The 283,226-nt window shown below is 50.3% G+C and overlaps 6 protein-coding genes and 1 pseudogene across 22 annotated transcripts in view; 4 read left to right on the top strand and 3 right to left on the bottom strand.

Moving 5' to 3' along the window:
* KDM2B (lysine demethylase 2B) overlaps positions 1–110,183 on the bottom strand; it is a 122,609-nt gene extending 12,426 nt beyond the window's left edge. The window contains exons 1-16 of one of the 4 annotated variants that reach the window (XM_081252386.1): positions 109,872–110,183; positions 108,667–108,811; positions 105,623–105,701; positions 104,382–104,428; positions 83,733–83,911; positions 83,430–83,536; positions 72,880–72,973; positions 71,512–71,665; positions 63,293–63,408; positions 57,478–57,604; positions 54,885–55,366; positions 38,635–38,721; positions 7,494–7,718; positions 1,631–1,774; positions 354–440; positions 1–171 (exon numbers count right to left, since the gene is read on the bottom strand). The exon at positions 1–171 is cut by the window's left edge and continues 90 nt beyond it. In XM_081252386.1, coding sequence (XP_081108512.1) covers positions 1–171; positions 354–440; positions 1,631–1,774; positions 7,494–7,718; positions 38,635–38,721; positions 54,885–55,366; positions 57,478–57,604; positions 63,293–63,408; positions 71,512–71,665; positions 72,880–72,973; positions 83,430–83,536; positions 83,733–83,911; positions 104,382–104,428; positions 105,623–105,701; positions 108,667–108,811; positions 109,872–109,904 — 2,277 coding nt within the window. In that variant the 5' untranslated portion in view covers positions 109,905–110,183. Of the gene's footprint in view, positions 172–353; positions 441–1,630; positions 1,775–7,493; positions 7,719–19,004; positions 19,186–38,634; positions 38,722–54,884; positions 55,367–57,477; positions 57,605–63,292; positions 63,409–71,511; positions 71,666–72,879; positions 72,974–75,688; positions 75,708–76,710; positions 76,983–83,429; positions 83,537–83,732; positions 83,912–104,381; positions 104,429–105,622; positions 105,702–108,666; positions 108,812–109,871 lie in introns of those variants that run through there. The other 3 variants (XM_081252388.1, XM_081252387.1, XM_081252389.1) reach the window with 3 other exon arrangements.
* LOC308627132 (ferritin light chain-like) lies at positions 86,392–90,058 on the top strand (annotated as a pseudogene). Its single transcript has 2 exons — positions 86,392–86,425; positions 89,404–90,058. The product of its transcript is annotated as a ferritin light chain-like (transcript).
* A 24,390-nt stretch (positions 110,184–134,573) lies between the features above and the next one.
* Positions 134,574–149,725, top strand: LOC308626884 (calcium release-activated calcium channel protein 1). The gene is made up of 2 exons (XM_081252412.1): positions 134,574–135,128; positions 148,694–149,725. The coding sequence occupies exons 1-2, from the start codon at positions 134,826–134,828 to the stop codon at positions 149,300–149,302; spliced, it is 912 nt and encodes a 303-aa protein (XP_081108538.1). The 5' UTR covers positions 134,574–134,825; the 3' UTR covers positions 149,303–149,725.
* A 4,227-nt stretch (positions 149,726–153,952) lies between these two features.
* Positions 153,953–167,217, bottom strand: MORN3 (MORN repeat containing 3). Its single transcript, XM_081252342.1, has 6 exons — positions 166,692–167,217; positions 163,910–164,082; positions 160,187–160,344; positions 158,281–158,440; positions 154,449–154,633; positions 153,953–154,212 (listed from the first exon to the last, which is right to left on the bottom strand). Exons 2-6 carry the CDS (start codon positions 164,052–164,054, stop codon positions 154,138–154,140), a joined length of 723 nt encoding a protein of 240 aa, XP_081108468.1. The 5' UTR covers positions 164,055–164,082; positions 166,692–167,217; the 3' UTR covers positions 153,953–154,137.
* A 6,062-nt stretch (positions 167,218–173,279) lies between these two features.
* On the top strand, positions 173,280–233,516 carry TMEM120B (transmembrane protein 120B). 7 transcript variants are annotated; one of them, XM_081252406.1, is made up of 15 exons: positions 173,735–173,798; positions 177,947–178,034; positions 183,041–183,488; positions 184,722–184,836; positions 208,405–208,523; positions 210,299–210,415; positions 214,384–214,443; positions 215,073–215,168; positions 221,364–221,453; positions 228,799–228,864; positions 229,380–229,441; positions 230,771–230,863; positions 231,735–231,799; positions 232,155–232,223; positions 232,757–233,516. In XM_081252406.1, the coding sequence occupies exons 3-15, from the start codon at positions 183,205–183,207 to the stop codon at positions 232,868–232,870; spliced, it is 1,350 nt and encodes a 449-aa protein (XP_081108532.1). In that variant the 5' UTR covers positions 173,735–173,798; positions 177,947–178,034; positions 183,041–183,204; the 3' UTR covers positions 232,871–233,516. The 7 variants fall into 7 exon arrangements, with proteins under 7 accessions (XP_081108536.1, XP_081108535.1, XP_081108533.1 ...); XM_081252407.1 differs by lacking the exon at positions 177,947–178,034 and having other exon boundaries at positions 173,717–173,798; positions 232,821–233,516; XM_081252405.1 differs by lacking the exon at positions 177,947–178,034 and having other exon boundaries at positions 173,717–173,798.
* Positions 233,517–234,445: 929 nt separating this feature from the next.
* RHOF (ras homolog family member F, filopodia associated) lies at positions 234,446–257,909 on the bottom strand. 6 transcript variants are annotated; one of them, XM_081252416.1, is made up of 10 exons: positions 257,747–257,909; positions 257,293–257,335; positions 255,797–255,902; positions 253,767–253,857; positions 250,223–250,272; positions 247,386–248,146; positions 246,988–247,075; positions 237,287–237,396; positions 237,065–237,199; positions 234,446–235,983 (listed from the first exon to the last, which is right to left on the bottom strand). In XM_081252416.1, exons 6-10 carry the CDS (start codon positions 247,521–247,523, stop codon positions 235,819–235,821), a joined length of 636 nt encoding a protein of 211 aa, XP_081108542.1. In that variant the 5' UTR covers positions 247,524–248,146; positions 250,223–250,272; positions 253,767–253,857; positions 255,797–255,902; positions 257,293–257,335; positions 257,747–257,909; the 3' UTR covers positions 234,446–235,818. The 6 variants fall into 6 exon arrangements, with proteins under 6 accessions (XP_081108542.1, XP_081108541.1, XP_081108540.1 ...); XM_081252415.1 differs by lacking the exon at positions 257,747–257,909 and adding an exon at positions 257,628–257,645; XM_081252414.1 differs by lacking the exons at positions 257,293–257,335; positions 257,747–257,909 and adding an exon at positions 256,965–257,172.
* Positions 257,910–258,172: 263 nt separating this feature from the next.
* On the top strand, positions 258,173–281,534 carry SETD1B (SET domain containing 1B, histone lysine methyltransferase). 2 transcript variants are annotated; one of them, XM_081252500.1, is made up of 17 exons: positions 258,217–258,339; positions 258,844–259,031; positions 259,286–259,384; positions 260,017–260,287; positions 262,379–262,491; positions 263,460–264,698; positions 268,252–269,079; positions 269,549–269,810; positions 269,898–270,238; positions 270,324–270,429; positions 270,956–271,441; positions 272,798–274,057; positions 274,972–275,138; positions 276,284–276,415; positions 276,493–276,612; positions 276,692–276,829; positions 278,900–281,534. In XM_081252500.1, the coding sequence occupies exons 2-17, from the start codon at positions 258,858–258,860 to the stop codon at positions 279,071–279,073; spliced, it is 5,910 nt and encodes a 1,969-aa protein (XP_081108626.1). In that variant the 5' UTR covers positions 258,217–258,339; positions 258,844–258,857; the 3' UTR covers positions 279,074–281,534. The 2 variants fall into 2 exon arrangements, with proteins under 2 accessions (XP_081108627.1, XP_081108626.1); XM_081252501.1 differs by lacking the exon at positions 278,900–281,534 and having other exon boundaries at positions 258,173–258,339; positions 276,692–277,192.
* Positions 281,535–283,226: the final 1,692 nt, after the last annotated feature.

Here is a 283,226-nt window from a genome sequence, read left to right as displayed (position 1 = left end):
TGGGGGCACCTTCTTGGGGTGCTCATCTGGCCTGCGCCGGGGCGCCTCTTCACACTCACTCCTCCGCTTGGCAGGCTCCTGCCCCTCCTTGCTGTCCCGGTTCATCTTCTGCTCCTTGAGCAGGGAGCCGGGCAGGTTTGAGGCGTACTTAAAGCCAGGGCCACGCTTTTGCTTGTAGGCCAAAAACAGAGAAGGAACACACGAACTGTATATCTTTGGACGTGCCCTTGCCCCCGAGTCCGCGGTACCCCTCAAGCCGACATCGCTGTGGGCGGGGAGACAGGCTGGGTCTGGCAAGGCCAAGGTCTACCCCCTCCCGGGCTGACCCCTGGGACTTGGAGCCCAGCACTCACTTTCCCGGTCTTGCCGGCGTGGTTACACTTTGGACACTCCCAGCAGTTTGGAAGCTCATCGTTGACCACGCCCTCTGACTCCTTAATCTGGGAGGGACACACACCAGTCAGCAAGCAGGGAGGGGTTGGACAGGGCCAGCTCCGCCAAGAGCATCAACACCCCCTCCCAAAAGCCATTTCCATACCACCTCTGGCCAAGAGAAAACAAGAGTGGTTAAGACAGGTGGCTCTGGATTCAGGTCAGGGTTCCTCTTCCTAGCTCAATGACCCTGGGCAAATCACTCCATCTCTGTGGGCCAGTGCCCTCAGCCATAAAATGGAGTGTGCCTATCTCACTGGAGTTATGTGAGAATTCAATGAGGTAACCTAGTGAAAGCAATTAGCTCAGGGCCTGGCACCCAGCGAGGACCCACAAACCATTCAGTCATTTAACAGCACCGAACTAGGTGCGTGGTATCAGCAACTGAGATGTGCTTTCCCTGGAGCTTCTGATCCGGGAGAGAGAGAAGTGAACAGGGGCCAGGGGAAAAGCATAGCACCCCTTTTCAGAAGGGGCGGTGTGTGTGCTGGGGAGAGGGGAGTGTCACGACAAACCCCACTGCCAGCACCGAGGGAAAGGGGACTGACACCTCAGAGCTGAAGCACCCTTTGGGGCAGGCCCACTCTCATCTCTCTGAACAGATACAGCTGGGCTGATGGGAGGTGCCAAGTAGGCTGACATTCTCTTGAGGCAGAGGTATGAGGTATGTGCCAGCCCAGAGCAGTCTCTTCCTTTCAAAGGTGGAACCTGCTGCCCAAGACAGGCAGGCACAGCACGATGGTCCCCAGGAGGCAGTCCTGCCCTGGGCACACCAAGGGAACAGGTTCCTGGCACATGGGACAGGAATGCAACCACCTGTTGTTAAGGACCCGCCCTCCCCTGGCCCAGGCCTTTTTTCCCAGAAGCCCTGAGAGCAGCCCAACTACCCACTCTCCCTCTGGGCCAGGTGCAAGACTCTGGGAACTCTCTGTGGTTCTGAGGTCCTGGTAGGTGGAATGTGTGTGTCTGTGTGTGTCTTCACTCCCGCAAAGACATGGGTGCAAGGTCTAAGCGACTCCAGAACCTTCTCGCCCTCAGCTCATCATCGAACACAGAGAATCCCCCAGACTCAGAGTCCTCCAGGGAGGGAACCTAGTCTCACTCCCCTCCACCCCCCAAACCCCCGCAGCATCAGCACCACCAGAGGCCCAGGGTGAGGCGCCAAGCGGCACAGCCAGATGCCCCCGAGGCTGCTCACCTTAAGGCATCCAGGGTGGATGATTTCGTTGCAGATGGAGCACTCCATGAGCATGAGGTTAAACTTGCCTTCTTCCTCTTCCACTGTGTCCTCTTTTCCTGCCTCGCCACACACTAGACACACGGCGGTGTGGGGCAGCACTGGCTGAAGAGCGGGGAGAACACACAGGAGTCAGCACGGCCGGGACCCCATGGGAAACACCTCAAAGGCAATGAGGTACTCCCCTCGGGCCTTCCAGGAGCTGGGGGAGAACCAGCCCAGGCACTGCCCATCATTCATTCGTTCATTCAAATACTTATCTGGCTACTACCTCCACGTGCCAGGTACCACTCCAAGTGCTGGCTACAGCACTGAACCAGACAGATAAAAGTCTCTGCCATCCTGAGCTTACATTTTAGTGGAGGGAGGTGAGCAAAATGAAGAAGAGTCTGTTAGATGGTGACAAGGGAAATGGAGAAAAATAAAGCAAGGAGGGCCAGGTCAGCAGTGAGGTGGGGGAAAGGAGGGCTAACCTGAAAGGCAGAGGTCAGGGACAGCCTCACATATGAGAAAAGACCTGCAGGAGGAGGTGGGGCATGAACCGAGCCCAGATCTGTAGGGGCTGAGGCCACATCTCTCCAGTGGCTATCAGAGCACAGTCTAAGGACTCCGGGTCCTCAAGACCTTACAGGGAGGTCAAACTATCTTCAGAATACCACTGGTGGGTGAAACTGCTGGCACCTGTCAGGGCAGAGGCTCCAATGTGCCCAGGCAGTCACTGGGCCGTTCCTGGCCACATGCTCCTTAAAAAGATCACCAGTTTCATTTAAGGATATCTTTGATAAAGCAGTAAGAATTATTAATTTTATTAAAACTCTGACCTCCGAGTACACATTCTTTTAATATTCTGCATGACAAAATAGGAAGTATGCATCAACTACTTCAGCTGAATACCAAAGGATGATGGGTATCTAAAGGAAAAGCTCTAGTGACCAAGCCGTGAACTGAACTGATCACTTTCTCCACAGAACACCATTTTACTTGAAAGAATGACTGATTATTTAAAAAAAAATAAAGGGGGGGTATTGGCACATCTTCTCGAAGATGAAATAAGTAAGCCTGTCACTTTCAGAAAAATAACTTAAAACATTTGTTGCAGATGATGAAATTTGAATTTTCAAACAAAAATTAGAATTTTGGAAAACTTACATCAGCCACCGTGAACTAGACAGCTTCCCGATACTTAAAGACTTTTCTGAGGACACTGGTGCTGGTGTTAACAAATGTGTGGTTTTTTTTTTTAAACACTGTATAACACTATGTACCCCTATTTGGAAAATCTGTAAAACTCAGTGAGCCGGTGTTTTCCAAATGACCAATATCTGATGTTATAACATTAGGCATGAGCAAATGAGGGGCAAGAACGGCTAATGAATTTTAATGTAACAGCAGGAAAAGTTCACTGATAGTTTCAGATTCCACATTGCAACTAACCTTTAAGCACTTGCCACCTGTTGAGCTCTGGTGGTGGATGAGAAGTATATCCATGATTATCTGAAAAGGCTATTAAAAGACTCCCAGGAGGGCTCCCCTGGTGGCGCAGTGGTTGAGAGTCCACCTGCCGATGCAGGGGACGCAGGTTCGTGCCCCGGTCCGGGAAGATCCCACATGCCGCGGAGCGGCTGGGCCCGTGAGTCATGGCCGCTGAGCCTGCGCGTCCGGAGCCTGTGCTCCACAACGGGAGAGGCCACAACAGTGAGAGGCCCGCGTACCGCAAAAAAAAAAAAGACTCCCAGGAATTCCCTGGCAGTCCAGCGGTTTGTTTTCCAGCGGTTCGGACTGCGCTTCCACAGTCACAAGCTGAGCAGCACAGACCCACCCACCAAAAAAGACTCCTCCCTTTTTCAACCACATATTTATGAGGCCAGGTTTCCCTCATATAGTGCCTCCAAAACAACATCACAGAATGAATATAGAAGCATATATGAAAACCTAGGTCTTTTCTACTGAACCAAGCATAAAAAAGATTTACAAAAACATATAACAATGCTATTTTTCCTACTAATCATTTTTGTTTCAGAAGTTATTTCTCCTAAAAATGTTATTTATGTTAACATGTAGTGGGTTTCTTGTAATTTTTAAATGAATTCAAAATATTAAATTTTTTTTATTACAGTGATATTAATAAATAACCCACATAAATGAAAGCTCTTTGGAGTTTTCATAATTTTTAAGAGAGCAAATGGGTCCCAAGACCACGAAGTTTGAGAGCTGATGTACTAGACTATAAACCCTGGTGGACAGGCTCTCACTCTCTCCTCCTTATAAACGTCCACCTCCCAGTACTTGGGATCCAGAGGAAACACACAACCAATTTTTATTAAACCGAGTTAGAATAGCTTCAAATAAGCTGGGATATACACTCCACCAATAACTGGAAAAGTCTGTAAAATGGATAGAACACTGAAGGCAAAAGAGTCATCATTTGTTCAGACTCTGAAGTAGGCGAGGAGAGACAGAACCAGTCTCTGCAAAGTTACAGCAGGAGGGGAAACCCCAGCCAGGGCTACAGGGAGAGGGTGCTGGGCAGTGAGAAGGGATAAAGTCTGCGGAGGAAGCCTCCCCCATGGGAAGAGAGAGACTCACTCATCAGGAAAAAGGGCCTGGAAGAGGAGGAGAGGGCGGGCTGCCTGGGTCAGAGGTGGGTAAATCGTGGCAGGAAGTGCCCCCAACAGAGTGCGAAGCCTGGAAGAAGAGCAAGGACCTCGAGTGAGGGTCGGGCTAAGGTTGCATCTGCCATCAGTCCCAGGTTGGAGAGGAAGACACACACAAAAGTGAGGTTTCCTTCAACCGACGATCCCTGTGTCAGGCACTGGGCCAGACACCAGGGCTGCAAAGAACAGGGGACAGCAGAGACAGCTTCCTATAACTGGACCTGGGTCACTGGAGGGAAGGTGAGGGTGAAAGAGAAAGTATGGCTAAAGAGGAAGAGACGGGGACTTCCCTGGTGGCGCAGTGGTTAAGAATCCGCCTGCCAATGCGGGGGACATGGGTTCAAGCCCTGGTCCAGGAAGATCCCACATGCGGTGGAACAACTAAGCTCGGGCGCCACAACTACTGAGCCTGTGCTCTAGAGCGCGTGCTGCGCAACAAGAGAAGCTACCGCAATGAGAAGCCCACCCACCGCAACAGAGTAGCCCCTGCTCGCCGGAACTAGAGAAAGCCCACACACAGCAACGAAGACCCAACACAGCCAAAAAAAATTAATTAATTAAAAAAAAAATTACGAGGAAGAGACCGTCCTGGGGCACTGCTAACATGCCAAGTTTTAGGTGACACTGTTCTCAAAACCCAGAGTCCCTATGGACAACTTCTCTTAAACCATAACAGAATGCAATAAGTCATGGACCCTCACTCCAGAAAAATGCACATACACACAGGCACACATATAAAAATCTGTATTTAATTTCAAGGGAGCGCTCAAACTCCCTGAAACCCATTCAAATGACCTGGTACAGGTGACAAAAACACAAGCAACGAAACTTCAAAACCTCTACACAGCAAAGGTAACAATCAACAGAGTGAAAAGGCAACGTACATAATGAGAGAAAATATTTACAAACCATGTTATCTGATAAGGGGTTAATATCCAGAATATATGAAGAACTCCTATAACTCAACGACAAAATACAAACAATCCAATTTTAAAATAGGCAAAGGACTTCAACAGACATTTGTACAAAGAAGGCCTACAAATGACCAACAATCATATGAAAATATGCTCAACATCACTAATCATCAGAGAAATGTAAACCAAAACCACAGTGAGGTATCACCTCACACCCATTAGGATGGCCACTATCAAAAAAGAAAAAAATAGGGGCTTCCTTGGTGGCACAGTGGTTGAGAATCTGCCTGCTAATGCAGGGGACACGGGTTCGAGCCCTGGTCTGGGAGGATCCCACATGCCACGGAGCAACTAGGCCCGTGAGCCACAACTACTGAGCCTGTGCGTCTGGAGCCTGTGCTCCACAACAAGAGAGGCCTGCACACCGCGATGAAGAGTGGCCCCACTTGCCACAACTAGAGAAAGCCCTCGCACAGAAACAAAGACCCAACACAGCAAAAATAAATAAATTAATTAATAAACTCCTACCCCCAACATCTTCTTTAAAAAAAAGAAAAGAAAAGAAAAAGAGGAAAAAAATAACAAGTGTTGGCAAGGATGTGGAAAAACTGAAACCTTGTGCACTATTTATTGGTGGGAATGTGAAATCGAGCAACCACTGTGGGAAACAGTATGGAGATTACTCAATTAAAAACAAAATGACCATATGATCCAACAATCCTACTTCTGGATTGAGATATATATATATATAGCAATATGCTTTTGGATATAGCAATATATCCAAAAGAATCCAAAGCAGGATCTCAAAGAGATACTGGCACACCCATGTTCATTGCAGCGTTATTCACAATAGCCAAGAGGTGGAAGCAACTTAAATGTCCATGAGCAGATAAACAGATAAAGAAAATGCAGCACATCCATACAACGGAACATTATTCAGCCTTTAAAAAGAAGGAAATCCTGACACATGCTACAATGTGGATGAACCCTGAAAACATTAAAGCTAAGTGAAATAAGCTCACAGAGGGAGACATCCTGCCTGAATCCACTTTCATGAGGTGTCCAAAGTAGTCACAATTAGAAACAGAAAGCAGAAAGGTGGTTGCCAGGGGCTGGGGGAGGGGGGATGAGGAGCTGCTGTTCAGTGGATATAGAGTTTCCATTTGGCAAGATGAAAAAGTTCTAGAGATCAGTTTGCACAACAATGAGCATATAGGTAATATCACTGAACTATACACTTAAAAATGGTCAAGATGGTAAATTGTATAAGTTTTGGACCACAATTTTAAAAAGGGAGACAGACATAAAGAAAACACAAAAACATAAGCAGTATGTGTTGGGAGGGAGAAGGGGAAGGTGCCCCAGGCTTGGAGGGGCATCAGCAGCCAGGGAGGAAGCCTCGCCTGATGCCAGGCTGGGCCTGTGAGGGTCTTGCTCAGGGCCAAGGATACTGTCCCTCCTGCTGAGCCTGCTTTCCTGTGGGAGCACGGAGATCACTGCTCCCTCAGGGAGGACCCCGGGGCCCGGAGCAGTGCCCTAAGGAAGGCAGAATGCCTGAGTGTGTGCAGGGGGGATACACAAGCACAGCCAGGACCTTGCTGAGTTGCCAGAGCCTGAGCCCACTGCCCTGTCCTGGGGCAAGGCCAGAGGCCAGGCAAGATGGCCTGGCGGGGCTGGCCAGGCTTTCCAGCGGCCCAGCTCCTCCTGGACACCATAAATCAGTCCTCCTTCTCTGGGACGGCCCCCTCAGGAGGAGCACTGACCTTCCACCCAGACCTCTGACTTCGAAAGCAGGACAGGAAGGAAGGGAGGGCCCAGAACCATCATGAACTGGACCATAAATGTTGGCAACAGGGTCACAGACAGGACAGGCTGCCCTGACATCTTTAATGGCAGAGACTTCAAAGTACTCGGTCATCTAGGGAAGGAAGGAGTTGTAAGACCAGCAGACTATGAAGCAAAGGGAGCCTAAGCACATGGCAGGACCCCAGAGTCCTGCACTGTGGAATCTGAGAACAGCATTAGTCTCCCCTTTCTTCCCAGGAGGGAGCACCCCTCCGGGGTTTCTGCTGCGGCCACATTCTCTTCAAGCGGAGGGACTGGACAGACCAATGGGCAGGGGAACAGACCGGCCTGAGGCACAGGTGGGGCCTGCATTCAGGAGCCCCGTGGCCTGGAGCAAGGAAGGGCTGCCACCTCCACTTCCGGGGGGAGAAACGCCGCAGCCACTGGGAGGGGCGCCCCGGGGGCACTCACCGCGATGCACTGCCGCATGATGCAGCTCTGCTTCATCCGCCCGGGGCCCCCGAACTTCTTCATGTCCTTGCAGAAGTGGCACTCTCCGCACTCCGTCCGCAGGCAGGCCTCGCACTTGCGGCATCGCGTCCGGCGCCGGCGAGCCCCCGCCGTGGTCCGGTTGGCGGCCAACTTCACCGCGGAGGCGGGGCCCAGCTTCCCCTTGGGCCGACCTACGGCCCGGTTCTGTGGGAGCACACACAGGACTGGTGAGATGGGGGCCCGCAGGGCCGGCCAGGCCCCGAGTCCGGGGGGTTATGGGTTGAAGTGTGTTCACCCAAAAGATATGTTCTAGTCCTAACCCCACAACCTCAGAACATGACCTTACTTGGAAATTGGGTCTTTACAGGTGAAACTTTTAAAATATGGTCACTAGGGTGGCCCTAATCCAATAGGACTGGTGTCCTTGTGAAAGGGGTAAATTTGGACACAAGCACAGAGAAGTCTTATGTGAAGACACAGAGAGAAGACGGCCATGTGCCTGGAGGGATGCCGCCATCTACAAGCCAAGAAATGTCAAGGAAGCCAGCAAATGCCAGAAGCTGGAAGAGGCAAGGAAGGGTCCTTGCCTTGAGCTGTCATAGAAAGCACCACCCTGCAACACCTTGACTTCTGACTTCTAGGCTCCAGAACTGTGAGAGAATACGTTTGTTTAAGCCACCCAGTTTTTCTGGTTTTTTTTTTTTAATTTTTATTGGAGTATAGTTGCCTTACAATCTTGCGTTAGTTTCTGCTGTACAGCAAAATAAATCAGCTTTATGTACAAATATATCCCCTCTTTTTTAGATTTCCTTCCCATTTAGGTCACCTTGAGTAGAGTTCCCTGTGCTATACGGTAGGTTCTCATTGATTACCTATTTTATACATAGTATCAATAGTGTATATATGTCAATCCCAATCTCCCAAATCATCCCACCAGCACCCCTTCACTTCTTCCCTTGGCATCCGTACGTTAAGCCACCCCGTTTGTGGTGCTCCACTATGGCAGCCCCGGGAAGCTGACAGGGACATCCTGCTTTGGAGGGCAGCACGCCTGGCTCTAGAGCCTTCTGCGCACCGCCCCCCACGTCAGGCCAGGCTCCTCGGGCTACCTGTGCTTCCGCAGGGAGGCCACACAATCCGCCTCTGTTCCCTCTGCCAGGGACACCCACCCCTCCCCGCCCCATTCGACTAATGCCTGCTCAGGCTGCAGGACCCAGTTCAAACACTGCCTTCTCCTGGCAGCCCTTCCTGACCGCCCTGCACTGGGCCCGTCATAGCGTAACTGTCTGTTCTCTCATGGGTCTTCCCTTTGAGACAGGGAGCTCAGAAAGGCAGTTATGGAGGGTGTCTTGTCACCACTGTCCCTCGACAAGATGGCTGGCACCTAGCATGTGCTCAATAAACCAGACCCCAAGAGAATGAAACAGTAAACCGTAAGGAACTGACTTCTGAGAACTTCTCCCTGCGACTCAGGGAAACAGAGACAGGCAGATGAACAGAAAGTGGTACTACATGCTGAACAGGGCACAAGCCAGCCACATGTCCTGCTCTGAGGTCCTTACAACCTGGCCGACAGCCCCAGAGCCTCTTGCAAACCAGGATCAGAGCCCAGCCGCTGGGACACTGTCCACCCAGGATCAGAAGTAGGAAGGACCAGGATGGTAGGGAGAGTGTCTCATCTGAAGCACCTTTCTGAGTTTGCTGAAAAATGGTTCATCCCTCCGTCAGAGAGACACACCCTCACCCCAAAACTAGCTGATCTAATTGGCATCGAATGCTTAAAGCCCATCTCAGCCAATTAAACAGCTTCAGTCCATCTCAGGCTTTTCATTTTAATTGCTTGTCATACGTGGATCCCTAAACAAAATCCCATCGCTCGCTAGCTCCTGGGCCCAGAAGTGTGGTTACGATGTACCACAGTGCAGAGGATCTTCCTTCCAGGGACCCCCTCTCCCACAATGCACACAGCTCCCCACCCCCAAACTACTGGGGCTGCTTAGAAACTTACAACCACATCAGCAAGGGAAACAGTCCATGGTTCTCCGAGAATCAAGCCTTGACCCCCATCATTTTATCCTGCAGAGCCGTGGTCCCTGCGCAGACCCGAAGGTCCCACACACACCTTTTGGTATTGACACCTAAGTGGATCCCTTCCCTCAGATTTATTTTCCCAAAAGCCTGCAGCATTCAAGGAAACTGCGAAGCCTCTGGTGGTGAGGCACCCACATCAGGAAGCGCTGCGGCTCTGGATCTTTATCCCTCTTAACTTGCTCTGAACTCCAAAGAGGAAAGGAGACCCAGCTCCACTGGCCCACGTGTCCTCACCTCCCTGTGCCCTGACCCTGCCTCTCCCACAAGCCACACCACCCGGTGGGGTAAGGGGCTGCCCCAATGCAAGTTACTCCTCCTGCAAGCAGTGGAGGGCCTCCCCACGCACCGCAGCCCAGGGAGGTCTGGGGCCCCTAGTCACGGACATGGGCAGTTCTACAGCCGTGGCACCGCCTGTCAATTCAGGTCAGGTCTTGCTGCCAGGTGAGTAGTGGGGGGAAAAAAAAAATCAGTTTTCAGAGACTTTAGATTTGAGAACAGCACATAAGGGACTGTGGACCTGAAAACTAAGCAGCAAGGAGTGCTGAGTGGAAGCAGGGATGACAGGGACGGTGACAGCGGTGCAGGTGGGTACTTGCCAAGTGCCTGTCATCCTGCTCTTCATTTTACGTATGATATTACCTAATTCCCCAATATAACCCTATGAGAGATGCCATTTTTCAGATGAGGAAACTGGAGCTAGAGGTTAAGTGACCGGCTCAAGGTCACGGAGCCAGCAGAAGATGTGCATCTAAACACTAAAACCACATCTAAACACTATAAACCACAGCGATGCACAGGCCAAATAGGACAAGAGACCCCAGAGTCCACGGGAACTGACCACATGCCCTGGAAGGGGCCCACAGCTAGTGCCTTGATGCCCTTAGTAGGACAGGTGCCAACAGGAGGTGCAGAGAAGCACATCAATTTCCAGAGAAATGGAGACCAGGAAGGTTTCTCCCTCTCTTCACAGCCTGGAAGACTCTCTGGTAAAGAGCACACATCCTGTTAGCAACCCACTCCTCAAATCCCTGAAACGTGGGCCAAGGGGTGGGCGATTCAAAGCCTCGAGTCAGGTACGGAGAAGGCAGCCCATGGTTCAGCCTCCAAGGATAAAACCAGAGGTGAAGGGCTCACACTCTGACCCTGGAGTAGGAGAGTCTAAGGACTAGTTTCTTTGGTGAAGGACTGAGAAAAAGAAAAACTTTCAGGAGTCCAAACATGGCTCTTGCCTCCCACTCAGGAGCATCAGGTATACATAGCAGCTGAGCACCTCTGGCCTCTCTGGCCACTCAAAAGTAAGAGAGTTGGGTCGATCCGGACACAGTCAGAAAGCTCGTACTTGACTGTGAAACAAGCCCACCTTCCTGTGCTTTCCAAAGTTCATTCTCATCTGAAGAGGCACTTTTCCAAACGATGGAAAAAAACAAATCTGCCCGGATCTCGATGGCAGCTGAGACATCCTGGAAAATGACAAAGCCAATGGCAGACAACGCCTTGAAGGAAGAGGTATAAGGGTGGCTGTTTCCAAAGACCTTGTTTCAGGCCCTCTCTGCCAGGTTGCCAAACAAGCTAGAAAAGTTGCTGCTGCCTGCAGCTTCGTGGGCCAGCTTGCTGGTCAGGAGTCAATTGAGCAACACTTGTAATGCAGGATCCCCCTAAAGACCACCGAGAAAATCAACAGGTAAGAAAGACATCGAAGGGTCTCTATTAGGGAAGGTGAACAAGCCTCGTTTTGGCTTCTGTCCTAACCTCTTTTCGGTGACATCTAAAGGTTCACAAACCAATACTCAATTCTGCTCTATCCTACCTGTGCCTCTATTCATTCAAGTAACCCAGAATGCCCCTTTGTTAATTTCAGCCTGTAAGGTTCTTCTCAGCAAAAGGGAATGATGGCATCCACTGACGTCCACATACAAACCAGCCGCCCAAACCCCAAAGCCGTTTGTTGATTTTATCAGTCCAGAACTCATATCCTCAGCTCCATCTGGTTAGGAAAATTGAGTCCACACACCCATACATGCAAATCTTAGTATTCCAACACTTTTTCTCCATCAACATCTCACAAGTATCGTCCTTAAAAGGAGTATTATTGATAAACATTTTTTAAAATAAAATTTAAAAATACTATTGGGCTTCCCTGGTGGCGCAGTAGTTAAGAATCCGCCTGCCGACGCAGGGGACACAGGTTCGAGCCCTGATCCGGGAAGATCCCACATGCCACGGAGCAACTAAGCCCATGCACCACCTACTACTGAGCCTGCGCTCTAGAGCCTGCGAGCCACAACTACTGAGCCCGAGTGCCACAACTACTGAAGCCCGTGCACCTACAGCCCATGCTCCACAAGAGAAGTCACCCAATGAGAAGCCTGTGCACTGCAACGAACAGTAGCCCCTGCTTGCTGCAACTGGAGACAGAAAAAAGCCCGTGTGTGGAAACGAAGACCCAGTGCAGCCAAAAATAAAAATTAAAAAAAAAGGAATACTATTGAGGTAGTTCATTTCATTCCACAAATATTAACTAAGTGCCTCCTATCAGATCCTATTCTCCAGAATATTCATGGGCAGAACCTTCAATCCCTCATTCCTAAAATACTGGAATTAACATTACTTGGATGAACCTGAATTAGTGAAAAGATATCCCATGTTCATGGACTGAAAGATAATACTGTTAAAGGAAACAACACGGAAGATCCCAACTAAAGTGGAAACAAAGTGGTCCGCAAATTCAATGCAACCCTGAAGAAAATCACAGCTGGCTCATCTGCAGAAATTGAAAGGCTGATCCTAAAATTCATGTGGAGGGAATTCCCTAGTGGTCCAGTGGTTAGGACTCCACACTTCTATTGCAGGGGGCCTGGGTTCAATCCCTGGTCAGGGAACTAAGATCCTGCAAGCCGTGTGGCATGGCCAAAAATAAAATAAAATTTAAAAATTAAGATGAGGGCTTCCCTGGTGGCGCGGTGGTTGAGAGTCCGCCTGCCGATGCAAGGGACATGGGTTCGTGTCCCGGTCTGGAAGACCCCACATGCCGTGGAGCGGCTAGATCCATGAGCCATGGCCGCTGAGCCTGCACATCTGGAGCCTGTGGTCCGCAGCGGGAGAGGCCACAACAGTGAGAGGCCTGCGTACCACAAAAAACAAAAAACAAACAAACAAACAAAAAAGATGAAATTCATGTGGAAATGCAAGGGACCTGAAATAGCCAAAACAATCTTGCAAATGGAGAACAAAGTTGGAAGACTTACACTTCCTGATTTCAAAACTTACTATGAAACTACAGTAAACAAAACAGTGTGGTAGTGGCATAAGGATGGATATACAGATCAGTGAACTAGAATTGAGAGTTCAGAAATAAAGCCTCACAATATTTATGACCAACTGATTTTCGACAGGGGTGTCAAGACAATTCAGTGGGGAAAGAACAGACTTTTCAACAAATGGTGTGGGGATAAATGGATATCCACATACAAAAGGATGAAGTTGGACCCTTACATCACACAATATACAAAAAATTAACCCCAAAATGGATAGAAGACCTAAATGTAACGGCTAAAACATAAAACTCTAAGAAGAAAGCATAAGGGTAACTCTTCATGACCTTGGATGAGGCAATGATTTTTTGGATATGACACCAAAAGCACAGGTGACAAAAGAAGATAAACTAGACTTCAAAATTTAAAACTTTTGTGCTTAAAAGAGCACTATCAAGTAAGAAGAAGAATGGGAGAAATTATTTGCAAATTATATACCTGGCTAAGGGTTGTATCCTTAAGGTATAAAACAACTCAACAACAGAAAGACAAATACCCCAATTTTAAAATGAGCAAAGGAGGACTTCCTTGGTGGCGCAGTGGTTAAGAATCCACTTGCCAATGCAGGGGACATGAGTTTGAGCCCTGGTCCGGGAAGATCCCACATGCCGCAGAGCAACTAAGACTGTGCGCCACAACTACTGTGCCTGCGCTCTAGAGCCCGCGAGCCACAACTACTGAGCCCTCGTGCTACAACGACTGAAGCCCATGCGCCTAGATCCCGTGCTCTGCAGCAAGAGAAGCCACCACAATGAGAAGCCCGCACACCACAATGAAGAGTAGCCCTCACCTGCTGCAACTAGAGAAACCCTGCGTGCAGCAAGAAAGACCCAATGCAGCCAAAAATAAATAAATAATATAAAATGAGCAAAGGATTTAAGCAGATAATTCCCCCCCCAAAAAAAGATATAAAAATGGGCAATAAGCACATGAAAAAATGTTCGACATCACTAGCCAATAGAGCATGTGATCTGTGCTACAGACTCATTCATTCACCCCCTCACTCACACTTTCACCCACCTACCCACCCAACTGTTTTCTGGCTGTGAATTATGTACAGACTCAATGCTAGGTGCTGGGACTACAAAGATGAGTAAGATGTGTTTGTTCCATACCCTCAAAGGCACTACAGTCTGGGGGAAGAAAGACACGTTACCACATAAACACACTGCAACACAGTGATGATAATATCAAAAGCTAACATGTGCTGAAGCAACACTCTTCAATATTTGTATCGATAACCTATGAGGTAGGAGGAATTATTATCATCTCCATTTAGAAATAAGGAAACTGAGGCACAGTGCAGTTAAGTAGTCTCCCCAGTGTCATACTGCCAATAAATGAGAAGCCGAGATACCCAGGCGATGGCTCTGAAGCCTGGGCTCTGGCATGCTGACCCAGAAGGAATGCCTCATTTCACTGGGAAGGGAGGCTGGGAAAAGTGTCAGCCACAGGGGGTGGTGACTAAAACGAGTCTTAGAGGGAGGATAGGACACTGCAGGCCAGGAGTAGGGGTGGGGTTAGGGAGTGAATATTCTAGGCAGAAGGAAGAGTAAGATAGAGATGTGAGACTAGATAACACATTCAAGGAACAGCTTGATATGGCTGCTGGAAAACTGCCCTGAAGTGGCAGGAGCCTAAACCTGCAGGCCCCGTGCACCACATTACAGAAATAGTACTAGCCCCTGTAAGAGCAGTTAAAGGACTTTATATGCAGGAGCAACATGATCGTATTTTGGCAACACTGGGGGGAGTGACTTTTTTGGGGGGTGGGCAAGATGAAAGACAGGGAGATGAGCTGAGGATGCTACAGTAGTCCAGGATGAGGGTTATGAAGGCTTGAGTAGAAGCCATAGAAGGAATGATGAGGAGGGGATGATTCAGGGATGTTTTAGAAGCAGAACGGTTTAGAAGACCCAGGAGGCTGACTGCACAGGGAGCATGCAAGCAGGAGGAGTCCTGGAAGACTCTGAGGTTTCAGGCTTGAGCAACAGAAGAACAAGGGGCTCAGGAGAGAGAACTAGAAACCATCATGCACACGTGGAATCTGAGGGATCCACGGGACGTCCAAGGAAGGTGGCCAGCAGCAGCCAGGAGGGACTGGCGCTGAGATACACAGCTGGGAATCAGCATCGCGTAGTGCTGAACTATGTAAGTCCACGAGGTTGTTCAGGGAGAACAGGCAGAGTGAAAAGAGGGTCCTGGGCAGTACCTTCAAGACTGAAGACATCCAAGGGCCGGGGGAAAAAGAGCAACCTGCTAAGGAATGGCCAGGAAGGCAGGAAAAGCAGCAGGAGCCTGTGGCATCACTGGAGCCAGGGAAGAGTTTCAAGAAGGCAGCGGGCTAGAGTTTCAACTGTCAAGAGGAGTCAGTGAGAACAGTAAACGTGGCTGTCTGTTTTTACAATTCAGACAGTTCTTTGTTCCTCACCAAACTGCCGCCGACAGGAGCACACTGACGCTTAGCCCCATGAAGGGGAGCCAGAGACCCCAAACAGCGTGGAATTCCTTGTCATGCTAACGTTGCCTTCAACTGTAAAACAAATTTGTGTCAACATCATGTCTGTTCCCAAATCTTCAAGTATAATGGATATCCCAGGAAAAGTTGGATTTTAGCTGCGCTGCAGGGCCCTTAACACACACCTGCAGACTCCAGGGAGGGCTTCGGTTTGTTTACATCCTGAGAGTAAGGAGCAAGAGAATGAAAACACAGGAGCTACCAGAAACCCAGGGGATGGGCAGACCTCTGGAGAATCTGAGGAAAGCTAAGGACCTTTTCCCTAGAAAAATGCCCCTATGCACAAAGTCACAAAACTTTCGTATGTAATTTTGGGAAGGTTCAGGGACCCATATGAAAATTTCACTCTTTAAGCAATTATAATGAGTAACACAGTGGTTAGAGCCATATAAATTTCCGAGATCTTCTTCAGCATAATTTCCTAATTTTCTTTTTTATTTTGGCCACACCACATGGCATGCAGGATCTTAGTTCCCTGATCAGGGATAGAACCCATGTCCCCTGCAGTGGAAGCATGGAGTCATAATCACTGGACTGCCAGGGAATTCCCTCTAATTATTATTTTTAACAAACAGGCAAAAATCATTTTTAGTAAAAAAAAAAAAAAAAGGAATAATTCTATTTTCATTACAGGGGTTAAAAAAAACCACGATATAATTCTCCTTACTAAGAGTCCTTCTTTGAGCGGCATCTCCTCAAACTAAAAAGCAGAGCTGAAAAATTTTCCAGCACGTTCTGCAATGGAGAAGCAAAGGAAGTCCACGGGAGAAGGCCCAGGCAAGGGTCTCTCCCGCCCCGGGCCCAACATCGGGAGCAGTGGAAACCCAAGCTGCTATGGGAAGGCATGGCGCAGACAGGCCAGCCCAGCAGGACAGGCATAAGGGAGCCCAATACCACCGAGGACTGAACACCAGCCTCGAGTGGGGATGAGGGAAGGACACAGACTTTTAAGACAGAGCAGGCAAAATTCTGATGAAGGGTGAGGGGCTAGGCTCAGCTGCAGGGACAGACTGGGCAATAGAAATGTCCCAACAGGGTCTCCGCTGGGACCTTTCACACAGTAGGTGGCCGAGCATACCTGCATGCCTACACTCCAAGACTTCCACCCCTCCTTGAAGGAGACTTCTTTTTTAAAAAAATTATTTATTTATTTATTTATTTTTATTTATTTATTTTTGGCTGCGTTGGGTCTTTGTTGTGCGTGGGCTTTCTCTAGTTGCACCGAGCAGGGGCTACTCTTCATTGCGGTGTGCGGGTTTCTCATTGTGGTGGCTTCTCTTGTTGTGGAGCACGGGCTCTAGGCGTGCAGGCTCAGCAGTTGTGGCATGTGGACTCAGTCGTTGTGGCTCATGGGCTCTAGAGCACAGGCTCAGTAGTTATGGCACAGGGGCTTAGTTGCTCTGCAGCACGTGGAATCTTCTCGGACCAGGGCTCGAACCTGTGTCCCCTGCATTGGCAGGTGGATTCCTAACCACTGTACCACCAGGGAAGCCCAAAGGAGATTCTTTAGAGAAGAGTGGGGTCTACAGCCTGCGAGCTACAGACTCCAGAGACTCTGGCTCCAATTTGAAAGATACAGATGCCTTAGAGGTCCTTAGAGGAAGCCACTCTTCTCAGGCCCAAGAAATTGTGGGGCTAATAAAAGTTGAGGAAAGGTTAGGGGAGACAAGCAGCAGTGAGCCGCCGCCTGCAGGGTCTGCAAATGCAGGGTCCGTGGCTGACAGCCAACTTCTTTATTGGGACTATGGGGAAAACCTGCTGCCCAGTGGCCTGGATTAGAGGTCGTCTCCTTCAATGTACCTACGTGGTAGCATGATCTTAAAGTGAACAAGGCGGGCTTCCCTGGTGGCGCAGTGGTTAAGAATCCAGCTGCCAATGCAGGGGACACGAGTTCGAGCCCTGGTCCGGGAAGATCCCACATGCCACAGAGCGGCCAGGCCCATGAGCCATGGCCGCTGAGCCTGCGCATCCGGAGCCTGTGCTCCGCAACGGGAGAGGCCACAACAGTGAGAGGCCCGCGTACCGGGGAAAAAAAACAAAAACAAACAGGTAACAGGAACCTCACCCATGGAACCTCACCCATGAAACACCAAAGTGCAGGCAACACTGAATACAAGGGTCTTACGAATGACCAGATGCAGAAAGCGTACACTGTTGGCAGGGATTAGGCAGATTCAAACTGAACTGAAAATTTTCAGACCAAGAGTGGAGGTATGAACTAAGCAGCAAGAACTGAGAACCGTTCACATGCTGTCCTACTGACTTGATGAAAGTTCCAAAGCCAAAACCGCTTGGGCTGTCTCTGGGTTCCCCTGATCCATAAGACAAGTGAGATTCAGGATCATCTCATAATATACCTAAGCCTGAAAAACGTCCAACAAAACTGAGAAAATACACTTTAACTTTGTCTCTGTCATATAAAACCACTTAATAATATGTGTGTTACGATTTAAATGCAGCATATATAGTACTTCCTCAACGACGCCTGATGGAAGGAAAAAACGTTCTACATCTCGGCCTCAACATTCCAAAACATCTTCATTTCACTGAGGAAATGCACCCGGGCTTATAAGTAAGCATCTTATTCACCTAGTCATGCCCACACGATAACTCAACCCGTCTAATGCTTTATTCCTCAGACAAGTCTACCTAGCCCGTACTCTGTTTCAAATATCGTGCAGATTCTACTTCGTAAATCCTCAACTTTCTTCCCCTGCTTCCTAAACACGAATCTTCCCGGAGTAAATTCACGCTGTAAACACACCCAGGGCTTTGTTTTATACAGATTTCTCCCCCCTGGTCCCAAGAGAGGTTGCTTTCCCTTCTAGATCCAACCGAGGCCAAATACTGCCATCTGGGGTCACGGCTTCCTCTCGCCGCTGCCGCCGTGGAGCGGACTCGCTAGGTTCCGGATTCCCCGCGCCGGCCCGAGCCTCGCACCCCTTCCTGTCTCCTCTGCCCACGGTGGGCGGCGGGCGCGCGGCGCCCAGACAAAAGCTCGGGCCGTCGGGCCCACCGGCCCCGGGCCGCCCACCCTCCGGGCCGCGGGCGTCCTCCAGCCCAGAGGCCGAGGGTCCCGGTGCAACTTTGGAAACAGAAAGGAAGGAGGCGCCGGCGCCCGCAGGTCCGGGTGCGCCCAAGGCGGCCGGCACGCGCGTGGGCCGCAGGCGAGGGCGCGAGGGGAGGGCGAGGCGCGCCCGGCCGCCCGCGCCGGCGCCCGCAACTTGCCCGCGGGCCGTGGCCCGCGCCCCGCAGGGCCCGCCCGACGGCGAGGCCCACATTGTCCCCGCGGCACGGCCGGCCACCCTCGCGCACAGACGTTCGCACACGCCCCCTGCCCCGGCCGGCTGCGGGGCCCGCGGCGCTTGGGCGACCGCCGGCCTGCCGCGCTCCTCCACGCCCCGCTCGGGCCCGGCCCTGGCAGCCCCGCCGGCGGCGGCTGCAAAACTTTCTCCTCATCGTGGCGGCGGCGGAGGCGTCGCGGCCGCCCGGGGCGCGTCAGTCAGTCGGTCGGGAGGTCGGGCGGGCGGGCGGCGGGTCCCTCCCTCAGCCCCACCCCGGGCCACCGACCTGGTCCGGCTCCGATTCATAGTCGTCGTCCTCGGCGCTTACGGACATGGCCATGGCTCATGGTGGGCCCAGGCTCGCGCGCGCTGACATGGCTGGAGCGGCGCCGCCGCCGCCGCCGCCGCCGCCCGCCCGGAGCAGGCTCGGCTCGCCCTGGCTCGGGCTCGGGCTCGGGCTCGGGCTCGGGCTCCCGCTGCCGTGAGGAGGGAGCCGCGCCGCGCGCCTCACACGCCCGCGCGGGAGGGGGCGGAGAGGGGCCGGCGCGGGGAGGGCCGGGGCGCTCATGCATATGCATGAGGCGATCCAGGAAGGGGCTGGCCCCCCGGACCGGCGGGCCAATGGCGCGGCCGCGGCGCTCGGGCCGCACACAAAGGGAGCCCGGCCTGCGGTGACACGGGGGCGGGCCCGCCGAGGGCGGCCCCTCGCGGCCGGACCTCCGGGACTGGGGCTGCGTGGGGGCGTGCCCCGCGCCCCGCCCGGCCCGCGCGCCGCGGGGTGCACATGGGTGGCTGCACGCCGCCGCTGCTCTAACAGGAAATGCACGCCCGACCTGGGGTGGGGTCTTTTGTGTGGTCCTGCGGGGCGTCTCGCAGGAGCCCCGGGGTGCACGGTCACGGGGAGCGGCCCTGCACGAGACACCAGGCACGGGTCCCTGTGTCCCCAGCAGCGGGCACACGGGCTCTCGGGTTTGCACAAGCTCTGGGACCAGGACCTGGTATGCCTGCGAACCCGGGGGGTCCCGTAGCCCCTGCAGGCCCGCTGGCCCGGGTACAGTCTGGGCAGCCAGTTCCCCAGGACGCCGGCAGTTGTGTTGGGCTGGTCCCGTAACGTTGCCCTCTTCTACCCTCAGGTTTGCCTTTCCAGGTCGCGAGGGAATCAGCGTGAAACGTGGGGTAGTACAGACAGGAGTTCCAATCGAGCTGCCTGCCTTGGAGGCTACCAGACAGAGCACCATGAATGCACTCTTCCCTGAGGTGGGCGCCCCACTCTCTTGGAAGGAACCCCCACTTCCTGAGGTGCCCAGGGGTCGATCTCGGAAGGGGTGAGGGCAGGCCAGAACCCAGTCTCCTAAAAGACTGGCAAGTGCCTGAAGCTGGCCCAGAAGGTGTGGGTTTCTAAATTCTTAAACTGGAAACATTCCTAATACTTACTCCTAAAGCAGCCCACCCTTGCAGAAAACTCTTAACTGGAAAAAAAAAAAAAAGTCTAGGGAGCACTTAGGCCAGCAGCCCTTACTCTGAAGGAGGAGCTTAGCTAGAGTGATCAATGCTGTTATAAGCATCAAAACCACAGGGAAGCTCAAGCTAAGGAGCAGCGTGACTTAGCTAGGTAGCTGGCATACTCATCATCTAACTAGGAATGTCCAAGGTGACACTAAACATGCATACGTGCACCAGTTTCTTCATCTGTAAAATGGGAAGGTTTGCCCAACCAAAGGATCTGAGGCTTTCCCAAGAAAAAGCTCATTAGCTGTGAAATCTGGTGACCAATTGTGCAGTGTCGTCCAACTGTTAGTCATGCCCAGGCCACTGGCCATGAAATCCACTCTGAGAACAGAAGGGACCCACAGGCAGGTCATGGCCTGGGCTTTCAAGGAAGGCAGAATGTGTAGTGGATGTAAAACTCAGAAGGCTTCTAGCAGGGAGTCTACAGGAGTGAATAAACAGGGATGTCAGTTTTACTGAGTGGATTTAAAGTCCCTCTGAAATTTATACACCCACTGACACTATGGGGAAAAAATCCCAGCAGACCTGCTCTTTACCTGTTCTGAGTTTCCTTTCTCCCTTCTTCACATTCACTCAAGGTTAACAAAAACTTGTGGTTTTGAAAAGAATACTTCCCCCTCCATCTCAGTCCACCCCCCAAAGTCTCAGCCTTTATAAAACTACCTTGTCTGGACAGAAGTCTGTATCTGATGTATCCCATGACCTCTTAGGGGCCACTCCACCCAGAAGGAAGTCCCTTAAAGAAAGAGAGGCTGAAAAAAAGTGCTAATCATGCCTTCGCGTCACTGTAATTGGTCAACACTGCAAAGGTACAGAGATACACAAATATCATCATACCTCAAGAGAGGTATGGAAACAGGACCTTTTCTCTAAGGTCTTTCTCATTCCGTATCAGGAGTGAAAGAATATTTAGACTTGTCTTTGGGCTGATTTCTTCTGAGAATTCTCAAAGGCTCACTTCTGTATTTAAGGAAGTAAAAAGTTCTCATTTATCATAGCTCAAAGAAGAGAAAGGGAAAGTGTTGATAAACAGAAGCTGCAGCTAACATAAAACTTCCTTCCGTAACATCATTTCTGAGCTAGAAGGGGCCTCACCAGTCTCGCTCACTTTCCAGGTTAGGAAACTGAGGCTCAAAGGAAATTAGGAGGTAGCTCTGAAGCCCAGGGTTCCTTACATAATACCATCCAGAGACCCCCTCCAGGGGTCCGGACAATAACAGCAGCTAATGTTTACTAAGCATGATTGAAGGGCTAGACCCCATGTGAAGTGTGGTGTAGATATATCTCATTTATTCTTTTACACAGCCCCGTGAGGAGTGTTCCATTGTTCACCCATTTTACATATGAGGAAACTGAGGCACATCGCTGCTAGGAAGTGAAAGGACATGGATCTGAACCCATAAGCAGCTGGAGCCTGCAGCCTGGGCTGTTAATCACGTCGCACCAACGCCTCGTGCCAGAGACTAGAGGAGGATGCCAAGTGAAATCAGTGTAATCATCCAAGTGAAATACTCAGACTTATGCAGAAAATTAACTGTCCCTTACTAAATTTTGCAAATTCTGTGTTCTTAGTTCAGATATTTCAGGATGGGTAGGTATCGTTTTGGTAACCAGTCTGCTGTCTGATGGATCTGTGGGGGTTGATGTGGAAGGAGGTGGGTCCTCTCCAGACTCTAACAAGGCTCCTGCCAGCAGTCACCACCCTAACATCTTTTAAAAATTCCTTTTCTGACACTTGCAAAGGGCCTCTTAACATCTCTACTTCCTCGATCAAGCTTCCTTTAGCTAACTGGTACACACAACTATCCAACGTTTGTTTTGTATTAATAGTGTGCTGGACTGTATATAAAATACATTATGCCAGCATTTTCCCAGTAGAACTGCTACCTTAAAATTTAGCATTTATATTGTGCCTTAGGCTCATCCTTTCTCCCTTTTGACCTCCTTTTCAAGTGACCCTAAGAACTGAATGGTCTCCCAGCTCCACTTAGCCAAGGCTTACATTCTTAGAAAGAGTTCCCCAAAGCTGATGCCACCAGGGCACTGGTGCTTGTCCTGAACCAGGAGGATCCAGAACTCTCACCAAGTGGTGAGGAAATAAAAAAAAAACAGATGGAAGCCAAGTCAGCCTCGGTCACAGCCGTCACCCATTTCCCTGCTTTCTCTCTGAGTGTCCTTTAATGTTCTGGTCTGCCTATCAGATCATGACACCGGGAGTGATCCCAGTCTGCCCAGAGATTTTGCCCAGACTTAGCCACCAAAGGGCACTGCAGGCTGTCCCAGGGCAGGGACAGGCAGTGACCTAAGGTAAAAGGAAGAGGGCAGCCATCCCCTCCAGTCCTCTCCATCCCCACATCCAGGTAGGAAAAGGGACAGACTGGATAAGTGCCCCCTGGAAATCTGGGATCCATAGGGGAGGGTTTCCCTGGCACGTGGCCCTTTTCCTTGTGCCCATGTCACAAAGGGCATGGCTAAAGCTTGGGAACGTTATTTTCCAGAGGATCGGGTCAGGGAAAGAGAATGAATTCTCTGTGTCCAGACCGGTAACTGGCTGGCACGCTCCTGAACCAAGGGACACCATTTGTAAACGTGTCCCTAAGGAAGGAACAGAAATGATACAAAGGGTTGCTTCCTAATACACGTAATAATGTATGTTTAACAAGCAATAGAGAATGCATGCTTCAGCTATTTTACTATTATTTTACCATTTGTCTCTGTTCTTCAATAGGTTTTTTCCCATTAACAGCACAAGGACAAGGTCTTTTGCAGAGTTATTTTTCTAATAAAACATAAATAAGAGGGCTTCCCTGGTGGCGCAGTGGTTGAGAGTCCGCCTGCCGATGCAGGGGACACGGGTTCGTGCCCCGGTCCGGGAAGATTCCACATGCCACGGAGTGGCTGGGCCCGGGAGCCATGGCTGCTGAGACTGCGCGTCCGGAGCCTGTGCTCCGCAACGGGAGAGGCCACAACAGTGAGAGGCCCGTGTACCGCAAATAAATAAATAAGAGAAATTTTTGCATCGTGTCACACAGCAATTTAGAACTAATTCCAGGGTTGCCTGGATAAAACTATGGTTCAAAGAGTGACCGTATGACAGACCAAGGGCTACAGTGATTTCCCTTAAGGAAATTACTAATGTTATTTAATTGCTTTTTATTTTCCCCCTGAAGAATCATTCCACAAGCATTTAAAACCCACATATATCTGTCATATGGGTCCTTTAAAGAGACCAAGCTTTCCATTAAATAGGGTTCCTCTCCTAATACTGTCTCCTTAAATTACCAAGATCAACCAATGAATATTTACGTTCCCTGGAAGATTTGTGACTGTGCACAGGATTTTTTTTAATTAGCTAATTTAACAGGTGACTGGCATTGATCTGAGAAATGCTTCCCGCCATCCACCCCATTTCCAACCCAATCACTGACCTTAGAAAGTTACTTCCCTTCTCCACTAATTTCCCTACAAAAATCCAGGCTAAGGCTGAGCCCTCAGACAATTTAGACAAGATTAATGGATGCACTTTACAATCCCACCCCCCACCCCCAGAAAATAGGGGCTAAAAATACATAAAATGCCAGTATAATTCAGGCCTACAACCAGGACTTTTGTAATTTAAAAATATTTCTCTTAACAAGACCAAATCTCCCCCTTGGTTTCCTTCCTTACCAGAGCACCCAAAAGACCAAATCCAAAGCTTACTCAAAATGGGATGATAAAGCATACAGTAAAGAGGCGAAAGAAGATTAAAGTTAGCAGCTCTGTTCACAATGATCAAATGGTGGAAACAAATCAAATTCTGTGCATTGATGAATAGGTAAACAAAATGTGGTTTCTATCCATACAGTGGAATAGTATTCAGCCATAAAAAGGAATGAAGTGCTGACACGAGCTACAATGTGATGAATCTTGAAAACATGATGCTAAGTGGAACAAGCCAGACACAAAAGGCCATATACTGTATAATTACCTTTATATAAACTATCCAGAATAGACAAATCCATAGGGACAGAAAGCTGATTAGTGGTTGCCAGGGGCTGGGTGCGGGGGAGGGGGAATGGGGAGTGACCCCTAATGGGAATGGGGTTTCTTTGGGGAGTGATAAAAATACCTTGGAACTTAGAAAGAGGTGATGCCTGCACAACATTCTGAATATACTAAATATCCCTGAATTCGTACTTTAAAATGGTTAGTTTTATGCTAGGTGAATTTTACTTCAATTTTTAAAATGTGTGTATGTGTGTGTGTATACATATACCTATGTATACTTTTTTTTTTCCTTTTCATCAGTCATCATTTAAGAGTGATCTTAGTTCCTATTCCTAAAAGGTAACCTGGTTAGGAAATGTAGCCCCTAAGTCCCGGAGCAGGTTGAAATTAACCAAACCAAAGAGACAGTTGAATCACCTCTTAACTGAGCTGCTAATAGTCACTGTGGGGATCTGATGGGCTCTGACTGCACTTGAAAGCCTTTCACTTAGGGACGCCTGACAAACGCAAATACACACAGGTCGGTATGGTCGGGAGTAGGGATGCGGAACGGACACACACACACTCATACGCTTTGGCTGTCCCCAAGGGACTCGCTTCATTTACATTCTTGCTTTCCTTTAAAAATGGCTCATCTCCAGCAGGCCAATTTGCCTCTAAAAGCCCCCTGGACCTATGAAAATTCACGAGTTTACCATGACACTCAAAATAGAAAAAGTCTGACAAAACTCATCTGTCACCATTTTAAGCAGCCATTATACCAAGTCCTTAGTTTGAAAATTGGTAGTTAAAGGGAAAGAATTAAGCCTATGTGCGGCCTTATCAGGAGGAACTGTATTTAAGGGTAGCTCCAATTGATGAGGGAAAGCTCTACAGAAAAAACTTCAAAGCTTCGTTTACTTCTTCTTCTTCTTCTTCTTCTTTTTTTTTTTTTTTTTTGCCTGTGGGATCTTAGTTCCCCCACCAGGGATCGAACCCACGCACCCTGCAATGGAAGTGGGGAGTCTTAACCAATGGACCACCAGGGAAGTCCCAAAGCTTCATTTTTATCTCCTGATAAAATTATTCATACAGGAAAGAATGATAACTGGTATTGAAACTATCAGTGAATGGTAGAGGGAAGCATGGGCCCCACATATTCCCTTCCCGATTATGCTCTGGAAGAAAAGAGGGATGAACATAACTGAATAATAATCAGACCACCATCACCTTCATCCATGATATTTAACTTCAATCTAACCAAGCCTTTAGACCTAGTTTCCAATTTACAGAAATTACAAGAGACAGCGAAAAAGCTAAATGACACCACAAGAAAGCAATCAGACAAATGCATAAAGTGAGATATTCTTCAGGACATGGTTCCATCTTCTCTACCAATCAATATCCTGAGAAAGGTCAAGATTAAAAGAGAGAATTAAGAACCTGGATTGGATCCTGGTTGGGACAAAGTACCTGTAAAAGATAATTTATATGACCCAGCATTAGGAGGAATTGTCAGTTTTGCTAGGTGTAATAATGTTATTTCAGGTATGGAGAAAAATATTCTTCTTTTTCAGAATGCAAACCTAAGTATTTAGGGGTGGAATTGTCATGATGTCTGTAATTCTCTAAAGAATACTTCAGCATAAAAAATTAAGTTAGTTAAAAAGAAATAACATACCCATTAGGATGGCTATTATCATAAAACAAAAAAAACAGAAAATAGCAATAGCAAGGATGTGGAGAAATTGGAACCCTTGTGTATTGTTAATGGGAATATAAATTGATACAGCCGCTGTGGAAAACGGTATGGCAGCTCCTCAAATAATTAAACATATAATTATTCTATGATTCCAGCAATTTCATTTCTGGGTATGTACCCAAAAGAATTGAAAATGAGGACTTGAAAAGAGTTTTATACACCCATGTTCACAGCAGCATTATTTATAATAGCCAGAGGTGGAAGCAACTCAAGTGTCCATTGACAGGTGAATGGTTAAATAAAATGTGGTGTATACATACAATGGAATACCATTCAGCTTTAAAAAGGAAGGAGATTCTGGCGCAAGCTACAATATGGATGAACCTTGAGGACATTATATTAAGTGAAATGAGCCAGTCACAAAAAGACAAATACTGTATGATCCCACTTATATGAGGTACCTAGAAGAGTCAAATTCACAGAGATAAAAAGAATAGAAGTTACCAGGGGCTGGAAAAAGGGGGAATGGGGAGTTAGCATTTAAGGGATTAAGAGTTCCGGTTTCAGGGCTTCCCTGGTGGCGCACTAGTTGAGAGTCTGCCTGCCGATGCAGGGGACACGGGTTCGTGCCCCGGTCCGTGAAGATCCCACATGCCGTGGAGCGGCTGGGCCCGAGAGCCATGGCCGCTGAGCCTGCACATCCGGAGCCTGTGCTCCGCAACGGGAGAGGCCACAACAGTGAGAGGCCCGCGTACCGCAGAAAAAAAAAAAAAAAAGGCAGTGTTCAGCTGAAATAACCTGTAATTAAAGTCTGCAGCCCAGGATTTCTTTCTTAGTCTGATAACCTGCTCAGTTGTCTGTGTTAATAATGCCAAAGACAAATTTTTGGAAAGCAATTGAGATATTCAGGGCTCCTGCCTTTGGTGCAGTAATTAGAAAGCCAAGCCGGCACTGTAAGTGATTGCTTGCCATTATCATAGTTATATTTCTGGAACAATGGTCTATCCTTCAAACTTTTCTTTTTGTCAAATGCCATTGTATATTTCCTATTTTAAAGGAGAATACTTGATCACTGACATTGGGAATAAGTTGTCATGTTCTCCCCGCCACACTCACTACTCTAATTTGGCTTTGTTAGGACAGTGGATATGTGTGCAACCAAATGATGTTGGGAGATAATCTGCTTCCCAAATTTCGGTGATCTAGAGAAAAAAGGGGCACAATTATGTGAACACAGGTGAAACATATGCATTATTGAAGTTTGATTCTTATTACAAAGGTGGGAAGGGGAAGTATATTTATTGGGATAAGGGGAACTTTATATGCAAAGAAAGTAGGTGGGAAGTGAAAGCTAGAGTAAAACCTGCTCTAAGCCACTGAACTTCTCCACCAATGAATGTAAAGGACTAAACAGCAAAGCACTTTGCAGGAGTGAAGAGATCATCTCACTTATAAGATTGATTTTGTAGTTGTTGTTGTTATTTAGATTCATTTCTCTCTTAGTTAATGTTTATGGTACAAGATGGCAGGAGGGGCTGGGTTGGGGACTGCCCCGAGGAAGCTTGTTGACTTGAATGTTCCCAATTGATTGATTCCTCTGCGGGAGGGTGTTGTTTCTTTTATTTCTTTTCATTTATTTATTTATTATTTGTTATTTATTTATTTATTTAAATGGAAGTATAGTTGATTTACAGTGTTGTGTTAGTTTCTGTTGTACAGCAAAGGGATTTCATTTTATATATATAAATATTATATAATTTTCAGATTCTTTCCCATTATAGGTTATTATAGGTTATTATAAGATATTGAATATAGTTCTCTGTGCTATACAGTAGGACCTTGTTTTTTGTTTATATATAGTAGTTGGTATCTGCTTATCCCAAACTCCTAATTTATCTCTCCCCGCTCCTTTCCCCTTTGGTCACCATAAGTTTGTTTTCTATGTCTGTGAGTCTGTTTCTGTTTTGTAAATAAGTTCATTTATATCATTTTTTTAGACTCCACATATAAGTGATATCATATGATATTTGTCTTTCTGTTTGACTTACTTCACTTAGTATGGTAATCTTTAGGTCCATCTTTTTATTTTATCTTTTATCACATCTTTTTAAATTGTGGGAAAAGGTACATAACATAAAATTGACTATTTTAACCATTCATTGGCATTGAGTACATTCACATTGTTGTACAACCGTCACCACCATCAGTCTCCAGAACTTTTTCATCATCTGAAACAGAAGATGTGGGATCTTCCCGGACCAGGGCACGAACCCGTGTCCCCTGCATCGGCAGGCGGACTCTCAACCGCTGCGCCACCAGGGAAGCCCTGAACGCTGTCTTAAAGTTCCAATAAAGTGATTCCAAAATGATACAGATGATGGTTGAAAAATTCCAGGTGAGAGATAAGATCTTTTTAAGTCCAGGAGGATAAAGGGAGATGCCTAAATGTGAGGGACAAAAGGGTCCAGGGAATACCAAGAGCCCTTCTTAGTTCTCTTCTATTTACCGTTCTTTTAACAGTTGGCTGGGACTGGGACACACAAATTAAAGTAAGGAGAGAAACTTATTCTCACCAACGAGATGACTCAGAGGCATTTGCAGAGCAGGTGAAAGAGGACAAACAGAATGAACTGATTGAATACAACTTCATCTTTTAGAAGCTCTGGGGAAACTTTGCTATCAAGTTCATTCATCCAATAAACATTTTCTGGGAGCAATCTTAGATGACAGGATACAAAAATGGATAAAGAAAAAATTAATAAGACGAGCTCCAGTCTCAAGAAGATAACGGAAGCTTAAGACAGATATGCAACAAAATGCAGTGTAGAATGTGGATGTCCAGCAGAGGGAGAAATGGGGGAAGTCTATCTACCAGTCAGGATCTTGACAGGAAATGGATGGCATCCTGGCGCCCTCACACCAGGTCATGGAGGGGAGTTTAACAGAGGCTCAATTTGCAGAGTACAAATGGGGTTAACAGAAGCCAGCAAGGCATGGTGATGCATCCCAAGCCTAAGGACAGTGATGAGCCATTACCTCCCTTTGTTACCAGAAATTCAGAGAGAAAAGCTGGAGAAGGCCAAGAAATAGGAGCCGCGGTCTCCAGTGGAAGGAGACAGCCAACCTGCAATGATCCCATAGGGAGAAAGCTGGGGGAATAAATACCTCAGCCTCTCTCTCCTCCTGTCTTCCCTTCTCCTGCCAGTACCTTCCTCCCTAGGCTGAGCCCAACCAGAAGCCAGAGATGCAAGGAACCTCTTTGATGCAGCCTACACAACAGGCTTGAGGAGGCTGGAGAGGATCTGGAGGCACAGCTAGAAGACATCCAGCTCAGGAGGCTTCCTGGCAAAGAAGGAATTAGGTTGGGCCTCGAGACAGAGAGAATTCGTAAGTGGGAAAATAAGATGGGCATTCCCAGAAGGAGAACAGTATGAGCTAAGGCCAAGACTGTCAAGAAGATGGAAAATATGGAGTAATTCAGTTCCCCTGCAATGTAGAGAAGAGAGGCCAGCACGAGATTCTAAGGCAGAGCGACAGCTGGGGTCATGGGACCTCAAGGCCAGGGTAAGTATTTGGGAGATGACTTTAAAGAAGATGGAGGGGCTTCCCTGGTGGCGCAGTGGTTAAGAATCCGCCTGACAATGCAGGGTACAAGCGTTCAAGCCCTGGTCCAGGAAGATCCCACATGCCGCAGAGCAACTAAGCCCGTGCACCACAACTACTAAGCCCGCGTGCTGCAACTACTGAAGTCCGCGCATCTAGAGCCCATGCTCCACAGCGAGAAGCCACCACAATGAGATGCCCACGCACCACAACAAAGAGTAACCCCCGCTCGCCGCAACTAGAGAATGCCCGCGCACAGCAATGAAGACCCAACCCAGCCAAAAATAAAAATAAATAAATTTTTTAAAAAATAAAGAAGATGGAGAGTCACTGAAGGTGTGACAAGTTCACAGGCTCAATTGTGTCTGCCCCAAAACTCACATGGTGAAGCCCTACCCTCCCAACACCTCGGAACGTGAACATATTTAGACACAGGGTCTTTTTTTTTTTTTTTTGGTTGCATTGGGTCTTTGTTGCTGCATGCAGGCTTTCGCTAGTTGCAGCGAGCAGAAGCTACTCTTCGTTGCGTGGCATGGGCTTCTCATTGCAGTGGCTTCTCTGGTTGCGGAGTATGGGCTCCAGGCACTCGGGCTTCAGTAGTTGTGGCTTGCAGGCTCTAGAGCGCAGGCTCAGTAGTTGTGGCACACAGGCTTAGTTGCTCCACAGCATGTGGGATCTTCCTGGACCAGGGCTCGAACCCATGTCTTCTGCATTGGCAGGTGGATTTCTAACCACTGCACCACCAGGGAAGCCCCTACACACAGGTCTTTACAGAGATGATCAAGTTAAAACTAGGTCATTAGGGCCCTAATCCAATATGACTGGTGTCCTTATAAAAAGAGGAAATTTGGACACAGGCACATACAGAAGGAAGACAATGCAAAGACGCAGGGGGAAGACGGTTAAGACTCTATCTACAAAAAGCCATCGGGGACTTCCCTGGTGGTGCAGTGGTTAAGAATCTGCCTGCCAACACAGGGGACATGGATTCGAGCCCTGGTCCAGGAAGATCCCACATGCCACGGAGCAACTAAGCCCATGTGCCACAACTACTGAGGCCACGTGTCACAACTACTGAAGCCCACACACTTAGAGTCCACGCTCCGCAACAAGAGAAGCCACCGCACCACAACAAAGAGTAGCCCCAGCTCACCACAACTAGAGAAATCCTGCACACAGCAACAAAGACCCAATGCAGCCAAAAATAAATAAATAAGTTTATTTTTTTTAAAAATCCATCAGGAAAGGTCACTGTTCTCTCCTGCCTGGATATCATGTGTGGTGACTCTACAAACTTCCACTTTCTGGCTTCAGTTCACACCACTAAAAAAAGGGGGGCCCTGATGGGATCCTTGTCATATGGTTCAGACACTAACGATTTTGGAATCCGAGCTCAAATAACTGGTCAGACCTGGGTCTCAGCTTTGAAGAAACTGTGGCATCCCTTGACCGCCAACAATCTTTCAATGGGATTTTTCTGTTGCTGGTGTTGGAGAGAACATTACCCAGAATAAGCAGACCATCTTTTGTGGATATTCTTTGATCAGGGGTTTCTGCTGCCTGCACTCCTGGGAACCTGCCGGCTTCCAAACTCCACAAATGACTTAGCTGTCACTTCAGGAAGCCCTGGGGATTCCAGACTAGGGTCCCAGACTGTTGTCTGCTCCCCTCACTACACCCTCCCGCCGCCCACTCTCTGCTCTCCTGGCCCTGTGGTCCCTGCTGTCGGCCTCCCCCAACCTGTCGAGCATCTCCTGTTCCCGTTCTCCCACCAGGCTCTCACGAGGCCTCTTTCAGCACATTCTAAGACAACAGTTACCCTCCCGCTCACAGGCCTAGGACTTCTCCCTCGGGTGGAGTGCGGAGGGACTAAAGGAGAAGCACTTTCTTAAACCAGCCCCATCGCAGGAAACGCCAGCTGTGACTACTTCCGCGAAGTTAAGCCATTCAGGCCCTTACTTGAGATTCAGTGTTTGTCCCACAGCCAGTAATAATTTAGGGATGGGAAACGTCTCTAAACCAATCACCCCCTTCTGATCCATCTCCTCCTTCAGTGTCTTCTATTTCTGCCTTCTGGGTGAGCAGATTCAGGATTAGTGTTTACTTATAAACCATAATTATGAAAAAGTATAATTGCTATCACTGACTGACAGGCTACTACAGAGGTATTTTACAGACGGCCTCTCACAGCGAACTTGAAAGAAAGGCACTATCGGCCCTTTTTACAGATGAATAAACTAAGCCTCAGACTTGCCCATGACCACACAACTAGTAAGCGGCCGAGCCAGGAGTCAATCTCCAGGTGCATCTGACCCCAGAGTTCACCCTAGTTGTGCATGAGAATTACCTGTGAAGCATTTAGAAAGTGCAAATTCCCAGGTCCCACCCACCCCTACTGAATCAGAGTGGCTCAGTGGGGCCCAGGAAACTGTATTAAAAAAATAAACAGGGGCTTCCCTGGTGGCGCAGTGGTTGAGAGTCTACCTGCCGATGTAGGGGACACGGGTTCGTGCCCCGGTCTGGGAAGATCCCACATGCCGCGGAGCAGCTGGGCCCGTGAGCCATGGCCACTGAGCCTGTGCGTCCGGAGCCTGTGCTCCGCAACGGGAGAGGCCACAGCACTGAGGCCCGTGTACCGCAAAAAACCAAAACAAAACAAAACAGAAACGTTCCCCAGGTAAAGCAGATGCCACCAGCCTGAGGACTGGTCCTCATTAGGCCACACTGCCTTTCTAGAAAATTATCTGGCCATGAGTAGGCAACAATAAATGGCAGTCATCCTCCCCCTCCTCCTCCTCAACTGTACATCCTCAGCTTAATTACTCGGGGGAGACAGGAGCTGGGAGCAGGGCAGAGTGGGAACAGGAAGTACACAGGGGCCTCTTCTACAGACTCACGTGCCTGTCTCCTGTCCTTCAGGGAAAGGCTGCATGTCACTCCCGGGGGACCCCAGACTTCTCAGGCCTCCCAGATCTGAATGACCAAGTATGGAGGCAGGGGAAGAGAAACAAAGCAGAACTGAGGGTGACACAGACATCAGGTGTGTGTGTGTGTGACTTCCTCCCGTGGTTCCTGTGACGTCCCCGTGAGGGAGCTGATCCACCAACTGCTGAAGAGGGCTGCCCCCACGTCCCCGTCAGGGTTCTTACTGGTATACTCGCCAGCCTCTCTGCTCCTCCACTCAGGAAAAATTGCCCATAATTGAAATTCAAGAGGCAGCCTGGTTTGGCCACTAGAGATTAAGAAGCAAATGCATCAACACGCTCGCTTTCCAGGAAAGCTTCATCTCACCTCCTTCCTCCGTTTCCTTCTCTGGGAACCAACCCACAGGCTGGCTGAGCACAAGCGTCTGGCTGGTGGGCAGAAGGTCAACTTGCTAATAAGGCTGAGGTCAGAAGTTGGGCCTCAAAGAAGTTCAGTTCCCTCAGCTTGGTTCTAAGGTCACAGACAGGCCCCCAAATCCTACCACTTGGTCATAAAAGGAAGTGGCCAGAGTACAGACGGATCAAAACAAATCCATCACCACTGGGGAAAATGGCCAATCAGGGGAATTGTGACAGAGGGTGATTCAGTAGCATCTTTGATTTGAAAGACACCACATCAGAAATGACCTCACGGCACCTAATCAGTTCCAGAAAGGGACTTTCTTCTCCGGGAGGCAAGGTGGGAGATCAAAGCATTTCTTGCTAATCATCATTTAGCATTAATTACTTAAGTAACCTGAGCCAGACCCAGTACCGATCCCGACTTTGCATCCTGACAGCCTCAATGAGCACCCTTGATCTTTCAACCCAACCTGCATCAAATTGGGAGGAAGCCGACTGCAAACCTGGGAATCAAGAGACCCCGGGCGGCCCAGGCAGTCAGTCGTTTACTTACTTCTTCCCTTCCTGTTAACTTTTTAACCCCACCAGCCAGGAAATGCATAAATACAGCAGCCAGCCTCCCCACCCCCTGCCCTCCACCACGTTTCATTGAGTTCCTCAGGCCCAGGGACAAATCTGGGGACGAACACCTTAGATTCACAAGCTGTGTGGCCCCAGGCTTACCAGCCTACCTCTCTGAGTCCTCAGTTTCAGCTGCATCATGAAGACAATCCTAACCCCCTCCCAGCCTCGATATAAGAATTAAATTAAATAAAATCTAAAAACTGTTGCATACATTTAGAAGGAATACCCAGGGTGGTTTTGGTGATACTGGCAATAATTTATTTCTAGAGCTGAGTTGGGGCAGGGGGGAGTCATAGTATTCATTATTATGTTATTTATTCCTTTTTGTATAATTTATAATACATGTTATGGGCTTAAATTGTGTCCTCCCAAAATCCACATGTTAAAGTCTGAACCCCCAGCACCTCAGAATGTGACTGTATTTGGAGATAGGTCTTTAATGAGGTAACTAAGTTAAAATGGGGTCATTAGGGTGAGCCCAAATTCAGTATGACTGGTGTCCTTATAAGAAGAGGAGATTAGACACACACAAAGTGAAGACTGTGTGAAGACACAGAGACAACAGCCATCTACAAGCCAAGGAGAGAGTCCTCAGAAGAAATAAATCTTCCGGGCTTCCCTGGTGGCGCAGTGGTTAAGAATCTGCCTGCCAATTCAGGGGACATGGGTTCGAGCTCTGGTCCGGGAAGATCCCACATGCCGCAGAGCAACTAAGCCCGTGCACCACAACTACTAAGCCCGCGTGCTGCAACTACTGAAGCCCGTGTGCCTAGGGCCCGTGCTCCTCAACAAGAGAAGCCACCACAATGAGAAGCCCGCACACCGCAAGGAAGAGCAGCCCCCGCTCGCCACAACTAGAGAAAGCCCGCGCACAGCAACGAAGACCCAACACAGCCCTAAATAAATAAAAAAATAAAAAAATAAAAAAAAAACAGACTCTTCAGCTCTACTAAAAAAAGAAAGAAAGAAATACATCCTGCCAACTAACACCGTGATCTCTGGCCTCCAGACCGGTAAGAAAATTAATTTTCTGTCATTTAAGCCACTCAGTCTGAGGTACTTTGTCACAGCGGCCCTTGCAAACTCATACAATAAACTTGAAGTAATTTATAGAAAACTAAATTAAAAAGAAAACGATTGTGCTTGCATGGCTCTAATCAAAAAGACAGATAATAGGTGTTGGCAAGGATGTGGAGAAATCTGGAACTCTTCTAATTGCTGGGAGGAATAGAAAATGCTGCAGTCACTTTGAGAAACAGGCAGCTCCTCAAAAACTTCAATGTAGAGTTACCATCTGACTAGTCAATTCTATGCCTAGGTTTCTACCCAAGAGAAATGAAAACATATGTTCACATTAAAAACCTGTACACGAATGTTCATAGCATCATCAATCACAATAGCCAAAAGGTAGAAACAGCCCAAATGCCCATCGACAGATGAATGATTAAACAGACTGTGGTCCATCCATACAGTGGAATATTATTCAACCCTATAAAGGCATGAAATACTGACAGATATGTAACTTGGATGAACCTTGAAAACGTTCTTCTAAGTGAAAGAAGTCAGTCACAAAAGGCCACATACTGTACAATTCTATTTATATGAAATGTCCAGAATAGGCAAATCCATGGAGACAAAGTTTCCAGCAGCTGGGGGAGGGGTGGCTTGGGGGAGTGGGAACTGACCGCTGATGGGACTTCTTTTAAGAGGGGTATGAAAATGTTCCAAAATTAGATTGTGGTGTTGGTTGCACAACTCTAAATATTTTCAACATACTAAAAACATTTCATTGTACACTTTAAGTGGGAGAACTGTAAGGTATGTGAGTTCTATTTGTTTCATTATAAGGTGTTTAAAAAAAAAGCCTTGCACCCCACAAGCACTGTTAAACGTCAAAGGCTCTTACTTCTCCCTCCCCCACTCTTTCCCAACCAGCCTAAGGGCTCCAATTTCTCCCACCAGTGTTGATACCAGCCACGCCCAACTTACGTACAGACCAGTGCTTATAAACCTGTCCTCCAAGGGAATCTTAAATAAGGGCTACTCCCGCCAGAAGCCAGCTTCCTGTTTCCAGGCCTTGGGAGGAGAAGGGGCACAGCTTTCTTTTTTTAAAGAAAAAAATGCCCAGAAGGCCCTCAGGAGTGGGCTAAGGGTCTCCAGACAGGGCACATTTGTGGTCCTGAAGTGATTTCCCCCAGAGGCTGGTTTGGATCCCTCCATTAATTCTGAGATTACAGTGAGTAGTGGCAAGTGTGTTTCTTTAAAAGCCCATGCTCTCGGGGGCTTCTCTGGTGGCGCAGTGGTTGAGAGTCCGCCTGCTGATGCAGGGGACACGAGTTCGTGCCCCGGTCCGGGAAGATCCCACATGCTGCGGAGCTGCTGAGTGCGTGAGCCATGGCCGCTGAGCCGGTGCGTCCAGAGCCTGTGCTCCGCAACGGGAGAGGCCACAACAGTGAGAGGCCCGCGTACCGCAAAAAAAAAAAAGCCTATGCTCCCAGATGTAGAGAACAAATGTATGGACACCAAGGGGGGAAAGTGGCGGGAGGAAGGGTGGGGGGTTGAACTGGGACACTGGGATTGACATGTATACACTAATCTGTACAAAATGGATAACTAAGAAGAACCTGCTGTATATAAAAAAAATAAAATTCAAAAAAAGAAAAGAAAAAAAAAAGCCAAGCCCATGCCCTCTACAAACCCTAATCCGTCCTGTGGAGCAATTCCTCAGCTAGGAGGGAAGCAGGCGGCAGCAAGGCAAAGCCACGGTTTCCTCTGCAGGTTCAAAGCAGCCATGGGACCTGGCTGGGCTATTTCAAGTTGCTGTTTCTGCAAGCACGGTTTGTGGTCTGATAAATGACATTTATATTTATGGCCCATGTAGGGGAAAGTCAACTCTAAAACCCCACTCACATGCACAGATTGGGGAGCTAAAGGCAGATATGCAAGGCAACTCCTTTTCAGTCCTATGGCCACCTCAGTTCCCACTAAGCGTCAAAGAGAATTAGAATTCAATACCCACAAGTACTTTCCCCATTAACAATCCCACATTTAGGAATATACCCCAGTGGGAGTTCCCTGGTGGTCCAGTGATTAGGACTCAGTGCTGTCCCTGCCGTGGCCCCAGGTTCGATCCCTTGTCAGAGAACTAAGATCCCACAAGCCGCACAGCATGGCCAAGAAAAAGAAAAGAAAGAATATACCCTAAGACAATAATCAAACAAAAGTGAAATGAATAACCCAGAACAGCACTGTCCAGTAGAAATATAACGGGAGCCACATATGTACTTTAAAGTTTTTTGAAGCCACATTTTACAAGGTAAAAAGAAAAAGGTGAAGTGAATATTAATAACCCATTTTGTTTAATATATCCAAAATTTTATCATTTCAAATAGGGTTGCCAGATTTAGGAAATAAAAATACAGTATGCCCCATTACATTTCAGATAAAGAACAAAAACTCTTTTTAGCATAAGTATATCTCGTGCACTATATGGGATATACTTATAGTAAAAAAATGTATCTGCTGTTTATCTGAAATTCAAATTTATTTATTTATTTATTTATTTATTTATTTATTTTATGCCTGTGTTGGGTCTTTGTTGCTGCATGGGGGCTTTCTCTAGTTGCAGCGACTGGGGGCTACTCTTCATTGCAGTGTGCAGACTTCTCACTGTCGCGGCTTCTCTTGTCGCGGAGCACGGGGTCTAAGCGAACGGGCTTCAGTACTTGTGGCGCGCGGGTTCAGTAGTTGTGGCTCGCGGGCTCTAGAGTGCAGGCTGAGTAGTTGTGGTGCACGGGCTTAGTTGCTCCGCAGCATGTGGGATCTTCCCGGACCAGGGCTCAAACCCGTATCCCCTGCATCGGCAGGCGGATTCTTAACCACTGTGCCACCAGGGAAGCCCTGAAATTCAAATTTAAATGGGCTTCCTTTTCAAAATCTGGCAACCCTAATTCCAACAGGCAATCAATATAAAACATAAATTAAATTGGTATCGTGCACTGTTCTTTTTTGTACTAAGTCTTTGAAATCTATTGTGTATATTAAACTGAGCACCTCTCAATTTGGGTTTGCCTTATTTCAGGTGCTCAATCGCCACATATGACTAGTGGCTACCCTTTTGGACAGTAGAGATCTAGAAAGTTCCTCTCAGTGTTTTCTATAACAGTAAAAAAAAATCAGAAATTAGCAAAATACCCATCAACAGGAAGGCTGATTAGGTTACAACTGACATTTAGAGCTCTTACCATGAATCAGCCCTTGTCCTACAGACTCTGCATGCATTATCTCGTTTAGTCCTCACAATGACCATTTGAAGTAGGTACTGGTCTAACCCCTTTCTACAAATGAGGAAAGTAAGGTTCTGGGAGCTTATATAACTTGCTCAAGAAAGTGGTGCAGCCGAGGTAGGGCGCTGGTTGAAAGTCTGGTCTCTGCTGTCAGACTTGGCTCTGCCAAGTAACCTAACAAGTAACTTCGTCTTTTTAAGCCTCCGTTTCCTCATCTGTCAAACAAATCACAAGTGTCTATCCCACAGGATTGCTGTAGTCTAAATAAGACGGGATCCAGAGGACTAGGCAAGGCAACCTGCCCCTCCTAAGTTCTCAGTGACGTCGCTACTATTCTTCCCAGCGTCTTTGTCCTTTCCTGTTTGATCAAATTTTTCATGGTGAGCACCAACTTTTTTTTTTTTTTTTTTTTTGGCCACACTGCAAGGCATGTGGGATCTTAGTTCCCCTACCAGGGATCGAACCCGTGCCCCCTGCAGTGGAAGCGCGGAGTCCTAACCACTGGACCACCAGGGAACTCCCCAGCATCAACCCATTTAGAAAGAGAAAAAAACTACTTTCAAAAGAAGAGAAAACAGCCCACAAATCAGCTAGAGGTCAAGGGAAGGAAGGAGATATAGAAGAAAGGAGAGGGGAGGAAAGGAAGAAAGGTGAGGCATCACTTCCCCAGTTTTCTGAGTGACCACCAGGGGACAGTGCCTGCAGTTTCCACAGCTAGGGAAAATGATCCCTTTAAAAAAAAAAAGTTGCAATGAACAACTCACCAACACCATTCATCTTAAACGGGGTGCCCTCTCCCAGGAAGTCCCCGTGAAAGGCTGCCAACATTCATCTTACAGGAGATGTGAAAAAGCAGTGGATTTATGGTCTCCCAGCTGTGGGCGATCTGTGTCTTACCTTTGGAGTCTTCTTTGGCCAAGTGACTACGGGGACCCCAGTGATGGCCAGACTGGGGTCGTCATCCACATGCTCCTTCAGGACATTCTGTGGTGAAACAAAGCAGCCATATTAGCCCAGGGTAGAGGGGATGTCTCTGAAGGGGGCTGGAGGCTGCACCTTACCCAGCAGAAGTCTCTGCAGAGTCACTGCCTGTCTTCCCAACTCCACCAATATCCACACACTCAATAGAAACCAAGCAGCCAGGCTTCCCCAGGATCCACAAAACACAGAACATCCCCTTCTCCAAAAAAATTTTTAAAAGCAAATCACATACCTCCCTACGACTTGCATGAATGTATCACTCACTGATCATACTTTTGACACCAAACATTTGTCCAGAGCTCCAGGGACTCTCATGGACCCAACCTCATTTAATCCTTACCAAGTCCTCTGGGAGGGGGCTGGGCAGTGACCCAACTGATCCTCTAATGTACACAATTCAGCTACGTACTCAGAGAAACAAAAGCAACCATGAGGTCTCACCCACGAGCCCTGCCTCTGGTCTTCCATCAGTCGGCAAGCCATGTGTATTCTCATCCTGGTGTGTAAAGACATGTCATTGTTTTTTGCATCAAGGGCCCTAAACACAAGTAGATACTCAATCTGGTCTGACCAAGCTTGGAGTCTGCTAGCCATGTGCTGGCAGAAAAATGGGCTGTGATGGACATACTGTCAGACTGTGTGAGGGTCTCCCACACAGGCACTTTGCGTTCACTCCTTTGTCATTTTGTGTTCACTCCTTTGTGGGTGGTTTCAAGGTTTTTCAGGGTAATCCTGACTCTACCAGATTTTGGCCTTGTGTGCTGCTAACTTTAGAATCTCATCAAGGTGTAAGACGTCACTCCACTGAATCATCCCTAACTTATTGGTGAGGCAACCAAGGTTCAGAAATGCTCAAAGGACTTGGATGCCGCCCCAGACCAGGAGGACAGAGCCCCTGAACCCTGCTCTCTGGCACCAGACTACCTGCCCCATGACCATGTCACACATGGGTTTTTTGGCTGCATCCACAGCATGCACATAAAAAAGTGTTTAGGGATGGGCACAGATGTGTTACTGGCCTATTCGTGACTGGCCTACCTCGACCATTAATTTTTGGAGTGTACAAAACATTCCTGCAGAGACATTTAAGAACAGAGTAAGTTGCACAGTAGCACTTAACAGCAAGAGCAGAAGGGCTCAGAAGATAAATGTAGGTGAAGGTGATTTTAACTCACTTTCCCAAATCTTCACCAGAAAGAATCGAACTCACTTATAACTTATCTACTTATTTTCCTACTTTTATGATCATCATTTGGTTGCCCGATTTTTCAAAATGTTGGGACTTCCCTGGCGGTCCAGTGGTTAAGACTCCACACTTCCATTGCAGGTGGCACGGGTTCGATCCCTGGTCAGGGAACTAAGATCCCACAAGCTGTGTGGCAGCAAAAAATAAATAAATAAGTAAAAATAAAAAGTAAAATAAATCATTTTTTTAAATGAATAAATAAAAAGTTTTAAAATGTGCCTATTACCTCAAACCCACCTGAACAACTCCTTCCCCTCCCCACAGAAGGGGGCCAACAACACCGTGGTCAAGGGTTTGGCCTCTGGGGGTGCCTGGGTTCAATTCTCAGCACGTACACAACCTTCTCCAAGTCCCAGAGTCAATGTCAATGATTTATAAATGCTATCTATAAAATGTCTTGGTTCACGGCTATATCCCCAGCCTCCCACAATGACTAATCTACAGTAAGTCTCCAGTAAATAACTTAAATAAATAAATAAATAAAGCCACAAATCCCCGAAGAGGGACTCTCTACAAAATGCCTAACCCGTACACCTTAAATCTGTCAAGGGAGACAAAAACAAGCAAACTCTGAGAAACTATCGCAGACAAAAGGAGGGAGAAAGGACATTAGGTAAAAATTGAGGAAATGTGAATAAACCATAGCCTTTAGTTAACAATAATGTATCAGTATTGGTTCATTAGAAGTAACAAATGCAGGGCCTCCCCTAATGGTACAGTGGTTAAGAATCCGCCTGCCGATGCAGGGGACACGGGTTCAAGCCCTGGTCTGGGAAGATCCCACATGCCGCAGAGCAACTAAGCCCGTGCGCCACAACTACTGAGCCTGTGCTCTAGAGCCCATGCTCCGCAGTAAGAGAAGCCACCGCAATGAGAAGTCCGTGCACCACAACTAGATAAAGCCCGTGCAGAGCAACGAAGACCCAATGCAGCGAAAAATAAATAAATAAATAAATAAATAAATAAATATATATATATATATATATACACACATATATATATAAAGTCATAAATGCACGCTATTAACGTAGGATGTTAATAACAGGGGAAACTGAGTGTGGGGGTTATGTGGAAACTCTGTACTATCTGCAGAATTTTTCTGAAAATATAAAACTGTTTTAAAACATAAAGTCTATTAATAAAAAATAATTTTTATAATGCCAATCAGACAGTAGAAACAGCTACAATAAAGGAAAACAGGATTCTTAGGCTGCCAATTTTTCTAACACCTATGCAGCATATTTTAAAAGAAATACAACAGAAAGGAAACAAGTATACAGACACGATGCAACTCAGGTGTGGAATTCACATGGCGTGTATGAGGCAACCAAAGGCTGGGAGCAGTGGCAACGATCGCTCCCTGGATCGTGCCTGGAGGAAGGAGTATTTCATCACTGACGTTGTTTAGAATTGCCAGTTCCTGATGATGACAAAAAGCAAACCAACTTTTTATCAGCTTTGTTCTTTCATTATTGTTTTCACATGCACTGTGGACATTGTACCTCTTACAAGTTGCACTTGAGTGGGTCATTCCCACTGCCCTCTACCCACCTGGTCACCACTCGGGGTAGGTGAGACTAGCCAGGTGAGGGGTAACTGTCAACGTCAGGAGGACAGCAGGCACCACATGTTCTGTTGAATGAACGTATGAGAGTAAGAAGTACTGAGTGCTTGCTTTGTGGCCGGTGCCGTACTAAATATTTCATATCTACGCTCACCCAATCCTCCTGACCACCCTGTGGGGTGAACTATCATCATTTCCACAGTGCAGATGAGAAAAGCAGGGCTTAGGGGATGAAGGGAATTGTCCAAGACCACTCAGCCAGTAAGGGGTGGAGACTCTTTAACAACGGCATCATTCAGCCCATCTCTGAAAAAGGGAAGGGAGCCGTGTTCATATCAACACTGTTCACAGCAGCAAAACAGGGCACTTCCGTGGCAGTCCAGCGGTTAAGACTTCACATTCCAGCGCAGGGGGTGTGGGTTCGATCCCTGGTCAAGGAGATCCCACATGCCTCATGGCCAAAAGACCAAAACATAAAACAGAAGCAATATTGTAACAAACTCAATAAAGACGTTAAAAATGGTCCACATCAAAAAAATTTAAAAGAAAAACAAAAACCAGCCAAACAGTAGAAACAACTCAAGTGTCCACCGATGGATGAATGGATAAATAATATGTATAATATACATACCATGGAATATTATTTAGCCTGAAAAAGGAAGGAAATTCTGTCACATGCTATAACGTGGATAAACCTGGAGGACATTACGCTCAGTGAAACAAGCCTGACACAAAAGGACAAGTACCATATGATTCCACTTATATGAGGTCCCTAAAGCAGTATATTCATACAAGCGGAAAGTAGAAGGGTGCCTGCTGGGCTGGAGGAGGGGAGAAATGGGGAGTTATAATTTAATGGATATAGAGGAGCTTTTCTTGTTTGTTTTTTTTAATTTTTTAATTTTATTTTTTTCTGGATACAGAGTTTTAGTTTGGGAAGATGAAAAAGTTCTGGAGATGGATGGTGATGGTTGCACAACAGTGTAAATGTACTTAATGTCACTGAACTGAACACTTAAGAGTGGTTAAAATGATAATTTTTATGTTATGTATACCTTACTACAATTTTTAAAAAGGGGAGAAAGGAGTGGGGCAAGGCAGTCCCTCCCTAAGGAATGGATTCAGAGGTTCCAGAAAGTACAGATTGGGGACATACTATCTCACTAGTTAAACTTCTGCTGTTATGCCTGGGACAACACTAGCTCTAGACTCAGAAGATCTGGGTTCAGGTTCTACAACTTATAACCTGTGTCACCTCGGGTAAGCCACAGCTTCCTATTGTGTGTCCTCGGAGTAGAACAGTGACGTCTACACCTTGATTGTAGGCTATGAAGCTGGATGTGATTTTACTACCATTCTTAGGAACATTTGTTGAGTGCTTGCTCTAGACATTAAAATAATCCTATCTGTGGGGTAGGGCTGATTCTCCCCATTTCACAAAAGCAGAAACTAAAATTCAGAGAGGTTCAGTGATATAGTTCAAGGTCACACAGCTGAGAGGTGGGTGAAAACTGGCACTGACCGGGTCCATCTGACAACAAACCTAACGAGTAACACTGGGTGATAAAGCCTCAGGAAACCATGCTAGCAACGTCTCCGACTGATCCCTACACCATTATTAAAAAGACACCTAAGACACTTCCCAGGTGGTCCAGTGGTAAAGAATCCGCCTTCCTTGAGCTTCCCTGGTGGCGCAGTGGTTAAGAATCCGTCTGCCAGTGCAGGGGACACAGTCCAAGTCCTGTTCCAGGAAGATCCCACATGCCGCAGAGCAACTAAGCCCATGCGCCACCACTACTGAGCCTGTGCTCTAGAGCCCACGTGCCACAACTACTGAGCCCGTGTGCCACAAGTACTGAAGCCTGAGTGCCTAGAGCCCGTGCTCTGCAACAAGAGAAGCCACCGCAATGAGAAGCCCGCGCACTGCAACAAAGAGTAGCCCCCGCTCGCCACAACTAAAGAAAGCCCCCACGCCCAGCGAAGACCCAACACAACCAAAAATAAATAAATAAAATAAATTTATTAAAAAAAAAAAAAAGAATCCGCCTTCCAGTACAGGGGACGCAGGTTCGATTCCTGGTCAGTGAACTAAGATCCCACATGCCGCGGGGCGACTAAGCCCGCGCGCCTCAGCTAGAGTGCCTAACTACAGAGCCCACGTGCTCTGGAACCTGCGCGCCTCAACTAGAGAGAAGCCCGTGTGCTGCAACGAAGAGCCCGCGCCACAACAAAGAGCCCACTTGCCAAAACTAAGACCCGATGCAGCCAAAAATAATACATAAATAAATAAATAATTTAAAAAAGAAAAGAAAAGACACCCAAGAGACAATCTGGGCTCATATTTACCATTCGATTCGCCAATACAGAAGTGAATCATCCCCACCTATTCCTTGCAAAACAGACAGAGGGACTAACTAACTAATTCAGCCACTAACACCTTTATAAAGCCTTTCTGAAACATTCCCCCCCATCACGGAAGAGGCTCGTGTGACCAACGTGGGCCTGCACAGGAATGAAATTTTGTTGACATTTCATGGTTCTTAATAACCCATATGAATTTCACACCCTCCTCCACAATACATCAGGGTTTGTTTTCTTCTAAAAATAATGTTTCCTGACCCCCCCACACCAATCATTAAGAAAAAAACGTTTCAGGAAGATGCTCCATGTCTAGCGAAAGCTATATACATATATCTTACCCTATGGTTGGTTGGGGGTCAGAGGACTTCCACAGGATTTTCTGCCCCCTTATCCCAATCTCAAACTCTATGCTGGGGGGTGACAAACTCAAATGCCTCCAGGAACCAAGCAGGGAAAGTTAAAAATATAAATGGACTCTTAGAGCGATAGACAGTAGTGCAGCGTATGGCAAACTAGAGACCACATGCCCAGTTTAAAGATGGCAAATGCTTCTCAATTTCAACTTATTAACCTCCTGTGAAAATGAACCCTACCAGATCTCTGGTTTTTCAGAAGAAATCAAAGATCCAGAGTTTTATTTAAAATCTCTCCAATTTCAGGACTTCCCTGGTGGTCCAGTGGTTAAGACTTCACCTTCCAACGCAGGGGGTGCGAGTTCGATCCCTGGTCGGAGAGCTAAGATCCCACATGCCACACAGCCAAAACACCAAAACATAAAAAAAAAAAAAAACAGAAACAATATGGTAACAAATTCAATAAAGACTTGAAAAACGGTCCACATCAAAAAAAAATCTTAAAAATAAAATAAAATCTCTCCAATTTCAAATGTTGGCAACTGACTGAAAATTTCAAAAAACCATTGTGAGCCAAATATATCTGTGGGCTGGCCTGGGCCATGGGTGACCAGTTTATAAACACTGCTCTGCATGTGACTGAAAATAATGCCCACTTGCCTTGGTTTGCTTTGAGTTTCCTTCTGAATTGTCTCAAGATTTCCTGTCATTTCAGTATCAGAGCTGGTGTCAGTAACTCACAAGCATTGAAGTAAGGCCTCTTTAGAGGAATGGCTGGTCAAAAAAGCTTTAAGTGAAGGCATAAGTATTATTAATAATTAATACATAATGATAACTAATAATTAAAATTAATAAAGAGACCTCGCCAAGTATCCTTGAGTCTCGGAGCTCATACACACACTTCCTGAAGGAAGCAGAGCTCCTCTCCATGTGTGGCTGTCAGTGGCCACCAGGGGGCACTCTGGCCTCTGTCCCACAGGGAAGTATTTTTCGTCAGTATGTGACAGGCTGCAGGAAGAGGAGATTATTCTAATTGGAGATTTTCTCTCTGAGAAATAAATTGTGCTGAAGGGAGGGAATCTAGTCACTGTCTTTCCTGGGCTCTGCTACCATTTATACACTCCCTGGGGCTCTTGGAAGCAGAGACTAGGAAGCCTGGGTGCCTGTAACAGCCCAGCACTCTTTGGGTTTTACCATACAACCCTTCTGAGCAGGAAAGAACAGGCAGGCTTTCTGTAAGAGAAGGACAGGGGCCACCAGGCCCTTTCTGATGCAAACTGCCCTGCTTTGGACTTAACAAGAGAACCACAGACAATGGATGTGTTGGGCCTTGGCTCCTCCTAGGCCAACTTTTCTCAAAGAGCTTCATCAGTGAACACTGGATTCAGGCCCCACTGCTCCCCAGAATGGGGCGTTAATAATTAGAAACTCCATCTATAACTGTGACTAAAAATACCAACACTGTGACGATAAAGCAGAAGCAGGCATCAGGAAAGAATCACCAACCACAGGCCAGTAGAGGGAGAGTAACATGGCATGGAGCAGCTCGGGCTGCTGTTGTAGGGAACCCAGCAGTCTCAGGGGTCCCTCCTGGCCATAGGTAAGGACCCCTGCAACCACGCATCAATGCACCTTAGGTCTCCCAAGATCCCTGCCTCCACCCCGGCCCAATCATCTTGTGCCTGCCTGTAAAAACCCATCTGTACTGGGTTGAACTGTGTCTCGCAAAAAGCTATGTTCAGGGAATTCCCTGGCGGTCCAGTGGTTAGGACTCCGTGCTTTCCCTGCGGGTTCAATCCCTGGTCGGGGAACTAAGAACCCACAAGCCTCATGGTGCGGCCAAGAAAAAAAAAAAGGGGGGGCTTCCCTGGTGGCGCCGTGGTAGGGAGTCCGCTGCCGATGCAGGGGACACGGGTTCGTGCCCCGGTCCAGGAAGATCCCACATGCCGTGGAGTGGCTGGGCCCATGAGCCATGGCCGCTGAGCCTGTGCGTCCGGAGCCTGTGCTCCGCAATGGAAGAGGCCACAACAGTGAGAGGCCCGCGTACCGCAAAAAAAAAAAAAAAAAAAAAGCTATGTTCAAGTCCTAATCCCTGGTACCTGTGAATGTGACCTTACTCGGGGGGGGGGGGCGGGGGGGGAAGGCTTTGCAGATATAATTAGTTAAGAATCTCGAGATGATGGATTTAGGGTGGACCCTAAATCCAACGACTGGTGTCTTTATAAGAGAACCGGAGAGGGAGATTCAAACATAAGGAAGAAGGCCATGAGAAGACAGAGGCAGAGACTGGAGTGACACAGCCACAAGCTAAGGAACACCAGGAACCACCAGAAGCTGGAAGAGCAAGGAAGGATCCTCCCCAGAGCCTCCCAAGGGAGGAGAGCCCTGCCAACACCTTGACTTCTGACTTCTGACTTCTGGCCTCTGGAACTGTTAGAGAATAAATTTCTGTTGTTTCAATCCACCAAGTTTGTGGTCATTTATTATGGCAGTCACAGGAAACTAACAGACCACACTTGCCATAGTGCCTCATGATTAAAAGCTTATTAGCGGGATTCCCCTGGTGGGCCAGTGGGTAAGACTCCACACTCCCAATGCAGGGGCCCTGGGTTTGATCCCTGGTCAGGGAACTAGATCTCGCATGCATGCTGCAACTAAGAGTTTGCATGCTGCAACTAAAGATCCCGCATGCCACAACTAAGACCCAGTGCAGCCAAAAGAAATAATAAAATAAATAAAATTTTTTTTTAAAAAAAAGCTTATTAGCTACATGATTTGGGTGAGTCACCACATCTCTCTGAGTCTCAGCTTCCCAACTAAGAAATGGAATAATACCAGTCCCCACCTTGCCAGCATCATAATACATGGAAGGTGTTTGGCATGTGGAAAATGCTCAACAAATGTTAGCTGATCCCTTTTGGCTTATGCCATATTTCCTGTTGGGATACACAGTCCCCATCCTCTGTTTGCAGAATTCATCCATTTAACAAGTTCTAAGCATAGGGGAAAAATTTTAAGTTTATTTAATTTTGAAGAGCAGTTTAAAAGCTGATTTAGCTGCATAACTAGTGGGGATAAAAATGTGATTCAGGGACCCAGAAGTCAGTTTTAGGCTAAAAGGAACCCCAAGTGGCATGGATCAACCCACCCATTTTTCAAGTCTAGGGTTTGCACAGGTGTCTGGAACTCAGATCTCTGGCCCCTCACTGCTCTCCTTCGTTCTCCTGAGGTGGTACCAGCAGCAGACTCAGAATAACACGTACCTTGTTTGGCTCCTTAGGTGACAGGATTCACCCCTGTATCAACCCTCTATCCACTCACAGACCAGCAAAAATACCAAACACAGGGCTCAATATTACATGCAGCCCCCAGTAGAAGAGCCTTGGTGACTTTTGGAGGCCTGACCCCCTGGCCAGGCTGAATCTGGTTGTTCCCTGTTTTCTATGCTCTGGGTCATCCTCAGGGTGTGAGAAAGCCAGGCTGCAGCCCTCCCACTGGCTTCCCGCCTTTTGGCTCCTCTGAAGCAGGAGGGGTGTGACGATTTTTAAAAAGCTGACAGTGCTGGAGGTCTGGGCTCTACGCCTCACTGTTTTGCAAAAGAGCAAGACCCAGAAAAGGCAACTCAGACAAGCAGGTGTGTTCTGGGGTCCAGACCTGATGACCCCAAGGGATAAAATCTGTACACACCTTCCTTTCACAGTCATGGGTTTCACAGACTCTCACACTTGACCCTAAATGGGCCTGTTCTCACTCCATGGTGTCTGAAATAATAATATCAGCTCTAGCTCACTGAGCACTTAAAGGCCCTGTGCTAAGGCTTTCTTTCTTTACCCATGTCACCTCACTAATTCGATGAGGCATGATTCTTACTATTCCCATTTTACTGCATTCCCCCAGAGCAGTCAGCTGGTTAATGGACGGTACAGGGGAGTCAGCCTGGCTCCACAACTTTTGGTCTTAAAAGATAACACCTGTTTGGGCAATGTACTCTTAATTTAGCATTATTTTCTTTCCTATTTGGGTTTTGATGAAAGAACAATACAACTGATCTCTTTTTTAGTGGGTTTTTTTTTAAAAGTAACATCTGAAAGCAGTGGCCCCTCACTGTCTCTTCCAGCCCCTTAATTCCATTCTGCCCCACAATTCTATGTGGCTCATAATTCTATGCAGTCCCATAATTCCATGCAGCCCCATAATTCCATGTAGACCCACAATCCTATATGGCCCCATAATTCTATGCAGTCCCATAATTCCTTGCAGACCCACAATTCCATGTGGCCTCACAATTCCATCAGTCCCATAATTCTGTGAGGCCCCATAATTCCATGCAATAAGAAAGGTGGCTGTCTATAGTGAGCTGGCATTTCCACCCCTAGCTGACACTCTGGCAGCCAGAAGAGCATGGAATGTTAGGAAAGAGAGCCTGGCATTATCTTAATCAACAAGGACAGCTGCAGAATCACCTTGCAAACACATATCTGACAAAGACCCTCTCACTTCCTATCTTGGTGGTTACTGGGCACTTAGGCCCAAGCCTTCACAACCTTGTAATGCATCTGGTTATTTTCAAGTCATTACAAATGATTAGAGGAATGGCCTCATGCCCTCCTGCCCCCCCATCAGGAGCCTCAGCTCTCTGGAGTTCTAGCTGAAAGTATAGACTCCTCTAGGAGGGACAGCTTGCAGGGCACCTCCCATCTCACTAGGAATTACTTTGTCCACCGATTAATGATTGCCAGTCCAAGAGATAAAAGGGGAAAAAAACAAGGCAATGAACTGAATAGTGAGCCCCTCAAAATTCAAGTGCATCTAAAACCTCATAACGTGACCTTATTGGGAAATGGGTCATACTGGATTAGAGTGGGCCCTAATCCACAGACATCACCCTTATGAGAAGAGAAGACACACAGAAACACACAGAGAACACAGACTGCCAATGTAAAGACTGGCCGAGACTGGAGGGATGTAGCTACAAGCCAAGGAGCTCCAAGGATTGCCAGCAACCTAGAAAAACTGGAAGAGACAAGGAAAGATCCTCCCCCAGAGCCTTCAGAGTGAGCATGGCCTTGATTTCAGACTTCTCACTTCCAAAATTGTGAGACAATAAACTTCTGTTGGTTTAAGCCAGTTTGTGGTACTTTGTTACAGCAGCTTTAGGAAACTAATACAGACGGTAATCGTTAACCTAAAACAGGGATGGGGGAAGCTGAAAGGTGGTGAAAGAGCATGGGAAGGGTGGGGAGCTGGTCAAAGCCAGTCTGACTCTCCTTTGCCTGTTACCTAAGCATACCTAATTTTTCTCCAAGGACTTACTAGGAGAGCTAAGTGTTCATTACCTCATTGTCCCACAAAATAATTCAGTGACCTAGGTCCCTGTTATTATCCTCATTTTACAGTGAGAATACTCAGATTTCAATCAGTTATACACTTAAGAATGGCCAAGGAACCAACAGAATCTGATCCTTGAAAGGACAAAGCACATTTAGTCTAATATCTTAGATTTACATACAGGTAAACGGAAAGGTGGTGTGACTTGCCCAAGGCCACACAGCAAATAGCTAAGAACAGAAACTGAAATTGAATTCAAGCATCTCTCGTGTCCTGATTTCTTGTTTTTCCCATTACGCAAAAGCCAGTATCCTGCACTCTCCACAGAATAATGGTCTTAAAAGAAGGGAGTCGCTTCAGGCACCTTAATGCCAAATCCCAAAGAGTTTCACAAAGATGGGGAAGGAAATGGCTTTCTTAGATGTTTACAGGATGCTGGTATCTCCTTTCCTGTCAAAAAGCAACAAGGTAGATGGTCATTTTGACTTGAATCTAAATCAAGACCCCCCAACTCCCAGTCAAGTTCTGAAGGTCCGAATGAGCTCCCTCGGTCTTGCTTAAACCATAGGGTCACTGAGGTACTCTCATGAGCATGGCTGCAAGGAAAAACTCAACTTTCAAAAGTCCTGCCCACAAAAAAGAGTAAACTAGACCTATAGGAACAGACACAAAAAAGGAAGCTTTAAGGGACAAAAGCAAGTATGAACTCATTAAAAACAAATTGATATATGTTTGTATACATGGGAGTGAGGGGAAAGCTCCAGAAGTACATTCAGTAAGTGATTAACAAAGGTTATTTTACAGGATGTGAGAATTGAGGAAGGGGACACTTTCTATCCTCTAGCCTATAATGTTAAAAAAAATTTTTTTTTTACACTGATCATTTAACAACATTACACTTAAAACTCTTTTTTTTTCTTTTGGCCACGTCACGCAGCTTGCAGGATCTCAGTTCCCCAGCAGGGACTGAATGCAGGCCACAGCAGTGAAAGCCCTGAATCCTAACCGCTGGACCACCAGGTAACTCCCTACACTTAAAACTCTTAAATAGATGAAATATCCAGAATCAGTAAATCCATAAAGACAGAAAGCAGACTGTGGGGGAGGGGGAAATGGAGACTGCTGATGGGTACAAGGTTCTGCCTCAGGTGATGAAAAAGTTCTGAACTAGATAGAGGTGGTGGTTGCCCAGTATTGTGAATGTACTTAATACCACTAAACTGTACACTTTAAAACGGTTAAAATGGTAAATGTCTCTTCCTTCAAGATTCTAAACTGGTGATCTGGTAAGTATAATTAATTCATTAATGTATATGATAAATGTTGTATATAATTTACCACAATTAAAAAACATAGGGACTTCCCTGGTGGTACAGTGGTTAAGAATCCGCCTGACAATGCAGGGGACACAGATTCGAGCCCTGGTCCGGGAAGATCCCACATGCCGCAGAGCAACTAAGCCTGTGCGCCACGACTACTGAGCCCGCATGTCTAGAACCCATGCTCTGCAACAAAGAGAAGCCTCCACAACGAGACGCCTGCGCACCACAATGAAAAGTAGCCTCCGCTTGCCACAACTAGAGAAAGCCCACGGAGCAATGAAGACACAACGCAACCCAAAATTAATTAATTAATTAATTTTAAAAAAACCATATATTACAAATGAAAGGAAAAAATAGGTTTTTGATAAAAGCTAAAACCTAGCCATATGGAGACTGACTTACTTTGGGGACTGTCTCTAATCCCAGGGGCTCTGGTTACCATAAGCCACCACTAGCAGCAGTCTCTAAGGTCCCAGAGAAAGAGAGAGAAGGAAAGAAGACATCATCTTTTTGCAACACAAGCCAAAGATCATAACTGATCAACCGTCAAGGGTGAACCACCACTGGTGAGAAACACAAATCACTCAATGGTAGTGGAGGCAGTGGGCATCGGCTTAGAATTCTGTCTTGGACCCACATTTCTGAGCTGACTTTTAGTTCTCAGCCAGTGTACAAGAAACCCCAACATCTGAGAAGAGTAAACAAAGGGACCTAAGCGTGCAGCCAGGAAGAAGCTGCTCGCCTTCTGTGACAACACTCACTCTAGAGGCCAGTCTTGGGTTCAAAAATCTCCTCTGGGTCTCCAGGGACTGGGAGGGACTGGGGCTAATGGCCTGGCCAAAGAGCAAGGAAGTAGCTCTATCTACCTTCTCTGGAAGAGACGAGTGGTCCACTTCCCCCATACAGGCCACACAGCACTCAGAAATGCTAGCAGAGGCTCCAATTTTCATGGGGCTCTAAGGAGACCTGTCCACCCAGCTTATAAGCTCTTTAGCCTGATAAAGGCCCTCCTCGGACAAGGCTCAAGACCATAAATATCTCTGAAGACAGGTAAGTTCAATAAGTAAGCTAAATGGTTAGATTATACTAAAAAGAGATGTGTGAGCCAAATGGTAAGTAGACATTAGGGGGACAGTAGGGAGTGGTGGGGACTGGGGTGTATGAGATCACCTGCTACTCACTTCCTGCTGCTTGTAGCCAGTCAGGAACACGAGCCAGGATAGCCAGGATAGTTTATATAACTTTTTTGACTTTTCTTTAATTTATTCTGCTGATTTTTTAATGTTAGCAAGTAATTACAAAAATACGTTCAATACTATACAGGCCAAATGCAATGCCTAGAGGCTGGATTTGGCCCTGGGACTGCCAATTTACAACTTTTGTCCCAGGACCAAACAAATCTGTTGCTTGTTCTGTAAAGTCAGTCCAAACAGTCACCTTATTACCTTCCCTCTAAATTCAGAGTCGCCTCTGAGAAGAGAGAAAATCGCTTTCTCTACAGTGGCCAAAAAAGCAGTCTAGTGTGTGAGCGCATGGACTCCCCCATCAAGCAGTATGTGTGGCCTTGGGCAAGTTACTTAACCTATCTGTACCTCAATTTTCTCATCTGTAAAATGGGGGTAACAAAAGTACCACAGAGGATTGCTCGGAGGTTTAAATGAGTTTATATATGAAAAAGATCTATAACAACAGACAGTAATTGAGATTCATTACCACATATTATCATGAGCTGCCACTGAACCCCATGGTGGCGGTTGGGGAGGATGGAGACTGGGATCCTTGAAATTTGTCTAAGCCCCTAGCCCAGGCCTCCTTCACACCATCACGGGGCCTAGGCTGAATCCAGTCTCAGAGGTCGATCAGGTGGGTACAGGTGAGGGATACAAGGGTCTGAGTCCTATCCCTAGAAAGAAATCTGACCAACCAGGAACACCGCACATAAACATAACAAAGTAAAAAAGGCTCTTCACAAGCACAGAACAACATTTCCTCTTCAGATGAAATTTTTTTAACTCATTTACAACATTTTGGAACCTTAATGCTATTAGTGATTTTATTATGATGAAAATAGCTTGCTTTCACTTTATAGGATCTTAGAAGAAAAAAGTAGCCACATGACAGAAGTCTAAGGTTTCCTTTAGGAAACCCAATATTTCCTTTAGGAAACCCAAAAACTCCATTCCGTAAGATTAGAGGTTCTTATTCTGAGGTCCAGGAATAGGCTCAGGAGTCCAAGACCCCCTGATATTGCACACAAAATTTTGTGTGTATAAGCGTATTTTCACAAAACTCTCAAGAGAGGTCAGCAACCTCCAAAACAGTCAATGAAAAAGACCTATTTGAAAGTAAAGATTTGTTTTGTCGGGACATTCACCACAGAGTTCTTTTACCTGGCAATTTCCCAGAGTTATAAGATTTTAATTTTGTGGCACCTATAGGGGGTACACCTGCTATATAAAGTAAGACATAACCTGGATTAAAGATCCTGTACACCAGTTCCCTCTGCTGGTGGTACCTGTTAAGCTACCTGATTGGGCCCCAGGTCACCCCTCCGCTAGACCCCAAGAGTTCAGCGCCTGATCACTGAGCACCTCAAGGGCAGCAGAATAGTCTTAATATTTCTAGATTCCAGGGCCTGATACAATGTTTTCTAAACAAACAAATATACAAATGAACTAATTAAGTCCTCGGTTGAGTCTGCAGCCATCAAAGAAGAGACAAATTCAGTTTCCAACCGCGGCGGGCAGCTGGATTCACTTGAGAATCAGACGTTGGAGAAGGAAGCCCAAATGTCTCTGAGGCCTCACATCAAAAAGCCTTACCAATGCTGGGACAGGAGGCAGTTCCAAGTAGTGATATCCACACAGGCACTCTGGAGGCTTCATCCCAGCCCTACTATCTACCTGCTCGGTCACCTCAGGCATGTCCCTTAACCTCCCTGAGTCTACGTCATCATTGGTTAAGTGCAGATAATATGGGTACCTACCACTTCCCTAGCACTGGTACCTGGCAGGTGGTAAGCTTTCAACAGATGTTATGATTACCACAAGACAAGGCCTCCCAATGTATTTCCCGTTTCTTAAATACATTGCACATTTGCACTCTGCCTAGAACAGCCTTCCCCATCTGGAGGACTCCTACGCAGTCTCTGTAAGGCCCAACTCAAATTCTCACTGCATAACTGTCCCAGAGCCCTGGCCCCTGGTGTGGCCAATAAGTATCCCCTCACACCACTCCCATGCCCTGGGTACACACTGTGCCCCTCAATTCCCTGTCTCCTAATTTCTTTTTTGTTTGTTTGTTTTTGGCCACACTGCACGGCTTGCAGGATCTTAGTTCTCAACCAGGAATTGAACCCAGGCCACAGCAGTGAAAGCACTGATTCCTAACCACTGGACCACCAGGGAATTCCCTCTTCATTTCTTTAACTGCCTGCTTCCCGTTCCGCCATGGCCAACACAGCTGGTGCTCAATGAGTTTGCTCAATAATTAGGCTCTACTTGGAGACCTCTGAATCCTGGGTGGCCAAGGTGGCCCTTAACTGGCTACCTAGAAGACAATCAGGATGTACAACCTGCTCACATGAAACAGAAGCATGCTCCGGGGGAAGCCAGCCCAGAGCAGCAAGTCTTCCTGACCAGGATGGAGGAGTCTGTCCCCAGGCCCAACAACAGCATCACCAGTGCACTGTAGGCAGCAACGCCTACTTCCCTTGAAGCCTCAGATTTTCAACAAGTCCTGAGAGGAAGTTCATTGTCAACTACAGAGCCAGCTTCCACCATGAGATCCCCCTGCAAGTCTCAACAGTGGCCTCTGCTGGGACACCCTAGATGGGCTTGCTTAGACCAAAGGACCCTCTCCGCACATGGACGTACCCCCAGGACAGTCTGCACCAAGCCCCCCGGAGCTGAGCTGCCGTCAGGAACCTGCTTATTAAACAGAACCTGCCGGGCCCTCCTCAGCTGCCCAGCCCAAGGTGACCCCCTGCCCACCTTCACACCCTCCAGGAGTGCCTGGGGGTCCTCGATGCCCTCAGGAACACACTTCTTGTTCTCCGGGAGGGATTCAAGTTTCTCCACCAGAGCTTTCAGGCCCTTCAGTTCAAACTCGGTGAGGTGGGTCCACTTGGCAGAGACCTCGGTGGCGGGAGAGCCGGTGGGCGTCTTGGGGTAGTCTATGGGCACCGTGGTGGACTTCACGCTGTCTTCTGACTCATTCGACAAAGTCCTTTTGAGGAAGCGCATGGCAGGGGCTTTGGGCTTCTTCCCGGGGGCCTCCGGGTCCTCGGAGGGGGTACTGGTGGGCGAGGCAGGGCCATCGGTGGGAGCTTTGGGCGTCTTATCTGCACCCTCCTCCTCTTCCTCCCCCTCCTCCTCCTTCTCCTCCTCCTGGGGCTGCTGCTCACAGGACTCCTCCTCCATCTCCAGCCAGGAATCAGATGAGAATCCGTCTATGCTGGGCTTTCTTGGGGCATCTATGGGGTGGGGGGTGGGGAGAATGTCACAAGAAAGACTGAGATGAACACCCCAAACTCCCTGTTGGAAGTAACCAGGACCCCCACGCACTACCCCTCCCCTTTACCCTGCAGATCGAGCTCTTTTGACAATTCTAATGGCCTCTGCCTCCCTCAGGCTCTAGAAAGGCTAGTGTCAGTCAGAGCTCTGCTTTTCCCCAGCCACGTGTACCCTGACAGGTTGCCTCACCTCTCTGAACACACCTGGCATTGTACCTTTCAGTGTGTAAAAATAAGGCAAAAAGAGTACATATTATATGATTCCATTCATATGAAATGTCCAGAACAGGAGGAAATCTATAGAGAATGAAAGTAGATGAGTGGTTGCTTAGGGCTGAGGGCATGGGCGTGGGGGGAGAGGAGGAGGTGGTAGCTCAAGGGTACAGAGTTCCTTCTGGGATGATGAAAATGTTCTAAAAATTGACTGTGCTGATGTTTGCACAACCCTGGGAATAGACTAAAAACCACTGAATGGTACACATTAAATGGGTAAATTGTATGATATATAAACTATATCCCAAGAATGCTGTTTCAAAATATAGGCAAAGAATACTTCCCCTGAAGGCTTGTAGTGAGGATTAAATAAGGCATCACAGAGCACAGTTCCTGGCACACAACTAGCACTCAAAAAAGTGAGGTGTCTCCCGAACGTCCCCCCTTCTCTTTGGCAGATGGACTGGAGAGGCAGGGGGAAAAAGTGGCAAGAAAATTTAAGAAAAAAGTGGGCACCAATGACCCAAACATTGCCTCAACATTTCCTCTCAAGCCTGGAATGAAATCGGGAACTTTCTTCTATGGCCCTAAATTTCCAAATGAGAGAAGTGACCCTCAGTTGCCTGGTCCTGGGGACTGCCACAGATCAAGCCTCTGGTCCTCACGGGAACGTGTAGCTACTGCAACAACAGAGGTTATCACACTACTTCACAGTCATTTCCCATCTCCTATCGGCTGGAAACTTCAGAAGAGCAGGCTGTAGGATTTTGGTATTTTTCAACGCCTGAATCATCTAACAGGAATGAAACTCACAAGAGAACCACCCCCACCCCACCCCACCCCCAGCCGACAGAACTGAATTTCCAGGAGGCACTCCCCAGTAAAGACCCCAGAAGAAACATTTCCCCATCACATGTCTGCCCTGAAACCCCTAAAGTCAGAGGGGAGTCAAGGGAAGGAAGGAAGAGGCTTACAGTGAGAGAGAAAAAAAAAAAAAGAATCTAAAACTCTTGGAGATTGCAGGAGAAATCGTGCAGACCCTAACAGAGACAGACCAGTCACGTTTTTCTATCCTATGATGAGAAAGATGCAATGAATGAGGCACAGTGACTCTAGCATCCAGGAAAACCCCTCGGCAGTAACAGCGCAGAGGCAGAGGGGAAGAAGCATGTTCTTCCTACAGATCGCTCTTCGGGGCTGTCACAGCTAGGTGCAACTTTAGGGCGGGTGCCTGTGAGTCAAGACTCAAGGACTGAGCCATTTTGGGGGGATGATGTCCCTTTAAGTAAGGGCAGCAGGGCAGGGCGTTGCAGCTGTGGCTTATAAACGCTCTCTCCCTGCCTCTGTCAGAACCACCCACTGCTCTGCCAAGCTTGCATCCCCAGCCCTGGTCACCCCTCCCTCTGGCTTATAGCTGGCCTGGGTTTTGAGGGACTGGCTGCATCTCTTAGGCCTGCTACTATATAGACAAAAACCTAACCCCCAACACAGGGAGAAAAAAGAATCAGCCAGGAAGGGATTCAAAGAAAGAACCAGGATTCTTTGTTCTGTAGGGAGCCTGTCTCAGCAACCTTGTCCAGGACTGGCCCCCCCTCCACATCTGCACAGTCAACCAGCAAGACCTGGGGGCTCCCAAGATGACTCTGTTGGGGTCACAATTTCCCTCTCTTGGACTCTGTATTCCAAGTGGGAAACTGACAAGGATGGCTTCCCCTCCCCTCCTCAAGGGTCTCTAGGAATCTGCTGACACTCAGGCTCAAAAGAATTCCCAGAACCCAGGACTCCCAAAGCCCCACTGAAAAAAATTATTCCTGCCCCAGCTGAGCCGTCGAGGCGGCCGGACTGCAAGGCTCACTCACCAATAAGCATTGATTCTCTCTGGTATTCCTGAGTGAGGTAGGACCGCTGGGTCACACAGTACACGTATCTCTCCAAGACATACCAGCACATCTCATAGTAGAAGGGGTAACGGAATTTGGGCTGCACCTGAAAGCAAAGATCCAGGTGCAGAGGTCAGTTTCTGGACGGCAGAGGGGAAAGGAGGGAGAGAACGGCACCGGGGTCTGGGGAGGGGAAAGTTCCTGGGGGTGGGAGTTATTTTCATCACCTTAGCAAGAGCACAAATGATGGGAAGGAAAAATGGGGGGTGGGCTGGAGGGAAGTGCTGGAAGGGGCAAGATACCAGCATGCACAAATGAGGAGGAAGAGCGGGTGAAGAGGCCTATGTAAGAGCATCATTTCAAAGGTCTCTGAGCTTTGCACAGGGAAAGCTGTACAGGGTCCACTTTGTGCTTCTGTGAGATGCAGAGAAACAGAGTTGTCCCCTGACCTGCTGACGGAGGGTGCGGGTACCTGCGGATGCAAGCCCCTGCCTGATTCTAGCTACAACAGGCACAGGCTCCTTGCTGGTTCTCCAAAATTCTTGCATAGACTCTACTACCCTTCCCTCCCACCTTGAAAAACAGAAATCAAACCCCAAACCTTACCCATTTGCAGAGACAGGCAGTCAAGCATATCCAGTACCCAGAGGGAGGCCGCAGGAGGCGGACCAATGAGGATGGAGGGGGCGTGGCCTCTCCTACCACAGGGGTGGGGCCTCAGAGGGGTCCACCTCCTGCTCCTCCCCCACAACACCTGGCACTTCCAGCCTGTATCTCCACAGATGACTCCCTCTGACACAAGTTCCTGGTGTGACCCTGGACCATCCTAACACTGGGGAACACAGCCCCAGGTCTGGAGCAGCAGTCCAGCTGGAGATCCCCTTTTGGCTGTTTCTGACAGGGGAGGAAGTATAGGTGCAGAGAGCTTTGTGCATCAGAGCTGTGAAAAGACCCAGCCCCAGGGGGATTCTGATGGGTGGCAGCACGGGGCCTACACCAATGAGATGGCAGCAAGACATGGGGAGGAAGAAATACCACTGATGGCCCTGTCACAGAAGAGTCTTTCAGAAACTACATCCCGAGCAGGCAAGGGTGGTGGGAAGTGGTCCCCGTCTCCCATGTCTGGGCCCTCTTCTGCGAGGCTACACGTGCATCCCACATGTCCACACTCACTCCTGGACCCTCTCACCAAGGGTGGGTCTGCCTTGAGGGACCTGTGCAGGAGCCAGAGACCCCTCCTCACCTCTCCCGTCCTCCAGGAACTCAGGGAGTTGGATGTCAAGGAAGCACACTCTCCCACCTTGCTTTGCTCACAACCAACAGGCGACATTCTACATCTGGGAGGAAGGCGAATTGAATACAAGCTGACCTAGGTGCTCCATCTGCCCTAAAATACTATTTTCCTGTGTCTCTCAGTGCCCACCTGGAAAAGGCCCCCACCCTGCCCTCTGAGAGTCTCAGCTCCAGTTCCCCATCCACCCCAGGCCCCACTGACTCAGTTTCCAGCTGTGAGGCCTTTTTCTCACATTGGGGGCGCCTCGCTTCTCCCATCTGCATCCTGGGTCCATTTGACCTCCCTGCCTCTGGTGGATGGTGTGCTTTGGAATGAGATCCTGGCTGCCACATGCTTTTGAGCTCCTCGGGGGGATGCATGGAGTTGGGAACATCATCTAGCGGTTTCCTTGGCTCCAGCTACTTTCCCGAGAACCCCAGTTTTATTGCTGGGAGAGTATTAATCTTTTTTCAGTCACTGGATCAGTGTCCTCCAGAGTTTGAAAAGGAGAAAAAGGCTCTTTGGCCTGAGGCAGACCCTGTCCTCCTGTGAAGAGAGTTTGGGGAGGGGGCAGTTCTCAGCCCCACCCCCACTCCAGAACAAGGGCCAAGCAATTTTGAAACAAATCAGCAAAACCTACAGAGCAGGCTGAGGACAGGCAGGCCTGCCTCTTCTCAGACCCTCACTCACATCTCCTGACTCGATTGGTAAAACACTCAAGTTGCTTTTGACTTTTCAAATTTGGGAAACCGTCTGAGCCAATCTGCCATGATGGGCACCATGGCGCCTGAGAATCTTTCTAGGTTAGGAAAAAAAAAATTTTTTTTTTTTTGGCTGTAGTTCAGGAGAGGAAGATAAGTCTCCCCTCACTGTTGCTGAACCCAAGGGAAACCAGCTGGGTGAAAACAAATGCTGATGAAGGAATTCAAATTCTTTTTCGTTTTATTTTTCTTATTTTTTTTTTTTTTCCAAGAGAGCACCACAGGGAACAAAACTTGCAAAGAATTGACTTACAAACAGGTTGTCGCCTTCCACCCTTCGCCTTCAAAAGGTTTCAGCCACATGCCTGGGAACATTAAACACACGATTGCTCAACATTATTTGTTGACAGCTTCGGAGCCTCATCAAATTGAGTTGTTCACCGAAAGGCAAGGCAGTCAGAAAGCAGGCCATGCTCCCAGCTTGGGGGTGGGTAATCAATCTATCAGCGGGTCTCAAGGGGTCAGTTTGAGTTCCCCAAGGTCCATTTGAGTGGCACCTGGCCTAAGCCCTTCCTCTTGGAGCTGAGTGACCTCAGGAGATCAGAACCAAAGATGTTTTGGTGCATCTACAACTCCCAGGTCTCAAGGACTTGAAAAACTAAAATATCAGGGTGGGTGGGAAGTGTCTTAAAATTTGTTTTTCTCCTGGAAAAAAAAAAAAAAAGTCAATGGAAGAAAAAAAAATCCAATGGTAGGGGAAAGGTGAGAGGAAGGGTAAATTATTTGCAATTTCCAAATAGATTCACTGGCTGAGAGGGAATAGGACATGTTGGCATTACCTTTCCTGAGAAGGCTGCTTTCACTAGAGCCATTAGGAAAAAAAAAAAAAAAAAAGATAAATATAAGAGAGATGGCAGTTTAATGATCAATTGGACCATTCCTATCCCTTATCAAGCTAACTGGAGTTAAAAATATGTAGTGAGAGTTGTCAAGATGTTATCTTCAAATAATAAACATGCAACACAACCATTCTTTGGTGTAGCTCTTCACCCCTCTGCTTATCTTTAGAATGAGAGGGGAAAGATTTAATCTACAAAAGGGGGTCAGGAAATGAAAAACCCCCCAGTCCCAGAATGCCTGCACCTGTGCGTGCTTGCCTTATGGACAGCAGGGTAAAGTCACCTATCATGCAGCCCAGAAAAATTCAACTCATGAGAACAAGACATGCTTCCTACACATAGGAGAACACTGGGGTTCCCCTGGTCTCTATGGGGAGGTTCCCCACCTTGGGCCACAAAAGCAAATTATCTTTCTAAAACAAACCCACACCGTGGGGCTTAGAGACTGACAGTTTCCTCTGTCCCACCCTCAGCATTTGGTTTCCAAGCAAAGCCGTGTTTCAGGACTCTTGAAAAACTATTTTTAAATGGCCATAACCTTCTTAAGAAAGCTCGCAGGGATATAAAGAATTAAGTTGTAGCAAGCTGACAAGGAGCCCTGGCATTTTATCTGGCTTCCAGTGCTCTCTCTCCCCAGCATCTTTTGTCTGCCTTGGCTCCTAAGACATAAACAATTGGGCCTTGTAGCCAAGCCCTCTCCAAAGACCAGAAATCAAAGCAGATTAAACAGCCTGCCGCTGGTTCCCGCCCAGCCTGCCCGCCTGCCCCCCGCCCGTCCACCTGCTTCAGGAAACCAGATGGGGTGCCCACTGAGACAACAGCGACAGTGGGCCTTGGGGGAGGGGGCGCTGCCATACTCATCTCCACGTGGGTGCGATATTCCATGGCAGCTCAGCATGGTGCTCGGGGTTCTACTCCATTACCCTCCCTCCCACCTCCCGCAGACAGGGGAGAGGATCTGGGCTCCTAACGGAATGATGGGGCCCAAATCCACTGAGATGTATGATCCAGATTCCCTGGGGGAGGGGGACGGCTGCCAAGTGAGTTGCTGAAGCCTTTAGAAATCCCAGCCTGACTCTGGCTTTCAGGAATTGCCTGGAAAGTTGTGGGCTTGACTTTTTTTTTCCTTTTCTATCCCACACCTACTTGTCTGCTCACAAACAAACTGGCCCATTCTTCAGGGCTGGCCAAAGAACAGTTGGCCAGAGTCCCAGAAAACACTTGACCCGGAGGATAAGATGACCACTCATACCCAAATGGTGCCTTTCTCTAGAACGCCACAGGGCAGCATCCCCCAGACCAGGGCTGGGATTGGCCTCCCCGCCAGACCAGGAAAGGGATGGTAGGCAGGCAACAGAAAAGAGGCACAAAAATCCACAAAGCAAGACCCAGTCTCTGCAGATCTGGGCATCCCAGCAGCAAACTAGCCTATCTGAAGAATGTGCATTTGACCTTGTTAACACACCTACCTGCCCACTGAATATGGTTCAAAGTGGTCCCCAGGAAACCCTTGGACGAGGTCCCTCAACACTGGGGCTATTAAAAAGGTCAGATGCATACACAGTGGCTAAGACTTTGACTCATGTATGTGGTTCCATGCAGACCAAGGCCTGGAAATAAGACCAAGAAAGGCACGAACCCTGGGCACAGAGCATCTGCTTCTATGAGATGCTTCTTTAGGGTCCGGGCATGACAACCCTCTCTGGGAAAAAAGTCAACTCCAAGGCAAAGCCCAAGAAGACCAGGTGTGGTCTATCCATACAATGGAATATGATTAAGCCATAAAAAGGAACAAAGCACTGACAAATACCACAACGTAGATGAACTTTGAAGACACAATGTTAAGTGAAAGAAGCCAGACCAAAAGGACATTTTATATGATTCCATTTACATAAAATATCCAGAACAGGCAAATCCATAGAGATAGAAAGCAGACCAGTGACTGCCAGAGGCTAGGGAGCGGGGAATGGGGAGTGACTGCTACTGAGTATGAGGTTTCTTTTTGGGGTGATGAGAATGTCTTAGACTTAGAAGTGATGGCTGCACAACTCTGCGAATGTGCTCAGTGCCACTGAATTGTGCACTTGGTGTATGTGGATTATATCTCAACTAAAAAAAAGAGAGAGAAAGATATTTGAAGAACTATAAGAGAAAAGAAGTAGGCCCTTTTTGCCCCAGTTTCCCGCTCTCAGACCTGTCTCAAATGCCTGGGGACGCTGGGTCAAGTTCCAGCAAGGAAGAGCCAGTGCTTTTTAGAGGAACCTCATGGAATGGAACAGAGCACGGCAGAGGGCCCATTGTCAGGTGTCTGAGCCTTGGTCCCTGCTCCTAGGGCATGGGGCTGGGGGTGGGATGCAGTGTCTGAGAAACCATCAAGGAGAAAAGCAACACCCCCCCCCCCCCGACAACCCAGCCACAAGCAGGCATTGAGGCAGAACTCAGACAGTCCCTGGGGGACTCACAGACACTGGCTTCCTCGGGGTCCTACATCACATCTGGGGCCCCCACATGGTCAAGACCTGACCTACCTTCCAAGGTCCAGCCCCGCCCGCCCCGCTCCAAACCACCACCACAACAACCATGAAATCCCCCCACTCCCTCGCATCCCTTCATACACGTGGGAAGAAGGAAGAGGCATGGTTCCTGACATCTCACGGTGCTTTCTCAAGAGATACTTCCTCTTCAACAGGGGGTTTCGGCTGTCACCAGCCTGGAGGTGAACAGAAACTCCCGGGGCTCTGGGTGGGGCTCTCGCGGGCACCCCCTGCCCTGCAGAACCAGGACCAAGACCTGGCTTGAGGCAGGGAGCAGGAGGGACAAGGGACCAGGAAGGACTTCGGAATGATCGTCCCGTGCACCCCAAGCACCAGGCAGAGCTTGGGGGCCGGTGTGGCCACGAGAAGAAAAGGAAGCCGCCTCACCCGCGTTCTGTCCTCGATCTCGTAGATCCGCAGCTGCATGGGCACGTTGAAGCTGTGCAGAATGTTTCCGCCGAACACCAGAGAGTCTACGGGGGTGTAGACTGCATGGATCCAGCCTGGGGTGGGGAGGGCACACAGAGGGTCAGCCACTGGCCCTTTGGGGGCCCTCACTATGCCCACATGCAGGAGGGCGCAGGAGGCCCAGGTGAGCACTCAGGGCCAGAGGGAGGATGCTCGGGCTGCCTGATGCAGAGGGCTGAGCTCCTGGCTGGCCTAGAGGACCCAGACCCGCAGCCCCACTGACTGCTGCTGGCAGTGACCCCTGGCTAGCTCACGTCGGTCCTGGGCAGCTGCAGACCAACCCCCTTGTCCTGAAGACCTTGGTGATGAAGTGTTACAATGGACCTGGCTGCAGCAGCCAACATAGAGGCAGGCCCTGTCCCTCTCCCCTGCAGGCCAGGGAGCTGAAAACCCCTCACTCAGGCTACTCATATGTCCTTAAGCCTTTTCCTCATCATCCCAGCGACCGTCCAGCTCAGGAGGTGTCAAGGATTGCTCGGGGCCACAACTAAGGGTCGTGACATCCCGCCAGAACCCAGATGCCTCCTCTGCCCGAAGCCACCCCCTGCCATCAAAATCCTCCAAGGCCCATTTCCAGGTGGTCTCCTCAGCCACATGACACCTGCATCCCCATATGAGTTCTGCTTCTGCTCTGCCCTATAACTGCTGACAAGTCTCTCTCCTGCCGACTGCAGCTTATTAACACCTTGGGGCACGGCTTTTTCATCTCCCTGAGCTCCTGGCCTGAAGGCTGGCACTGCAATCATGAGAAGGATAACTGAGGACTACCCTTTGTGCCAGGCACTGGCCTGAGGGCTTGACAGGGCTCCCCTCATTTAATCTTCACAAGATCTCTACAAGGTACATGCGACATTCACCCCCAAATTACGGACGAGAAGACTGAGGCACAGAAAAGTGAAGTCACGTATAAGGATTGGAACCCAGGGAGTTGGCCTCCGCTTGGTCCATGAAGGCTAGAGACAAAGCAAGCCGCCTAATTCCTTCAATGATGGGCTGAACGTGTGTCCAGTGCTCAACAGTCCTCCATGCAGCTCCTGGCTACCATACTGGACAGTGTAGAGCGAGGGGAGGGGTGGCATTATAACCCACTCCCATTTACAGATGCTGAAACCGAGGCTCCGAGAAGGAAGTCACTTGCTGAATGATGTCACAGCAGGTGAGTGGCAGCGGCTCCATTTTTAACTGCCATGCTGCACTGCCGCTGCATCAGAGGCTTATTAGCACAGGCCTGGGAGTCCCGGGAGACAGGCCTGCAAACACGGAGGGGAGGCAAAAAGGGAACCAAGAAAGACAGAGGCGAAGACAAGGACGGACAGAGGCCAAGGGGCTCATGGTGAAAGACAGAGGGACAGCAGAGGGGAAAGGGGACAGACAGGGGCAACCTGAGATCCCAAGCGTTCTCCACAATGCTGAGCCTAATTCATTCGCTTGGAAGCAAAGTATAGAGGCCTCCCCGCCCACGCCGAGCGGGAGCAGTTCCAGTCTCTTTCCTCGGGGAGCTGAACACGCCAGCCCTGAGTCACGGGCAGCCATGGGTGGCCACGGCTGCCGGGAGCCGGGCTGCCACCTGGGAAGAGAGCTCGGAGGCTGCGAGGCCACTGCTGGCATCTGTGCCAACACTCTGGGCGGCGGGCCCTCCCCTACTGGGAACGATCGGTGGGACAGTGCTGGTGGTGCTCAGGGGAGAGCAGGGGAAACCCGCCAGCCAGGAGCACAGGAGCAAAGGCTTTATGTAACTCGCTTCTGCAGTTACCTGCCCACAGCTCTGCCCGCTAGGTGTGCCCTTGCCTGCCAGGTGTGCCCTTGCGGAGCTACCTGGGCTCCTTCCCCACCACCTCCCTGCCCCCCGCCCCGCCCCGCCCCGTGCAGCAGAGCGGCTGCGCCTCTAAAGTCCCTGGCGATCCGGTGGTTAAGACTCCACACCTCCACTGCAGGCGGCACAAGTTCTATCCCTGGTCCAGGAACCAAGATCCTGCAGGCCCGCGGTGAGGCCAAAAAAAACCCAAAAAAAACAAGTCCCGTTTTCCACATCTGCTTCAGCCTCTCTGCCTCAGCTGTGTACCAGCTGATATTCTCAACTGTACATTTTTTTTGTTTCTACCAAGCGAAGCCACACTGTCTGTTACTATCGTTGTTACCACCACCAGCATTATTTAAGCAACATTTCCTAAGACTGGGACCTAGGACAGCCGGGTTCAAGCACATGCTCGTGGTGGGGTGAAGCCTGAATGGGACAAAGATTCCTGGGTCCCTTTCCTATGCCCCTCGCATGCCCACCTAATGCTTATGAAAGCCCACGTCCAGGGGCCTGGGGTGGAGACTGTCCCCAGTGCTGACTCACCACGTGGCCTGGGGCACTCGACTGTCCCCTCTCCTGGCCTCCACGTGCCCGTGTGAAATGAAGAAGACCACTGCTTCCCTTGTCAGAACTCAAACCGTGTAAGCAGCTGCCGCTGATATGCGTGGTAGTCCCGTCCATCACGAGGGCTTTGGAAGGAACGGCACCCTCGTGAATCTGCATTCATCAGCCCCGGACTCTCCCTTCTGGAAACGCAGACTCGCTCGACTTACATCTATTCCCCTGATGTGAGAGGTGCTGTTGCGAGGAGAGGGGCAGGGAATCTGTACTGACATTCCAGGGGTTCTAGGAGCTTCTCTCCACTCTCCTCTCCTCCCCAGGCCGGTGCCTCGCAGGTAGGTCAGGCAGCCTGGCCTGGATTAGAGTCACTGCCCAGCCCCCTGCCCGCAGCCCTCCTCACATCTGCTCCGTTACTTAAACGCTTGCTTCTAGGACTTCCCTAGTGGTGCAGTGGTTAAGACTCAGCGCTTCCACCGCAGGGGGCGCTGGTTCCATTCCTGGTCAGGGAACTAAGATCCCACATGCCGTGCAGTGCAGCCAAAAAATTTAAAAAATTAAAAAAAAAAAAAGTTAAAAACAATTTTTTTTAAATAAACACTTGCCTCCGGAAGAACCACTGAGTGGAAATAACAGCATTCAGAAGCCCCATCTGAACCCACCCTCCCAATACTCATTCATTGCATCCCAGGGAGCACGAGAGCAATTGTTCCCAGACTGGTGACTGCACCGAGGATGCTGGCATCTGCCTCCTGCTTCCAGGCCAGAGACTCCAACAACATGAAGGCGATAACAGAGGCTACCAGGCCAAGAGACAAGGGACAGATCCAGTCACGGAAGGAAAGCAGGCGACCCACAAAACCAACTGACGGGTATTCTCTGGGACGTGAAAGGTCGAGAAGGCTGCGGGGGCACATGGTGTCTGACCCACAGCCCAAACTCTCAGGGTTCAGAATGAAAAGGCCCCTGACCCACATTTGTGTGGCTGTTGCAGGGATAAACCCAAAGGTCCCAGAACTCAGGGGTGCCTCACAGAGGCCCACGGCCTGCTTCCTTCAGGAGCATCCATGAACTCCCTGTGCTGGCCCAGGCCCGGGGCTGGGCACGGTGGCTGCCAGGATGAAGCCAGGATGGCCTCTCCTCTCTGGGAGCTCATAGCTGGTACCAGGGGCCCAAACTGCCAGGCCACGGGCTGCATCAGACCCAGGGGCATGTACAGTTTGACCCACCCATGTTATCAAAATGGGGAAATTTCGGGCTTCCCTGGTGGCGCAGTGGTTAAGAATCCGCCTGCCAATGCAGGGGACACGGGTTCGATCCCTGGTCCGGGAAAATCCCACATGCCGCGGGGCAACTAAGCCCGTGTGCCACAACTACTGAGCCAGCGAGCCACAACTACTGAGTCCATGAGAAGCCCGCGCACCGCAACAAACTGTAGCCCCCGCTCTCCGCAACTAGAGAAAGCCTGCGCACAGCAACAAAGACCCAACGCGGCCAAAAACAAAAACAAAAAAATAAATAAACTTTTTTAAAAATGAGGAAATTTCACAAGGCTATCTGAACTGCTTTCCTCTCCAGAAAAATGAGAAGCTGGGCCCATCAGGCCCTCCAGCCCTAACTGGCTGGAGCCAAGCAGCAATTCCCCAGTTTCCCAGAGCGCCTCCACCCCAGCCTGCTTCACTGCCAGCCCTTCTCTACTCTGCACCCATTTTACAGATAGATCATCTCAGGTCCAAGCCATTATACTGTTAAATAGCTAGGAGTTACTGTTTCTCAGACTTGCCCAAGTCTAAGAAATACCTGGGGCTACTGTGAATTTTACTACAAGGCAAGGATGGGAAATACTTTCAGGCCAGCCCAAGCCACAGACCCCAGGGTCCTTCCCAAGCCCCTGTACTGGGCTCCACCATCCTGATGCTACCTGGCTGGACATACACTCATGATGGAGTGTACATCTCACGTCCTCCCCAGCACATTCCGCACTGCCAAGTGGACCCTTAAGAAAGTTTATGAAATGAGCACAAAATTCTCCCAAACTCACACAGCCGAGAAGGGGGACCAGATCCCAAGCCTGCTGATTCCCAGGCTGACAGGGAACCAGGTGGGTTCTGAAACTAGACACACTTGGGTTCTCATCCTGCCCTGTCACTTATTAACTGTGTGACCTTGGACTAGGTTGTTCACCTCTCTGGGCCTCAGGAACCTTCACTTTTAAAAAGGGGATGGGAGGGCTTCCCTGGTGGCGCAGTGGTTGAGAGTCCGCCTGCTGATGCAGGGGACACGGGTTCGTGCCCCAGTCTGGGAAGATCCCACATGCCGCGGAGCGGCTGGGCCCGTGAGCCATGGCCACTGAGCCTGCGCGTCCGGAGCCTGTGCTCCGCAACGGGAGAGGCCAGAACAGTGAGAGGCCCGTGTACCGCAAAAAAAAAAAAAAAAAAAAAGGGGGGGGGGGTGGGAGTGGGGGTTGGGGGGATGTTTCCTTACATTCTTACGGAGAAGTAATGTACATAAAATGATTGTTGCTCAGTAACGCAAGTTATTACTATTAACTACAGTTCACCTGGGCAGGTGAAGCCAGAGGGGGAATTGGCCATAGGTCAGGTCAAGGGAAGGAAAAAGATGTCACCAGTTCCACTGCTGAGTTCCAACTCCAGCTTTCCTTACTCCTAATGATCAGGCTGAATCTTGGTGACTCCCGGGCCACTCCTGACTCTAACTCTGACTCTGTGGCCTGGCGAGGCTACTGTATTCCCACCTCCTCCACCTTTGAGAGCTGCCAGCTCAACGGGACAAACCCAAGCCCCTTTCTCCAGGTCATCTTACTCCTGAGTCACCTTCAACAGTCTTCCTCTTCCAGGCAGCTTTCCTGGACTAACCAAGAATGAGGCCTGAAGAACCACCACCTCTGAAGCATAGCTAGCACCCAACCCCTTCACCCTCAGACAAAAGAAGAAAAAGATAAACCAAGTCTACAAAGATACTATGACATTTAAAATCTTCCTAACCCAATGGCATCCACGAGCTTTCACAGAGCTGATGGGGAGGCTTGAGGCCAGCGTGAGGTAGGGCACATCTAAGGTCACACTGTGGAGGTGAAAACCCAGGTCAGAGGTGGGAAATGCCAGAATTAGATTCTCCACTTTCCACACCCAAAAGCTCACATGCAGTGGCGGGATTCCCCAAGGCTCTCTCCCCAAAGCCACATCCCAGCTACCACAAATCTCAGATGTGTGTCTGGTTCAGAGGGTGTGAGGACCCAAGATGCTCAGCTAGTTCAGTGACTCCAAAACTCTGGTCCTTTAGTTTTCACTGGTTGACAACAAAATAAGAAAAATGAAGATGGTGTAGATTCTCATAAACTCAAACCCATCAAATTTCAAGTAGTGACTGTCCTTTATTCTGGTATTACATACTCCCATCTTTTTTAGTGTCAGAATAGTCTTCCTTTCACGAAACATCAGCAAAAGTAGCTGACAGGTTGTTTTTTTTTAATTAGTGCCCATATTTAGCAAAACTATAAGATAATAACGTTGATATCAGTTCCCAACTTTTTTTTTTTTAACTTCATGAAATCAATGTCGGGGAACCACATGTACACCCTGCCCTTGAGAAGGTGACAAATTCCAACTATCCCTTTTTTGTTTCCCAAAATCCAGGAAAAAAAATCCTGGTGTCTCACTCAAGACTGTTAGGGCCAAAAGTCTTTGCTGAATTCTAAATAGACTCCTACCAGCTGCGGTTCAAATCCACGTCCCCTCTTCCTGCCTTCAACAGTCACACCCCTGCTGGGGCTTAGATGCTGCTTCTTGAGACCTTTTCCAACTTGCTTAAGGCACCAAAATTAACCCCCTTCCCATCCCAGATCGGGGGAAAGCAATGGGCCACCTCCCAGTTCTGAAAAAGGCCCTGTGAGAAAAACGCCTGTCCTCCCAGGGAGGCTAAGGGGGCCTGCACTCAGGGGACAGAGTTGGGAGGGACCTTGAGGATCCCAGAGTTCAGCCTCACCCTGCCCCCACTGTAGAGATGGGACAGTTGAGGCACAGAGAGGGGAAGAGACCAGCCCAAAGTCACAAAGACAGCAGCAAGGCCAAGAGCAAGCCAGCCTCCCTTTGAATCTACCAGGGCCGATTTTCCAACACCTGCAGAGTGGCCTTGAACACGCTGCAGGATACCACCTCCTTCCAGGGTGTGCTCCATAAATGCTGCCCACCAACTACAATTCCCTCCTGTCCCAAGCAGCAGTCCCTCCCCTCCCGGAGTCAAGCAGCTCCAAGGATGGACCTGGGGCCCTGACAACAAAGTCACCCCCACTAAACCCCGCCACCTCCAAATCCCAAACGTCCCTAATAGTGAAATCTCTGCCCAACTTTCTAGAAGAGCCCGCGTGTGCAGGTCCCATCCCCCCGGTGGGAACTGCCACCACAACTGCTCCCCCTTGAGTTGACACCGACTTGATGTCCAGACCCAAGGCCAACTCCAGTCCAACTCTCAGAAACCTAAGTGTGACCAGCTTCTCCATCCAATGGATCTTAGTGGCCTCAAAGGTAGGCCTTGGACCCTAAGATCCAAGCTTCCACTCAGTGGCAATTTCCCTGCAGGCTCCTTGGCATATGGCCTCTACTTGTGTACCTCCAGTGACGGGGAGCTCAGTGCCTAGCAGATCAACTCATTCCAATACCACTTGGCTATACCTCGTCTTCCAAGATATGATCCTTCAGCTGGCGGATGGCCATTACCATACACCTTCCCTTCCTGGGTGAAACCACCCAATCCCTCCTTCAAATTCACCTCACCTGACGTGGTACCCAGACTCTTCTCTCTCTCGAGGTTGACTTACCCGTGAGGGTAGGTCATTACAACCCACGAGGGACACAACCTCCCACGTGTGGCCTGACCCTCCCACTCTATACAGTGGGACTGTCACCTTCCTCATGCTGAGTAAAACACTTCCACTAAAATGCAGCCGAAGATTCCCAGGTCATCTGCCACATCCACTAGTGACTCGGCCTGTAACTGGTCAAAAGCCCTCAGCCCATCTCCCAGGAGCTGTAGGCAAATGGGTCTCGGTTCACTCAGTCCTCACTACCACCCTGGGAGGGCTTCCATTTTACAGATGAGAACACTGAGGCACTGAGATTAAGTCATTTCCAGGAAGTCAGGCTTGTAAGCAGCGGAGCAGGAATTTGAATTAGGGCGGGGTTTTCTGGCCCCGGGGCCCATGCTCTTGATTATTGCCCTCTGCTATAGTTGTAGTTAATTTTTTTTTTTTTTTTTTAAGGGGAGAGTCCAAGTACAGAAACTGACCTTGATCCCAATTACATTTCATCTTGTTCTGCAGGAAGGAAGCTGCCACTCTGGGCGCATTCCCCTCTACCCTCTTCCCCTGGGCCAACTCTCCCTTCTCCCCTTCCCAGCCATCAGGATGAAGTTGCCCCTCCCCTCCCCACAGGACCACCCTCATCCTCACCCTCAGAAATCTCAGCAGGGCATCTTGGAGGAAGGCATTCAAACTTCCCCTGAGGGAGGGCCCTCAGGAGGCTTTCTCCCCAAGAGAGAATTCTAGCTCACAGGCAGGAAAAAACAGGTAAGATGTGAGAGGCTATTTTTCCCTGCAGCCTGAGGCCTGCTTCTCTCCTTCTCTCAGGGACTGCCAAGGGCAAGGAGGCCCAGAGAAACCCCATCACTTGGCCTAAACGCCTGGCTGAGGCCACCGGGCCAACAGGAGGCTGCTAAGAGTCAGTGGCCGAGCAAAGAGCCCAGTGCCAGCCTCGCGGGAACCTACCGGAAGGGATGAAAAATGTGTAGCCCTGTTTCAGCTCAATTCTTTGGCATCGCTCCACACGGTCTCCCAGGAAGATGTCGCTCTGTTTGCCTGACAGCACCCACTCCTCGTACAGTGCCAAATTGTGCAAGGTTGGAGGAATCAGCCAAAAGATCTTAGGAGGAAAAGGAAGCAATCAGTTAAAGATCCAGGCCAAAGTCTCTGATTTCTTCCAGGCTCTGCCACAACCCAGAAGACAGCCCCACCTGCCTGGGATCACGGAGGGTGGGGGAAGACACATCCCCGGGGACCCTTCCAGGACCAGGCCCAAAGGGTCTCTGGGGTGTCAGGGAAGGCTGTGCCGCCCTTCTGGGACACCCCTTGCCCGCCTTTAGAGAATCTCCATTCCAGCTGAAACACCAGGGTGGGAAGACTTCCTGGACTGAGTGGAACATTCTTTCTCCTGAGCCGTGGGCTTGTCAGGGAGGTGGGGGAAGGAGAAGAAGGGGAATTTCCTAAGTTGTAGGATAAAATGGCCCAATAAATAAAACCAGCTTGTGCTGGCTCTGGAGAAGGAGGAAAAACATCTGGAACCAAGAGGGATGACTTCCTACCCGGAATTTCTTCCAACACATTCGGTTAAGACAAATGCACACGCAGACCCAGAGCAGGGCAGCACACACGTATTCTCGAGGAGCACCCACATCCATGCAGGGACCCCGACGTCCCCACGTGGACACGCACACAGGAGGAGACACAGCAGGAGCACCCTGAACGCATGACTCACGTCCTTTCTCTGGGTGATGTCTGTCCCTAATGTAAACTGTTCTTGCAGGCAACTAGACTTTTAAGTTAAAAGGTCCCAGTGCTGGAGCTGAAATTACAGCTGGGGGACATGAATGCTGGAGGTTCTTGGGAGCCAAATCTGGAGTTCTAATCTGGCCCAAGATGCGTAGGACACGGGATTGGGTAAGCAGGTGTGAAAGGGTGACCAGATGTGATGCAAAAGAGTTGACCTTGGGCTTCCCTGGTGGCGCAGTGGTTGAGAGTCCGCCTGCCGATGCAGGGGATGCAGGTTCGTGCCCCAGTCCGGGAAGATCCCACATGCCACGGAGCGGCTGGACCTGTGAGCCATGGCCGCTGAGCCTGCGTGTCCGGAGCCTGTGCTCCACAATGGGAGAGGCCACAACAGTGAGAGGCCCGTGTACCGCAAAAAAAAAAAAAAAAAAGAGTTGACCTTGACCTTTCCCTCCAGAAGAAGACAGAGGGTGAGAAAGTCCTCACAGGGTGGGGTCTGGCTGGAGGCGGGGGCAGAAGCAGAAAGGTGAGCGAGCCCCTCCCTGCACAAACAGCCAGGCATGTACAGAGGTTTGAAGAGACTCAACTCACCTTCCCACCCCGGAAAACATGGTACCAAACGGAAGTGCCTCCAAAGTCGATATGGAAGTCAGTGAAACAACCTTTCACGCTCATCAGACAGTACCTGCAGCACAGAAGCGGGGAAGCAGAAAAACAATTCAATGCCTGAAATCACAGGAGGTGAGCAAACAGCTTCAGAGATGCTTGACCTGCTGCCCTTTTATAAACGCTGACACTGGGGAATTTTCTTTTTTTTTTAGACCCAAATCTAATCGGAGTTCCCCACCGGGGAAGCCCCTGTGATCAGGTGGCGAATCTCAAGCATTGGCTACCTGCCCCCAAGGCTGGGAGAGGCATTTTTGTTTTCAGGTTCCCGCGAGAGAGCTGGCAACCCACAGGCCACTTGGTTCCTTCCTCGCAGACGGTTTTTACTCTTGCCCCACCCCTGCCTCCTACCCAAGCAAGAGGCTTCATTTCTGCTCCTTCCAGCTCCTATACCTGCAGTTCTCCCAAGCTGCCAGGCCCCTTTGCAGCAGCTGGGCCCTCTGGAATTCAGCTGTAAACCACCTGCATAGCTTGCCAATTACTAGTCCCCATTCATCTCCTCATTCATTCAACAATCACGTACTGAGAGGCAACCAGTGGTCCAGCCCAGAGCTAGGCATGGCACTTAGAGAAACGCACAAGACCCCTGCCATTAAGGATGAAACACTGTTAAGGGAGCACTACCCTGGGAGAGTTAAATGACAAGACGAACTGCAAATGATTGCAAAGTAAGCAATGCAGCTGAAAGTACAAGGGTACCAGCCGTAAAAGACCACGGTGTATGATTCCACGTATGAAATGTCCAGAGTAGGCAGATCTACAGAGACAGAGAGTGGGTTAGTGGTGGCCAGAGGCTGGGGGTGTTGGGAGGAAATGGGGAGTGACTGCTAATGGGTACAGGTCTTCATGGTGGGGTGACAAAAACGTACCAAAATTGATGGTGGTTGCACAACTCTGTAAACATACTAAAAAACATTGAATTGTACACTTGAAGTGGATGAATGGTATGTGAACTGTACCTCAATAAAGCTGCTAAAAAAAAAGTAAAGCGATAAAGATCCTCGGGGTGGGGGGGTGGAGTGGCAGAGAGGGAGGAAGGGAGTCAGAGAGGGAGAGCGCGGCCCTGAGCGGCTTGGACAGAGGGAAGGCATTCGGGAGAAGAAACCTGCCAGCAGCCCCGCTTCTAAGCTCTAGCAACTGCCAGACAACCCACCCTTCCTTACAGGAACTCACCCGTCCCCTCCCTCCTCCCTCCACTCGCTGCCCTCCTAGGGGTGGGCAGAGCTTAGGAGGAGGGGGGACAGACAGGCTTCCAGGTCCGGGCCTGGCAGACGGCGGTGCCAGGGCCCCCTCCCTCTCCCCCACCCCTTCCCCCAAGAGCCACAAGAGCACGGCTGGGGCAGTCCCCCACGGCTCATGCTCTCACACCTTGGCACCTCCGGAGGCCCGCATACACATGCTTACCCCACTGACCTCTTTTCCCCGCTGCACTTTGCTTTTCCGTGGTTTGGGAAGAGGAGAGGAATGGGGCGGGGTCGGGCAGGGAGGAGCCGGCAGCCTGAGAGGAGATAATGGTGGGGGCCAGGGGGGACGTGGGCTGAGCTGGTTAGGAGGCTGGAGGGTTCCAGGCGCCCCCTCCCTCTGGTTGCCTTTTGCACCTCACATTCAGGTGGACCCGGGGCTCGGCAGTATGCAGGCGGCGTGCCCCGCGTCCCTCCTCCGGATAGGCTGGAAGGAGCCTTAACCATGTGTCTGCAGGAGGCTGACAAATCAGAAGGCCTTCCTGCACATCAGAGCCCCGCTGCCTAGCAACCCCAGCGGAGGGGTGTAGTTGACAGCACAGGACGCAGCCCTGTCACGAAGACAGGCGCGGGCTGTGCTGCTGGCGCTGGGGTTGTTGAAGTCCCGGCTCCGGCTCCGGCTCCGGCTCCACTCTCTGCTGCCTCCTCCCAGCCCACCCAAGCCAGGTCCCCACTCTGAAGGCCTGGGTGATTCTCTTCTCTCCAAGGAACTGGAGGGGTAGGGGGCCTGCTAAGCCCCAGTCCACCCCACCCCCATGGACCACGCCGGCCTCTTCTCTCCAAGCACCACTTCAAAATATTAGTCCTCATTTTCCTAAAACCACTCTTCCTCTCGGTTTTCTTCTTCTCTTTCTTTAATCTAACCTTCGTTTCCACCTCCTCCAGGCCTGAGCAGAACACAGTCTGGGGAAAACAATTTAAGTGTTTGTGGGGTGGAGAAAGGCGAGGTGCTTCCTTCGGTCTGCAGCTGGATACCCACCCAGGGGCCCAAAGCAGGAAGGAGAGGAGCTTGGCTCTTGGGCTCCGGGACCCAAGTCTCCCCGGCCAAACAGGTCGTCCACCTCCAACCTGCCAATCTCCTGCCGCAGTTCCAGCCTCCCCAGCACACGCGGAAACGGAATCCCTGCGAGCTGCGGCTGCTGCGTACAAGGGAAAGTTCTCCAAGTTGAGCCTGCGTCTGCTCTGCCCTCCCAGTCACCCTCCAGCACCCTCCGAGGCCCCTCGGAGCTTGGGGGCGCCAGTTCCAGCCCCGCCTCTCCATGAAAGGCCCCTCCTCCCATGTCCCTCATTTCCTGGCTGCCAGGCGTGGGCCGCCCCTCCTGCCGGGCAAGTGCACGCTTTAGGGTGGCCAGGGGAGCTGGGACGGGGCGGCTTTTGTCCCGGGCCCCTGCAGCCGTCACCCCGCCTGCATCCTCGGCTGCCCCGCACTCATTCCCCGTTTCCCCCCTCACTCCTGCTTCTCGCTCGCTCTGGCGTGACGCCTTTGCACTGACCTCTAACAGCTTCCTCTTCCAAAGCACACCGCAGTCACATGGGCACCCCGGCTCGGTGCCACGGCCGCTAAGCTCTCGCCGCGGCCGGCCAGCCGGCCTGGTTTCCGCCTCGGCCGCCCCCTGCCCGGAAAGCCGCGCCCCTCGACACCCCCACTCACGGCGCGGGCGGCTTCTGTGTAGGACACCCTCCAAGTTGGCGGATGAAAATCCCGTTCCCCCGACCTAAGCTTTTGGGGGCTTCCCGCCTCCCAAGGCCGGGGCTGGCTGGGAAGGAGCGTGGTAGGAGGGGGCGCTGCACCTGCAGCACCAACTTTGGGGCGCTGCCTCTGGCCTGGGGAGGCGGGGCAGCCCCACCCCGCCGTTTTCCCTCCAACTTAGCGAAACTCCCCCGGCAGCCCAGGCGGCGTTCCCTCGGGCAAAGGTCTGGCGGGGGGACCTGGAAAGCTGGCACCGGGTGACGGGGCTGGAGGCGCCGAGCGCGCGTGCACACACGCTACACACTTACACGCAGCCCCGGGAGACACAAAGAGCGGCTCCGTGACGCCGGCCGTGCAGCCCGCGGGAGGGAGGCGACCCACACCCCGCCCCGGTGTGCCCCGAAGGAGTGAGGGGCTCCCGGGCAGCCCCGGGCCCGCGGGGTGCAGCGCAGGAACGCCCGCCCGGCCCCGCCCGCGGTTACCCTCGACTGCAGCGCGGCTCCCGGGCGTCCCCTTTGGCGGCTGAGGCTCGACGCTCGTCCGGCCCCGGCGACCAGAGTCGAGCCCCCTCCACGGTGCTGCCAGGCCCCTGTCGAGGACCGCGGAGCCCTCGCTCGCTTCGTTCTTTTCTCGGGGAGCCGGGCGCAGCCTGCGCTCATCCCCGCGCAGAAACTGAACACCCGCGCGGCACGGCGGCTGCCAGGGAGGCGGAGGGAGGCCGCGGCGGCGACAGGGAAGCGCGCCCGACCAGCGCCAGGGGACGCCGCCGCCCACGGCCGCCCCCTCGCCCGGGCTGGGTGGGAGCACGAGGGTAGCTCTCCCCACCTCCGTTCTACTTGCAGGCGCTCGGGGACTCCCGCACGCCCGTTTTCAGGGAGTGTGGACGCCGTCCTGCTGCTGAAGGCGACGACCCAGCAAAACCACCTTCCTGAAACGCACCCCTCGGGGCAAAGCTATAGAAAGGACCAGTGCCAGGGGGTGGAGGGCTTGTCTGATTCCGGGTATGGCAGCCCAGAGATCAGGGATGCGGCTCTGGCCCTAAAACAGACTAGCTGTGACCTTGGACAACCACTTCCCCTCTCTCAGCAGCTTCCTTGCCCTGGGGGCAGGGAGGTGACCTGACGTTCATCCGCAATCTAAGATGCTCATTTGCTGCGCCTGCCCCTACCTGCCCCCTTAGTAGCTGTGTAACCCCACGTCATAGAACTATTGTGGGAATTCATTGAGATAAACACTTTGATTACTTAATCCAATCTTCACAACAGCCCTGTAAGGTCATTTGCAGGACTGTACCCATTTTACAGATGAGAAAGCAAGACAGGCTCGGAGGTGGTGACTCACCCTGATCACTACCCTCGTAGTGGGGTGCTTACCCAAGCAGCCTGTCTCAGAGTTTCTCAGCCCTTCTCCCCAGGTCTCCCTGGTAAATCCCAAGATCTCAAGAAGCAGAGTCTGCAGGTTACAGCCAAACCTCAACCACTAACTGAAGCAGTCAGTCCAGCTCAAATCAGAAATCCCCCCTCCAGGCCACACTCATCAGGACCACAGCCCTCTTCCCATCCCACCTTTCCCCCATAAACCACAAGGGGGGCCAGGAGATGGTGGTATGGTGTCTGCAGGGGCAGAAATCAAACTTCTGGATTCTTTGGCCAAATCCCATTCCCTGGGCTACCCAGCATTATTAATTAATAGGTTCCAATTATCAAGTGCTCATAATAATAGCTGCTTACATGCATGATACCATTTTATCCTTAAAACAACCTAATAATCCCCATTTTAGGGAACTGAACGTTAAGCCATTTAAAGGTGGTCAACGCCCTGGCCCAGGGTGTTGCTTCCTTGTGTCATTTACTGGATGGCTCACCCATTAGTACCTCCCTGATGGCCTGCTGTGAGGTTAAACTGTAAACTCCCTGGAACTGGTTGAATTTTTTACCTTATGTATGCTTTGCCTATTTAAAAGAAAAGATAGTAATGACAAAGACTATCCCCGACCTTAGATTTGAGCACCAGTCACTGAATTAAATGAACTCAGAGAGGAGAAGGCCCTGACAACAGGATCAGGCTGTCCACATGGGAGACATATTACTTTTCTCTTTTTTTTTATTTTGTAGTTTGGCTGCACCACGCAGCATGCAGGATGGTTCCCCGGGCCTCCGCAGTGAAAGCACCGAATCCTAACCACTAGACCACCAGGGAACTCCCCCATATTACTTTTTAAGTCACAAATGCCCAGATCCTTGTGAGTAGGGACCACACCAGATTCATCTGTGTAAGTGCAGTACCCAGCAACAGCCCTATAATTATTCTAATCAGCTATGTGACACTGGACCAAATCTTTCCCCCTTCTGGATCTCAGCATTCCATTTTTTAAAACTAGTCAGGGCCCTCTAACTGGTGGCCCTTACAGATCAAACCAGGCCCTAGATATGCTTGGTTTCGCCAGCACTCTTTAAAAAAAAAATTTTTTTTTAAAGGCTGCCTCTCCAGTTATCCAGAAGCCACACCAGCCCCTACTGTCTTACACTCAGCTGCTACCTCCATTACTGCATTGAACCACTATGATTTCCAGCTTCTTTGTCTGTTAAATGGGGATAGTAACCTGCTTCCAGTATCATTGAGATCTGTGTGCTAAGTGTCTAACACAGCACCTGGGGCCATACATGGCACCACAGGAAAGGCTGGCTCTCTTTGTTCTTCTTTTCAAGGTAGAAGGGAAAAGCCAGGAATCCAGAGACCTGGGTCCGGGGCGTGGCCCACATGTGACATGAGCAGCCTCTCTAGGTCAGTTTCTCTATGTGATATATTACACAGGGACGATCATTTATGATGCCAGCAAACACGGTTGCTGAGAGCGAGAAGGTAAATGTCGGCTGTAGAGATGCCCTATGCAAATGTGAGGGAAGGTAGATTAAAAAGCAGAGGATGCCAGGATTCCAATGGCAGCTGCAGCCCCTGTGTGTCTACAGGAGGTCACGTAGACAAACATCTTATCCCAACCACATTTCACATCCACTGCAGGCTCCATCTTCCCCACATCATGGAGGGAGGCAGAGCAGGGATGACAGGATCACCACTTTGTAAACTGAGTCTCTAAGAGGAGATGAAAGATTTGCCATAGCTCAGAGAGTGACAGAGGCAGCCCCGAAACTTGGTCATCCCAGCGCCTGTCTTCATCCTGTTCCAGCTGCATACCCCCAGAAAGTGCATGGGAAGAAAATGCAGTCAATTTTCAATTTTGGGGGGCCAAATGTAGGCTTTACACGGGATCCCCTTTTGGCTGGGCTTTTGAGCTCTTTCAGTCCACTGTATATCTCTAATACACCAGCAAACCTCATTTCTGCAAGCCCAGTGGGCTACAGGAGCAGGTGAGAACAGAAAAGACTCACTAATTTCTTTCTGGAATACCCAACGGTCCTAAGTGAAAAAGGTGTGCCCATGTCGTAGACCCAGGAGATTGTAGAGGTTTTAAAACCTGTCCACAGAGTCTTTGAGAGCTCCCCACCCCTTCCAAAGGCAGGGCCAAATTCCCCTCCCTTGAGTGTGGGTAGACTTAGTGACTTGCTTTTAACTACTATAATATGGCAGAAGTAAACAGTATGTGACTTCCAAAATTAGGTTATAAAAGGCACTGTGGCTTCCTCCTTGCTCTCTCTCAAACCATTTCTGGCGGAGGGAAGGAAGCTGCCATGTCATGAGGACACTCAAGCAGCCCAATGGAGAGGCCTACATAGTGAAGAACTGAGGCCCAGGCCTGAGGCCCAGGCCTAAGTTTTCGGTTTTGTTTTGTTTTGTCGTGCCGCACAGCTTGTGAGATCTTAGTTTCCTGACCGGGGATTGAACCTGGGCCCTCGGCAGTGAAAGCACAGTCTTAACCACTGGACAGCCAGGGAACTCCCCAGGTCTAAGTTTTGACACAAGCTCATTCAAGACTCTGAGCCAGAATCACCCAGCTAAGCCACACCCAGATTCCTGCCCTACAGAAGCTGTGAGCTGATGCTGCTAAGACATAAATTTTTTTAAGTTGTGAAGTTTTAGGGTAATCTGTTATGCAGCAATAAACAACTAATACAGGGGTACTTCCAAATCATTGTCACTGTTTGTACGATTATGGAATTTTCCAAGACAAATAATTCTGTACAGTCAAAACATTTCTGTGGGGCAGCAATTAGGGGCAGTGGGGGAGGCCATGGCAGAAATGCATTGGTGCAGCTGATATTCAGCCTACCCTGTCATCATCTTTTTCCTTTATCCTGCTTCTTCATGAAGCTTATCACCTCCTAAATTATATTATTCACTTGTTTGCTGGCCTGTCTCTTCTCCCAGCCAGAATACAAGCTCCATGAGAAGAACTTTGTTTATTCACTGTATTCTACCAACTACTTAGAAGAGTGTCTTGCACAAAATACAAAGTAAATGCAGCAAGAGGTAACTAATATACTAGTATACTCTTTTTCTTTTTTTTTTTTTTTTTTGGCCATGCCATGCAGCTTGTGGGATCTCAGTTCCCCAACCAGGGATCGAACCTGGGCCACAGCAGTGAAAGCACCAAGCCCTAACCACTGGACAGACCGGGAATTCCCACACTAGTATACTCTTTAGAAATCTTTGTCTCCCACAAAGTTGCAACTACCCCTTTGACAACTGTCTCCACCCCTTGTCTTAAATAACTGAACCAAAACCCATTAAAATTCCTAACCCCCTCACCATGATCAAACGACATAAATCCTGGAACCAGGGAGAAGTCAGTCATGGGTTTGTAACCCTCCTCTCGTCCCCCCTGCAAACCCTCAGTTCAGGTGGCCCTTCAGCTGTCTCCACTCTCCAGGCACTTCCAGCATGGAGGCTCTGTGATTTCTAGAAAGTGTCGTTTTAATTAAATTCCAAAGAACCATTCTATGATCCCAGAGGACTTCATCATCATGGGATTTTTACCTTGCTTATTAACTGAAATCAGCATTCTTTTCAGCCGAACAAGTGGACTACTTCCAAGGTGACAATTTCCTTCCTAACAAGGTTCAAATCCTATAACAAGTTCCCACGGCCACTGACAGGGTTTGTAAGTCTATTTGCCACATAGTCCAACCAATAGGTCCAAGACATGTGGTTCTAGAAAATTGTGTGTGAGCCTTTTTCTGGTAATTAGATAGAATTCTCAACGTATTAATAGAGCTTACTATTTAAAGGAATCTTTCAATAAAGTGTAGAATATACTGAATATCTCAGAGAGGCAAAGTAGATATTAATTGAAATCTGTTACCCAAGGCTGTCTATTTTACCTTCCTAAATACATGTCCTGTTTGTCATGTGTTCTCCTCTAACTATCATCTAGATGATGCAGTGGTTCCTCATACCAGTCTGCCCCCACCTCCTTCAATCCACTCGGCAGCTGCAGAATTTGCAGAATACCAATCTGAACACATACCTCTCTGCTTAAAATCTCAGAGGTTTCCGACTGCTCTTAGGAGAAATACAGACCCCTCGCTATGACACTGTCAGGCCCTGTCAGCCTGACCCACCCCGCATCCTGCACCATTGACCTTCCCTTGATCTGCTCCAGCCCCACTGGCCTTTCTTTGGCAAGTCCTTCAGCCCCGCCCTGTCCCCAGCCCTCCCCACCATCCCAGGCTCTCTGCACACAGCCAGAAAAGCTCTTCCCAGGCCTCTTCACTTAAGTAACTCCTCTCCCCTTTAGGCTGCAGCTCAGGGTGGCCTGCCCTGCCCTCCCTATCCCAGTGAATCCCCCAGTACACGCTCCCATAGCACCGTGGGTCTCTGCCTTGTGGCCTCATCACAGCTGCAAATTTCCATTTGTTTCTCTGATGGTTGGACTAACATCTGTCTCCTGAATAGACTGTAAGCTCCGTGAGGGCAGGGAGCTCATCTGGTTTTCTCCCTGCTGTGTTCCCGGTGCCCGACACCAATCAGATGTTCAGTTTATAGGCTGAATCAATCAGTCACTCAGTCAACGAGGGTCAGGACCGGCCTCTCACTAATCTGAATCTCACACTCTTTCCTCAAGCTCTGCCTCCGGGATTCCATCAAGGACCTTGGCACTTGCCTACTGCCATCCCTCCCCCCCTTCCATCCCATCTCCTCTGTCCTTTAAAGCCCAGGTCAATACCCCCTCCAAGATGATTTCCTGATGCCAGCAGCCCAAAAGGATTCCTTCTCTCCCCATTTGCCTTCTGGGAACCTGTTTCCCTCTGCCGAGGATGAGAGCTGCACACATTACCCTCATGTTAATGGCACATTCTCCAGAAGATAGGGGCTTTTTCTCCTGTTCATCTTTTACTTCCCTGTTCCAAGGGCTCCATAAATTTTAATGTGATCGGATCGGAACAAAACAGAATTGAAAACCCTCCTACCAACCCCTCCTTGAGCCCAGTCTTTCCCTTTGAGGCAGCCCAGATCCAAGGGGTGTAAAGAGCTTCAGCTTTGAGGGTAGAAAAAAATGTCTGAGAGGTAATTAAAGAGAGAGAGAGCTTGAAAGCAAAACCTTGAGAAGCCCAGGGCCAGCGTGCTGGCCTCCCTTACAAAGCCTGGCACAGAGTTTGCATTCAATATGCACTGAATGAAGGGCTGAGTGAATGAAAAGTTCACAGCCTTTAAGCTCCTGGGGTCACTCCTGGCAGCGGGGCTGAGCAGAGAGATGCTAATGGATTTGGAGTCACCAGAGCCAACTCTTCTAGGAAGCCCAAAGCAATAGCTCTGCCTGGGCCACCAGCACCTCCTTCTCATTTTGAAGATGGAAACACAGAGGGCCTGAGATGGTACAGGCCCCAAGGCGACTTCCTCATCCCAAGGGTCCGCCACTCAAGTCCTAGAACATGGAAGGTGCTCGTAGCTACCTCTGCCCATGTTAAATAATCAGTCTCAGGACTTACTGGTCCCACCACATGTAGTGATGTCCCTGCAATTAGATGTGGCCACCTTCCCAGCCCACCACCAACCTCCCGCTTAGAGGGCACCGTGTCTCTAAGGAATGTCTGGTGAGGAAGTGGCTCCTGGCTTTTTTCAGGTAAGGTTCTTCTCAATCAGAGGTCCCAGGTCTCAACAGCAGGAAGCAAAAAATACCAGACCCCTTCCCAGCCCTTGGCAAAAGTAAAGTGTCCATGGCAGACTCCTAAAAATCCACTCCCAGGACACGCTGTCACTTGGAGGGAGAAGATGAATGTTTGACAAGTACACATACACACACGCACGTGCACACACACACACACACGTGCACACACACACAGATGCACACAGAGATGGTTCCCATTACTCTTCCTCCTCTTCAGATCACATCCCTCCAGGGAGAGCTGGCAGGGAGGCCAAAGAACTATCTGGACGGAGAATCCAGACCCGGAGCAGAACGCAGAGCCCCTGCATTCCAGGGAAGCAAGATGCCAACCTGCCCACACCAAGGACCCCCAGCCCTCACGTCCCAGCAGCGACCCCGCAGGGCCCTGGCCTCAGCCCAGGCTCACTTCCAGCCCCCGCCCCCAACAAGGCTGAAAGCCACCCCCTCCCAGGCCCCGCCGCCAGCCAGGCAGTCTTACTTCTTCACTTTCGGGTACTTCATCTCTGCAATGGCATTCGTGGCTTCCGTCTGCTTCTCCTTCAAGTGCTGGGGCCACATGTTATCCACCCAGTCCACCAGGTCTACCTGAAATCCAGCCAGACCACCGTCAGCGCCTCCTGGCTTCGAGTGCCCTTAAGCTGGACCCCATCACCACACCTCAACCCTCCTCCCGCTTCCAGACGCCTCCCGCCCTCTCCCTGGGCCAGCGCAGGCTGGCTTCGCGCAGGACAAGGAGGCGGAAGGTGGCCGGGGAGGGGACCGCAGCCGCGGGGGCGCCTACCACGGTGGGACGCTTGACCAAGTGCTCCAGCTTGGTGTGGCTGAACTCAAGGCTGATGACGTTGTACAGCTTGTCCCGCTGGGCCTCGGGCGTCTCATAGTATCGCACAAACTGGGACATGCTCATCTCCGTGCCTTTCTGGGTGTTCACGTCCATCACATCCACCAGCCGCCGGCTACCTGGGGGCAGAATCCACAGGCTGGTGGCTCCAGCCAGCTGGGGGTGCAGATCCTACTTGGGAGGCCCCGTAAAACAAAACCTGCCCCTGCCCTAGCATCCCCCATATGCCTCACCCTACGCCCTGTCTGCTCAATTACCTGGTCCTATCAGTTTTCCTCACCAAGTCACTCTCCGATCTTAAAACGAATCGCTCCCCAGTCCATCTGCTTCCCTCCACCACAACTAACTTGCCCCAAAATGCTCAGTTATCGAGCTGCAGAGCTGGGATTTGAAGCCAATTCCATCTTATGCGAGAACCCAGGTTCTTAATTCTTTTTTATTTTTGCGGTACGCGGGCCTCTCACTATTGTGGCCTCTCCCGCTGCGGAGCACAGGCCCAGGACGCGCAGGCTCAGCGGCCATGGCTCACGGGTCCAGCCGCTCCGCGGCACGTGGGATCTTCCTGGACCGGGGCACGAACCCGTGTCCCCTGCATCACCAGGAGGACTCTCAACCACTGCGCCACCAGGGAAGCCCCAAGGTTCTTAATTCTTAACCCCCGAGCCCCACGTCTGCCCTATGCAATACTGAATCTTGATCACATGCTAAGGGTGAAAAATGATCCCCGCCTTCAGTGGCTGGCTTGTGGCCCCACAGATCCAGGGAAGCCTTGGAGAACCGCTTTGTTTTTGAGTCAGGAGTGCAAATCCACCAGGGGGCATCCCTGAACTTTGCTGGAAATGCTGGCCATGCTCTGGGCAATGCTGGCTCCTTCCTTACCAGGGCTCCTGGAACAGGTGGGCTCTGCTCAGCTGTTCTGGAAAGCCCACCTGTCAGAGAACCTGCTATGTTAGAGTGGGGGAGGGGAAGAGAACAGGCCCCCAAGCTCTCTCCGCTTCCTGGCTGGCCTCCAGCCTTCCACCTCCCCTGCCTCTCCTCCCTCACCTTGCTCAGGGTCCCATCTGCAAAGCCCCCTGAGGAAGGGGATTTGCTGGGCAGGTAGGTGATGGGAATCACAGCCCTAGAGGCTGGTGCAAGTCGGCATTAAAGGCCTGGAGCTCAGCTGCCCCATCAGTACAATACAGTGGTTAAGCTAAGACTCTGTGGGTTTGAACCCCAACTGGACCTCGGACCTCTTAGCGTCTCTCAGTTTCCCCATCTGTAACATGGGACAAAAATGGCAGCCAACCTATGGGGTTGTCCTGTGACTTAAATGAGATAATGTACATGAAACATTCCTGAGAAGTGCCTGCAAGTAGGAAGTGTTACCTAACTGGCCAATTTCATTTATAATTACAGGTGGAGAAAGTGACGTGGTGGGAAATCAGAGCCAGTTAAATCCCTGCCAGCCAGTCCAAAAGGACAGACCACTTACCATCCTAAAACATAACCAGGACGGCTAATGGGGGGGATGGGGGGGGGGTTATGAGGGGTGATGAAAATGTTCTAAAATTGACTATGGCAATGACTGCACAAACTCTGTGAACAAATGAAAAACCATTGAATTGTACACTTTAAATGGGTGAATTGTATGGTATGTGGATCATAACTCAGTAAAGCTGTTATTAAACAAAAACACTAGGCACTAAATGACCAACAAAGTTGGCTTTTCTAAAAAATATTTTTTTTCTTTCAAAAGTCTCCTACCCACTTAAAACATACCTAATAAAAAATATAAATTATTCAGCCATAAAAAGGAGAGCACAGGGCTTCCCTGGTGGCGCAGTGGTTGAGAGTCCGCCTGCCGATGCAGGGGACACGGGTTCGTGCCCCGGTCCGGGAAGATCCCACATGCCACGGAGCGGCTGGGCCCGTGAACCATGGCCGCTGAGCCTGCGCGTCCGGAGCCTGTGCTCCACAATGGGAGAGGCCACAACAGTGAGAGGCCCGCATATCACAAAAAAAAAAAAAAAAAAAAAAAAAAAGGAGAGTACAGACGGTCCCCGACTTACCATGGTTCAACCTAGATTTTCTGACTTTAAGATGGTGCAAAAACGATACACACGCAATAGAACTGTACTTGGAATACTGAATTTCGATCTTTTCCCGGGCTAGTGATACGATCCTCTCTTGTGACGCTGGGCAGCAGCAAGGAGCCGCAGCTCCCAGTCAACCACAATCACAAACAACCGAAACACTTACAGCCATTTTGTTTTTTCACTTTCAGTACAGTATTCAATACATTGCATGAGCTTTTCAACACTTTATTATAAAATAGGCTTTGTGTTAGATCATTTTGTCCAACTGTAGGCTAATGTAAGTGCTCTGAGCACATTTAGGGTAGGCGAGGTGAGGCTATGAAGTTTGGTAGCTTAGGTGTATTACGTGCATTTTCAACTTACAATTTACAATGGGTTTATTGGGATGTAATCCCATCATAAGTCGAGGCAGATCTGTCCTAGCGATACATGCTACCACATGGATAAACCTAAAAACATGATGCTAAGGGAAAGAAGCCAGACACAAATGGTCACGTGTTACATGATGTCATTCATATGAAATGTCCAGAATAGGCAAATCCACAGAGACGGAAAGTAAGTGAGTGGTTGCCAGGGGCTGGGAGTGAGGGAATGGGAGTGACCGCTAAGGGGTATGAATCTCCTTTCGGGGTGTTGAAAATGTCTTAGAACCAGCAGACGGTATGGTTGCATAACACTGTGAATGTACTAAATGCCACTGAATTGTACATTTTAAAATGATTAATTTTGGGACTTCCTTGGTGGTCCAGTGGGTAAGACTCTGCGCTCCCAATGTAGGGGGTCCGGGTTTGATCAGGGAACTAGATCCTGCATGCCGTAACTAAGAGTCTGCATGCTGCAACTAAAAGATCCCACGTGCTGCAACCAAGAGTCCGCATGTCACAACTAAAAGATCCCACATGCCCACATCTAAAGATCCTGCATGCCGCAACGAAGATCCCACATGCTGCAACTAAGACCTGGCGCAGCCAAAATAAATAAATATTTTAAAAAAAGAAGAAAACTGGAAAATGATTAATTTTATGTTATGTAAATTTCACCTCAATAAATTTTTTTTTAAACACAATTCTTCTCCTGAACAGAAGAAGGATGTGGGTAGAAAAGGCCTGTTTTTTACTTTTTTGAGCACTAACAAGGCTTCCAGACCCCTGCTCCCCAACACAATCCCCAGGGCTCCCTGTGCACCCTCGCCCCACTCTGCTCCTAGCCAGGTGCAGGTCCCCACCCTCAGCCAAAAAGGGAAGTCAGGACTTGGAGTGGTTAGAGTCTTGAGGAGCAGCTGGAGCTGAGCGGGGCAGGAGGGAAGAGGCCTGGGGGTGGGAGAGGCCGAGGGGCTGTATCTGGAGCGCTTCTAAGAATAGCTTCCTGGGTGTGCACCGGCTCCCCAGGTGTCCTGGAAGCCTCAGCTGGTGGGAGGAGTTGGAGTGGGAATAGAGGGAGGAGGAAGGAAAGTCGGTTCTTCTGGGTGCCTGGGCTCCATAAACCTCCAGGAAAACACAAGTGCACCAGTAACCGGATTCAACCCCGCTGGGTTCCAGCCCACAGGTGAGGATGAGAAATGCAGGAACATTAGCACACTTCCTAGGGAAGCAGAACAATACGGACTGAAGTGACCGTTGGCTTAGGAGTCTGACGAATCTGAGATAAAGGCCAGCTCTGAAGCAAACAGCAGTTGAGGAAAAGTTTCTCTCCATAAATATATGCCAGCCAATAAATGGCAAAGGAGGGACTTCCCTGGTGGTCCAGTGGTTAAGACTCCATGTTCCCAATACAGGGGCCCCAGGTTCGATCCCTGATCAGGGAACTAGATCCTGCATGCAGCAACTAAGAGCCTGCATGCGGCAACTAAGAGCCTGCATGCCTCAACTAAATATCCTGCGTGCCGCAATTAAGACCCTGAGTAGCCAAATTAATTAATTAATTAATTAGAAAAAAATTACTCTGTGCTTCCACTGCAGGAAGCACAAGTTCAATCAGATCCCTGGCTGGGGAACTAAGATTCCTGCATGCAGTGTGGCATGGCCCAAAAAAAAACGGGGTGGGGGGAGGAATGACAGAATTAATTAGACCATCACCACTTTGCAGCCCCTGATAAAATAATGGAGATAGACATCAATGACTGCTAACAACAGAGAGAGAGAGGGAGAGAGAGAGAGAACCTAACATGTGCCTCCTGATGGATCTATGAGGCAGTCAGAATAAAATGAATGAACTAATGAATGAATTAGTGAGAGAGACAGACTCCGAATCTGATCAAGCATCTATATCCAACTACCAATTTACAGAAATGACAGAGAATGGAAGAGCATGTTAAGCTACTCCAAGGCAAAATCCAGGCAATGAAAAAATCTACAGGTCAAACAATCCAAAGGGAGATGGAGGGAGAGCCCAGAGATGATTAATAAGAGACTGAAAAGGCACCTCAACCAATCACAATGCAAGACCATTATTTACATCCTGACTCATACAACTGTTAAAAAAAAAAAAAAAGTAGGGGGACATCCCTGGAGGCAGAGTGGTTAAGAATCCGCCTGCCAATGCAGGGGACATGGGTTGGATCCCTGGTCCAGGAATATCCCACATGCCACGGAGCAACTAAGCCCGTATGCCACAACTACTGAGCCTGCGCTCTAGAGCCCACGAGCCACAACTACTGAAGCCTACGCGCCTAGAGCCCGAGCTCCGCAACGAGAGAAGCCACCGCAATGAGAAGCCCGCGCACCACAACCAAGAGTAGCCCCCGCTCCCCACAACTAGAGAAAGCCCGCGCGCAGCAACGAAGACCGAATGCAGCCATAAATAAATAAAGACCATTTTAAAAACAAAGTAGGGGGCTTCCCTGGTGGCGCAGTGGTTGAGAGTCCGCCTGCCGATGCAGGGGACACGGGTTTGTGCCCTGGTCCGGGAAGATCCCACATGCCGCGGAGCGGCTGGGCCCGTGAGCCATGGCCGCTGGGCCTGCGCGTCCGGAGCCTGTGCTCCACAACGGGAGAGGCCACAACAGTGAGAGGCCCGCATACTGGAAAAAAAAAAAAAAAAAAAAAGTAGGGACTTCCCTGGTGGTCCAGTGAGTAAGACTCCGCACTCCCAATGCAAGGGGCCCAGGCTGGATCCCTGGTCGGGGAACTAGACCGCATGCATGCAACTAAGAAGTCCGCATGCCACAACTAAAAACCTGGTGCAGCCTAAATAAATAAATAAATATTTTTTAAAAAGAAACTAACATTTATGCTATATATGAAACAACTGGAAATTTGAACAATGGATATGGATATTTACTCATTTTAAGGAATTTTTAAAATTCCTTAGTTTTTAAGGTTCCTAGTTTTTAAAAGACCAGGTGTGGGAGTGCACTCCATGGTCCTGAGGATCTGTCTCTTGCTTCAACAACGTTTGGAAGGAACAGACTCAGGGACGCCCCTTCCCCAAGCCTCCAACCACCCTCCAGCCATTTTTCCAGTGGTAACCTTCAGAACGAGCCACTCAGGCATCCGGGGCCTCCAGGACCAGCCAACGCCATTTTTTGCGCTTAGCTCCTTATTACCGATCAACTGTGAGCTCCCAGATGCGTCAGAAATATTCCACCGCAGTGGAGGCTGCCGTCAACCGCCTGGTAAACATGCATCTGCGGGCCTCCTACACCTACCTCTCTCTGGGTTTCTATTTCAACGGTGACGATGTGCCAGGGGGTGGCTCTGGAGTGCGTGGGCCACTTTTTCCACAAATTGGCAGAGGAAAAGCACGAGGGCACCAAGCATCTCTTGAAAACGCAAAACCAGCGTGCAGAAGCCATCCCAAGATGAGTGGGGTAAAACCCAGGACGCTATGGAAGCCACCATTCTCATGGAGAAGAACCTGAACCAGGCCCCTCTGGATTTGTATGCCCTGGGTTCTGCCCAGGCAGCCCCTCACCTCTGTGACTCCCTGGAGCCACTCCCTAAGTGAGGAGGTGAAACTCATCAAGAAGATGGGTGACCACCTGACTGACCTCCGCAGGCTGGCTGGTCCCCAGGCTGGGCTGGGCCAGGATCTCTTTTAAACACTCACCTTCAAGCAAGACTAGGAGGCTTTGAAGCAGCCTTTGAAGAGCCCCTCTGGTGTCAGGGCTTCTGCCTGAAGCCTCTCAATGCAGCCACTAGGCAGCTTTTTAACCACCTTGGAGCCCTTTCCCAAGCCTTGGACCAAATGGAAACAATTAAGCTTTTTGAGGAAAAAAAAAAAAAAGGCTAGGTATGATAATGCTATTGTGATTACGTTTTTAAAAACCCCTGCTCTTGTAAATCAACTATACTATACACATTTAGAACTATATACTGAAAACTTTTGGGATGAAATGGCATGATATCTCAATATGCTTCAAATATTGCACAAAAAGAGGCAGTGGATGGGGGGGATGGAAGGGGCAAGACCACAGATTAATGGGTATTGCGGCTGAATGATGGGTACACAGGAGTTCATTATACTTTGTCTATTTTTTTTTAAGATTTTGTGATCAAATAGAATTTTTTTCTTAGTTATCTACTTTATACATATGAGTGTATACATGTCAATCCCAATCTCCCAATTCATCCCCCCACCCACCCCCACCCCGTCTGTCTACTCTTGTTGCTTTTCAAAATTCTCTCCAATCAGAAGTATTTTTATAAATTCCAGCTGTTACTAGCTCTATGGCTTCAGGGACTCACTTACCCTTTCTAGACTTGGACGGTCTTTATTCGTAAAACGGGCCCTTCAATGTAAGAGAGTCTAACACCACGTCTGGCACATGGTAGGGTCTGCAACACATTTACACACCAGCTACTAAGCAGGTATGGAAAGGTCCATGTGGCTCTGAATACAAAGTGAAGAGGGTCCCAATCAGACAGAAAGGGAAAGGGAGCTCTTTCTCCCCCATATGTGGACTTCTCAGAGAGACCAATTTTAGCTCTGAAGCCACAGCCCCATCCAGGTTCTTTATGCTCACTTCAAGAGCCAGGCTGGAGGCATAGGTACCTGACTTTTTCTCCATCAGTGATGGCTCACAGGAGACCCCAGAATGAGCAGTGGGAGCCTCAAGGGCCCCTGGGACAGTGCCTAGAGCCCTGGACTGAGCCCTAGTCCCAGCAACCCTGACTGCCCCTGCTCTAGGCCTCAGCTGCCTCACATGAAAAGGCAGGAAGAAGTTGGCCTTTATAATTTTTTTTTCCGTTGCCGCAGATCTCTTCCTTCAAACAGAAGCTTTGATGAGAGCCAAATACATAAATAAAAACAAGCAGCTCAGGCTGAAGCGGGAAGGGGGTAGGCATTCAGAATTCAGAGCTGGATTCCTGGGATTTCCCTTTGAAAACCACTGGGTTAGGTCATTTTTAGGTCCTCTTCCAGGGCCAACATACTGATTTTTAGCCTAGTTTTTTTTCTAGTTACTTTTTATTGGAGGATAGTTGCTTTACAATGTTGTGTAGCCTAGTTCTTAAATACTCAGATCATATCCCTTAAATATGAACTGGGCAGAGTAGAAGGAAGGAAGAGGGAAGAGGTGGAGAGGCTTGCCCAAGGGGTCACTGGGGACACTTGAGGCCTGCCAGTCCCTTACAGTCTGAGCTGGGAGATTAAGCACCAGGCCTCCATCTTCTCAGGTTCCAGTCCGGTCTGCCACTGGCGGCAAAGGGGAGCTGGGCCTAAGTGCTGGGTCTCTGAGCAGGAAGCTCAGCCCCGGGCAGGAGGCAAGTGGCCCAAAAGGACAGAAGGGACACATGAGTGCTAAGAATGGAATGCGGTACTCCAAGCTCTGGGGAGCAGCCACCCCTGGGGCAGGTGACAGGGACAAGGTGCCTTTTGGAGCCTGCAAGGGATCCACAGCGCTGAAACTCAGGCTCCTGAAGTCAAGGGGTTACAGGAGAAATTTTCCACGTCAGAGCGGTGGCTGGGGTTCCTAAGTAGGCCACCTGCTCAGCAGCAGCCCCTCCCCTCCTCATTGGTTCTCTGAGCTCACAGGCTACACACACATCCAACAAATTCCAGCTGCAGAAATTAATCCGTGGCCCCATGGCCCTTGCTTTGAAGGCTCCCTCAGTCAGTTCCAAGAGCCACGGGCTCAGAGCCAGAAGGAGGCTGTGGAAAGTCACCTTGAAGGCTAACAGAAAGCCTGCACGGGCACTGACCCCAAACCCCCACTGAGCCCGCTCTTCAGAGACGGCACACAAGTGTCCCACATCATAGTTCTGGAACGTTCTCTATCATCCTCAAGTTTCTGGACTGTTTTGTTTCTGCTCCTTGGGAATATCTCCTCATCCACCTCGTAGAGCCAGAGTTTATTATCAAGAGCACCGGCCACGGTTCAAACACTGCTCTACTGCTTCCCAGCAGTGAGGCCTTAGGTATATCCCTGAACCTCTCTGGGCCTCAGTTTCCTCACCTGCAAAGTGGAGATAATAGGACCCACCCTAGTGGCTTCACACAATTATTGGAAGCACTTTGTAAACTTAAAAGTGGGGATCCTAGTGAAAACACTGTCCCAAACTGAAGGTGCAAGGGAACAGGACAGAGAGGACACAGGGCTGAGTCACTGCACAACTTGAGACAAATCACTTCCCAGATCTAGGCCTCAGTTTCCTCTTTGTGAAATAAGAGGATGCTTGCAAAGGTCCGCAGGTTTTCCCTAAGCACTAATATCTTCTGACCCCCTCACCTTTTAAAATTATCCCCAAGACAGGGAATTCCCTGGTGGCACGGTGGTTAAGAATCCGCCTGCCAAATGCAGAGGGCACCGGTTCGATCCCTGGTCCGGGAAGATCCCATATGCTGCGGAGCAACTAAGCCCATGCACCACACAACTACTGAAGCCCGTGTGCCTAGAGCCCGCGCTCCGCAGCAAGAGAAGGCACCGCAACGAGAAGCCCTCACACTGTAACGAAGAATAGCCCCTGCTCGCCGCAACTAGAGAAAAGCCCGTGAGCAGCAACGAAGACTCAACATGGCCAAAAGTAAATAAATAAATAAATAAATTTTTTAAAAATGGGGCTAGTGATAAATAGGGTTTTATGTGATTGGACAAAAAAATATAAGAAAGATCTTCAGCTTACAACAAGATCTTAGTAAACAGTAGTTAACACTATTATTTACACTCTGAGGACCTACCCCACAGGGGAGTGATTCCTATTAGGCAAATAATGGGCAGAAGCAAATACAGTTTCCCTAGGCCCCGAGCACAATCAAAATCAAGGTTTTGGTTATAGAGCATTAGATTTCTAGGAAAAGGGAAACAGAACAAATCAGTGAGGCGGGTGTTTCTCTTAGAGAGAATACATCATACCTGAGAACATAACTGAACCCCTCTGAAACCCTCCTCCCGTGGGATTCTCAGCTCTCCTGACCTCATGTACCTTCCCCTCCTAGCATTTCTATCTGTCCTGTCAGGTGGATGCCTCCCCCACATAGCTGTCCAACCTTAACATCACTGCTGAGCTCAAATTCAAAGTGTCTAGAACTGAACTCATCTATAACCCCACCCAAGTCTACTTTTCCTCTTGGGTTCTGTTACAAGCATCACTTCCCAACTGCTGACATTCAAACCTATGTTTGAATCTGATGTGCCATCTACTGTCTGGGCAACTTACAAGTAACTTCTCTCCAGGCCTCAGTTTTCCTCACGTGTGAAGTGGGAAAGCAAGACTAGGGGAGTTCTAAAAACTCTTCCAGAGTTTAAATTTTTTTATTTTATTATTATTATTGGCAGCACCACACGGCTTGCGGGATCTTAGTTCCCCAACCAGGGATTGAACCTGCATCCTCGGCAGTGAAAGCGCAGAGTCCTAACCACTGGACCTCCAGGGAATTCCCTAAAATTTTTTGAAGTCTATGATTTTAAACCAACTTTAAAAGGTCTAGGAAGGAGGGAGGGATAAATTATAACAAAGGGAGCTATATCCAATATCTTGCTTTTTTTGTTTTTTTATTTTTTTTAATCTTCATTGGAGTGTAATTGCTTTACAATGTTGTATTAGTTTCTGCTGTACAACAAAGTGAATCAGCTATAAGTATACATATATCCCCATATCCCCTCCCTCTTGAGCCTCACTCATACCCTCCCTATCCCACACCTCTAGGTCATCACAAAGCATGGAGCTGATCTCCCTGTAATATGCAGCAGCTTCCCTCTAGCCATCCATTTTACATTTGGTAGTGTATATATCCAATATCTTGTAATAACCTATAATGGAAAATGTATATATATATATATATATATATATATATATATATATATATATATGAATCACTTTGCTATATACATGAAACTAATACAATATTGTTAAGTTAACTATACTTCAATTTTTATTTTTATTTTTATTTTTTTTTGCGGTACACGGGCCTCTCACTGTTGTGGCCTCTCCCGTTAAGGAGCACAGGCTCCGGATGCGCAGGCTCAGCGGCCATGGCTCACGGGCCCAGCCGCTCCGCGGCACGTGGGATCCTCCCGGACCGGGTCACGAACCCGCGTCCCCTGCATCGGCAGGCGGACTCTCAACCACTGCGCCACCAGGGAAGCCCTACTTCAAATTTTAAAAAAAGATTAGGAACTTCCCTGGTGGCCCAGTGGTTAAGACTCCGAGCTCCCCATGCAGGGGGCCCTGGTTTGATCCCTGGTCAAGGAACTAGATCCCACATGCATGCCACAACTAAGAGTTTGAATGCCACAACTAACGAGCCTGCCTGCTGCAACTAAGACCCAGAGCAACCTAAATAAATAAATACTAAAAATAAATATTAGTAAAAATAAAAATAAGGTCTGGGGGGGCAAGGATAAATTGGGAGACTGGGATTGGCATATACACACTATTCTATATAAAACAGATAACTAATAAGGACCTACTGTATAGCACAGGGAAACTCTACTCAATACTCTGTAATCACCTATATGAGAAAAAGAATCTAAAACAGAGTGGATATATGTATACATATAACTGATTCACTTTGCTGTACACCTGAAATTAACACAACCTTGTAAATCAACTATACTCCAATAAAAATTTAAAAAAAAACAACAACAAGGTCCAAAAAATAAAATAAAAATAAGGTCTGGGGACAAATCAGCTACCTTTGATTTCTAAGGAGTGAGAATTTAGTCTTCTCCCTAAACACAGACAGTCAAGGGCAGAGCCCATGTCTGACGAGTCTCAGCACCTCCCACAGGGCCAGACACAACACAGACACCTGGTAAATTTGTGAGTGAAGAATGAATGGAGGGGGCTTCCCTGGTGGCGCAGTGGTTAAGAATCTGCCTGCCAGTGCAGGGGACACGGGTTCGAGCCCTGGTCTGGGAAGATCCCACATGCCATGGAGCAACTAAGCCCGTGCGTCACAACTACTGAAGCCCGCATACCTAGAGCCCGTGCTCCACAACAAGGGAAGCCACCACAATGAGAAGCCCGCGCACCGCGACGAAGAGTAGCCCCCGCTTGCCACAACTAGAGAAAGCCCGTGCACAGCAACAAAGACCCAATGTCAAAAATAAATAAATAAATCATTTATAAAAAACAAGAATGGAGGAGGGTTAGGATTAGAGTAGGAAGTCATAAAGCAAAAGCATGAGCTTTGGAAGCACCCGGGGCTGGGTTTGGATCCTGTCTCCACCGCCCACTAGCTGTGTGAGCAGCTCCCTCTGAGCTTCAGATCCCCCATCTGGAAAATAGAACATAACACTTACTTTATGATTACTGGTGAGGACAAAATGAGGTCATATGGTAAACATACAGTAAAAGATAGGTGATTACTATTCTAATGGGATGAATAAATGAATACTGAATGAGGTGATTTGTCATGAAGATTTTTTAAGAAAAGGGGCCAAAGAAAGCATCAGTTGGTTTGGGTACCTTCATTAGACAGAAATACAATAAAGAGGTAGTATGCAAGTCTCCCCATAGCCATGGGCCCTCCCAACCCTCAGTGACATAAGTACAGACAATGAGTGGGGACACTGTACTTTATGGATACATTTTCTCAGAGGGTTTAAAGCATCTTCAGAGACAACAAGAATTATTTCTTCCCCAATCTCCCTATCCCCCCAACTCCCAACCCATAGATGTGAAAATATCCCAGTCTTTTTACGTGAACTCTCCAGAATAGCGATCCTGGGGGTGGGGGGCACAGATTACAGCATCAAACAGACCCACACAAACACAGTCACCTGATTCACAACAAAGTCACCTGATTCAGTGCCATGGGGAGGGGATGTTTTTTCAATAATGGTACTAATCAACTGGATATTTATATAGGAAAAAAAAAGGATCTTGACCCCTATCTCATACCAAACACAAAAATCAATTCCAGATGAACTACATATGTACATGTGAGAGTTCAAACACTAAAGCTTTTCAAGAAAAACATATGAATATCTTTGTGATCTCAGAGTATGCAAAATTTTCTTAATTTGATGAGACACAAAACAAACTAATGGACCAGAAATAGCTAAGTGTTCTATGTTAAAATTAAGACTGTCTGTTAGTTCAAAGACATCTTTAAGAGTGTGAAAAGTAGGAGATGATTTTGGAATATGTACTAACATCCAGAATACAGAATACAGAAAGAAGCTTTATGTTATGGGCTGAATTGTGTCCCCCAAAATTTATATGTTGAAGTTCTAACCCCCAGTAACTCAGTAAGTAACCATATTTGGAGATAAATTCTTTAAAGAGGTAATTAAAATGAGGTCTTTAGGGTGGCCCCTAATCCAGTAAGACTGGTGTTCTCATAAGAAGAGGAGATTAGACACAGATACAAACAGAGGGAACACCATGGGAAGACACAGGGAGAAGACAGCCATCTATAAGCCAAGGAGAGAGACCTTCAAAGAAACTTAACCCTGCTGACACCTTGATCTTGGACTTCCAGCTCCAGAATTATGAGAAAAAAAATTTCTGTTGTTTAAGTCATCCATTCTGTGGTACTTTGTTATGTTTGGCCCTAGCAAACTGATACACCTTACAACCAATTAGAGACAATCTTTACCATAAACAAAACAAAAAGACAACCTGCAGACTGGGAGAAAATATTCACAAATGATGAGACCAGCAAGGGCTTAATTTCCAAAATATACAAACAATTCATACAACTCAATATCAAAAACAACAAACAAACCAGAAAAAAAAAAAAAAAATCAAAAAATGGGCAGAAGGGCTTCCCTGGTGGCGCAGTGGTTGAGAGTCCGCCTGCCGATGCAGGGGACACGGGTTCGTGCCCCGGTCTGGGAAGATCCCACATGCCGCGGAGCGGCTAGGCCTGTGAGCCATGGCCGCTGAGCCTGCGTGTCCCGAGCCTGTGCTCTGCAATGGGAGAGGCCACAACAGTGAGAGGCCCGAAGACCTAAACAGACCTTTCCCCAAAGACATACAGATGGCACGTGAAAAGATGCTCAATATCACTAATTATTAGAGAAATGCAAATCCAAACTACATTGAGGTATCACCTTACACAAGTCAGAATGGCCAGCATCGAAAAGTCTACAAATAATAAATGCTGGAGAGGGTGTGGAGAAAAGGGAACCCTCCTACAACATTGGTAGGAATGTAAATTGGTGTAGTCACTATGGAGAACAATATGGAGGTTCCTTAAAAAACTAAAAAATAGAGGCTTCCCTGCTGGCGCAGTGGTTAAGAATCCACCTGCCAATGCGGGGGACATGGGTTCAATCCCTGGTCCGGGAAGACCGCACATGCCGCAGAGCAACTAAGCCCATGTGCCACAACTACTGAGCCTGTGCTCTAGAGCCCAGGAGCCACAACTACTCAGCCCACATGCCACAGCTACTGAAGCCTGCATACCTATAGCCCATGCTCCGCAACAAAAGAAGCCACCACAATGAGAAGCCCGTGCACCACAACGAAGAGTAGCCCCCACTCCCTGCAACTATTGAGAAAGTCCGCGTGCAACAAAGACCCAATGCAGCCAATTAATTAATTTATTTATTATTTTAAAAAAGAAAAAATCTTAAAAAAGAAAAAAAGGGACTTCCCTGGTGGCACAGTGGTTAAGAATCCGCCTGCTAATGCAGGGGACACGGGTTCGAGCCCTGGTCCAGGAAGATCCCACATGTCGTGGAGCAACTAAGCCTGTGCGCCACAACTACTGAGCCTGCGCTCTAGAGCCTACGAGCCACAAGTACTGAGTCCATGTGCCGCAACTACTGAAGCCCATGTGCTCTAGAGCCCGTGCTCCGCAACAAGAGAAGTCACTGCAATGAGAAGCCCGTGCACCGCAACGAAGAGTAGCCCCCGCTTGCCGCAACTAGAGAAAGCCCACACGCATCAACGAAGACCTAACACAGCCAAAAAATTAATTAATTTAAAAAAAAACCACTAAAAATAGAGTTACCATATGATCCAGCAATCCCACTTTTCTGGTATATATCCAGAAAAGACAGAAAGCTCTATTTAGAAAAGATACATGTACCCCAATGTTCACAGGAGCACTATTTACAATAGCCAAGACATGGAAATAACCTCAGGGTCCATCAGCTAATGAATGGATAAAAATGTGGTGTGTGTGTGTGTGTGTGTGTGTGTGTATATAAAAATATATATATATATACACACGCACACACAAAATGGAATATTACACAGCCATTAAAAAGAATGAAATAATGCCATTTGCAGCAACATGGATGGACCTAGAAATTATCATAGTAAGTGAAGTAAGTCAAAGACAAATATTATATTATATCAATCATACATGGAATCTTAAAAAATGATACAAATGAACTTATTTACAAAACAGAAACAGACTCACAGACATAGAAAACAATCTTATGCTTATCAAAGGGTAATGTGGGGGAAGGGATAAATTAAGAATTTGGGATTAATAGATACACAGTACTATATATAAAATAAATAACAAGAACCTACTGTATAGCACAGGGAACTATACTCAATATCTTGTAATAGCCTGTAATGGAAAAGAATCTGATACACACACACACACACACACACACACACACACATATAGGTATAACTGAATCACTTTGCTGTACACATGAAACTAACACAACGTAAATCAACTATACTTCAATAAAAAAAATTTTTTTTTTAAATAAGAAACAATCTTTAAAATAATGAAGAGGGCCTCCCTGGTGGCGCAGTGGTTGAGAGTCCGCCTGCCGATGCAGGGGATACGGGTTCGTGCCCCAGTCTGGGAGGATCCCATATGCCGCGGAGCGGCTGGGCCCGTGAGCCATGGCCTCTGGGCCTGCGCGTCCGGAGCCTGTGCTCCGCAACGGGAGAGGCCACAACAGTGAGAGGCCCGCATACCGCAAAAAGAAAAAAAAATAAAATAAAATAATGAAGAAAAGTCTTGATCAAACATTTCATAAAAGAAGATATCCAAATAGCAAATAAACATATGAAATGGAGCTCAATTTCATCAATCATTAGAAAAATGCCAAGTGCAACACAGTGAAATAAAACTATACTCCCATCAGCATGGAGGCATGACTACAATGAACATGATGAACACACCAACTCTGGGTAAGGACATGGCGCAATCAGAACCAGAACAATCCACTGGACAACTACTTGACAGGATCTACTAAAACTGAACATATATGTAAATTCTGACCCACGCAATTCTGCTCTTAAGTATATGCCCAACAGAAATGCATCCATTTGTTCACCAATCATGCCTAGAATGTTCATAGCAGCACTATGCATACAACCTTAAACTGGCAGTTACCCAAGTACCCACTAATAGAATGAATAAATCAATTGTGAAATAATCACATAATGGAAAACTATATAGCAATGAAAATAAATCATCTACAACTGCACACAACAATATGGATGAATCTCGTAAACACAAAGTTGAGTGATAAAACGCCAAAACCAAAAGAGGACAGACACCCTGTATGATTCCACTAACACAAAGTATGAAAACAGGCAAAATTCATCCACACCATTAGAAGAAGTCAGGACAACAGTGGAGGGAGTGACTGGATGGGAATTCAAGGGGGGTTTGATCCTGGGCTTCCAAATACCCTGGTGTGTTCAATTTGTTAAAATTATACAAATTTTAACTACAGGATTACTATATGTGCACTTTTCTATATGTATATTAGACTTCAATAAAAAGCTTTCATTTTAAGCGTACAGTGCCAAAGAAATGGAAAGTGCCACTTTTCGTTTTGGTTCTTTAGAGGTGAGGAGATAAAAACAGAGGCTAGATGCCTGTCTTCCAGTGGGCAGATAAACAGGGCTGAGAGAAAAAAGCCCAATTTTAGGAGATCAGAGAGGAGTCTGTAGCCCCAGGTTGTGGCCTAATAGCTGGCTGTGCACCACCCGCTTCTCAGACAGTTGCCTCCCAAGATACAGGGCCTGGGGAGGGGACAAGAGGCTGGAAGACAGGCTGAGATCCTCCACTAACTTCAAGGGATGGTCCAGCCTCCCCCATACTCTGCCATCCACAGAACTTTCATTTGTGGGAATTCCCTGGTGGTCTAGTGGTTAGGACTCCACGCTCTCACTGCCGAGGGCGTGGGTTCAATCCCCGGTCGGGGAACTAAGATTCCGCAAGACATGCGGCATGGCCAAAAAAAAAAAAAAAGAAATCCCATTTGTGTTAGGGACGTGGTTACGTCACCCAGCAACCCTGAGGAGTCACTCCTTCCCCATTCTCAGTCCACATGGTTCAGCTGGGCCGGGTGTGGGGTTTTGCTCCCCATTTTTGCTGCCATGTGGGGAGAAACTTGCCGGAGAATGAAGCAGAAAGAGGAAGCAAAATAAAAGGGAAGCAAAAATGCAAAGTAAGAGCCAAGACCTTGAGATCTTCTTGGAGCACCTAGATCTAGAAACGCCTAAGGTCACATCCTGAACTTATTACATAAACCGCTGAATTCTGTTTTGCTTAGGGCAGATAGAGTTACATTTGTCACTTATGTCACCATGACAAATCTTCCCCTTCGCCACTCTCCAGAAGCCTGTGTGCACTCTCAGTGGGAATAATCCTACCTGCTGCTAACTGCCATTACAGGCATCCCTCACGGTGCTATACCTTTACAAAGCACTTTCATATTCACCAATCCGTTCGATCATTACAGAAATGCCAAGAGACGTAGGCTGCAGGTATTACTATTCCCACTTTTTTGGAGGGTTTTTTGGCCGCATTGTGCGATATGCGGGATCTTAGTTAGTTCCCCGACCAGGGATTGAACCCGTGCCCCCTGCACTGGGAGCAAGAAGTCTTAACCACTGGACACCAGGGAAGTCTCACTATTCACGCTTTCTTTGCCATCCTAGACTTTTTTGAGAGCTGGCAAGGACGTCAGGACCATCTAATTGAATCCTCTTGCTCTCACAATGAGAAGAATGAGGCTCAAGGAAAGAGGCAGCCTGGATACAACCAGGGAATAACAAAACTACAAAGGGCTTGAAAATTCTTCAAAAGCACGAGGGCAACATTCCTGAGACTGTGATGTTCCCTGATCCCCAGATTTGAGAATCTGGCTTTCATCCTTATCCATAAAGAGAACTTCATCGGATCCACATCCTGCCATTAGAATAATAATGGGGACCATTTCGTCATCCGCCATAATGCTAAGCATTCATTCATTCTCTGACAGGATCGTTCTTTGAGGCAGGTTCTGCTCTCAGCTCCATTTTGCAGCTGAGGAGTAGCTTGCGCCAAATCACTCAGCCGAGTAGCAGAGCTGAGTCCCAACAACAAAGGCTGGGGGTGGGTTGAGGCACCAGAGAGAGTCACCTGTGCCAAGATTTGATTTACGGGGTCCATTGCCCCATCTTCTGCTCACTGCTGGAAGGCTGCCTCCTTCTGTTCTGATGTCCACTTCCTTCAGCATTTCTAGAATCCAGCTTTTAAAAAAAAAATCTATCTCCTGAGCAAGCCCTCACCAGTTAACTGAGATCCTTCTGTCAACAGCAGCACCTCCTTATAGCCAACTGATCCTCCTTCTTCTTTTTCTTTTTTTCCGCCACGTGTCATGCGGGATCTTAGTTCCCCAAACCAGGGATGGAACCCGCACCCGCTGCAGTGGAAGTGCTGAGTCTTAACCACTGGACTGCCAAGGAAGTCCCTGGTTCTCCCTTCTGAGTTAACACATCTCTGGGTCAATAATTCAGGCTGGGGACTTCCCTGGCAGTGCAGTGGTTAAGAATCCGCCTGCCAATGCAGGGGACATAGGTTCGAGCCCTGTCCGGGAAGATCCCACATGCCGCGGAGCAACTGAGCCCATGCACCACAACTACTGAGCCTGCGCGCTAGAGCCCGCGAGCTACTGAGCCCGTGCGCCACAACTACTGAAGCCTGCACGCCTAGAGCCCATGCTCCGCAACAAGAGAAGCCACTGCAATGAGAAGCCCATGCACCGCGACGAAGAGTAGCCCCCACTCGTGGGAACAAGAGAAAGCCACGGGCAGCAACAAAGACCCAACACAGCCAAAAATCAATTAATTAATTTAAAAAATAATAATAATAATTCAGGCTGGATCTCTGCACACCTACTGGTCAGCTGCCCTCATTCTCCATACAACCACAAGAGTCAGCTTTTATAGAACTTAAATCAGATCACATTACTTCACACCCACCAGGATGGCTAGCATCAAAAAGACAGACAAACACACACACACACACACACAAGACAGACAATAACAAGTGTGGGTAAAGATGTAGAGAAATTAGAACCCTCGTATGTTGCTAATGGGAATTTAAAATGGCGCAGCTACTTTGGAAAACAGTGTGGCAGTTCCTGAGGAGATTAAATGTAGTTACCCTATGACCCAACAGGTCCCTTCCTACATATATACCCCAAAGAAGTGAATATGTATGTTCACACTAAAACTTGTACATGAATAGTCATAGCAGCATTATTCATAATACCCAAGAAGTAGAAACAACTAAAATGTTCATCAACAGAGGAATGCGTAAACAAAACGTGGTCTATCCATATAATGGGATACTGATCAGCCTTAAAAAGTAATCAAGTACTGAGACATGTTACAACATAGATGAACCTTGAAAACATGAGGCCAAGTGAAAGAAGCCACACACAAAGGACCACATATTATGATTCCACTTATATGGAATATCCAGAAGAGACAAACCCACAGAGGCAAAAAGCAGATTGGCCATCAGGGGATGGAAGGAGAGGGGAACTGGGAGGTACAGGGCTTACTTTGGGGGCGAAGAAAATGCTCTGGAATTAGTTAGTGGTAATGGTTGCACAACATTGTGAATATATTAGGAACCACTGGGGAATTCCCTGGCGGTCCAGTGGTTAGGACTCGGCACTTTCACTGCTGTGGCCCCAGTTCAATCCCTGGTCAGGGAACTAAGGTCCTGCAAGCCAGGCAACGTGGCCAAAAAGAAAAAAAAGAACCACTGAATTGCACACTTTAAAATGGTTAGATGGTGAATTTTATGGTATATGAATTCTATCTCAATTTTAAAAATATTTTTAATTCCCCCCCCCAAGAAAATAATCAGATCACAAAGCTACCGCCTCACCACACTTTAAAAGTCCCCAGTGGCCTCCCATCACCCCAGCAGTTAAACCCATATTCCCCACCAGGGCCTAGAAGGTCCTACGTGGGCCTGGCCCTGCAACTTCTCCCACCTCTCCTACTACTTCGTCCCCTCACTCCTTCCATTCCTCCCCCACCCTTTGCCCTTGTTCATTCCTCCATCTGGAATGTTCTTTCCCACAGCTGGCTTCTCATCAGTCAGGTCTCTGTCCAAACGTCCTCATCACCTCCACCCAGAGGCCCTCCCTGACCACCCCCCACCTAAAACAAAACACAGCTCCAGCAAGCTCCATCCCATTACCTTGCTTTACTTCTTCATATCCCTTATCACCCTCTGAAAAGACGTAAATTTTTTAAAACTATTTATTTCTTTGTTGCCTGTCACTCCAACCAAGAGGGCAGGGATCTTGTCTGTCCTGCTCACAGCTCTGAATTAGCCTACCACGTAGGAGTGACTTGAGAAACACTTCTGGAAAGAATGGATGTATTGACCAACTTCCTGTAAAATCTGAAAGGCAGCCCACTACCTGGTCAGGAGTCCGGGGCACTCAGTGAGTCCAGCCAAGCTCTGTAGGTGCTCAGTGCCAAGCCCTGCCCTAGACGTGTCTGGAACCCTGAGGAAGCAGGAAGAATGATCCCTCCCCTTGAAAGTTCTGAAAGTCTTTCAGGGGTCACACAGCACCCAGTGTTTACCCAGCAACCCACAAACAAACGCAAAGGAGAGATCTAAGATTGCCTTGATGACACCCAAGCTGGAGGCTAGGGTCCAAATCAGCCTCCTAAAACTGCACTGGCAAACACCCTCCAATACAGCTTCTTACGGCTTTGCAACCTGACCTGTTCTCCAGAATGAGACAGTTGCAGCTCACACCTGCTCCTGCCTCCTCTCATGGGGACTTTCTTTTCAGAGGCAGTTAAATATCCAAAGAGGCAGGTGGTACAGGCCTCGTCCCCCGCCACTACCACGCCCCCCCAATTCAGCATCTCTGGGCCACGCACACACAGCAACTTACCCACTAGGAGTTTGACATCTCGGACTGTGAAATCAGGGTCGGGCATCCTCGAAAAAGAGGAACACAGACATTTGATGAGAAGAAATAACAGGGTTAGACCCAACAATGGGGGCAGAGGGAGGCCATTTTTCCAAGAGAGTCGCCTGGTCCTCATGCTGGGAATCCAAAATGGGATAACTCAGCGGGAGGGTCACCCCCCAAACCGGTCAGCGGCTTCCTCACCTCAACGGCAGACCAAACCCCTCACTCTCCCTGACACCTGACCTCAGCGTAGCTACAGAGAAGAGGATGGACAACCACTGTCCCCCTGCCACTTATCCGGGGAAGACTGAAGTGTACTGTCAAGGTAAGCGCCAGAGTTGGGCGTTCAAACACTTGCTTTCTTTTAGGGTGGGTAGCCCTCCCCGTGGCTCCTCTTCTAGAAAATACTCTCCGTAAGGAGTTGTATGGAGGGTGGGAGGGACCCCTTTTAAGTTTAGAGGAAAAAAAAATATATCGCACCAATTTCAGGGATTTGGTGACACTGGCTATGATGACTGTGATGAGGTGCACTATTAACTAATAGTGATGCCAAAGGTTTGATTTCTGTTGGTAGGAATGACTGGCAGTAGATGCTGTGGAGGGAGGGAGGCTGTGATGAAGCCCTCGGCTTCCTCCCCCACCCCTGCCCAAGGGGTGGAAACCTGTTCTTCCAGCCAGCCTCCGGATGGATCTCTCCCCCAGCAGAAGCTCTGAAGAGAATGTAAACCAGACAAGACACCATGGGAGGCAGGTGCTGGGGAGAAGAGGGCCTAGCATCCTAGGAAACACACCCTCCACAGAAAAGGGCCCGTTTCCCACATAGTGCAAGTCTGAGTAGAAAATATGCATGTAGGAGTCCTGCCTCTGGGCCCAGAAGCTGGCCAATCCCTTTGCAGCTCAGGCCCTGCCTTAGTGTCCTGATTCAGGGGGAGGACACAGTTCTCTTCAGGAAGTCACTGCGTGTAACTGGGGTGGGTCAGGGGAAAAAGTCCACGCCGTTTAAGTACTCTCCATCCAAATTCTCTGAAAATCCAGACTCATCTTTAAAGAGTTTTTCCCCTCTGTCAGGCCTTGAACAAGGAGATACAATCCCCAAATAATGAAGAAAAATCCTTCTCAGAGATGAGAGGTAAGGAAAAGGGTGGAAGAAATCCATCCCAAGCAACAAACTGTGTTAGGGAAGCAGACAGGGGAAGAAGCAATTGGTTTCAGCAACTTACTTAATTCCCAGGCCATCCTTTTCTCGAAATATCAGGGGAACTCTGAGAGCTTCTCTCTGCACGTACTCATAGTTGAAATCTGTTTGGAGATTGGAATTAAAACAGGTTGGTTAAGTCCTGAAGGAGCAAATGAACCATGATCCATTGGTTAGGGGAAGAAAAACGATGGAGGAAGCGGCAGGGGTTATACTAGATGCAGGCACCAGCGCTCAGGGCAAGAGCTCCCTAGAAAATGACAAGGAAATGGATAAGGCAAAGCCCAAGAGAAGCCAGGCCAACTCTCAGCTCCTCTGCCTGCTCAGTCATTGCCTGCATGCCCCACGGGGCAGAACTTGTCAATGAACAGCCCAAGGCTGGAGAGGACTGGGGGGGGAGCCTCATGAAAGAGCCCCACACAGCCCAGTTATCACTGCTCGAGAGGGACGGATGGAGAAACACATCCCAAGCTGAGCTCAGAAAGTAAAGGAACTGCAAAATTGAAGAATGCCACCTGGGAGGATCTGAAGCCCCAGAGAGGAGGCTGGGAGGAGGGTTCTCATTGAAGCTAAGCATCAGGGAAGATCTTATTGTAATATCCTGCATGGTGAAGGGGAGGGGGGAAAAGCCGGTTTCCCTGGAAACTGTGTATCTGGTGCCAAAATAACTAGGGAACTGGGCACAGCTTTGCTGTCTTAACAGTGAAATTCTGCTGCAGCCATCAGAACACTTGCTTCAGCTGGATAACCAAGAGGGATGCTCCCCAGGTGAAGGCTGTGTGAAGGGGGACATAGTGAGGCCTGAAGAAAATTCCCCGCGTAGTTTTTCTGTCTGACTGACGCTTGTCTAGTGTAGACCCCCAACATCCTTATGGAAAGCCCTAGAGCACGAAGGAAGCCTTGGCTTCCATCCTCCTGAGTTCTAAAAGTAGGGGATCTGACCCAACCATATCCCTAAATATGGAGGTGAGGGAGACGGAGATAAATCCTCATATCCCCAAATCCTCAGGTAACTGAAGCAATTCACAAAGGCACAAGCCCTCCCTGGCCAGTCAGAAGGGAGATAGAGGAGATCCCAGGCCACTGAAGCCCCTGCCCCAGGGAACAGTTCACTAGGGCAGCTTGGGGGAGTGGGGGTAGGGAGAGGCCAAGGCAACTCTGCTCAGAGGAGAGAGAACAAAACCAGAGCTGGGGAAAGTCCTGACCTTAGCAGCTCAGATCCCCAGGAGCTCCCAGTGAATGGGGATTCCTAAGGATTTAAAGGCAGAGAAGTTTAAGAAGCTTCTATTTTGAATCCAGGCTAAGGGCTCCTTCTGTTTCTCAGCTCCTCCCTCGAGTTTTGGGGCAAGATCTGAATTAACAACCAAAAACCCTAGAGCCCTCTCCCTTGAAAGGAGCCTGGACAGCAGATTTAAGGGCTCTCCCTCGCTGGAAACCCCCAGCCCACCCCATACACACACACCCAGAGTCCACCCCCAGGGTCAGCTTCAACTTCCTCAAATGAGCCTGAGAAAACACTGAGATCCTGGGCAGAGAATTCCTCACCAATGACCAGGAAGAGCTGCATACTGCTTTCTCCTACGATCCGCCAAACGACTCAAGAAAAATGGGGAAGGAGAGGAATTAAAATCCCATTTGTGCTAAGGAAATTTAAATGTAGTTGAGACTAGACCCCTGAACTGTCTGGCCTCTGGGTGCAATGCTCTTAAGACCTGGCAGGCTAGAAGAAATTTCTTCTTCCCTCCTCTCACAACTACCCCCTACCACCGAAGCCCGGCACTCCAGGAAGCAATGGGCACAAAAGAGAAACTTCAAAAATGCAAAGCTAGGCGGTCTCTCCTAGGGGCTAACCCCATAGCCCTAGCCACTCAACCGGAACCTGGAGGCGGGAGGCGCTTCCCAGTTATCAGCTCACTGAGGGTTGGGAGGGTTTTCCAAGGGGGAAGGGGATAAACAAAATGGGAACAGAGTAATATACAGGAAACCCAAATGTCTGAGGGGCAAAAATGAACTTACAAACCCCAGAAGGGCATAGGGAGATGCCTAAGTAGGCAGGGCAAATCCAAAACCCCAATCCCACAGGCCAAACCAGGGGCCTTGCAGGCCTTAGACCCAAGCCAGACAGAGCATCACCTCAAAGTCTGGAAGACACTCCCAGACACTTTGCTAGTACCAGGGTCAGGGAGATAGGCCCTGAAGGTCTCAGGCTAGGGTGACATTCCCAAACCCCAGAGGCTTCTCCAACTTCTGCTCTAAACTGGCAGGGCCCACAAGAGGGACAGAGCTCTCAAGGCCTCAGCCCTGGGAAGAGACCCTGTTTCCCGGGGTGGGGGGGGGTGCCCCAAGTCTTCACCTCAAACTGCCAGGGGGCAGCCTGAAGCCTGACGGGGGGATAACCCCCTTACCCACAGTCCCCACTTCAAGCATCAGGGCTGCAGGGCTAGAGACCTCAGGCTTAAGCGGGGGCCAGCCAACAACTCCGGGTCACCCACCCTGCTCCCATCTAACACGGCTCACGAGGTGATGGAGCTCAGCAGACCCCAGGCCTGAGGAGGTGTCACTAAGTGACCGGGGGCGTCCCCAGCGCCAGGTCCTAACTGGCAGGGCCCGAAATGGCACGGGGTTTGGGAGGCTACAGGCCTGGGGGTCCCCCACCCCAATGCCCCTGGGGTGCCCCAGCCCCGCTCCAGCCCATCGGCTGCACCTTGTGCAGCGCAAGGAGCTGGGCCGGCTCCGGGAGGGGTAGAACGCGGCGCACCCGCCCTCCATCTGTCCGCCCGTCGGTCCCCAGGTCCCTCAGTCCACCGGGCCCCTGGCTCTCCCCACCCTGGGGCTGGTGGTGGGCGCGGGCCGGGCCTAGGCCCACGCCCGGCCCCGGTTCCCGCCTGCCCTCCTCCCTCGCCACCCAGCCCACCCCACCCCCCCCCCCAGTGCTCGGCCTCGTTTCGTCACCGGATCCCCTGGAATGGGGGACGCGGGCGCGAAATACGAACCCAGCCACCGGCAGCTCCCTCCCCACGTGCGCTCGGGCCGCGCCGCGGAGGACTGCCCGAGGAGGGGGCGCCTCACCTTTGCCCTCCATGGCGTGCACGAAGTCCCCCTGGTACAGCTGGCTGCGCAGCTTCTCCTCCAGGCTGAAGCCGCGGACGCTGACGATCTCCTCCACGTCCGACAAGTCCTCGTTCTCGTCGTATCTCTGGCGGTCAATCGGGCGCTGCAGGGACCCAAACCAGAGAGCCCGGGACATTACTGGGGGAAGTGGGGGTCGCCTCTCACCCTGGGCCCAGCTCGAACAGGTGCAGGAGCCGCGCGCCCCCTGCACCCCACCACTGCGACCGGAGCAACTTTGCGCAAAAGCCAAAGATGCTGAAAATGGGGATAATGAGAGGGGCCCGCGCCCCCAGGGTCAAGCTGCGCCCTAAACAGGGCACTCCCCTCCTGCATCTTTGGAGGCCATGGAAGGGATATCTGGGGGAGCCTCCCTTGCCCCCCACCCCCGAGAGGTGTTAGGTTTTGCCCACTCGGCCGGGAGCCTGGTTATGTAACCCGCGAGGGGGGCTCGGCGCACGGGCTGGCGGGGCATTTGTAGGCCCCGGGAGGAGCCGCCGCAGCGCCCGGCTCGGCGCTAACAGCAGCCCTGGCGGCCGCAGCGGCAGAGCCGGGAAGCCGGAACCGGGGGCCGGCGGCATTTCTAAGACTGGAGCCGCCCCCGAGCTACGGGGGAAGCTGGAAAGCTGAAATGGAAGGGCTGAGACCCCAGCCGCCCCCGCCGACCGACCGCCAGTGCAAAAAGAAGAGATGGGAGGGGGGGTTCGGGGCTTGGGAGGGGGAGAGGCAGATGGCCCGCCACAAAGCTCCTATCGGAGACCCCAAAACGCACCAGCAGCTGTCTCATCTCCCCACAAGCGCGCGCGCACACTCACTTCCTAAGGAGAATCCCCCGCCACTCCCCGCATCCCCTGCCTCCTCCCTCCACCGCCGAGCGCCCAGCCCCGCAGCCCCCCAGATTCCGGGCGAACCCCGAGCCCGCTGAGCACCCCCCTCCACGCCTTTCCCCGCTACCACCTCCCCACTTAAGTGTCTGAGACTCTGAGCCTCACAAGGGACTGGAGGAGTAAGCTGCTTGCTTCCTTTTGCATGCAATTTATTATATTTTTTTCCGGTCCTCTTGCAAAATACAGAAAAGGAAAGAAAAGGCAGCAAGAAACAACAACAAAAAAAATAGATCTATCATATACCAGATACAGATTTGGAAAAAAAAAAAAGCTACACACCAATCTTCTTCCAGAGTCTTTCTCTGCCTCCATTTTTTTAGGAGAGTTCACCAATTAATTGTCAACACTCCTGCCCCCTGCATTTTGGCGGAGGGGGGAAGGAGGGAAGACCAAAGAAAACAAATCAAAAAATAAATAAATAAAGCTAGCCAGAGCCGAGATCTACAAAGTTTTGCACCAACACTTAAGCAGATCCGTTTGCAAAGTCCTAGGAAACCATTTTCAGCAGTTGTGGGGGGAGGCGTCGACGTCATAATCCCCGGAACGTAAACATTGTTGCCGATCGCGCTCCGAGCCCGCGGCCCGGCTTGGGGGGGGGGCACTCGGCCCGGGATGGGGGTGGGCGGGGGCGGTGGCCTGAGGAGGTGTGGGGCGGGGAGGGCGCCCGGGAGGCACCGGGCGCCGTTAGCGCCCTGGCATCGCTGTTTTGTTGTTGGGTCACGAGTGCGCCTCTGCACGCAGGCGCCGCCGCCGCCCGGGAGTTGTGTGCAGAGCTGACTTTTGGAAGGGCTGAGTTGCAGGCGGCGGGCGCATCCCGGAGATGGCGGGGCAGGGAGGAAGGGAAGGAGGGAGGGGGTGGGGAGGGAGGTGCAGATTTGCACGGCTGGCCTCAGCGGGAGGCGCGGAAATGCAAGCCGAGCATGCTGGAGTGAAAGCCCCCGGGGCCTGGCACCCCCCAAAAACGACCTCCCACCTCAATCCCTGCCCCCATTGCCCACGGCCCCCATGGGCTACCCCTCTTCCTCTTCCTTCACTCACCCCACCTCGTTACCTACGTGGCCGACCCAAATTCAAAACAGTTTGTGTATATATAATTTTTTTTTCTTTTCTACTACGTGTTTTTTGGGGGGGATCCTCTCTAGATCCCCATAAGCGGACCTGCCATACGGAGGAGGCATCTGGGGGCTCAGGAAGAAAAGAGCGCAGCTCCATACCTGTACGGACTGCATAGCTTTTAAACTCCTGGACTCAAAGATAAGGATCCACATACACACAGGTACAGGAAATACAGCCAGACCAAAGCCTTTTCAGACCCGAGCTGACCGGAAGACGTTGCCTTTCATTCATTCACTCTGCCCGCGTCTGTGGAGTCCTTTACTAGGCGACAAGCCCTGGAAGAGAAGTTGGACATTTTTTAAAGGTCCCTGCGCTCGCCAAGCGGAGGAAATAGATGCTCAGGAGTGAACTACCGAGAGAATCGGATCTGGCGCCTCCTAACGCAGCTGGCAAACATGCGAAGGGTAAGCCCTTATTGGCGGTTTACAGGAGAAATGTCGGTGGAAAGGTGCAAGGCGCTGGGATGGGGCGCGGGGAACTTTGGGCACCCCTTGATTAAGCCTACAGCGCTTCTTGGCGGAGGTATGGGCACCCTCTATACAAATACGGAGTATCATTAGATCTCGGTATGCTGTCCACATACCTCGTTCACTGTAACCACCCCCAAAACTGGAATCCTAAACGTGTTATCCTGTAAGTCCATGATGAACAACAGTCAGGTCGACTTTGGTTGTGAGAAAAGCTGGCCCTAAACATTCTTCCAGCCCAACTAGGCCTGATCTTGGAGGTAAAGATCACGATGAGATGACATGGCACCAGGGCTACAGTAAAAGAGCCTTATACCTGCTCACAGCAGGCTTTGCAAACAAACTTCCCATACTTATAATTTTACTTCTCTCATGAACCCTGTGGGATAGTTGGAGCAAATCATTTTGCAGATGGGAAACTGAGGCTCAGAGAAGTTTTGAATCTGGGTGATTGCTTTACCCCCATATCCTCCCCGTGTCAACACAGTGATCAGACAGATAAGTGGAGAGGAAGTGGCTTCCCCATCAGAGATCATATGTGAGCCGTCTGCGTAAGAGACAGCTTCCCCCTCACTCACCTTGAAGTTTCCTGTCCTATCTTTCTGTATTTTTTTCCACCCACCCTCCAAAGACTACTCTTTGAAGTCTGTTTTAATCCAAGTCCACTAGCTGGTGAACATCAACATGTTTTCCAAACTGAAATCGCCCACCTTGGCTTAATGGGCGTGAGGGGTTTTGCCTTCAGCCTCTGTCAAGAACCAGGGACCGTTTTATTTGCTTCTCTCTTTCTCGCAAGAACCCTTTCAGGGAAATAGTTTTGTTATTCCTCATTTTGCAGAGAAGGAAACTGTAACTCAGAAAGGGAGAGCCAATCACCCAAGATCACACAGATTATATAAGCGGGGTTGCTGGGGCTCACACTGGAGCCTGGCTCTGCCAGCATATCCTTTTTCTGGATATTGACCATCTTCACTGCTCCCAATAATGAGATAAACATGTTCAAAGGAGGCTGCAGTGGGCTGGAAGGTCATGAGTTAAGTGCAGTAAAGCAAACCTGTGAAACAAAACACTTGGTCTTAATTCTCCTTTCCTCCCAAAGACCTTACTGCCTCCCCATGTGGTCTCATGGTGTCCCCAAAAGCTGGTATCAGGAAAAGACCCAATGGCAGACACCTTCGTGTAAAAACAGTTAAGTCCATATATCACCCCGATGGGGAGTTCCTGGCCTGTCAGAGTGGGAAGGGGTTGAGTAGTCACCTAATTTAATCCCCTCCCTCTACAAACCACCAGGAAACCACAGACCAGAGAGAAGAATGGGCCAGCCAGGGGTTTGTTCCCCTTTGACGCCCCCAGAATGCCTACCCTGCCGCCCGCTACTAAGTGGTCACTCAATAAATGTTGGGCCCTTGATGGATCACCTTCCCAGCAATATTTGCATTTTCTCTTTATCAGTAATTGGCAGATGAAAGGCTTTGTCCTCCTGTTGAAAGAATTCCAGGCATTTGCTCAAAGTGGGGGGAGGAGGTTATGTTGGGCCGAAGGGGGAAGGGCCAAGACCCTTGAGCTCCTTCCTTGGCTAATTGTCCCCGAGGAGTGGACTGTAGGTGAGAGAGCAGAGGGAAGCTTAAGGTGATTCCCCAGGAGAGGGTTGTTTGTTTGTTTGTTTTTTCTTGCAGGAAAAAAAAGACCAGGCCAGTTGTATTTGAAGCATAATAATAATGACTTCCTGGAGCCTCTTGCTCATTCTTACAAAAGGCCCAGTCAGATCCTGGCTGTATTGGCCCCATTCATTCATTTCTTCATTCATCAAAGGTTGATTGAGCAGCTCTGTGCTCTAAAGACAGAAGAGAGAAAAACCAGCTCCGATTGTAGACTTACTCCAGGCTGGGCAAGGGGTGGGCCGCCAGCTTCCCAAGCAAGTTAGGAAGGGCTGATACTCTATGGAACTCTCAGAATCCAGCATTTTCACACTGTTAGAAACTGAAGCTGTCATATTCATGTATAATTATAATAGCTGATGATTTTTGAGAGCTAACTATGTCTTTGAGCAAAGCCTCTCACATTTGCTATCTCTGAATACTCATCAAAGTTGTATGAGGGAGGGTCTGTAATTGCCCACTTTTACAGCTGAGGCTCACAGAGAGGTCAAGTAACCTGCCCACATTTTAGGGCTGTGAAATAGCAAAGACAGGATTTGAACCCAGGGCTTGTAGCAATCCAGAGCCCACAGGCTTCTCACTATAACTCCCTGCAGGGCTGTCCCAGAGAACATAAAGATGGAAATGTTCTATGTCTGTGCTGTCTAATATAGGAGCTTCTAGACACATGTGACTGTTGAGCACTTGAAATGTGGGTAGTGGGATAAAGGAACTGAATGTTGAATTTTATTTAATTTTAATTCAATTTAAATAACTATATGTAGCTAGTGTCTATCTTACTGGACAGTGCAACCTCAGAGTGTTTTCCAGAGTTCATCTCGGGGGAAGGAGGCCAGGAATATCTGCAAAGGTTTTCTAGAAGGAGCCATCTTGTGTACAATGTGAATGTTTGGAGTGTTAGCCCTTAAACCACCCATTCTGAGTGCCTGCCAAGAGCATGGCACTGTAGGCACCTGGGGATGCCAGTCGGATATATAATTGTCCCACCTACCCAGATCTGAGGAATAAACTTCTCAAGGACAGATAATTGGTAATGGGGCAGGAAGCCTTAGAAATGGATAACTACTTCCTGATATATATCCTATTGTCAGACTCAAACCCAAAGATGCAATTCACTGTAGCCCTGTTTCCAACAGGAAAAGATTGAAAACGATCTAAAAGTTGGGGAACTGATTAAATAATTCTTGGACCATTTATCTGCCCAATGAAATGCTACCAAATCATTAAAAAGAATAAGGTAGCTCTATATATACTGATGTAAAATGATTTCATGATATCCTTAAATTAAAACAAGGTGCGGAATAATACTAAATTGTGATGACCACTTATGTAAACCAAAGCGGATATATCTATATATTTTTTTTAAATGCACAGAAAATTTTCTTTGGAAAGAAATAAAATTTTTGAATGGGGAAAAGAACTGGGAAAAGAGAAGAAAACTTTTTCTTTGGTACAGTGTGAAATTTTTACCATGTATATGCATTAGTGTTGCCTGATTTTGAACCTTATAGATTTAATTTCATTTTATATGTTGCAGTACCTTTTGAATTTTATACTATGTAGATGTATTACCTACTCAAAATTGCATTTCATTTTATTTGTGCTTTTTGAGCCTATGAGTTTCAAAATCAGGCCAATCTAAACCAAATAAATATTATTTAGTTATAAATATATAAGTGGTAAAGCATAAATAAAAGCAAAGGAGTGATTAACACAAAATGCAGGAAAAAACTCAACTCTGGGGCAGGGAATATGAACAGTGAAAGGTACTGGTGATTTTCTGTTTCTTAATCTAGATGGTGGACAGCTGAGTGTAATTCTTTAAGAGTACATAAATATTTTATAAATTCGATTGTATTTATGAAATGTTCCAGTATTTAAAAATTGTTTTAAAACTTCTTTCTTTCTCTCCCACCCCCAGTTTCTCCTCTCCACACTCCCATCCCCAGAAAACTTAGCAAGTCTCTTGGGTATCCTCCTAGAAATGGTTTATGCTCTTACGAACATCTACATGTATCTTCTTTCATTATTGTGTCACACAAATATACACTGTCCTTCCCCTTCCTTTTTCACTTAATGTGATCTGTAGAACTGCCTCATTCTAAAATATTTAAGGATGAGGTAAAATCTGAATGGTGTGATACAGAAAAATTCAAGATTGGTTAAGAATCAAAATAAGTCACAGAATAACATGTATGTAATGATCCCATTTATATTAAAACAAACTATATATAGGTAACTTATAGATATGCAAAAGAGAAAAAGAAAGAAAGGAAGGAAGAGAGAAAGAGAAAGAAAGGCTTGAATAGAATAACAAACCATTGTTTGATCACTTCTGAGGAGAGGAGAAAATTTTGAGAGGGTTATATAGTCTACGCTTATATATTACTTGCATTTTTAACAACGATCATGCCCTTTTAAATTTATCAAATATTTCAAACATAAAGAAATGCACAGAAAATAAATATATATATAGCAAGGATTTGTGTATCCAGCACCTACCTTTTCCAAACCTTAGAGTTTTGCCATATTTTGTGTTATTTTTGCAATTCAATAAGTACTCTGGGACAACAGACCACACATTACTACAGTTAAAGTGGTTGTAGTTCCGAGACTTTCGTTTGTTTTGGTTTTTGTTTTGCTCCTCAGTCCTTGTGGATTGAAGTATCTGAGTAAGAAAGAGCAGAATTACACATGGCCTTAGTGTCGGGCTTTGGTCATTTGGGGAAGACAGGTTTATGTCTAGAGTTGTGCATATTCTAATATCTCTCTTCCTGCGTGAGAATTGGAAGAAATCTTGGAAATAACAGGTGAGTTAATCAAGGGGTTAACGCCAGGAAGAGAGTCATAAAAGTTCAAAGATACTTTCAAAACTTGCATCTTTGGATTGACGGACAAGTGTATTAACCAATGGAACTCAAAATGCAAGCATTACTTCATCATGCTAAGTTATCATTGGTTGGCAATCCCAGAGGGCTGGACAGCCGGGCTGGCAGTTAACCCTTTCAGGGATGAAGCAGGGACAGATGAAAAGCCTAGAAAGGTCCCCAGACCTTCAAGTGCCACCTTTGGTTCTCACCCCAGAAGAAAGAGTTTCGCCCTGCAAAGAAAAACCCGGGGACAAATTTCCTGGAGAAAAGTTTTGAACTTTTAAAATGCAGAATCAGCTGACCTTGCTTAGTAAGAGGAGAGGGGAGGAGAGAGAAGTTTGATTCACTTTTTGTGCCGTCACAACAGAGGCCAATGTTGGAGATGATTCCATTAATCTTACAGAGCGATCAGTCATTGAGAGGATTGAATTGCATTTCCTGCCCAAAGATGTAGAGACAGATGACCTTTGCAGCAGCCCTCAGACCCCCCAGTTCACAGCTGGAGAGAGGATATGTCAGCATTAACTTTCCGTCTCACCCTGCCCTTTGTTCAAAATTCAAACCCTTTGTGTTCAGGCTGCTGCAAGGGTTTTCATAGTTGTTGATGCTGCTGGTTTTGTTTTTTTGTTTTTTAACCTCCCACGCCTTGTAACTTCTGAGAAACAAACTCTATTTGGCAGAAGGTAACATCTGGAGGTGCCCCAGAGAGGGAACCAGAATAGACGTGGGGGAATATTAAGAGAGGCCATTGGGGCTTTTGGTTTTCATTATTGCCCCTTCCTGGGCTCCCTGAATGTTGCAGGCTGAACTGCATGGAGCCAGAAATCCAGCAAAACTAATAATAATGCTTCATGTTTACATGGTTCTATTACAAAAAAGCTTTTACATGTGTTACCTCATGTAAAAAAACTGTTAGAACAGAAATATTTACATAAAGGAACATTCTGAATTCCCAAATGTGGGACTTCCCCGGTGGTCCAGTGGCCAAGACTCCATGCTCCCAGGGCAGGGGGCCTGGGTTCAGTCCCTGGTCAGGGAACTAGATCCCGCATGCTGCAACTAAGAGTTTGCATGTAGCAACTAAGATCCCCCCACGCAGCAGCAAAGATCCCATGTGCCGCAACCAAGACCCGGCGCAGCCAAATAAATAAATAAATAAATAAATAAAATAAGTTCCCAGATGTAATGAGCTACATGACCTTGGACCAAGGGCCCAAAGTGAGCCTCAGTTATCCCACCTGTAAAATGGGGGTCATGATATCAAATGTATAAGAGATAATATGACAATTGGATGAGCCAAAGTTCTGCAACAGGGTGGTCAGTAAATGGTGTGTCTTCATTAAAATGAAGGCGACCACCTGGACTTCATAACCCTAACTAGTTGGGGAATCAAAATTTGGTTTTCAGGATTTCCCTGGCGGTCCAATAGTTAAGACTCCGCGCTGCCTATGCAGGAGGCGCGGGTTTGATCCCTGGTCAGGGAACTAAGATCCCACCTGCTGCTACTAAGACCTGGCGCAGCCAAATAAATAAATAAATAGTATTTTTTAAAAAAGAGTGGACTTCCCTGGTGGCGCAATGGTTAAGAATCCACCTGCCAATGCAGGGGACACGGGTTCAAGCCCTGGTCCAGGAAGATCCCACATCCCGTGGAGCAACTAAGCCCGTGTGCCACAACTGCTGAAGCCCGCGTGCCTAGAGCCTGGGCTCTGCAACAAGAGAAGCCACCGCAATGAGAAGCCTGCGTGCACACCGCAACGAAAAGTAGCCCCCGCTCGCCGCAAATAGAGAAAGCCCACGCGCAGCAACGGAGACCCAACACAGCCAAAAAATCAATCAATTAATTAATTAATTAATTTTTAAAATAAAAGAAAGAAATTTAGTTTTCAGGAATTCCCTGGCATTCCAGTGGTTAGGACTCTGCCCTTCCACTTCAGGGGTCACAGCTTCGATCCCTGGTCCGGGAACTAAGATCCCACAAGCCGCGTGGCAAGGCCAAAAAAAAAAAGGAAGAAATTTAGTTTTCCCCCAAGAGGAAGGCTGCCTGAGATGAGTGCAACAGCCCTGCTTTTCTCTCCAGCATTCTTCCTCTCCCCAACAGGTCTCCTTCAAAGTCTGAACACGCCGAACTATTTTGAGTTCTTTGAATAAACCTGCTTTCTCTCCTCCAGACCTTTGCCTATGCTCTCTCCGCTCAGAGCACTCTCTCCTGCCAGCCCTCCTCCTCTTATTTATAATAGAATAATATAATAGCTCTTATTTATCCTCCTGGCATCATCCGAGATGGCTTCTCTTTGCTGGCCCCTCATAATGCTGATCACATTGTTTTATTGTTGCTTATGCTCTCACCAGACAGTGAGCCCTAGGAGGGCAAGGACCCTGTCTCTCTCATTCATTGATGTATCTTCAAGGTAGCACAGTGCCAGCACCTACTCTAAAAGTGTCTAATGGAAGTCCAGCACTCCTAATTTTCCTACCCTAGTCCCCAAATTCCTCCCCTTCAAAAGCTAGGAATAGAAGTACTAAGATTTTCTCTTTTCCTAGCGATCCATTGTATAACACCCTTTGCAGATGGAGTCAGTGGCTTTTTAACCCTCCTCGAAATGGCAGTCAGTAATTCACCAATTATTTATTAAGTGCCTCCTAGATTCATACACAGAGCGGACTTTCTAGGAAACCCTCTTCTTCACCCCGCAACACCTATCTATGGCTGAGAGCAGCCCTTTTATCCCGGTGAGGCTAGGATGTTCTGAAATGAGATGGACCGTTGGCTCTTATCCCCAGCCTGAAGAGAGAAATCTTGCCCATTGCAAATTGAGAGCAGGTAAGTTCGCCCAGTTTACCTTAGCACAAAACCCTTTCTCATCCAGAGCACTTCTCACAATTATAATAAAATGCTCATGTATTAATAGTCTACTGTCTGTCTGTCTCACTGAAAGGTGAAGTCTCTGAGACTTGGTCTTGCTCACTGCTTATCCTCAACCCCTAGGGATGGGCTCATAAAATATACTCAACAAACATCTGTTGAATTAATGAGTCCTACAAACTCCAAAATATGTCTGTTTTCAGCTTGATAAACTAAACCTTAAAGTGTACCTCTTTGAAGAAGATGCAAGGGTTCTAAGAGGCCCTCTTGAAGAGCAACAGACAAGGTGGTGGCCTGGGGGAGGCAATGCTCTACGCTTTTCTAGCTCCAAAGCCCAGGCTCTCCACTCTATTCCAGACTGCCTCCCGGGTTCAGGGTTCATGAGTTCTGCTGGGCAGAAACCGAGCCGCTGGGCCACCAGGGGGCAGGGGACCAGCTGTCAACGCTGGCAGCTGAGGCCTGCAAACACGCATCCCACCCCAGACCCCAGATCCTCGGAGTGTGGGAGGCCCCTCAAGCTGGTAATGCTGGATGGGGTGGGGGAGGCCCTATTTGCATGTGAGTGTGGCTTTCGGTGGGGTCGGGTAGCACTCTGTCACTAGCCACTTTCTAAATCTCCCAGCTTGATGGCCTGGAGGCTGGAGACCTAGGGCAGAAGGGGGTGGGGGCAGGGCAAGGACTGGTGGGCCTCTGGGTCACCAACAGCCCCAAAATTAACTAGGGGGACTTCATCTTCTGCTCCTAATCTCTAAAATCGATTCGTTAGCCTGAGCCTCGACTCCATTCTCAACGTCAGCATCTCCCACAAGCGATCGCGCGCTTAATGTCTGCCCTCGGCAAAGCATAGACACCTGAATACAGCTTTGTGAGTCCTCCACTCACCTGGGTTAACTTACCAGCCTTCCAGATCTTCAACTCTTGGAACTGGAACAAAGTTTGATGCTCCTTTTGTTTCCAACGCGAGGCACTCAGTAGGTGCACAGTAAAAAGTGCATGATGGGTTCCTGTGTTTTTCCAGAGTTCAGGCTTAGCCTGTGAGCTGTGTGCCTTTGGGGAAAGTGACTTCACCTCTCTGAATCTCATTTTTATGATGGGAAAAATAATAGATTGTGGGGCTTCCCTGGTAGCGCAGTGGTTGAGAGTCCGCCTGCCGATGCAGGGGACACGGGTTCGTGCCCCGGTCCAGGAAGATCCCACATGCCCGCGGAGCGGCTGGGCCCGTGAGCCATGGCCGCTGAGCCTGCGCGTCCGGAGCCTGCGCGTCCGGAGCCTGTGCTCCGCAACGGAAGAGGCCATAACAGTGAGAGGCCCGCGTACCACACACAAAAAAAAGGGGGGCAGGGGGCTTCCCTGGTGGCGCCGTGGTTGGGAGTCCGCCTGCCGATGCAGGGGACGCGGGTTCGTGCCCCGGTCCGGGAGGATCCCACATGCCGCGGAGCGGCTGGGCCCGTGAGCCATGGCCGCTGAGCCTGCGCGTCCGGAGCCTGTGCTCCGCAACGGGAGAGGCCACAGCGGTGAGAGGCCCGCGTACCGCGAAAAAAAAAAAAAGGTAAGGGTCTAGCAAGCTCAATTAATGTTTGTTAAACTTTATCCGTGAGTTCCTCAAGGAACAGGATTTTGTTTACATTGTCATGATCTTGGCCCCAGTAGATGCTAATTAACGTTAAAACATGTTGGAAAAATTACACACTGAGCTCGATGAATGAGAACATAGAATAGCTATTAGAATAATAATATCAATTGCCTACTATGTGCCAGGCATGGTGTTGGGTGCTAGAGATATGGCAACGAGCTGAAACAAACATGGTGGTCACGACTTTCAGGCTATTGAAACTTAGCAGAGGGGAGACTTTGTACCAACAGTTGCACAGATAGAACATTGCAACGGATCAGTGAATCACAGCAATATAAAATGGGCGGGGCAAGGAGAGGGTTGACCCAGGCTGGGATTGAGGAGGAAGTCAAGGAGCTGTTCCAAGGAAGTGAGGCACAGAGCTGAGCTCTGAGGAGTTAGGCTGAGTGTGGGGGAAGTGTTCTCAGCAGAAAAAATAGCAGATGCAAAGGCCTCATGATAGGGGAGCACATACAGTAAAGGAACTGAAAAAAGGCCCATATGACCCAAATGTAGTGAGCTGCTGGTGGGGGTTAGGGATGAAATAAACTGGAAAAATAAGTAGGAACTCTAGGGGCTTCCCTGGTGGTGCAGTGGTTGTGAATCTGCCTGCCAGTGCAGGGGACACGGGTTCGAGCCCTGGTCTGGGAAGATCCCACATGCCACGGAGCAACTGGGCCCGTGAGCCACAACTACTGAGCCTGTGTGTCTGGAGCCTGTGCTCCACAACAAGAGAGGCCGCGATAGTGAGAGGCCCGCACACCGCGATGAAGAATGGCCCCTGCTTGCCACAACTGGAGAAAGCCTTTGCACAAAACGAAGACCCAACACAGCCAAAAAAATGAATACATTAATTTTTTTAAAAAGTAGGAACTTTAAGAACTAATTGGGCAGTATCTGATAAAGCTGAAGGAACATGCAATCTATGATCCTGCAGTTCTGTGCTAGGAACCTTCTAGAGAAACAGACACAAGTGCACCAGGACGCATGAACAAGGATGGTAGCCCCCGCTGCATTGCATGCAATCTCAGAAAACTTGGAACAACTCAAATGTTCATCGACAGGAGTGGACACATTACAGATATGTCTTTCTTGGGTTCCTCAGAAAGCGGAGTCTGAATCAAAAGTTTGTAGTACTACTTTATTGGGAAGTGCAGTCCAAGGAAACGAGTGCAGAAAAGGGGGAGTGAGGCAGGGAAAGAGGGTGAGTCCATGAGAGTACCAAGAAGAGGCCATATTTACTATGGCAACTTAGGACAGTTCTGGGGAGAGGAAGAAGGGAGAAAAATTATCTACTGGCTCCTGATCAAAGGTTTGCCCCATGGGGTGTAAACTTCCTTCTTCAGCATTACCCACATGTGAGCACCTAGGCAGTCACTCAGTGTCACACAGGGAAGCCCAGATGGAGGCCATTTGGTCAGAGCCCACACAGAATCGGTCAACATAGTAATTAATGGTTAGGATGAAACAAGTGGCCAAAGGAAATCACCTGAGAGGGGAGGCGGAGAGGCTCTGAAGAAGCCTGTGACAGGTACCTTGTAAGGTGGAATACTGTGCAGCAGTGAAAAAGAATGACCTAGAGCTCCTGGTGTCTACAAGATGACTCTGACCAAAAAACGTTGAACTGGAAGGCAAGTTGCAGAAGTAGGCACACAGTAAAGTTTATATAAAGTTGAAAAACAGGCCAAAGTAAACAGTGTATATAGAAAAGCAATGTTACAGTAAAGGATAAATCCAAAACTGAGGATAGTAGTTACTTCTGGGGAGTGAGGAGGAGGAGATTGGGATGGGGCGATGGAGAATTTCTATGAGAAATGCTGGTAATGTTAGGGTTTTTCTTGTTACTATTGTTCTTTTTTCTTTTTCTTTTTCTTCTTTATTTTTTTTAGTGGAACACTTCACAACTATGCATGTCATCCTTGTGTAGTGGCCATGCCAACCTTTGTATTGTTCCAACTTTAATAGACTGAGGTGAGCACTTTTTTTAAATTGTGGCACAATACGTATAACATAGGATTTATCATTGAACCAGTTTCACGTGTACAGTTCAGTAGCAGTAAGTACATCCACATTGTTGTGCAACTGCCACTACTATCCAACTCTAGCACTTTTTCATTATCCTCGTCTTAGTTATCTTGGGCCAGTATAACAAACTTCCATAGACTGAGTGGCGTAAACAACAGACATTTATTTCTCACAGTTCTGGAGGCTGGGAAGTCCAAGGTCAAGGTGCCAGCAGATTCATTTCCCAGTGAGGACTCACTTCTAGGTTTGTAAGCAGCTGCTTTCTCCCTGTGTGCTTGTGGAGCCTTTCCTCGGCATGTGTGTGGAAAGGGACCTTTCTCTCTCTCCCCCTCTTAAAAGGGCACTAATCCCATCATAAGGATCCTGCTCTCACGACCTAATCTAAACCTAATCAGCTTCCAAAGATTCTATCACACTGGGGGTTAGGGCTTCAACAGAAGAGTTTTGGGAGGGGCTTCCGGGGCTTCCCTGGTGGCACAGTGATTAGGAATCCACCAGCCAATGCAGGGGACATGGGTTCGAGCCCTGGTCCGGGAGGATCCCACATGCCGCAGAGCAACTAAGCCCGTGTGCCACAACTACTGAGCCTGTGCTCTAGAGCCCACAAGCTACAACTACTGAGCCCGCGTGCCTAGAGCCTGTGCTCCACAACAAGAGAGGCCACCACAATGAGAAGCCCGTGCACTGCAACGAGGAGTAGCCCCACTCGCCGCAACTAGAGGAAGCCCACGTGCAGCAGCGAAAACCCAATGCAGCCATAAATAAATAAATTTTTTTAAGTGTTTCAGGAGGGGCTTCCCTGATGGTGCAGTGGTTGGGAGTCCGCCTGCCGATGCAGGGGACACGGGTTCGTGCCCCGGTCCGGGAGGATCCCACATGCCGCGGAGCGGCTGGGCGCATGAGCCATGGCCGCTGAGCCTGCGCGTCCAGAGCCTGTGCTCTGCAACAGGAGAGGCCACAACAGTGAGAGGCCCGTGTACCGCAAAAAAAAAAAAAAAGTGTTTCAGGAGGAAACAAACATTCAGCCCAAACAATCCCAAACAGAAACTCTACACCTAATGAGTAAATAACTCTCCCCAAATCCCCGTCCACCCAGCCTCTGGAAGCTACCATTCTGTTTTCCATTTCTATGAACTTGACTACTCTGGGTACCTCACATAAGTGGAATCACACCACATTTGTCCTTTTGTGACTGGCTTATTTCACTGAGCACAATGTCTTCAAGTTTCATCCACATTGTAGCATGTGTCAGAATTTCCTTCTTTTTTAAGACTGAATAATATTCCATGGTATGTATATAGCACATTGTTTTTCCATTCATCCACTGATGGACATTTGAATTGTTTCTGCCTTTTGGCAATTGTGAATAATGCTGCTGTGAAAGTGGTAAAGTTTTGTTTCTTAAATTGATAACAATAATATATTATTATTTTAAACCATATATATGTTTATTTCCTATTTTTTTAAGCTTAGAACTGCATAGTATTCTTCTTCATTTTTATACTTGCTCACAGTGGCACAATCTTTATTACTTTGCATGCCAGTAACTCCAAAAAGTATTTTCACAACTTCATTTTACTATGCCAAACTCCATATTAGCCATTTCTTATCAAAACAATTGATACATTATTAAAGTTATCTTTGTAAATATTCTAACGAACTGATCATTAACTGTAAGACCCCAATAAAAGACAATGAGCAAATAGTGAATTTTTAAATTATTGTTAAAAAAGAAGGGAAGGATGCTGGTGATGGTGGCATAACAGTGGGAATGTACTTAATGACAGAACTGTACACTTTAAAATGGTAAATTTTATGTTATGTATATTTTACCACTATTTTTAAAAAGAAGAAGAACGGAAGGAGGGAAGGAAAGTGTCAGATCAGGCAAAGTCTTGTGACTATGGTGAGGGTTTGTTTTGTTCTGGTTTTTGGCCGCGCTGCATGACTCGCGGGATCTTCCCCGACCAGGGGTTGAACCCAGGCCACTGCAGTGAGAGCCTGGAATCCTAACTACTAGGTCACCAGGGAAATCCCTTATGGTGAGTATTTGAATCTTGAACAATTTCTATTCATTGCCTGACTTTTTATAAGAATAGATTATACAGAAGTCCAGGCAAGGTGTTACACCAAGGAAGGAGACCAAATCCTTCACTGATGGCTGGAAAAGTCAGGCCAAATGGGAGGGTGGGTAGCCTGTCAGAGGCTCCCAGCTCACTGCCAGCAGCACCAGGGTTAGGACTGAGCTGCTGCCCTCTTGCCCGAGGTATGAATGAAGGAACCACTGCCAGTAGGGGATCAACAGGCATTGACTGAGCACGTGCTACAGGCAAGATCCTTCCTGGGTGCCCAGGGGCTGGACAGGCAGGTGAATGAGGGGTGAGTCTACCTGACCTTCAAAAAGCTAGTTCCCAGGTGAGAAGATAAGACTGGGAAAGGTACCTGCCAGCCCCAGGTGATAAGGGGCCCCTCTGCACTCTGAACACACCCATGTTATAGGCTTATCTTTGTGTGTTAGAGTTATTTATTTACAGGCCATTTTAGCAGGAAGACTGGGGACTCCTTGAGGGCATTCATTGATTCAGACATTTATTTAACTACTGTGTACCCAGGCACTAATTTGGGGCAGGTGGTATACAATAGAGGCTTATTAAATGTACATTGCCTAGCATTCAGTAGGCACTCAAATGCTCCTAGAATTGAATAAATAATGCATGAATAAGTAACTTGCACTAGCCCTGGCACACAGTAGGTGTTCAATCAATGTTGAATTGCATAAAGGAAAGACTAGCACAGGGCCTGGTACACAGGAAGTACCCTCCTGCCCTTCTCACCTACCTCCATCCTGAGCCTGAATCCTGGACACTGAAGCCCTGAGACCAAATTGGACGTCCAGACCATCATCATCCATCCATCCATCCATCCATCCATCCATTCAAAACACATTTATCAAGGATGCTGTGTACCAGTCACTGGAGATACAGCAGTGACTAAGGCAAAGAAGGGTTTTTCTCTCTCATTTGCTCACATTCTAATGGAAGAGAAAGACAATAAATAAGTAAATTAAAAACAACAACAACAAAACAGTAGCATTAAGTGCTTATGCTGACATTAAGTATACCTAGGTGATATGAGAGACAGCCGGGAGTGGTGGCTGCGATTGATTAATCAGGGAAAGACCTCTCTGAGAAGTCTCTTTAGACTTGAGCTAAAGTCTGAAAGGGAGGAAGTGGCCAGCCATGTGAAGATCTGGGGGGAACGCAGTCAGGCAGAGGGAACAGCATGTGCAGAGACACCTTGAGACAAGAGTCGACTTGGCTGTGGGAAGAACTGTGAGAAGCAAGTAAGCTAAGAGGGGTGGGATGGGGTAGAGCATGGTGCTGGAGCAACAGGAAGGCACTAGGTCAGATGAAGCTTTCTCGTACCTTTTCTCAAGGGTAAGGAGCTTGGGTTTTATTCTAACTCCGATGCAAGGCCATTGGAGGGCTTTAAGCAGGCGTGGTAGGCTGAATAATGACCCATGAAGACATCCACGTCCTAATCCCTGGAACCTGTGAATACATGACTGCGTATGGCAGAAGGGGCTTTGCAGATGTGATCAAGTCAAGAATCTTGAGGGACTTCCCGTGGTGGTACAGTGGTTAAGGATCCACGCTTCCACTGCAGAGGGCACAGGTTCAGTCCCTCATTGGGCAGCTAAGATCCTGCATGCTGTGTAGCAAAGTGGGGGAGCTTGAGATGGAGAGATTCTCCTGAATTGTCCCGATGAGCCTAATGTAAACACGAGGGTCCTTATAAGAAGTAGACAGGAGGGCTCAAGAGAGGAGATATGACAACAAGAGCAGAGAGTGGACTAATATGCTTTGAAGAAGGAGGAAGGGGTCACAAGGCAGGGAGTACAGAAGCTGAAAAAGGCAAGGAAATGGACTTCCCCTCAGAGCTTCCAGAAGGAACCAGCCCTGTCATCACCTTAGTCTTAGCTCCTTATGATTCATTTTGGACTTCGGACTTCCAGAAGTGTAGGAGAATACATTTGTACTGTTTTTAAGTCACCAAAGTTGTGTAGTTTGTCACAGCAGCCGTGGGAAAATAATACAACCAGAGAAGGGACAGGGTCAGATTTGTTTTAGAAAGATTTTTTGGGGTTGCTGATACAGAATGGCTTTAGAAGCAGAGACGTCAGGGAGCAGGTTACTGCAGACCTCTAGGCGAGCGATGATGGTGGCCTGGATAAGATGGAAGAGGTGATGCTGACAAGAAGAGCTCAGATTTTAAGAACATGTGTAGGGCTGCAGTCGACTGGGCTTTCTGATGGATTAGATGTGGTGGAGAAAGGGCACAGTGAAAGGAAGCAAAGCCTCAGGGGTGACTCCTAGGGTGATCAGAGCCCCAATTTCCTCACCTTCCCCAGGGCCTCTGGAGAGAACCACAGAACCACATTACACTTGACAAGCCGTTCCTGGGATGCTGGGCATTTTTATGTGATTAGGCTGGAATAGTTCTTTGGGAAATAAATGCCCTCGGTCTAAAAGGCTTTTACAAGTCAGGGCAGGAGATTAAAGGCGGCCAGGCTGAGGAGAAATTCCAAGGTCAGGAGACAGCTGGGCATGGAGACTTTTCATCTAAACCTTAAATGTTTTTATTTTTCACTCCCTGAACCCAGGGCGTCAGTTTAAATACGTATTTGGCAACATCTGCTGTTCTATTTTTCTTTTTAATTATACAAAGAGAGATCCTGGAAACAGCTCAGCCCCAGGCCGGGGGAGGTAAAAAAAAATTGGCAGCAGTTGGATGCAGAGACACCAACTAAAAATCTAGTGGACTGAAGTCCTTTTGAAGGAGTGTGGAGGCTACCCTGAACTTGGGGTGGTGAGCCCTGACTCAGGGTTTCTAAAAGGAGAATGACAGTCACCAGCTTAGAACAGAAAGAGGACAGATGGGCACGTCTGCAAGATAAAAATATCACTAGCACCAGCATTGCTCCAGTCCCTTGAGTTTATTCCCAGGCCCCTGTCCTCTTCTTTCCTTTCATCCTCTGAGCAGAAAACAGCTAATTAGATGATTCATTCACATTTACAGGGTACTGCCTACTATATGCCAGGCACCAGGTTCAACTGTTTCTCCATGTTACCTTGTTTTATGCAGTCAGCTATTCTGTGAGTAGATATTCATAGATATCATTATCCCCATTTTCTAGATGGGGGATCTGAGGCTTAGAGAGATTAAATATAACTCCAGCTCCCCAGTGTTGGGCCTGGGCTTGTTTGCCCTCAAATCCATTCCTTGCCCTTCCTCTGTTTAGCTCTGTATCACAGGGAGGCCAACCTCTGCAGGCTGCCACATCAACTGACTTCCTGTATAGATCGACCAATGGGAGTCAGTGATAGGAGCCTGGTGGGCGGGAGGAAGGGAGAAGCCTGGGTATTTCTCCTTCTCTCTGCCTCAGGTAATATTTCCAGTAGCAGCTACATTTCCTATGTCTCCACCACCCACCAGACAGGCCCACTGTGGGTCTACCTTCTGTCAGGTGACCTCAATCCTTCCTGGGTACAAGAAACACCACCTCCTCCCTTGGTCCCTCCAACCCCAGGGGTGGTACTGGCCTTCCTGCTGTTGCTAATCTGTAGGTTCTTTACCCTCCCTCCCCTGTTTGCGTGCTTCCATGGTTCTTCCATTACCTAGGAAGCAATTCTTTGCATAAATTCCCCTATTCTAGTAGTATGTTTTTCCTGGTTGGATTCTCACTGATTTTCTGCCTTTCGTGAATACTCACAGATTAGCCAATTCATCAGGTTCGGAATGAAACAATTCCCTTTCCTTGAGCACAGCACATCCCACAAAAGGGAAAATAGTAACCACCATTTATTGAGCATTGTGCTCATTGCCAGACAAATGTTCTTTTGTGGAACACTCATAGCAGCCCTTTCTGCCAAACCCCATTAATTACTATTCCCATTTGACAGGTGGGGCTCACAGAGGTTGGGTTGCTTGCCCAAAGTGGTACAGTTATAAACTGACAAAGCTGGGATTCTCATCGAGGAGCTCCTAGCTCCAAAATCTGCTTGTCTTTTTCTAATCTCTGCTGACATCTTGAACACACTTGCAGCTCCCTGATAAACCAAGTCCCTTGGCTGACTGAAGATCCCACCTCAACTTACTCTAAGGTAAGTATATGAGCTTCCCAGGGCTGCTGTAACAAAGTACCACAAACTGGGTGGCCAAGAACACCAGAAATTTATTGTCTCATGCTTTGGGAGGCCAGAAGTCTGAAATCAAGGGATCAGCAGGGCCATGGTCCCTCTGAAGGCTCCATGGAGAGATCTGACCCAGGCCTCTCTCCCAGCTTCTGGAAGCCTCAGGCACTCCTTGGTTTGTGGATGGCCATCTGCTCCCTGTGTCTCTTCATACCGTCTTCTCTCTGGGCCTGCCTGTGTGTCCAAATCTCCCCTTTTTATAAGCACACTAGTCGTACTGGATTAGGGCTCACTGTAATGAACTGATTTTAACTTGGTTACCTCTCTAAAGACCCTGTTTCCAAATAAGATGGCACTCCGAGGTACTGGGGGGGAACACAATTTAACTAATAACAGTCCTTCTTGACCCAGGTGCTCAGTCTCTACAGTCTGACCTAGTTGGTCCTATTTTTCTTCTTTTTTTTTCTTGGCGGCTCTGCGCAGCTTGTGGGATCTTAGTTCCCTGACCAGGGATTGAACCAGGCCCACGGCAGTGAAAGCGCCGAGTCCTAACCACTGGAGTGCCAGGGAATTCCCGAACCTGTTTTTCTAATGGAGGATGCTAGATTTCCAGGAAGACCCCACCCCTTTAAGAGATGCAATGATTCCCAAGTCATGTATGTATTCCAAAATTTATCCCAACATTTTACCCCAAAATATATAGAGAGATGTAAAGTACCTAGTATAGCCAAACCAACTTTGAAAAAGGAGGACAAAGTTGAAAGACTTAACCTACTTGACTTCAACACATTTTAAAGCTAGAGTAATCAAGAAAGTATATATTGGCATATTAGCAAATTGAGCAATGGAATAGAATAGAGAATTCAGAAACAGACCCTCACGTATTGTCACTTGATTTTTGACAGAATGATCCATGCATTTCAATGGGGAAATTTTACTCCACTCACCTGGTGGCGCAGTGGTTGAGAGTCCGCCTGCCGATGCAGGGGACACGGGTTCGTGTCCCGGTCCGGGAAGATCCCACATGCCGCAGAGCGGCTGGGCCCGTGAGCCATGGCCGCTGAGCCTGCGCGTCCGGAGCCTGTGCTCCGCAACGGGAGAGGCCACAACAGTGAGAGGCCCGCGTACCACAAAAAAAAAAAAAAAAAATCAGTTTGAGATGGATCATAGACATAAACATACAAGCAAAAACTCTAAAGCGTTTTACTTTTAAAAACTTTTTTTAAATTATTAATTTATTTATTTGGCTGTGCTGGGTCTTAGTTGCAGCATGCATGCATGTGGGATCTAGAGCATGCGGGATCTAGTTCCCTGACTAGGGATTGATCCCGGGCCCCCTGCATTGGGAGCGCAGAGTCTTAACTGCTGGACCACCAGGGAGGTCCCTCTAAAGCTTTTTTAAAATCTACATTTAAAAATTTTAAAACATAGGTGAATATCTCCCTGACCTTGGGGTTGGCAAAGATTTCTTAGCCAGGACAGAAAAAGCACTAACCGTAAAAGGCATGAGCACAAACGCACAGTCCCAGCAATGGCTTCTGACCAGGGAGAAGAGTGAGCCCTAAAAGCCCAGGGCCTGGGGAGCAGGGAGGCAGGTCAAGGGTTCCCCTGGACATGGTCTCTGAGCTTCAGGCACAGAGAATCATTCTGAAATCAACACAAACCCTAATTCTGAATCTTGTAACCAGCCCCCTGCTTCCATCACCCAATTCTTTGACTCTGAAAGCCCTTGGATCACTCACTAATGCTGCCTTCCAGATGTCCTGTGGAGGTGGCACCAGGGCTGGGCAGCAGAGGGATTTCACACATTCTGTGTGACACATAGAAGGAGTCACAGGGAGGCCTATACCAGCTCCATAGAAGTTGAACTTTTGAACTCTTAGAAATAACTGGTACAGTAGGAGGGCACCTCCCATCATCAGAGGTATACAAGCACTGGTCTATAAAGGCACGAGCTCAAGAAATGATGGCTCTGGACTTCCATGGTGACGCAGTGGCTAAGAATCCGCCTGCCAATGCAGGGGACACGGGTTTGAGCCCTGATCCAGGAAGATCCCACATGCCGCAGAGCAACTAAGCCCGTGCACCACAACTACTGAGCCTGCGCTCTAGAGCCCGCGAGCCACAACTACTTGAGCCCACGCACCACATCTACTGAAGCTCCTGTGCTCCACAACAAGAGAAGCCACCACGGTGAGAAGCCCGCGCACTGCAACGAAGAGTAGCCCCCGCTCGCCGCAACTAGAGAAAGCCCACGTGTAGCAACGAAGACCCAGTACAGCCAAAAATAATAAATAAAAATAAATAGATAAATAAGAGATGATGGTTCTTTTATTATTATTAATTTAGGGGTTTCAAACCTAGAGCAATCAGAGTGTAAGGCAGAGATGCGGGAAGGAAATAGAGGCAAGCAACCATGATGAGCTCTGACAGAATGCTCTCTTTTCAAACTGAAAGTGGGGAATTCTTTGAGGCCATTTTGGGCAGGAACGGGCAAGGGATTTCCTCTTCAGCTGGGCATCAGATTTACCCCTCCTAAAAATCTGCCTCGACAAGGTGACTGGGTGTCCAGACTCAGGGTCCATGAATAGGTATTTGTAATATCTTTATTTTTGCTAAGGGTATTGGTTGCTCAGAGAGGTTAAGTAGTTTGCCCAAGGTCACACTGCAACTGAGTGGCCAAGGGTACAGCCAACCTTAACCACTGCAGAAGACTGAAAGTACTTAAAAAACTAAAGCTCATCTAGTTTGGTGATTCTCAAACTTTACCCAAAAAACTTGCTAAAACTAAACTGTTTGGGTGGGGTTTAGTAACTTGCATTTAAAAAAATACCTCTGGAGATTCTGATGCAGGGGTAGGGGTGACTTTGGTGGTAGTTGAGCCCCAGACTCTGGAGACCCACCAACTGGGTTTAATGTCCTGTACTACTACTTACTGGCTCTCTGTGCATTTTTCTCATCTGCAAAATGGTGATATACACCTGAAGCTAACACAGTATTGTAAATCGACTACACTTCAATTTTTTCAAATGGTGATATTAATATGACAGGTTGTTGTAAGGAATTCTCGAGTTCTATATAACATATTCAATACAATAAAATAATAATAAACAACAAAATAATTTAACATATTTAATACAAGATAATATAGATATATTAACTTAACAATGTATTTAATAAATATATCAATTATTCTATTGTATTAATATATTTTATATTATACATTTATTTATAATAAGTATATAAATTATTTACTAATAAAGAACTGGGAATAGTGCCTGTCATTCGTAAGTACTACTTAAGTGCTCAGTATTTTTTTTTTTTTTTTTTTTTTTTTGCGGTGGGCTGGCCGCTCACTGCCGTGGCCTCTCCCGTTGCGGAGCACAGGCTCCGGACGCGCAGGCTCAGCGGCCATGGCTCATGGGCCCAGCCGCTCCGCGGCATGTGGGATCCTCCCGGACCGGGGCACGAACCCGTGTCCCCTGAATCGGCAGGCGGACTCTCAACCGCTGCGCCACCAGGGAAGCCCCGCTCAGTATTTTTTTTACCCCATGTGATGGGGAGCTTGCTACCTCCCAAGGCAGCTCCTGCCGTCTTTGGTCAGCCCCAGGCTGTGCCCACTGGCCACAGTGGTGAAGCAGTCCCTTCAGCTGGATCTCTATACCCTCATACACAGAGTTGATTGAAAAATTCTATTTGGCTTTTTCAAATACAAACCCCAAAAGGCTCAGAGCACACAACCTCTAGCCACTAGGGGGACCCATACATGGTGCTTAGAGGCACTGCTGGGATGGGCAGCTGGGGTTCCAAGGCTCATTCTCCACTGGCTTGTTTGGTGTTCTCTGGGAAGGTGCTTTCTCTCTGGGGCCTCAGTTTCTGTTAAGTAGGGGCTAGGAATGGGGTAGGTGTATCTCACGGCCCCAACTAGCTCTAACAATAGTGGGGAAAAGTTATTAACCACTGGCCCTTTAGGGCTCTAGGACCCTAGAGCAGGAAACAGGAATTGCCCAGATGCTCACCCCTCTCCCAAGCCACCAACCCAAGTCTTGATAGTATTTTTGTTTTTCTTTTCTTTTGCTCTGTGCACGTGGTAGGACTCAAACCGCACAGAATTAGGAGAGTGGGAGGGGCAAGATGTAGGATCTGGAGAAAGGAAACCTGGCCCCATCCCCACCCCAAAGCCCCCTGCTGAGCTGCCACTCCCACCTCTTTTGTTCCTCCTTAATCAGCAAATCTTTCCTCCCAGCTTCCAGGCTCTTCCCTTCCAGACCTGCTAGCCTCCCTCAGGCCCCATGGGCCCTCAAAACGTCGTGTGTACCCAATTCTGAGCTGGGGGGCTCTTAGAACCAAGGCCATTTCATTATCTTTTTCATTGAACCTGTTCCTATTGGGAATCTCCGGTGCGCCATATCCTGTGAGAGGCCCTGGGTGATAAGGAAGTAATTTAAACAGAGGGGAACTTTGCTCTCATCTCCTGGGGGAGCCGGGGCAGGGGCATGGGGAGGGGAGTACAGACAAACAGGTCAGTACATAAATTAAGTGATTTCAGATACAGTAGTGATCAGAACTATAAGGGAAATAAAACAGGGCAAGGGGACAGAACATGAAACGGAGGCAACTTTAAACAGGGAAGGAAGGTCTCTCTTTGGAGGTGATATTTGAGCTGAGACACAGATGGTAAGTGAAAGAGGTAACAAGTACAAAGGCCACCAAAGAAACAAGCCCAATGGGGTGAGATTTAAAATTCCAAGTTTCCCGGTCTCATAAAAACGGAAAGGTCTCTGGGAGAATCCCAGAGACTTTTGGGAGGAGGGGGCCTTCAGTTTTAGCCCATCATGTGGGTGAGTGGAGGGGCGCCCTCTAGTGGTGACAAGAGTTAAATTTCACATAGCTGACCTGGAATGCCGCATGCTTGTGACTTGACTCTGGGCTAATTATGAGTTTCACTCATTCCTTTCTCTCCTGCACTTATTCATTCAACAGATATTTACTGAGCAGTGTGCCAAGCAATAACTCTAGATGCTGGGGTAGAGTTGTGAAACCGACAGGGAAGGTCCCTGTCCTCCTGGAGTCGATACCCTAGGGAACAGTTCTTAGCTCACTACTCTACCCCCACTTCCCCTCTGCCCTCCACTATTCTGCAGCTTAACTGGCCTCCTAATGATCCAACGGGCAGATATCCTTGCTTCAGCGTCTTTGCATCTGCTGTTCCCTTCCGCCCCTGGAAAGCAGGTCCCTGCTTCTTTGCATTGCTGGTTCGGGGCTCAGCTCAAAAGTGACCAAGTCAGAAAGATGTGAACTTATTTTGTTTGTTGTTTGCCTGTTCTCTTCACTAAAATACAAGATTCCATGAAAGTTACCATTCTCTTGGAATCCCTCAGCCTAGCGTTTGATAGGTGCGCAGTAAACTTACTGAATGGGTTTATGATCCTGCACCCCGGCTTGTTTCAGAAGATAGTGAACTGTAAGTGAACGAGTTGGACAAAACAGACAAAAAAAATCCCTGTCCTAAAACAACAACAACAACAAAACGCCTTGTCCAGAGCATTTTCAATTAAAATTGCAGCCCCCGCACTACCAGTGCTCCCTTTCCCTGCTTTATTTTTTTCTATACATATATCACCTTCTAAACTATTATAATTTACTCCCTCGGTGTTTGCGTGTCTCCGCCACTGGAATGTAAGCTCCACGAAGGCAGGGGATTTTGTCCATTTTGTTCACCACCCTACCCTCAGTGCCCAGAACAGCGTTGGCACCCAGCAGGTGCTCAATAAATAGAGAATGAATGAACTCCAGATCACAGTCTGCTCTTTTTTTCTGCAGACCTTGAGTCACCTTGTTCCAAGGGGGAAACGGGCTTCAGGAGGCGACCAGAGGTAACTTCAGGTGGCGCGACCCAGGAGTCCGAGCTCTGGGAGAAGGGCCACTGGAGCAGCTGCGGAGATGGGAGGCGCCGGCAGCAGGAGAGCGCTGAGGCCCGGGTGCCTGGGCACTTCCAGGAAGACGCGCGGGCGCTAACAGCGCGGGGCCAGGGACTGTGGGCGGTACCGTCCGAGGGGACGAGTCACCTGACTCGCGCAGGCCACGCCCACCGCTTCGTGGGCGGGGCGCATGCAAATCAGCCCGCGGCGGCGGCCAATCGTGGCGCGCGCCGGGGGTCCGGGGCCCGGGGATCCGGGACGCTGGCTCGCGCGCAGGCTCTCGTCTCTGCAGCCCCGGGCTTTTGCAAGCGGCGTGGCGGGCCTGCGAGTTTGTGCTGTAGTCGCTTCCTCGACCTCCTCGTCTTCACCGGCCGGCCGGATCAGGCCGGACCCGCGCAGGGGGCCAGGCGGCGGCTGCCTCAGGCGGAGGCGGAGGTACGGGGCGGGTGGGGGCCGCAGCTTTCGCAGGCGCCTGGGCCGGCCCGCGCCTTTTCAGCGTGCTCCATGCATCCGGAGCCCGCCCCGCCCCCGAGCAGCAACTGCCCCGAGCTTCCCCTCAGCTGCGGCAACACCACCAGCGGCAGCCGCCGGAGCCGCCGCCGCAGCGGGGACGGGGAGCCCCCGGGGTCGCCGTCGCCCCCGCCGCCCGCCGTGACCTACCCGGACTGGATCGGCCAGAGTTACTCGGAGGTGATGAGCCTAAACGAGCACTCGATGCAGGCGCTGTCCTGGCGCAAGCTCTACTTGAGCCGCGCCAAGCTCAAAGCCTCCAGCCGGACTTCGGCTCTGCTCTCCGGCTTCGCCATGGTGAGTTCGGGCCGCCGTGCCCTGCCCCCTTTCAGGTCTGGCCACTGTCACCCGCAGCCCTGACGGGGCCCACAGGGGAGCTGTCTGGGCGGGCCAGGCGGGCTGGGGGTGAAGGGAAGAGCTGGGAGAAAGCTGTCGTGGACGCTGGAGGGGTCCAGAGGTGCTGGACATGAGAGGTGGGCGACACGTGACACCCGATGTGGGAGACTGGGTATCATACCCATGTCCAGAGTTGGAGGGCTCAGATACCTTCAGGTGGGCAAGCTTGATGCAGCAAGGAGGGAGAAACAGCAGGGTCCTCGACGTAGATCTGTAAGAAGACATTCCCACAGATGTGCAGGGGGAAAGGAAAGACATAACGTGGTCTGATCTCTTTGGAAGCAGGTATCAGGAGGTTGGGAGGTAAAGGACCCCTGAGGCGTCTCCCTAGTTCCCCCACACTTGAGGCCAGTTTCGTTTATTACCTGGTAGAGGGGATTTCCCGACACCCTGTCTCCTATGGCATTTTCCGAGGCCTCAGCCTGGGGGGTTGACAACCGCTCCCCACCTCAGTTTCTTCTCCAGAAACTTGCCACTGAGTCACTGGGTGTGGGGGAGCAGCATGGGACATGCTCCCGTTGAATGGGCTCTTTCTTGATGTAGCCGGTGGGCTTAGTTTCCGCTCCGCATTCGGGCTGGATCGGAGTGAGAACCAGCCTCTGGGGAGTGGGATAGGTGAGGCTGCAAGTTGGGCTGAGAAGTGGCCCCGAGGATGCCTTCGTGCTGGGGATCTTGGAGTCTCCCGGGGCCGGGAGCTAGGGAACAAGTCCTGATTATCACTTGCAGTGACGTCACCCTGAGTGGGGTCTGCTCCCCCTCCCCCAAGGTTTTTAGCCCAGGGCACTCTTGCCTCACCAGTGAGTGAGGTAAGGTCCTGGCCTTGAGGGAGGGAGTGGCTGCACCCTTCGCGTTTTCTTGGGAAAAGAGCGTGTCTGGCACTCTCCCTGTGCTCCGCAAACTAGTGGGCGATGCACGGGAGCAAGAACTTTTTAGAAGCCCTTAGCAGTCCCAGAGCACCCTGGGGCCGCGGTGGAAAGGCCAGGTGATTGAGGTTGGGGAAGAGCTCTCCCGGCCCTGCCACTTGCTGCCTGTGCGCCCTCAGACTAATCCCTGTGTGGGCCTCGGTTTCTGAATCGGTGAATGAAGGCTGCTGCTCGAGTTTCTCTGACTTTAAGAATTTAATCGAGGAAGCCTTTGAGAGGGGAGGAGAGAATGTGTGTGTTTGTAAGAAGTGTCACTCTAGCTTTTAATTTAGGTCTGTGTGAAGGGGTGCTGTTCTATCAGCCCCAAATCCTAGGAATAGCTGACACTTACCAAGCACCCACTAGGTGCTTGGCACTGTGTAGGTTCCCTAACTTATGCACGAAGTCCTGGACCACCCTTTGAGGTAGTTTTTTTTTTTTTTTTTTTTTTTTTTTTGCGGTACGCAGGCCTCTCACTGTTGTGGCCTCTCCCGTTGCGGAGCAAAGGCTCTGGAACGTGCAGGCTCAGCAGCCATGGCTCACGGTCCCAGCCGCTCTGCGGCATGTGGGATCTTCCCGGAGCGGGGCACGAACCCGTGTCCCCTGCATCGGCAGGCGGACTCTCAACCACTGCGCCACCAGGGAAGCCCTGAGGTAGTTTTGTCATGGAACTTTCCCGAGGCCACACAGCTCACCTGCTGGAGCGGGATTTGAACCCAGGACGGCTGACATCCAGAACTCTCTTGGACACTTGTGCCATTTGTGGTGTATGGAGCTTTGAGCCATGTCCTGCCAGGGACCTGTTAGGACCAGGCCTTGTAGGGAACGAGAAATAGAGCAGAAAAACTTCTCTTAAGCAAAATAAAATGTTACAGTTAGGGGGAAGGGAGTGACGTCAGTGGGTGTCGGCTCTTCACAGCAGCTCTCTGGGTTTCAGATGGTGGGATGCCTATTCCTCTTTTTCTTGGGGTCATAAATTCACAGCTGCCCAGGCCCCTTCCCACTCCAGGAGAAGTAAGGAGCTGATGGGTGAAGCTTTCCTGCCTTCTTGAATCGTCTCTTAGAAGCCAGGCCTTCTAATCAGATGTCATCTCCCTCTTCCTCTTGCTAAAAACAGTGTGGGGAAGTCAGGCAGCAGGGGCGGCCAGCGGCACTTGGTGGGCCTTGACTCACCCAGGCTGTTTCTTGGGGACCTTTATTTTACCCAGTCAGGATGGAGAAGGCTTCCTGGCTCCACTGATGAAATCCCCAAAATTCTGCCGGCAGGGAAGGCTAAACCCCATGACAGCCTCTGTTCTGGGGAAGCAGTTACAAGAGAGTGACTGCATTTGCCATGAGTCTGGAAATGAGTGGGAGAGATGGCATTAGGGTGGAGAGCGGGTGCTCAGCAGGGCGGGTCTGCCCGCTTCCCACTCTCACCAAAGGCACCCAGCCTCGTGAAGGATACTTGGAGAGGAAGGGGTGCGACGCAGCCAAGCGCCATGGAAACTAGAGTAAGCAGGTTTCCTGGACTACCCTCCCGTGGCCTGTGAGTCAGCACAACCAACTTCCTGCCCCCAGAGGGCTTCCTTCCTAGAGACGTGGAACACTAGAAGAAGTGACATAACGTGACCTTTGATTTCCAAGGGTGGGAGAGTTGGTGAGGATGCCAGACTCACCTGCGCACAAGGTGAGATTGAGGGAGGGTCTCCCAAGAGCCTGGAGGGGATGGAGAGACTCCCCTTTCATGGGTGGAAGGGCCTGGCCAGGTGCCCTGATGTACTGGGGAGATAGGCCACGGGACCTCAGACAGCGGCTTTACTCTGTGGGGCCAGTTTTCTCATGTGTGCAAAGGAGGCACATATCCTGTTCTCCCATGGACTTGCGTGCGGAGTCATTACAAGGTCCGACTGGGCCCACGAAGGATTGAGGAATCATCAGGATCTGATGACGTACACCTTAGCTGGACCCTCTCTAGTCTGCAGACAAGATTCCCATTCCTGATGGCATTTCCAGAAACAGCAGGCCTTGTGTGGGCTCAGACTCTTAAGACCAGGGGCCCTGGATGTAGCACATGATCAGCAGCCTACAAGTGCTCCTTGAGCTAAGGGTGCCATGACTCGGGCCATCCGTACCTCGGTTTACCTCTCAGCAAGAGGCAGCCAGCCTCGGCCTGACCCTGTCCCCTTGGAGCCGTGGGGAGCACACGCAGCAGTTGTGGTGTGCTGGGGAGAGCAGCCTGTAACGTTAGCCTAAGTAGTAGATAATTGGGAAGGGTAAACAGAATGCTTTCTGTGACCTGGGATCAATTATTTTTGGATTATCTGCCTCCTCAAGTTCTCCACCTGCCAGCACCCTTTTGTTCCCAGGTTCCAGAGTGGGTTCAGAAGCTGCTTGGAATTTCTCTGAAAATGAGTTGGAAGGAAGGACTCAAATCATAAGGCATTATTGAGCCTCTGTGACACGTTCCGAGTTCAGGGGGCGTGGAGATGAGGAACAAATTACTCATGGTGCTCATTACTTTTTTTTTTAACATATATTTATTTATTTATTTTTGCTGCATCGGGTCTTAGTTGCGGTTCGTGGGATCCTCCACTGCGGCGCGCGGGCTTCTCTCTAGTTGTGGCCCGCGTGCTCAGTAGTTTCGGTGTGCAGGCTTAGTTGCCCCACGGCATGTGGGATCTTAGTTCCCCAACCAGGGATTGAACCCGCGTCCCCTGCTTTGGAAGGCATATTCTTTATTTTATTTTTTTATTTTTGCCTGCATTGGGTCTTCGTTGCTGCCCGTGGGCTTTTCTCCAGTTGCAGAGAGCGGGGGCTACTCTTCATTGCGGTGCGCGGGCTTCTCATTGCGGTGGCTTCTCTTGTTGCGGAGCATGGGCTCTAGGCACGCGGGCTTCAGTAGTTTGTAGCACGTGGGCTCAGTAGTTGTGGCTCTTGGGCTCTAGAGTGCAGGCTCAGTAGTTGTGGCGCACGGGCTTAGTTGTTTTGCGGCATGTGGGATCTTCCCGGACCAGGGCTCGAACCCCTGTCCTCTACATTGGCAGGCGGATTCTTAACCACTGCCCCACCAGGGAAGTCCCGGTGCTTGTTACTCATGGTAATCATTGCCATTGTTGATTGGACTCATGGAATAGGCTAGACGTTGTACTAAGTATGCTCCTTGTACTATCTCTTGTGCTCTTCACAGCCTGGGGATTGAGGGTAGGTGTGGTTCCCCAGTGAATGACTTGTCCCAGGTTACCTGGCTGGTAAGCTGCGGGGCCCTGTGACCGTGGTGTGGCCCCACTGCTACGGGAGAGGAAGCACCAGAGAGAGTGGTGGGAGGACAGAGCTGGGAGGCTCACGTATTGTAGAACCGAGTAAGAACAGGGACTCTGGAGCCAGACAGCTTGGGTTCAAATCCCGGCCCTACCACTTATAACTGTGAGATCCTGGGGAAGTTGCTTAATGTCTCTGGGCCTCAGCTTCCTGTTCTGTAAAATGGGGGTAATAGTAATACCAACCTCACAGGCTTGGTGTGAGGATTCATTTGTATTTGCAAAGCACTTAGAATGTACCTGGCCCAGGTACAACGGAAACTCTCTCACCCTTGTTCCCATGATGTTGGGACTGCTTTTTTTTTTTTTTTTTTTTGGCCATGCTGCGGCATGTGGGATCCTAGGTCCCCCACCAGGAATTGCATCCGGGCCCACGACAGTGAAGGCACTGAACCTTAACCACTGGACCACCAGGGAATTCCCAGGGCTTCTTTTATAAGGGTTAACTGGTTTCGAAGAATGTGATTCCAGCTAAGCCTTGAGGGTGGTAGAGTTCGGGCTTGGGGAAGAACCCTCTAGCAGAGGAAGTATTAGGAGCACAGTTACTAAGGCGAGGAATTATAGGGTCTCCAGGAAAAGGCGGAGAGCGTGGTGTGGCTGGAGTTGAGGGTGTGTTGGGGGTAGTAGAGGAAGATGAATCTAGCCAGACTAGATGGTGCAGGGCCTTGACTTGCTGGTTAGGACATTTGAACTCTGGTATCGGCAGTGGGGAGCCATGGAAGGTTTTGACGCAGAGGAGTTCCATGACGAATTCTTGAATAATGTTGAAGATGTTGCTATTTACTGACCACCAGGCCAGAGCCTGGACCCGTCTCTTTCGTTCTTACTTAATCGCAGAGCAGCTCTTGGACATAGGTACTGTCGTCTCTGCAGAGGCTTACAGACGTTCTGATCACCCAGCTGGTAGATTTCAAGCCCCAGTCCGTCTGACTTGGAGTCTTTTCTACTCAACCACCCTCTCACCGTGTCCCTTGTTTGTTGAAAACTGGGCCTTTGACGTCTTCCAGATGTGCAGTTCTGCACTCTGGGCCGCGTACAAATGGAATTTTGCTGAACGCCCCAAGGGGAAGGCACTCCCTGCCTAGCTGAGAAAGCCTTTTGGAAAACTTCACAAGTGCCTGTGGCACGTGTCTGGAATTTTCAGTCAGCGTCTGTGTGGCGCTCTGCTGAGTTCTGCTGGGTCCAGGGCTGATGAAGGAGAGAGCTCTAGGGCTGCCCAAGGTGGCACTGTGGTAATCAATGTTGGGAAGGCGATTCCCTGGAGAAATGAAACTGAGAAAGTTTAAACAAGAGCAAGTTTCTCTCTGGTGGAACTTATTCTGGGAGGCCTTGAATATGCTCCCCAGAAGGGATGCCTTAAGCTGATAGAAACACGGGAATTCCCTGGCAATCCAGTGGTTAGGACTCCATGCTTTCACTGCCAAAAGTGTGGATTCAATCCCTGGTCGGGGAACTAAGATCCCGCAAGCTGTGCGGTGTGGCCAAAAAAAACAAAAAGAAAACGGATGGAACCACAAACTCTTCAGAGGAGAATCTTCTGGGGCTGTGGTTTGACAGCCCTCTTTGGGAGCATTGGTCTAACCCAGGAACGGACCAACTTTTGCTATAAAGTAAATATTTTCAGCTTTGCAGGCCACACAGTCTCAGTGATAACTACAGGTGTCGAAAGTTCGCTTTACGCCACCTCGCTTTTACGAAAGACCTACGTTAGTACCTGTTTTCACTAACCTGAAAGAAACCCAAAGAGGATTTCTCCTTTTACCAAAAAAAGGTAAAAAGCGAAAATAGCATGTAGCATTTTTGCATGTTTGCAGTGAGCCGTTATAGAGGCAGCATGCACCCCGAGGGGTGAGACTGGCACCACCAAACTCCTTTCCCGGGAACCGCACTCAGCATCTCGGCATCAAGTCACCAGAGCTTTGAGCTGTGTCTTTGAGCGTCTGTGCTTTAATCTCGGTTTATTTGTGCATCTGTTAGCAAGATGTCTCCTAAGGTAATTGCTCCATCCCTTTAGGCCATTTCACCTTATAGAAGGTTTCAGAGGTACATTATAGGGGGAAACCTGTACTCAGTTCTGCTATTTTAGCTCGAAAGCAGCCACAGACCTTAGATATAGATGAGTGGGCATGGCTGTGTGCCAGTAAAACTTTATTTGCAAAGAAGTACACTGAAGGCCAGTTTGGCGACCCCTGATTTAAGTGGTCTCCAAACTTTCTGTGTTTTGTTTTTTTTTTGCGGTACGCGGGCCTCTCACTGTTGTGGCCTCTCCCGTTGCGGAGCACAGGCTCCGGACGCGCAGGCTCAGCGGCCATGGCTCACAGGCCCAGCCGCTCCGCGGCATATGGGATCCTCCCAGACCGGGGCACGAACCCGTATCCCCTGCATCGGCAGGCGGACTCTCAACCACTGCGCCACCAGGGAGGCCCTCTCCAAACTTTTTGAGTGCACACCCCGCTCAAAAATATTGTCAACACTAGGCTCAGTATTTGTATACATGTGTATGCACACTATGTGTATATGTATACATATGTGTGCACACTATGTGTATATGTCTACATATATGTATGGTAATTAATGATATGTGTGCTAATAAAACATAAGTATTAAAAGGTACATAGGGGACTTCCCTGGTGGTCCAGTGGTTAAGACTCCACACTTCCACTGCAGGGATGCGGGTTCAGTCCTTGGTTGGGGAACTAAGATCCCACAAGCTGTGCGGCCAGAAAAGAAAAAAAAAAGTACATAAAGACAAATCAAAACAACAATAAAAAAAGTACATAAAAATACAACATTGAGGGCTTCCCTGGTGGCGCAGTGGTTGAGAGTCCGCCTGCCAATGCAGGGGACACGGGCTCGTGCCCCGGTCCGGGAAGATCCCACATGCCGTGGAGCAGCTAGGCCAGGCCCGTGAGCCATGGCCGCTGAGCCTGCGCATCCGGAGCCTGTGCTCCACAACGGGAGAGGCCCGCGTACTGCAAAAAAAAAAAAAAAAAAAAAAAAAAAAATACAACATTGAGGGCTTCCCTGGTGGCGCAGTGGTTGAGAGTCCGCCTGCCGATGCAGGGGACACGGGTTCGTGCCCTGGTCCGGGAAGATCCCACATGCCGCGGAGCGGCTGGGCCCGTGAGCCATGGCCGCTGAGCCTGCGCGTCCGGAGCCTGTGCTCCGCAACGGGAGAGGCCACAGCAGTGAGAGGCCCACGTACCGCAAAAAGAAAAACAAAACAGCAACATTGAAAAGTTGAAAGGATGAGCTGAAAAAGGAATGTCATGAGAGTTCTTAGGGTTTCCAATGGATCACATAGGATTGTCTTCGGACACTTTAGAAACCCTGGGCTGAAATACCCGAAGGTCAAGTCTTGCCTTTAATATTCGTTTACTGAGGCCCCTAGAGGGACAAGGCCCAGTGCTGGAAGCTGGAGAAACAGGGAAGTAGAGTGGAGGAAACCAGACGTGTCATTACATCTTCAAAACGTGCTTGGCAAGTGCAGGGGTGGAGGAGAGTTGGTGGAGGGACGCTTATCACCGTCTGAAAATACTTGCCTGAACGTTTAGTACCCGTCATCCTCCCTGGGGCAGGGATTCTGCTGTCTTCCTGCTTTTTCTCCAGCGGAGCCACAAGATCCTTAAGGCACATAGTAAGTTCTCAATGAAAGTTGTCCGTCAGGGGAATTCTCTGGCGGTCCAGTGGTTAGGACTCCGCACTTTCACTCCTGAGGGCACGGGTTCAATCCCTGGTTGAGGAACTAAGATCCCCTAAGCTGCGCAGCACAGCCAAAAAAAAAAAAAAAAAGTCCATGAACGAATGAATGGCCCCGTCCTCACCTGGGAGGCCATGGAACAGGGGTGACTTGGAAGGTAAAAACCTGAGGATGTCAGAATTAGCCAGATGAAGAGAAAGGCTAGGCCTCTTCTCTACCCCCTCCCCCCAACCTGCAGGTTCAGCCTGTTTGTGGCTTGTGACATTGATTGAGTCGCAACCAGCAGGTTTTTTTGTGTGTTCTTTTTTTTTTTCTTCTTTTTTTGGAATAAGAGTGGAATGAAATAGAAAGCAGCAGCATGCATCACGAGTAAGAGGAGCCTGGATTAGCATGCTTTAAGGGTAATTATTGTTTGGGAAAACTTGTTTCTGTTATAAATGGGTATGTGTCTATTTATGGAAACCTTTGGAAGACTGGTCTATGGTGGTCAAAAGAGTTTGTAAATTACTGGATGAGCCCTCAGTCCTCTCTTAATAGATAGTTTGCATCGGAGGGGAGGCCAGCAGGCTCAGGCAGCGCTCCGTGACCCAGGGTGACTGTGGCTTGGCGGCCCCAGTGAACAGGCGAAGCCCAGGCTTGGGAAAGGGGAGTTGTGTCTTCCACCTGTTGGGCGCCCGGGTCAGGCCAGGCATGGGAAGGCTGCCTTGGAAGGGCCTGGCCTCGGCGCCAGGTGGCAGGGGTCTTCACGGAGCCCAACAGGAGTGAGAAGAGTGGTTGGCATCCGGGTGTGATGGGCAGACACCCAGCAAGGCCAGCCAGGCCCTACCCTTCTCAGGAGCCTCTTCTTGGCTCGAGCTAGAGGTTTGGTGTCCCTGTGGCAGGGTGGTGGCGTCAGAGGTCCGCGAACCAGAGTGAGGTGGGGCTGGCCATCCCTCGCCCTTTAGGACCCATATGGCCAGGTTTAAGCAGGCCTGTGGCTGGCTGGGAGCTGTTTATTTTAGGTTAACGGCCCTGCACTCTGGCTATATTTACCTTGCCAAGCTGCTTGCAATCTGATCTGATCTCTCTGGGACTCAGCTGGGGCCCTGGGAGTCGCCTGCCAGATTCCAAGAGGCCCCCCCTGGCTTTACCCTCCCTGCCCTTGGGGAGATTTCCAAAGTGGGACACATTCTGAAAAAAGCAGTAGTTTTTTATTCCTGTGAACAGTTTTCATCAGGAGCCATGATTTGTGCCAGCCATTCGTTCACGCAGCCCCAGGACACTGAGCTTGGTCCCCAATGTGGGAACGGTACACACAGCCCGCCAGCGTGCTCCAAGTTCCAGGAACTGTCGGGTCCGGCGAGGATGGTGGGGTTTCTTCCGGAGCGCGGCGAGGCCCCTTCCTCCTCCTCAGAAGGCCCAGCGTCACAGGCTGAGCTGCCCAGGCTCCCCACCAGCCCAAGACCTCGGGGGAAATTCTGTTGTCCCCAGGCCAGATGTGTCCCAACAGCTGTGTGTATGGCTCTGGAGCCTGGGGGTCCGGCAAGGTGGTCTCTGTCCTGCCACGGTGGCCATCTGGCCAGGCCCAGAGTGGGGGGTCTGAGCCCCTCACCCTCCCCAGGGAACAGAACACGGGCACACGGGGTCAGCTGTGACCAGCCTCAGCTGAGGGCGTGCAGGGGCTGTTTGTCTTTAAGCTCCGCGTTTTTCTTTTTCACTAAGATTTATTGAGTACCTTCTGGGGGCTGGCCCTTTGTTAAACCCCTGTCAAGACCTCATTTAATCCCCTCAGCGATTGTCTTAGTCTGTCTGGGCTGCTATAACAGAATACCACAAACTGGGTGGCTTATAAACAACAGATGTTTATTTCTCACAGTTCTGGAGACTAGAAGTCCAAGATCAAGGTGCCAGCAGATTCGGTGTCTGGTGAGGGGCTGGCTTCCGGGTTCATAGACACTGACTACTGTCCTCACCTGGCAGGAGTGGTGAGGGGTTCTCTGCTGGGGGCGACTCTCCTGTAAGGGCACTAGGGCACCACCCCCAAGACATGGTCACCCCAAAGGTCACCTCCTCACACCATCACCTTGGGGGTTAGGATTTAAAATATGAATTTAGGGGGTTTACAGACATTCGGTCTGTAGTAGCAGATGTGAGGAAAATGCTGTTACTCCCTTTGCACAGAGCCTCAGTTTCCTCATTTGTAAAACAGTAATAATAGTGTTGCTAGGAATCACTGACACTTTATTAAGCACTTTGTATTCATTAATCTGTTGAATCCTCATAACAGCCCCTATTTTATAGATGTAGAACCTGTGGCATAGAGAGGTTACCAGCTTTGTAAGTGGAGGAGCCAGTTCACTCTTTTTTTTTTGCGATACGCGGGCCTCTCACTGTCGCGGCCTCTCCCGTTGCGGAGCACAGGCTCCAGACGTGCAGGCTCAGCGGCCATGGCTCACGGGCCCAGCCGCTCCGCGGCATGTGGGATCTTCCCGGACCAGGGCACGAACCCATGTCCCCTGCATCAGCAGGCGGACTCTCAACCACTGCGCCACCAGGGAAGCCCCAGTTCGCTCTTAATGGCTCTGTAGAGGTAGAGATACCAGGCTTAAGGGAACAGATTGGTTACCTGTATATGTGTGTGTCGTTCCCCCTGCCCCTGCTGTCGTATAGACCCCCAGCACCCAGCTCAGGGCCTGATGCACCTAATGGGTCCGGACATTTCAGGCGAGTGAATCAGTAGCCAGTGGACCTGAGGCAGCCAAGCGACGGACTCTCCTGCTGGTCCCTTCTCCGGTTTCAGGTTCCGGGGCAGCGGGCCAAAACAGGAAGAGGAAGTGCTGCGGGGGGAACGTGGCAGGAGGTACGCCCTGCCGGAGGTGCCCCCCTTTTCCAGTGTGGTCAGGCCTGAGGACAGAGCCCAGGGAGCCCAGGGTGCAGCCCTTAACCTGCCATGCCCTAGTGGCCTGCCCTGATGCCCTGCAGCCCTCACCCGCATGTGCTAAACAATCTCAGCATTGGCCTTAGGCCACCAGCGAGTGATCCTAAAAATGGTCAAAATCCTCATGGCACTGCCCCAGATTTATATGGGCTTGAAGCATGTTACAAACTCCTTCGATGAAAAGTTTATACAATCATCAATTGTGGGAATTCTAAGACAAAAGTCTGTGACTCCTGTTGAAATTGTCTGCAAAGTCATATGACTGTATATACCTGGCTGTCTTAAGGAGTATCCAATATTTTCACCAAATTCTCAAAGTGTCCAACCCCAAATTAGCTCTAGACGGTGACCTTAATTTTGCCACATACCCTCCTTTTTCAGAGACAACAGGGAAGGTCTTGACCAAGGTTCCCAGGGAAGCAGGGGTGTTTCTGGAGCCAAAACCCAGGGCTGCCAATTTGGCTTTGGTTTTCTCAGGCCGGACAGGATAGAAACCCAGAGGGTTTCATATAGAGACACTGGGATTGAGGGTGAGGTTTTTAAACTGAATAACGATAATAATAGTAAAGCCTCTTTTATTGAGGGTTTACTCTGTGCCAGGTACTAAGTATTTAATGTGGGATTAACTCAGTCCTCACAACTCTCCGAGTTATGTACCAGTCTTTTTTTTTGGCCACACCGTGCAACTTGTGGGATCTTAGTTTCCCGACTAGGGATTGAACCTGGGCCCTGGCAGTGAAAGCACCTAGTCCTAACCACTGGACTGCCAGGGAATTCCCCCAATTTTCTATTTTTAAATTATTAATTAATTAATTGATTAATTTTGGCTGCTCCGGGTCTTAGTTGCGGCATGCGGGATCTAGTTCCCTGACGAGGGATCAAACCTGGGCCCCCTGCATTGGGAGTGTGGAGTCTTTCCCACTGGACCCCCAGGGAAGTCTCCCAATATTCTGTTTTTTTACAGATAAGGAAACTTAGGCCCAGAAATTTAAAGGAACTTGCCAGAGCCTCACAGCCTACTAAAGGGCAGAGCAGTCAGGGCTCAAAGCAGGCAGCCTGGCTCCAGAGCCCCTGCTCCTATCCTAACCACTGTCCTACACTGCCTTTCCAGGCCTAGGAAGGCTGTGGAGGTACAAGAAATGAAAGCAAACAGGGCCAGGCATTACAAACAAGAAAGCTGGGAAGGAAGGAGCCCACCCCCTCCCCCGGAGTAAGGAGGGGTCGGGGCAGGTGTGGGGCTCGTGGGTACATTTCAGCATCAGGCCTCCCCCTTCTGAGCCTGGCACACACGGCGAACCCTTTATGAAGGGTCATTCTCCTTAATGGTGTTGTCATTGGCACTTGCTTCCCCACTTCCTCCAGCCTCGGCAGGCAGACCCTGGCAGTGTGCCCACTGCCCGCTTCTCCCGGCCCATATCTGATGAGCTGGCTCCTTCACATGGGGGTGATTTGCAAGGCCCAGGTGAGAGGAGGTGGGTGGCGGGCCTGGAGCATGCCCCTGGTGACCCCGGATCCCCACGTCTCCAGGAACTGGGGAGCAGCTAGTGCATCAGCCCTGGGGCCCTGATCCCAGCACTGGGGCTGGAGGAGGAGATGGCCCTGGGGCTTGCTGACTGCACCGCAGCACCCAGCCAGAGCCCATCTCTTCTGGGAAGCCTCTCTTTTAATTCCTTCTTGGTTGGTGCACTGTGTTCTCAGAAAGGGCCTGGGCATGACCTGGGAGGGCCTTCATCCCTTCACCCCACCCCTCTCCTTGTCCCCAGAGCAGGGCGTGAGGAAACCTCTGCTTGGGACTTCCGTGGTGGTGCAGTGGTTAAGAATCTGCCTGCCTATGCAGGGGACACGTGTTCGAGCCCTGGTCCAGGAAGATCCCACATACCACGGAGCAACTAAGCCCATGCACCACAACTACTGAGCCCGCGTGCTGCAACTACTGAAGCCCGCGTGCCTAGAGCCCGTGCTCGGCCACAAGAGAAGCCACTGCAATGAGAAGCCTACGCACCACAATGAAGAGTAGCCCCTGCTCGCTGCAACTAGAGAAAGCCTGTGCACAGCAACGAAGACCCAACGCAGCCAAAAATAAATAAAATAAATAAATTTATTTTAAAAAATAGAATAATTTTTAAAAAGAAACCTCTGCTTGGGAATTGGGAGTGTGGTGCCAACAGGGAGGGAGCCTTTTTTCATTCATGTAAACTTTTTTGTCATAGTGAAATTTACATAAAACTTACCATTTTAACCATTTGTGATGATTACTATTTGGGAGGTGTTTGCCATCTACCAGGAGCTCTCGTTTAATTGTTAAAATAATCCTATGAACTGATACGATATCCCTACTTTACAAATAAGAGAGTTGAGGCGCAGAGAGTTTCAGTGACTTTCCCAAGGACACGCAGCTCGTGAGTGGCAGAACTGGGATTCAAATCCAGGCAGCCCGGGCTCCGAGCCTGCGCCCTCTACCAGTACTTTCTGCCACTTCTCAACCCTAAGTGGGTGGGTCTTATTATCCCCATTATACAGATACGGAACACTGAGGCTCAGAGAGGCTAAGGGACTTACCCAGGGTCCCAGAGCCTGATGGGAGGAGAGCTTCTGAGCCATGACTATCCTGTCACTTAGCCCACCTCTTCCTCCCCCCCCCACCCCAGGTGGCGATGGTGGAGGTGCAGCTGGACGCTGACCACGACTACCCGCCGGGGCTGCTCATCGCCTTCAGCGCCTGCACCACGGTGCTGGTGGCCGTGCACCTGTTTGCGCTCATGATCAGCACCTGCATCCTGCCCAATATCGAGGCTGTGAGCAACGTGCACAACCTCAACTCGGTCAAAGAGTCGCCCCACGAGCGCATGCACCGCCACATCGAGCTGGCCTGGGCCTTCTCCACTGTCATCGGCACGCTGCTCTTCCTGGCTGAGGTCGTGCTGCTCTGCTGGGTCAAGTTCTTGCCTCTCAAGAAACAGCCGGGTCAGGCGCGGCCCACCAGCAAGCCCCCGGCCAGTGGCGCGGCCGCCAACGCCAGCGTCAGCACCAGTGGCATCACCCCAGGCCAGGCCGCCGCCATCGCCTCCACCACCATCATGGTCCCCTTCGGCCTGATCTTTATAGTCTTTGCTGTCCACTTTTACCGCTCACTGGTCAGCCATAAGACGGACCGACAGTTCCAGGAGCTCAATGAGCTGGCCGAGTTTGCCCGCCTGCAGGACCAGCTGGACCACAGAGGGGACCACCCCCTGACCCCCGGTAGCCACTATGCCTAAGCCCTCCTGGGCTGGGCACTTCGGAGCTTTGGCCTTAATGCCCTTCCCCACGACCTTGTCCTGGCCCAGCCTCAAGGACAGCCTGTGTAGGGGGCTGGGCTTTTGTCAGGGGGCAGAGAGTGGAGGGAAGAGGCTTTTTTTTTAAAGAGAAATTACTGCACTTTGAAACTTTCCTCTAAGAGAATAAGCACTTCCTGTTCTTCCAGCTCCAGGTTCACCTCCTGTTCGGAAGCCACCGGGGGGAGCCAGAGAGGGGACAAACGCTCCCTTTGTCCCTCCTCCTCCCCTGTGCCAGTGCCACCTGGATGCCTCCTGTCCTTTCCGTCTTGACCCCCCTCCCCGTTCAGTGTCGATTGTGTGCGTGTGTGTGCGTGTGCGAACACAGAAATATACTCATAAGGGACACCTCCTCTTGTGTCTGTATTTGTTGGGTCTGGACTGCCTGGTGTTTCTCCTGGTGCCCCAATAGGTGAGCCTCTAAACAAAAAAAATTTTTTCAACATTTTGGGAAATTTCAAACCTACCCCCAAAAGTTCCATGAAGAGTAACTGAAATATATATACAGTCAATTCTTATTCGCAGTGGTTCTGTTCTATAGTCACAGAACACTGAATTGGTGAGTATTTCTCCTAAGAGGAATATGGGGTTATGTTCCTGTGAGCCTGTGGTCACAACATTTTTGTCAACCAGTCAATACACAGCCTTATTTTTTGTGTGTTTCTTTTTAAAGACGCCTTAATATATGTTATATATAACATTGAACTTATACGCTATTGCTATCGCAACAGCACTATCACTCATTTGTGACTGAAACGTACATAACACATACTTTCTCCGTAAGGCACATCACAGCCTTCCTGTGCTCTGAACGCTAGACAGCACTTCATCGTTACCCTTGGGGACCATTTTAAATAGTGAAATCACCAACAAAAAGCACCAAAATGTGAAAAACGTAGCACTAAATAGACTGTGAAAAGGATACTTGTTTACAGCATGAGCTGAAAGAAGGCAGAGGGTCACTTTGTTTGACCTCAGCAAGTAGGCAAATTTGCAAATACTGAAACCGTGAATAATGAGAATGAGAGTGTGTTTTCCCCCTGAGCCATATGCCTTAGTTACAGATTTCTTCCTTAAACCAAGGACATTCCTCTGCATAACCACAATTCGATGATCAGATTCAGGAAATTTGACATCGATGCGATACTATTATCTAATGCAACATTTCGTTTTCAGTTTCCCTCTTGTCCCAATCATGTCCTTTCTTGTAGTGATTTTTCCATCCAGGATCATGCACTGCATTGAGTTGTCATGTCTCTTTAGTCACCTTTTATTTGGGACAGCCTTTCTTTGTCCTTTGTAATATCAACATTTTTGAAGAGTCTGAGCCAGTGGTTTTGTAGAATGCTGCCTCTGTCTTGTTTCTCTGATATTTCCTCATCTGTATAATCAGGTTGTGCATTTTGGGAGGAATTTTTTCTCCATTTTGCAGATGACAAAAATGGATGTCCAAAGAGGATACGTTTTCGAGCCTGGAAATCTGGCTCAGAGCCTAGACACTCAGAAAGTCTTACGTAGACTGATTCTGGCTTTGCTTAAGAAATCGGAAGATCCAGCAGCAGTATTACTGGGCCCGCCTTCTTGCAGAGCAACAATGAACAGGAGCTGAGTTGCAGCTACCTCTTACCTAGGAGATGTGTTTGCCACAGTCCCCACCACTCCCTATTGTCTGACACCAGCCCAGCTTCAGATGTTACTCACCTGGCCCCAGAGGGCCTTTGTGTTTGACAGCTTGTTCTGTCCCATAAACCTGATACAGAAAGTGGTTTTATAAAAACACAAGTGCTCTGGCTGAAGTGAAAGCTGGTTGTGGGAAAGTGTGGCCTTAAGCTTTTGTCCTTCTGTGCAGACTTGGACATGGCCACAGCAGCTTGGAGGGCTGAGTGGGGGAGGGGGCCGCCCTTTATCCTATTGCAGCTTCTTGCCTCCGTCCTGCATCACATACACCAGGACCCACCCCTCCCCTGTCCCCAGAAGGCCCTCTGACTGGGACTGAGTAGGGTGGGGCAGGTGCCCCTGTGTGAAAATCTCCACTGCTCCCCAGAGAAAACCTAGGCATCTTCCATCCTTCCCCTAAGATACCCACTTCCCTGCTTCTGCAGAGACCTGGCATCCTGCTGGAATAATTTCTGGGCTAAACTTGCCTGAACTCAAGAATCATCAGATTGGCTCGAAAGAAGTGGATTTCCAAGCTCTTCTGCAGATTCCAGTTCACGTTGTTGGTCTGGGTGTCTTTGGAATCTCTTTTTCACAAGCACTTCGGGTACTCAGACTCAGGCAACTTAGGGAAACACGGACAGTTAAGAACACAGTCCTCGGGCTTCCCTGGTGGCGCAGTGGTTGAGAGTCCGCCTGCCGATGCAGGGGACGCGGGTTCGTGGTCCGGGAGGATCCCACATGCCGCGGAGCAGCTGGGCCTGTGAGCCATGGCCGCTGGGCCTGCGCGTCCAGAGCCTGTGCTCCGCGGCGGGAGAGGCCACAACAGTGAGAGGCCCGCGTACCACAAAACAACAACAACAACACAGTCCTTAATTTCAATTTTATGTTTTGAATAGATAATACATTCATAGGTTCCAAACACAGCAGTGAAAAATTGCTGTCCCTCCCCTGTTCCCAGGTTCCCAATTCTCCCCAGAGACGACCATTGTTGCCAGCTTATTTTGTTCCCATCTAGAGATTTTATACATAAACAAGTACACATCCTACCTTTTCTGACAAAATGGTAGTTTTCTATATGCACTGCCACTGTTCTCACCTTAACAGCAGACAGGCCTAAGTTTAAGCACAGTCCCTTTCTAGTTTGGTGACTTGTGAGCCTCCCTGAACCTCGGTTTCCTCCTCTAAAATGACACGAATAATAGGACACCTCATAGGTTGTTGAGGGGTCATGGGAGAGCACCCGTGTAAAGCTGTCAGTGCTGGGCCTAGCACTGAGTGGCTCTGTGTCTGGTTAGTTACGTGTCCAGAGGCAGCCAGGCTCAGCTTCCCGGCTTCAGAGGTACCGATTGAGAACCATGCCATGGGTCGGGCCGCCTGCTTGGGGTTTAGATGGCAGAGAGAACTTCAGTATCAGTGAACGCTTTACTACATGCCGGCTACTTGCTGAGGGCTTTACGAACATCGTGGTATCTCAGGGTTATTTCATGGTATTACACCGTTGAAGTTGGGTTGAATAATTCTTGTGTAGAGTGTTTACATCATAACCTGTTTAGCAGGATCACAACCTCTACCCACTGGGTGCCAGTAGAATTCTTCCCTGCCAGTTGTGACAACAAAAAATGTCTCCAGACTTTGCCAGATGTTCCCGGGGAAGGAAGGGGGACAAAACCCCCCTCCCTTGGGTTAGAACCACACCTTATTTCATTCTTCAGTAACCACAGTAACCCCTGGTGGTAAGTACTGTTATTGTCCCATATTAGAGGAGAGGAAACTTGAAGAACAGAGAGGTTGGGCGACGTACACAAGAACACACAGCTAAGGAGTCAGTGCTGGGATCCACACTCAAGGAGCCACTGCAGAAGTCCTGTTCCTACTCATTATGTAAGAGTTCCTCTTATCTTGCAGGAATGTTGTCTAGAATTGTGCAAAGCCCTTCCTAGAAGTCTGCTTTACAACTAACCTTAATACGTGTTGTTTGTTATTTTTACATCTGCAAATCCTCAAAACACCTCTGTGAGGTCTCTGAAGTCCCATTTTACAGATGGGGCAACTGAGGCCACTTAGGATCACAAAGCCAGTAATTCAGAGGTTCTCTGCCCCAGCTGCACGTTAGAGTCAGCTGGGGAGCTTTTTGAAGGCCCAGGCCTCACCCCAGACAGATGAGAATCTCTGGGCATGGGATCCGGACATTCCTAGCTTTTAAATCTCCCACAGGATTCCAAGGTTGGGATCCCCTGTGTTAGGCTGAGAAGCCAGGTCACATTTTAATGCCAAATCTTGTGACCAATGTAACCAGATGGCAGGCTATGTCTTCTCCTCGGAATATCTCAGAGATCAGAGACCTGGAGGCACCGCCCCTTTCTGCCCCAAGGTAAATTCATGCAACCCATGGGGGCCCCTCTTCTCTACCTGAAACCCCTCCTGAGGCTCCCTCGCACCCCGGCCACCCACCACAGGCCCCAGGCTCACGCTGCCAGGCTCTCCTTTATTCTGGGGTCCTCAGGGATGGGGTCCAAGAATAAAGGTATCCCCAAGGCCAGCAGGGGAGAGAAGCACTGGCCTCCTACTGGTAAGGAATGATCCAGTGCTGGGAGGAGTAAGGTGCCTTCTGAGGGTGCTGAGTGTGTGCCCAAGTCCCACCTTGCTCCACCAGTGGGAGCCGCACCGTCCGAGCAGTTGGGTGACTCCGGTTTGAATCCCTCCTGAAGCGCTGGTGTTCTTTCTGCAGGGGCAAGGGGGGTGGGGTGGGCGGGGCTGGCGTCGCCAAGATGCTGTATCAATGCTCTCTCCTCGACCCCACTTAGACCAACACCAGGAGGGGTAGCACTGAACAAGGCCCCACAAGACAGATAGGCAAGTGGAGGCCCGGGGCCCTCCAGGGCGAGCAGACCACCTGACTCCAACCCGATTAAGCCCAGGTTGCAAATGGGAGGATTTGGCAGGACTTCTTCAGGGAAAAGAGCCTTGAAGGGGAGGAAGTGAAAACGACCAGCAGGACTGCGGGAGGCAAGAAACCCACCCTCTCTGGTCAAGCCCCCGAGCCCCTAGGCCAGAGGAGACCCCAGGAGCTGCCCGGACCACATCAGAGGGTGGTAGGTGTGCCTGCCTCTCACCTGGCGTCAATCTCCTTCCTGTGTCTTCTTGAATGTGGCCAAAGCTTCCGCCAACACGCCGTCAGGATCTAGAATTTTGATCTGGAGGGAAGCAGTAGGGGTTGGTTTGAGGAGCATGGAAGGCCCAGGCTGCCAGCCTTCGGGGCGCTGCCTGCCTTGGGGGGTACTGCCAGCCTCCCTGGGGTCGCCCTGACTGAAAACAAAACCTTTTCTGTTTCCTGGCTGGGCCGGGCTCGGCCAGGCTGGGTGTGGCTGTGGGTGCTGTTTTGTCTCTCCCTGGACTGCGTGTGGCCCCAGGATCCGGGAGAGCTTCCCACCTCAGGAATGGGGAACTGGGTGGGCTTGGGGGCCTCATCACGGCCATAGTCAATCATTGTGCCACACTTGGCTATGTTGTCGACCCAGAGGCCTTCAAACAGCCGACCATGGTCCAGGTGGAAGAAGCGTCCCAACCCACTCTTCATGCCCCTCTGCCAGTTGCCTTCGTAGCGGTTGCCGTTCTCTGGGGGAAAGAACAGGGAGTCAGGGGTCTTGGCCCACAAAACCAGGCCAGACTACATATACCCGGGCTGGACCCTTGCCACTGCCAGGCTAGACATCATGCCCACCAGAAAGCCATAGAGCCCTGGGGTGTGAGCGACTTCCGGTTTCATACCTGCTTCACGTCTCACCTCCACTACCTCCCCGAACTTAGATGAGCACCATAGTTTACTAGCTGCAAAAAATATAGCTAATAATACTGACAGGCAATGTTTTTCCTGCACTTACTCTGTGCCTGGTTCCATGCTGTTTCTGACCTCACTTCTCACAAAAACAGTTCTGTGAAGGATGAAGGATTCCATTTTATACATGGAACTTGAAAAGCTCCAGGAATTTGACTGATTTGCACCAGGTCACAGAACTAGGAAATGGCAGAGGCAGGGTTTCAAACCAAATCCTGCTCATATCAGGAGCCCCGGCTCTTAATTGGGAATCAATTCCACTTCCCATTGGATCACGGTGGTGGTGGTGTAAAAATAATAGTAATAAAGCCAACATGTCTCAGTTCAGACACTTACCAGCCGTGTGACCTTGAGCAAGTCACTGAACCATTTTGTCTCATTTCTTCATTTGTAAAACGGGGACAAGAGTAGCTGCTCACTCATAAAATTATTCTGAAGATCAAATGAATCCATACACAGACAGGACTTAGAAGAGTATTGGATAAACTCTAGGTCAGAGGTCAGCAAACTTTTTCTGCAAAGGGGCAGATAGTGTTTTCGGCATCGCGGGCCATAGGGTCTCTACTGCGCATGGTCAACTCTGCCATTGCAGCACAAAAGCAGCCCATGGGGACTTCCCTCGTGGCACAGTGGTTGGGAATCCGCCTGCCAGTGCACGGGTTGGAGCCCTGGTCCGGGAGGATCCCACATGCCGCGGAGCGACTAAGCCCGTGCGCCACAACTACTGAGCCTGCGCTCTAGGGCCCGCGCGCCCCCGTGCCTAGAGCCTGTGCTCCACAACAGCAGAGGCCACCGCAATGAGAAGCCTGCGCGCTGCAACGGGGAGTAGCCCGCGCTCGCCGCAGCTGGAGAAAGCCCGCGTGCAGCAACGAGGACTCAACGCAGCCAAAAATAAATAAAATAAATTTATATTTAAAAAGACCCAACGCAGCCAAAAATAAGTTAATAAATTAATTTTTAAAAAAACCCGCAGCCCGTGGACAATACATAACTGAACGAGCACATCTGTGTGCCAATAAAACTTTATTTACAAAACACGTGTTGGGCTGGATTTGGCCAATAGTTTGCTGAGCTCATACAAGGATGGACTGATGCTGAGCACTTACTATTCCGTGTCATGCTAAGCATTTTACAAACATAAACCTCATTTAACCTTCACAATAACTCTAGTTAAGCTTTATTTTTTCCTTACTTTACAGTTGAGAAAAATGAAGCCGAGAGAGTGTAAAGAAATTAATTGCCCAAGGTCCCACAACTAGTAAGAGCTTGAGCTAGAATTTGAACCCAAGCTGGCTGGCTCCAGAGTCCAAGCCTTAGAAACGGTGCACTCAGAGCCCCTTCACTGTGCGGGCCACAGAAGGTGCTCACTGAAAGCAGGCTATTACTGCTAGGAGATGCACACTGAAATCAGGCATGGAGGCGGATGCACAGGGGATTGAGAATGACAGAGTGGCTGCCCTTAACCCTCCCCAGCTGCCCAATGCCTTGGTTTAGTCAAATCTCTTTGGAGGGACTTCCCTGGTGGCGCAGTGGTTAAGAATCCGCCTGCCAGTGCAGGGTACATGGGTTCGAGCCCTGGTCTGGGAAGATCCCACATGCCACGGAGCGACTAAGCCCATATGCCACAACTACTGAGCCTGCACACCACAACTACTGAAGCCTGCATGCTTAGAGCCTGTGCTCCGCAACAAGAGAAGCCACCGCAGTGAGAAGCCCATGCACTGCAAGTAGCCCCTGCTCGCTGCAACCAGAGAAAGCCTGCTCGCAGCAACGAAAACCCAGCGCAGCCAAAAAAAAAAAAAAAAAAAATCTCTTTGGAAGTTGGAATCTTGAGTTTTCAGGAGACTGGGCTCTGGTTTGTGTCCTCACCAAGAGTATCTACTTACTACATGGCAGGCACTGGAAACAGTGGGGAACAAAACACACATTCCCAGTCCTTCTGCAGGCTCGCAGTCTGGAGGGGCAATGATACTAGCTTTATCGGCAGCCTACTACGTGCCAGGCCCTGTTCTAAGCACTTTACACAGACTCCCTCATCTAATCCTCCCCATAGCCCTATGAAGTGGGTACTGCCATTATTCCCATTTTACAGGAGAGGAAACTGAGGCACAGAGATGCAAAGTAGTTCGCCCAAGATTATACACCTAGTTCTAAGAAGGAAAGGAATCAAGTGCTGAGAATAATTAGAAGAATGTGCTTTAGGTGGAATGTACGAATGCAAAGATCTGGGGGAATCTTCTTTTTTTTTTTTAATATTTATTTATTTGGCTGCACCAGGTCTTAGTTGCGGCACATGGGATCTTCATTGCTGCCTGCGGGATCTTCCTTGCAGCATGCAGGATCTTTTAGTTGCAGCATTCGGGAATTTTTTTGTTTTGTTTTTTTTAGTCGTGGCATGCGAATTCTTACTTGCAGCGTGTGGGATCTAGTTCCCTGACCAGGGATCAAACCCAGGCCCCCTGCATTGGGAGCGTGGAGTCTTAGCTACTGGACCACCAGGGAAATCCCTGTGGGAATCTTCTTTCTATTCCAGGAAGAGGGAACAGCAGTGCAAGGGCCCTGAGGCAGAAAGTGGGAGGAATTGAAAGAAAGTTAGTATGGCCAAAAAGAAGGGAGTCCAGGGGAAGAGGGGAGGTGAAACTGGAGTGGTGAGCAGGGCCAGATCATGCTGGGCCCCACAGACCACAGTCAGGCCTCTGAACTGAGTCTGAGGGCAACAGAGAGCAATGGAAAGGTTGAAAGCAAGGCAGTGACAAGGTCCAATTTATGAAAAGCTCACTCTGTTTGCTTTGTAGAGAATGGATTCAGTCCTGATACAAATGCGAGCTTCTCAGAACTCTTTCCTCTGCCTGGGAATGTTCTTCCCCAGCGCAATACATATCCCGCTTCCTTCTCCTTCCATTCTCCATTCAAACAACACCTCTTCAGGGAGGCGGTCAGAGACCGTAAGCCAATCTAAACAGCCCTGACCCCAACCCTTTGTCATTCTCCAACAGGTCTTCCTGTTTTCAAGGGGAATTCCTTAGCACTTTTGACCTCAGAACAGACTGCGTAACCTTGAGCAAATGACTTAACCTCTCTGTGCCTTTGTTCATTTGTAAAGTGCAGGTGATGAGAGCACCTATCTTATAGGATTGCATTGTGGATTAAATGAGTTTAGGGCTGTATAAGTGTAGGCTATAATTATTACGACCATAAGACAATGTCTTAATTGTTAATATTTATTGTTAGGCTCCCCTTTTAGAGTATAAACTTCCTGAGGGCAAGGACCGGCTCCTGTCATTCAGCTTAACCCAGTCGGGACAGGGCTTTGCCGGGGACTTGGCCTGATGGGGCGTGGCCATTCGGGGCCCAGAGGAGTGTGACTTGAGGGCGTGGCCGGGTGGGCGTGGTCAACAGGGCATGTGGGGCGGGGCTAAGCACTCACTCAGGCGTAACATGCCCTCCCCTTCCGGCTTGTCGTTGCACCACTGGCCCTCGTAGATGTCTCCGTTGCTGTAGTACATGCGGCCCCATCCGCTGCGCTGGTTGCCACACCAGTCACCCTCGTAATACTCCTTGGGTCCGAAAAACTGGATCCCATAGCCCTGAAAGCACGAAGGTGTCCTTGTTCACGACGTCCCACACCACTAGGAACTCCCTCCCACCATCCTCCCTGGCACCCAAGCCACACACCTGGGCTTCTCCCCTGCTTCCTCCCCCAGCCCTACATCCAAGCTGACGGTCGGTCGTGTCTCGAAAAATCTCCCGGGCCGTCCATCCTCCTCTATCCTTGTGCTACGGCCTTCCTGCGGCCCACCATCATTTCATCCCTTCTCACTGGTCTTCCTCCTCCACTCTCCCGTTCTCCCCTGACCCCATGCATCTGCCATACAGCTCCTAGGAGGATCTTTACGTTGTCTATCCGATCACATTTGCCCCGTCTCCCCAACTCTGATTTGACCCTATTAAAACTCGCAGATGCCTAACAATCAGATCAAAGCTACGGACTTTCTCCCCAGAAAAATGGACATAAGCACTTATCATGCAGCCGCAGAGAATCACCACAAACTCCCCGCAGATCACACCTGAAGAGGTTGGGTTATGCAGCCCAAGTCTACTCTTCAACATCCTCATCCCCTACATAACCTTCAAGGCCTCACTCCCACCCCTGTGGGCAGACACACCTTGCTGTTTATTATATCCTTCCTTTTGGTATTTCCTCTTCTCCTTTTTTTTTTTTTTTTTTTTTGCGGTACGCGGGTGTCTTACTGTTGTGGCCTCTCCCGTTGCAGAGCACAGGCTCCAGACGTGCAGGCTCAGCGGCCATGGCTCACGGACCAGCCACTCCGTGGCACGTGGGATCTTCCCGGACCGGGGCACGAACCTGCGTCCCCTGCATCGGCAGGCGGACTCCCAACCACTGCGCCACCAGGGAAACCCCTCTTCTCCTTTTTTACTCCCTAACTCCTTGCGTCTTACGGTGTCACCTTCTACAGGAAAGGAAGCCTGCCCTGAATTCTCAATGAACTGCCTCTGGACTTTCTGTAAAAATCTCTATCCTAGCACCATATTATATGTAAAATATTTATTTTGGGAGCTTTATCCCCACTGGCCAATAAACATTTTGAGAGTAGAGATCATGAAATGCTGGACTCTACAACTTGCCAGTGGTGTGACCCCAAGCAAGGCACTTCACCTTCTGCACCTTTCTGAGCTGGCTTCCTCATCAGTAAAACGGGAATAATAATAATGATGCTGCTGCTGCTGTCGTTGTTGACGTGAGAGTTTACACTATATCATGTTCCAGGGTTACAGCAGCTGCTGTTCCATAGCAGTACTGTATTATTACCTGTCTCCACGACCTGTGGGTTGGGGGCATGCCTCTGGCTGGTTTCTATCCCTAAGACCTTCCTCTCTTGGCCAAGGGTGTGGCCTCTGCTTTCTTTCTTGCTCCCACTCTTCCAACCCCCCGCTGCCACCTCTTATCCAGTCCCAACAGAAGGGGGGTTCTCAGAAAGGGATGCCAGGGGAAAAGAAAGCCAGGAAATGAGTGGGGAGGTTGGGAGGAGACTTTGGCCCCTCACAGCCTGGCTGGCTTCTTGCAACCACAGCGTTTCATGGGCTCCTCCCTGGGCCCCCTCCTCTTGCTTCCTGCTTCCTGGGTTTTGTTCTGAGAAGCCTTGATGTTCCCCCACCCCTTCCTTCTCCCACCCACACAGCAACCCTGTTCTCCTCCCCTAGATCCCCCCACCCTTTTCTCCCAGGCCTCTCTGACTGCTCCCCCCACCCCACACACACACAGCCTGCTTTCAGCCTGGCCCACACCCCAGGGCATGATGGGAACCACTCACACATTTCTTATCGCCTTTCCACCAGCCTGAGTAGACTCTCCTGTACTTTCCGGGCTCTTGGTCAGAAAGGCTGAGGGTGCCATAGCCATCTCTCTTCCCAAATTTCCAGTCCCCCTCATAGATGGCTCCGTTCTTCCTCCAGACCTGTGTTCCTTTCCCTAGGGACACAAAGATGAGCCAACATGGTAGACATGGCCTTTACGGGGCTGGGGGTGCCGGGAGGCAGGTGCTGTGTCTGCCTGGGCCTCAGGGGCTCCTAGACTGGACAATTCTCAAGAACTGGGTCAGGTCTGTGCCCGGTCTCTAGACCCCCAGCACCCAGGAAAACCCCCCAAAAAGTTCTATTTCTACAGCCCTTTGCCCTGAAGCCAAACGGACACAGCAGACCCCAAGCAGAACTCTGCCCCTTCAGTGTTTCAGCTTCATCTTGTTTTTTATTTTAATTTTTATTTATTTATTTTTGGTTGCATTGGGTCTTCGTTGCTGCGCGCGGGCTTTCTCTAGTTGCGGTGAGCGGGGGCTACTCTTCGTTGTGGTGCGCGGGCTTCTCGTTGCGGGGGCTTCTCTTGTTGCGGAGCACGGGCTCTAGGCGCGCAGGCTTCAGTACTTGTAGCACACGGGCTCAGTAGTTGTGGCTCGCGGGCTCTAGAACACAGGCTCCGCAGTTGTGGCGCACGGGCTTCGTTGCTCCGCGGCATGTGGGATCTTCCCGGACCAGGGCTTGAACCCGTGTCCCCTGCATTGGCAGGTGGATTCTGAACCCTTGCGCCACCCGGGAAGTCCCAAGCTTCATCTTTTAATCATACTGAATGGATACACCAGATGGTCAGGATTTTTAGAAAATGTTCTGCGTGTTTCCTCAGCTCTCCTGAACACACATGGAGACCCATCTCCTACTACTCCAACCCCTCTGTGTCCTCCACTCCTGTTTTCCATTCTGCCCTCCAACCACTGTGGTGTCCATGCTGTCCTTGGAACCCACCTGCCATGCTTTCGCCTCATGGCTTTCGTACCTGCTTCTCCTTTAGCCTGGAACAGTCTTCCCTCTATATTTGCTCACTCCCTACCTCCTGCAAGTCTTTGCTGAAATCTCATTTTCTCAATGAGGCCTACCCTGACCGTCCCGTTTAAAATTATTCCATATAAGCTTCTTTTAATCCCTTACCCTGTTCTGTTTCTTTCCATATCACTTGTCAGCTCTTAATGTAACAGATAATTCACTTATTTATCATTTACTGTCTACTGTCTGTCTCTTCCAGGAGAATGTACACTTCACAAGAGCACAGACTGGTCTGTTCTGTTCACTGCTCTATATCCAGCACGGAAGAACAGTGTCTGGCATGTTGTAGGTGACCAATATTTGTTGAACAAAGAGATGAATACAATATTTGCAGAGTACCTATGCACGCCAACTCATGTCTTGGTCCTTGGTAGCTCAGGAACAAATCCAACATTGTCCCTGTGAGCTTTTTGATCTAGTGCAAGTAACTTAACTCTCTGGGCCTCAGGTTCCTCGTCTGTAAAATGGGGATAAGAGTATCTCATGGGGTTGTTCTGTTCACTAAATTCATTAATATATGTAGAACACTTAGGACAATGCCTGCAAATAGAAAAGATGATATCAATGATTTTTGCCCTTGAGGGTTTACATCTGTCCTTCTTCTAGTTTATTTCCTTTGGGGACGCAGCCCTCCCTCTCAGTCCTTGAGGTGTGCATGGGGCTGACTTCTCCTCCTGGCAAGCCTAGCCAATCAGTGTATTCTATCCACCCAGGCCTCTGTGACTGGTTCAGTGAAGGGCATGTGACCAAGTTGGTCCAATGAGACTGTTTGTCTCCCAGATGAAGGCAGAATTTACCAAGGCCTAAGAGGCCCTATATGATTGGCCCTCTTAACCTGCCCCTTTCTCCCCTCCTTCTCTGTGTTCCAGCCCACTGGCTTCCAGTCCGTTCCTTGAACAAGAGGTAGTAGTGAAAAACATCCCCCCATCTCTGATTCCACTATGGAGAAGACATGTTCCCCCCTGCCTGGCTAATCATTTTCATCCTCTGGGCTCGGCTCACACATGTTCTCATGGCTCCTTTCATGGCTTCTCTCTGGTCCCCTTTACATCCTGATGATACCACTTTTAGCTGTGTGGCCTTGAGTAAGTCACTTCCTCTCTCTGAGCCTCAGTTTCCTCACCTGTAAAATGGGACATTACCTACTGTGCAGGTTGTCAGTGAGACTGGAAGGACCCTGAGTGTTGGGATTATTCCAGATGCCCAGTATAGGGCCTGGCACAGACTAGGCGCACAATGAGTATTAGTGGAGTGAGTGGTCTGGGTAACCACTGAGGCCACCCTATTCTTGCCCTGAATGACGGCTCTCTTGACTGCTTCCAGCCTGCTTATACTACAGCAACCCACTTCAGCTTGGTCGAAAGGTGAGTCAAGAGAGGGGGCATTGGACCTGGGTTCTCTGACAGATCTGCTTTCTGCAGCCCCAGCCCCATCAGCTCTATGCCTCCAGGGTCTGAGGGGAGGCAGGACCCACACAGGAGGGCTCAGAGGGCCACACCAGCCTACAAGGTCATATCACAGGTAGGGCAGCCAAGTCCAGAGAATGGGAAATGACTTACCCAAAGTCACACAGCTACTCAGTAATAGAGCCAGGCTCAGAACTTCAGGGTCCTGACTCCTAGTACAGGGCTCTGTCCACACTACAGGCTGCCCACAAGGATTGAAACATGCAGGCAGACATCTTTAACCGCACATAGAGCTCCAAGCAGCTGCTTAAACCCTGGCCTTTAAGTCAGTGCTGAGGGTGGGTGTTGTGTTACACACTGGCTGAGGTCAACTTTGGGGGCCTTCTTGGACAAGGAAGCTCTAAGTAGTGATCCCTGCCGTGGTCAGCCCTCCGAGAACACTCCAGAAGTTCCCTTCTGCACAGACCCTTGGCTAAACACTTGATAGATAGGTATTATTCCCATTTTACAGATGGGGAGACTGGGGCTCAGAGTAGTGTAGTAGATCTCTCAAGGTCATAGTTACTGGAGCTGAGATTCTGACCCAGCTTTATGGACTCAAGCACTTAACGCAGGAAGGCAGGAGAGAAGAATGGTTAAGAGCAGAGAATCTGGAATTGCAAGACTGGACTGAGAAGCCATAACACCTTTTTTGAATAAAAACTATTTTTTTTCTTCAGGGCTTAGTTTGTATCACAAAGAGCCCCGTACTCCCTGCTAGTTAAACTGAGCCCAGCCCAGTTAAAGTCAGAGCCCCAGCCACTTGGGGTGGTGGGTGGAAGTATAGGGGGTAGGGGATAGTGGGTGTCCTCCCTTGCCCCCTACTGGTTTGAAGGGCTGAGTTTGAAGACCAGAATCCCAGTTGCAAGCTGCTTTCTGGGGGCCCCCTTTTCCTCCTGCTAGCCAGCCCCATGCTTAGCCCAGGTGTCAGAGGTAGAGAATGAGCTGGTGTCCTGAGAGTTCCGGCTGAGGCTGCGGCTGGAGCCTAAAGACTGCTCTGTCCCCTACTGGTCCCTTTGCTCAGCTGAAGCCAGGGCCGAGTTGGGTTCCAGAACCCCAGCAGGAGGAGGCCCCTGGTTGGTCCAAGTCAGCATTCACTCCTCAGAGATACATGTTATATCCCCAGTGAGCTACGCAAGCTGCTTCCTTGGCCCCGGTTGCCCACCATGGCCCAGACCCCATACTCACCGCCTAAGCCCCCGAAGGTCCCCCACTTACCGTGTTTCATGTTGTCCTTCCACTTGCCCACATAGTGATCGCCATTGACAGCAAAAACCTGGTGCCTCAGTCCGTTCTTCTGGGCCTTCTGGTCCCACGCTTTCCACAGGGGCTCCGACTTTGGCGGGCACTTGGAGATAGGCATGTTGGCTGCTTCTGTGGGCCAGAGGGTGCTGGCAAAGGGTTAGGGACATCAGGGGCTCAGTTTGCCGTAAGTAATGCCAGGATCCTGGGGCTTCCCAGGGAGACGCTTGTCTGAGGTCAAGTGGGATGAGTCATGTGTGTTCTGAGTCCCCAGGGCAGATGAGCAGCCCTTGCCGGGTATTCTTTTGTGCTGGACTGACCCCCCTCGGAGGCTGTCTCTTCCCTTGCCTCCCCAGGGGCCCCTTGGGGCGGGGGTTCTGATGGCACAATTGCTTGGGATGGGAACCCAGGGAAACCAACAGAGCAGAGGGGTTTGTGATGACATCAGGAAGAAGCTGCCCCGGGGGAGAGGATGAAAGTCACATATTTAATAACCAGTATGACCAACCAGAGTGGATGCTGGCCTGGAGCCCTCAGCCGTGAGCACTACAACCCACTCTGGGGAGTTGGGGCCTAGCCAGGCCACTCTGTCTGGGCTGGCAGACAGCCGTGATGGCACAGCCCACAGGGGCACCCCCGCTACCACCACCGGCTCAACACCCAACACTTTAGCCCCCGGGGTCCTGCCCCCTATGCTTGGTGGACAGGATGGTGGAAAAGCCTAGGGGCTGGCTTTGCAGGGGTTTGTGAGCTGTCAGGAGAGCCCATCAACTAAAGAGACTGCCTCTTGAGAGAACCCCTGTACCGGTTTGCCCGGGACTGAGGGGCTTCCTAGGACATTGGACTTTCAGTGCTAAAGCTGGGACAGTCACAGGCACACCAGGATGGTTGATCACCCTCTGCCTCTGCCCTCTGTCCTCTGCCTAGGTACTCTTCCTGTCTGTCTGGTTAGGTTTCTTTCATCAGACCAGGGCTCTCCTCCCCACCCCGCCTGGTGGGGTTGCAGAGAGACTTTGGGTCTCTCCCCAGACTGGGAGCCCCCCATCTATGCTCTTCATGTCCCCAGGATCTCCAGTGCAGACATTCATGTCTATCTGTCTGTCTCCAGGGGACTTGTGCAAGGTGATAAAGATGGTCTCCAAATCTGGGGATCCCTGTTTCCCCTCAGCCGGTACCATCTATCCTGCTCCATAGATGGGAAATACACACACACACTCAAGCAGTGCTAGCAGCCAAGGATGGGGGGTGGGGGAGTGGAGGGATGGGGGAATGAGGGGATGGGGGTGGGGGACTAGAGTGAACTATTTAACCATCAGCAGGCAGAAGTCTTTTTTGTTTTTGTTTTTGTTTGCCGCACCGTGTGGCCTGCGGAATCTTAGTTCCCCCACCAGGGATAGAACCCAGGCCCCCTGCAGTGGAAGCACGAAGCCCTAACCACTGGACTGCCAGGGAATTCCCAGGCAGAGTTATTGACCAGTGAGAATGACCTCAGGGCTGAGCAGGTTTCAGGAGATCTTGGTGTCCCAGGCATCCACCCACCCAGGACCAGCATCACAGGTGTGCAACCTGAACAGTTGCACAGGGCCTGGTCCTCAGAGGGGCACGTGCTTGGTCTCGGCATTGTCGCTGTTTTGAAATTCTTAATACTTTATGAGCTACTGGCTCACAGTTTCATTTTGCACTGGGCCCTGCTTATCAAGGAGTTCCCTGTAGGGCCACAGCAGGGACCTCAGTGATTCTGACTAAGCTGGCCAACTGTACCGGCTAGTACGGATTTTGACAATCATGCCTAGGAATTGGGAACGTCACTCCGGGCAAGGAAAACAGCCAGGGTGAAAACTGGGCAGAGGGAAACAGTCTCAGGTCCTAAAGTTAATGTTTTTCTTTTTTCTCCCATTTGCATGTACCATGTGTATAATCTTTATATTGAAGTTAATTCACTTAAAAAATCAGTACATTTATCCAAGGAAGGTTTTGCAAACATTACTTAAGTCTTAGCTAGACACTGGGGCTTACAGTTGAGATTAGCAAATGTTCAGAAAGGTGTTAATGCCATATTAGCCCCAAACTGACACTTTCTCCTTGGCTTACTCAGAACCGTAAGAGAACCCAGAATCTAATAACTTTCTTATGGTGTCATTGGGTGATACTTAATGCTTCATCAGTGTCACTCATCCTTGGTCCCACACTTTCAGGAACGTAGATTCTACCCTAGAGGAGGTTGTGGTCTTAATACATAGAGCTCCTGAGAGGAAAAGAAAGCTTTGGGGAATTCCCTGGCGGTCCAGTGGTTAGGACTAGGCGTTTTCACTGCCAAGGCGCGAGTTAGATCGTGGCCGCAAGCCACGCTGCGTGGCCAGGAAAAAAAAAAAAAAAGGGAAAGAAGGCTTTGCCACTCGGTGCGCGTACTCTACTCGTGTTGTTTTTTTTTTTTTTTTTTTTTTTCCTGTACGCGGGCCTCTCACTGTTGTGGCCTCTCCCGCTGCGGAGCACAGGCTCCGGGCACGCAGGCCCAGCGGCCATGGCTCACGGGCCCAGCCGCTCCGCGGCATGTGGGATCTTCCCAAACCGGGGCACGAACCCGTGTTCCCTGCATCGGCAGGCGGACTCTCAACCACTGCGCCACCAGGGAAGCCCTACTCGTGTTGTTTTGATACTGAATAACAATAATTACCACCATGGAAGGTAGAAGGAGCAGGGCCCAGACGGCTGGGGGTCAGTCGCTAGCCCGCGCCTCGTCACACCTACGCCGGCTCACCTGCGCTCTCTTGCGGGGCGGATCCTGCATCTGGAGTCCTGGGCCGAGAGCGGTGGAGTCGCCGTCCGCAGCCTCCAGCCTCAATCTTCGTCCGCAGCGCGCGTTCGGGCGTCCCAAGCCCTGCCAGGGTCCCTATGGCAACGCGGGGCCCCAGCAAAGCCAGCCGGCAGGGCCCGCCCCTTCCTGCGGAGACTGTGAGCTCGGGGCCGCGTGTGGGGAAGGCTGTAGATCCTCCCGCGACGAGGAAGGACGTCTTCGGGCCTGCGGAGGTCGAGTATTGGCTGGTGCACCGGCCCGGTGGCCAAAGGCTGGTGGGCGAGCCCGGGAGACCTGATATCCGCGGAGCTTGGGCCACGGTGTGCCCCGGGAGGTTACTGCCCTCCCCACCCCCGCTTCCCTCCCGTCCGGGTTTCCCCAGAGCAAATACCACGCCCGATGCTGGCAGGAAAGTGTCAAAGGCTTTTCTGCCTTGTTGCAAAGACAAAGGGGCAAAATTAAAGGGAAAGCCAACATTACACGTGTTCTTTGTTTTGTGATGGTTTATTAGACTCCTCTGAGAATCGGAGGGAAGCTATATTGCCCCTCCACCCCGGAAGATGCGTACGATTTACACAGACACAAGTCGGCCCAAGTCATTCCGCAGCTCACTTCCCTACAGTGGCTCCCCTGACCGCTCAGAGTAGAAGCCACAGGGCCTACAGTGTCTTCAAAGCCCTGCGTCATTTGCCCACCTCCCTCCCCTTTCCTCTCTGAGCTTGTCCCCTACTCTGTGCGCCCAGTCCCACTCTGCTCTAGCCTCACACTTGCTTCCTTGTGGTTCCTGGAAAATGCTAGGCGTGTTCCTGCCTCAGGGCCTTTGCCTCTTCTGTGCCCTCTGCCAGGCCATTTCTTCCTCCAAATAGCGGCCTGGATCATGCCCTGCCCTCCAGGGCTTTATTCAAATCACCTCAGTACGGAGTTTCTGGACCACCCTCTTTAAAATTGGAATCTCCATATATACTTTCTGAAATGTTTTCCTCTTTCCCAACCTCATTCCTGTTTCATGTTCTCTGTAGCACTACACGCACACACACACACACACACACACACACCCTTTATTTATTGTCCGTCTCTTTGAAGCCAAAAAAAAAAAATTTTTTTTTTCTGTGCCAGGCCGTTTGCAGGGATCTTACCCGACCAAGGATCATTGAACCCGTGCCCCCTGCAGTGGAGGCGTGGAGCCCTAACCACTGGACCGCCAGGGAATTCCCAGAATATTTGTTGAGGTATAATTTTTGCTCTAGAGTTCCCCTCAGGATCAGGCTGCACTCACTTGGCTTCTTCACTTACTCCCTCCCCCAGGCCCCCCCCACCGTCTATTAGCCAGTTTCTACTGGAAGCAGTTCCTTAACAAATCATATAAATATTATATATACATTTTTTCTTTTTTACAAAACTGGAGCCAACCTGTGACCATAGAAGAAACACAACGGACCCAGAGAATGGCACAGCTTTTCCATGATGAAATACATTCAGGAACATCATTTTATCACCTGAATAGTTGCTTCACCAGTCTCTTGGTGATGGGCATCAGATTTATTGCCAATATTCCCCATTTTAAATGTTGATCTGATGAATGTCCTTCCGTTTAAATGTGGTTATGCATCGCAGCTGATTTCCTTAAGAAAGATTCCTAGAGACAGAATTGTGGGTCAAAGGGTGTGAGCATTTTTGAACCCTTGATATATGTCACCAAATTGCCCTCCTGAAAGATTGTATCAGTTCCATACACAGAATAGAAGAGTGTCTGTTTTCTCCCCCATCTTTACCCTTTGCCCACATTGAGTATTATTTTTAAAGCTCTTTACCCATCTCATAGGAAAAAGCCTTGTCCTGATGGCTTTTCTTTGATTACCAGTGGGGTCCCCTTCACTGCTTTGCTCTTCACTCCCACTGGAATGGGACTTTTGCTCTAATTTCCACACGTAGCCCATCATTTGTAGTTAATTTGTTGGGTGTCTCTCTGTCTCATTAGAAGGTAATTGACACAGAACTTATACAGTGTATCTTAATGCCTTATCCAAGGTTCCTTTGGTTGCAGGTAGAGAACCATCTCACACTATCTAATTGAGGAAATGTATTAAGGATACAAGAGTGTTGGAAAGCTGTCAACAGCAAAGCCATTCTCTCTCTCTCTCTACATGTCTCCTTCCTCTTTCTTATTCTGCCCATCACCTTTCTCAAGCTCATGGTTTCACCTCGGTTTGGTTCCAAACACTCATGGTTTCACCTCGGTTTGGTTCCAAACACTCACAGAAATTAATTGGCTCTTTCCAAATTCCAATCCCAAATTCATGACTGGCTCACCTAGCATCCGGAGTCTGCCCAGGGCCAGTCATGCCGCAGATGCTGTGGTTCTCCTCGAGACATTCTCCTCTCCTACTCACGTACCTGGCCAGCTAGCTGTTCCAGCAGGTTCTATCCTGGTGCAAACTATCCCTGTGCTGTGGCTTTGTCCAGAGCTGCCCTGCCACCCGCTGAGTGGCGCCTCAATGGTCTAGTTTTCTGTCTCCCAAGGCCAGGCTAAGACACAGCCTCAAGCCTCAGTCCCACCCCTCCAAGAAGCCCTTTGACAACCACTAATCAAACCCTGGCTCAGGGGAAGCAAGGACTGTCCCCTAGAGAAGAATCTGGGGCAGGTTAACGTTTATCTGCCTTGGCAGGCAATCTGGATGGGCAGGTTACAAATCTATGAGATTATTCCCCTTGTGGAGTCAGAATTTGGTAGCATAACTCACAAGCTCCTGAGTAGGTGCTATGGACTGGCTACTCCTTAATACCGAAGTGCCAGGAACATCAAGCTTGAGGTCTTCTGTCCCATACACCCTTCTGATAATTACTTGCCACATTTGAACGGCTAGAATTGGGACTTCCCTGGAGGCCCAGTTGCTAAAGACTCCATGTTTCCACTGCAGGGGGCGTGGCTTCGATCCCTGGTCGGGGAATTAAGATCCTGCATGCTGCGCTTGACATGGCCAAAAACAAACCAGAAAAAAAGGCAGTCAGTTTTGAGTGGCTAGAATTTAGCTGGGCCCCTCTCAAGGACCTTGTTAACAGCTTGGGATGAAGGGAGTTCTCCTGTGTAGTCTGGGGTGAGAGGGATTCCTCCACACACCCACAGATAAACATTCCCTTGGGGAGGCATATACTTTCCTGGGCACAGAGCTTTGGCTAGAAGCCTGAATGCTCCACCCCGGCAAGAAATCCTAAGGTTCTGTCCAATGCTTACTGAGTTGTCAACTCCAGGGGCCGACATTCACACTGTAGTCTGTTCCTGAGAGCACTGTCTAAATAAAACGAGAATGGGGCCTTCTGGAGCTGAGCTATCTGGGTCTCAGCCTTCCCAGAAGTGGCAGGAAGGACCCACCTGGAGACCACCCAAATGTCCATCAAAAGATGAATGGATAGGGGAATCTCCTGGCAGTCCAGCAGTTAGGACTCGGTGCTTCCGCTGCACGGGGCCGGGTTCGATCCCTGGTTAGGGAACTAAGATCCCACAAGCCGAATGGCATGGCCAAAAAAAAAAAAAGAATGGAATGGATAAAAAATGTCATCTGGGCTTCCCCGGTGGCGCAGTGGTTGAGAGTCCGCCTGCCGGTGCAGGGGACACGGGTTTGTGCCCTGGTCCGGGAGGATCCCACATGCCGCGGAGCGGCTGGGCCCGTGAGCCATGGCCGCTGAGCCTGTGCGTCCAGAGCCTGTGCTCCGCAACGAGAGAGGCCACAACAGGGAGAGGCCCGCGTACCACAAAAAAAAAAAAAAATGTCATCTATCCATACAGTGGAATATTATTCAGCCATAAAAAGGAATGAAATACTGACACAGGCTACAACATGGATGAACCTCGAAAACATTATGCTAAGTGAGAGAAGCCAGACGCCAGACACAAAAGGTCATCCATTGTTTCCATTCATATGAAATGTCCAGGATAGGCAAATCTACAGAGACAGAAAGTAGATTAGTGGTTACTTTGGGAAGGGGGAGATGGGGAGATGGGAAGGTGATAGTTAAAGGGCAGGTTTGTTTGTTTGTTTTTTGCAGTGATGAAAATATTCTAAAATTGACTGTGATGAAGGATGCATAACTCTGTGAATATACTAAGAACCATCGGGTTGTACATTTTAAACGGGTGAATTGTATGGTGAATTCTCTCAATAAAGCTGTTTTTAAAAGTCTCCAGTGCAGAATGAGCGCCCTCTAGGGGCTCTCAGATTTCCAGAGAGAGTCACATGCCACTTTTTTTTTTGAGACTTCTGCTAAATTAAAAATCAGAGAAATGCCTAAAGAGGGTAACACAAAGTGCAGAAAATGTTATTTAAATTTTTACTGAAGTATAGAATACATACAGAAAAGTGGAAATATCCTCAGTGTATATAGCTTGATAGATTTTTGCAAACTGAGCGCACCGTTCTTGTCACGACTGACTCTCTGGGACTCTCTCTTGGGAACGATGCCAAAAGTCTAAATTTGAGTCCCATCGTATATATGAGGCCACTTTTTTTTTTCTTTTTAGAGTTTATTGCAACTTTGGGAAATTAGTGGTAAACCATATGGTTTTAAAAAACAATATGTGGCTGCACTTAAATTCACATAAAAATAACATTTTAAAAACCATAATGAAATTTAATCCTTTTACACAGGTTAACAAAATGTATTACAAGAAAAACTAAACATTGGGTTTAACAAAAGCAATATTTTTGAAAGTGGAACAACGGAAATATTTCTTCAAATTTTTTACAAATGGTGACCTCTGGGTCCATTTACCACACTAGGGGATCAAAGTTGTTCAAATACAGCTATGCTCAACTGAGCCACTTACCTGCAGCACAGTAGTACTAGAAATCAATCCTAAGGTCAAGATGTAAGACCATAAGAGACTAGATCCTAAATGTTTTACAGCCTCCTTAGTAAGAGGTGCTTTTCCTTCCCCAAACAGAATGAGGTCACTTCTGAGTGACTCTATGGGACCCCTCTTTTCCTCTCCTTTCTCTCCTTCTTTCTTAATCTCTAGGGTTATGCCATCAAAGGATTTTATAAAAGTAAAAATTCAATTCCTCAGTTGTACTAGCCACGTTCCAAGTATCCAGTAGGCACTTGTGGCAACTGGCTCTCCTAGGGGACAGCGCAGATACAGAACATTTCCTTTACCATAGAAAGTTCTACTGGACAGTGCTGCTTTCAGGGATGAGCTCTGATCTCATTTTATCCCTTCCTTGCAAGGTTTCCTTTCACTGCCCACAGCTCCCCATCCTTTTTTTTTTAAGTTGGTCAAGGAAATGCTCTGTCAGAACCTAACATAATGTCTACCGGGATAAGCCAGTGGAAATTATGGTGTTTGAAAATAGTTGTTAGGCAAAGAAATACAGCTAATCAATCATCCCAAGGAAATACGCACAACCTCACCAGCAATTAAAGAAATGAAAGTTAAAATAACCCTGCCATGCATTACATACTGTCTAGACTAGAAAAATATGCAAAAATGATGGACTTTTGCCAACACTGTGGGGAAAAATTCACCATTACCTACCACTAGCCATCCTGGCAATTAGTTAAATCCTCCTGAAGAACCATCTGGAATCATGTTACAGAAACTATAAAGCTATTTTCTGACTAATTCTACTTAACGACTACGGACTACTATATATTTAGTAGATAGCTGGTATGAGGCACAGTACTTGGTACTTTACAGAGTTAAAAAAAAAATGTACGTGTGTTTTCACAACAATTCTATGAGGTAGGTAGGTAGCCTTACCTTCATTTTGAAAATCTGCAAACTCTTAGGTTCACAAAAGTTAAGGAAGATACCCAGAGTAAAAGAGCAAACTACGTGGCTGAGCCAGGATCTAATCTTAGACTTTTTGACCTAGGAAGACCTGCTCAGAACACCACATTGCCTCCCATTTCAGGGAATTGCCTCCAAGGGAATGGTACAATTAGGGCGGGGAAAGAAATTTACGCAAAAATATACATATTAAAGTAATTATGACACGTATTACAAAGGAAAAATTGGAAAATGCACACAGAGGACAATGTAAGCTGGGCCCGGCACACAGAAGGCTCTCAAAAAAATTTTTTTTAAAAAGCAATTCGGTGAAAAAGATCTCTGGCCCTTTAAAAGTCAGAGGCGGCTAAAACAGAGAGAAAGGAGGCGGGTTCAGAGCTGACGCGAGAAGCTGCTTGCCTTATTTAAATGAGCGTGCGTAAAGGCTTGCCCTCGTTCCTCGCCACGTTCCTCACTCAGTGCGCGTGCGCTGCCTTAACCCTGAGGCGGCTCTCGGCTGCTTCTGCCTATTTAGGTGGGCGGAGACAGTCGCGTGAGTTCCGTGGACCTGCCTTCTCCCTCCCAATTAACCAGCCCCGCCCCCCTCTTGCACATGCGCGTACTTCGGCACTAGACCAGGAGGTCGGTGAATGGCTCCAGGGGTTGCGCCTGCGCTGTGGACGCCTCTGTCGGAAGTGGGCGGGATCGTGTTCCAAAGCCGAAAGGGCGGAGGGAGAAAGCGCGGCAAGAGTGGCTGAATGGAAAGCTGAATTTCGGGGCCGCCCAAATGCCCTGCTGCACAATTACGGAAACTAGAAATGTAAGGCCAGAATGTGATCACTGGAACTTAATTTTCGATTTTAGAAACGTTTTACAAGACTATTCTTTTTTACATGTGTGTTAAATAAAGGTTTTAGGGAGAAAGAATTTTCCCTGTTTTCTTTTTCCCCATGACTTTTTTTTTTTTTTTTTTCCCCTCTCTCCGCCGCACCGCGGGGCTTGTGGGATCTTAGTTCCCCCACTAGGGATGGAACCTGGGCCCCTGCGGTGGAAGCGCTGAGTCCTAACCACTGGACCGCCAGGGAAGTCCCCCCATGAATTCTTATATTCTAAAAGACTTCAGGACTCAATAAGGACACATTTTGGGTGACTATGTGCCAGGTTGAAAAGAAGTATTATTTTAAAATATATATATATAGGGCACACCTCGCCCACATAAAAGTAGGTCCTAGTCAGGAATCCCAGTCAGGAAATCATTAGGAAGAGATGTTGAATAAGAGCCGGAAAAGAAACAAGTCTGCACAGAGGTAAGTGTGATTTTGTGACGTAAAAGTTAGAAACGTTTTGGAAGTCCCCTGTGTCAGTTCATCAACTTGATTCCTTGTGGAAAACGTGTTATCTTTTTTATATGTACGTTGTGCTGGATACTGGAGATGCAAAGATGAATATAATTCAGCCCCTGCCCTTGACGAGTTCACACTCAGAAAGGAAGGACGGCAGGGTTCAGGGATACGAATACCCTGGGCAAGGTCCTGGAGGTACGCATGATAGTGTAGTGACTCCGGACGCTGTCTTGACCAAAGTGGAAGGATGGCCTCACACAACATGGGAGATCGTGTTGAGCGCCCTATGAACAGAGTGGGGGTAGACTGGGAGTGAGGAGGTCCAGATGCCAGGCTGAGGAAGGTTGGCTCCAAATCCAGTGGCCAGGAACCACTGTGTTTTCTTGAACTTGCTCTGCTGGCAGGGAATGAGGCAGAAGGTGACTTTTTGACCACAGTGATTGGTTGAACAGGGAGAAGTTGGGAAAACTGTCTAAAAAGTCTCAACCTGGCAGGCAGTAAAACCTCCCAAAGTGCCAAGTTATGAATTCTAATTAAGGATGCAAACCATGAAAAGGAAAGGAAAGGTGATTCTTGGGTATCCTTAGGAAGTTGCTCAGAGACTTACTGGGCTTTTCTCATTTGGGTAGCCACCTTCTCTTTTAAACTGTTTTCTCCTTGAGACATAGCATCTTAGAAGGGTCCCAAGCCAAGAATGGACCTGCCCTGAAAGGAATGAACTATTTCATAGGTACCTCATAAAGAACAGAAAAATAATGAAAATGCAAACAAGGAAACCCTTAAATGGACTCAAAATACACCAGTTAGTACAACCCTCCTCACAGGGGAGTCACACAGGGCCTCATGCTCAGAAGTGCCTTGTGCTTGGCTTCATATTCTGCTGTCACTGTTTTGAAATTCTTAATAATTTTTTATTTTATTTATTTATTTATTTTGGCTGCATTGGATCTTCGTTTTTGCACGCGGGCTCTCTCTAGTTGCAGCGAGCGGGGGCTACTCCTCGTTGCAGTGCGCGGGCTTCCCGCTGCGGTGGCTTCTCTTGTTGCAGAGCACGGGCTCTAGGTGCGCAGGCTTCAGTAGTTGTGGCATGCGGGCTCAGTAGTTGTGGCTTGCGGGCTCTAGAGCTCAGGCTCAGTAGTTGTGGCGCATGGGCTTAGTTGCTCTGTGGCATGTGGGATCTTCCCGGACCAGGGCTCGAACCCATGTCCCCTGCACTGGCAGGTGGATTCTTAACCACAGCACCACCAGAGAAGCCCTACATTATTTTTTTAAACTTAATACTTTAGTTGTTTTCTGCCTAAAAGCAATTCATGCTCAAATGATTATCCCCCAAATCAGGATAGTGGTTACCTTAGGGGAAGGGAGGGAGAAGGTTAGGGTCAGGGAAGAGGGGTCTGGGGTTATCTGAGGTGATGGCAATGTCTTCTTTTTGTTGTTGTTGTTGTTGGCAATGTCTTATTCTTGACCTGGGTCTTAGTCACACAGATTCTCTTTATGATTACTATTTAAACTGTACATATACAATTTATGCATTTTTCTGTATACATTATGTCACCATAAAAAGGTAATATAGTCTCATTGTTGAAAACGTGGAAAACAAATTTTTTTTTTTACTAAAGATGAAGAATGTTGACATATTTCCACCACCCTAGCTCTGTGAGTGGTAGTTTTTCAGGTGAAAGAAAAAAGACTATTTGTGATAAATCTTTGTTGATTTTTGCCTTTTGTTGGAAGAAAAAGAAATTCTGTGAAGTTGCCAGCAGGTGGCGCAATTAAATAAGATTTAGTCTTGCAGGCTCAAAAGCAAACCAAACCAAAAGCAAAAAGCAGCCAACACTTCCCCTGGTGATTGGAAAACATTTTGGTGAATTTCCCACGACCTGCAATCTTCCTCCAATATCCACCATTATACAAAAGAACCTGGTAAATATGGCTTCATTAGGGAACTGTCAGACCTAATTCTTCAAATGCATCGAAGACACTGGATGTTTTCTCCCTGTTGCTTGACAGAGGGCCTCCAAAATAACAGGGTTGGCTGGGACCCAGGATATAGGGCTTTTTGTGTCTACAACAGATGAGGACAGCAAAGATCTCTAATAATAAATACATTCCTCAAACATTCTTAGATGGCTTTTGAGACGAATTAGGAAGTGTTCAGTTTCTAAATCTTTATCAAGCACTTCCTTCCACTCACATTTCTTTGATAATGGCCACTGGAAGTTGGGTAAGTTTTCACATAAGAAAAAAAGACGTTTTAATCTGGACACCAAGCCAAAGAGATCAACGTGCTCATCATCCTTCTCATTAATATACACTTATTTGGGGGACTTCCTTGGTGGTCTAGTGGTTAAGATGCCACGCTCCCAATGCAGGGGGCCGGGGTTCAATCCCTGGTCAGGGAACTAGATCCCGCCCACCGCAATTAAGACCCAGTGCAGCCAAATAAATAAATAAATATTTTTAAAAGTAAAAGATTTATCTGGGGCAAGGTTGGCCTCAGGACTGGGGACAGGATGGTGGTGGCCATAGGAAATTGGTTACATTTGAGGAGGAATGATCAGATAAGTAAATATATTAAGGATGACAGGAGCCAGGTTTCCCACTGCTGGAGAGGGGAATAGTGAATCTGGAAAGGGACAAACTGGAATGCACTCTGTGGATTGGAATTGGATATTGGTGTGAAGTCATGGTTTTCAATATTTATAAATAGAGTTATAAATAAAGGTGTAAATGTGTACATATATACATGCATAATATATAAATATAGTCCCTAGATCTGTCCTCAGAGAGAAGAGAATAGTGACATCCCATAGTGATGAAGACACACATCTAGTACCCAGAACTTGGTTTCTAGGGAATTTCCTGGGGGTCCAGTGGTTAGGACTCCACGCTTTCACTGCCAAGGGCCTGGGTTCAATCCCTGGTCAGGGAACTAAGATCCTGCATGGCGCAGCCAAAAACAAAAAACGAAACAAAACAAACTTGGTAGGACTTCCCCTGGTGGTCCAGCAGTTAAGACTCTGCACTCCCATTGCAGGGGGCCTAGGTTTGGTCCTTGGTCAGGGACCTAGATCCCGCATGCCACAACTAAGACCTGGAGTAGCCAAATAAATAAATATATATTAATTTAAAAAACCAACTTGGTTTCTAAATGCCATTCTCCACTGGAAAGAACCAGGAATGCTTGGAGAAATGGCTGGTTTCAGAGTTGGAGCCGGGAAAGTATAAGATGTGCTTGGAACATCTTTTTGTGTCAAAAAGTAAGGAAATGCGGGCTTCCCTGGTGGCGCAGTGGTTAAGAATCCTCCTGCCAATGCAGGGGACATGGGTTCGAGCCATGGTCTGGGAAGATCCCACAAGCCGTGGAACAACTAAGCCCGTGCACCACAACTACTGAGCCTGCGCTCTAGGGCCCGCGAGCCACAACTACTGAGCCCGCGTGCTGCAACTACTGAAGCCCACGTGCCTGGAACTCATGCTCTGCAACAAGAGAAGCCACCGCAATGAGAAGCCCGCACACTACAATAAAGAGTAGCCCCCTGCTCACCGCAACCTGAGAAAGCCTCTGCATGGCAACGAAGACCCAATGAAGCCAAAAATAAATTGGAAATAAATAAATTAGAAAAAAAAAGTAAGGAAATGCTTGAAGAATGATGGGGATCTATCAGAAGGACACAGAAGTCAGCTAAAAGTGAATCTCAGTGGCCAAGTCTGTGACAACTTGAGCATCAAAATAGTTACAGTAATGGATTATAACTCGTTGACTAAAATAAAAAACATGAGTTCATGCTGATATAAATACATGGAAAGTTTGATGAAGAACAGGATACTTACGTAGTTGAGTATCTCCCATAACATACTCGCAAAGGGAATAAGAGTAACTTGACAGGGGAGAAACCAGGAAGACACTACCTTAATCAAGCAAAGTGAACGTCGTCAGTAGTGGGACACATTGGAATTCTGTGCCACCTGTTGAGCTGCACTGAGGAGAAAACAGCATCACTTCTGCGGTTGTCCCAGCAAAGATACCTAACCTCGGTCTAATCAGAGGACCTGTTAGGCAAACCCTAAGTGAGGAAAATTCTACAAAGTAACTGTCCTGTCCTGTTCAGAAATGTCAAGAGCAGGAAGATGAAGGAAGATTGAGGAACTGTTCCATATGAAAGGAGGCTAAAGAGGCATGACAGCTACACACGGCAGGTGAGCCTGGATTGGATCCATTTACTATGAAGGACGCTTTTGGCACAATTGGGAAACTTGAATGGGGTCTGAGGATCAGGAGGAGTAATGTATCAGTGTTAATTTCTTGATTTTGATGCTTGTACTTTGGTTGATTAGGAGAATGTTCTTGATTGTGGGAAATGCCCACTAAAGTATTCAGGAGTGATGGGGTGAACTGGATGAGCAATCTATGCTGAATGGGTTTGAAAAAATAAGTTGAAAAGTATATGTGTATAAATCAACACACAGAATGGGAAAAATAGGGACTTCCCTGGTGGCGCAGTGGTTAAGGATTCGCCTGCCAATGCAGGGGACACGGGTTCGATCCCTGGTCCGGGAAGATCCCACATGCTGCAGAGCAGCTAAGCCCGTGCGCCACAACTACTGAAGCCTGTGTGCCTAAAGCCTGTGCTCCGCAACAGGAGAAGCCACCGCAGTGAGAAGCCCGTGCACCGCAACGAGGAGGAGCCCCCGCTCACCAGAACTAGAGAAAGTCCACGCACAGCAATGAAGACCCAGTGCAGCCAAAAATAAATAAATAAATACATTAATTTTTAAAAAAAACCCACAGTGAGATACACTTCACACAAAATCACAAGGTTGGCTAAAATGTAAAACAGAGACAATAACAAGTGTTGACCAGGATGTGGAGAAATTGGAACCCTAATACTTTGCTGGTGACGATGTAAAATGCAGCCACTTTGGAAAACAGTTTATTGCTTCCTCAAAATGTTAAAGTTACCATCTGACTAGGCAATTCCACTCCTAAGTGTAATACAAAGTGAAAAGAAAACATGTGTCCACACAAAAACTTGTGCACAAATGTTTATAGTAGCATTATTCATAATAATCAAAAAGTGGAAAAAAATTTTTTCATTTACAGATGAATGGATAAACAAAATATGTAACTCCAGTCTGAGCCTGAAGGCTTTAGAACCAAGAGAACTGATGTGTAAATCCCAGTCCCAGGGCAGGAGACTGATGTCCCAGCTTAATGGGTCAGGCAGAGAGAGAGAATTCTCTCTTCCTCTACCTTTTTGTTCTATTCAGACCCTCAGCTGATTGGACGAGGCCTTCTTATATTGGGGAAGAGAAGCTGCTTTACTCGGTTTACTGATGCAAACAATCTCTTCTGGAAAAACCTTTGCAGACACATCCAGAATAACGTTTAACCAGATACCTGAGCATTCGTGGCTCAGTCAGTTGAGACATAAAGTTAATCATCTTGATAGCTCAATAAAGCTATTATTAAATATATATACATTTTACTGTTCAAAACTGTCAAGGTCATGAAAAAAACAAGGAAGACTGAGATACTATCACAGACCAGGAGAATATGGAGACATGATATTTAAATGTGGTGTCAGATTGAATCGTGGAACAGAGAAAGGACATCAGTAGAAAGACTGGTAAAACCTGAATAAATTCTGGAGTTTAGTTCATAGTAATATGCCTTTGTTAATTTCTTAGTTTTGATAAAGATGTCATGGTTATGTAAATTGTCAACATTAGGGGGAAATGAGTGAAGGAGAGTAAATGGGAACTCTCTGCACTATTTTTGCCGTTATGTTTGTAAATTTAAACGTACCCCAGGACTTCCCTGCTGGTCCAGTGGTTAAGACTCTGCGCTCCCAATGCAGGGGGCTCGGGTCCAATCCCTGGTCAGGAAACTAGATCCCACATGCTGCAACTAAGACCCAGCGTAGCCAAATAAGTAAATATTTAAAAAGGAAAAAAAAAGACTCTGTGCTTTCACTACAGGGGGCGTGGGTTTGATCCCTGGTCAGGGAACTAAAATCCCACATGCTGTGCGGCACAGCCAAAAAATAAAAGTATCCCAAAATAAAATGTTTTTTTTTTTTAAACCCAAATATATAAAGTTAGTGCTTTCTGGTGCTTACGTATCAGGCACTTTACCTACATCATCTCCTTTAGTCCTCACAACAATCCTACAGAGCAACCCCCAACTTACAGAGAAGGCGAATTATGTACTCAGGGTCACGCATCTGGCAAGTGGCAGGGCTGGGATTTGAACTCAGGTCTGTCTGACTAGTAAATCACACAGCCCCAGCCAGCCAGGACTTTACAGTCCCAGGTAGGCCCAGTAATGCAAATAACTGAATAAGGACATAAAGGACATTTTGATACCTTGAGAGTAAATATTAAACAAATAAATTTTAATAGATAATACTGTTTACATTATAAACCTGTGAACAGAAAGATAGGGGTTTAAAATTTCTATCAAACACCTGAACAACATTTCAGGAAAAAAGATTATGGGGGGGGGTGGTGGTGTGATGAATTGGGAGATTGGGATTGACATATATACACTAATATGTATAAAATGGATAACTAATAAGAACCTGCTGTATAAAAAATAAAATAAAATTCAAAAATTCAAAAAAAAAAACCCTGGGTTTAATCTACTGTGTTCAGACTACTTTTAAAACCCTTTTGCCTCTATGTTTTTCCTCTATCAAAACTGCTCTATTTAGTGCCACCAATCAATTTTTGTTGGTTTGTTTTCTTCTTTTAAAAATTATTTTAAATTTTAACAGAAAAAAGAAAATTCCATCAGTTTATAGGGTAGACTATTTCTTTTTTTTTTTTCACTTGCCCCAATATTATTTATTGGAAGAGAAATTCTTTCAATTCCCTTCTTTCCTTCTTCCCTCCCACCATATGCTGGACTATTTCTGTTATACTAAATTCACCCAATCTCTTTCAGGGTACACGAATGATCATATAACTTTAATCAGTATATATACATTATTTGGAGATCTACTTTTTTACTTAACATGCTTTAATGTACCTGTTTAAAGGTATCCATTTAGTTCCCATAATGATTTTTAACAGCCATATAGTATTACATGAAATAGACAGGTTATAGCTTTTTTTTTTTTTCTGTTTTTTAATTTTTTGGCTGCACCTCGTACCGTGCGGGATCTTAGTTCCTCAACCAGGGATTGAACCCGGGCCACCGCAGTGAAAGCGCTCAGTCCTAACCACTGGACCGCCAGGGAATTCCCAAGACAGACTACAGCTTACTTAACTGTTTCCATCTTGTGGGGCACTTGGGATGCTTCCAGTGTGTGGCTGACCTGACAAATGCTGCTATAACCATCTTTGCACAAATTGCTTGTTACAGTCTTGGGGACTATTTTTTTGTGTGTGTGTGTGGGGGGAACTATTTTGAGCAAGGGCGTTTGTGGGAAGCAGACGAAGGAAAAGTCCCTGGAATTTTCACTTCTCCCTGGGCAGCTGCTCTTATTTTAGAATAGGCTCTTGGCATCCTGCAGTGCATAAGTAACACAGCTACCAGTAGCTGGATGAGCTGGGGAAAGTTCTTTCACCTCTCTGTACCTTGGACTCTTGCTATTTCAAGTGTGGTCCTTGAACCAGTAGTATTGGCTGCGAGCTTGTAGAACTACAGAATCTCGGGTCCTTCCTAGAACCTACTGAATCACTATCTGCATTTTAACAAGATCTCCAGGAGGTGGTTTAAAGCACACTGAGAGCTGGAGAAACCATGCCTCAGAGTACTTACCTGTCGAATAGGGATAATAAAGGTCCTTACTCATAAGGTCGTCGTGCATTATACATATACATAATGCATTAATACATATACATAAAGTGCATAGAAGAACGCCAAGCACATAGTAGGTGCTATGTGTTCCTCTTTTTTTTTGGCCACGCCACGAGGCTCGTGGGATCTTAGTTCCCAGACCAGGGATTGAACCCTAGCCCTGGGGAGTGAAAGCAGCAAGTCCTAACTACTGGACCACCAGGGAATTCCCGTTTGCTACTTTTGTGACTCTCCCCAGCTGACTGAGCAAATTCTACAGCTGGTAGGTCCCTAAGTAGAGTGCCTTAAAATAAGCAAATAGGAGAGATTTCCCCCTGGTGGTGTGGGGAGGGGCGGGGGGAGGAATCTTGCAACGCACATTCTCACATATCATGGTCAAAATCCCTAAGAAGAGGGCTTCCCTGGTGGCACAGTGGTTGAGAGTCCACCTGCCGATGCAGGGGACACGGGTTCATACCCCGGTCCGGGAAGATCCCACATGCCGCGGAGCGGCTGGGCCTGTGAGCCATGGCCGCTGAGCCTGCGCGTCCGGAGCCTGTGCTCCACCACGGGAGAGGCCACAACAGTGAGAGGCCCGCGTACCATAAAAAAAAAAAAAAAAAAAAAAACCTAAGAAGATGCACATCCAGCCCCAGGAAGCTGCTGAGTGAGTCTGAAAGCTCTTTGGGCAGAAACCGGGACAGGGTGGCAGCCAGGTAAGATCTGATACTTCTGGCACCTAAGCAGCTACACTGATGGGGGTGGCCAGCCTGTGCCATCTACAGAAAGGCTTGTGAATAATGCACATAAAGTCCTGACCCCACAGAGAACAGTCCCTAAGATTTGCAACCTGACCGCTGGCCAGCTTGCAGAGAAGGTACATCTGCCTAGCTCTTCCTGGGGGGCAAGGCCAGCCTCTTCAGCCCAGGATTGAGCAGCTGCAAGCATAGGTAAAGGGGGATCGTCATCCCAAATCCTCTGCTTGGTGACATTTAATTCATCCTTCAAGGCCCTGGATTTCCTTTTTGATTCTACTAACCCCAATTAAATAAACTATTTTCTGTTTTTTCACCAAGTGAGTGATTTATCTGGTTTTGCAAGCTTCATGACACATTGTATCAGGAGTCTCAAGCTCAGCTGTCTCCAGCCTACATGAAGTAGGCTGGGGCAGTACAACTGAGCCTGCAGGGGACTGTGGCAGCTGGCGAGTCTCCTGTGAAGGGGACATGTGTTCCTCTGGTCCAGCCCACTGCCGAGCACGAACATGAGCCCAGTGTGGCCAGATCTTTCCACTTTTCAAGAGAAAGTAAAAGTCTGGATTTTTATATGAAACTGTCATCTTTTTCTTAATTAAAAAAAATTTACATTTAAAACTTCTATATTTAAAAACTTAATTTAAAAACTTTTGTTTATAATCCAGCCAAACTGGAAACATCCCAAAGTTACCTCAACTGGTGAACGGATAAACAAATGGATCCATCCATACAATGAAATACACTCAGCAAAGGAAAAAGGAATGCATTACGGAAACATACAATAATCATCTGAATCTCAACTGCATCATGCTGACTTCTGCTGTCCAAGATGCAGTCATATGGACCAGATTTACTTTCTCACCTGAAACAACAAAAAAATGGAGAAAATATATATGAAATGATGTGTTTTTTCAAGACAGTGGACATCAGTCAATGGAGGACGGTGATCCCTGAGACACAGGAAACAAGTGGGGTTAGCCCTGTGACTGTCCAGCTTATTGTCTTTTTTTTTTGGCTGCGCCATGCATTATGTGGGATCCTAGTTCCCCAGCCAGGAATCGAACCCGCGCCCCCTGCATTGGAAGCATGGAGCCTTAACCACTGGACTGCCAGGTAAGTCACCCAGCTTATTGTCTTGAGAGAGTTTCCAGGCCATGGTACAGGGCAGGGGGACCCCAGGTGGAGCCTGGAAGACCCCCTGAGTTGAGAGGACAGAGCTGAGGGTCCAGGGAAACCAAGGAGGTAAGAATTCTAGAGAGGAAACAGCTGCACATGGAGAATCCAAAGGTCTGCAAAGAGTCCCCTCTAGGATCAGCCGAGCCCTGGTCAACCCATGCTTGCAAGTACAACTACTGGAGGCCAGGGAAAGAGCTACCTGAAATGATCAGAGGTAAGAGTGTGTGGCACCTACACAGGCCCAGGAATACAGCCTGCTCCTGCACCAGCCAGACTGGAAAACTTCATGATTTGTGGGCACTGGTCTTGCCTCAGTAGTGGAGAAAAATTAGCTCCAGACTGAGCACTCTTTTGGTCCCAGATAAGTGTTAAAAGCAAGATTCAGGGCTTCCCTGGTGGCACAATGGTTAAGAATCCGCCTGCCAATGCAGGGGACACAGGTTCGAGCCCTGGTCCGGGAAGTTCCCACATGCCGCAGAGCAGCGAAGCCCGTGCGCCACAACTACTGAGCCTGTGCTCTAGAGCCCATGCTCCGCAGCAAGAAAAGCCACCGCAGTGAGAAGCCCGTGAACCGCAACGAAGAGTAGGCCCCGCTCGCCACAACTAGAGAAAACCCGCGCGCAGCAACGAAGACCCAACGCAGCCAAGAAAAAAAAAAAAGCAAGATTCAAAAGGATCAAATGGTTTCCAAATAACCACATCCAATATAAAGCTCAAGAATATTTTTTAGAACTACTAAAATACAAAAGAAGGAGGAGGGGGAGGAGGAGAAAAAGAGAGGTGGAAGGCAACAAGGTAGACTTCACAACATCTGACATCCAGTCAACAATAAACAGGCTTGCAAAAAAAATCCTGTTTCACCCTTTTTGAGAGGTGTTGTTATGGGTTAAATTGTCTCCCAAAAAGATATGTTGAAGTCCCAATCCCCAGAGATGAGAATCATAAATCAAAGTTGGTCATTAATTAGCTGGGAATCTTGAGTAAGTCACGCTCTTTTTCACGCCTCAAATAAGAACTGCAAATGTTTCTCTGTGTGCTCTTGTGCATTTTCCCCATTCAGAGTTCTCAGAGGGGTCTATGAACCCCAAAAGTTGAGAACCTCTGCAGTAGATGATCTTTAATGTTTATTCCTTCAACAAATATTTATTGAGGGCCTACTGTGTGCTTTAGGGATCCAATGATGACCAAAACAGAGACAAGATCCCTAAGATCTCATGGAGATTATATTATATACCCATGGAGGGAAACATGCAACCAACATGGAGATGAACACTTTCAAATAATGGTAAGTTGTATGAAGGAAATAAAGCAGGTGAAATGTGACTGGGAGGAGGCATGACCCGTTGGGTGTTCAGGAGCAGTTTTTTTTTTTTTTAGAGGTGTTGTTACAGGTTGAATTTTGTCCCACAGAAAGATATGTTGAAGTTCTAATACTCACTCCCTCAGAATGTGACCTTATTTGGAACTAGGTTTTTGCAGATGTAATTAGTTAAACTGAGATGAGTTCATGCTGGAGTAGGGTGGGCCCTTAATCCAAGGAGACTGGTGTCCTTATAAGAGGAGAGGACACACAGAGACAAGCATGTAGGGAAAGAGGCCATGTAAAACAGAGGCAGAGATTGGAGGGGTGAAGCTGCAAGCCAAAGAATGCTGAGGGTTGACCACCACCACCATAAGCTATGAAGAAGCAAGAGAAGATTCTATTCAGAGTCTCAGAGGGAGTATGATCTTGCTGACTCCTTGATTTCTCACTTCTAGCCTCCAGAACTGTGAGAGGATACATTTCTGTTGTTCACGCCACCCAGTTTGTGGTATTTAACCCAGTTTGTAATTAGGGCAGCCCTAAGAAACTAATACAGGTGTCATTTGAACTAAGGCTAGAATGATGAGAAAAAGGCAACCATATGAAGATTTAGAGGGAAGAATATTCCATGCAAGGGCAGGAAGAAAAAACAAACAAAAACCGTGGCTGGAGAGTACTTATTGAGAGGGATGAGATAGGAGATGTGACTCGAAAACTAGGCAGGGATAGATCTTGCAGGACCACGCCCGGGAGGTGAGGGAATTTGGATTCAATTAGCATTGCGGTGGTTATGTCAGTTGAGCGACAGAAACAGCTGTCAAGGGAGTCACCTAGAGTCTTAGAGGGCAGGATCAAGGATGTATTGGTTGAAGTAAATAATGACAATGTGAGCTGACAGGGCCCTCTCTGCGCTTCCCCGCCCTGCCCGGCGACCTTGCTGGATGGTGAACGTCAGTTCTGGCATTCCAGGCCGTCGTTGGCTTTGGCTCAGTTAAGGCAATGCTCCCCCCTCCGCAATCTCCCTTCTACCTCCCGACCGCAGACACCCCCAATACACACAATTTAAGTAAAATAAGCTCTACAAATGCGGTTTGCGGACAAGCTCCCCACCCAAACTAGGCGAGGGAGATTCTGGAGGCGCAGAAGCGTTCCCAAGGTGGGCAGCAGTAGACCCTTCCAAGTTCTGCAAAGCTACAGCAATCCCCCGGCAGGCGCCCGGCGCGCGGGGGCGGAGCCGGGGCGGAGCGTGCGCATGCGCAGGGCCTGACTCCCGGCGAGGGGTGGGGCGGGCACCAGGGCCGGGGCTGTGACGTCAGTTGCGCGCGTGGCTCTCGCTGCGCAGGAACAGCTGGTGCCTCGGAAGGCGGCCGGCAAGCGGACAGGCGTGGGGTGCTGGTGGCCGGCCGCGCCAAGCTGCAGGAGCAACCCCCGCCTCCTCGCACCACTGCACCATGGCCGGCCAGCTGGAGCGTTGCGAGCGCGAGTGGCACGAGCTGGAGGGAGAATTTCAGGAACTGCAGGTAGGACCGGGCCACCTAGTCCTGAAACTCTGCTACCTGATGTGCAGGGTATTCCCCTTCCTGCTTCCCCAGCCCGGGCGGTGGGAACCATTAGGGCTCAGAGGTTGCCCCTGGCTAGGCCCTGGGGGCTGGTGGTCCGCGTGAGCCAGCCCCCTCCCATCTCCCAGTATTTCAGTTCTTCATTCCCTTAGGGCGCCGAGTCGAAGCTCCCCATTTCCCCCGCCCTCGCGCCGGTTCTTTGCTCCGCGCACCTCCTTCGCTGCAGAAAGTTGGTCTGTGGCCTCTGAGGGGAAGTTCCAGGCGTGTCCATGTGGGGGAGGACGGAGGGGACAGGTATGTTTGGGGACTCAAAGAGAAAGCCCAGCGCCCACCTTCTCAGGGGTCTCCCCTGACCCCACCGCCGCCCTCCAGCTTTCGGCAGCTCCACTCCTCCTTTACTCTGGCGGGCCAGCCCTCCTCTGCAGCTCCATTTTGAGAGATGTGCTTGGGAGCCATTCACCTTGAACCCGTAAACTTTGCTTAGGGGTTAGAGACCCCTGTTCTCAGTCTTTGGGGCTCCTGTGTCTGTGCCCGCCTCTCCGACGCTGCTGCAGGCCGAGTTTGGCGTTGTGGATGACATCTGTCACTTGTGACAGCTGGGTTGCCTCCTTTAGTGATAGAGGCTGCTCCCAGCCCTCACCCATTTGGCCCAGAGCCTTACACTGGGTGGGGTGAGGGCGGGTGTAAGAGGCCCCTTGAGAGAATGGCATTGCCGCTGCGTGGGCCTGGCAGGAGGAGTTGTTTCTGATAGGAGGTTCGCAGAGGCCTCAGCTACCTACCTTGGTGACTAAAGACGCCTCAGGAAACCTTAGGGTTGGCCAAGAGGGATGCCTGGACCATTTGTGGAGATAAGGCTGTTCCCTCCGCAGCTACCGGATTGTGTCTCTTTTCTCCAGAGTTGGGCTCTGTTTGCCTTAAATCACATGGAACACCCCGGCCCGCTCCTTCCTGGTCTCAGCTGGAGCAGTGACATTTTCTCTGTCCATGTAGCTCTTGTCTGCAATTTGGTTGGCCTCTTACTGTGTCCAGAGGAGGGGAGGGGAGATTGGCAAGGGTGTCTGTGATGGGTCTTTCTAGAAATGATGTCGTAGGTCCAGATGAGTAGAGAGAGGACTGCTGGAGAGACTGAGCGGGAAGGCGGGTGCTTTTTCAGGCATGAGCACAGGGTAAGGTACCAGAACCAGAAGGGTACTTTTTCTTGGCCTGTCCAGCATGTGTGGGTTTGTGCCCTTTCCTTCAGGCCCAGGGCTTAGAGCCCACTCAGTTCCCAGGGGACCCTTCAGGCTCCACTGCCATCGAGAAGACTCAGCTATTTCTTAACGCTTTGTCCTGCTAGGCTCTCAGGTCATGTCTAGCTGTGGAGCCATGGAGGGTATTAGGGTGGGGAGTGCTTCAGAGCTATGCAATTAATGCAATTAACAGCAATTAGATAAAGGAGACGTTTGATTTGTTGTTTTGTTCTTACTTGGTGTCTCTGGGGCTCAGGTGTGTGAGGGACAGAGAGGAATTGGGAATTAACCCTGGATTTTGTCCCCTGGTGCACAGCAAGGGCTGTAGAAGGGCTGACCGGGTGGAAACCGTGATGTCCCCTGCTCACGTCTTCGGCAGTGGGGGAAATGGACTGGACTAGGTCTGACTTCTCACCGCTCCCCCCAACCCCCATAATAAATGTAAGAGCTCTGAACTCCTGAGATGAAAGTCTCTAGAAATATGCATATAATAAGTAGGGTATATGTTGTCATTATGTATGTGTTGGGTGGACTTTCAGATATGAGACATTTGTTGAGGAACAGGGAGGTCACAACAGGTAGGCAGGTGGGCAAGATTAACAATAGGAAGGGTCTTTTTTTTTTCACCAGAAAATACCGGCCTATCTTAATTTGCCTATATCTGCATCAGAATCTGGGATTTGTGGGTTTCATGTTCATATCTCTCTGATTCTGTCTTTCTTGGGATGATGTATAATATCTCTGTGTTTTACCTCTCCTTCCCTTTTTCCAGTGAAGGGAGGAAAGAGGAAATCTAATTTCAGATCCTAGAGGATTTGAAAGGTCTTTGGAATTCCTCCCCACCCCTAAAAAAGTCATAATCTCTGGGACTTTCTAGAGGAAAGGATCTGTTTTCTTTTGCCTGTGATTTGCATCTGCCAGGGCCTCTCTGGTCTCAGGGGCAAGGTCGAGTCACTGTGAGGACTTTGGTTTTGCCTGGTTGCGGTTTCGGCCATGCCGGTGAATTGAGCATCAGTCTGAGACCAGTGCGTGTTTGGCCCTGTGGCCTGTGCTGTGACCACAGAAGGTCACTTACAGATGTGGTGGCAGGTGATTTAATGAGCATTTCCTGTCTTGCATCTCTGGAAACCTGACCTTGTCCCTCTGCACCCAGGAAGGAGGTGGCCCGAAGAGGCCTTTCCCTAACCCTGACCTCACAGAAATGCAGGGGCCTGGTAGGCCATTGTAAGATTTTTGGCTTTTGTTACCAATGAAACGGGCATCCCTCTGGCTGCTGTGTATAGAATAGACATGAGGCGGACAGGGTGGAAGCAGGAAGATAAGTATTATTTTATTAAAACCCTTTAAAAAAAAAAACCCTGTGAAATAGATCCCGTTATACCCATCTTACAGAGTGAAAAATATACCCCAAATCACCCAGCTTATGAGTACTGGATTCAGGATTCAAACCCAGGCATTGAACATCAGAGTCTATACTCTATTTTTTTAAATTTTTATTAGAGCACAGCTGATTTACAATGTTGTGTTAGTTTCAGGTGTATAGCAAAGTGAATCAGTTATACATATACGTATATCCACTCTTTTTTTTTTTTAGATTCCTTTCCCATATAGGTTGTTACAGAGTATTGAGTAGAGTTCCCTGTGCTATACAGCAGGTTCTTATTAGTTATCTATTTTATATATAGTAGTGTGTGTATGTCAGTCCCAGTCTCCCAATTTATCCCTCCCCCCCATCCCCTGGTAACCATAAGTTTGTTTTCTGTATGCGTGACAGAGTCTGTATACTCTTTTTTTTTTTTTGCGGTACGCGGGCCTCTCACTGTTGTGGCCTCTCCCGTTGCAGAATGCAGGCTCCGGGCGCGCAGGCCTAGCGGCCATGGCTCACAGGCCCAGCCGCTCCGCGGCATGTGGGATCCTTCCGTACCGGGGCACGACCCCGTGTCCCCTGCATGGCAGGCGGACTCTCAACCACTGCGCCACCAGGGAAGCCCTGTATACTCTTAACTACTACCCAAGGCAGGCCTGTGCCCTGGGTACTCTTTTGTTTCTCTCCCATCTTGCATTGCCTTCCAGGCCTCTTTCCCTAGAAGTGGGTTATGTGGAAAGAACTCCAAACAGGGAGTCAGGATTCCTAGGTTCAGGCCTGAAGTCTGCCACTGTCTAGCATCTGACCTTTAGCAAGCCGCCTCTCTGAGCTTTTCTCTATCTAGAAAACAAAGCCTGACAGTAATAACAGCAACGATAAGAGCTGACTGTATGATACATGGATTATTCCATTTAATCTAAACGACAGCCTGGCTTTATAGATGAGAGTGAGGCTAAGAGATGTTAAGTAACTTGAAACTCGAGGAGCCAGAATTTGAACCCAGGCCTGCTGTATCCATCAGATACTTTTTGGGTTCCTAACATAGTGGGCTCCAACAGTATCCTGAGACTCTTGGCTCTAGAAGGAAACTTTTGGACTTGTGGGGACTCATTTCATTTGTACGGTGCTTTAACATGATGCGTTAGTAAGGATTCTTAGTAGTAAGTGGCAGAAACCCAGTTGAACCAGCTTTAAGCCAAAAAACAAACAAACAAAAATGTTTTATTGGCTCATGTAGTGGGAAGTCCAGTGGGAAATGGCTTCAGGCAAGGCTGGATCCAGGTGCTTCAGTGAGGTCTGTGTGTGTTAGTGTGTGTATGTTTCCTCTATGTCAACTTCATTCTCAACAATCTCTCCCATGTTGTGGCAAAGATGAGCATTGGCAGCCTCAGACTGATATCTACCAGTTCAGCAAACCTCAGAAACAGAACATCTTCTCTCCTGTAATTCTAGCAGGAGTCCCAGGGCTAACTCTCATTGGCCCGACTTGGGTCATGTGATTATCCCTTGCTTAACCAGACCCTGTGGCACTAATTGGCTGGGTCTTGGTTAACATGTCTCCCCTGGAGCCCAGGACTGGGATAAGTGCTGTTCAAACCACATGAAATAAGAGTGGTGGAGGGGTGGTCCCATGAAGGAAAATCAAAATACTGGTAGTAAAAAAAAAAACAAACAAACAGAGAAGGATGCTGGACAGATATCTTTTTAGGGGTAATAGAAACAGTCTATATCTGTGCCTCACAAACTGTGTTAAGGCACCTCCAAGGAGCTGCAGCAAGCTTACAGGGGCACTATGGGATAATTTAAATTTTCAAGGGAAACACAATATCTGTCATTAAAAAGAATGTTTCACACATCTTTTTTTTTTTTTTTTTTTGCGGTACGCGGGCCTCTCACTGTTGTGGTCTCTCCCGTTGCGGAGCACAGGCTCCGGACGCGTAGGCTCAGCGGCCATGGCTCATGGGCCCAGCCGCTCCGCGGCGTGTGGGATCTTCCCGGACTGGGGCATGAAGCCGTGTCCCCTGCATCGGCAGGCGGACTCTCAACCACTGTGCCACCAGGGAAGCCCCACACATCTTTTTTTTTTTTAAATAAATTTATTTATTTTATTTTATTTATTTTGGCTCTGTTGGGTCTTTGCTGCTGCGCCCGGGCTTTGTCTCGTTGTGGCGAGCGGGGCCACTCTTCGTTGTGGTGCGCGGGCCTCTCATTGCGGTGGCCTCTCTTGTTGTGGAGCACGGGCCCCAGGCACGCAAGCTTCAGTAGTTGGGGCACACAGGCTCAGTAGTTGTGGCTCACGGGCTTAGTCGCTCCCTGGCATGTGGGATCCTCCCGGACCAGGGCTCGAACCCACGTCCACTGCATTGGCAGGTGGACTCTCAACCACTGCGCCAACAGGGAAACCCCTCCCACACATCTTTTTAATGATGTCATATCTTTGTGAAGTTGGGTTTTGGGGGCTGATTAAAATCAAATACTATGTGAAAAGCAATTTAGAACAAGAAATGAGGATGACGGTGTCCAATCTATTCCCAAGGTTTGGGATTTTGTGCAGAGCCCGACAGGCACACACATCCGTAAATAATTTTGGTTACTTCTGAATGAAATAAAAACACTTTTGTCAATTTCTGTATATTCTTTTTTTCCCAAGAGGCTACTAAGTTGGTAGGACATAAATACTTTTCAATTATTTGGCTTAAGGACTCTGTGAAAAGTTTACTGAGACACTAAGGGTGTGGTGAACCAACAAAGTTTGGGAACCTTTGTTTTATGTCCTGATTGTGGTGGTGGTTACACAACTATATGTATTTGCCAAAATACATACACCTGAAAATTGGTGAATTCATATGTAAATTCTACCTGTAAAGCTGATTTTTCAAAACCAGTACATGCCTGTTACATATATCTCATCCCCTAGCTCTTCCACAGCTGAGGAAACTAAGAAGTGGCAGACTCTGGACATGAAGGCAGTCTGACTCTCAAGCCTAATCACTTAACCATTATGTTATCCTGTCTTCCAAATGCCTGACATGCATGCTGATGCCCTCACTTGCTGCTCCTATAACAGACATTACTAATCGATCCTGGCGCATGACTCAGAATCTTTCCCAGTATAGAATTGATACAGTTTAGGTGAAGTCAACTTGCCATCTTTGGTAGTGTTTCCATGGCATACTGAGTCTTAGTTCAGTATATTCAGCATTCAGAAATCTTTATTTGATGTTGATTCCTTGGAAGGAGAACTATATAAATGCAGTCTCTTGAAAACTTAGCACCAGCCACACCTGTAAGTGACCACATTTTAGTGGTGGCCATGGCTCTGTTGCAGTCTGCTGGGTTGCCTACCAACTTGCAATGCTCCTAGACCAGGGCCCTGTCTGAAAATGGCATATGATTCCATTGCCAGCAATTCTTTCTTTCTTTCTTTTAAATTTTTGGCCGCACCACGTGGCTTGCAGGATCTTAGTTCCCCGACCAGGGATAGAACCCTTGCCCCCTGCAGGGTTCGGACTCCTAAGTGTGGATTCTTAAGTGCGGACTGCTAACCACTGGACCGCCAGGGAATTCTTGATTGCCGGCAGTTCTTGCAATAAACGTTGGCTCAGGAGTTGTGACTCAGCCAAGTTGTGTTAAAAGGGCATCTCTAGATGTTTCACAGCTGTGCTGGCACCTGGACTCATTAACCTCATCTTCCCACTGGGGCAGAGTTTGGGGCCTCAGAGGACAGGAGAGGTGGCAGATCTCCAAATCCTCCAGCAGAAATTCAATTGTTTGTGTCTCCCATACATGGTATAAAAGCATGGTAATCAGACATGTAGGAGAGGAGCTATGGTTATCTCAGCTTACAGAGCCAATGTTAGTGTCTGTCTGTCTCTCTCTGATCTATTCTACATTTTTATAAGTAATACATATCCACATAGTTAAAAACTCAAATAGGAGATATGTATAAGAATTCTGTAACAGCTGAAAACTGGAAACCTAACTGTCCATCAAATTGGATAATTCCACTGAACATCCATAGAGTGTGGCATGAAGATCAGAATGAATAAACTAGAGCTATAAGTATCAACATGGATAAATATTTTAAAAAGAAAAGCAACATTGGGAGGAGATATGGGGATATATGTATATGTTTATGTATAGCTGACTCACTTTGTTATAAAGCAGAAACTAACACACCCTTGTAAAGCAATTATACTCCAATAAAGATGTTAAAAAAAAAAAACACCAAAACCTCAAAAAAAAAAAAAACCCAGCAACATTGAGTGAAAAGTTGCCAAGGGGTATGTATAGCATGACATGTATAATAAAGTTAAAAGCATTCAAAACAGCACTATGTTTTGCTTACTGATACATGTCTATGTAGTACAAATATAAAGACTTGCAAGGGAGTGATATGGGCCAGATTCAGTATAGCGGAGATTTGGGCAGGGCCCTGGCAGGAAGCAAATGACTCTTCCGAATGGGTGTCACTGAAAAGAGTCTAAGGAAGGGACTATTTACAGAGGTGTGGCAGTTTAAAGACGAGGTCCCTGGAGCTGGAACCAGTCCTCATCCTAAAGGGGCAGAGGGAAGGGGCTGTCACCAGAGCTTGTTGCAGGGAAAGGGGAGCTGCAGGACAGGAGCTGCAGTGGTCGAAAGCTGTAGCAAAGCAGGGAGGAGGCAAGAGGAACCAATACCCCAGCCTCTCTCTCCTCCCGCCCTCCAGTCTTCTGTCCTGGCATCCCCTTGGCTAGGTAGGAGGGAGGGCAAGGGAGCCTGGGAGATGCAGTCCATAGCGGTCAACCTCCCAGGGCACAGAGAAAGACAGAAGTGATCTGGGGTGGGCGTGGGGGTGGACATAACCAGCACAGAGGTTCCCCTCTTTGGGGGCAGCAGATGGGAATACCACGTAGAAAGAGTACATAGGGCCTTTCAACTCTTTGTGCCCTATTATTTCTTAAACTGAGGGTGAGAATATGGGTATTAATGTTATATTTGTTTTCTATTATATGATTTTCTGTCTTTTTCAATATGCCTGAAATATTTCATAATAAAATGAGCAGGAGACCAAAAAGTAACCTAACAGTACCAAAAGGCTTATTAAAAAAAAAATAGTCTCGGGCTTCCCTGGTGGCGCAGTGGTTAAGAATCTGCCTGCCAATGCAGGGGACATGGGTTCCAGCCCTGGTCCGGGAAGATCCCACATGCTGCAGAACAACTAAGCCCGTGCGCCACAACTACTGAGCCTGTGTTCTAGAGCCCACGTGCCACAACTACTGAAGCCCACGTGCCTAGAGCCCGTGCTCTGCAACAAGAGAAACCACTGCCTGCACACTGCAACAAAGAGTAGCCCCTGCTCGCTGCAACTAGAGAAAGCCCGCGCACAGCAACAAAGACCCAACGCAGCCATAAATAAACAAACAAACAAATAAATAAAGTCAGTCTGTCATTTATGTGGTTATGACCATGCAAATATCATTTACTGAAGAATTGAGTAGTGTATGATGCTTGCATTTTCTCTTGGAGATTTTTTTTTAATTAATTAATTTATTTTTGGCTGCATTGGGTCTTTGTTGCTGTGCGCAGGCTTTCTCTAGTTGCGGTGAGTGGGGGCTACTCTTTATTGCGGTGCATGGGCTTCCCTTTGTTGCAGAGCAGGGGCTCTAGGTGCGTGGACTTCAGTAGTTGTGGCACGTGGGCTCAGTAGTTGTGCCTCTAGGGCTCTAGAGCTCAGGCTTAGTAGTTGTGGCGCACGGGCTTAGTTGCTCTGCAGCATGTGGCATCTTCCCAGGCCAGGGCTCGAATCCATGTCCCCTGCATTGGCAGGAAGATTCTTAACCACTGTGCCACCAGGGAAGTCCAGCATTTGATTCTTTGCTGACAATATTTACCTTATAACTATACTCTTTCCCCCTGCCTCCAAAGCTCTATCTTTAGATATTTTATCAAGTGTGTCTCTTTTTTTTAAAATAGATCTTCATTGGAGTATAATTGCTTCACAATACTGTGTTAGTTTCTGTTGTATGACAAAGTGAATCAGCCATATGCACACACATGTCCCCATGTCCCCTTCTTTTTGAACCTCCCTCCCACCCCTCTAGGTGGTCACAAAGCACTGAGCTGATCTCCCTGTGCTATGCGGCTGCTTCCCACTAGCTATCTATTTTTACATTTGGTAGCGTATATATGTCCATGCCACTCTCTCACTTCTTCCCAGCTTACCCTTCTCCCTCCCCGTGTCCTCAAGCCCATTCTCTACGTCTGCGTCTTTATTCCTGTCCTGCCTCTAGGTTCTTCAGAACCTTTTTTTTTTTTTTTTTAGATTCCATATATATGTGTTAGCATATGGTATTTGTTTTTCTCTTTCTGACTTACTTCACTAGTATGACAGACTTTATATCCAGCCACCTCACTACAAATAACTCAATTTCGTTTCTTTTTATGGCTAGTAATATTCCATTGTATATATATGCCACATTTTCTTTATCCATTCATCTGTCGATAGACACTTTGGTTGCTTCCATGTCCTGGCTATTGTAAATAGAGCTGCAATGAACATTTTGGCACATGACTCTTTTTGAATTATGGTTTTCTCAGGGTATATGCCCAATAATGGGATTGCTGGGTCATATGATAGTTCTATTTTTGGTTTTTTAAGGAGAAATGCAAATCAAAACTACAATGAGGTATCACCTCACGCCGGTCAGAATGGCCATTATCAAAAAATCTAGAAACAATAACTGCTGGAGAGGGTGTGCTGGAAAGGGAACCCTCCTGCACTGTTGGTGGGAAGGTAAATTGATACAGCCACTATGGAGAACAGTATGTATGGAGCTTCCTTAAGTGTGTCTCTTTGCTTGGTGTTGAACTAGATAGTTGGGAGGTTGGGACTTGCTTCGGGCAGCAGAATAGAGTCCTTTCTTCCATAGCTGCTTGTCTGCTTTGGTGCCCCCAGCACTCTGGGTTATTTTTGGAGGTAGCAGCTTGAAGTGGGGGTCAATCACGTTTAATAAGCTGGTACTCCTTGCACTGTGTGCAGAGACCCGACTCCCAGTGTTCAGTGAGTGTCTCCCTTGCTCCAATACACTGCTGCCTAGTTTAGAAATAAAAATAGTGGTTTGGCATTCTGGCATTTTCTTTGAAAGTTAAACATATACTTACCATATGACCCAACAATTCCATTCCTAGGTATCTATCAAAGAGAAAGGAAAATATGTATCTACACAAAGACTTGTACATGAATGTTCATGGCAGCATTATTCATAGTACCCAAAAAGTGAAAGTAACCCAAATGTCTAACAGATGGTGGATGAATAAACAAAATGTGATAAAAATGCTGAGTAGTAATAAAAATTGATACATACTACAACATAAATACACCTCAAAAACAGTATGCTACGTGAAAGAAGCCAGACGCAAAGCCACATATTGTATGATTCCATTTATATGAAGTATCCAGAAAAGACAAATCTATAGGGACGGAAGGTGGATTAGTGGTTGCCAGGAGCTGGGAGGAGGGAAGAGTGGGGAGTGAGTGCTCATAGGCACTGAGGATCTTACTGGATAACGGAATGTTTTAAAACTGGATGTGGTGATAGTTGCATAACTTGGTAAATATATAAAAATCACTGAATTGTACACTTAAAATGAGAATTTTATGACATGTAAATTATAGTTCAGTAAAGTTGTTAAAAAATGATGGTTTAGGGGCTTCTCTGGTGGCGCAGTGGTTGGGAGTCCGCCTGCCAATGCAGGGGACACGGGTTCGTGCCCCGGTCCGGGAAGATCCCACATGCCACGGAGCGGCTGGGCCCGTGAGCTATGGCCGCTGAGCCTGCGCGTCCGGAGCCTGTGCTCTGCAACGGGAGAGGCCACAGCAGTGGGAGGCCTGCGTACTGCAAAAAAAAAAAAAAAAAAAAAAATGATGGTTTAGGTTCTTGGTTTGGTAGAAAAACACCCAATATGGTTGTTCAGAGATCTACATTTTTACATGCCTATTTAGTTTTTGGCTTGATGAAGGATTTTTTTCAACCAGGCTCCAAGTACTTGTTTTTGGCATCTTTAAAATGACAGTGCCCAGGGCAAGAGCTTGGTAATAAAGTCCAAGATTTATGGCTTCTCTTCTTACCTGGTGTGGTTAACTTTGCCCAGATGGAAAGCTCTGTTCTTTGGCATGTTAATCTAGATTCTGACACTTGCCTCTTAAATGAAGACACTCAACCCAAACTGGCAAAGCCACACAGAATAAAATGGCATTTGTTTGCTTACATTAATAGGGAAGTCAAAGGTGTACCGCCTTCAGATATAAGCCGATCCAGGGGCTTAAATGAAACCATCAGGGCTCAGCCTTTGTTTGCCTCTCCATCCTGTTTTCCTCTCAGTTGGGTTCATTCCCAGGCAAGGCAGCCCCATTAGCTCTGGGCTTATATCCTGCTACCTTGAGAACGAGGGGAAAAAGAGTTTCTTTTTTTTTTTCAACAGTTCTGATGAAAGCCCCACCACTGAGGTTCATTGGTTTTGAATGCTCGTCCCTGAGTCGGCCAGCCTGGTCAGGAGGCTGATATTCTGATTGGCCAAGCCTGGGTCATTTGCCCTGGAACCTGGGGTAAACCTGCTCCTAGCCAGATCTCATGGACTGAGTGTTGGGGAGGGATGGATCTCCAAAGAAACCATAGGGACATTAACCAGAAAGGGAACAGCTGCTGAGCTGGCAAAAACAACAGAAAGCTTCCATCTGGCAACTAGTTGCATTCAAGGCCACAGGGCTGACTGCAGGCCTTGAAAGGCAGGATTGGATTGCCTCAGTGTGGCTCATCCTTCTGCTCCTGGAAAAAACATCTCAAAGCACAAGTCCAACTGAGGGTGTGTGGGGACTCCCCTGGTGGCGCAGCGGTTGAGAATCCGCCTGCCAATGCAGGGGACACGGGTTCCAGCCCTGGTCCGGGAAGATCCCACATGCCGCAGAGCAACTAAGCCCGTGCACCACGACTAGTGAGCCTGCGCTCTAGAGCCTGCAAGCCACAACTGCGGAGCCCAAGCGCCACAAGTACTGAAGCCCGCGTGCCTAGAGCCCATGCTCCACAATGAGAAGCCCATGCACCACAGCGAAGAGTAGCCCCCGCTTGCCACAAGTAGAGGAAGCCTGTGCGCAGCAATGAAGACCCAACGCAGCCAAAAAAAAAAGAGACAGCTGTTGTCAAATGGTACAGCCTCTCTGGAAAATGGTGTGGCAGTTCCTTGAAAAAGTTAAACATGGATTACCTTATGATCCAGAAATTCTACTTCTGGTTATACACCCAAAAGAATTAAAAGGAGGGGCTCGAACAAATATTTATCCACCTGTGTTCATAGTAACATTATTCACAATATCCAAAAGATGGAAGCAACCCAGGTGTTCATCAACAGATGAGTGGATAAAATGTGGTATATACATACTGCAGGATATTGTTCAGCCTTAAAAAGGAAGGAAATTCTGCTACATGCTACAATTCGGATGGACCTTGAAGCCATTATGATAAGCCTAAATAAGTCAGGCACAAAAAGTATAAATACTGTATGATTCAACTTATACCTAGAGGAGTCAAATTCATAGAACTAGGAAGTAGAGTGGTGGTTGCCAGGGGCTGGGGGGGGAACAGGAAATTGAATTATTGTGTGACAGTTTTGGAGTTTCAGTTGGAATGATGAAAAAGTTCTGGAGATGGATGGTGGTAATGGTTACTCAGTGATGTGAACATATTCGATGCCACTGAGTTGTACACATAAAATGGTTAAGATGGTAAATTTTATGTGTATTTTATTACAAGTAGAAAATTTTTTTAAAATTTAATTAACATGGTAAATTTTATGTTTTATATATATATTTTGTTTGTTTGTTTGTTTTTTGCGGTACACAGGCCCCTCACTGTTGTGGCCTCTCCCGTTGCAGAGCACAGCCTCCGGATGTGCAGGCTCAGTGGCCATGGCTCACGGGCCCAGCCGCTCTGCGGCATGTGGGATCTTCCCGGACCGGGGCACAAACCCGTGTCCCCTGCATCGGCAGGCGGACTCTCAACCCCTGCGCCACCAGGGAAGCCCCTGTGTTAGATATTTTTACCACAGTTCAAAAAAGGTTGAGAGACAGCAGTGTGGAAAAAAGTTAGAATCCAAGAAATGAGTTGGTAACCTTTCCTGCTGCTTGTGGGACTGGCATGAGGTAGAATCAGCAGAGACTGGGCGTGGGCAAGGAGTGCCCTGGGAATGGAGAGCGTGTCGCACTAAGGGCCTTGTTTCCAGCCCCCCAGACCCCACGTTGTCCTCAAGACTGGCAAATCCTGAGCCTGGAGCTGAGGACAGGTTGGACTGGAGGTGTGGTCTCCAGTATCGGATCTCCCTTGGGAAGTGGTTCTAGCCAATGGCAGAGAGAGAGACGGAGAACTCTTAGGGATCAGGAATGATTGTATTGGCCAAGGGACAAAGTTATGGGGAGGGCCATGGACTTCCTATCCTTGCTCAGTCTGATGCCTTAAGATTGGGCAGAAAATATCACCAGTGAAGCATCAGAAAAGTGCCCTTAAGAAAGTCAGTGGGGGCTTCCCTGGTGGCGCAGTGGTTGAGAGTCCGCCTGCCGATGCAGGGGACGTGGGTTCGTGCCCCGGTCCGGGAAGATCCCACATGCCACGGAGCAGCTGGGCCCGTGAGCCATGGCCGCTGAGCCTGCGCGTCCGGAGCCTGTGCTCCGCAACGGGAGAGGCCACAACAGTGAGAGGCCCGCGTACCACAAAAAAAAAAAAAAAAAAAGAAGAAAGTCAGTGGGGGGACTTCCCTTCCCTGGCGGTGCAGTGGTTGGGACTCCGTGCTCTCACTGCACAGGGCACAGGTTCGGTCCCTTTTCAGGGAACTAGGATCCCGCAGGCCGTGCAGGGTGGCCAAAAAAAAAAATAAGTCAGTGGGGATAGCAGTGAGTGTTGCTTGGTGAGGTTTGGAGGACAGCTGTCATATGCTGTGGGTGGGAGTGTAAATTGTCACAGTCACTCTGCAGGCAATTTGCCAAGATCTGTTAAAACTAAAATCAAGCCTGTACCCTGTGACCCAGCAATTCCACTTCTCTTCCCCAGACACACTTGCACATTTCCCCAGAGAGACAGTGCAAGGATACTATTCAGTGCTGCATTGTTGGTTATAGTCAGAGACTGGAAACAACCTAAATACCCAGTGATAGGAAAATGGCTAAATAAACCGTTGTATGTCCACAGCATGAAGTACTGCACGGGTCTAAAAAAAATGAAATACATCTATATATTCTAATGTGGGTAGATCAATAAGACATTGTTGAGTGAGAAAAGAAAGTTGTGAAATCATATCTATATTCTGATACTGTTAATATATTTTAAAAAATCAGAAGTATGTGCTTTAGGGTATAAGCTATGCTGCTGTAGCAAAGAGATATCCTAATAAAAGGTTTTAAATGAGGTAGCTTCTTTCTTTCTCACATAACAGTTCAGAGCGGGGTGTGGTCCAGGGTGAGTGGTGTTCCAGTTATCTGTTGCTGCCTAAAGCAACAGTTATTGCATTTTGCTTACAGAGTCTGTGGGTCAGGAGTTTAGGCAGGGCATGGTGGGGATGGCTTGATGGTGCTCCATGAGGCCAGCGGCCTTAGCTGGGAAGACGTGAATGACTGGGAGTAACTCACATGGCTGGGGCTGGAATCATCTGGAGGTTTCTTGACCCTCATGTCTGGGACCTGAGCTGGAATAACAAGGTTTGTCTTAGTTGGGGCTATTGATCAGACTGCCTCCATGTGACTTCTCTATGTGGTTAGGGTTTCCGTGCAGCATGGTGGCCCCAGGGTAGTTGAACATTTTCTTCCAAGAGCTTGTGTTCCAGCAAATAAGGCGGAAGCTACGTGGCCTTCCGTGACTTTTTCTCAGAAATTGTATAGTGTCACTTCTGCCATTTAAAAAAAATTGAGGTATAGTTGACTTAACAGTACTATATGTTTCAGGTGTACAATATAGTGGTTCACAACTTTCTTTAAAATAAATTTATTTATTTATTTATTTGGTTACATTGGGTCTTCATTGCTGTGCACAGGCTTTCTCTAGTTGCGGTGAGCAGTGGCTACTCTTTGTTGTGGTGCGTGGGCTTCTCATTGCGGTGGCTTCTCTTGTGGTGGAGCACGGGCTCCAGGCGCATGGGCTTCAGTAGTTGTGGCTCGCGGGCTCTAACGCGCAGGCTCAGTAGTTGTGGTGCACAGGCTTAGTTGTTCACGGCATGTGGGATCTTCCCAGACCAGGGCTCGAACTTGTGTCCCCTGCATTGGCAGGTGGATTCCTTTTTTTTTTTTTTAACATCTTTATTGGAGGATAATTGCTTTACATTGTTGTGTTAGTTTCTGCTGTAAAACAACGTGAATCAGTGATATGCATACATATATTCCCATATCCCCTCCCTCTTGCGTCTCCCTCCCACCCTCCTTATCCCACCCCTCTAGGTAGTCACAAAGCACTGAGCTGATCTCCCTGTGCTAGGCAGCTGCTTCCCACTAGCCATCTATTTTACATTTGGTAGTGTATATATGTCAATGCCACTCTCTCACTTCTTCCCAGCTTACCCTTCCCCCTCCCCGTGTCCTCAAGTCCATTCTCTACGTCTGCGTCTTTATTCCTGTCCGGCCCCTAGGTTATTCAGAATCTTTTTTTTTTTTTTAGATTCCATATATATGTGTTAGCGTATAGTATTTGTTTTTCTCTTTCTGACTTACTTCACTCTGTATGACAGACTCTAGATCCATCCACCTCACTACAAATAACTCAATTTCGTTTCTTTTTTTTTTTTTTTTCGTTTCTTTTTATGGCTGAGTAATATTCCATTGTATATATGTGCCACATCTTCTTTCTCCATTCATCTGTTGATGGACACTTAGGTTGCTTCCATGTCCTGGCTATTGTAAATAGAGCTGCAATGAACATTGTGGTACATGACTCTTTTTGAATTATGGTTTTCTCAGGGTATATGCCCAGTAGTGGGATTGCTGGGTCATATGGTAGTTCTGTTTTTAGTTTTTTAAGGCACCTCCATACTGTTCTCCATAGTGGCTGTATCAGTTTACATTCCCACCAGCAGTGCAAGAGGGTTCCCTTTTCTCCACACCCTCTCCAGCATTTATTGTTTGTAGATTTTTTGATGATGGCCATTGTGACTGGTGTGAGATGATACCTCATTGTAGTTTTGATTTGCATTTCTCTAATGATTAGTGATGTTGAGCATCCTTTCATGTGTTTGTTGGCAATCTGTATATCTTCTTTGGAGAAATGTCTATTTAGGTCTTCTGCCCATTTTTGGATCGGGTTGTTCGTGTTTTTGATATTGAGCTGCATGAGCTGCTTGTATATTTTGGAGATTAATCCTTTGTCAGTTGCTTCATTTACAAATATTTTCTCCCATTCTGAGGGTTGTCTTTTCGTCTTGTTTATGGTTTCCTTTGCTGTGCAAAAGCTTCGAAGTTTCATTAGGTCCCATTTGTTTATTTTTGTTTTATTTCCATTTCTCTAGGAGATGGGTCAAAAAGGATCTTGCTGTGATTTATGTCATAGAATGTTCTGCCTATGTTTTCCTCTATGAGTTTTATAGTGTCTGGCCTTGCATTTAGGTCTTTAATCCATTTTGAGTTTATTTTTGTGTATGGTGTTAGGGAGTGTTCTAATTTCATTCTTTTACATGTAGCTGTCCAGTTTTCCCAGCACCACTTATTGAAGAGGCTGTCTTTTCTCCATTGTATATTCTTGCCTCCTTTATCAAAGATAAGGTAACCATATGTGCGTGGGTTTATATCTGGGCTTTCTCTCCTGTTCCATTGATGTATATTTCTGTTTTTCTGGCAGACGGATTCTTAACCACTGAGCCACCAGGGAAGTGCCTAGTGGTTCACAATTTTTAAAGGTTATATTTCACTTATACTTATGATAAAATGTTGGCTGTATTCCCTGTGTTGTACAGTATATCTTTTTTTTTAACATCTTTATTGAAGTATAATTGCTTTACAGTGGTGTGTCAGTTTCTGCCTTATAACAAAGTGAATCAGCTATACATATACATATATCCCCATATCTCCTCCCTCTTGCATCTCCCTCCCACCGTCCCTATCCCACCGTCTAGGTGGTCACAAAGCACCAAACTGATCTCCCTGTGCTATGCGGCTGCTTCCCACTAGCTATCGATTTTACATTTGGTAGTACATATAAGTCCATGCCACTCTCTCACTTCGTCCCAGCTTACCCTTTCCCCTCCCCGTGTCCTCAAGTCCATTCTCTACTAGAATATATCCTTGTAGCTTATTTATTTTATGCATAGCAGTTTGTACCTCTTAATCCCCTACTCCTATCATGCCCGTCTCCCCCTTCTCTCTTCCCACTGGTAACCACTAGTGTGTTCTCCATATCTGTGAGTCTGTTTTTGTTATATTCACTAGTTTGTTTTATTTTTTTAAGATTCCACATATAAGTGATATCATACCGTGTTTGTCTTTCTCTGTCTCACTTATTTCACTAAGCATAATACCCTCCAAGTCCATCCATGTTGTTGCAAAATTGCATTCTTTGTTATGGCTGAGTAGTATTCCACTGTATATATATACCACATCTTTATCCATTTATCTGTTGATGGACACTTAGGTTGCCTCCATATCTTGGCTATTGTAAATAATGCTGCTGTGCCTATATCTTTTTTAATTAGTGTTTTCATTTCCTTCAGATATATACCCAGGAGTGGAATTGCTGGGTCAATATGGTAATTCTATTTTTAGTTTTTTGAGGAACCTCCATACTGTTTCCACAGTTGCTGTACCAATTTACATTCCCACCAACAGTGTACAGGGGTTCTCTTTTCTCCACATCCTCGCCAACATTTGTTAATTGTGGTCTTTTTGATGACAGCCATTCTGACAGGTGTGAGCTGATATCTTCCTGTGGTTTTGATTTGCATTTATTTGATGATTAGCAGTGTTGAGCATCTTTTCACGTGCCTGTTGGCTATCTGTATGGCTTTTTTGGAAAAATGTCTCTTCAGATCTTCTGCCCATTTTTTAATCAGATTGTTTGCTTTTTGGGTAATTTTGACATATTTTATTGGTCAAATCAGCCACAAGCCTACTTGTATTTAAGGAGAGGGAACAGAGAACCCACTTCTCTATGTGAGGAGTGCTAAAGGCTTGGTGGTCTTGTTGTAAAATAATCACAGGTGGGAAGCCCTGTCACATGAGGTCACCCGGGATCCAGGTTCATTTGGCTGAGGAGGGCACAGTGGGCTTTGTCATTTGTATTATGTGGCTTCCATCTCTGGTTTCAAGGTAACTGGATCCATTGTTGCCATATGCCAGCCAGGGAAAGAGAGAGTGGAGGGCAAGCCATTCCTTATAAAAATGTGGTTCAGTTATTCTTGGCAGAAAATGTTGGCTTGACATGTGAAAAATGAATAGCTAGAAATGGCAGGTGTAGTGGTTAAAAAAAAATGTGGTTCAGAACTTACATCACTTCTGCTTGCAACCCAGTGGCTAACTCTTGGTCATATTGCTACACCTAGCTGCAAGGGAGGCTGGGAAATGTCTGTAGCTGGACAGCCACGTGCCTAGCTACCACTCAGTAGGGTCCTGTTATTAAAAAGAAGCAAAGGAGAATAAGTATTAGGGACCATTAGTTTTTGCAACAGTGTGTATTTTTCATATATATGTATATATAGTTAAGTGTGTGTATACAGAAATAGGTCTATGTGGAATATAGAAATACATAGATACATACAGTCTGGAAGAATACATAGATCTAGAAGAAACTGGTAACAGTGGTTACTTCTGGAGAAGTGGGAGAAGACAGGATAGGGGTATATTCAAAGCCGACTCTAGCCGTAGCTGCAGTGTTTTAATTTTTAACGAGGATAATGTCTTCATGTTTACTTGTAGAATTAAATATTAATTTAAACTGAAGGCCTGGTAAGCATCTGGCTGCCGATGTTTCAGTCTTGGTCTTCTCGTGCTGTGGTGGGACCCAACACCAAAGAGTGCCAGGAGGTGGCATGGCCCAGCTGGCATTGCTGGGGACTCTCAGTCCAAAGACCCCACATTCTCAAAGGCTGCTTAGTTGGGGGTCTCTCTGCCCGCATCCTCCTCATCCAGTTCTGGAGGGTTTCCTTTATTACCAGCAGATATTGGTTGAACATTGAGGACTGTTTTGGCACTGAAGCCTCTCTCTGTACAGATTACTTATTAATTACAGGTAGAAAGCTGGTCACTGTACAGTGGAGAAGACAGGTGGACACCACCTCTCCCAAGCAATCAAAGTTAACATCACAGACACACGTCCCTCCTGATGGGAGACGCTGAGGGCCCAGCGTCACTTTACTGGCATTTCTGTCCCAGGTGCATAACTAAAATTCAATCATGAGGAAATATCAGACAAACCAAGGTGGAGGGACATTCTCCAAAACAACTGGACCGAACTCTTTAAACATGCCGATGTCACAAAAGACAGAAGTTGAGAAGCTGGTCTAGACTAAAGGAGACCAAAGTGATGTGAATAGTAATACACGGCATCAAACTGAATCGGGTCCAGGTCTGGGGGGAAATTGCCGTCAAGAGATAGTTAGCATCCAGATTTGAATTTGGACGGTATTTGAGGTGAGAGTATTGTATTGTGTCGAAGTTATATTTTCTGTATTTGATAATGGAATGTATAAGAGAATGTCACGTCCGTAGGAAGTATGCACTAAAGTAGTTAGGAGTAAAGAAGCCTGTTGTCTACAACGAGCTCCCAAATGGTTTAGAACAGGAGTAGACAAACTCTTCTGGCAAAAAAGGTCAAGTAGTGAGGATTCTGGGCTTTGCGGGCCACGTGGTCTCTGTCACACTACTCTTGCTCTGCTGTTGTGATGTCACAGACAATATATAAATGAATGGGGCATGACCGTGCTCCAGTGAAGTTTATTTATGGATACCGAAGTTTCCATTTCATATACTTTTCACGTGTCACGAAGTGTTCTTCTTTTGATCTTTTCCAACCAGGCAAAAATTATTTCTAGCTTACTGCCCATACAAAATCAGGTGGCCAGATTTGGCCGGTGGGCTGTAGTTTACTGATGCCTGATATAGAAAAAGAATACACCCAACACACATAAACGCGCGCGCACGCACACACACACACACACACACACACACACACGGGAATAAAGCAAATATGTCATAATGCTAACAGTTGGTGAATCTGGGCGAAAGGTATAGGGGAGTTCTTTGTACTCGTACAATTTTTTTGGAAGTTTGAGATTATTTATTTTATTTAAAATTTTTTGGCCACGTTGCACGGCCTGTGGAATCTTGGTTCTCTGACCAGGGATCGAACCCAGGCCCCCTGAAGTGGAAGCACCGTGTCCTAACCACTGGACTGCCAGGGAATTTCCTGGAAGTTTGAGATTATTTAAAAATTAAAAGTTAAATTAAAAAAGAGACACAGTTTTCCTCTCTTGGGGCCTGGGAAGGAGTGAGGAAACTGTATAAATTCAGGGGACTGAGCCCTCTTCTGGGGGCCAAGGGAGTCTCGCTCACAGCATTCTTCCATGTGGCTCCTAATTGCTATCTGTTCACTTCTGGGCCTTCACTTTTTCCTTATTTTTTGGCTTAACCTTCATATCTAGGAACCTGCTTGACAGACTTGAGAGTTTAGGCTCTGGCCTCCCTGTCTGACCATCCTCTTTTTCTCTCTCTCTCTGCTATTATAATTCTCCACCACCCAAGCAAAGAGCCACTTTAAATATGTTCAGCAAAGAGCCACTTTAAATATGTTCATTGGGGCTTCCCTGGTGGCACAGTGGTTGAGAGTCCGCCTGCCGATGCAGGGGACATGGGTTCGTGCCCCGGTCCGGGAGGATCCCACATGCCGCGGAGCGGCTGGGCCCGTGAGCCATGGCCACTGAGCCTGCGTGTCCGGAGCCTGTGCTCCGCAACGGGAGGGGCCACAGCAGTGAGAGGCCCACGTACCGCAAAAAAATATATATATATATGTTCATTGGATTATTGTTTTTAATTTTATGGTCCCTGTCCCCCATATTGTTTTCTCCAAATTGTTGGTATTTGTCTTAGATTATCAAACTCTAGAAGAAACTGGTTGTTTCCCTGCATATGGCATTATTTTGGGGGAGGTGTGCTGTGGCAGCAATGTCGAGAAATTACTGTGTTCCATTCTCCCTGCATTGGGGTGAAGTCTCTAGTATTTCCTCTGGCCTTATGGCCCTGAATGGTTATTTCCAGGAATGAGATGTTGAGTGTATTGGAGTGACTGTGCCTGGGGTAGGGAGGGTTGGCTTTAAGGGAAGAGGTGTGTCCTTTTCTTAGTTGACTTAGCAAGAACTCTCTTCATTGCCGGGATCAAAAACCGAGCTCAAACTGGACTAACTGGAAAGAAATTTATTAATTCATGTAACTAAGAGTATTAGATAGCATTACATTCAGACTTGGTTAGATCCAAGGGCTGAAATGGTGCTATGAGAATGCTGTCTCTTACCATGTCTCAATTCTGTTTTCCGTTTGGCTTCATTCTTAGGCAGGCTTTCTCCACTCAGCAGCCCCAGGTGTACCTTCTACCAGATTAGCAAACCCAGGAGAAAGAAGGCATCACTAGACCAATACTTCTAGGTAAAAGTCCCAGGGCTGACTCTCATTGGCTCAGTTTGAGTCATGTGTCCGCCTCTGAACCAATCAGTTGCCAGGGGATTAGAGGATACTGATTGGCCAGGCCTGGATCACATGACCACTCTTGGCATGAGAACTGTTAGCTCTACTGAAACCATCTGGATTAAAACTTGACAAGAGGTGGCTGACCTCTCAAAGGCATATTTGGTTGCTGTTCCCATCAGGAAGGATGGAACCTGCGCAGGAAAAAACAATAGTTCCTTGTTACAGAAATGCTGTGCTGTGCTGCCTTCCCCAAATCCAGTCCCAATTTTATAAGCCACATCTTTGATATGTGTAGTTGTATCATCTTTTCTTTCCTCTCTCTTTTTTAAAAATTAATTTTATTGGAGTATGGTGGCTTTACAATGTTGCATTAGCCTGCACTGCACAATAAAATGAATCAGCCATACACGTACAGATACTCCCTCCCTTTTGGACTTCCCTCCCATTTAAGTTACCACAGTGTATTAGGTAGAGTTCCCTGTGCTCTACAGTATGTTCCCATCAGTTGTCTATTTTATACATAGTATCAATAATGTATAAGTGTCTATCCCAGTCTCCCAGTTCCTCCCACCCCACCCCTTTCTCCCTTGGTATCCATAGTTGTATCATCTTAACTGTGAAACTGTGATTTCTGTAGTCACATCCCCAGACACAAGCAAACTGAAAAATGACCCCATTATGTCCTCCTGCACATGCTACCTGGGCTGCTCCATCCCTTAGGATACTCACAGGATCTACAGGCAGAAGCTGGAGGAGCTGACCACACTCCAGACTTCGTGCAGCAGCTCCATCAACAAGCAGAAGACACGACTGAAGGACCTGAAGCGCACACTCCAGAGGTAGGCTGGCTGCAACTCAAAGGCTCCCCTGGTTTTAAGGGACAGAATCCCAACTCAAAACTGGCCTGGCTTGAGCAGAGAATGGAAATTTTAATGGAAAAAAACCAGGAGTGGCTTCAGACATCACTGGATCCAGGGGTCAAAGGGTGTTTTTAGGAATCTGTTTTTTTCCTCTAAATTCTGCCTTCCTCTAGGTTGGCTTTACTCTCTGGCTGAGATAGTCACTGAGATGGCCACCAACCGTGCCAGGCTTTTATCCTCCAGCCTTTCTTCCTACTGGCTTGGCCATACCAGCAGAAGTTCTGGGCGTGATCCTCATTGGCTGGAATTGGTCTTGTACCCATCTGCAAACCAATCATTGAGACTCTGGTTGGACAAGGCTCGGTCATATGTTCACTTTATGGACCTGGGGCATGGGACAGCCCTACTTGAACCATACGGGAGGGGGAAGAGGATGAGGCGTAGTTCCCCAGAGGAAAGTTCTAATAAGTCCTACTGGGTAGGTAAATAGCAAGTATCCTTCTCACAGGTGTGGGAGCTCACTCCTCACCAGGCTCTCTGGTGTAGGGGGTCCGGCATCCCTGGTGGGGATATGCTTGAGCTCCTGACTCAGTTCAGTCCCTGAGGCCAGGATCACCTGTTCACTTCCTAATCCCGTGTCTTCGTGGCTTGAGAAGTGCTCTCATGCCCTGCAGGTGAAGGCATCCGCTGGATACTGTGACCCCCTAGGGAGGCAGGAAAACAGGCTCTGAGTGGCTTGTCCCAGGTCACTTAGCTGGGCCTCCATTCCAGAGTTTGTGACAATTCTGGAATCCTGGTCAATTCTTCCTTTCCCTGGTGGACAATTTTTGGGGACGGTTACTGATTATACCCCTATCCTTGACTGACCAATTTGGAAATGGAGGCCCATAAGTCATGGTGTAGAGTGTGGATGGTTCCATGTAATGACATCACCACCCTTGGAAAAACACATCTTACTGATGACGGGACTCAAGAGTCTTTCATCTGTCTAGGGTTTTTCAGTCGTGGCACTATTTGCTGCTGGGGGCTGTCCTGTGCGTTGTTGGATGTTGAGCAGCATCCCTGGCTTCTACCCACTAGATGCCAGTAGAACCCTCTACCCCTGTCTCGACAACCAGAATGTTCCCAGACAGTGTCTTCATGGTTTGGGAAGTGCTCTCATCCCAGGTTTCCCCAGTTGAGAGCCACTGAGTTAGAAAGTTGACCCGTGAGTTATGTTCTCACACCAAGGACCCCTGCTATTCTGAGAGTGTCTATGACTTGTTTTCCTGGTTTTGAGATTAAGAGTCACCAAAGAATAACAGTCAGACCTTGGTTGGTTGACTGCTTATACTTTCAAAGCATGCTTCCTTTCTGTACTCTTAGTAATCTTCAGGTTGTTCGTATAGAATAGCCTGGAAAGTAGCACTGCCAGTATCTACAGTATCCATTGAACTTGTACTTTGTGTCTGGTATTCTAAATGCTTAACATTGCATTTAGTCACTTTATTCTCACATTGATATTGTCTCTAAGGTAAGACTGATGGGATCCCTGTGTGTGAGGTATGGAAAATAAGGCAGAGAGGTTGAAGGACATTCCCAAGGTCACAGACTAGCAGGGAGTCAGCCTCAGACGCAGAGAATACAGATGGAGGACGGAGGTTGTGAGAAGCCTCGCGATGGCACGATGGGAGGGCGGTACCCAGAGTTTCCAGATTCTTCCTGCAGTCTGTGTAACGCCCCTGCTTCTCTTACGCCCACACCTCTGACCACAGGTACAGGCGCCACGCCAGTCGGGAGGAGGCAGAACTCGTTCAGCAGTTGGGCGCCAGCGTCAAGGAGCGGCAGAACGTCTTCTTTGACATGGAGGCCTACCTGCCCAAGAAGAACGGGTAGGAGCGGGGGACCTGCTCCCCAAGCCCCAGCGCTGTGGGCAGATGCCCCGGTCTGGAGCGCCTGGGCTGTGTGACTCCTGCCTCCCTGTTGGGGCTTGAGTTGGAGGTGAAAAGGAGGGAACAAGGGCAGGAAAGAGAAGGAAGCTTCCTTACACGTCTCTCCGTGGACCCAGGAGGGGACCTCAGCCCCTCCCATGTGGTAGTGACATTCCTGGAAGGGCTTTTTCAAGGAACAAGATGAAAGATCTGGTTCCCAGGATCTGCCACATGCCTGATGCCACCTGGGGTCCAGAGGAAAGGTGTTCTCTCTCAAGAGAACAGACATTGATGGAGAGCCTGCTGTATGCCTGGCATCGTGCCGGGGGCTCTCCTGATGTCACTCACTTCACCCTCAGCCACCTGGTGAGTCAGGTCCAGGAATCTCCATTCTGCAAGGGTCAGAGAAGAGACATCAGGCAGTATCTTGCCCAGGCGGCTCAGACCGGGTTTGGCTGAGCCAGGACGTGAGCACTAGACATTCTGACTCTAGAGCTTGTGTTCTCTCCATCTTCCTCCTTCAGAGAAGTCCCATCTCCTTCCTCAAGTGACACCACCGCCACCCTGTTCCAGAGAGGGATCCTTACAATATTGTATCATGACTTGACGTGGGCAGCTAAAAGTACGTCCTGGGAAGCACCCTGACTTTTTTCCTGGTTTGGCCTAGCCCTAAGTCAGAGCCTTCTACCAGAGCCCTTGCTCTTGTCCTCTTTTTTTGCTGTATTTGGTTAAAAACTCTAGGCTTTGGGTGGCGATAGCTTTCTACAGAATGAAACAGCATAACCTTCTTTTCGAGCGTGGCTCAGATCCACTTTCCCAGCTCCGAACTCCCTAGTCCTCTGTGCATGTTATATTAGTCAGGGGTCCTTGGACTGTAAATGACAGGAAACCCGACTCAAAGTTGCTTAATTAAAAATAGGGGATTTATCGGCTCTTGTAACTGTAAAGTCCAGGTGTATCTATAGGTATGGCTGGATCCTGCTGCTCAAATGATACTGTTAGGCTGTGTCCCTCATTTAGCTTTCTTTTTACTCTCTTTTCCAGCATATGAGTTTTATTCTTAGGCAGGCTTTCTCTACAAGCTGGCCCCAGCAGCTCTGGGTTTGCATCCTACCCGCTTAGCAAATCCAGTAGAGAATGCCTCTTTGTTCTTTAGTAGCTCTGGGAAAAGTCCTGTTACTGATTCTCATTGGCCTAGATTGTGTCACATGATCATTATTGACCCAGTCAGGAAGTTGCACCACCTTGGCTGAACCTGGCTCATGTGCCTTACCCTAGAGCCTAGGGGAAAAGTGGTTCTCTGAAGGGAAATTGTACTGCCCTTCTAGGAAGTGGGGACTATATGCTGGGTGGGAAAAGTGGATGATCTTTTCACACCCCTGCTCCAGGTACACCGGGCTGGAAATGCCCCTAGAATTTACTCATAGCCAGAAAGAAGGCTCTCCTGTTCCCTTTTCTCCTCTCAAACTTCTACTCATCCTTCAAAGCCCAGTTCACATGTTACCACCTCAGTGAAGCCTTTCCAAACCCCTCTCTCTCCCTCTGTGAAATTAACCCTCCTTCCCCTGAGAGCTCATAACCCTTTATTTGCACCTTTATTAGTGTGTTAGAGTACAGGCTATTGTAACAGAAGCCTAATGGCACAATGGCTCAAACATGCGTGGTTTTAGTCTCTTACACACAACAGTCCAGAGGTGAGTGGACTCCTGAAGGCCAAGAGTGGTGGGCTCCCAAGGTCACCTAGGGACTCAGGGTCCTTTTCCAACTTACTACTTCACCCCTGCTTGGGGAGTTGTCCTCAGCTACATGGCCAAGCTGGCTCACACCATCTCATTTTCAGGAAACAGGGAAGAGTCAGGCAGCAGAGGGCAAGCAGATCCCTTTTTACAAAAATGTTTGCCATTTCTTGCTGAAGCCAAACACATACATACCATACGACCCAGAAATTCCACTCCTGGTGTGTGTGTGGGGGGGTGGAAATGAGTGCTGAATGTTCACAGTAAGGAAGCTAGACACAAAAGGCCACATACTGCATGAGTCCATTTATACGAAATGTCCAGTTTAGACAAATCCATACAGATGGAATGTAGATTAGTGGTTGCCAGGGGCTGGGGGGAGTGGGGAATGTGCTGACAGTGGGTATGGGCTTTCTTTTGGGGGTGATGAAAATGTTCTGGGATTAGGTGATGCTGATGGTTGCACAACATTGTAAATATATCAGAAACCATTAAATTGTATAATTTATTTTTAATTAAGAAAATTTTTATGAGCTCACTTAATTATTCTTTTTTTTTTTTTTAGTTCCAGGTACACATAGTGAGTTGATATTTCTGTACATTACAAAATGATTACCACTAAGTTGTATACTTTATTTTTTTTAATTTTTTTAAGATTTATTGCTTTATTCAACAAGTTTCATGAGCATCTACTTTGTGCCCAGCACCATTCTATGTACAGTGGATAAAACTCCAAATAAGTCAAAGTTTCTGCACTTTCAAAGCTTACATTCTAGAAGGGAGTGGGGGATGAAAATATATATGTACATACACACATATGTACATAATATAATCATAATTTTTTCTGAAGTATAGTTGATTTACAATGTCATGTTAGTTTCTGGTGTACAGCAAAGTAATTCATTTATATACACACACGTATGTATATTCTTTCTCATATTCTTTTCCATTATAGGTTATTACAAGATATTGAATATAGTTCCCTGTGCTATACAGTAGGACCTTATTGTTTATCTATTTTATATACAGTAGTTTGTATCTGCTAATCCCAAACTCCTAATTTATTCCTCTCCCACCCCTTCCCCTTTGGTAACCATAAGTTTGTTTTCTATGTCTATGAGTCTGTTTCTGTTTTGTAAATAAGTTCATTTGTATCATATTTTAGTTTCCACATATAAGTGATATCATATGATATTTGTGTTTCTCTGTCTGACTTACTTCACTTAGTATGATAATCTCTAGGTCCTTCCATGTTGCTGCCAATGACATTTCATTTTTATGACCGAGTAGTATTCCATTGTTTATATATATATATATATATATATATCACATCTTTTTTTATCTATTCATCTTAAATTGTATGCTTTAAAAGTGTTTAAAAGTGTGAATGATATGGCATGTGAATTATATCTCAAGTTAAAAAAAAAAAAAAGAACATTCACAGCAGCTCTATTCATAATAGCCGAAAACTGAAAACAGGTCAAATGCTCATCAACAGTAGAATGAATAATTACATTGTGGTACCTCCACTCCATAGAATAAATACACAATGGGAAAGAAGGAACCACTGACGCAGACAATGTGGATGAAGCTCAGACTTATTATTGAGGGAAAGAATCCAGACATAAAAGAGAATACATTGTATACATTTATGTAAAGTTCAAAAACAGGGAAAACTAACACAGCAGTGGGCATCCTTGGGGCGAGGCAGTTTACTGACTGGGTGGGGGCACGAGGGCACCTCCTGGGGCTAGAAGCATTTTATTCTATGATCTGGGTGTTGGTTACATGGATATGTAAATATATAAAAATTCATCATGTTGTATACTTAAGATTTGTATGCTTAGGAAGAGCCCTTTTTAAATTGACCTAGAAACTGTACACATGCCTTCACCTCATTGGCTGCAGCTTAGTCACGTGCTCACATTAGCTGCAAGGGAGGCTAGGAAATATGGTCTCTAAGCCAGCTGAAATGGGGAGAAATGGGTTAATCATGAAGGTCATGTCACAGCTGTCATGTTCTCTACTTAATCGTTTCATTCTCGCTCCATGTGAGGCTTTTACTGCTGAGCTTAGCACTCTATTTTCTAATATCCAGTGCTCAGTGCTATGCTTATTAAGCTTGGATATTTTTGGTTGGGGACCACTCCTGGGGCTGTTAACATGGTGGCCCTCACAGGTCTTTCCTTCCAGGCTCTACTTAAATCTGGTTCTCGGCAATGTGAATGTGACCCTTCTCAGCAACCAGGCCAAGTAAGTATCCCAGACAACCCTCCACTTGGCTTTACAGAATCCAGGCATCTTGCTCTTGCAACTCAGGAGAAATGGGACCAAGCTAGTATTTTTGCATAAATAAAAAAACGTTCACAGTTGGGACTCTGGCTTTTGGTCTTTTGGAAGAGACTCTGAGGTCTCTTCCTCAGTGGGTAGACCACCTGGGGGAGGTTTACTTCCTTCCTTCCTTTCACAGAGTCAATACCTGGGGTGGACAGGACTGCCACTTTCCCATGAGAAATGGCCCCTGCTCCGTTCCACGCCTTATCACACACATTCCTCCTGGGAGGTAGGCAGTCCAGTCCTGTCCACCCAAAATCCATCAGTTACCAGGGGAAATGGAGCCGTGGCTTTTCCACTGAAGTAGCTGGTTGGGGGAGGAGCCCCTGTCTCTGCTTCCTGCCCATCACAGGCTTGGAACCTTAAACCAGGAGTCCAGGGACATGGAAGCTTTGCACACTGGCCCTCTTTCCCTAATTAATTATCACCGTTAGTTGAAAGGCTCTCCCTTAGTGTGATCAGCAGGTCAAGGATCTGATGGGGTCAGGGTCCTTCCCCGAGGTGGGCTATAGTTATGTGACCTTTCCTGGGGGTGTCTGTCACTGCAGATTTGCCTACAAGGATGAGTATGAGAAGTTCAAGCTCTACCTGACCATCATCCTGCTCCTGGGTGCTGTGGCGTGTCGATTTGTCCTTCACTACAGGTGATGGGGGGTGTGGTGGTGTGTGTGGGGGGGCATACGGGAGTGAGGAGGGCCATGAGAGAGGGATCCAAGGTCTCTCTTGCATCTACAGCATTTGGTGTGATAAGGTGTAGGGTAAAGAAGGACTGTTTCTTTTTTTTTCTTTCATTTAAAAAAAATTTAAATTTATTTATTTATGTTTGGCTGCGTTGGGTCTTCGTTGCTGCGCGCGGGCTTTCTCTAGTTGCGGTGAGCGGGGGCTACTCTTCGTTGCGGCGCGCGGGCTTCTCATTGCGGTGGCTTCTCTTGTTGTGGCGCACGGGCTCTAGGCGCATAGGCTTCAGTAGTTGTGGTTCACAGGCTGTAGAGCGCAGGCTCAGTAGTTGGGGTGCACGGGCTTAGTTGCTCCGCAGCATGTGGGATCTTCCCGGCCCAGGGCTCAAACCCGTGTCCCCTGCATTGGCAGACAGGTTCTTAACCACTGCGCCACCAGGGAAGCCCAGGAGGGACCATTTCTTATGGGAACTAGCAGTCCTGTCCGCCCTACATCTGTCCAACAAGTATCTACTAAACGGCTGCTGAAGCGACCTTTTAATGTAGTAGTTAAGAAAGCCCAAGTGGGCCACCCATACAATGTAATACTGTTTGGCCACAAAAAGGAGTGAAGTACTGACACGTGCTATAACATGGATGGATCTTGGAAACATGATGCTGAGTGAAAGAAGCCAGATGCAAAAGGTCACTTACAATATGAACCCATTCATATGAGATGTCCAGAATAGGCAAATACCATAGAGACAGAAAACAGATTAGTGGTTGTCAGAGGCTGGGGGGAAGGGAAACGGGGAGTGACTGCTAAGGGCGACAGGGGTTTTTATTTTGGAGTGGTGAGAATGTTCTGGAATTAGATAGTGGTGATGGGTGCACAACTCTGTTAATATACTGAAAGCCATTGAGTTGTATACTTTAAAAGGGTGAATTTTATGGTATGTGAATTATATCTCAATTACAAAGAGAAAGGCAGTGGGGGATAGGGTGGGGAGAAAGGAAGAGGAAGGAAGGAAGGAAGAAAATTAAAAGAAAGGAAGAAAAGAAAGAAATAGATGGACCACAGACTGCCTGTGTTTGAATCCTGGCTTTGAAACTTACTGGCTGTTGCCATGGGCAGCTTCCTCTGGATGCCTCAGTCTCCCCACCTGGAAAACGAGGGTGACACGAGGCCCTGCCTCCCTGGGTTGTCATGACAATTCGGTGTGTGAACACCGTGCGTGGCTCTGCCCAGCGCCTGGCACCCAGCGTTGTGGTTGAGAGTGCCGGCTGCTCTGTTCGTGTAGGACAAGGCCAGTGAGCTGAGGCTGCGCTGCCCTGGGGGTTTCGTTCCTCTCTCCGGCCCTGGCTTTTCTCCCCAAGTGTGGCTTGGGCATTTGGCCCACGTGTCAAGGGTTTATTTCCTGACAGGCGCTTGCTTGGCTGGGAGTCCAGTTGCTGGTCTGCCCACTTGAGTGTCCAAACAAAGGCTCTTTCAGGCCCTGGGCCCGTGCCTGCCCGCTGCCTCAGGCCTGGCCCATGTCCCTGGAGGGCAAAGGCTGCTCACGCCAGTAATGCCTGCTCACATGCCCCCTGGAAGGGGTAGAAATTCTTGATGTGCAACCAGATTTCCTTGCCCTGGGGCCTCTAGGGCCCTCAAAGGACAAACCTGTGGTGTGTTGTCGAGATCTAAGGCTCACTGAGGGCCTGGCATTTCCATGTCTCCCATCCCTTTCTGTATTCATTTCCTGGGGCTGTCGTAACAAGGCACCACAAGCTTCGTGGCTTAGAACAATGGAAATATATTTTCTCACAGTTCTGGAGGCCAGAAGGCTGAAATCAAGGTTGAAATCACGGTTGGCAGGGCCGTGCTCGCCCCGAAGGCTCTAGGGGAGGATCCTCCTTTGCCTCTCCCAGCTTCTGATGGTGACCAGCAGTCCTTGGCGTTCCCTTGGTTTAAGACTGTTTCGCTCCAGCCTCTGCCTCCGTCGTCACATGGCTATCTTCCCTGTGTCTCTCTCATGGTCTTCTAATGAGGACACAGTCATTGGATTTAGGGCTCACCCTAACCCGGTATGACCTCGGGAATTTCCTGGCGGTCCAGTGGTTAAGACAACACGCTTTCACTGCTGAGGGCCCGGGTTCAATCTCTGGTCGGGGAACTAAGATCCTGCAAGCCGTGCGGCATGGCCAAAAAAAAAAGAAAAAGTAACCCAGTATGACCTCATCTTAACTAAATTACATTTACAAAGATCCTATTTCAAAATAAGGTCATATTCTGAGGTTCTGGGTGGATATGAATTTGGCGGGGGGAACACTGTTTAGCCCACTACACCTTCTGTGGGTTAAAAATAGGGCAGGCGTGGGGGCCTGGATGGGCAGCTCATCTCTGAACCTCAGTTTCCTCATCTGTAAAATGGGAAGTAGTTTGGGTTCCCCCAGAAGAAACCACCCCCCCAAGACAAGCATTTGAGTGCCAATAGTTTATTTGGGAGGTGATCCTAGGAAACACTGGTAGGAGAATGGAAGTGAGGCAAGGAAGGGTTATCCTGTGGGCACCTGGAGTTCAGTGCTGCTGGGGAACTGTGGGAGAGCGAAGGATGTGTCTCAGTTAACCCACCCGAGGGGCGAGGGAGCAGGTGGTATTTATCCTCCGACTGCTGTCAGTCTAGGAAGGATGGACTCCGAGAGAGTGTTAATCCCCCTGCCCTCCTGATCTGCCTCTGGCACCAGCACGGTGAGCTCTGGTGGCCTGAGAAAGCCCCTAGGCACACCAGGAGTTGCATGTTCTGGCTGTTGGAAGCCATGCAGATGGGAATGGGTGGGGTACACGCACCTGCCATGAGAGCCAGCCCTGTGGGGTTGTTCAAGGGTCCGGAGAGATCATCCACGTAAAATGCCTGCAACGTTGCAAGTTCCCAGTAGTTAATGCTCGCCTAGTGTGTCAGTCTGAATAATAGTCCCCAAAGATGTGCGTGTTCAGTCCTCAGAACCTGCGAACGCGTGACCTTACATGGCAGAAGATCTTTGCAGATGATTCAGTTAAGAATCTTGAGATGGGGAGATTATCCTGGATTATCCGGGCGACCCAGTGTAATCACAAGGGTCCTAATAAGTGGGAGGTAGGAGGGTCAGGGTCAGAGTGATGTGAGGCCATGAGACAGGGAAACGCGGGCGGCCTCTGGAAGCTGGAAAAGGCAAGGAAATGGATTCTCTCCTAGAACCTCCAGGAGGAACACAGCTCTGATCTGATGACCTATTTCAGACTCTGACCTCCAGGACTGTAATAGAATAAACGTGTTCCTTTAAGCCACTAAGTATGTGCTCATTTGTTACAACAGCAACAGGAAACTCAAACACTTCGGCAGAGCAGACCGAGACCAGCACCTCAAGCAAGTCCCTAACGTGCCAGGGCCATAAAACTATTTTCACTCCTCTCTTTACCGATACAGGAAGGGACCAGTGGAAAATACGCTGGTCACCACCGCTCGCTTCTGGGGCTGCCTCCTGTCTGGAGATATCTAAGTGACCCTCTGCGGTGGGAGGCCGTCTTCGCTCCCCCGTTTCCTGTTCCAGTCAAGTAGGCCTTTGATTTCCTCAGAGTTAGGCATATGAGACTCATTGCTTGGACTCTGGACGCTCTGTGGTGCTTCCACAATTATTACGACGGGACATCCATAGCTCTTCCTAGGCTGCAGGCACTGTTCTAAGTTCAGCTGATGCTCACAGCAGCTTACCCGGGAGGTGCTGTGACTCTGCCCACTTTACAGATGGGGAAGTGATGGTACAGGAGAACCACTGGCTTGTCCTGGTCCCACAGCTGGGACGAGGCAGAGTCTGGACTGGAACTCAGGCCCCGTGTCTCCAGAGTCTGTTCCTGACCCTCCCGAGACTGCCTCTGCAGGCAGTGGTTCAGCGGGGCTGAGAGTCTGTCATCTGTGACCATGAAACAGGGTCACAGAGCTGAAAAGACGCCTTCCAATGTCTTTTTTAAAGATAGCATTTAGTATATCAAATTGATCATTTGGTCTAAGATTTAAACAGATATTTGAATATACACATTTATGCAATATGTAGCATTTACGCTATAATTGTCTACAAAATAAAAAGCGGAACATGGGACTTCCCTGGCGGTCCAGTGGTTAGGACTCCACAACTTGCAATGCAGGGCACGCAGGTTCGACCCCTGGTCAGGGAATTAAGATCCCACATGCCTCACACGGCATGGCCAAAAGATAAAAAATAAATAAGTAAATAATAAATAAACAGTGGAACAATATAAGTGAGCATAATAGGTACAAGTGTCCATTTCAACAGGTCAAATTTAGTTATTATCAACACTAATGAAAGCACATTTCCATATATTTAACCTTCAAGGCCCTACTCAAATGTCATCTCTTCTTTGGGGACTTTACACATTTAAGTAATTAGGAGAATCTCAGCTTCCTTCTCCCAAACTCTCCCACAGTTTGGGAGAGTTTTTTTTTTTTTTTTTTTTTTTTTTGCGGTATGAGGGCCTCTCACTGTTGTGGCCTCTCCCGTTGCGGAGCACAGGCTCCGGACACGCAGGCTCAGCGGCCATGGCTCACGGGCCCAGCCGCTCCGCGGCATGTGGGATCCTCCCGGACCAGGGCACGAACCCGTGTCCCCTGCATCGGCAGGCGGACTCTCAACCACTGTGCCACCAGGGAAGCCTGAGAGAGTTTTTTATTATTGTTAAAGTTGTATCCTCCCATTTCCCTCCCAGGGCCTTTGTAGTTGGGGGAAAGGATCTCCCAGTTCAGGGATAGAATGGAGGAGATCGGGGGTGTTCTCCCTCCCCATGCAGTCATTTCTGTTCCCACGACAAATGGATCTGTGTGACACCAGGAGGTACAGAGCTGCTTCCTGTTGGGGTCAAAGATAGAGTCTTTATCAAGGGCCCATCAGAGAGAGCCAGTGGTGGGGGAGCCCTCTGAGGGGCTGTCTGTTGCTGGCTCTTTCCCAGGATCCTTCACCCAGGAATGCTCATGGAGGGGTCAGCCTTCCCATTGTACAGATGGCAAAGTTGAGGGCAGTCAAGGTCATGCACAGCGTGTGTAAGGCTCTCCCCTCTGACCAGGGCACAGCACGACTCTAGCTTCCATGTTCTGCCTGCCTTTAAGGCCTGTTCTGCCCATCGTAGAGGAGGCAGGGTTTTTTTTAAAATTTATTTATTTATTTTATTTTTGGCTGTGTTGGGTCTTCACTGCTGCACGCGGGCTTTCTCTCGTTGTGGCGAGTGGGGGCTACTCTTCGTTGCGGTGCGCGGGCTTCTCATTGCGGTCAGTGGCTTCTCTTGTTGCGGAGCACGGGCTCTAGGCACGCGGGCTTCAGTAGTTGCAGCACGCGGGCGCAGTAGTTGTGGCCCACAGGCTTAGTTGCTCCGCGGCATGTGGGATCTTCCTGCACCAGGGCTCGAACCCGTGTCCCCTGCATTGGCAGAAGGATTCTTTTTTTTTTTTTTTTTGCGATACGCGGGCCTCTCACCGCCATGGCCTCTCCCGTTGCGGAGCACAGGCTCCGGATGCGCAGGCTCAGCGGCCATGGCTCACGGGCCCAGCCGCTGCGCGGCATGTGGGATCTTCCCGGACCGGGGCACGAACCCGCGTCCCCTGCGTCGGCAGGCGGACTCTCAACCACTGTGCCACCAGGGAAAACCCTGGCAGAAGGATTCTTAACCGCTGTTCCACAAGGGAAGCTCAGGGAGTTCTTAAGTTCATCTTTTTGTATGTGCAGCAAAGTTTACAGACGGTTTAAGGGGATGGAAGGAGTTTACACTGAAGTTAACACTGCAGATAGTTTAAAATTACAAATTAGGTTTCCGACTTCAAGTCCTTCTCTTGTCATCCCACCAGAAATTTCATATCAGACAGATGTCAAATTTAGAAGGGAAACAGGTTGTCGTGGGCTGAGCGGTCAAGGAAGGAGGGAAAACCTCAGCTAGAACCTTAAGGGCGGGTAGGATTCATGTAGAAAGGTGAGCGGGGGGATGGGCATTCTAGGTGGAGAGAAGACACGCCTCAGCCTTCCCGGGGTCACTGGGGGTTTCTGGAGGCATGCCTCTGTGGGCAGTTCTCATCCGGGTTTGCTGTCCAGCTGTGGTGGCGGGGATAGCTGTCCCTGGTTCTCATGCCTGCCCCCCTCCCGGGCGCTGTTTCTCTATGCCAGGGTGACAGACGAAGTCTTTAACTTCCTGCTGGTATGGTATTACTGCACCCTGACGATTCGGGAGAGTATTCTCATCAGCAACGGCTCGAGGTAATTGGGGGCCCAGCTTTGTGGGGGGTATGGGGGAGCCAAAGGGAAATCTGTCATGGAGGTGAGGGCTGTCACCCTCGCCTTGCGTTCCCTTCCTCCTTGTGGGGGTGGGGTATTCATGACCATTCAGACCCAGGGAGGAGGAAAACGGTATCGGCTGCTGCACCTCATTTGCTGTGCTCAGTCTCTTGCTTACAAGAAACCCTAACTCAAATGTACTTCTTAACGCAGTAGGAAATTTATATTCTCATATCAAGGAATGGGTCCATTGGCACTGACTTCAGGTAAGGCTTAATCCAGGTGTTCAGACAATGTCATCAGGACCCAGTTTCTCTCTGTCTCTCACCTATGCCTTCTACTGTGCTGTTTTTATTCTCAGATTCCAGGTAGGAGCCCCCAGCAGCTCCAGGCTCTCATCTTTATTTCTAGCATTCCCAGCAAAATAGGGCACGTTCCTCTCTTCCAGGAGTCTCACTGGGTCCTACTGCCACTCACTGATCACGTGCCCATCTCTGAACCAATCGCTGTGGCCAGAGAATGCGCTGCTGTGATTGGCTGGTTGTGAGCCTTGTGCCCACCCCCAGGGCTCTCAATGAAAGCCTAGAAGCTGAGTGTCAGGAGAGGAATGGTTTCCCAGAGGAAAATCAGGGTACTGTCACCAGAAGGTTGAATGGATTCTGGTGAGAAAAGTGGATGGTCCTCTCACAGGGCAATGAGAGTCTCGGGACTGAGTTAAGATCCACGACTTGCCACTTGCAGGACCCATTTTCCACAGGTCTGATGCCTTTTGGGGGTGTCCATTTGAACTTCTGCACACCATTCTTGTCCCTGTTTTTCCTGAAACAAAAAGTAACAACCTCCCACCCCTCCCCACTTCCTCCTTCCTTGGGGCTGGTAAGGAACGGCCAGGAGCTGTGTGTTTAAGATTGGGGTGTTTGCCAACCCCCCAAATAATTTGCCACCATCTTACTTCTCTGCCCAGTGGTCTCTTATGGCATATCCCTGCCCTGCCGGGCCTTACCCCGAACGTAGAGCCAAGAGGTAAGGACCAGGGGAACAGCAGTTCTTAGGTATGCAGCCCTGTAGCATGTAGCCCTTTAGAAAAGATCAGTGTTTCTCAAGCTGCATTCATTCTTGTCCCATGCACACCATTTTTACCATGTCCAATATCACCTGGATGATAGTTTTCTCACATTTTAAATCCATCCTTCCTTTTTTTTTCTACTTAAATAAACATTAATTTATTTTAAAAGGAAACTATTTCACCACCATACGTGGAAAACCAGCATCAATTGCAGGAAAGAGGAAATAGTGTAAAAAGAGATTTTCGTTTTCATTGTCTAACTTATTGAAGCCAATAATCTTGCTTCCTGAAGGCTCTGAACCTGAGGCCTGCTATTTCTCTTAAGCGTGTGTATGTGTGTAAAAAGGGAGATTAGCAGATCTCGAGAGGCATTAAAGGTGTCCTAGCATTTAACTGAGACTCTCTCCTTGACTTAATCAGGAGAATGGAAAGAACAGAAAACATGACTTCTCACCACGTGATTCAGTATCATCTCGTGTTACACTCAGGTACCATGCAAAACTTGGTGGTACATGCCCCATGCTTTGGGAAACACTGAAGTGGAAAATCTTACCAAATAAATAACATTTGTAGCTTTCCTTAATTTTAGTGAATAGCATCTTCCAGCTTTTGGGTGGGGTCGGAGGGGACTCAGAGTAGTACATAGTGGGGAAATGGGTCCAGGACAATGGGCCAGGCTTTCTTGTTACTAATTCTCTTTGTGCATCCCTGGGCTTGCTGTTGGCCTTAGAGTTTCCTCCTTCTGCTGGATTCATATTAAGAGTGTTCAGGGACATGCTACATCTCTAACAGTCACTAACACTTTAGTAAGAGTTACCCTGGTCACTTTTTTCTGTGGATGTGGATGGGGGATGGTTCCCCGAGAGGAGGGAGCAGGACTGAGTGGAGGTGCCTGCAAGTGTGGGGCACACCCGGAAAACAGGGAGGAGGGCTGAAGGGGGAAAGGGGGGTTCCAAAGCCACCTCGCTTTCCTGACACTTTCATGGGGCCTTTTCTGGGGCCTCCCTAGGGCTTGTGCTCTGATGGGACAACAGATGTGTTGGTGGTGGGGAGTGTGGAATGAGTGGGGTGGGCCTGTAAAGGTGTCTCGTTTTCTGGAATGACTATGGGAGTTGTGGCCAGTTTGTGGGGGAGGGAGGCATGGCAGGTGGATGGAATCTGGGTGATTAAAAACCTGTGACTCATCCTCAACATCTGTTGGGTATTTAGCTTCCATCCTCCCCCAGCTCCTTCTCAGAGCTGATTTCTCTCCTGGGGGCGGGCAAGGGAGATGCCTGTGAGGTTTCCCCTCACACTTGGCCCTTATTAGGGAATAGCTAAGAAACCCTTTCAAGAAAGCACAGTGAGGAAGAGGGAGTGGGTCCAGATTGGTATGAATACTACCTTTCTCATTTCTGAAGCGTCTCAGGGCTAGCTCTGGAGCTCACAGTTGGTACCCAGTAAACACCCCAGGGTCTATGTAGAAATGAATTGAACCCAAGCTCTGCGATGAGGGAAGGTCATTGGGGCCATACCCGTGTTTGAAAGACAGCTGGAACTGAGCCATATGGGTTTCCTGGAGGCTTGCTGCCCAAGTTTTGGCCTGACGGGGCCTTTTTCATCCTGTTCCCAGTTGCATCCGAGACCTGAATTAGGGGTGTACTGGGGGAAGAAGGCCTGGAGAGGTGGGGTGTGGGGAGGATGCCCCCCATCATGGGCTGGAGCCACCCTTGGTTTGTGTCTGATGCTTCCCATGTGAGATGTAGCTCATTAGCTCAGTTAGTGTAATAAGGCAAGTCACCCTCCCTTGCAAATTTTGTAAATGACAGAAAACCACCTGATAGGAGTAAACATGGGGGGTATTTATGGGAGCATATACATAGTTCAGGGAGGTCAGAAGGGCTCAACAATGTAACAGCCCCCCTCCTTCTCCTCATTCCGTCATCTCCTTCACTGGCTCCCAGCAGCCCAGGCCAGCATCCGAGAGGAAAGAGCATCTTTCCTCTACGGGCCTAGGGGCAATCTTGAGACAGACTTCCAATTGGCTAGGTGCAGGTCACATGCTCATCCCTGCCCCAATCACTGTGGCTGGAGGGATGCGGAGCCCTGATTGGCTGGCTCTGGGCGATGTGCCCAGTTATCTTAACTCCACTGAGCCACCCAGACTGAGTGTGGGGGTGAGGTGATTCCCCGAAGGACCGATAAGGGGGAGAACCAGAATAGGGAGTGATTGACAGGCAGGCAAAACAGATGTCCTCTGCCGTAGTTCTGGGCCAGAATGCATAACGAATCAGGAATCATGTTGGCTTTTCTGGCAAGCCAACCCACCAATGCCTAGATCTGATGGGTTTTTATAAGGGCCTTGCCTAGGATACAGAGGTGTAGGGGTGGCAGGGGCAAGAGGGCGCCTCCGTGTGGAAGCCATTCCCCCAGCCGCCCAGATTGACCCGAAGCTCAAAGCCAGAAACAGCCAGGGGTTGAATAGTGAGTGACTGGTGCCCATGTCTTGTGCGCACATGCAAACATGGCTGAAGGGTCCTGAAGGGAGCTCTCCGGGCAGTCCCTGGATACCAGGACATGCTGTCCCTACCTTCTGGCCACGCAGTGTGCCGCCCTTCCTGGGGCATCTACTGTCTGCTCATTTAAAAAGCCCACAAGCTCCTGCAGGCTTCATTTCTGCGGCAGAACGGGCCCAGAGGGTGACTGCTAACGGGTGCAGCTTTCTTTCTGGGGTGATACAAAATGTCCTAAAACTGACTGCGGTCATGTTTGCACAACTCTCTGAATATACTGAAAACCACTGAGTTGTATACTTTAAATGGGTGAATTGTACAGTGTCTGAATGACATCACAGTAAAACTGTTATATAAACACACACATCTGAACGAAACCAGCCCAGAGCCCTGGGGTGTGCAGATGGACGATGGGGCTGGTGAATGCACGCTGGGGAAGAGGCCATTTTTAGCCTCTCCCAGTGCCGCTGAGCTGTGTTTATTGGTGGCATCTGTCAGCGCTGGGCTTTGGGCACAGTGAGCTGTGAAATTAAAAGCTGCTGCTCAGCCAAGCTTGTTGCCCAGAGCCTGTGTCTGGCTCCAGCCGTTCCTGTACAGAGAGAGGGCATTTCTCAAGGGACCTTTGCGGGGTAGGACAAAGGACAGTGGGGCTTGCCAGGCCTCCAGGGCTTGCAGAGCCTTCTTGGTAGCTCTTCAAGCTGAAAGTCTAAGGATGGGGCCAACTGTGTTTTCAGTCAGAAAATTAGAGCCAGGGGTCATTGTAGACTCTTAACGGGCAAGACAGGGACACGGGGAAGGGGAGACTGGGAACAAAGAAGTGGACGGATGTCTCTTCCTGTCCCGTGAACTCACGTGGCACCTGCATCAGTCTCCTATCACCTCTGTGCTGGTGGCAGTTAGACCAGCTGCACCTCCTGGACGCCACTTTTTTCATTTCAGCATTTCTGTTTACCTGATGCTGTTAGCGCTGGGAATAAAGACCCACCTAAAACCTTGTTCCTCACCACAACCCCTCAAGCATCCACAGGCCATTGGCCATTGCCAATTTATGGCCAGAACTTCTTCTTTTTTTTTTTTTGGCCACACCCTGCAGCATGTGGGATCTTAGTTCCTTGACTAGGGATCGAACCCAGGCCCCCTGCATTGGAAGCAGAGTCTTAACCACTGGACCGCCAGGGAGGTCCCTTTCATTTCTTTCTTTCTTTTTATTTTAATGGCCAGAACTGTTGAAGGGCTGCAAAGAGAAGAGAGGGGTAAGATGCTGTTCCTGCTTTTATGATGTCTGTGTTCGGGTTGGAAGGTTTTTAAGAGCAGTCAAATCCACTTATTAGGACAAAGCAGATTAAAACCTCCATGACACACCCATTGTCACATAATAAGACTGGGAGAAATTTTAAAATTGGGTGTCCAGCTCTGGTGAGGGTTTGGGGAACTCGATAGGCTCTACTGAGGATGGGGGTGTAAATGGGGATAGCTGTTTTGGAGGGTAATTTGAGAAGTAACCATGCACGTGCCCACTGACCCGGCCATCCTGCGTACTTCCTGGTAGCTGCCTTGGAGAAAGAGCGTCATCACACGGGGGGCTTCCACAGGATGTCGTGGCAGCGTGGAGGACGATAGCAACATTTCAGGAACAGCAGAGCCACATCCTGAAATGTCGTGTCGCATTTAAGAAGTCAGTGACAGGTCCACAGATAGCTGCCTGGGAGTCGAGACAAGAAAGCAAGTTGCAGGATGATTTCAGTTCCAAAGAAAGTCTCATCCAGCAGCTCGTCCCCCAAACCAGCAGATCCTCAGGTGCCACCATTTGGTGAGCAGGAGCGCCCTGAACCCCATCTCCCCACTTGGCTCCACTCCAGTTCTCTCCCGAGAGAGTTCTGGAAAGACGAAGGTTGAGTGCTACTCCCACGTGGATGCCTCGGGGGTCCCAATTGCTGGCATCCCAGGGTGCATTTGACAGAGCAGATCGCTGCCACACCATGTTCCGATAACGGAGCTCCTGGAGCGGGGCCGGGGAGCCCAGCAGAGGCCTGAAACACACTCGGGGACTTCGAAGAATAAGGGCTGCCTGTGACACTGCGGAGGGGGGTGACAGCCAGGCTCCCTGTCCTGCTGTGGAGTGAGAGCCCCGAGCCGGGGGAGCGCTGGGCTCTGACAACACGATTCCCGCAGCTTCTGGACTGACTGGGGCGAGGGCCTGCTGTAGACGGAGGAGAGATGAGCCTAGGGCACGGGGCTCCCAGGGAGAAGCTGCGTCTGGGATGGTGCGAGATGCGGCGTGTACAGTCTGCTGTCCCTCTGCATCTGTGTGGGGTAACGTAGGTAGCTACAGCTCTGCATAAGTGTGTGCGAGTGTTCTGTGTTTATTCAACACGCTTATTGAGCACCTGCTCTGAGCCAGGTGTCAGAGATGAACAGACAAAATCCCTGCTCTTTGGAGCAGGGAACGGGGTTCAGGAAACAAGTGAGAAGAAAATAATTTCAGATAGCGCAAGCACCATGAAGAAAATGAAGCAGGGTAATGTGTTCCAGAGCGGGGCTGTCTAGCTGTTTTATTTATTTATTTTTAACATCTTTATTGGAGTATAACTGCTTTACAATGGTGTGTTAGTTTCTGCTTTATAACACAGTGAATCAGCTATACATATACATATATCCCCGTATCTCTTCCCTCTTGCGTCTCCCTCCCTCCCACCCTCCCTATCCCACCCCTCTAGGTGGTCACAAAGCACCGAGCTGATCTCCCTGGGCTATGCGGCTGCTTCCCACTCGCTGTCTATTTCACGTTTGGTCGTGTGTGTATATACGTCCGTGCCGCTCCCTCACTTCGTCCCAGCTTACCCTTCCCCCTCCCCCATCCTCAAGTCCGTTCTCTACGTCTGCGTCTTTCTTCCTGTCCTGCCCCCGTCTAGCTGTTTTAGATCAGGTGGTCAGGGAAGGCCTCTTGGAGGAGGTGACAGCTGGTCCGAAATTTGAACTGGGACCAGGAGCCAGGCAGGCCAAGGTCTTGGAGCAGAGAGGACGACAAGTTCGAAGACCTCGTTAGTCTGCTCGGGCTGCGATGAAAAGATGCCATAGACTAAGGGACCTGGAACAACAAAAATTTATTTTCTCGCAACTCTGGAGGCTAGAAGTCAAGATCAAGGTGCCAGCAGGGTTGGTTTCTCCTGAGGCCGCTCCTTGGCTTGCAGATGGCCACTGCGTCTTCACATGGCCTTTGCTCTGTGAGCAGGCACACCGCTGGTGTCTCTTCCTCTGCTTCTAAGGACACCAGCCCTGTTGGATTAGGGCCCCATCCTTATGACCTCATTTAACCTTAATTACCTCTTTAAAGGCCCTGTCTCCAAATATAGTCACATTTTAAGGTACTGGGGTTAGGACTTCAACGTAGGAATTTGGGGGGGCGGACAATTCAGCCCATAATAGGCCCCAAGGTAGCAATGGGCCTGGCAGATTCAAAGAAAAGGATGCTTGGAGCCTCTTAGGGTCGGGGGAGAGGGGACGGGGAGGCGGAGCTTGGGGTCATGAGGAGGTTAGGGATGTGTTCTGAGGGTAGTGGGAAGCTGCTGGAGGCCCAAATGCCTCTCTGGGTCTCTGTGTGATTGTGCATCTCGTTGGACAGAAAGAGAGGAGAAGTCCTGGCTTGGGTACGTTTCTTCCTCCAAGGAGCTGTCTCTGGGTCACAGGGCACACCCCGCAGACACAGGCTGGGAAGCAGAGAGACACTTGAGTTTCTCTCCCGGCCTGAGCTCCTTTTCCTTCTCTTAAGAATCAAAGGCTGGTGGGTGTCTCACCACTACGTGTCCACGTTCCTGTCTGGAGTGATGCTGACCTGGTGAGTGTCCCCCGCTGTGCCCCAGGGCCTCTGCTCACTCTCCCCAGGGAGCCAGTGAATTAAGGACTGGTGGTGGCTGAGGGGTCCAGATGCAGGGGCCTTATGGCCTGACTTCTGGGCCATGAAGTAAATAAAGCGTGAGCTTACAACGGGGCTGCAGGGACACCCCAAGTCGGCTGGGGACTTCTCCGAGGAACGTCCTGTCTGCCTCCTGGCCGGGGTGACAGCAAGCAAGTCTGGACAAAACAAGCACAGGGACAAGGCTGTGACTGATGGAGGGTTAGGGGGAATCGGTGGGAGTTTAGGCTTCCAGACGCCTACCTGCACTCCCCTGGCTGTAGAATGGATTAAAGCAGTGATGGAAATTACCTGGTCCAGCCCCAGGGACATGGCAATAAAGGTAGAACTGGGTTTTAAATCTTCTTTCTCTTCCGGTTGGAACAGAGATGGGGTGGGGATGAACAAAGGATTTCAGAGCGGGGGCTCATCTTTGCTTTTCCCCCACTTCTCTGCAGGCCTAACGGACTAATTTATCAGAAGTTTCGCGATCAGTTTTTAGCATTCTCCATTTTTCAGAGTGAGTGTCTCTTGCTCGGATTCAGGGGAGGAGGCTTGGTGTGGCTTTCACCGATGGAGGCTGTTTTGTGAAGGGTGTGTCTTGTGTGGAAGGGAGGTGAGACTGGGGGAAGTCCCTGGTCGGCCGGGGACAGGGGAGGGTCCCAGAAATCCAGAAGGAGCCATCCACCCCCCATCAACTCCATCCTACCGCCCAGCCCCTGGCCTTAAGACAGCAATGTCTGACTCACACCCACGCCCTGGGTCTCCAGCCACTGCCTTTTTCTTTTCTTTTTTTTTTTTTTTTTTTTTGGCCACACTGCGCAGCATGTGGGATCTTAGTTCCCCAACCAGGGATCAAACCCGTGCCCCCTGCATTGGAAGCACAGAGTCTTAACCACTGGACGGCCAGGGAAGTCCAAGTCACTGCCTTTTTCTTCCCTGGATCAGAACTGGGCCAGTTGTACCCTTCAGGAACTGAGGTGTTGGGGGCACTAACTCTGTTTTCCTCAAAATGGAAATTTATGTTCTTTTTCTCATTTAAGAATAGCTCCGGATTTATATACAGTGAGGGGTTACCTCTGAGAAGCAGAAATTGGATAGTTGGGGGACAGGCAGAGAGTTTTACTTTTCACCAAGTACCTGTTTGTTCCCCTTAAATATTATGCCAAGTACATATTACCTATTCAAAAAATACAATTTAATTTTTAAATAAAACCCTGCTTACAGGCAAATACAAACATAAGCCAAGAAGGAAAATTACATATAATTCCACCCTTAGGGTGTTAATCGATCTATGTCCTTTCAAACATTTTTAGTCATAAATATATATATACACATATACTGCGTTACGTATAGTCTCCAAACATGGGAGCCCTCTACTTAGCTTTGTTTATAAACAAGTTTATATTCTATTAACAATTATCATGGGTATTTTTCCACGTCAGCACGGAATTCTGCCTCCTTAATTTTTAGTGACTACAAAGTACCCCATTGTATGGAACTGTCTCTTTCATGTCTTGGTGCTGGGAGCACGCAGCTCCCAGCATGGTGCCACCGTTCCAGCAAGCATCTGATGAGTGCCGACTGCATGCCTAGGAAAGCTCCAGAAGTTTCTAGCCTAGGTGGGGCTTAGTTGCAGTCTCAGATAACCTGAGCTCTCTTGCAAGGAATAAAAGCAGGTTCAGACGTGTGTGTGTGTGTTTTGGGGGTGGGAGGAGGTTGTGTGTGTGTGTGTGTTTTGGGGGTGGGAGGAGGTTGTACCCTCCGGGCAGTGGAGACCTGCCATCCTGCAGTGGAGGTGTCGCTAGGTCTTCCAGTTCCTGAGCTGGGTGCTGTGCTCCCCCTGCAGGCTGTGTCCAGTTCCTGCAATATTATTACCAGAGGGGCTGCCTCTACCGGCTGCGGGCCCTAGGGGAGAGGAATCACCTGGACCTCACGGTGGGTGAGTAGCCTAGCCAGGGGGGTGGAGGGACAAGCACCGGCCCTCCCTGCTCCCCCAAACCTCGCCCTGCACTCCTCACTGGGGACAGGTGCCAGTAAGAACCTGACAAGACCTGCCACACGCAAAGCCAGTCTGCCAACCTCACCCCAGTTGCTTTTCTTCTTTTTCCTTTGGTTTGACATATATACACGAATACAGTTGCTTTTCATAATTCGTCGTGGGATTCCATTTCAGTTGACAAGTGCGAGACCAGCTGTGGGCCAGGCCCTGGATGCTGGCCTCTAGCTTCTTTTTAAATGGATATTTTTTGTCTGTGTTTTATCATGTACATAATCTTAGTCTAGTGTTTTTACACTTACGCAATTTATGTGTGCTTAACTTTCACTCAGCAAGGCGGGTGCCCCGTTAGGAAAACTCGGAGACTCCTCATCTAAACTTTCAGGGAAAAGTGTGGCTAATAAAAATCTTCTATCTTTTAAGATGGTCATTTCCATCGAATTACTCTGCACAGTAGGCTCTATTTCATCAAGACTCGACTGAAGTGATGCATGCAAAAGCCAATGATAAAATGCAAAACCCCGTGCAAATCAAAGAAATTATTAGAAATCTCGTGCCGACACATCAGTGTTGTGTAAGAGGTGTCCGCCCACTTAGTTCACGGTGACTTGAGGCGTGAGGGCGGTCAGGCCTGGTGGCAGGTGTTCTGCATGTTTTTTCCTTGGTTACTTTCCTAGTGAGCGCTCACCCACCTGGAGGAGGTGAGGGCTGCGCCCCTCCCCCACCCGTGCGTTTGAACCTGGCTAAGCTCAGAGTGACTGGCATGCCTGGGCCACCTCACACGGGCGCTTCGCCCCCTCCTTCCTCTCCACAGAAGGATTTCAGTCCTGGATGTGGCGAGGCCTCACCTTCCTCCTGCCCTTCCTGTTCTGTGGCCACGTGAGTCCCCCTGGAGTTTGTGGGTGTCCCCTACACTGGGCAGACCTCCCGGGAACAGAAGGTCTTCAGGGCTCTCCCTCTCTCACCAGCCATCCCCGAGCTGGCCCCCACGGGGTCCTGGGGCTGGGACGGCCCCAGTGTCCAGGGATGCCAAAGGCAAGATCCGGCATTGGCCCTCGGCACCAGCACGCCCAGCCCTAGGCGGGGTGCCCCAGTTTCATTTTGGGGGGTTGTCAGTGTCTCAGGGGCAGTTGACAGCAGAAGCTGGGGGGCTTGGCGCTCTCCCTGGGCTTTCCCACGTGGGTCTCCGGGGGACTCCGGTGGGCTGAGCAGTGCCTGTCTCCCCTCTCTCCAGTTCTGGCAGCTCTACAATGCCATCACGTTATTTGAGCTCTCCAGCCATGAGGAATGCAGAGAATGGCAGGTATGGTGTGTGTGTGTGTGTGTGTGTTTTGTGGTGTGTGTGTGGAGCGTGTGTGCGCATTGGTTGGGGGTTTCCTGGGGAAGGTTGGGGCCGCTTGGGGACAATTCCTTCCTCAGTCCCCCCTGCCCCCTGCCTGCCCTGTAGGGCCCTGCAGTCCAGAGCTCGCTGCAGCTGGGGCCTGGGAGACCGTGGGAGGGAGTTCGGGAGACCAGGGAGCCCCTCAGTGGTCTGAGAAACCCAGGGAGGTTCGTGCTAGGAGGGGGGCCGCGGGAGGAGCCCCCCAGGACTCTGCCTGACCCCCTAGGACTCACACCCTTCACCCAGTTAGCCCAGATCTCTGCCTTCTGCTGGCAAACGCTGCAGTTCGCAGGTAGCTCGTGCCAAGGGGGTTCTGGGGTCCCGGGGGTCGCGGGGGGCATTTCAGCAAGGAGAGCTGACCCAAGCCGGCGCGGCCTTTGCCTTCTTTCCCTTGTGCTCTCTGCCTCGCCTTCCCCGCCCTGGGCACCCCCCTTCTCTGCATGCCCCCCGCCCAGGTGTTCGTGTTGGCGCTTACGTTCCTTGTCCTCTTCCTCGGCAATTTCCTGACCACACTCAAAGTCGTGCACACCAAACTCCAGAAGAACAGGAGCGAGGCCAAGAAGCCATGAGCCACGGGGCCGGCGCCCCTCGACCCCCGGACTTTGAGACTGCAGGGGATCCCAGGCGACACCCTCGCTGCCTGGTTCCTCCCAACCAGTGGCCACTGGCAGCAGTGACCTCAGGGGCCAGCGGCATCGCTGGGAGCAGAGCCGAGGCCCCGGTCCCGGCCGGACAAGAGGAATGTGACCCCAGCCTGTCCGCGCAGTGTTAGCCCGCCCCGGCCTCCCTATTTATGATATTTAATATCGGCCCACCCCCTTCCCTAGAACCTGCCGCCCTCTTCCCCCGCTGCTCTCCGCGAGACTGCGTCAGTCTTCCTGGGGGGTGGGGGAGGCTTAGCCTCAGGGTCCCCCTCTGTCCCCCATCCTGTCGTTTGAGCCCCTCAGGTTGGGCTTCGGACGTGCGTCGCTGGGGTTGGGTTTCCGCTAACCTGCTACTTACTGAGTCCCAGGCGGGTGGAAGGAAGCCCTTCCGTGTCCCCGGGAGCCTCCCTCCCCGGGGCACCGCTTCTGCTGTAAGCTCCCGGCCTCCGCGCCTCCGCCGCGCGGGTGTCCAGGTTCTCGGAGAACCGCTGTCCGTCTCTTTGTGCCTCGTGCCCTTTGTGCTTCCTGAGTCTGCAGCCTGCTGGCCGCCAGGTGGCCCTGCCTCCCACAGGCCCCGGGCTTGGCCTGAGGCGGGAGGGTTTTCTGAGCGTCACCGCCAGAGGGCGCCCCTGCACCGTCTGGCTGGTGTGAGGGCTTCCCCCCCCACCCCAAAGTTTGGGTCCACTTTTGGGGGCTTCATGTCTCCCACCCCTCAGCCCACCTTCCCAGATTCTCTCCGTGAGTACTCAGGGCGTGGGGTCAAGCCCCTCGGCGCTGGTTGGGACGTAAGCCAGCGTGGAGGTCACCCACGCCCCGGCTTCCTCCCTTCACCTCAGAAGTTCTGGAATGGGGGGATGGTGTCTGAGCAGGCTCACTTCGACGTGGCGGCCACACTCTAGAGGCCAGGGCAGGTCTGCTGGTCACCTCACGTTAGGTTCTGTATCTGTGGGGAGGGTGAAGAGGCCAACAGGTTTGGTTGCATTTTCTGCGTCGTCTCCTCATATGGGCCTCAGCCGTCCTTAACGACTTACTTAGAAATCGCTGTCGACCAGAGTACATAGATGGTGTCCATAATCATGCTCTGGGCGTCAAAGGGGTTTAAACTTTTAAAGTATGAAATTTCCCCTCCCCTCCCCCCAGTAAGATTCCACATAAAAATCCAGATTTCCACTTTCCCTAGAGAAATGGAAAGATCTAGAAACATTCCCATAGAGCAGCATCTGGCTGGGCTGAGCTGCCGTGTCTAGGGTGGGGTGCTTGCTTTCTCATTTGCCATAGGCCCCACCACTCCCTGTTATCCCTGCCCTACTTCACGCATTTGGGTCTCCCATCTGGCCCTTTAGGCACTTGGGTTTGCCCTAGACTAGGAGTTGGCGAACTTTTCCTGTGAAGAGCCAGATGGCAAATATTTTAGGCTTTGAGGGCCAGATGGTCTCTCACACTACTCTAGTCTGCAACTGGAGGGCAAAAGTAGCCAATGCATAAACGAATGGGCGTGGCTGTTTTTCAGTAAAACTTTATTTACAAAAATAAAGATTTGGCCCACAGACTGTGGTTTGTGGACCTCTGTCCTAGACCACGAAGCCTTGGACCGAATGCTCTCTTGATTCCCCAGGGCGTGGCAGGGCCTTGGGGAACCTAGGTGGGGTGGGGTAGACTTCAGAAGTCTCTTTCTCAGGCCTAGTGGGGGCTGAAGCACTGGGCAAGGGAGGGGCTGAGGCAGGAGATACCTGGGATGGCAGGAGCCACCTGAAGCCATTATCTCATCTTAGGTAACGCTGATTCCTGGGCTTACTCAGGAGCCACCAGCTCTCAATCTCTGGGGCATCAGAATCACCTGGGGCACTTGTTTAAAAACTCTTGGGCCCCTGACCCCAGACCTTCTAGGAGGTTCAGTGAATCTGCACTGGGGGTTAATCAAGTCTGTTCTCGCAGGAGGCCATCTTGGTTCCAGATCTCCACATCTTGGCAGAATTGGAGGCTGTGAGAGACGGGAGCTCGATGCCTATTTAAGTGAGCCAGTGCTGTCCTTCTGCAGACAGTCTGTAGAGAGACCTGACTTGCCCAAGATCACTCGGAGCTGATGTCACTTTTCATCTCGGGTTTCTGGCAAGTCGTGGCGAGCGGAGGGCTTGCAGGTGAGGAGACGCTGAGCGAGGGTCACATGGATCGGCCAGAGAATACTTTTTGCTTTTTGAGAGAGGTTCTTCTCTGCCTCATCTGCGTCCAGCTCTGGAAAGATGGCGGCCAAGCCGAGGGCTGAGACTTAAGTCCTCTGTTTGGAAGGGAGGAGGGAGGGGGCTGGGGCCTGTGTTCTCCTGATAGGCCTTGGTCCCATCCCCGTGCCTGAGTCCCTGCGGGGAGGAAGCAAGAAGCTGGAGGATGCAGCCAGGCCTATCTCAGGAAAGCAGGGAGGCGGGTGACTTGGGAGACCAGGCTTGGGGGCTGTGTGGAACGCTGCCAAGTCCACATTTATCCTCATAGCAGACGTCATTTCTCATCTCAAGCACAGGCTTTGAGGACCTATTGGGTGTGCAGAGGGGGACACACAGCTGGGGGTTGGTAGTGATGAGGGCACTCCTGAGTCCTGGGGACAAATGCTAGTTCCAGGGTACAGAGGGACGGAGTCCAGCACCCTCGCTCACCACCACCACGCAGGCTGGAGGGGAGTTCGTGGTCAGAGCCCCAGCTGGGAAAGGAGAGAGTTCCAGAATGTTCCAAGCCACAGGCTCCAGACACCAGGCCCTGGAGACGCCCGACTCCAAGTGCCCTTCGAGAGCTGGGGAGGGGGCAGGATCCGGGGAGTAGTCTGGAGCTGGGGACCTGGGTCCTGTCAGTTCTATCGTGAGGGCCGTGGGCCCCGCCGGGAGGTGTCAAAGCAGCAGGCACAGGCGGTGTTGTTTCTGCCGCTGTGCTTTCTTCAGAGCACTGAGGGCAACCTTGGCGGCCTCTCGGAAGACGTCCTCCACGTTCTCCCGAAACTTGGCAGAACATTCCAGGTAGAGGGCGGCTTGGATCTGCTCGCAGGCGCTCTGGCCCTGGTGGGGGGAGGAGCCGCGATTAGATGACATGGGGTCTCCTGTGAGACCCCTCACAGATCTGGGGGCGGAGGCCTTGGGGTGAGGACGCTTCTCCACCCCAGGGCCAGCACTCCCCAGTGTGTGCAGATGGACCATGAGGGCCAGTGTGGTGTGGCCTATGGGCTGTAGCTGCTGGGAGCTCTGTCCTGGCCTCCAGCCCACGCTTCCCCCAAACTCAGGCAGAGATGGGGGCTGACTTCAGCCGAGAACTGGGGTGGTGTGTTGTGAGGAGAGTTAAAGGCCTCAAGACAAAAGGGCTTCCTACGTGCTTCTCTCCCCTGCTCTTCCCGAAAGCACAATTCGGGCAACTGAGCTGGCTATTAGAGTAAAAACAGTATTTCTAACACAAATTTCTTAATGCCTGTTCCTTTTTATTAAACTTTATTAGTTTTCCTTTGTGTTCCTTTTATTCTGCCATGCCTTACCCAGAAGGCCGCAGGGTTTGGTCAGGCTCATGAAAGGAACCCTGCTTTCCAACACGGGCCTGCCCTTCCAGGCCTCTGGGGAGATGGGACAGGGTGGTGGTTAAGGGCTCAGGCTCTGGGGCCAGAGTGACTGGGATGGGATCTTGGCTCCACTTCAGGTTAGCTGTGTGACCCTGGGCAAGCTACGTAACCTCTCTGAGTCTCCATCTCTTCTCTGTAATATGGGGGGCGCTAATAGTACCTGTCTCAAGGTTATAAGGATTAAATGAGGTAAGTAATGTAAAGTGCTCAGGCAAGTGGCCTATCATTATTAATATCTAAAAATCATTATTCTTAACCCCCGGCAGTCCAGTGGTTAGGACTTGGTGATTTCACTGCCGTGGCCCTGGGTTCAACCCCTGGTCAGGGAGCTAAGATCCTGCAAGCTGCTCGGGGCGGCAAAACAAAGAAAATTATTATTTTTATAATCCTGCTGGCTTCAGCTCCTGAAAGGCCACTAAGGCACACCAAATGCAGAGGCCAGAGACCTGGGAGGCTTTCTGGCCATGGCTGTGTCCTGGGCTCCTGGCGATGGGGTGGAGTGGAGCGGGGCGGGGGAGGGGGCCCTGGCCCACCTGTGTGTAGGTGATGGGCTCCAGCTGGGCCGCCCGGAGCTTGCGCAGCTGCTCCTTGTCCTTCCTCAGGTCTGTCTTGCAGCCGATGAGCACCATAGGGATCCCACGGCAGAAGTGGGTGACCTCAGGGAACCACTGTGGAAGGAGAGGGCAGGCATCAGGGCTGGGGCCCCGTCCGTGGCCCCTCCTCCAGAGGCAGGCGGGCTGGGAGAGGGGCCTTACCTTGATGAGAACGTTGTCATAGCTGGTGGGGTTCATGACATCATAGCAGATGAGCACGAGTTGGGTGTTCTGGTAGGACAGGGGCCGCAGCCGGTCATAATCTTCCTGCCCTGAAACCAGACAGCAGGTGGAGGTCAGGGAGGTACCACTTACTTCTCTACCTGAGTCCCCTGTCTGGGCTCCAATGGGTGAGGGGTTGGGGGTCTCCTGGGCAAGAGACTCTAGGCCTCAGTTTCCTCATCTGTAAAACAGAGGTGGCAGCCCTCAGTCCTACACCAGATAAAAGCCATGCAGGGACTTCCCTGGTGGCGCACTGGCTAAGACTCCACGCTCCCAATGCAGGGGGCCCAGGTTCGATCCCTGGTCAGGGAACTAGATCCCACATGTATGCCGCAACTAAGAGTTCACATGCCACAACGAAGGAGCCCACGTTCTGCAACTGAGCCTGCCTGCTGCAACTAAGACCCATCGCAACCAAATAAATAAATATTTAAAAAAAAAAAAAAGCCACGCAGTGATCAGAGATAGGCCTGATTGCAGGGTAAGTGCTGGAAAAACTGCTAGTAATCATGTCAGCGATGATCGCCCCTCCCTCCCATCCTTATCCCTGGTGCTCAGGTTAAAACTGCAGACTCTGAAGCCAAATCCGAAGTGAAGCCTCCCCTCCCTGAAGTTTCAGACCAGTGGGGTTGGGTAGGCCCAGGACACTGCAGTTAACCGTGGAGTGCGCCCCCCGGGCTGAGAGGTGCGTGGCCTCTGCTTGAGCTCCTCCTGCCATTCCTGCCAACACTAGGAGGAGGGTGGGGGGGGCTAGAGGTGACAGACGTGCGCCCATCCAGGTCCACTCAGCACAGTGGCTGTCAACCCTGCTGCACACCAGACTCACCAGGAAGAACTGACAACTTCTGACAGTCCCTCCCAGCACCACCTGGATCAGAACCCAAGGCTGGGCTCGGGTAACGGTGGGTTTGGGTTTTTTAAAAAAACTTTTTTAGTAATTTTTTATATTGACAATTTCAAACCTACAGAAAAATTACAACAGGGAGCACAGAACTCCCTTACTCGGATTCACCGAGGCCTTACGTTTTGCCCACTTGCTTTATCTGTGTATATACACTTTGAACCACGTGAGAAGGAACTGCAGACCTTTGGCTGCCCCCCCCCCACCCCAGGAGAGTTCCTCTGCGGTTTTTCTAAGAACAAGGACGTCCTCTCACCTACTCAGGACAAGTATGAAACTCAGAAACCAACACTAACATTGTACTCTTCTAATCCAATCCAGAGGCTGTATTTAGATTTCCCCAATAATGTCCTGTAGTATTTTTTCCCTGGTTCAGAAGCAGGCCCGGGGTCCCACCCTGCGCGTGGTTGTCATGCCCTATTTTTGTTTAAAACTACCACAGTGAGAACTGAGAGTCTTTCAGGCCCTATGGCGACCCCTGGCCACCTCTGCACAAAGGTGACTACCTTCCAGGGAACACAGAACTCGGAGCCCAGGGATTCCTGCCCCTCCCTCTAGCCTGTGGGTGCCAGGGAGGTGCCGCCCGCCCTCTGATCCCTCCCTGCCAAAGGCCTCTCAGGACAAGCAGCCTCTCCCAAGAGCACAAACAGGCCACATCCTGCTCCCAGACCCCTGCTGATGACAGGGCATGGCCGTCATCTCCTTTCCCACTGGCCCCCCTCAGCCCAGGGATCCCTGATGGTGTGCAGTGACTGGGAACCCAGATCTAATGACGGCTGGGCCGGGAGGACCATGCTGTCATTCAGCCAAAGTTCCCTCAACACTGGAGAAGGGGTGAGGGGTCGTCAGGGCCCGGCAGGCTCAGGCCCTCCTGCCCTCATTACCAGAAAGCTGGAGAAATCCTTGTAAGGTGGTGGGAAACCGGCCCAACATGCTATTCCAGCCCCTCTCCCCTTCCCATACATGTCCCCTCTCCTGACCTTTGTCCACCTCTTTCTGATAGGGTAGCCACTAGCCCCATGTGGCTATTTGAGTTAATTAACATTAAAAATTCAGGTTCTCCATTGCATTGGCTACATTTCAAGTAATTGACGGCCCCACGGGGCCAGTGGCTACCGTACTGGGCAGTGCGGGTGCAGAACGTCTCCATCACTGCAGAAAGTTCTACTGGACGGCATGGCGCCATCCTCATCCAAGCCACCGTCAGTCTTCCGTGCCACCTCCTCCCTGGTCTCCTGCTGCCCCTCAATCCATTATCCACCTGGCAGCTGGATGGATAGTAACACAAGTGAAATCATACCCCTCTCCCCTCAACTGAAACACCTGCAGTGGCTCCCCACTGCCCTTTGCAGAAAGTCCAAGCCTCTCCCAGTGGCCCACGTGACCCTGGTGCCCACCAACCTCGACTTCATCCGCCTTCCTCCTGCCCCACTCACTCGCTGCAGTACAACCAAGGCAGCCTCCTTGCTGTTTCTCAAACCCATCAAGCTCTTGTGCCACACCTGGAATGCTTTTCCCTCATTTTTTTCCCCCATTTCCTTCCTAGCATTTTACTTTTAAACATTCAGACTGACCATCCACAGTATTTCCTTTTTCCAGATAATTGCCTTCTCTCTACTACTTACTGGTAACGCCACCTTATACGTCACCACTTTTTTTGGGGGCGGCCATGCGGCTTTGGGATCTTGGTTCCCCAACCAGGAATTGAACCTGGGCCCTTGGCAGAGAAAGCCCAGAATCCTAGCCATTAGGCCACTGGGGAACTCCCATCACACTTTTTAGAGTGTCTTTGCCTATAAATGATTAAGAAACCTTTACAGGGACTTCCCTGGTGGCGCAGTGGTTAAGAGTCCACCTGCCAATGCAGGGGACACGGGTTCGAGCCCTGGTCCAGGAAGATCCCACGTGCCGCGGAGCAGCTAAGCCCGTGCACCCTAACTGCTGAGCCTGCGCGCTAGAGCCCGCGAGCCACAACTACTGAGCCTGCGAGCCACAACTACTGAAGCCCACGTGCCTAGAGCCTGTGCTCTGCAACAAGAGAAGCCACCGCAATGAGAAGCCTGCGAACCGCAATGAAGGGTAGCCCCTGCTCGCCGCAACTCGAGGAAGCCCGCGCGCAGCAACGAAGACCCATGAAAAGAAAAAGAACAGCAAAGACCCAATGCAGCCCCAAAAAGGAAACCTTGACAACAACCACCCGCACGATGTGCTACTCAGGGATCTCATGAACATGAGACGTGAAGTGACCCCTCTGAGGTCACCGAACCAGAGCCAGGCCTGACTCCACATTCATTCAATTCCAAGGCCAGTGTTCCTTCTGCTGATACACAGCAATGCCCTATTCTGCTCTGTAGTGTGCAAAAACAGGTGCTGGGCCTCTACGATGTAATGATGCGGCTCAGAATTCTGGCCTCACATACACTCTGATTCCCTTTTAGAAACACGGCAGGAGAAGACAAGCACTTGTAAAATGGGGCTATGGTGTTCTGACGTCTCCTCCCATCTTGCCCGGCTGATTCCTCAGAGAGGCCTTCCCTCACCACGCAAAGTCCGTCCACAGCCTGTACTCACACATTTATTTGTTTACCGCCTGTCTCCCCGGAGACTGTAAGCACCCTGAGGGCAGGGTCCATGTCTGTACTTAAAAATCATTCCTGGCACCCGGTAGGTGTCCAGTCACTATTGGCTGGTGGGTGGTTGAGAAGTTGTTCATCTCTTGTCAGATGCAGCAGAGACGAGGGCTGAGACATGCCACTGGGCTTCGCAATTAGGGCCTGTGCTGACTGCAGCAGGCTTGATGAGGGCGGAGTCAACCCACCAGGCAGTGGGTTGAAGGAGGAAGTCAGACCAAGCCTGCTCCTGGCTCAGGGCCTCTCCCTTGCTGTTCCCTCTTCTAGAAGGCTCTTCCCAGGTAACAGCATGGCTCACTCCCTCGTTTCCTTCAGGTCTCTGCAGAAACGTCACCTCTTCCAAGAGAACTTTCCAGACTGCTCTGAAACAAGAGCCTCCTCTGCAGTCTGTCCCGTGACCAACTACGGCTTTATTTTTCTCCCTAGCAAGTATCACTACCTGACATCACAGTTGTTTTTGTTTTGGGGGGAGATGTCCCTCATGAGCACGTAAGACCCTGAGGACAGGCCATCTCTGTACTGCCGTTACATCACCTGGCGCACAGACAGGCTCTATAAACATTTGGGGAATGAACGAACGAACAAATGAGCCGGTGAATAATAATCTCTATGGCTTTCAGGTTTGCAAGGGCATTTCACTTCCATCACCTGTGTTAATTTTTTTTTTTTTTTGGCCGCACCTCGCCGTGCGCAGGATCTTAGTTCCCCGACCAGGGATCGTACCAGTGGCCCCTGCAGTGGAAGCGTGGATTCCTAACAACTGGACCGCCAGGGAAGTCCCACCCGTGTTAATTTAAGCAGTCACCCCCCCACCCCAAGGGAAACTGGGTGGGCAAGTTCTTCCTGTTAGGAGCCCACGTGGCTGGGGGTGGGGCTGCGGGTTTCAAGGTCACTGACAGGCTCCCTGTGAGCTGAAGCACCAACGCAGTTCCCAGCTCCAAGGCCAGTTTCCTGCCCAGTCGCTGTAAAAGCTCCAATCCTCCCGGGAAGCCTTCCTAATTGGGAATTAATCTCTGGACCTCAGTTTCCTCATCTGTGAAATGCATATGTGAGGAACAGGTGAGCCTCGATCATAAGAGTCAAAATGATTAGTACCAACAATATTTGTTGGTGGTGCGCTCACTCATCACATGCCGGGCCCCACGCAAAGCCCTTTACCTGCACAGACTCCTCACTCCTCACTACGATTCCTCACTACTGGCTATTGTTTTTGTTTTGTTTTGTTTTGTTTTTGCCGAGTCACGCAGCTTGTGGGATCTTAGTTCCCCGACCCAGGATTGAACCCAGGCCCTTGCCCGTGAAAGCGCGGAGTCCTAACCACTGGACTGCCAGGGAACTCCCACTACTGCTATTGTTATCACCAATTTACAGATGCGGAAACTGAAGCACAGAGAGGTGAAGTGACTTGCCCAACGTCACACAGCCAAAGGGAAGCTTCATAAAGGACAGGAGACCATAGGTAGGACTACTGGGGTGCTTCTCTCTCAATCCACCCCGGAGGATAGGGAGCTGTCCTCACCCTACAAGCCCCAACCCTGACCCAGTGAGGAAAGGTTGCCAACAAGGGGATCTTGAGAGGGAGGGACTCTGGGAGAGGATGGGTAACCAGCCCAGATCCCACCGCCTCTTCCCAGTTGTCTTCTTGACTTGACTGTCCCTGGCTCAGCTTTCCCCAGGAGTTCAGTGTGAACCTCCACACAGGGACCAGGCCTGCAGACCATGGACTTCTGGGTGCTGTTGACCTCATGTCTCCTTGGGAGGAGTGGAGTGTCCTGGACACCCCACCCTTGTGAGTCAGGAGAGCCAAGCTCCACTCAGACTCATTTTCCATGACCTTGGCACCTTCCCTCTCTGGGCCTCAGTTTCTGTATCTGAAAAAGGGGGTGATAACCCTGCCCTTGATATTGGAAGTAAAGGACTTGTAGGCTGAGCAATGCTGGGCAAAGGTGTGGGCCTGCGGTTACTATTGAAATAGAAACTGAATGGGGACCTGGGTGGGGGATTCTAACCCCAGATCTTTGGACCCACGAGCTCTAGGAGGCCTCCCATCCACTAGGACCCTCCCCATTTACCCACAGTGATGCCAAGGCTTAAAGGGGGCAAAGTCATCTGCCCAGAGGCAAACAGGGGTCCCACTCTGGCCTCTGTAGATGGGCTTGAGAGGTTAAAAAAGCCCCCCGAGTTATGTGCAAAAGGACACATTTGCTTCTGGAGAGGAAAGGTCTTCTGAGGCACAGCTCCCCCGGAAGCTGCCCATCTTCCTGAAGCTGGCGGTGCCGCAAGGCCTGAGGAAGTGAGGCTCACACGAGCGTTATTTCCTTTGTGGGAAGCTCTGCCATGACGGTCATCTTTCCGGGGGCATGGTCCCTAAGACCTGCCAGGGTGTCATCGGGCCACAGTGGTCCCCAAATCTGCCAGAGGACATCTACAGGGCACGTGGTTCCCATCTCTGGCCGGGGTGTTGGTCAGGGGAGGGAGGGGTGCAGGCAGCATGAGAAGGGGAAGCTGCCAGAAGAGGAACCCACTTTTACTAGTGCTACTGGGGCCCGCCCACCTGCGTCTCCTAACCGCGGCCTGGAGCTCAGACCACGCATGGCCACAGACCCACAGCGTCAGCTCCCCCACCTCCAGGGCTCCTGGCTCCTAGGCACCCCTCTTGTCCGTGATTCCTGTCTTAGCGACTTCTTCGCACCCCACTTTTCCTACTGTTCCCATCTCAGGCTGGGAAGGGGACCATAGCTCCCCACCTCCCGGGGCAACTCCAGCCAGTCCTGTGATGCCCCACCCCAAAGCCCAGATAGCTCTGTCTCTGGTTGGTGTCTTAACATCCCACCTCGCCCCCACCTCGCCCCCACCTCCCCTCTCTCTGCCCAGGAAACTTCAGACTTCACCGCAGCTTCCTGCCTCTGAGGGTGTCAGGGCCGGCAGATGAGCTGCTAGGGCAATGGGTGCTCACAGCACCCGCCCCCTTCACCTTTGCACACTGAGAGCTCCGTCACTCCTCCATCCACCCTCCCGCCGCAGTGGTGTCTGGAACTGCCTCCGCAGGACGGAGACAAGTAGCCAGACTGTCCTCCCACACGGACCCCTGTGGCTGAGGTCCTGGGTGTGGAGAAATTCAGCCTCTTGGGGGGGCCACCCCATCCCACAGCTCTGGGCACCACTGGTTGGCTGGAAAGATGCTCCCCTGCCCCCCACCTCCCACCATAGGGGCTAGCCCATCAGGTTCTAGAACCTTCTACGACAACCTTTACTAGACTTGGGGCTTCCCTGGTGGTGCAGTGGTTAAGAATCCGCCTGTCAGTGCAGGGGACACGGGTTCGAGCCCTGGTCCTAAGCCCGTGCACCATAACTACTGAGCCTGCACTCTAGAGCCCGTGAGCCACAACTACTGAGCCCACAAGCCACAAGTACTGAAGCCTGCACGCCTAGAGCCTGTGCTCCACAATAGGAGAAGCCACCGCAGTGAGAAGCCCACGCACCACAACGAAGAGTAGCCCCTGCTCGCCACAACTAGAGAAAGTCCACGCGCAGCAATGAAGACCCAACGCAGCCAAAAATAAATAAATAAATAAGTAAACAGATAAATAAATAAAACCACCGTTACTCACCTCTACCTGGGCCACTCCCTTCACCCTGTCTCTATGTTTTTCTAGTTGATCACCTGGCCATTCTTTCTGCCACTTTCTTCGGATATCTGTCCACCCCAGAGAGAGAGACGAACCTCATCACCTTTATCACAACGGACCTTCTCCAGGGGTGTCTCTGCAGCCAGGTTTCTTTTTCATTCATTCATTCCACAAGCCTCGCTCTGGGACAAGCACCACGCTGGTGACTGGGGTGTGGAAGAGGAATGACCCAGGCTTTCCTTCATGCTCCTCCTGACAGTGGGGCTTCCCAAGTCACAGCGGGACACCCTTGAGGGAGCAGCCTCGTCTCTTCCCCCCAGAATATCCCTCCTGGGCCGTCCTGCTGACTGTGAGGCCAGTCTCCTCCCCCAGGGATGCCACTGAGAGGTTCAAACCCCCCAGCTCTGCTTTTCTGCCACCTGGAACAGTCTTGCTGGGAAGGCAGGGGGTGGGGGCCGGCACAGAGCTCTGCATGCAGCGGGTTCAAAAAAATAGGCTGGGGCTGGGGCCTGGGCCTGAATGGCAGGAGGTTAAAAAATCACAGTGACAAACACTTAGTGAGCCCTTCGCAAAAGCCAGGCCCTGCACTAAGTGCTGCATGTCACATGAATTTGATGTAATTCTCACAACTATTTTAGCCTTGATTACAGAGAAGGAAACTGAGACCTAGGTGTCCCCACTGACACGCAGCCAGGGGAGCCGGCATCAAAGCCCAGGTCTGACTCCAAAGCATGTGGCAGGAAGTTGTGGACAGGTGATCATTGCCCCGAGTGGTCACTGCTTCTGATGATTTGGGAAGGAGCTCTCCCCATCCCTCCCACAGTAGCTCTTAGTGAAAATCATTCCTTATACCAAGTAGAAGCTTTCCAAAACCTCTACAGGGCAATCTACGCTGATAAGTTCTTTGAGCATCTTTCTCTGGGTGAGGCCGGGAAGACCAGAAGTGATCCCTACTCTGGGTCCGATGAGGGAGGCTGCGGTGAAGCCCTGAGGGCAGAGGAAGGAAGAGAGAGTGAAATCTTCCCTCTGACTCCCCCTGCCCCGCCAGCACTCCACGCACAAAGTGGGGTTAACGAACCGGCCCCTACCTGGGTCCCGGACAGGAAACATGTGAAACTAAGTGTCCCAGACACACCACGATTTTTACTGCTCTTGTGGCCACGCCCTTGGGAATTCCTCAGACGCCTTTGGCTTTCCCAGTTCAAGGGGCTGGAGGCCTGGCCCTGTTCTGGGGGCAGCCCTGCAGGGCCCTCATCCAACAAGAGGGGGTCCTTAGAGGCCACTATAGGGGGGACACACCCATATGGCAAGGTCAGGAATGAAGAAGGGGCCTGGGGCTGGGAGAGCCCCTCTCCTGAACCTCTCCAGGGTGGAATGAGAGATGTTACTGACAGCCTTTCGGAGTGGTGGGGAGGGGGTCCTGGTTCTTGGCCCTGTCCAAGGCCAGCTGGAAGACTTCACCTCATACACACAAGGCTTGGCCGACAGGGGAAGGGACACCTGATGACATAGTTCCCTGCAAATCACTAAACACTGAGTCACAGAGGCTGGGTGAGGCCCCAGCTGGGATCCTGACCTTTGCTCCCCAAAGTTGATTCAGCCCAGAGGGGAGTCAGGGCAGGATGGAAGCTCCCCAAGGGTACCAGTACCAGCAGTGCAACCCAAATCCTCCCGCTGGCTGTGCGCCTCCACCCATCCCCCAACAATAGGAACGCTGATGACTGTGATGCAATTAGCATAAATACACTTGCCTTAGGAGCTGCAGGTGGCAGAGAGAACCTTATTTTGGACCTACACTCCCTAGAGCTCTGTTCCTTCTTCAGTGCCAGGAAGAAACAGAACTGTAGCCACAAAATCCTCGAACCACAGGCTCAAAATTATAGACCATAGAATTCAGAGTCATGCACCATAGTCCACGGAATTCCAGACACATGGGCTCAGAATGTGTAGCTCCAGGGCCCTAGAGCCTCAGGACTGTTGGCCACAGAATCCTGGAGTCACAGGCTCTGATCTGTAGCCCAAAGTATTCTAGAACATAGGACCCAGAAATGCAGCCCACTGAACCCTAGCACCAGGGGACTCAAATCTGCAGCCCACAGAATCCTAAGAGACCACAGCATGTAACACACGAAATCCTGGAACCATGATAAGCAGAAGCAGAGACCACGGTTTTCTAGAACCACAGGAGAGGAAGGAACCCGTGAGCCCTCAGAATATCAGCGCTAGGAGGGTGGCTCAGGAACTCACCTCTTCCAAATACCCTTCTTTTACAAATGGGGCGACTCTGTCGGCCTCCAGCACCACCTAGTCAGGCGGTGGTCAACCGGTTCCCAGCCAGCGCCCCTCCGCGGCCTCCAGGAGTGACGGGATGTCAGGGCCCGGGAGAGGCAGAAGGGCGGGCGGGGAGGCCCGGCGGGGGATGCCCCTCAGGGGGAACGCTCCTGGCGGACCCTAGGACCCTCGCCGCGCAGACGCACTCACCGGCGGTGTCGTATAAGTTCAGGGTCACCTCCTTGCTGCCCACGGTCACGCTGGCCGTGTACTTCTCGAACACGGATGGGGCGTAGTGCTGTCGGAGAACGGGCAGGGTTGGTTCTTAAGGGGTGCGGCGGGGACCCAGGGTCCGACTGGATCCCCACCCCCACCTTCACCCCATCCGGCTCAGCCCCCCTCACTCTGCTGGGCTCTGGAATTCCCGAGGGGGCGCCCCGGGGTGACGGCCGCCTCTCCGTGCGCAGGACGCCAGGGGCCTGGGGTCCGGGCTCGGGGCGCAGGCTGAGGTCCGTCCCTCACCCCCAGTGGTCCGTCCCGCACCCCCAGTGGTCCCAAGCCCGTCTCCCCCGCCCCCATCCTGCCTCCAGCCCCCCGGCGGGCCTCACCTCGGGGAAGGACCCCTGGCTGTACACCATGAGCAGCGAAGTCTTGCCGCAGCCGCCGTCACCCACAACCACGATTTTCAGCTCCTTCTTGCCCGAGCCCGGGGCGGCAGTCGGGGCTGGGGCCCCAGGGCTGTCCATAGCCGGGAGCAGGCAGCACTGGCGGCGGCGCCCTGAGGCGAGCGCTACGGTTGAGCGATCCGGGGCGGGGGCGGGCCCCAGGGCGGGGCTAAGAGAAGCCCCGCCCCCGAACCGGCACCTCCTCCGCCAGGCAGCCAGCCGAGTCGACCTCCCAGCCTATTTCCTTCCTGCTAGGCTCTCGGCCCAGAGTCTTCACCTCTCATTCCCAGGGAAACTGAGGCAACTGAGAAACGGAGTGCTCAGCGGCAAGCGCAGCTCCCATCTCCTCTCCTGCGAGTCACGGCGCCCCCCACACCCCAACCTGCAAGCTCTGATAGTTTCCGCCCCTTCCCGCCTGGCACCCTTGATTGGCAGTCTCTGTCTTCGGGCAGGGACCCTCTGATTGGCCGACTCGGCCTCCTCCATCGGGCAGGGTCTCTTTGATTGGCGGACTGCCCCCCAGCCCTCGGGTTCGAGGAGCCTTGGTCTCAAGCTCTGGGAAAAGCCCCCAGCTTCGCCCCGCCCCAACTATGTGGCCTCGGGGAAGTCCACTCTGACCTCAGTTTCCCCCCAGAAGGTAGCGTCGTCGATGGTGCCAAGAAAGATCCTGGCATAGGGGTCCTGTCTGCCCACGTGGTCTGGCCCTGTGGGAGTGAGCCTGTGTATCGGTTGGGGAAGAGCGGTTCCGCTTACCTATCACCCCACCTCCTAAAGGTGGAGGTCTGGCGCCCTCTGCCGGGCGATGGCCTCGGCGCGGTGACTTTGGGAACAGGTGAGTGGCCCCAGAACCCTTTCGAGGGTTGGCCCCAAACGAAGCGGGCGGGAACCTCTTTCTAGCAAGGCCCAGAGGCGTGTGAACCAAGCAAGACGCCGTCGAGAAGGGGAAGGGGAAGGTCAGGGTAAATCTAGTTGAGATCAGCTGGGCCCCTTCCGCCCACTTTGGAGACTGATAACCCTGCTCCCACCAAGAAATTTGTGTTCTCCAACCAGCAGCCACATATCCTTCATCCCAAGCTTTCTCCTCAACCCCCGCACCCAAACTGCTATTTACTGAGCGCTCACTCTGGCCAGGTACTATCAGAGCGTCTGGGGGAAACCACCCCTGCCTCCCACCCCTTCCCTCCCTTGGACTGTCTTTTGCACAAACCAGGCCAGTGGTCAGAGGAGTGGCAGAGGGACCCCCAGGAGCAGGCATGTACCAGGCAGGCACTGGGACATGGCTAGGTGAGAGAGCAGAATCTTTCCCAGCTGGGGTAGGACATCTGAAAGTTTCCTCAGAGAAGGGCTGGCAGGATTCAGGATCTTCTTGCCCTCACCCCACCCAGAAGATTCCCCATTTTCAGGTTCTCAGCAAGGATCAGGTAAACTTTACTTCGGAAAGGAAATCGCCAACCCGGCAATACCATAAATGCCAGGTCAACATATTCAGAGGATGCAAGGCATAATCTGACCACCAGATGGCAGCAGAGACTGCCCCGGGAAGGCCCCAAAGAGTCCAGAGCTGGAAGAGAAGACCCAGCTCCAGGTTCTTAAGTGGAAAGCCCTACTCTGTCACCCGGCCAGAGGGCATCTACTGGGTCAAGCACCCCTAGACAAATTTACAGCAATTCATTCATTCCTTCTTTGCAGCACACGTTTATTGAGAGGCAATTGTGTTCCTGCCTTTGAGGAACTCAGTCCTGGGGGAAGCAAAGGAGTCTGCGAGACGAGAACAATTCAGACACCGGAGCCCCTGTGGGGTTCAGAGAAAGTTGAGAGCTGGGCAACAGATGAACTAAGCTTGGCAGTGCTGGCAGGAAGGGCCAGTGGAAGTAGGATGAGTACCCAGCCTGAGTAAATGCATGGTGGCTGGAAACCCCATCAGGTTTGGCAGTGGCTGGGGCGTGAGGAGGGAGGCCAGACATGGTTGTCAAGGTGATGAGGGTTCGATCACAGGGGCCTGGCTACTGAGCTCAAGATGGGTGTCAGACAAAAGCTCTGAACAGGAGAGGAGCCCAGCCAAAGCTCTTTCCGGTGACCAGGGGGGAGCTGTGATTGGCTGGTGAGGACAGGGCTGGGGCCATCTCTACACAGTGGCAGCCTGGGGCTGGCAGGAGAGGAGGGGGAGGAAGCCATCACTCAGGGAGAGGGAGGATGGAAGAGGGCTTTGAGGGAGGGGAGGACCACTTACCTTTGAGCCAGGCACAGGCCTGACCTCACATCAGATACCCTGAAGCTCAGGGAGTGACTGGGAGAGTAAGACTACCTCATCTGGGAAGGGCCTTGAGAGAGTTCACTTAGAAGGGCCAGCCCACTCTGAGCAAACTGTGGGAACTGCTCCAGCCCGTAGGAAGAGGGCATTTGACTTTTCCTCAAAATCCTCAGACCTCGGTTTCCACCTTTTCTAACTAATGGATCTCAACTTATAACAGAAAAAATGACTTACATGAAAACAGGTCTTCCCAGGCCGGCCCAGGTCCAGGCAGGACAGCTGACACTGGCCTCAGCCTGCCCACCCACCCCTGCTTGGCTGAGAGGCTGGCACAGAGCCCCAGCCCCACCCGGCCTGGAGCGTGTTTGATTTGGACCTGGCTCCAGTGGTGGTGTAGGGGCTGGATCTGTAGCTAAAAATACCCAGCAGCCAGGCCAGCTGCTCGGAGCTTCCTTGGAGGTGCTGGGCCAGGGCAGGCCGGCTGAGGCACTGGGAACACCCACAGGCCCGGGGAGCCCTACTCCCTTACCTGCAAAATGTTCCAAGGACCCACGCCATTCTTCTATTCACCAGGAATTCCTGGAGAGATTTAGGAGGGTAAGAAAAAATTCTTTAAACTGGTTCTTGCCACAAAGCTGTTGAGACACAGAAGCCTAGGGGAGCTGGCAGGTGGCATTTGCGGCGGTGAACTGATCTGTGTTCACATCTAGGCCTGGGATCTAGTGAGGCCAACTGACCACAAGAGAGAAGTAGGGCCAGATCCACTTCTGTCTTGTCAGGGCAAGGTCTGGCCAGCAAAGGTCAGGACGGGGACGTTAACGACAATGCTAATGGCTTCCACTTCCCTGGTGCCTCAGCATACTCTGGGAGGTCACTACACACCTGGGGGTCATCCACCCCACGTGAGACAGAAGTAACTGACCATCCTCTGAGGTCCCAGGGATGGGAGGTGGCCCAGCGCAGCCTGGGGGATCAAGGCTGTCTATCCCTGTCCCAGGACTCTCTCCAGGCTCAACATCTGGTGGTGGGCTCAGGGGAGTCACCACCAGAGTACAAAGAGCTACCTCCACAAAGCCAGAATCAGAGACAGGTCAAAGGTTATGTGCCAACCTCCTCCTCCTGGTTCACAGGGGAGACCACGACTCCTGGAGGGGTAGGAACTCGTCGAGGTCACTGGCCAGATGGAGACGGCACTGGACCCAGGCGGCCTCTGAGATGGCGGGGTGCCCATCTCCACAGTCCAGGCAGAAGTTCAGTTTCCACCCAGGGGGTCCAAAAGGTCGTACTCCACGCCTCGGCTCTCGGCCAACGGGCCGGAAGGGGCGGGGCCCTGGCGTCCAGTAGGAAGGCAGGTCTGGCCACCTCCGGCCGCCCTTCCGCTGGCGTGGCCCTCTCCAGGCAGGCTCCACCGGCTGGGCGCCAGGAGCAGCCCCGCCCCGAGCTTGCTGGGTGACCGGTGGGTGGAGCCACGCTCTCGGCAGAGGAACCAGTCTGAGGACTGATAGGCTGCCCCGCCCCTCCCTTCACCTAGGAGGTACTGTCTGCCAGACAAAGAAATTAGAAAGAGGGAGTGAAAAAAGGAAGCGGGGAGGAGTACGATCCTTCCAGGTCATCGGGACCCCTCTCCCTTCCAAGAATCACACCCGGACCACAGTGGAGCGCCTCATTGTTGCCTAATTGGTCCGAGGGCGGGAGTGGAGGAACTGGCTGTAACCCTCCAAGCTGCTGCTGGCAGGGAAAGGTTTAAATCAATTATTTAACTATCCAATGCCTACGGGAGGTAAAGACCCCAGCCCCGTGGAGCCCCAAGGACTCTATCAGAAGGGATGCAGCACACCCTCAGGGGGCAGAAAGGTCACCTGAGAATCCAGGAAGTTGAATGAACTCATCAATGGCAGAGCTGAATTTAAACCTCCGGACTGGGGCAGACTGGAAGGAGGGAAAGGCTCATGTAATACTACAAAGTGCTCACCCTGGGTAGCGGGAAGGGAGTCTGGTGCCAGGTGTGGTCGGCTGCACCCTTTGCCCCCCAGCAAAAGACGGCATGGACCAAATCCAGCTTATCTGGAGACCCTCATGGCGCCAAGGCATGGCAGCCAGAAGGACCTAAGAGTACCACGCTGGTTACTTTCAACCAAATAGCTTTCCCAGCTCCCAGGCAGTGACGCCAGCAGACAGCTAGCAAGGGCAGGAGCCCAGAATAACCCAGCAGCTGGGGCGAGGGGGTGCCATGGACACAGGTGCTGGGCTGGAAGACACCTGGAATCTCATCCTGACTGCCGGTGGTGACCTCCTGACCTTGGGTGAGTCACGTTACTCTCCGGGTGGGGGGAACCCCCCAAACCATGACCCATCATGGAACAACAGCTTGTGGACTTGAGGAAAGGCCACCATCCCAACTCACACACTGGAGTAAAAATGGAGCTGGCTCCCAACCTGCAGAATGTCAACCTTCCCCTTTGCCCTGAGGCTGTGCCACGTGCTACGAGGCGGGCTGGTGGGGGAGGAGCTCTCAGACAGCCCAGCCCCACTCCCCGCAGCCACCTCCGAAGGGGGGCCAGCTGGTGTGAAGCCTGTGAGGCCGGCCCCCTTAATCGCACTTAATCCGCCCTCCACCCTTTACGGCAGGCTTTATTATCACTTTACACAGGAGACTCGCCCAAGGTCAACCAGCACAGGGGAGAGTCAAACCCACAGCTGCCTGCCTTAGAGCCTCCCTCGATTAAGCACCAATACGCCCCCAACAAAACCTCTGGGTCAAGCCCTACGGCTCCCCCAGTCCTCACTCCAGCCCCCAAACTGAGGGATGGGATAAAAGTGAGCAGAGCCTATCAGACCCGGAAGTCAAGCCTGGGCCCGAACGGAGGAGGCGGCGCCATCAGCAGCACCTGGACCCAAATGGCTCATCAAAGTAATCACAAACTAAAGATCACATGGGGGAGGGGTCAGGGATCAAGGGCCGCACTGTCTCCAGCTGCGGAGCTTCCTGGAGATAAAGACAATGGGAAACCGCATGCTGTCAGCTTGCGTGAGGAGAATAGGCAGAGCTGCCATCACTACGAAGCGACACCTCCGCACCAAGAAATAGTTCGGGGTTCCAAGCGCACATGCTTGGGTCCTCACAACACCCCAGGTGTTACGTGGCCCAAAGGTTCTCAAAATGTCTCCACACGGCAGCATCAGCATCACCTGGGAACTTGTTAGGCCCCACCTACTGAATCAGAAACTCAAGGACCGGGCCTCGGAGTCGATTCTAATGAGCCACCCGTGTGATTCGGCTGCACGCTCAACTTTGACAATCACTGACCCATCTGCGCAGCTGGTGAAACTGGGGCTGAGGGTCTGTGCTGCTTACGCAAGGTCACAGCAGGTGAAATGGCTAGCCAGGTTTCAAATCCGGGTTTGTCCCGTTCTACAAACAGGGTTTTTTCTTTTTTTTGGTTGTGGGTGGGGGGGCCTGGGTGAGGTGGAATCGTGGGAATTCCCTGGAAGGGCAAGAGTCGAGAAACCTCTTTCTTAAAGAAAGCCGGCCCAGATCTCAGGTCTTTCTGTTCTTCACCTCCCTAGCAGCCAGACATCGGAGGGGAAGAGGCCAGCTCACACAGTCACCCCACACGCCCCCAGCGGGGGCCGGAAGGGAGGGCCAGGGCCGGCCCCGGTTTCCTGGCAGCTGCCTGTGTCTTTCAAAAGAGGCATCCAGGGCACTCCACCCACCAAACAACACACAATTGGGAAATACTGGGTTGGCCCAAAAGTTCGTTCGGGCTTTTGTAAGACGTTATGGAAAGACCCGAACGAACTTTTGGGCCAACCTAATATATGTAAGTGCAGCCTCTCCTATGCTGCTAAATATGGCAAAGAATTGCACGCCCCAAACTCCTGACAACGGAAGCTGACAGGCGGGGATGGATGGACCAAGCAGGCCCAGCAGGCAGCCGATTTCAGTCCCACACATCTGTGGGGGGGAAGGGCTGCAGAACCAGACTAGCAGGTTTGGGGTGCCCGCCCTCCCTGGGCTCCAGGCCAAAGCCCCCCAAATCTCTCTCGCAGGCTGGGAAAGGGCTCACACCTACCTTAGTGGGAGGACTGTCAAACTAGGCCTGCTTCTGTCCAAAGGAGAACGGTCCACTCTGGGGGTACCGGGCCCCTTCTCCGGTCATGATCCTGGGGGGAAAAATAGGAGGGTGTTTTAGGGCGTCGATGGTCACAAACCGGACACGGTCTCCATGAGGGAAGGGGAGCCTTACAAATGCCGCTCCCCCCTTCCCAGCTGCCAAGGCAGCCCTCACTCCAGAATGAATAGGAGGGGGGTGTGGATGAATCACTAAGGTTCAGCCGGGGCGCCGAGCAGCAGGCGGCGGCTCATCTGCATTTCCAAAGGCCCGCCCCGTCCGCATCCCCTCCCCCAGGAAGGGCTGGAGATGCGAGGGTTTACCCCAGAGCCCTCCGCCTCTGGGGATCCTGGGGAAGGCCCGCTCGGCTTTCCCAGGCCCCAAACCCCACCCCACCCTCCAGAGCGCCGGCTGGCCGGCTGTGCTTGGACGGCCACCTAGGGACTGCGTGAGGGCCTCAGGCCCCAAGTGGGGCAAAAGGGGCCCACCCGCCCCTCGGGCTCGGCTATCAAAGGGCGGTTGGAAGCCGGACGTGGGCGCCGAGACTCGGGGTGGGCAGCAGGGACGGCCTGGGATCAGGGCCGGGCCGCAGGGAAGAAGTCCGCGGCCTCTGGAGGAGCCGGTCGGGGTCAGGGGGCGGCCTCGAGGCCCCGACCGGCCCCGTGGCCCTTTGTTACTGGCTCCCGCGCAGGAGGGAAGAGAAAAGAGCCCGCGGCCGCGCCGGCCTCCTCGTGCCCGCGGGGGCCCCCAGGTCGGGAGCGGGGTCCGAGGAGGCTGCGGAACCTGCGCTCTTCGTCGAGGCTTCCCTGGGCCAGGGGCGTCCCCGCAGGCGGAGGCCTGGAACGCGGGCGGCGCCGCGGCGGCCTCCCCTCCCCCCACCCCCGGCCCCGCCGCCTCCTTCCCTCCTCCCGCCTGGCGCGCGGCGGCCGCCACCGCCCGAGCCGCGGGCGGCGCGCGAAATGGCGCCCGTCTGACCGCCTCGCCCGGCGGAGGCGAGCGCGAAAGCCGCGGCGCGCGACGCCCCCAGGCCCGCGGCCCCCCAAACGGCCTCCGTGACCACCCCTCGACCCGGGGCGCTGTGTCCTGCGGGCTCTCGGGGCCCGGCCCGGCCCGGCCGAGGGGCCGCCGCCTGCTCCGGGCTCCCAACGACAACCGGGAAAGGAGGGAGGAAGGAAGAAAGAGAGCGGCCGCCATTAGCCACCCGCAGTCCCGCCCTGGCTCCTGCCCCGGCCTCGGCCCCGGCCCAGCCGGCGGCTCTGCTCTGAACCTGAAAATAAAACTCGTGTTTGGGAGGGAGGAGCGAGCGCGGCCGGGAGCACAGGCAGCGCTCGGGCTGCAGGCGGGAGAGATGCTGCGTCATGGTGCCAACATGGATGCCGGCCTTTTGTCCTTTTTCGCTCAGGAAGCGCAGGCGCACCCCGGAGCCCCGAAAAGCCGGCTTCGGAGGGCGAGACCCCCACAATCAAAAGGGAAAGAGGCCCCAGGCCCGGAAGGGGAGGTTTCCTCGGCTTTTGTGCCCCCCTTCCCCAAAGCACTTCAATTTCTTCTCCCCCCAAGGCTCAGACCTAGAAAAGCGAGGAGGACGAGCGCAGGCGGCTCCGTGGATACCCCAGGTCGCTGGGGAGACCTTCCTCTCGCCTCCGAGGCAGAAGGGGCAAAAGGGTCTGAAGAGCCCTCCTCGTCCCCACCCCCGCCACCCCTCCCCGATCCGGCTGCCAAACATGAAGCTCCAGAAACCTTCTCCCCTCAGCTCCCAAACATTTGCAGCCCTTGGCCTGCTCGAAAAAACATTTCCTCGAAGGGGTAAAAGGCACGTTGTTGTTGTTGTTGTTGTTGTTGTTGTTTTACTTACCCGCTCACCCCGGTGCCAGGGAGTCTGGAAGATCAAGCTGGGCGGAGGTTTTGGAGGTGTTATTGTAAAAAATATCTTTTAGGGGGATTGTTTAGTTGGGAATATTTGGGGGTAGTGGTGGTGTCTTTTTTGTTGTTACCTTTTTAAAGTTACACTCTCATGGCATTTTCTGCTCCTTTCCACTTCTGCAAATTTTCCAGGGTTGGGTTGGCAAAAGGCGGCTTCGCTGAGGACTGTTTACTGCTCTGGATATAGCAATGGTGTGACCGTCATTAAGAGACAAAAGGCGAAAATACACAGTCAAATCAAACAAAAGGCAAAAGACGCACCGGCCATCCCAACCACCATAGAAAATACCCCCGAGTTAACGATGGTGTTTGGCTCGAACCAGCTAGGACTTGTTTTCCAGTTTTAATCTAGTTTCCTGTGACGGGCTTTAGTCCCTTTACACAAAGAGGTCTTCCTTTCCCTCACCCACCCCCCTACCAAGACGAGAAAAACAGATGTTTTTCTTCAAATAGATCGATTTTCAAAGAAAGTGTACATGTTACTGGGAAGAAAGCTGACTAGCATTTATTGCTATAAACATTTTCAAAAGCTTAAAGCTAAAACCCTAGCTGTATAAAAGCAAAATCGTCTAAAAGCATTTTAACTTTTATGTTAGACAAGAGCGACAAAGACATACATGCAGATGAAGGTTCAGAAAATTAAGGACATCTCAGCAACATTAACATGAAAACTGCACTGCGTAAGGACAGAATGGACTGGGTACTTACAATGTAAAAGGTTTTTAAAAACTTAAAAGAGTAACGACTGCTTACAATTTTTTGTTGCTGCCATTTCGCTAGTCCTAAAACTATACATTTAAAACATTACCTTGTTAAAAAGAGAGCAGAAGGAGTTAATAAGATGGCCAGTTTTAAGTGTTTAATAGAGGAAACTATATATATATAAAAATTTATTGTTCAGTCAAGAGAATACAGATTAAGACAGCTCCAAGCTCCCCCCACCCACCCAAGAAAAAAAAAAGAGGAAAAAAATTAAATATGTCGTTTACTTAGGTTTTTTGGAATTCAAAATTGTTAACTGCTGACATTAATGGTGTGCTATGACCTAGTTATACAAGACAAAGATGGATTCCAAGTCATAAGGAAAAATCCAGATCTTTTTAAAAAGTCTTCTTCATTCTTCCAATTGTGAGTCCTTTAGCCTGTTGACAAATGTTAAACACAACACTGAGGCGTCCTGAACTGGATGGTGGAGTCAAAGGAAAAACATTCCCCATTTGCAACAAAGGAAAAACCCACTTGGCCATTTAATTCCATTGCAGAAAAATGGCTCCCCTCATCTGTTGGCCTCTCCTTGGTGTCTGATGAAGGATGTTTTGAGAGCAGCGTCTAATAACTCAAGCCCTATAGAAGCCGCGCGCTGATTGGCTGCCGCACCCTGCCGCCCTGCTCCAGCCAATTACCTACCCACGGCCAAATTACAAACCCCGAAAAGAGCCCCAATGTGAAATACACCACCACGAAGCCCCAGCGAGGCGACTTCCTCGCCTCGGCCGCCCGACAGGAGAGGCAGAGGGGGCTACAAACGCGTCCTCGCGAAGCCCGGGAGCCTTGGAGTTGAACTCACAAAATGGAAGCCGCGCGCTGATTGGCCGCCGCCACTCCCGGACCTTTAATAAAGAAAGGGGAAGGAAAGATAAATGCAAAAAAGGGGGACTCTCTCCTCCGTCGGTGACTGGAGGAAGGGGGGGGTGCGGGGAGAGAAGCATGTGTTCACAATTACAGGGCGCTCCTCTCCAAAAATAAAAACAGAAAGAAGCTTCTATCACCCAGGTCCAGGCAAGGGCTGCATCCTCCCAGGAATGTGAATGCTAATTTGGTTAAAATCCTGGTTTCCCTTCCCCAGCTCCGCTCCGGGGGGAGGGGGTCGCGGGGCAGAAGAGGAAGCCGGAGCCGAGATACCTCGATTGCAACTCGTCTTGGAGCCTCCTTGCCGCCCCTCACGGCTCCCAGCGTCCAAACACACAATCACACACACACCCCAAAACCCAGCCCTTTCCCCTGAGCCCCCACGCGCCCACCTCCGGTTTTGGCAGTTTGGAAACAGTTTTGGAGGCCCCAGGCGCACGCCGCGGCGGCCGCGGCTCGGAGGGTAACCCCAGCCGCGGGAGGTAGAGCTCGGGGAGACCCCCTCCCCCGCCAGCCAAGCCCCCCACCTAAGTCCCAGCAGAATAAATAAATTAAAAGGCCTTCCCCCCGGGAGGGGGGAGGCAGTGTGGGAGCGCGAGAGTGAGGGGTGGGGGGCCGCTGGGGCCCGGGGCTTTGGCGGCGCAGCTGCCGCCGCCGGGAGAGTGCCTGGGGAAGCGGCGAGGAAGGAGAGGGGAGGAGGAAGAGGAGGAGGAGGAGGAAGAGGAGGAGGGTGAGCGCTCGGGTCGGGCTCCTTAGCGGTGTATTGTGGGATGTGCGGCTACTGGGAGCCGAGCCTCCGCCGCCAGCCGCCTCCCGGGCAGCAGCAGCAGCAGCAGCAGAGGCGGCGGCAGCAGCTCCGGGCCCGGCAGCCGCGGCGGCGGCGCTCCCCCCTCCCGGCCCCCCGTCCGGCCGCCCCGGCCTCGGTTCCCGCGGGGGACACCATGTACTGGCTGGCGGCGCAGGGAGGCCGGCGCCCGGCGGGGATGTAAGCGCGGCTCGGGGAGGGAGAGGCCGCTGCCGGCAGCTGGGCGGCCCGAGCCCCCAGCCCCCAGCCCCGGCCCCGGCCCCCGCTCCGGCCGAGCGGTCGGGCGGGCGGGCGGCGCCAGGCCTGCCGCGAGCCCCGCGCCCGAGCCGGGCGGAGCGAGCGAGCTAGCGCCACGCCGGGCGGCCGGGCGGCCGGGCGGGTACCATGGGCCGGAGCCCGGGTCCTCCGGGTGCCCCGGGCCCCGCCAGTCTGCACCTGGGGCCCCCGGGAGCCCCTCGCAGCCGCCCCGAGATGGTGGCCGAGCGGGCGGGCGCCTAATTCTCCGGAAGGGTTATTCTCTCGCTCCATTCTTATTTTGGGGGGAGCCAGCGAGACAGCTCCTTTTGGGGCGCGCTGGTAAGGTGGGAGGGGGTGGGGGCTGGACGATTTGATTCCTTCGCGTGTGTGTAGAAGCGGCCGCCGCTGCCACCGCGGCGGAGACGACAACAACTTGCTCGTTTTCAGGTTGGGTTAACGGCATGGAGAACAGTCACCCCCCCCACCACCACCACCAGCAGCCCCCGCCGCAGCCCGGCCCTTCGGGCGAGAGGAGGAACCACCATTGGAGAAGTTACAAGTTGATGATTGACCCGGCTTTGAAAAAGGGGCATCATAAACTGTACCGCTACGATGGGCAGCATTTCAGCCTGGCGGTGAGTAGCCGGCGCGCCTCCCCGCCGCCCGCACCCACCCTCCGAGCCGTAGCGAGGAGGGTGGGGGCTGAAGGGTCCGATCGGCCCGGTGACCCCCCTCCTGACCACCCGGCCAACTGTCAGCCGGGTCCGCAGTCCTGGAGTTTGACAAGTGCCTGGAGAAGGGGCGGGGGGGGGGGGCTTGCCCCTGTCCCTGGGGAGTTGGACCAGGCCACCCATTCCGCCCCACCACCACCACCGCTTCCTCCCCACAGATGTCCAGCAACCGCCCGGTGGAAATTGTCGAAGATCCCCGGGTTGTCGGGATCTGGACCAAAAACAAGGAGCTGGAGCTGTCGGTGCCCAAATTCAAAGTAGGGCCCCTCCCCCCTGCCCCGCGCCCCTTCCCCCCCCCGCCCCAAGCCCCGAATTCGAAAATAACGCCAGTTTTAACCGAGCCCAGTCGGATTCTGAGTTCCCGCCGTCCGGGGCCTGGGAAGTTTTGGCGGGGAGGGGGAGATGGCAAAAAGAGGTGTCCCCTTTTGGCTACTGTAAACAGAATAACACTCGGTGAAACTGTAATCAAGGCGCTGATACTGTATCCTGCCTGCCCAGCTGGGGGCTCCGGGTCCCCACCTGGCTCCTGCCAGCCCAAGGGCTCGGCCCTGGGACCCGCCCCCCTTCCCAGCCTTGTGGCTTTAGGGGGACAACTTCCTAGCCCAAGGGGTCGCCCCTGCCCTGGCAGCAGGGAGAGGAGGCTAGAGTAGGGGGTGGGGAAAGAGAAACTGTTTCTTTTTCCCCTTTCCTTTCGAACCCAGAGGACTTCCACGTTCCAAACGATTTAATCCTCCGCTTCCTGGGCCCGCCCGCGTGCATTTTTTTTTTCCAAAAAAAAATTTTTATTTTTTACCTTTCATTGTTTTCAAAGGGCGGGTGAGTGGGGAATTTTGTGTTTTCCATTCGGTTTCAGTGTTCTCAACCTCCCTTCCCCCTCGTCCCCTGCCAGATCGATGAGTTCTATGTGGGCCCGGTGCCTCCGAAGCAGGTGACATTTGCCAAGCTGAATGATAACATCCGTGAAAACTTCCTGAGGGACATGTGCAAGAAGTATGGGGAGGTGGAGGAGGTGGAGATTTTGTACAATCCCAAGACCAAGAAGCACTTGGGCATCGCCAAAGTGGTCTTTGCCACGGTCAGGGGAGCCAAGGAGGCGGTTCAGCACTTGCACAGCACTTCGGTCATGGGCAATATCATCCACGTGGAGCTGGACACCAAAGGTGAGTGGAGGCCCGCTCAGGACAGCCACCGCGGAGGAGCCACAAGACCTGTCAGTGTGACTCCCTCCTCTCCCAGAGCCCCTCTTGCAGTGTTGGGGAGCCCCTCACTCTTCCGTAGGTGCCCCCCTACAACCTTTTCTTTTGCCCCCTCCTGAGGGTAGAGTCACGTGGAGCTAAATGTGTTGTCTGTTGCTAGGAGACAAGCTATAATTTACCAAATGTGCCGGTCCTTGGCCACTGAACCCCAAGGGACCACCCGGAGGCTTCCCTACCGCTGACACCCCCTCGGGCCCTGCGCGGAGCCCTGGTGGCTTGGGTTTAGGCAGTCCCCAGTGTTGCCGGCTGTGTTAGGAGAGATGGCAGGGTTCGTTTATTTGTCGGGGGCGGGGGCGCTGAGGGAGAGCCACTAGGACGCTTTTAAATACCCAAAGAGTATGTCCCTCCACTAAAAAGAGAGTGCTCCAGGGACCTGGAGTGCCCCTCCCCCACAGGCCGCCCCTTCCCCTTGGAAGTGGGAACCAATCTGGGCCCAGAGTGTGGTTTCATTGATAATGCTCCCGTTGGAGCTGGGCGGGCTGCTCCCGGTGCTCTAGGGTTGACACTGTCTTCCCTCCTCTCTCTTAAAGAGACAGCACCACCTCCCAAGCAGCGGAATCCCGCTCTGTGCTCACTGAGCCTCTGAGCGGCTGCTGGGAGAGCCGGGCTGGGGAAGCCATACCTCCCACTCTCAGGGTCCTGGGAGGCTTCTTCTCTGTGCTGGCTCGGGGGCTGGCAGGACTCTAGGGCATCCCCTAAAGTTTGCCTGTGGCCTCTCTAGAGAAGTTTGTACCAATACAGAAGAAAGTGCCGGGTGCTCTGAGGCCCAGCCAGCCCTGTGACTGGGCAGAGACTGTTGGGTCCAGAGCCCCTGGGACGTCCCCTGGGAGACCCTGCATGGGAGGGTTTAGGTGAGTGGCTTCCAAGGGTTTCGTGAGCACGGGGTTTAGGGACAACCCGGGCACATCAAACCCAAGACTGGAAAATGTAAACCTTTCTTTTTCGCCTTTAATAATGAGCACATATTGACTGAGACTCTAAGACCTTGCTTGGGGATGCAGAGGGACACTGCTTCTGGGTGGGCACAGTCATCCTATAAACTCTTGCCAAACCTGTCCCTGATTCTGAGGTTCCTCAGGGCACAAGCCAGGTTCCTGTTCCAGCCACAGCGCCCTTCACCCCCCTTCTCTAGTTTCTCAAGTCTCTGTTGGGGAGACCCCGTGGGTGTGGGTGGTTGCAGGTTGATCTCTCCCTGAGAACCAAATGTAGAGCCCCTCCCCCATCACATGCCCATTGTAAGGAGCAGGCAGCCCTCACCAAAATCTCATGTCTGCAAAAAAAAAAAAGAAAAGGCCCTGAGAGACTGCCACCAAGTTTGTATTTCAAGAAAGAGACCGGTAAAGAGTAGCTCAAGGAATGTGTCTCCTTTGCATATGTAAGCAGCTGCCTCAGAGGGCTCTATAAATATCGATAATCTGGCCCCCTGGTCTATAGAGGCCTCTCTCTGCCAGGGGGTGGGGCTGGGGTGGAGGGTTACCAGACGTGGCTCAGTGGGACAGGGGAGGACCTTGTGGAGTTCACAGTAACGCAGTACTAGAGTGCATTTTACAAACTCTGACAGTCACCTGAGAGAGTTAACAACAAAACTGTCACTCCTGTATCACTGGGTTTCCTCTTCACTTGCTACAAGGCCCTGGATGTTAAGTGGGAAGGTGAGAGGATGGGGATTCCCTCTTTCTTTGGGTGGCATGGCCCAGGTGGCAGGAAGGGGCTTTGTGTTGGGGCTGGCATTTCTGTATTTGGGTGAGTCCCAGCGCCACGAGGCATTAAATTCTGAATCTCAGGATCAGAAAAATCATACAGTTCAGCAGCTTCATTGAACAGATCGGACTCCTGAGTGAGGTACAAAGAGAGAGAAGTGGGAACTTGGTCAGGGTCACTTAGCTTCCCTAGGCTTGGGGTCCCAGGCACAGGGGCCCCACAAGGATGCCCACCTGTGCGGGCTGCCCCATCCTGGAGCCTCACTGAGTCCTCCCTCCCTTGCCTTTTCCACAGGGGAAACCCGCATGCGGTTCTACGAACTGTTGGTCACGGGCCGATACACACCCCAAACCCTCCCAGTGGGCGAGCTGGACGCTGTCTCTCCAATCGTGAATGAGACCCTGCAGGTGGGTTTATGGCTGTCAGTCCTTCCCCCGCCTCCCCACCCCATCACCAGCTCCCTGATGTGGCCCCCACCCCACTTCACCACCTCCGGTGTCAGACACCAGGAAAGGAGCCTGGCTGTGCCCACCAAGGCTTCCAGCAGGGGGTCTGAAAGCCCTATTTGCCAAAGCTCTCCTCTGGCACGGCCCCGAGCCCTCTCCCTGCACACGCTGGGATTCCCATCCCAGAGATCCAGAGTCCACGTGCTTTCCACGTTAATGCTGAAACACTGCTGTGTCCAGGGTCCTAGTGTCTGGTGTCCCGTGCACCCCTCTACCCCCGCCCCCAGAAAGCCGAGTTCAAGTCCCTCCTTCCAGAGCAAGATGGATTCCTTCCCCAACCACCGCCTCCCAGGACCTCACCTGGACCACCATCTCATGGGGAGGTTCTCATCCCAGCTCCTACCCCAGCATCAACCCAGCCACCCTCTGGAATAGCTTCTCCAGAGTGAAAAGTCTTTGCTTACTTGCTGGTCAGCTGTTTATCAGGCACTTTACGTGTTACACTATTTAAACCCTAAAATATCAAGAGGTTGGAGGGACAAGGCCCTTGGCCACCCCCTCACTTCCAAGACCATCGTCTGCTACCTCTACCTGGAAGGTCTTTGATATCTGACAGCCTGGAGCAGGAAGGAAATCCCAGTTCACACCAAGATGTCAGGGTCTTATCTTTACTCTGCTTTAGGGATTAGGAAAAACCCTCAAGGTTCTCTGCGGATAATTGGCTACCCCAAGATTAGAGAAGGTGAGGACCATCCAGACACTCCTCTTTAATCTACCGCCTCCCCCCCCCCCACCGCCGCTGCAGTTCTAGAGTGACCAGTTTGGCTCTGAGCTCCCCGGTAGCTGGAGTGAGAGGGGAAAACAGTCCCATTCTATGGCACGTTTTCCCCCCAGTGATCTCAGACCTATCTCTCTCTCTCTCTCTCAAGCTGTCAGATGCCCTGAAGCGCCTCAAAGATGGTGGCTTGTCTGCAGGCTGTGGCTCTGGCTCATCCTCTGTCACCCCCAATAGTGGTGGGACACCCTTCTCCCAGGACACTGCTTATTCCAGCTGCCGCTTGGACACGCCCAACTCCTACGGACAGGGCACACCGCTCACGCCGCGCCTGGGCACCCCCTTCTCGCAGGACTCCAGCTACTCCAGCCGCCAGCCCACACCCTCCTACCTCTTCAGCCAGGACCCCACAGCGACCTTCAAGGCTCGGCGCCACGAGAGCAAGTTCACGGACGCCTACAACCGCCGCCACGAGCATCATTATGTCCACAACTCTTCTGCAGTCACTGCAGTGGCAGGGGCCACAGCCACCTTCAGGGGCTCCGTGGACCTCCCATTCGGGGCAGTCAGCAGCAGTGGGGGCGGCAGTGGCCCTCCATTCAAGGCCCAGCCACAGGATTCAGCCACGTTTGCCCACACTCCACCGCCTACCCAAGCAGCCTCCGCTCCTGGAGTCACATTCAAGCCGGCTTTCTCTCCATATCAGACTCCTGTGCCCCCTTTCCCCCCGCCCCCCGAGGAGCCCGCTGCCGCAACCCCCTTTGGGGCCCGTGACGGTGGGGAGTTCCGGAGAGTACCTGTGCCCCCGCCCTTGCCGCCCACCGAGCCCCTGACGAAGGAGAAGCCAGGCACGCCGCCTGGACCCCCGCCCCCGGATGCCAACAGCATGGAGCTGGGCGGCCGGCCGACCTTCGGTTGGAGTCCTGAGCCCTGTGACAGTCCTGGTACGCCCACGCTGGAGTCGTCGCCTGCAGGGCCGGAGAAGCCACACGACAGCCTGGACTCCCGGATCGAGATGCTGCTGAAGGAGCAGCGCACCAAGCTGCCCTTCCTGCGGGAGCAGGACTCAGACACCGAGCTGCAGATGGAGGGCAGCCCTATCTCCTCCTCCTCCTCCCAGCTCTCCCCACTGGCCCCCTTTGGCGCTAACTCTCAGCCTGGCTTTCGAGGCCCCACACCACCCTCCTCACGCCCATCCAGCATCGGCCTGGAGGACATCAGTCCCACACCACTGCCCGACTCGGATGAGGATGATGAGCTTGACCTGGGCCTGGGGCCCCGGCCCCCACCCGAGCCAGGCCCCCCAGACCCTACCGGTCTTCTGGGTCAGACAACTGAGGTGGCCTTGGACCTGGCTGGAGACAGGACCCCAACCTCAGAGAAGATGGATGAGGTACCATGATGTCTGTCCATCTCTGTCTGGGATTGGTTTTGTCTGTCTTGTGGCTCCCTCTTTCCTCCTTGAAACATTCTCCCCTTAGGATAACTAGCTAAGACACAGAAGCAGCAGGGCTAGGGCAGCCAAAATAACTGATCAAAAATAAAAAGAGAATGAAAAGAGGATACGAAAAGCACCAGGGGCTATGACTGAGCTGCTGGTTTGCTCTGAGCTCCCTAGCAGCTTTGGGGAAAAGGGAAACATGACCTAGATCTGTTGCTCTCCTTGCTAGGTATGGGAAGTCAAGACCTTTTTCTGGGGATAAATTCTGACTTGAGCTTCTTTGGTTGGAGTTTGCCGAGATCCCAGAGAGTTGGACTGTGGTGATGGTTTTGGGCCTCCTTCTCTGTTGGGTGGCTGGGACCTGATCAGGACTGGTCCTGACACTCAGGCAGATTTGGGAAGAGGGATCAGCCAGAGTGTTCTGCTGAGCTAGGGGAGGTGGCAGCTCTGGAGCACTGTCTCCTAGAACCTGGTGCCCTCTGAAGAGATGGGAAACCGTGGTGGGCAGGGAGGACATTGAAATGTCCCTCCTCCCTCTCCCCCTGCGTCCAGGACTGAAGGAGTTAAGGGCTAGCCCAGGGGAGGACCACAGCCAGAAGCAGGCCAGGTTGACCACCCCCCACCCTCTGCCCACCCAGAGATCCTCCTCTGGGGTCTCACTGCAGCCTGAGGGTTGGGGTGGGTGCTGCTGCACGTGCCACATTCCCTTGGGGGAGGATTCCGTCATCTTCCTTGGCACTGCTCCTCCACCCTCCTGGTCCAGGCACCTGCCCTGGCCCTCCTGGCCTGGCAGGCATGAACAGCAGGAGCTCAGACACAGCGCTTCGGTAGGGAGGAGGGTCCCTCCTCCCCAAGTCCTTTGATTAGGCCGATGTGGCCGCCTCAGGGAGGAACAGAGAGGAACTTGGCTTGCCTGGGAGGGGACTGCAGGTGGCTGGGGCTCCTGGGCGCCTCCAGGCTGTTCTGGGGAAGTGGTTTCTGGCGCTAAGGGGTTCAGGCAGGGAGAGCTGACAGGTGTGCAGGGCGGTGGGGGGGGCTGCTGGCCCTGCTGCCATCCTCCCTTCTTCCCTCCCTCTCCTGCCTGAGGTTAGGGGATGTTTGTTTAACCATGCTCACTGGCTGATCCAGAGCCGGGAAGCCCAGAGTAGCCAGAGGGAATGGGCTTTCCCACGGTGTCACTGTAGGAAAGGGGAGACTGAGGCCCAGAGAGCTGGGGTCGGGGATGCCCCGGGACATCAGCCCAGGGAAGCCCGGGAGTACTGATTACCTCCAAGATGGCCCTCGGGAGCCCCCTGCTGACAGTCGGGAGAGCAGCTCCCGGGTTCCTCCGGCCTGAACCCGAGGGAATCCCAGCCTAGGCTGACCACATGGGAGGGCAGCACAGGGGGACACTCCCTTTCTTCACAGAGGCTGATAGTTAAAAGTTCCGGCTCCAGTCCTTAAGTCTTGAGCCCCACCTCTGTCACTTACTGGTCATGCGGCCTTAGGGAAGTTACTTTCCCTGCCTGAGTCTCAGTTTCGTCATCTGTGAAATGGGATAGTGAGAGTAGCTGCCTCACACTAATCTCGGCTTAAGTGAGGTGCCACCTGGGAAGCTCCAGGCACGGCTCGAGCTGAAGCCGAACATTCAGCCGCCAGTTCCCGCGGTTCTCGCCCCCGGACACGGGAGGGGCGGAGGGAGGGGCAGGGCCGCGGGCTGGGCTGGATCAGGGTCTCCTTGTGATTGGCTGGCGGCGGTGCCGGCGTTAACCCTGTGCGTGCTGCGCCTGCCTTGCTGGGCGCTGTCCAGGACTGATCTGGCGCTGTCCCTGAGTATCAGGCTGAGCCTGCCAGTGCCTCCCTCAGCATGTGTGTGGGGCCCTGAGAGGCAGAGGGTATGTGTCTGTAGAGGGGACAGAGCAAAAGCAAGGGCTTTCTGCTGCCGCCTTAGGTTTGGTTTTCCTCTTCCCTCCCCCGCCCCCCCCCACTTCCCTTCGAAGCCTCCCTCACCTGTACGTCTGACCTCTAACCTTACAGCCTGCACAGACCCTGCCCCCTCAGCCTTCAGATGCACTCCCTGGCAACCTACAAAGGCTCTGTCTTCCCAGCCACGTTCATCCAGGGCAGGGCCTGAGCCCCCTTCCCGCCTCGGGTCCTGACACAAGAGCCTGGGGGTAGCCCATCCCTCCTCTCCCTACCCCTGCTTTGCCTTCTTGCTCCACCTCCACCTGGTGGACTCCATGCCCCCCTCCAGTTCCAGGCCTGTGCATCCAACTCCCCAAAGCCCCATGTCTGAATGAAAAGAGGCCCTTTCCCGTTTCACAGCCAGGTCATGCTCGACTCCTCCCATTCACGTGGTGCCACCGTCCTGGATTCCCACAACAGATCCCGGACGCCTCACTCAGCAGGCACCCTGGGCTTGCATCCCAGCCCTCTTTCTGACTGGCTGTGCCTCTTGGGCCAGTGATTTATGTATAGCTCTCTGAGTGTGTTTCCTCACCTGTCAAAAGGGATTGGACTAGAGCCCTACCTTGTGAGGTTAGGGTGCAAATGAGAAATACGAGATATTATGTGCTGACAACACTCAGCCCCACCGCGGCCCGTGCTAAGACTATATGGAAAGGGTAACTAAGGAAAAATGTAAAGACACACCTATTCGTGCACCCTTACTACTGCTAAGCGCCCCCGCTGCTCGTGTCACCTTCTCTGCCAGGCCCTCTCTGCCACAGTGAAGACTACAGGCCAACTGGGAGCAAAGGCTGGTGAGCCACTTCCTGGTTCAAATCCGGGCTCCATCTCTTAGTGGTTGTGCGGCCCGGGCAAGTTACTTAAGCTCTCAGTATTCCAACTTCCTCATCACTAAAACTGGTGATAACAGACCTACTTTACAGGGTTGTTCTGAGGATTAACTGAGTTAACGTCCGCAAAGTGCTTAAAAGGTGCCTGGCCTGCAGAAAAGGCTACAGAAGTTGGAACTATTAGTAGTATCTTCTCTGAATGCAAATTGAAACAGAGTCTCTCAAATTGAAACAATCTTTTTCCCTCTTCACGCCTCACTCCCCTTCCCGGCTTTCTTTTTCTCCATGAAGGACTATATATTTCACATTCCTCCTAGTTATCCTTTGCCTTGTCCCTCCAGAAGTTCAGCTCCAAGACAGCAATAATTTCGTCTGTCTTGTTCACCACTGTGTTCCCAGCCCCTGGAACAGTGCCTGCTACACAGCAGGTGCTGAGCAAATGTTTGTTGAATGAATGAATGAGTGAATCTGCATGATAACCCCGTGAGGCAGGTGCTGTGGTGCTCATCATGCAGATGGGGAGACTGAGGCTTAGAGAGATTAAACGACTTGCTTGAGGCCGCGTGGCTGGGAAGGGAGGGGACCAGGATCAGAACTGCGGAAGCCACGTTGCTCGCTAGTCTTGCAGAAGGCTTCTTCTCTGACCTTCCGGTGTTCAGCAGGGGGACCTGGGAGCCTGCTGGGCCGCCCGGGCTCACCCTCACCTCTCTCTCCTTGTCTCCCTGCAGGGGCAGCAGTCCTCGGGGGAGGACATGGAGATCTCAGATGACGAGATGCCCTCGGCCCCCATCACCAGCGCTGACTGCCCCAAGCCCATGGTGGTGACCCCCGGGACGGGGGCTGTGGCAGCTCCCTCCGTGCTGGCCCCGACCTTGCCGTTGCCCCCGCCCCCTGGCTTCCCACCACTGCCCCCGCCCCCGCCGCCCCCCCCGCCCCAGCCCGGCTTCCCCATGCCCCCTCCCCTGCCCCCGCCCCCACCCCCGCCGCCCCCAGCCCACCCCGCCGTGACAGTGCCCCCGCCGCCGCTGCCAGCACCGCCGCCCGGTGTGCCGCCCCCGCCCATTCTGCCGCCGCTGCCGCCCTTCCCGCCAGGGCTGTTTCCCGTGATGCAGGTGGACATGAGCCATGTGCTGGGCGGCCAGTGGGGCGGCATGCCCATGTCCTTCCAGATGCAGACGCAAATGCTGAGCCGTCTGATGACGGGCCAGGGCGCTTGCCCCTACCCGCCCTTCATGGCCGCCGCAGCCGCCGCCGCCTCCGCTGGGCTGCAGTTCGTCAACCTGCCGCCCTACCGGGGCCCCTTCTCCCTGAGCAACACGGGCCCCGGCCGCGGGCAGCCCTGGCCACCGCTGCCCAAGTTTGACCCGTCAGTGCCGCCACCAGGCTACGTGCCACGCCAGGAGGACCCGCACAAGGCCACGGTGGACGGCGTCCTGCTGGTGGTGCTCAAGGAGCTCAAGGCCATCATGAAGCGAGACCTGAACCGCAAGATGGTGGAGGTGGTGGCCTTCCGGGCCTTCGACGAGTGGTGGGACAAGAAGGAGCGGATGGCCAAGGTGGGTGGGCGGCGCGGCCCTGCAGGGGGGCCGGCGGGCGGGCGGGAGGCGGAGACCCGGCCAGGCAGCCTCTCTCCTCCCCAGGCACGGTACTGGAAACACCGCCACCCAGGCCCCCAAAGCAGGATAGTGTGAGTGTTATTTTGTGAAACCGGTGTGTCGGTGACACAGGTGTGTACTTACAATGCGTTCCTTTTGGATTCCAACCTCCAAAGTGCGAGAGCCCCTGCTCCGATGCGGGCAGCCGTAGTAGCCGCTTTGCAGGTGAGGAAGCCGAGGGTCAGGGAAGCAGAGCGGGGGCCTGGGGGTGTCCTGAGTGGTCGGCACAAAACGAGGTAGGTTCCAGGAAGGGAAGTGCCCAGTTAACCATGTGGCCGTCACTGTTGAGAGGACGGCAGGCTGCTCAGGGGACGGGGCTGGCGGCAGCGCCGTAACCATGGTGACCTCCCCCTCCTCTCTTGCACCCCAGGCCTCGCTGACCCCGGTGAAGTCCGGTGAGCACAAGGACGAGGACAGGCCGAAGCCCAAGGACCGCATCGCCTCCTGCCTGCTGGAGTCGTGGGGCAAGGGCGAGGGCCTGGGCTACGAGGGCCTGGGCCTGAGCATTGGGCTGCGCGGGGCCATCCGTCTGCCCTCCTTCAAGGTCAAGAGGAAAGAGCCGCCGGACACTGCCTCATCTGGCGACCAGAAGCGGTTGCGACCCTCAGCCTCCGTGGACGAGGAGGATGAAGGTTTGCACGCCTCCCCTCGCCGGGTGCTGGGATCTTCTCCTCCCCCGCGCCCCTGGCCCAGCTCTGACAGCCCTCCCTTCCCCACAGAGTCCGAGCGGGAGCGGGACCGCGACATGGCGGATGCCCCCTGTGAGCTCGCCAAGCGAGACCCCAAGGGCGTGGGTGTGCGGCGGCGGCCAGCCCGGCCCCTGGAGCTGGACAGTGGTGGGGAGGAGGATGAGAAGGAGTCGCTGTCGGTGTCCTCATCGTCGTCGGCGTCCTCGTCCTCGGGGTCCTCGACAACCTCACCCTCATCCTCAGCCTCCGACAAGGAGGAGCGAGAAAGCGCGGAGGAGGAAGGGGAGGGGGAGGAGGAAGAGGGGGAGGGGGAGGAAGGCCCCAGGAGCCAGATCTCCTCCTCCTCCTCGACCTCATCCCTGTCGGACAAGGTACCGTTCGGGCTGGGGAGGCCTGGGGTGCTGGGCCAGGGGAGGGGACCCTTCGGCTCACCTTTCCTCCGTCCCTGTCCCCCAGGATGACGATGATGAAGACAGTGATGACAGGGATGAGTCTGAGAATGACGATGAGCACGCAGCCCTGTCGGAGATGAGTGACAAGGAAGAAGGGGACTCAGATGGAGGTGAGCGGGACTCCCGGCCCAGCCCGGGGTCCCTGTGCAGAGCGCAGAGCCCGTGCAATAGTCAGCAATACTCTGGGGGCACATTTCTTGGCTTTGAAGTGTGAACTCAGTAAAGCACAGACAGGGCATGCCCTATGATTCCTTTTTCATGAAGGGTCCAGAACGGGTCAATCCACAGAGACAGAAAGCAGACTAGTGGTCGCTGGGGTTAGGGAATGGTGGATAGACGGGTGATAGCTCCAGGGAACAGGCTTCTTCCAGACAAGTGCTAGTTGTCTACATCGTGAATGTACTAAATACCACTGTATTGTTTACTTTAAGATGGTTAGTTTTATGTTATGTGGATTTCACCTCAGTTTTAAAAAACGTGATGATTAGTTAGTACACACACACACACACACACACCACACACACACACCTGAGGGCTCTGTTCAGCCCAGCGCCGCCAGTTGTGAGACCTTTGGTGAAGCACCTGGCTGGAGCACTGCAGATAATGACAGCGCCCCTGCCTGTGTCCCCCGCCCAGAGGAGACAGTGAGCATCGCCACCTCTAAGGCTGGAGCTGAGTCCTCCAGTGAGAGTTCTGAGTCTTCTGACTTCGAATCAAGCTCCGGGTCGTCCTCATCACCCTCAGAAGATGAAGAAGAACTGGCAGCAGGGGAGGAGGAGGAGGAGGAAGATGAGGAGGAAGGGGAGGAGGCAGCCGCAGAAGAAAGCATGGCTCCCGCTGCTCCTGACGAGGACTTTGAGGATGTGGCCACAGGAGCATCCGCGACGGAGTCACTGGTCCCAGAAGAGGAGGTGGACGTCGAGGCTGAGGACGAAGCCTCCGAGGCTCGGACCCCAATGCTGGAAGAACCCCCCTTGCCTGTGGGTGTCGAGGAGCTGGCTGGCTGCAAGGAGACCCCCGACGAGCCAGGCCTGAACCAGGAAGGGGCCAGGTTGCTGTCTCCAGAGCCCCCTGCTGGAGAGATGGAGGCCCGGCCCCTGCCATCCCCGGAGCCCACCCCAGGTAGCACTTGCAGCCCCTGGGAGGGCGGTGGGCATGGAAGCAGGATGTCCCCACCACGAGAATGAGCCCAGGCTCCTTTATACTAACCACTTAACCTCAATGAGTCAGGTTCCTCATCTGTGAAATGGGATCCGTGAATTGTGCTTCCCCTGTGAGGTCATATGGGAGGGTAGAGTGAGATGCCGTACGAGGTGCCAGCATGGAGCCTGGCACCTGTCACGTCCCAGAGAGGTCTGCGCCGTCCCCATTCCTCTGTATTTCCCTGGGGTTTAGTCCTTGGGCCATTAATTAGTCCCGTGAGATGCTCCCAAAAGAGGGGGTGTGGGTGCGGGTGCGTATGGTCATTTCAGTGACAGAAAGCAGCCGAGGAGGCCTCGGGGTGCTGGGCCAGTTGAGAGGGGCCATGGATGCCGCCCCCTCCACCATCTTGGTGGAGCTGCACAAAGCGCGTTAAAGGCTCTAACAACGCTGTGCAGTGGAACTTTCTGCAGGGATAGAAACGTGCTGTCCAATAGAACTTTCTGCGATGATAGAAACGTTCTCTCTCTGTCCTGTCCAATACTGTAGCCACTAGATACAGTGTTGCTAAGAGCACTTGAAAGGCGGAGAGTGCCACTGTGGAACAGAATTTGTGATATTGTCTCACTTTCATTAGTATAAACTTAAATAGCCACATGTGGTTACTTTGTACCTGTAATAGTCCTTGAGGAAAGAAACCCATTGTATTTTGTTTAATTCTGTGTTATTTGGCTATAGAACCACAGGTCTTGGAATATTGTTAAACGTATTAATTGCGCCTCTATTGTCGTCCCCAGTACTGTTTTAAGAACTGATAATACAACAGTGGACCAAACAGACAAAAACACCTGGGGCTTACACTCTGGGGCAGGTTGATGGATGACAGCAGATAAGTTAGAAAATGTATTCTATGACAGTGGAGATAAATGCTAGGAGAAAACCTTAAAGGCTCTGACAAGTCCTGCAGCAAAGAGACTTGTTGGATTTTATTTGATAGAGCTCATTTTCTTGGTCCATGGGATGCTCCCTGTTCACAGGAACACCATTCTAAAGACAGTGTCAAGGGCTACAACCATGTCTCCTGCATCTTTGATTTACTCCCACCAACATTTATCAGACACCTACTGTGTGCCTGACGCTGGGCCGGGTGCTGAGCAGTCCTTGAGCGGCTTAGCTGGAGGAGGACAGTCTGTCTACTCACAGAACCCCTAGGGACCCAGAGGGTATGAGTACATACCCAGAGACGTGTCAAGTGCATAGTAGGGCAGCATAAGTGGGGCGCTGAGGGATATCTGAATCAAATAATAAAGGTCTGGTTTTTGCCCACCTCTCTTGCAGAGAACAACCTGGAAGCGGAGCCTGCGCCCCCCACGCTGCTCTCCTTACCCCTGCAGCCACCGTTGCCGCCCGCTCGACCACCCCGGCCACCCAGCCCACCACCAGAGCCCGAGACCCCAGACCTCCCACTCCCACCAGTCCCTCTGGAGCCTCCCCATGAGGACCAGCCCCCGCGTACTCCAGGCCTCTGTGGCAGCTTGGCCAAGTCGCAGAGTGCAGAGGCTGTGCCGGCCACACCGAGCGGGGAGCCCCTGCCGTCGGGGGGCAGTAGCGGCCTGCCCCTGAGCTCCCCACAGCTGCCAGGCAGCCCCTTCTCCTACCCATCCCCATCCCCCGGCTTGAGCAGCGGGGGCCTCCCGAGGACACCTGGCCGGGACTTCAGCTTCACACCCACCTTCCCCGAGCCTGGTGGGCCCCTGCTCCTGCCTGTCTGTCCCCTCCCAGCTGGCCGGCGTGATGACCGGTCTGGCCCCCTGGCCTCCCCTGTGCTCCTGGAGACAGGCCTGCCACTCCCTCTGCCCTTGCCCTTGCCCCTGCCCTTGGCATTGCCCGTACCCGTCCTGCGGGCCCAGACTCGGGCCCCCACCCAGCTACCACCCCTGCTGCCTGCTCCGCTGGCCCCCTGCCCACCCCCCATCAAGAGGAAGCCGGGCCGGCCCCGGCGATCCCCGCCGGCTGTGCTCTCCTTGGATGGGCCCTTGGTCCGGCCGCCAGGAGGGGCCCCCCTGGGCAGGGACCTCCTGCTTCTGCCAGGCCAGCCACAGACCCCTGTCTTCCCCAGCACCCACGACCCCCGGACCGTGACCCTGGACTTCCGGAACGCGGGGATCCCGGCTCCCCCCCCACCCTTGCCCCCCCAGCCTCCTCCGCCCCCACCTCCGCCACCTGTTGAGTCCACCAAGCTGCCCTTTAAGGAGCTAGAGAACCAGTGGCCCTCCGAGGCCATCCCTCCGGGTCCCCGTGGGCGCGACGAGGTCACTGAGGAGTTCATGGACCTGGCCAAGGTGCGGGGGCCCTGGCGCCGGCCACCGAAGAAGCGCCACGAGGACCTAGTGGCCTCAGCCTCCCCCGAGCTCTCACCGCCGCAGCCCCTCTTTCGGCCCCGCTCAGAGTTTGAGGAGATGACCATCCTGTATGACATCTGGAATGGCGGCATCGATGAGGAGGACATCCGCTTCCTGTGTGTCACCTACGAGCGTCTGCTGCAGCAGGACAACGGCATGGACTGGCTCAATGACACGCTCTGGGTCTACCATCCCTATATCCTGCCAGGCAGGGTGGGGGGCCTCAGCTCCCAGGATAGCGCACGTCACTGTCACTTATGGAGCAGTGTCTATGCCGGCACCGCGCCAGGCTCTGTACAGAGTCATCACTAGCACTTTTAAACACTGCCCTCTGTGCCAGAATTGGCAGGTCTCCGGGCTAAATGTAACAATTGGCAGGTCTCGGGGCTAAATGTAACAATTGGCAGGTCTCGGGGTTAAATGTAACAATGTGATTGTACAACATGACAGGAGCAGGGGCTGACAGAAGGCTCACTCTCCCTGGCGCCCCCTCCTCGCCTAATTTAATCTTCCCAACAGCCGAGTGAGGTAGCAGCTGCTGTTATTCCCAGTTTACATACGAAGAAACCGAGGCTCAGAGAGATTAAGTTACCTGCCCAAAGTCACACAGCTATGAAGTAGCAGAGTAGCGATTTGAACCCAGGCAAATCTGGCTCCAGAATCTGCGTTCTTAGCCACGATGCCACACCACAGTCGGTTGTTACCACGACCGTATGAAGTTGGCGCTGCCTTTATCCCTGTTGTACCAAACGAGTTTATTGAGCATTTACTCTGTGTCAGGAACTCTGCTAAGCAGCCTAAGCACCTGTGGTCATTCCACGGGGCATGGTAATTACCCCAATTTGCATATGGGGAAACTGAGGCAGAAGGTGGAAAAAGAAACACACCCAAGGCCATGCAGCTGGGTACCTGTCAGAGTTCTGACCACGGTGGAGTTGGCCTGTGGGCAGGTGCAGGGAAGTGGTGTAGGTGTGGGCCGTGGAGCTGGGCATCCTCGGTCTCCTGCAGATGGGTCTGAGAGTGGAGAGACCAGGCCTGGGAGGGTGGGTCTCCAGCAGGACTGGGAGGGGCTCTCCGAGAATGTCCATGTGGCCCTTGACCCACACCCACCCACCAGCCTCTCTTCAGCTAAGAAGAAGAAACGGGACGACGGCATCCGGGAGCACGTGACAGGCTGTGCCCGCAGCGAGGGCTTCTACACCATCGACAAGAAGGACAAGCTCAGATACCTCAACAGCAGCCGCGCCAGCACCGATGAGCCCCCCACGGACACCCAGGTACGGCCGTCAGGTGCCTGGACACCCCGGAGCCTCCCGGGCTGGGCAGAGGGTAGGGGCCCTCCTGGAGGGGGTGCCAGGCACCGGGAGCAGTTGTGGAGCCAGAGGGGCTGGTGCACGGAGCACGAAGGGTGCTACTCCCCTGGGTGCTCAAGTGTGCGAGGTGAGGTGAGGGGCGGGCAGGGGAGAGCCTCCGAAGGGTTTTAATCAGGGATACAAACAGAGTTGAGTTGCATTTCCAGAAGTTTCCTTCATTCTTCTTTAAATTAAGGAAATAAATTGGGTAGGTTGGACATGGGGGGCCGTGTGGGAAAAAGTGGATGCATTTGAAAGACTCTCAGGAATATTCGAACATTAGAAGGTCAAATGGATGGGACTGGGGGCCTGACTGGTTACAGGAGGCAGAATGGGGTGGGACGCTGCTGGGTCCGGCCTTGGGGACTGCGTAGCTGGATGCCAAGCACTGAGGTGAGAAGGAAGGTGGGACCCCCACTTTGGGATGGTTTGAGTTTTGGGGTTTGTGGAACTTCCAGGTCGTGAGGTCTGGCAGACAGTTAGATACATGGGTACAGTAGAGAGCTTGGGAGAGGGACGTCTGGTCCGGGGACCTAAATTTAGGCTTCATGAGGATGGAAATGTTAACCAAAGGCCACAGCAGGGGTGAGCCGACCCGGGAGAACATCTGGAGGGGAGTGAAGCTCCAGGTGTCAATGGTGGGGACAGAGGAAGAGGGAGGCCAAGAGAGGGAAGGGATGCGAGGGCGTCGGGAAGAGCCGTGGTTTTGAATGAAGCCATGGCGTGTTAGGTAGACAGACACCCACCGTCTCTGTCCAAAAAGCGGAGATGCTTTCAAATCTAGCTGAGAAGGGAAAAGATGGCAAAAGTGAAGAGAACGCTGCGTCATCTTGTTTAAGATTAGAGGAGCTTGAGCACGTTCAGATTCTAACGGGAAGGACCCTGTAGAGGAGAGGGGGCTATCAGGACACTCAGAGCAAGGAAGCTGGGAAGCTAGGGCCACAGAGCTTCCGGTGGGGTTGCCAAGGATGAGACGGGGACGCAGGTTCCCTGCGGCCAGCTCCCCCAGGCGGCCGCACCCCTCTCTGATCTGTCACCCGCCGTCCCCATCCCTGTACCCGTCCTCACAGGGCATGAGCATCCCAGCGCAGCCTCACGCCTCCACGCGGGCCGGCTCGGAGCGGCGTTCCGAGCAGCGCCGCCTGTTGTCCTCCTTCACTGGCAGCTGTGACAGTGACCTGCTCAAGTTCAACCAGCTCAAGGTGAGGCTGGGCCCCTCCTGGGGCGGCCACAGAATCCAGAACCAGGGCTCTCACTCCCACCCCCTTCCCTCCCCCAGTTCCGGAAGAAAAAGCTCAAATTCTGTAAGAGTCACATTCACGACTGGGGCCTGTTCGCCATGGAGCCCATCGCGGCCGACGAGATGGTCATCGAGTACGTGGGCCAGAACATCCGCCAGGTAAGCGCTGCCAGCCAGGACAGGTGTCGGGGTGGGGCCGCGGCCAGCCCCGCCCAGACTGAGGCCTCTTCCTGGCCAGGTGATTGCGGACATGCGAGAGAAACGTTACGAGGACGAGGGCATCGGTAGCAGCTACATGTTCCGGGTGGACCACGACACCATCATCGACGCCACCAAGTGCGGCAACTTCGCGCGTTTCATCAACCACAGCTGCAACGTGAGTGCCCGGCTCGGGACCGCCGCCCCTGCTGCTGTGCCAGGAGGACCCGCAGCCAGAGGGCACAGGAACTGGCGCGGCCTCCTTCCCGAGCTCGGGGCCCACGAGGATAGCGGGGAGGGAGGTGGAGGTGTGAGGCCTTATCCAAGGAGTCGTTCTCCTCTGAGCTTTAGTTTTCTCATCTGTAAAATGCGCATAATGAGACCAGAGGTGCTCATGACTGGTCCATACAGCTGGTAATTACAGAGTGCCTTCTCCATGCTGGGCGTTTTCTATGCCTCTGGGGCAGTGCTGGCCAGTAGAGCTTTCTACAGTGACGGAAGTACTCTGCATCTTTGCTGTCCACTGATACACACGTGTGGTGTTGAGCGCTTGAAATGTGGCTAGTGTGGCTAAAAAACTGAGTGTTTTTTTTTGCGGTACACGGGCCTCTCAGTGCTGTGGCCCCTCCCGTTGCGGAGCACAGCCTCCGGACGCACAGGCTCATGGGCCCAGCCGCTCCACGGCACGTGGGATCTTCCCGGACCGGGGCATGAACCCACGTCCCCTGCATCGGCAGGCGGACTCTCAACCACTGTGCCACCAGGGAAGCCCCCGAAACTGAGTGTTTAATTTAAATTAACTTAAAGAGTCACACTCGGCTACCGACGGCTGACATGGCACAGGTCTGGGTGTGGAGGTGGGCGTTGCTAACAAGGGTGGTCCTCTTGTGAAGGTAAGCACAGGGAGCTTCAAATGGAGGACAGGTGCCCCTGGCTGTAGTTCAAGTCTTGGCATTGCTACTTAGTGAGCGACCGTAGGCAGGTTACTTCGTGTCTTGGTGCTTCAGTTTCCTCATCTGTAAAACGGGGATGATAACAATCCCTCCTCGCAGGGTGTCGGGAGGACCAAGCGGGTTACTGAGGGCAGGCCTTCCGTGCAGATACAGCGGGGGCTCAGTGCGTGCCAGCTCGCACGACTGTGACTTGATCGTACCCGGGGGCCCGTAGGGACTTCGCTGTGCATCTCCTGTGAGAGCTGAGGGATAAGAGGGAGTCACCCGGGTGCGGTAGTGAGTGAGGTGAGGCCTGGGGCAGGGAAGGAGGACACCTGTGTGAGGGGCAGTGGGATGACGTAGGGGGCAGAGGGCAGGGTGAGAGGATGAGGTTGGCAGGGTTGGTGGTGGCTGGGTCACTCAGCCTCGTAAGCAGAGCTGAGAACTTTCTCTGAAAGCCGAGGCCGGCTATTGCCCTGGGGTGACAGGATTTGCTGTCCCTTTGGAAAGATTTCCCTGGCAGCTGGGTCAGGAGTTATTCCGAGTTCAGAGAGGCAGCGGGAGCCGCTGCAGTCCAGGCAAGTGATGACAGAATCGAGAGGCCCTTTGAGGCAGAAGCCGCTGGGCGTGGTGGGCTGGATCCAGCACTGCTGGAGGGGAGGCGGGGGGCAGGTGCTTGGGGGACTGGGTGCATGGAATGGCCACTCCCTAGGTTTGAGTTTACTGACTCAAAGTTGTCTCCTTGAGCTGCCAGAGGTGGATATCGAGCAGCTAGTTGGATCTGGGGCCCTGGAATGCAGGCAGGCAAACCTTTTCTGTAAAGGGCCAGGTAGTTAGTATTTTTGGCTGTGTGGCCCAGACCATCTCATGGCAACTACTTAACTGCCATTGTAACAAAGGTAGCCATAGGCAGTATGTAATAAATGAGCGTGTGCCAATAAAACTTTATTTTCAAGAACAGGCAGCTGGGCGCCGGAGTTTGCTGACCCCTTCTCTAGAGCTCAGAAGTAGGGCCTGGGCTAGAAACATAAATTTGGGGATCACCTGCAGTATAAAAGTAAATTGAATATTTCCCTGCGAAATTTGTTATTATTACAATCACGATTCTTATTTAATATCAGAGACAGGGGGCCCTGGTCCGCCAGATAGGGGAGCCGAGGCCTAGGGCAGGTGGCCAGTGGGCAGTGGGGTCGTGGGGCCAGTACATCAGGCCTTGAGCACGGGGCTCAGTTGGGTTTGGGGGACTGCGGTCAGGGAGGGCCCGGGTGGGGTCCCAGGTGGATCGGCTCACCCTCCCCCGCACATCCCACCCACAGCCCAACTGCTACGCCAAGGTCATCACCGTGGAGTCGCAGAAGAAGATCGTCATCTACTCGAAGCAGCACATCAATGTCAACGAGGAGATCACCTACGACTACAAGTTCCCCATCGAGGACGTCAAGATCCCCTGCCTCTGCGGCTCCGAGAACTGCCGGGGGACCCTCAACTAGTCCCGGTGCCTGGGGACATCAGCCACCCCCGGCGCCCGGGGCCAGACCCCACCTCCCACCCCCATTTCAGGTGCTGTCCCTCTACCCAGCAGCCGTGCCAGGGCCTGGCGCCCCCAACACTACCCCCAGGACCCACCGCAGCTCCGGCCCCTCAGTGGGAAAGGGCTTCTCTGTCTCTCAGCCCATGTCTCTTTCGTTTTTTTAAAGAAATGCTCCTTTCGGGACTTTGGTTTCCGGTGTAAATGTCTCCCCCCACCCCCCTACCTCCCCGGCCTCTCCCCTTCCTCCACCTCTTTCTCCCTGTCTTCTCTGTCCCGCCTTCCCTTCCCCGTCAGCCTCTTCCCATGAATGCTGCTACGTTGTTTTCGTCTTCTCATTCTTTTCTTCCTCTTCGTGAGAAAAGACGCTTTAACTATTGAAATGTGAAGGCAGAATCAGAGAGCGGGGACCCCCGGCAGGGGCTGCTGGTTTGATGGTGTGTCGGTCCACGTTCTGGAACCCTCCGGGCCCGGGCGCCGGGCCAGGTGCTGCAGAGGAGGGGGGTCGGGCCAGGCGGCTTTGACCTCAGAACACTACGGAAGGCCCCCTCTCTGCCGGCGGACTCAGTGAGAAGCTCCCCCCTCTTTCCGACCCCCCTCCAGTCGGTTCCTTCCCCAGCAGCCTGGGGGTGCCTTTCCCCCTCCCCCAGCAGACCCTGGTGGAGCCAAGCTGGTCCCAGGCAGGAATTTTCCCTGGGGCTCCCCCTGCCACCCCACACACTTCCACCCCCCAAATCTTGGGTTCAGTGTTTACTTTCTCATTCGAATGCCAGCGGGGGGGAGGGGGGCTGGGGGGTGCGCTGGAAGGGTTGTGTTTACTTACCCTCTCCTGCCCTCACCTTCACCCCCAGGGGAGAGAAGCACCTCCCACCAGGGCAGGCGGGTCCCGACCCGCCACTACGGGTGTCTGACCGAATGCCTGACCGAATGCGTGTGGCGTATTTTTGTTTGCTTATAAGCTTCACCCGCTCGCCCCCAGCCCATAGCCTGACTCACCCTGCCAGCAAGCCCCTCGCCCCAAGAAGTCAAGAGCATATTTATTTTCAGAGTGAGAAGATTTATTTCTCCCAGAGAAAGGAAAATCTTGGAAAAGATTTAAAAACTCAGATCTACGTCTGACAGGTTTTTGGTTGTTTTTTTTTTTAACCCTTGGCATCATCTTCTTTAGAGTTCCTTCCCATGGATTTTTTTTTTCTTGTGCGTGTATAAAATCAAAACGAAGGGGGAAAAAATAGGTTTTTGAAGTTCAGAACAGATTTCTGTACATAGGCTGCCATAAAGGACTTTTTTTCGGGAACATTGTTTCTTGTAGAAACATGTGGGAAGACTTTTTTGCTTATTTCTTTGTACTTCCAAAAAACCACACACAAACACACACACACACACACACACACAAGCAAGTCCCCCGCACCCTAGAAAGCAAAGCAGGCATGTAAATAATTTATGGAAAGTGACTGTTGTGACCAGGAGTCATCCTCACCAAGACGGGAGCTCCCGGCGGGGCTGCCCTGACCCTGCGGATGCAGGCCCGGGAGCCTCTGGTATCTCAGCTTGTGTCAAGCTTGTTATCATGTAAATTCTGTACAAAGAATTGTTATTTTTCTCTTTTTTTTTTTTTTGTCGTTGGTGGTTTTGTTGTGTTTTTTTTTTTTTTTCAATTTCTTTACCCCATGCCCTCTCTGTTTGAGACTATGCCCACCGGTTTCAAGCTCCGTGAAATCGGTGGCATTAAGACACGGAGGGGGACCTGGGCACAGCGGCAACCTTCTCTTCCTTTTGCGGTTTTCTGCCTCACTGTGCAACTGAGGAAATATTTATTTTCCACACGAGGAAATGTGTAGTTGGTAGAGATGGCCGATTTAAGTTACTCCTGGAGCCCCCAAGGGGCTGTCTTCAGTCTGTTCCCCTCCTCCCGTAAAAGAAGTGGGGCGGGGGGAATGTGAGGAACCCAGGGTCCAGGGTCCTGCCTCACCCCTCACTCTGGCCTCACCTTGCCCAACCAGCCTTCCCTAAGGGCGAGCAAGGGCCTGGACCCTCCCTGTCCCCAGGAACCCCCGTCCCCCCCCCCGAAATGGCTTGCAATAGCCAGAAAGGTGTCAACTCATTTTTCTTTCAATGCCTTCATTTACATTGAACAAACCTCTGCTTTTGAAGAATTGGGGGTTTCTGCTTTTTCTTTTTCTTGTCCCTGCCCACCCCCCGCCTCCCTCCTCCAGCAAAGAAGAGAACCCATAAGTTTTAGGGATGTTTGTGCATATAGACTCTCATCGTACGTAACTTGTTTTGAAGAGAAGTGTTTCCGTTGTGGGTGTGTCTTGCTGTAAATATTTGTTCATATTTTTGTGAATTCAATACTATGTACCATTGTATTATAGTAACTTTTATAAAGCAAACCATAAATATACTGACTTTTCTTACAGATACGCCATCTCCCTTGCTCTCCTCTCTCTTCTCCTCCTTCTTTCTTTCTCTTGGGGGCGCACCCTGCTCGCTAAGGAGCGGGTGCTCTGGTAGTCAGGGGTCGGGGTGGAAGGAACTAGGTGGGGTGTGGTCCATTCAGACCGTCTGCTTTTTTAAAAACATATATATTTTTTTTCTTCCACTTTTATTGAGCTATAATTGACATAGAGCACTGTAAGACCAGCTGTTCTTAAACTCTAAGCCTGTAGGTGGATTCTTTCAACTGGGACAAGTTATAGTCAGACTAGACCGTCCACGGATTTCAAGTTTTCCTTCTAGAACTCTTCTTAAAACCTTAGGTATCTAACACTGCTAATGGTCTACAATTAAAGGAAACAAGATCAAATATCCTATTTCTATTACTAGAAGATCTTGGAAAGGTGGTACCTCAGAAACAATTAACACTAAGGGGACATCACTCTGGTCTATGAGGCAGGAGGGGGCTGATAAAACAGTCACCAGTTGAGAAGAATTAAATGTATGCAGTGTTCTGCGCCCCATAGGTCTCAACTCTGCCTGGTCCAGTGGTGGGGTAACTGAGGGACCCACAGAGAGTTTGTTAGAAGATGTCCACTTATCTTTGAGAAGGACAGACTCAGAACCTCAGCAAAAAGCAGCGTGACTGAAAAGAAGCTCACTTCTTACTAAGGAAGCGCAAATGATACCATGATACCACTTCCCCTGTCAAGTGGCAGATACCAGTGTTGGTGAGCGCGGGGTGAGGGGCACTCACACACCGTTAGTGGAAGCATTAGTTGCTGCAACCTTTAGGAGGAAAAATTAGATATTAATGACCAATATTTAAAATGCACATAGAGCTTCCCTGGTGGCTCAGTGGTTGAGAGTCCGCCTGCCGATGCAGGGGACACGGGTTTGTGCCCCGGTCCAGGAAGATCCCACATGCCGCGGAGCCTGCGCATCTGGAGCGCTGTGCTCCTTGACGGGAGAGGACACAACAGTGAGAGGCCCACGTACAGCAAAAAAAAAATAATAAAATGCACATAAACTCTTGGCCCAAATGTTCCACTGTCAGGAATTGAACCTGAGAGCCACGAGCAGGCAAGGATACTGTACAAGGACGTTCTTGGCAGCCTTACTTGCGAGCAAAGAAATGAAGGCAAGGGAGGTGTCTCTCATTGGTGGGCTGTTTTCCTGGAATTGTCCATCCAGACAGGTGGACACCACTAGAGGTGAATTCGTGGGAACAGAAAAAGAGTTGACAGGCAGGGCCAGAAAAGAGAAGCTAGGGGCAGCTGCTGGCCATTCGCTTATTCATTCAACCAATATTTATTGAGCACCTACTATGTGCCAGGTACTCCTCTAGGCACTGGGGCTACAGGAGTGGAGAAAACATACTTCCTGTCTTCAAGGTGATTGTGTCCTTATGGGTGAGTCAGGCAAACATGAAGATAAATGCTATGATAAGGAGAAAAATAGCTATGAGAAGGGGGTGTCGGTGGGAGAGGGGCGAAATTTTAAACAGGGTGGTCAGGGAAGCCCACTTACCTGACATGTGAACAAAACTCAAAGGAGAAAAGGGAGTCAGCCCTGTGGAGACCTGGGTCAAAGGAGATAGGGAGTTAGCCTGTGGAGACCTGGGGGAAAGGTATTCCAGGCAGAAGGAACAGTGAGTGCAAAGGTCCTGTGGCAGAAGA

This window comes from Mesoplodon bidens (assembly GCF_964165515.1).
Source record: "Mesoplodon bidens genome assembly, chromosome: 13".
In the NCBI taxonomy this organism is placed as follows: Eukaryota; Metazoa; Chordata; class Mammalia; order Artiodactyla; family Ziphiidae; genus Mesoplodon; species Mesoplodon bidens.
The sequence above is the reverse complement of the archived record's forward strand: the minus strand, read 5'-3'. Positions and strand labels throughout refer to the sequence as shown.

Excerpts from the sequence above, each read along its gene's own strand:
- LOC308626884 (XM_081252412.1), top strand. The coding sequence starts at position 134,826 with ATGCATCCGGAGCCCGCCCCGCCCCCGAGCAGCAACTGCCCCGAGCTT. Across the intron at positions 135,129-148,693 it reads TGCTCTCCGGCTTCGCCATG|GTGGCGATGGTGGAGGTGCA; the intron begins GTGAGTTCGGGC and ends CCCCCACCCCAG.
- MORN3 (XM_081252342.1), bottom strand. The coding sequence starts at position 164,054 with ATGCCTATCTCCAAGTGCCCGCCAAAGTCGGAGCCCCTGTGGAAAGCG. Across the intron at positions 158,441-160,186 it reads GGAAAGGCGATAAGAAATGT|GGCTATGGGATCCAGTTTTT; the intron begins GTGAGTGGTTCC and ends TCGTGCTTTCAG. Across the intron at positions 154,213-154,448 it reads CCCAGTTCCCCATTCCTGAG|ATCAAAATTCTAGATCCTGA; the intron begins GTGGGAAGCTCT and ends GCTTCCCTCCAG.
- TMEM120B (XM_081252405.1), top strand. The coding sequence starts at position 183,205 with ATGCAGTCATATGGACCAGATTTACTTTCTCACCTGAAACAACAAAAA. Across the intron at positions 215,169-221,363 it reads CGATTTGTCCTTCACTACAG|GGTGACAGACGAAGTCTTTA; the intron begins GTGATGGGGGGT and ends TCTCTATGCCAG. Across the intron at positions 229,442-230,770 it reads AGCATTCTCCATTTTTCAGA|GCTGTGTCCAGTTCCTGCAA; the intron begins GTGAGTGTCTCT and ends CTCCCCCTGCAG.
- RHOF (XM_081252416.1), bottom strand. The coding sequence starts at position 247,523 with ATGGACAGCCCTGGGGCCCCAGCCCCGACTGCCGCCCCGGGCTCGGGC. Across the intron at positions 237,397-246,987 it reads GAACTTATACGACACCGCCG|GGCAGGAAGATTATGACCGG; the intron begins GTGAGTGCGTCT and ends GTCTGGTTTCAG. Across the intron at positions 235,984-237,064 it reads AGCCCATCACCTACACACAG|GGCCAGAGCGCCTGCGAGCA; the intron begins GTGGGCCAGGGC and ends TCCCCCCACCAG.
- SETD1B (XM_081252501.1), top strand. The coding sequence starts at position 258,858 with ATGGAGAACAGTCACCCCCCCCACCACCACCACCAGCAGCCCCCGCCG. Across the intron at positions 259,385-260,016 it reads TGTCGGTGCCCAAATTCAAA|ATCGATGAGTTCTATGTGGG; the intron begins GTAGGGCCCCTC and ends GTCCCCTGCCAG. Across the intron at positions 274,058-274,971 it reads GCTCTGGGTCTACCATCCCT|CCACCAGCCTCTCTTCAGCT; the intron begins ATATCCTGCCAG and ends ACCCACACCCAC.